Source organism: Nipponia nippon, unplaced genomic scaffold (genome assembly GCF_047370975.1).
Source record: "Nipponia nippon isolate SJK-2023a ecotype South Korea unplaced genomic scaffold, ASM4737097v1 scaffold_2, whole genome shotgun sequence".
Lineage (NCBI taxonomy): Eukaryota > Metazoa > Chordata > Aves > Pelecaniformes > Threskiornithidae > Nipponia > Nipponia nippon.
The window spans coordinates 114,209,717-114,498,074 of NW_028262336.1; the positions used below are offsets into that span (position 1 = coordinate 114,209,717).

The window sequence follows — 288,358 nt, forward strand, 5'->3', positions numbered from 1 at the left end:
AATATCATGCTATTTGAAGACAAACCACATGCATGAAGAAGAAACAGTGTCGTCAGTCTGAGATGATGCAGCAGGCATACATTTCACCTCATGGTGAAAACAGAGCATGATATTTTACAGGAGCTTTGTATTGTGCACAGATTAGTACTAAAAATAGTTCAAACCAACTATATGAGCACTTTCACCTTTCTGGAATCAAATTCTCATTGCTTTACAGAAGGTATTTTTAAATTCTGTGGTTTAGCTTTAGCTGAATCTTATTAATGAAGAATGAAGTGAAAAACTGATATAGAAAACTTTACTAGTGGGTAATCTGAACTGCAGTGTTCACTCTTTTTGCAAACCAGGCACTTGGCTGCACCACTGCAGTGAGAGCTTAGGTCTACCTTGTCTTTTTAAGAGAAATATTCCATAAATCTGGTTTACCTATCAGCTTTAATTGCAAAACGTTAAATACCATTCTCTTAAGACTCAGTTCCATTGTTTCAGGCTCCTAATGGTACTTTTCTGTAAAAATACTTTGCACATCTGTTTTATTTATCTAAAGAGACCAGTTTTTTAAAACATTATTCCTTTAGCAGCAAACGTTTTTGGTAGCTAGAATCTATTTTTGCATTGCTACAAGCAGTTAAATTCCTATTATAGCAGTATGTACCTTGCCTGTGGATTTTTTTTTCTTGTAAAAGATTTTGAAATGCGTTCACCCAGGGCCTGATTCAGAGAAATCCTGAGGATTTCCTGCAAGGTGCTGAGCACCCCAGCCAGTATCAGTAGGGATGAAAACTACTGGATTTGGCTCACGGTGCTTTTAAATTCACCGTGAAATAGCGGGTGCTTGTTCAAGCTTATTCACATTACAGACATTTGCTCTGTAATTGCTTTCAAATCGCCTTGAGAAGTTTGGAATGAAACATGCTACAAAAGTGAAATATTCATGTTATGGCAAACACATTGCAACCCCCCCCAGATGTGTGATTCCCTCACAGTAACCTACTTTTGTCAGACCTTTTTGCATAAAACATGTTGACATGAAAGAGGACTTGAGAATCAATTAGGAGTTTTTCATAGAGAAAAAGATTGGGTTTTTTTCCCTGTATTTTCCTTTTTTTGTTTGTTTGTCTCCTCCCCCCGCCCTCCGAACATTTTAGACAGGGTCCAACTCAAATTCTGAAGCTGAAATTACATATATGTATATATATCTATTTGTTTCCAGTTATGTTACCATTATAAAATATATTTATTTAAACACTCTCAGTGCGCAGCTTTCCCGTTAGTATTCACACTACACTCTGCATAGAAATATTCCTGTGGGAACCGATCATCTGTTTTGCAAAGAACACAAGAAACCTTGGAATATGAAATTGTGCTATCCTGATGCTAAGTAACATCAGCAAGAGTGACAGTGCTCTGAGTAGCACAAGCGCTCATATTTGAAAGTTGTATTCCTTCACCAAAACAAAGTGACAGGAACTAAATGACAGGAAAATAATTTACCTTGGTATTTACCTGTGGCCTTGTTCGAAGGAGCCAAGCGAAGTGAAGAAAGAGGTAAAAAGAGCAATTAAGTTTTCAAGGACTAAAGATGTAAGAAAGAGTAGAACAGAAGGAACAGAGAAATGGATTCTGAACTGATGCTAAAACTTAAGTCACCATATTTTGCAACTCTTGCAAAAATTTCTCCAGAATATTAGGATTCTTTTACACAATTAGCCAGAACATCAGCAGTTAGATAGCTGAACATCTGGAAAGGTTCCTGAACACTGCTAAGTGCTTGAAACCTCTATACAACACTAAGCAGAGACAGACTGAAGTTCACTTTGAAGATACAACCAGTGAAAGAGGCTGGGACCGTTGTACCAGCATTGTAAGGAGCTATGTACATTTAGAAACCTGCTTGCAGAAATTGCTTTCACAACAGGATCATTTGCCATCTCTGGGTGAAATAGAGTAGATTTTATTACAATAGATTTCATCTGGAAGCTCAATAGGATCTTTCATTTGGACAACATTTTGGCTGACTCTGCGTTCAGTGAATAATATCCTGTAGGTAGATATTGTAGATGTTTTTTATTTGCTCAGATACCATCTTAATGGTTTTGAATTATCTACATCTATAGGTATGAGCACACTCTCTCTCCCTGCCCCCCCCGCCGTTGCTGAAGCTGTATATAAGTAAAACCTCTTCATTCCTTTTCTTTTTTTTTTTTTTAATTTTCCTTTGCTTTTTTTCCTTTTATTTTCTTTTCTTTTATTTCCTTGTTTTTTATTCCTTTTATTTTCTTTTTATCCCTTCATGAGAGCAAGTCATTGCAGACAATTTGTTAACCAGTTCATCCATTCTAGGGTGCAAAGAAGCTTTCCAAGAGAAGTGTTCCCACTCGTTACACAATATGAGGTCTCACTTTTAAACAAGTCTGGGTAAAATATTGTGTGATTTCCTGTCATTAAGATAAAAAAGAAAAAGGTAATCTAATCAGACAAGGTGCCGGTGTGAGTTAATCTTAGGCCAGTTGGTGAGAGAACATTAATAACAATGATTTACATTTTGGAATTTTTAAACATCTGGTAGAAGAAGTTTGTGAAGAGATGAACTGTAATAGAAGTGTAACATTTGTGGAAAGCACCAGCTTGCTCAGATGACACTAAAGAAGATGCAGTACAACACTAGGTACTATGTACACTGGCTTGGCCTCCTTTGGTAGAACCTGCTGTCACACTCCCAGCCAGGTCCTGGATGAGCTAGTCAAGAAAACCCTCCTCGTACAAGCTCTGCTGCAGGCTGGTCATCTCCCATATGCTGTGCAGCACTGCTTGTCTTGGCAAACTACTCCTCCATCAGGTCAGGTTCAAGCCTGATAAAACCTGGTCAGTACTTTGTCACTACTGTAATTTTCCCAGGACCTACCTGCTAACTCCTTGCTTTTGCTTCCAGACCTGCTTCGACGTTCTCCTGGCCCATCCCCAGCCCAGTGAACACCACAGTGCTGCCTGGAAAGTATTATGTGCTGTGTGAGAGACCGCCAAGGGGAATTCCTACAAGCGAGCCAGAGCCCTGGGACAGGAGGAGCACCCTGCTCATGGGCACCAGCTCTGCTTTCCCTCAGGAGGTGAGGCAGTCCTAGCAGCCATTGGAGAAACTGTGGGGGTCCAGGTTATTTCAGCCTCTGCCTAGGACACAAGAAGCTCTTAAAGTCTTTGCTATCTTGGGTTCTCGTGGTGTATGAAGAGTGCAGGGAGCTGCTCCAGAAGCGTAGAAAAATGTCTGTTTGAACTCCTACTACAATACAGAGGATGCTTGAAAGCAAATTGGCTTTAATCCCATATGTAGCTACCATTATATTTTCTTTGGATTAGCCTGATTGATGATATCTATATTCTTAAAAAAACTGCTTATAGCAGGTGGTCTATCTGGAATAAATATGGTTGCAAGAGTGAAAACAAAGTGGCTTCTGTAGAGAGCTGTTCTTCTATAAATAGTGGCTTGACTCAGCTGCAGAGAGTGCTGGAGTGAGGTAGCTCTAGGCTAGCATCTAGATGCCCATCAGCATCTTCTTGTTTTGGTGTTTTAAATAAATTTGTATGGGGTTTATAGGTAACTCTGAGGCAGAACTCATGGGGCCTCTGTTATCTATTAAATACTCAGGACATAGAAGAAGTGGTGATCAAGAAAAGGTTCAATTTACTTCACCCAGTGTTGAATTCAGTAAACCTGGCTCTCTGTGCAAGCCAAATGGAAATAAGAGGTTTTGAGTGCTGTGCTATATTTTTTCTTTTACAATTTATAAATTTTTAAGTCCGAATGTTAGCCATCTGTGTGTTCCTTCTAGACAATTAGTTGAAGCTGTATGCCATCAGAAGTTGTCCCTGAGATTTGCAATCTCAGTTTGACCTAATCATCTGAGTCAAAGAACTGTTATTTTGGCATTCTTTTTTTTTTTTTTCACTTCCTCAGCAGCTTCCTCCACCATTTTTTTTTTGTGAAATAATGATGTAAATGTAACATATTTCCTTCCACAGCCTTGACATTTTGTTTTGATACTTCTTTAGCAAGCCAGAAGAGTAAATTCAGGACCCTGAATTTTAGGAAAGCAAACTTCCAGCTCTTCAAGGAGTTAGTCAATAGGACCCCCTGGGAAACTGCCCTCAGGGACAAGGGATCAGAACAGAGCTGGCAGATCTTTAAGGACACTTTCCATAGAGCGCAAGAGCTCTCGATACCGAGGTGTAAGAAATCAGGCAAGGAAGGCAAGAGACCGGCATGGCTGAGTCAAGACTTACTGGTCAAACTAAAGGGCAAGAAGGAAATGCACAGGCAGGGGAAGCAGGGACAGGTATCCTGGGAAGACTATAGGGATGCTGCCCAGTTGTGTAGAGATGGGGTCAGGAAGGGCAAGGCGCGGCTGGAGCTGAACTTGGCAAGGGATGCAAAGAAAAATAAGAAGGGATTCTACAGGTATGTCAGCCAGAAAAGGAACGTCAAAGAAGGCGTACCCCCCAATGAACGAGATTGGCAAACTGGTAACAACAGACAAGGAGAAGGCTGAGGTACTCAACAAATTCTTTGCCTCAGTCTTCACTGGCAACCTCTCTTCCCACACCTCTCAAGTGGATGGACTGCAAGGCAGGGACTGGGGGAGCAAAGTCCCTCCCACTGTAAGAGAAGATCAGGTTCATGACCACCTGAGGAACCTGAACATACATAAGTCTATGGGACCTGACCAGTTGCATCCCGGAGTCCCGAGGGAATTGGCTGATGTAGTTATCAAGTCACTCTCCATGATATTTGAAAAGTCATGGCAGTCAGGTGACTGGTCCCTAGTGACTGGAAAAAGGGAAACATTGCACCTATATTTAAAAAAGGTAGAAAGGAGGACCCTGGGAACTACTGACCTGTCAGCCTCACCTCTGTGCCTGGGAAGATCATGGAACAGATCCTCCTAGAAGCTATGCTAAGGCACAAGGAGGACAGGGAGGTGATTCAAGACAGCCAGCATGGCTTCATCAAGGGCAAGTCCTGCCTGACCAACTCAGTGGCTTTCTAGGATGGAGTGACTACATCAGTGGACAAGGGAAGAGCTATGGATGTCTTCTATCTATCTGGGCTTCCGTAAGGCCTTTGACATGGTCCCCCACAACATCCTTCTCTCTAAATTGGAGAGAGATGGATTTGATGGATGGACTGTTCAGTGGATGAGGAATTGGTTGGATGGTCGCATCCAGAGGGCAGTGGTCAACAAGTCAATGACGAGATGGAGATCGGTGACGAGTGGTGTCCCTCAGGGATCGTATTGGGACCAGTACTGTTTAATGTCTTTATCAATGGCATAGACAGTGGGATTGAGTGGACCCTCAGCAAGTTTGCAGACGACACCAAGCTGTGTGGTGTGGTTGACATGCCTGAGGGATAGGATGCCATCCAGAGGGACCTGGACAAGCTCGAGAAGTGGGCCCATGTAAACCTCATGAGGTTCAACAAGGCCACGTGTGGAGTCCTGCTCCTGGGTCGGGGCAACCCCCAGTATCAACACAGGCTGGGGGATGAAGGGATTGAGAGCAGCCCTGAGGAGAAGGACTTGGGGGTACTGGTGGATGAAAAGCTGGGCATGAGCCAGCAATCTGCTCTCACAGCCCAGAAGGGCAACCACATCCTGGGCTGCATCAAAAGAAGTGTGGCCAGCAGGTCGACAGAGGTGATTCTGCCCCTCTACTCTGCTCTGGTGAGACCCCACCTGGAGTACTGTGTCCAGCTCCGGGGTCCTCAGCACAGGAAAGACATGGACCTGTTGGAGTGGGTCCAGATGAGGGCCACAAAAATGACTGGAGGGATAGAACACCTCTCCTATGAAGAAAGCCTGAGAGAGTCGGGACTGTTCAGCCTGGAGAAGAGAAGGCTGTGGGGTGACCTTATTGCAGCCTTTCAGTACTTAAAGGGGGCCTACAGGAATGATGGGGACAAACTTTTTAGCAGGCCCTGTTGTGATAGGACAAGGGGTAATGGTTTTAAACTAAAAGAGGGTAGATTTAGACTAGGTATAAGGAAGAAATTTTTTATGATGAGGGTGGTGAAACACCGGAAGAGGTTTCCCAGAAAGTTGGTAGATGTGCCATCCCTGGAAACATTCAAGGTCAGGTTGGATGGGGCTTTGAGCAACCTGATCTAGTTGTTGATGTCCCTTCCAATTGCAGGGGGCTTGGACTAGATGACCTTTAAAGGTCCCTTCCAACCAGAACTATTCTATGATTCTATGATCCTATAAGCTGGTATAGTGAAATCCCTGAAATTACAAATGGATCTGATGCTGGCCATTCATATTTCAAACCAATTGATTCTGAATAAAATTGTCTCAAAGTTAAATTAGGCAACAAGGAATTCCTGATTCTGCTATTGATCTGCTATGTAGTGTGAGACTCATGATATCAGTCACTGGTGCTTTGCTTTTCTCAGCCACGAGAACAAAACCGTGCTGAGGGTCACAGATTAAAGACATTTTATGAGCATTAAGACCCAGATTCTGCTGCTTTCATTATGTAATATCTCATCTCGCAGTGCAAAATAGATTAATTACTCCTTCAGTAATACACCATGCAACATGATAGACTCAAACATCACCTGATTACTAGAACATCAACTTTGGCCAATGAGAATCTCCTGTATCTTGCACATAAACTTTATTTCTGAGTAGTTGAAACATAAAATTGATCTGTTCTTTAAGCCAATCGTAACTCAGCAGATCATTAATGACAAATGGCAGAATGCCCCAGCCATCCTTCCAGGCAATACTCCAGATGGAAGTCACTGGATAAAGAACAGGAAGGTTTGGCAGAATGTGAAAAAAGAATAAATTTGCTACACATCACCCATTTTGCCTGACTGCAATAAAGTAATTGTAATAGAATGTTGTCACAGAATAATGGTCTCCTGCTGCTTTAGAAAGGCTTTGCAAAACAGATGTTTACTTTCTCTGTGGGAGACATTGATCCCGGGACAACAATCTTTTCTATTAAAGGAAAATTAAGTACTTATAAGTTCAGCAGTACTATAAAAAGATCATTATAAAAAGCCATATAATGTAATAGGTGAAATGGTATGAAATATGCATGTGATGTATGTCATATATGCGACTAATCCCTAAGTGGGATTAATTCGAATAGCTTCTTCCGGCAGCTCTGCGACTAACATTTTCTCAACAAATGCAGACAGAACAATGCAATGCACTATGATGAAGTTGTTTTTGTTATTTTAATTTTGCAAGGCTCTGTGAACTGCAGAAAAACAGCATTTGTAAATAAAAATAATAACATCAAAACTCCAGCATACTCTCGGATGAGAAAAGCTTAGTTAATAACAAATAGGTAAAGATCATGAATAAATAACAATAAAGTAACATGTTACAATTAATGGAAATTAAAGACCATGCATTTTCTGTCAGTGCTGAACTCAGTGTTGTGAGTTTTGCTGACTAGAACCAAGAAAAAAATTTGAAAACAGATAAAAAATTATAAAACATTTGTGCATTCAAAATAATTTTCTCAGAAGAGCAATTACACATTAGAGATTGTAAAAGAATTAAAAATACTCGTATTTTTCTCTGAACTGTCTGCAATACATGTGGGACACATAAATTGCACTCTGCTGTAATATGATAGCAGAGTTACATAGGCACTGTTTTGGTGAACCTTACACATTTTACAGATACTTCTGCTATTCATCCAATAATGTGCCAACTGCAAATTTTGGGCTGATGAGACATGTATGAAAGAAGAACATTTGTTCTTGTATGTGCTGTAACTGTCTATGTGTATGTGCTGTCAAAGGCATTTGACTGTCAGATGAAGCAACCCTCTGTGGTATTTAGCTTTTGCCAAGCTTGTAGCTGGATCAGGAGGAATAAAATGAGAATAATTAACCAGGGACTGAATGACTTGTTGGCCTCACCAGACTCACCTCCAGGACCTGCATCATCACGGATCTTCTGCTGTCCATTTCTGTTTAGCTCAACACATCTTGTGATGGTGTTTGGTACTTTTCCAGCTGGAGCCTCTATCCAATTCCATGTATTTTATATCATGAATCCCAAACAGAGTTGCAGTATGCAGATTACCGACATCTTTGTAACCGGACCAGGCAGGTATCAGGCTTGCTTCCACAAATTTCAAAGCTCATAGCAGAGCAGAATAGTCAGTGAATAGTGACACTGAGTCTGGGTTTACTCCAAGTGCTGCTTCAGCTGGAGCAATAGGAGACTTGAAGCCCTAATTGTATTTTTTACTCTGAATGGTGAACGTCACTATCTAGATGCTGAAGGAAAATGTCTTTTACATTCTTGAGAAGACTTGGTTTGGTATACGAGTGCATTCAGTTATAATAATCCTGACCTCAGGAACAGTCACTGAAGCAAAGCATCTCCCTTCCCATTTCAGGGTCACCACATTACAGACATAAAAGGAATACGGCCTTGAGGGGCATGAAGAAAGTAATCTTTAATGCTGCAAGGGGAACTCAAGAGTGCTGTCAAATGCTAATGATAAGTTGCATTGGGAAGTGCTACTTTAAACCTTAAGAAAAAGAGGAAACTGAAGACTTAAAAAGTGTCAGTTTTGTCATCTTGAAACCGTCTTCCCCTAGTGCTGAATAAAATGCGAATATGCCCACAAGCAAGTTGCTTACCCTACAGCTGAAGTACTGCACATGGAACCAGCTGACACTTCGGTATTTTAGCAGTTTAGACTTATAAATATGTATTTGCATTTTCAACGCTAAACTATGTGGCTCTTACCCAGTTGTCACTGTCACTGCATCAGGAAACCGGTGGAAGTTTGCTTCACTGAGGACTGTACGATATGGTCTATAAGAAGGAAATAAGTTTAATGGAAACTGAAGCATGTGAAGAAAGTTAACATCTTAACACAGAGTACCCTGTGCTAGGGATAGTGTTTGGCACCAAAGGACACCCTCTGCACCCCTTAATTCCTGAATCTCCTCCGTGGTGGGAGATTGGACTGAGGGCAGGCAGGGGCTTGTGCAGCAGATCTCAAAGAATCTGCTAAGATGAGGATTAATCTGTTAAAATGAGCATTTCTTTAGAGGAAAGAAGGAAAAGGCAGTCTTGTCTCTCTGCACTAAGGTACTGAGGAATATTGTTATTCACTAGAGAAGGAAGGACAGAGGAGGTCAACGGATCCGGAGGTTCATATGTGAATTAACTGTCAGGTGAAGTCGTGTCTGATTCCTGTCCTAGGGCTGCTGCAAAAAGAAAGTCTCTGCATCCCAAATGTAATATTTAATAAGACAACAGAAGGGAGTATGGACCACCCTGGCTTTATTATACATCCTTTCAAGCCACAGGCTTCGAGCCCCAGAAATTTAAAAAGTATGGCATGACAAAAGGAGATCTGTTGCTTCTCTTACTCCATATATATATTTCTACAGGAAAAAAAAAAAAAAGAAAAGAAATAGAAACTGGGTGAGCCAAGAGAAAGAGGGATGATGACACGGGAAGCAATGCCCTGGCAAGGGCTGTCGTGTCCTAGTTAAAAGCGGCATGCACACAGACCTGTGCCCCGTCTGAAAGCAGACACTGGGTTTGTGCTGCCTAAGACCATGCTCAAAAGCTCCTTCATACCTCTGGAAATCTTCCTGGTCTCTCCAATGGGTTCTTGTTTAGGCTGCACTCAGATATTTAAGAGGATATGGTTGTAAAATGTATGTCATAGTACAGAGGACATGTACGGTTCAAAAAAAAAAAAAAAAGATTGCCTTTTAAAATAAGTTTTGTTTGAACGCAGATAAAGTAATGACAAGCTGTCTGCCTCGATGGTAGGATGAACCACTACAGCAGAGATCCCATTTCCCTGGAGCCTTTCTGCCAAGAAGGACTACACGGGGTTATCACCATTGCCATGAAACTCTCAAGGTGTCTTTAAACTGACTGCACGGGTAGGGAAAGTTGGGTGGGAGACCCCCTGCATGTGTTCAAGGGTATCACACTGTATCCAAGCTCCTCTGCGCTGTGTCCTCCATCCCCCTCCTTTCTGCTTTTGCAAGGCTGTAGCACAGGGCTGCTACAGGGGGGATGAACTTAGTTTCTTCTTTTCTTTTTTGGACGTGACCCGCAATGTTAGCGGGAGCAGTGCTCGCACAGAGATGAGAATAACTTTTGCCTCCCCAAACTGACGGCAGCACCTACCCTTCCCAGCTTTGAAAATGATTTCTTTCCTAAGCTCCGGCTTCCCCAGTGCCAGTCAGGAAAGTTCGCTGGCGACGAGCGACTGGCAGGGAGACGAGGACCGACTTCCCCGGCCGCGGCGGCCGCAGCCTCCCCCGGCGCAGGGAGCTGTCCAGCACCAAGGCGGCTCGGCGGCGGCGGCGGCGGCGGCACCGCGGGGCCGGGGCGGCGGCGGGAGGGCCCCGGGGCGGCGGCGGGAGGGCCCCGGGGCGCCCCCGGCCCCTGCGCGGGCACCGCCGCTCCCCGCGGAGCCGTGCGGGGATACCGGCCCCTCTCCCCGCTCCCCCTGCGCCTGGCTCCAACGCGCAGGGCGGAGAGCGGAGCGCCCCGCCCGCCCCCCAGCAGCCGGCAGCGGCGGGAGCACGGGCTGCGCGCCGGCTCCCGGGCGCGTCCCGCTCCGCCGGTGCTGCGGGGCGGGGGCAGCGTCCCCCGGCGCGGCGGAGCGGGGCCGGGCGGCTGCTGCGGGCCGCGGCGTGCGGGGCCGAGCGCGGCGGGCGGCGAGCGGGGCGGGGGCAGGCGGCGGGGGGAGGAGGAGGAGGAGGAGGGGGCAAGGGCTCCGAGCGACACGTGATTCCCGCGGAGCGGCGAGGGAGCCGGGGGAGGGGAGAGCGAGGGCGGGCGGCCGAGGCGGAGGAGGGCAGCCGCCGCCGCCGCCGCCGCTTTAAAGCCTCCCGGCGCGGCGCCGCGCAGCACCCGCTCTCCCCCGGCCGGGCGCGGCGGAGCGCGGAGCCGGGCAGCGGCGCCGAGGGGCGCGGACAGCGCCGGCCCCGGCGCGGCGCCTCCGCCGCCGCCTCCCGCCCAGGGGCACCCGCGGCCATGCGAGGCGGCCGCCCCCGCGGCCCCGCCGTTCGGCGCTGCCCGCCGCGGCTGCCCGCCGCCCCGCGCTGAGGCGAGCCGCCGCCGCCGCCCCGCGGCACCATGTCCCGGCGCAAGATCTCCTCGGAGTCCTTCAGCTCGCTGGGCTCGGACTGCCCGGAGACCAGCCCCGAGGAAGAGGGCGAGTGTCCCCTGTCCCGCCTCTGCTGGAACGGCAGCCGCAGCCCCCCCGGCTCCGCCGACACCCCCTTCGCCGCCGCCGCCGCCGCCGCCGCCGCCGCGGCCAGCGCCGGGGCGCGCCGAGCCCCGCGCCGCCGGCGGGTCAACCTGGACTCGCTGGGCGAGAGCATCCGCCGCCTGACGGCCCCCGCGGTGAGTGCTCCGCGCCCGGCCCCGGTCCCGGCCGCGGCCCCGGCCCCTCCGCGCCGCGCAGAGCCCCCGCGGCTCCCGGCGGCTGCTCCGCGGGGTCGGGTCCGTGTCGGGAAGGCGGCGGCGCTGCCCCGCGCCCTCCGGCCGGCCGCCCCCGCCGGAGCCCCCTGCCCCGCCGCGCCCGCCCCGGCTGCGGTTGCCAGCCCCGCAAACCTGCGGGAGGCAGGATCTCGGCAGCCCGGTGCTGGAAACCGGGCCGGGAGGCAGGAGTACGCGCAGCTGCCGGTTCCGCTGGGTTTATCGTTTCCGCCGAGCCCCTTTCTGACTTAAAAGAAAATCGTAAAATCATAACGTGCTTATCACTATCTGGTACTAGCAACATTTCTTTTATAAAAAGTTACATTTATACGGTGCATGGCATGCACATTCTTCCTCCAGCACAGAGGAGATGTGAACTTCCTACATTTGTAGGGCTTTTCCGTACTGATCAGGGTAAAAAAAAAGTTTCGACTTTGTGTTCAGAAATATTTCAGCAACAGATTTCCCTGTGCCTGCCAGATGTGCTGACATTCCCGAGAGATCAGTTTCTTTAAAGTGTACTTTGAAATCCGTGACTTATGATTACCTGGATAGCTACACCTGCAGCTGAGAATCAGTGAGGCATTGTGTATGCTACAATAAGGAGTGAGTTTGGGTAGAACCCGTAACGTGTGCTGCTATCGCTTGGTAAGGCTGAAATCAATGGCTCAGGAGTTCTGGTAGGTTCATGTAAAATAGAAGTCTCTTCTCCAGCCTTTCTGTTGCGATTGTGCTGTGCGCCTGTGAATACCTCTGTGACCATCACTAAATTTTCCTCATAAAGTTTCAGCTGCCACTGAATGCTTGTTTGGTCTCTGGGATATTTTAACATCTTAAGGTATAAAACATTAATTGCAACAAGTAGTCTTAATCTATAAGACAACTATATATGCTGTTGTGGCATTGGATCGTCTTTCTGCATATTGTTATCCAGCTTTGGAAATTCCTTACGAGTCTCATCACCACCAGCTATCAGTTTGCTTTGCTTTTAATATACCCTTTTCTGTTCGATGTTTCTTGGACTGGCTAGCTAGGAGTAGACAAGCCGTTTAATGGGAGAAGTTAGCAGTGCCTTATATAGCTAATAGTCGTCCAGTTTCAGTTAAGACTTTTCTTTCCCATTGATTTTTTCCCTCTCCACTGGGAACCTGATCTTATAATGCTGATATTAATAGGTGATATCTCAGGTGACCTGTCTTGTTTTAGTACAAAAAAAAGAAGCTATTTAATTTGATAATAATACAACGGTATAATTAGAGCATGTGTTACCCAAAATATTTGAAGCATTCTGAAGTAGCTCAGTGCAGTATTTTTAGATAACCTTAGTATTTGTATTTTCCCAGCTTTGACTCTTACCTCCTGTATTGACTTGCTGTAAAAGACAATTACAGTTTTACAGCTTTGATGAATTGCTGAATTTTTATTTTAAAAATGAGCACATTCTTTGAATTAAGAGACGAGGGAAACTTTGATAGATCTTACAGTCCTCTTTCCTTCTTGCTCTCAGAGAAATTTCATTTAAGAATGCAAAAATACCATCCAACCTGGTTTTGATGTCCCAAATGACAGCTTCCATGGCTTCCATAGGAGATAATTATAGCAACTCTTATTGCTGAAAAGCTGTGGTTTTAAAAGATTTTAATATGTGATACATATTGCTTAAAATTTCCCTTTTTATCTTGGCATCATAACTAGTGCTTCATTCCCATCTTACACATTTTGGCATAAATTAATGCAATTAAGTCTAAAAAAATCATGTCACAATTGTGGTATAAGAAAAGAATCAGGTCGCCTGTCTTTTCATTTTTCACTCCGAGAAATCACTCTTCAGGTGCATTGTTATTTTGGTGCATTCTTTTCTCATTGAGGATCTGTTCTGAGATATTGAATAGATGCCTTCTTGCAACAAGTCAAGTTACCATATGTCTAACTCTTTGAATCTGATTATTTTCACACATCTGCTAATGTAAATCAGGAATAACTTTAATTAGATGGAAAAAAAAATACCTTGCCTATAAAATGAGTGTCAAATGAGACTCATTTCCATTATTTGTAAAATTAAAAGGCAAGTCTGAAGGGTGCATTGACATGTGTCCTTTCTGAAGAAAAAGCTTTAATGCTTTTACTGTAGATGTAGATATATTTTCATTCCATGATATTATAGATATGGGTGACTGTTAAATATATATAGGTATAGATATGGGTGTCTGTTAAGTATATATATGTCTCTGTTAAGTATGTAAAGATATATTTATGTACATACAAGTGTGTGTGAATGTATATGCTATATATATTGCCTGCAATGGCTTAATGTTTTCCTTTCCAAAATGAATGCAGCAGCAATTTGTCCCCATCCCAGTGCTGAACACTTTCAAAGTTGAAGGATGCTACAGGTTCCTCATGTTTATACTTAGCCTTAATTTTGTGCTTTCCTTTGGCAGTGGCTAGGACTGAAATACCGAGTAAAATATTTTTTTGTGTTTTGACTGAGGAAAAATTCTGTTTGTGTGTTTAATACTACTGTGGCATGCAGAGAGATCTCTGGGGTGATGTTGTGTCGATGTGGCAGTAGCAGGGGCTACCAAGCGCTGCTCCGGGGATGTGGAGAGCCTTGAGCTGAGCAGGAGGGAGCATCCAAGGGGCGAAGGAGCTGAGCAGGAGCTCTGTCCGTGGGGCAGAGTGGCAAGAAGGCTGTGCAAGCAGGCTAGATCTTACAAGTGGCAGCGCAAAAATGTGTGTGAAAATATCAGTATCTCCTGTGCAATGTATTCATAAGTTGGTACAACTGTACTAACTGTCAACGGAAAGAGATTCTGTAGAGTAAAATGCAGTAATGAAGTATTTGAGATATTTTATACTAAAATATAGTGAAAAGAAGTTACTGCATTTTGTATTACTTGTAATCTTGTTCTCAAGTTTAGCTGAGTGTGACTTTGCACAAATATTACTTTTTGTGGAACTGTGGGAAAAAATTAAAAAGTGAACCTCCCTGTGTGGCAGTGTTTAATCCAACCCATTCTGCTTGCTCCTGGAGAACAGCTTCTAGCACTTTCCAGCACACATGATTTTCCAACTTTTCTCTTAAGTACATTTTTAGAGATTTTCCTGCAACGGTTGTAGCAGAAGATGTAGGGTCTGATCCTCAATCAGCACAGGGTCATTTTACGTTCCTGTGGGTTTCTAAACGTTTGCTGACATGCCTAGATGGCTGAAGGATGGACGCTGTTCATCTGGAACTTGCTTTTCCCAAACCCTCTATTTTTTAACAGCCAGAAATAGGAGGATGATAGGGCTCACCTCCCACCAAAACAGCTGCATATTTTGGAGAAAAGTATGTGGTGATGAGGAAGATGAGCCCACCTCCATAGGTACCCTCCTGTCAGCATTCGTGAGCAGGATGTGCTGGGGAAGGTCGGGGAAGCAGGGTGTGCCACGGAGGCAGAGCAGCGGCGATGCAAGAACAGAGGCAGCTTTTTGTCACAGCTGCACTCAAGAAACTGTGCGTACACTAAACACCACTTTGAGTTGCTGCCCTGTTGCCACCCAAAGTACCATTTTGCTGAGTAAGCAGGAGCACTGACTGCAGAAGGGCTGAGGCTCTCCCAGCAGCTGAGCACAGCCGGGCGCCACAGCCCAAAGGGTTGGGGGAACCGTGCCCAGCCAGAGCTGTGTCCAGTGCCTGAGTGTGAAGATGATGTTTTGTGGGACCAAACATAGCTGCCCAGTGCAATAAAGCCTGAACATTGCACACACTCAACTCTTGTGACTCCTTTACCTCACGAGGTCATGGCCAACAGTGTCTGGCTCTGCCCTCTCACAGCCTTCATCCCTGTGATGTCCTCACAAAGCTGAGCCCCTAATTGTGTAGGCAGCTCCTATCCACTCTAACATGTTCCTAAATCATGCTCCTGACTGAGCAAAGATGTCCCTTTTGTCCTCCTTCATCTGAACCACCATCAAAGGATCTTTGGTTACCTACTCTATCAGAGAAATTTGGAGCTAGATCCAGCTGCTGTCAAAACTAATAGGTGCCCTTCTCACCGGGCTGGGTTCGGGTGTTTGGAGATAAATAATAAAATGGTGGGAACCTAGTAGGGACATTGGTTTATGACCTTGTTTTTAAGAAATCAACTGAAATAATTGTATGTACATCACAAGCAAATTTAACGGTATCTTTTTCCTGTGATTCCAGGTTTGTTGTTGTGTTCCATTTTAAAGGATGAATTTTACACCCACAATGACATAAATTTTGATTAATTATAACTAGAGATGATGATACTATATGCTATTCATTATCAACATAAATTTTTCTGCCTTTAAGAACTCTGCTATGTGGGAATTATATCCTGGCACCAGTGGGCACAGTTTTATTCTTTAGAAATGCCATTTAGTATCTTACTGAATTCCAGTTCCTTGCAGGAATTTTCACATTTGCTCCAGTTCTATCTTGACTTGTGTCCAATACCAGGCTGAAAATAGAATCAAAATCAGAAAAAAATAATTTGTCACTGATTTGGAAAGCCAAATACTCTGCTCCTATCTAAGGGGCATGGACTACCGTAAAGGAGCTGAGAGTGACTGGGCATGCATTCAGAGGAGACTGTGTACCCCGAAGCACTGTACTGATCTTTCTGGAAAGAGAATTACAGCATGACACAGCATTAAACTGACTTACATTTCCGTTTGATTTTATTTTCTGAATGGCCTGTGTAACGCGTCTCTTGAACTATAAACATTGTTAAGTGAAAATCACTTCTGATATACTTTTCTGTTCATTTGGAATTATTCCTGCTATTCTTTAAAGGCCCAGTTGAAGACACATTGAAGTAAGAACTTTTTTTTCCTATTTAAGGTAGGAAGCTGCTACTGGCTGCTGCCAAATAGTTTGAATTTAAGAACTGTCGTTTTGAATACAGCCTTTTTCCTGATAGTGGGAGAAAAGCGAACCTAAAGGCAGTTGTTTAGGTTAGTGTGTAGGTTATTACTTATGTCACAGAACTGCTGTAACTTCAAATTGCTTAATTGCAAGTGAATCCTCCAGTGAGCGGAGGCGGGGCTTTGGTGGAGAAGTTGCAATATAGCAGCTCAAATCGAATCTGGCTCCATCATAAACCTCTACCACTTACTCTCAACGAATAACTACTCTTTTTAGTAGCAATAACAAGTTGTTGCCACTAGCAGAAGAGGTAACAAATGGATTTTTACATGAGATTTTGAAAAAATTTTGCGCAAGTATTCTGAGCTCCTTATGACTCACATTAACCCATCAGGTATATCTAAGCTCTACTGTTGTAGGAATAACTTCTGCCTATCTTTCTGAATAAAGTAAGGTAATGTCAAATGATAACCATATCAGCAGTCTGACGAGCTTATTCACGTAATAGCCCAGGCTGGATGAGCTTTACGTGAGTAACATCCTTCTCAAGAATGAGGGTGTGAAGGAAAAAAGGCATGAAAATGGTTAAGAAAGGCATATCCCATGAGAAGCTCCTAACTTCTAATAGCAACAGGCAAACAGGATTAATTTTTTTAAAGTATGATAAAATCAGACTTTTGCCCAGTATCTTTCAACTTAACAGAGAGAAATGCCATTTATAGACAAGGTCACACGAGCAGTCTGTAGCCAGTCAATCTGCTATTTTGTAGTGTGGAACAGAGCTGTGGTGTCTTAAACGGGAACATTCTGGAAAACATTATCAATATGAGCATCACAGTGGGTTTTATTTGTTTGTCTTATTCAGTAGTTTAACATCTCATGCAAGGGAACTTCAGCCTCAGCAAATACAATATTAAAAAAATCAGTTTAGCTGCACTGGAGGGCCTGCAGCATTGTATTGACCTTGATGAGATTTTATTTAGGATGAGTTTGAATATTTGACATCTAGTGCTTAGACCGATCATAGTAATAGTTGCTCTCTTAATGTTTGTATAGTTCTAGGCTGAAATCTTGTCTTCCTTACAGTGCTTAGAAAAAAATGTGTCTCGGAAACATTCATACCTTGCAGGTGTCTTTGCTGCCTGGAAGCAGAGAGCGTATCCCCACTGGGGATGAGGCCTGCCTGCCCACAGGCAGATCTCAACCACTGGCCGACAAACCAGAGTGTGGCAGCACCAGTGTTAATCCCAGAAAACTGATCTCAGTTGTTTTGTACTTCTCTGCCTCTCCCCTGGCTGAAGTGTCCAGGTGCAAATAGAGAAAGACATTGTAAAGTAGAAGGGAATGTTATGATCATCAATATATGCCCCCAAGTAGCAGTGTGCAGTCATGGCTACATCAAAATGAGGGTGAACGTCCTTCATTTGCAACTGCTTGAGCAGAGGCAGTTACAACTTCATGGTCGTCCAGTGTACTCCTGGTGAAACTTATAATGTTAACACAGAGAAAAGCCCTCTCCTTCCTTCCACCACTTGTGTTAATGTTAAAGGCTGTTACAAAATGCTTTAGGTAAAATCAATTATTCCATCTCATATCCAAATTCTTTCCAGATATGTCTGCTTGCTAACTCTCAAACTAGGTTTCAAAATGAAGACAAAAAAAATCTGTGGTTTGTCTATAGGTCTCAAAGGGATAAGCATCTTTGCAGCTCTGCATATTAAATTAGGTCCAGTTATACTGAGGAAATTGTGTTTGCTCTATCCCAGCAGAAGAAATTCCTTGAGAAGGACTGACATGTAAAGCCTTTTATTTCCTGTCTGTCTGCTCGAGTAGCACCGGTGGTTTTATGTAGTAGATGTGAGTTGCATTAAAAGATGAACAGGTAGCATTAGCAGTAGATCATCTATTATATTCTCACCTACTGAATACATTCTTTCTGCAGCACTGCGGAAGAACAGATCTTCTATCCATTCCAGACATGGCTGAAATTCAAAGATGAACAAAGTGATCCCAGACGGTATTATAATGGATAGCACCCTGAGATATTTATCCTTCACTGTCAAGGAGTTAGACTAGATGATCTAATAGGCAATTTCCATCTGTAATGTCTGTGATTCTTCTAGTTGAAAGGCAGCTGGGGATGCAGGAATTATAATTTCTAGTTATTATTTAGTTCTGTTTTATTTCTTCAGAGTGTTTGCATTGTTATTGCCATGAAATTGTATGGGGTAAAATTCTTAGTCTCAATGTTATTTATTAAATTAAGGCATTTTCTCTGATGTGCACAAGTATTTCTCTGTGAAGAGTACCCCAGTTTGCATGAACTGAGGAGCAGAATGGTCTCAGGTTTAGGTGCTGGGTGGTACCGAACTCTGGTCCCATCCAGATCATCGCGGGCTGTTGTAGGGCAGCTGATTTCGCCTCCCGCTGTCAGTCACCCCACTCTGGATCCCCAAACAGTCCCCTCCTGGGGATTCTGCATTGTATAGATGTGGTGCTTAGGGACATGGTTTCGTGGTGGACTTGGCAGTGCTAGGTTAATGGTTGGACTTGATGATCTTAAAGGTCTTTTCCAACCTAAGCGATTCTATGATTCCCCTCTTGATACCAAATCTGGTGCTAATCATGGAGGTCTGCAAACAGTTGGTGCTTTTATCTAAAACACAAACCTCTGGAATCAGGAAGCTGGTTTTCATGAAGAAAAAATACATTTTTAGCTTGTATAGTTACAGAGGAAAGAATGAGTGCACCCTAAAGGTTCAGAAGCTAGAGAGTAAAAATATATCTTTTCCCTGATTATGTTATCAAAAGCACTATTAAACCCCCAAAGATTATTATTTTTTTAAGTTTTCAAATGGTTGCTTATATTGGGGCTCTGCTTCTCCATTTCTGATTTCTGTCTGTACCCTTTCATTCCATTCTTCAGCTCTTGGGAAGGGGCCAGGGAGGAATCCTGGCTGTGCAGGACCCACAAGGACCTGCTAGGGAGCCTTCCTCCTTTCTGCATCATCAGAAAATTGTAGGATGCCAAAGGAGCCTTCCTTTTCTTTTTCAGTTCTGCTTTTCCCTAGTTGCAGCAATTTCATTGCTTATCTCCCCACTCCTGGCATTTGGGGATGTTGATAAATGTTTGTCTTCAGCTGGAGCCTTGATTCTTTGTTTACAGCCTCTTTAACATCAATATTTTGGTGACCAGAAGGACAGGGAAAGAACAGTTATCCACTGCTTTCATGATCATGGGATAAACATTAAAAAAAACCAGCCTGGATGTGAAAATTACTATTTTGCCATTTATTTCCTTCCTGATGGGCTAGGTACACACCTACTCATGTGTGCTTATAGATCTGTAATCCCCCATGCACATAGACTTGACTAAAATTCGTTCTGAAATACGAAAAAAGAAAGGTTTTTAATGAATGAACTATCACCAGCAGTGAAGTTGGCAATTAAAGTCTTACACATCTGCTGGGTTAGTGATTGCACACTACAGATTTGAAGCATGTAAAACTTCCAGCATCAGAGTGCTGATTTGGCTGAGGTGTGTGGTAGCTTGCCTGTCCCATATGCAGAAGTGTGGATTCCTCTAGGAAGGACTCTGCAGCTCCCCAGGGCACAAGAGTCTGGAGGAGCCCCCTGACCCGATGGACTTCCCTGAAGAAATTCCGATAGAAGCAAAGCAGTTTCTAGCTGAGCCTATTGTGCTCTTCAGTGCTTCAACTTTCATGTTTAAAATTTTGAGCACTCAAGTTTTTAAGAGCATGACTGCTGAAGCACTTCTGAGGCTCAGCTAGGAGCCACTTAGCTTTTACTAGGAAAAGTCTTTGAAGCCTTGTTAGGGTTAAGGAGAAACTGTCTGTGTATCTGGCTGCTCTCTTGGCTCGGACCTCCCTGTTCTATACAGTCCCTTTCTTCTCTAATTCTATCTGGTTATCTTAGGATGCAAAAGGAGTGGGATGGCGAATTTGAAACTGCATTTATGTAAATTTAGACTGCGTCATCTGGGATACTTTGTGCAGTTTTGTCACTTCAGGGTTGGGTTTGTCTGTCCTTACTTAAACATTTAAAAGATGTCTAAGTCTAAAGCAATCACTCAACATCTTTTCTAGACAAAAGAAAGAAATGGGCATTTCTAAAGACTGAGTCCTCAGGCATGTATTAGATGCCAACCATAAGATGAAACGAATCACTTTGGGTGCCTACAGCTGGGCAGATGAGCCCTACCATTTATTTCCGAAGCTATTGCAATCAAATGAAAGATGTTTCAGAGGCAACAGAAGATAGCTAGGGAATAGGCTAGAGTTTCTGTCCTCTGAGAAGAGATTGGAAAGCTTACATTTGATTGCCTTAGGAAAGACATTTATAACAAGGGATGCAATTAAAGTGGAAGTCCTCTCCCCTTTGTCTCCAAAACTGGAGGCAATGAAGTTAAAAGAAAGGAAAATTAAACTGAAAAAAGAAAAAAAAAATACAATGTCTTTTTCGAAGGATGTTGTCTGAGTTAAAAAAAAAAAAACCCTAAAAAATTTCAAGATCATTTAGACAAATACCTTCATAAATATTTTCTTCAATTAGTCTTAAAAGCACCTTTGAGGAGCTATTAATCCTCTAGCTTCAGGTCTTGAGCCAGTTTCGCACTACTGGAGAGCCAGGTGAGATCTAGCGAGAAGGGCAGATTTCTCTACGAGTGCATCCTGCAAACAGCGGCGGCTGGCGGAGTCACAGCAGCTGTCATGGCAGGGGTGCCGTGTTCGGGATCGCTGCTGGCTGCTGTGCAATGGCGGTGTGCTTTGATTGCAGCACTGAGTTGCCAGGTGGAAGAGCTGTAGGAGATAGTGAGCAGGCTGTACGCATCAGGGAGGACGGACAGGTCCTTCCAGAGGCCCTGCAGAGTCAAGAACCTGAGCCCCATGTTGCAAGGCAGGAGGGAAAAATAGAGATAACCCTTGAGGGTCAAGGGTGGAAACTCCTGAGATGGAGGAGGCTGGAGGTTTGTTACTTCTCACAAAACAACTAAGGCCCCTTTCCCACCTGTGGTTTAGCAGTTACAGAGCAGGTACAGTGCCCTGGGAAGAGGTGGGAGAGATGACCTCCCTTGCGATGAGGCCTCAGAGCCAGCTGAGCCTCAGCCCTTAGAGGCTTCAAGAAGAGGAGGCTGGTAGGTATCAGAAACTCTCTTCTGAGGAGACAGAGGCACTCTGCTGCCTCAGAAGGTTTGCTGCTTGCCAAGAGCTCGGACATAGTATCGCAAAGAGGCTGCCAAAGCTTGTATGTTTCTTGGACTATGACCCCTGCTGCTCATCCATGTGGGTGCCAATGATACAGCCAGGGGAGACCTTGAGTGTATCAGGAGTGACTGCATGGCTTTGAGTGCAAGGGCAAAGGGTGTGGGTGCCCAGATGGTGACTCCTTGATCCTGCTGGTGAGGGGAAAGGCTCTGGGTGGAGAGGACACATCTAGTAAGGCAGTCCCTGGCTGTGTGGCTGTTGTTGCTGGCAGGGCTTTGGTCTCCATGGGCACGGGGCGCTCTGAGGAGCAAGGACTGCTGAGCAAGAATGGGATTCACCTGACAGTGAGGTGAGGGTGTCTTTGCTAACAGGCTTCACAACCTTGTGAGGAGGCTTTTAAACTATCTTGTTGGGGAAGAGGTTTCATTCTCTGCAGAGAAGGGGGAGCAGTGAAGGAAGTATCGGGAACAACAGGATGGGAGAGGCTCTTACGCTCACCTCATGAAAGCAGCATGACTGGGAGCCCATCTCAAGTGCTGTGCCCAAATGCAGGCAGCATGGGGATCAAGGAGGTGGCATTAGACATTCCCGTGATACCACTGAGCTTGGACCTCATGTAGGATTGCACACATCTTTGTGTGGAATGGCTCTCAGGATGGGAGTGCTGCAGGAGAGGGACACAGGCTCTTCAGGAAGGACTGGCTGGGAAGGTGAGGAGCAGGAGCTGTGCTCTGTGCCAAGAGGTGGCAGCAGTGGGTGGGCAGTTCCCTTTGGACAGAGCAAGCTGGCCCAGAGCATGGGGGTCAGGAGCAGAGGACAGATGAGCAGGGGTGGTGTGGTGGTATGTCTGCTACACTCTGGCTGGTCAAGAAGTGAAAACAGAGGAAGCCTTTAGACAGCTGGAGGAAGCCTCAAAATGGCAGGCCCTGGTACTCATGGGGGGCTTCAGCCAACCCAAAACCCACTAGAAGGGCAATAGGTCTGAGCACAAACGATGCAGATTTTCGAAGTGTGCTGAAGACAATTCTTAATGCAGGGGCTCAGTGAACTGACAAGGGGGGATACTCTGCTGGAGCTATTGCTCACGAACAAGGAAGAACTGGTTGAAGGTATAAAGACTGAGGGCAGCCCTGGCTACAGTGATTACGAGATGCTGGAGTTCAAAACACTGAGAGAAGTGGGAAAGACAAGTAAGTGGAATCACAACCTCACACTTCAGGAGAGCAGATTTTGGCTTCTTTATAGATCTTCTTGGCAGGATCCAATGGGCAGCTAGCCTGTAGGGTAAAGGGGCACAAGAAGCTGGTTGATATTCATGGACTCTTTGACACCATCCTCAAAGCACAAGGACAGTTCATTATGATGTGCAGACAGTCCAGCAAGCATGGAAGAAGGATAGTATGGATGAACAGGGACCTCAGCACAGAGCTCAAATGCAAAAAATGATGTCCACGGAAGTTGGAAGCAGGGACGGGGTGCCCTGGAAGGATATTGAGGCATCACCTGAACATGCAGGGATGGAGATAGGAAAGCCTCCCAGTCATGGCAATCAGGGGACGTACCTGATGACTAGAAAAAGGCAAACATCACACCCAGCATCAAGAAGGACAAGGAGGATGCAGGGAACTACAGACCAATCAGCCTGACCTCAGTCCTTGAGAAAGTTATGGAGCAGATCCTTTTGGAAGCCTTTTTAGCACAAAAAAAGATAAGAAGATGGTGACTGGGAACAGCCAGGCCAAATTTTACCCCTATTATTCCCTTTAACACCCTTTACACACTTTTATGCCCTTTACCAAGGATGAATTGTGCCTGACCAACCTGATTGACTTCCGTAATGAGATGACTGGCTCAATGGATGAAGGGATGTTGTGTACCTTGACTTTAGGAAAGTCTTTGGCATGATCTCCCATAGTGTCATTAGAGCCAAATTGGTGAGATATGGACTGCTTAAGTCATGATAAGATGGGTGGAATATTTGCTGAACCTTAAGGCTCAAAAGGTGGCCATCAGAGTGACAAAGTCGAATTAGCAACCAGTTACCTCTGTATATCCCTCAGGGATTGATACTGGGGCCATCAGAGGACTACCAGGATGGTCAAGGTATGGAGCACGTGACATCTGAGGAGGGGCTGGGGGAGCTGCATCTGCTCAGCTTTAAAGAAGAGACAGCTTTGGGGGTATCTTGTTGCAGTCTGCAGCTACCTGAGCAGGGTGTGTAGAGAAGATGGAATCAGATTCTTCACAGGGGTGCACAACAGAAGCATGAGAGGCAAGAAACCTGGCAGATGGGAAGTTTCAAATGAGTATTAAAAAAAAAAAAATTGTCACGAGGATGTTCAAACACTGGCACACATTGCCCACGGAGGCTGTGGGATCGCCATCCTTGGAGACACTAAAAAATCATCTGGAGAAAGACCGGAGCAACCAGTTGTAACTCAAATCACACCATGCTTCTGTGATTCTGATTTTTTACAATTTGTTTTGACACGTTAGGGTTAGCCATGGCCTAATGTCTGGATTCAGAATTGATTCAGGGAAGTCCTGTGGCCTTTGCCATGCAAGAGATCAGTCTAAATACTTTCAGTTGTCCCTTCTACCTTATATTTCATTATTCCAGATGGAGCTTGGATATGATCTGTTATGGAAATTCTTGGATTAATTTACAGTTAACAATAGCAATACTGGCATGTCTTAATTTGAGTTGCCCTTAGAATTGTGAATTGATGTGACTATTCCTTTTGTAATGCGTACCAAATATTAGTAAATCATTCTAATAAAAATGAATTGTTAAAATTTACTGTTTTAGGTAATAGTCGCTATTTTACATTTATATTAAATCTTTAATTTTAAGTGGTCATGAAGCTTTAAAACCTCTCCAGTAGATAATTGCCACTGGGTACCTGCATGGTACATTGTGGTAAAGAAGGTGCATTGTTATAGGCTGTCTTTCATCTCCCCGAATGGCAGAAGCTATGTTTCCTGGAGAGGCTACTAGAAGGAGGTTTAGCTCTTTTGCCTCCATCCAGTCTTGCCATTGGATGCAGAAAAGAGGTGGAAATGTTTTCCTGCCCACTCTCGCTCTCATAGGCAATGCTTAGTCAGTAGCAGAAGTGGTACACCAAACTACCCTTGCAGGTAGCTATAAGCAGGTATCGTATCTCTTCTCTCTGTTTTGTTTAGTCATGGCCATAGTTACAGAATTACATCTATAGCAAAATGACGCTCACAAGTGATGAAATACAGCAAATTGAGAAGGGGAGCACGGTGGCCTTTTAACCATGCGCAGTGACATGCCATAATAATTCTTGTCAGAAATGAAGAAAGACTTTGTGACTCCTCAGGTCAATTTTCCTGCACGCTATGAGCACATTACATAGAGCTCTGTTTATGACCAGTGTTTCAATCGTAAATCCTATTTTTTGTCTGTACTTAATTTGTAAGATTTGATAGGAAATGCCAAAGAAAAAGAGTATGAGTTCATGGGATTGTATAAAATTGTCTGACAACAGCTAGGCAGATGATTTAGCTTTCAGAAGAGAGTTAACAGTATGTGGGCTATTCTCTTTTTAATTCAGCACTGCAGGAGAAGGGATGGTCAAATCTTGAGGTATTCAAAAGGATATTTCCCTGGGTGAGGAGTGCAACATCTGTGCATCAGGCATGAGAAAGGCAAAGACAGTCCATGGAGGATTGCTCAGGTGTCATAAGGTGCAAAACTTCTTGAGAGGACAAAAAGCTGTTTTCCTTCCTCTCTGCTGTGGTACCAGGCATTACTGCCTTCCATATGCTTACTGTAAAAGCACTTTTGGAGAACCAGAAGGGAGATTTAATTTGATCAAACATTCCTACCGTTCCCTGTTTCATGTCAGAGGAGCTGCTGGTGGAGTACTAATGTTCTGTGTGTAGGGTGTGGGGCTGAGGGAAATGCTCTGTGGACATGGGAGATGGCAGCTATCTTGACCTCTTTGCTTAAAGTAATTTTCCTTTACCTCATTGCTCGAGTGGGAAAAGACATCTTTTCTATATGTGAAGAATTAATTTTTCTGCCTGCTGGGCACAGGAAAGCTTCTGAATCTCTGTGACAACAGGCCACGAAATATATTTGTAGCCCATCAGGCTTAAAGACTTCCAACACCTGCTGTACCACTGAGAAGGGGATGGTGTTTTGATATGTGATGGTTTCATTCATATGGTGCTTCCATTGTGTTTTGCAAGAGAACATGTAACTTCTAGTGCCTTTTAGCACAGGAAACTTCGCTCCCACAGAGAAGAGAAGTAATTATCTGATACAGAATTAACAAAGCGCTCTTTCAAGGTTTACATCTATTTTGAGCTTATTTTTGTTGAGTGTATGCATTTCTACACATTTGAATTCAAAAGGGTAGACACGTTCTTGTAGTTTGGTATTAAAAAAGAAATTTTTACAATTGCACAAACCTAGTGTAGCCTGGTATACACGTTTTCATACCTGCTGCCATCAAAACGGATACCTCCTTCTGCAAACTCATGGACAATAGTAGGAAGAAAGCTCAGCTCTTGAACTGCTGAATCTGTACAGCAGTAAGCAAAATATGAGACTTTCAAAGATGATGGTGGTTTTAGAATGAAATTCCTCTAATTAAGGGGCATTTCAACTATTACTTTCCAAAACAATTAGATGTCTTTTCCAAAAGGTAGGGAAATACCAAATATCTCTAAAATTTGAGTGTCTGCTACTGCGAGTGTGATCAAAATATCCCTGTATGCCTCTGATCAGAAGAAAGACTTATAAATCCAAATTGGGTACTTTTGTCTCACCTCTCGCACCAGGACAAAATAGACAGGTGAAAAACCTCATATTTGGTACAAACCAGTCATTTTGGAAGAAAGATGTTTTGCCATGAGTGACTTGGAAAATTCCAAAGAAAATGACATGGATTTCACATTTGCTTTATTTACCCGAAGATCTCTCATGAATTAATTCAAAATAATAGAAACAGCAACAGCAGCAGCAGTAGTAGTATTAGTAAGGAAAATAAACATATATATGTACATATGTATTTTGGTGAACACTGTAGTAGTAGTAATAATCCAAATAAACACATATATGCACATACGCAGTTTGGTCAACACCTATTAAATAGCATAGAAATGCTTGAAGCATGTCATGATTTTCTTTTGATGAAATTGAGTTTCCTGATAATTTAAAAGATGACTGGAGAGTCATAGCTTGTCAGGGAAGTAAGCCAAAATAAATTGTATCTTTATAATATTCTTTAGTACAAAATGCTGTAGGGAGCATGCAGAGTTTAAAACCCCAATGCCTTTTCCTGGTGATAGCTTCATCACAAAATAATAGCATTTTCTTGCAACTATTTTAAATTAATTATTTTAAAATAATGAGATAATTGGTAGGTGATAGTTTTTGAGAGCTAGTAGTGAAGTGGCTCCTTTGTTATGCACAACTAGTCTTGTAAGCAGTATTAATTATGTCACATTATAAAATTCCTTCCTGTTTAAATGGTGAAGTGAGATATAAGGAATGAGTAATATTTCATATCCATTGCTATGATGGGCACCTAGCAGGTAGAAGATGAGGAGGACTAAGACTGGAGAAAAATAGTGTGTTAAAAGATAATGTTAATTAAACTGTACTGTACTTCCCTAATCTTATGATTTTTTTTATTATTCTTCCATAGCCTCAGACCATTCGGCAAACTCTTCAAAGGACACTGCAGTATTTTGAGCATCAAGTTATTGGGTAAGTGTTAATGTGAGGTAGTGAAAGGTGCATGGTAATGTTTTTCTTTATGCTTCCCAAGTCGCAGCCTTGTTTGACAAGCTTTTTAATTTCTCTCACAAATTCTTAGAGATGCTCTGGAGTAACTCTACATACTATGGATGTTAATGATAAACTTCTGTCCAGTCCTGCTTCCATGCAATCCCACCAGAGCATGACTGCTCCATTAACAGTGGTGCTTCCTATGTAAGAAGAATAGGGAATCTTTTTGTAAAAGTATAAGATCTATTCCAATTTGCTTTTCACAGAGCCAGCTGAGAATGCTGAAAAAGTTATTTATGTAATGACCTGAGGTCCAAATCTTGCAAAATCCTGCATCAGTGCTTGTTACATACACGCACTGTTACATACTTGCAAGTTTTTGCAGAAGCAGGGCTGAAAGCCACCTCCTAAGAGTTCACTGAGAAAATTAATAGATGACTGAGGAGTAAAAAGAAACTAATAGCAACTATCATCGTGAAAACCTAAGGCATTCTCACATTGATTAAAATAATCTCCTTTCAACCTTTTCCTTACCTGCACAAGTATTTTCCTTACCTCTGCAAGTATTTTATTGTCACATAACTTTTCCTAACTGAGTCAGAATACAGTGGCTGCATGTCTATAGCCATTAAATGGCTGTGCCATATGACAAATGAAGAATGCTGTCCTCTGTATTTAATTACACAGATGCAATGAAATTTTTTTCAAGCTGCGTTGAGGGTCTTTTTAGAATTTATGACATAGTTTCAAAGCTTGGTGCACTGGAGGGAATTGTCCTTGCCTATTTCTCAGTGTTTGGTTAAAATTCACAGGGAGCCCTAGCTTGGTGGGTGATACCTGCAATATCAGCAGTCTGGCTGGCACCTGAGGGCAGCGAGGGAGCCAGTCTCGGCAGGGAGTTGTGACGTCCACCATGGGGCAGGCAGGGAGGAGAAACCTTCTGGCTGCTAATTTTTTCAGCTGCTGAAAAAATCGCCTGAAGTCTTATGTTAGGAGATTTCAGAGGATGAGACAGTGCCTTGAGGAAAGCATGTGTGCAATAACAGTGCGGCTTTTTATTTATGGCCACATGTGGCTTAGATGTACTTCTTTTAATGGACAAAGTTTAAAACGAGGACCCTCTGAAAACCTGTAATTTCTGTGACTTATGATACACTGACTCAGTTTGTTGAACATCAGTATGAGTTTGTTAAAGTAGCATCTGTCTCTAACAGATGTCCTATATTTGTCCTGTCCCGTGAGCTTTACTTTTGGTACACACTGTGGTGGGTTAACCTTGGCCAGCTGCCAGACCCCCACCCAGCCGCTCCACTCCCTCACTTCCCCACCTCAACAGGACAGGGGGGAAAATAAGATGAACAAAGCTTGTGGGTTGAGGTGAAGACACTCCTGACTCCTCTACCTCCTCCTACTCTGAGTGGCACAGGGTAATGGGGATGGAGGTTGTGGTCAGTCCATAACAGCTCCTCCCTGCTGCTCCTTCCTCCTCACACTTATTCCCCTGCTCTTTGTGGGCTGTCCATGGGCTGCAGCTTCCTTCAGGGCACATCCCCCTGCACTGGCATGGGGTCCTCCACAGGCTGCAGTGTGGATATCTGCTCCGCTGTGGTCCTCCATGGACAACCTGCTTCCCCATGGTCTTCTCCAGGGGCTGCAGGGGAATCTCTACCCCTGCACCTCCTCCCCTCCTTCACTGACCTTGGTGTTCATAAGTGTTGTTTCTCTCACTTCTTTTCCTCACCCCTTACACCACCATGAGATGTTTTGCCCTTTCTTAAATACATTTTCCCAGAGGTGCCAACTGCTTGGCTGTGGGGCTGAGCTGTGCCCTGCGGTGGGGCCATTGGAGATGGCTGGAACTGGCTATGCTCAGCACAGGGCAGCTCCATCCTCTCCTCACAGAGGTCCCTGCAGTCCCCCTGGGTGCTGACACCCAATGCAACATAAATGTTCATCAAATCTCCCGTCCCAGCAAAGATCAGAGGTGAGGAGTGGCCGTGGTGTCATTCTGGGAGTTGGTGATGCTGACTGAAGAGGCCTGGCCTCCTGACATGGCGGTGGGCTTGGGCTCTGGGTGAGCTCGGGCAGTGGGTCAGGACGTGGCCTCCTGCCAGGCTCGTGGCCTCCTGCCAGGCTCATGGCCTGGCATCGCTGGAGGCCTGGGAAGCAGTACAGGCCATGCAGCTCACTGCAAAGCGCACCAGCAGCCCTGGCCAGCGGGTTTTCCTTGTCTAAGATGAGCCTGCTCTTCCCAATATGCTTTACTCCATGTGGAGAACCAGTTTCCCTGTTGGGGGGTAACCTGATGGGCAGCTCTGAATCCTTTCTAGTCCTTTTCCACAGGTGCTGGCAACCCAGGTGCTGAGATTTTGCAGGCATTAACCAGATGAAGAGTCCAATCCTTAAAACTGCTATTCATGATTTATGAACTATAAACAAAGTATGAAAGCATACCAGAACTGTTAATATTGATTAGAAAAGCTTTTCTCTGTGCATTGAGCTAAATCAGTTGTATATTTTGCCAAGTGCATTATCACTCTGCTGTATTTTCTTCACTTGTATTCCCTCTTCTGTTGTCATTATCACCTGCATAAAGCTTTGTTTTAAACATAGTTTGAGCTTTTGTTCTGTTTCTGTTGAATTAAGGAAAAGCAATTCAGCAAAGCCAAATCAAATAGAATAATTTAGATGGTAGCTGTTTTCTTGCTGGTCAGAGCATAGCTCTGTATCTTTCATTAGTGACGGGTTTCTTTTTAATTTTTCTTTAACAGACTATAGCACAAACTTTATTCTTGATAGCATAGTGAATTGCAGCTTGATATCTTTCCGCTGAGATCTTTTCAGAAGATAATCCACAGAGAAAGCTAGGTTTTATACTTGCAGTGCTAATGTAATGTGATGTGGAAGATTTATTATTCTTATTAGATACTTAGCATTGCCTCATAAACGTCTTGCTTGGAGTTTACTGTACAACTTTGTTATAGACAACACCCCAGTGGGAATGACATATAGGACAGTTATGTCTGATACCCTTCCCTCATCCCTTTGGTACTATTTTTTTCTTATGTCTTTATTCTTATTACAGGTAGTATTCTGGATTCTAGTATAATACTTGAGATACCCAGGCTACTAATGCCGTGTCATCTGTGTGTGATAATGCACAAATGGAAAGGGGGTGATGGAGGGGAGAAGAGGGAATAGACAAGGGACACTAAAGGCATCCTTTACCACCACTTCTGAAAGACATTTGTTGACCTTGAGTTTGTATAAGGAGATGCTATAACTTTCTTACTTTCTTTACTGTAGTTACAGGGATGCAGAGAGGAACTTTCACAATATATCAAACAGATGCTCCTATACAGACTGCTCTGGCAATGAAGAAACTGAAGATGTCTCAGGAATTCTCCAGTGTACAGCTAATGTTCTTGGTATGTATTTTTTCAAGGGAATTAGTTTCCTTTAGTTGGAAGGAAAGTTTACTGACCATCTTAGCACCAACAATGAACCAAGGAATTTTTGCTCCAACAAAGGAAATTTAGGATGTAGGCAGCTACATATCAGTGCACTGTTCTTACATTTGTCTCCTTTTCTACATATATTTTGTGCCTTTTAGATAATCCAGACTGATTTTTCAGTGGAGTCAGTGGAGGCGTATTTTGCAATACCCAGGTTGATGTCAGTGATTAGAGAAGTCTCAAAGGCTTTGGGCCAAATAGTTATCATATTTTTCTTTATTTGCATTTTTAAATAATTGAATGCTAACTCTCAGAAACAAATGCTAGGACAAATGCTGTCATTTGCCAGCTGCTGCTTTCATGGAGTTTGCAAATGGAGAGCTGTTGCGGTTGTTTCTCGGCGGGAAAGGCCGTGGGGGTCCTGGTGGCCAGCCAGTGGGACATGGGCCAGTGGCAGAGATACAGATCAAAGGGACTCATTATTCCCCTCTACTCAGTACTTGTTAAACCACATCTGCATTACTGAATCCAATGTCGGGAGCCCAAAACCACAGAGAAGTTGATAAACTAGAGGGAGTTCTCTGGACAGGCTGGATCGATGGGCCGGGGTCAACTGTGTGAGGTTCAACAAGGCTCAGTGCCGGGTCCTGCACTTGGGTGACAACAACCCCATGCAACGCTACAGGCTTAGGGAGGAGTGGCTGGAGAGCTGCCTGGCGGAAAAGGACCTGGGGGTGTTGGTTGACAGCTGGCTGAATATGAGCCAGCAGTGTGCCCAGGTGGCCAAGAAGGCCAACAGCATCCTGGCTTGTATCAGGAATAGTGTGGCCAGCAGGACCAGGGAGGTGATCATCCCCCTGTACTCGGCACTGGTAAGACCACGCCTCAAGTACTGTGTTCAGTTTTGGGCCCCTCACTACAAGAAGGAGATCGAGGTGCTGGAGCGTGTCCAAAGAAGGGCAACGAAGCTGGTGAAGGGTCTAGAGCACAAGTCTTATGAGGAGCGGCTGAGGGAACTGGGGTTGTTTAGTCTGGAGAAGAGGAGGCTGAGGGGAGACCTTAGCATTCTCTACAACTACCTGAAAGGAGGTTGTAGTGAGGTGAGGGTCAGTCTTTTCTCCCAAATAACAAGTGACAGGACAAGAGGAGATGGCCTCAAGTTGCACCAGGGGAAGTTTAGGTTGGATATTAGGAAAAACTTCTTCACCAAAAGAATAGTCAGGCACTGGAACAGGCTGCCCAGGGAAGTCGTTGAGTCCCCATCCCTGGAGGTATTTAAAAGACAGGTAGATGTGGTGCTTAGGGACATGGTTTAGTGGTGGACTTGGCAGTGTCAGGTTAACGGTTGGACTTGATGATCTTAAGGGTCTTTTCCAACCTTAATGATTCTATGATTCTGTGATTCTATGGTGGGGGCTGGAGTACCTGCCCTGTGAGGAGAGGCTAGGGGAGCTGGGCTGGTTCAGCCTGGAGTGGAGATGGCTTCAAGAGGACCTAACAGCAGACCCCGTGCCTGTGGGGACATCCTCAAGGACAGGGAGCTGCGCTCTTTACAGTGGTGCAGGGTGGGAGGGAAAGAGGTAGCAGGCGTAAGTTGAAACAGACTGGGTATTTTTCCCTGTGAGTACAGTCAGGCAGAGGCACAGGTAGCCCAGAGAGGCTGCCTGTGTGCAGTCTCTGCCCTTGGAGGTTTTTAACCCCAACTGGGTAAAGCCATGAGCAACCTGGCCTGAATGACCAGGCAACTCATGGGGTCTCTCCCAGCTTGAAAGCATCGCTGATTCTGGCCCAGCTAACAAGAAGAAGCGGTTGATACCATGATGACATTTTTGCTCATTGAGTACTGAGCTTTTTTTTCCTGAATTTTTCTATAGCATTCACAACACTTGGGGCTGTACTTTTTGTAATGTCGAAAGCCTCTTTGCTCTTCCATTGGAGGTCTTGGTAGGCTGCTGAAGTTGCAGTGGAAGGCACAAAAGATGGCATTCTAGTTCATAATAAGTTTCCTTTGAGCTGGTAATATACAGTATAAACCTGTGACATTTCTATGGGATTCTGCAGTTAGAGAGACTTTCTTCAACAGGAGGCACAACACTAAAATCTGAGCTTGTATGATAATTAAAGATGTGATTTACCTTCCATGTCCGGGGGATATGGGGGATATGGTAAGGTGATATTCTGCCCACACTGGGGTCTGGGCCATTGTATCCCGCTGAATTAAAATCCTTCTGGAGGTATATGGATTGCATGTCTGTCTTTTCTATCTCAAACTGTTAAACAGACTTGGTATGCTCTGTGAAACAGCTAACATGTTGTAGCTGAGAGATGACTCTGTTTCCCTGACAATCAAAATGCTTTTTTTTTTGATGTCAGGTGCCTTGTTCTGCAAGATGCTAGGTGCTGTCAGGGAGGTTCTGAGTGCCTTTAACTGCTGCTGAAATCCCTGGGAAGAGATGGTACTTGGCACTTTGCAGGTTTGGGCCATGGAGAGAATTTAGAACAAATAAAATTGTAAATATGTCCAGTATTAGTTACCATTTTTTTAATTTACATTTTTAAATAATTGAATGCTAGCTCTCGGAAACAAATGCTATGAGTGATAAGGCAGGACTCATGCAAAGCAATAACTTTTCATGTTATCATGTGCATATTAATATTATAAAAAAACCAAAATAGACACTCAGTACTTATTTCACCATGACACAAATTATGTGTTCTAAGAAATAATTTTCATCTTCGGAGTGCTTTTAAATCAATATGTTAGTCTTGGTCCCTTAGTATGGCTGAGTAATGCGCAGCCTGTTCTTTCAGTGGTATCCTCACAGTGCGTGTGTGGCGGGGGCAGATCGGACTATTGGGATCACAGTGTAGGGGTAACATCTAAACATCACTGTCTTGGGGAAAGATTAAAATGGACTTTGTCGAAAAGTTTGCAGACATGTTCTCCAGGAAAAGCTCACCTTTTAAAGAATGAATTTAAGTTCACAGGGAAAAAAAAATTCAATGTGAGCAAAACACTACGATAATTTAAAAGCAGTTCTTCTTTCCTTCTCCTTACCTGGGACAGGAACATAAGGGAATGAACAGTAAAACCAGCTTCTTCATTTTAATTGTTGCACCTATCATAACACATAAATAATTAATGGGGGCTGTGTAATTAATTCTCACATACACAGTTATTTTTCTGGTTGAATAAGGATTAGTGAGAGCTGCTTCTAGGCAAAAAGGACGTAACCACTGGGGTGTGTACCTAAAGCAATTGGCATTGCTGAGACAGGAGACAAGAATGAATCTGACTGTGATGGAGGCTAGAGAAACCATTGAACCAAATCTGGCTCTCAGTTTATTTATATGAGCAGTAACAGGGACTTGCTGTCTAGGGCTGGAAGAAAGTGTTTTCTTAAAGGTGCTTGGAAGCAACCTCCTGCTCTCTTACCTTAGATAATGCCAACATGATTCACCTCTCCTGACCCTCTAACTGCCTCTAAAATAGTCACTTGGCATTTCTTATTCATCAGAAAACAGCAAATGCTGAGATCATTAGTGAGCTTGGAAGACTGGGAGCAGGTGCTTCGCACTGTGGTCCTGGTGCTTACACTGCTCACAGCAAAGTGCTGACTGCAAGCTGTATGCTCAGCTTGATGCATGTGATTTATCATGTATGAATACTGGAATTTTCCTGCTGTCAAGTCTTCACTAAAGTGTGACACCATCTTCCTGCAGTGGAAGGACCTGATTCTCCTTGTCTCCCTGCTACGTTGCTCCTGCTACAAGTATAGACATCAGTAGAGCTCTTCCTGCTTTAATCCACTGTAATTAAGGGAGCCATGTCCATCATGCTCACACACTATAAACTGTGTTTGATACCAGATCAATGGCACAGCTTTTCTTTGCAGTGACAGCTTCTGTGGCTGGAATATTTAATTTAACTTCGTATTGTTTTCAAAATAGTCCAGACTGCTTTCTTTAATTGGTGTGTGCACACTTTTACAGTGTCCTTCATAAGCATATCATCCCAAGGAAAAACAAGGGACAATATATTGAAAGTTGGGAAAAAGAGAAGAGAAATCCTAGCTTCCAAAGGGAGCCTTTATAAAGTTCCTAGTTTGAAATAAAGTATTTCAAAGAATAAGCACTGGTATGTTTTATCCTGTTGACACACATAATGCTTTTAGCTGGCTAGCTAAGCTGTGTTCAGAGCAGATTGGTGTTGTTACTTTGAACTTATTTTAGAAATAATGATAAGAAAAAGATTCCTATGATGAAGTATATTATGTGCATGACTACCACATTTCTTTATTAGGTGACTATAAATTTATACTGAAGTATGTTAGAGAGAAAGATTGTATCTGAAGGGATTTCATATTTGACCTTGGGCACATTTTATTCTTTCTGTGCCTCAATTTCCCATCTGTATAATGGAGATAACAGTTTGGGTTTTTTTGTTTTGTTTGTTTTTTTTTTTAATCCTTTAAACCATATGTCAGTGCTGTTCAGATTTTAACCTTCTCAAAGGAAAGACGTTTTCATACCATTTGTACATTCAGCATTTTGAGCAATGACAGCCAAATCTTGTTTGGGACTGCTTTTGTCCCTGTAACTTAAAATAATTTGATTTCAAGTAAGATTAGAATATGCATTTTGACTTATTGCAGCTAGTCAGAGTAAAGCAGAAGACTTCCATGTAGTTGCGAATTAAAACTTTGACAACAGGAAAATAAGGATGAAAACTTTTTAAAATTGTTAGTCTGTAATTCCTACTGTAAGGAATACATTTTGGGACATAAAGCCTTCATGACCTGTCCTGTGTATCTGTTTTGCAGATATTCCAAGCAAGTCTGTGCTACTGAGCTTTACGAAGCAACAGAGAAACGCCCAGTTTTAATTTTTCAACCCCACTGTGTACTTCTGATATCTCACATGATGTTTCGCACATCCCACATGCAGAAACTAGATAAAAATTGTACAGCCTTCACCTCATCTCCTCCAAACACTCTTTTCAAACACTGCACGCAATTAATGTAGCTGTTGTGGGTGTGAACTGTTCTTCACTCTTATTTCAATCCTTCACAAAAAAAGAAAGGGAGTTTCATGAAGGGAGTTACCTGTTTTCCTTTAAATGCCACCAGTATTTCCTTTGGAGCCTCTTTGCAGCTTGCTGAGGAGCTCTGTAATCTGTCATAACTTTGAACAGTAAAACTAATGAAAAGTAACCTAAATTCATAAATATCTGTAAAAAAACCTGTTGTGCAAAATTTGCAAAGCAGAAGTAGATGTTCATACCCAATCTTTAATGACATGGAAGAAATGTTGTCTTTGAAAGTGTATTTGTGTATTAGACTACAATATCTAAATTGTATGTACTGCAGCACCATGCTATACACACCTGCAACAGCCTGGGCGTGCAGCCTGAGGTTACAAATGCACATGTAGCAGATATAGTTGTTTCAAGGAGGAGGCCTGGAGAAATAACTGCACCTATCTGCCTTTCCATTGCTTAAGACAGAGAAAAACATTTTCTTCCATTTTTTTTATCCAAGAAATTAATTTATGCAACACAATTCTTTTTCATCTGTTATAAAAAAATCAGCTCATAAAATCTTACTACAATTACCTTATTTCCCTGAAAAAATGCACGGCATACTTCAGTGACTGCTAAGTCGGCTCTGCATGTGGGCTGAAATGTATTGCAGGAATTTTTCCTGTTAGGCATTCTTAACTCACAGGTTAATAATAACACTCGTCCTCTTGATTTTGCTTCTGAGAGTGGTGTGAGGACTTTGCTTCTCTGTCATTTATAAGTGAATATCTTTTTGGGCATCTTCCGTTTGGAGGATGATAGGGCACAGTGGCGAGGATTCCCAAATCCCCCAGTGATAAGTTATGTGGAATCCCAGCCCAGAGCCCTGTCATGTCAGGGAGATAAATCATGTTTCTGGATTCAGCCTCCCTGAGACACTGAGGAGGAGGTAGAATCCATTGTTGGTGCAGGGGTTTAGAGAGCTTTCGCTCTGGGTGACATTTGCTTGTCACCACCAAGGAAGATGTGTGCTGTAGGCTGCTTTATATAGAGCAAATCACTTCATGCCTAAATATATCTTGCAGGACTGTTCCTTCATTTAGTGCAAAGGGCATAATTCTATAAAAGTCATTTGTTCTCTGCTCTTACCCATATTCTGTAGTTAAAGAGGAATAAATTTGGGATCATTCTGGTGAACTGTTTATTAATAACAGCACATCCCTGCTGAGAAATACTACATTTGAAGAGGCAGGAAATAGGTTGAAAAGGAGATGCCAGGACAGATGTTAGCCTACAGTGAGATTAGACCAGGTAATGTAATTGGAAAAGATGGACAAGGGTTTAGCACACTGACTGCTTGGCAGGTAGCTGAAAACTGTAAATGCTTATATACTTAAAGTACATAAATTACTATCACTTTCCTCTTCCTTTGAGCTAAGAACTGCAGATAGTCATTAGGATGCAACTAATTTAGGATACACAGCCTGATTTATAATTAAAGTTGTTGGTTTACAAATGGCATAAAAGGAAATGTTACATGGCCCAGAGGACTGGCGATACTAATGGATTTTAATAATACTTGGAACTCTATCCTGGAGGGGTCTAGAAGCTATACACACAGGACTCGTATTATTTATCAGATGTTACAACTCACTGGCAATACAAAAGTAATCTAAAGAAAAATCACATAGTTCATATGATTTCAAAACTGAGATGAATATATCTAAATTAGAAAAGGACAAATGTTTATACCAAATGGCCTTAGACATCCCACTCTTCGCAAATCAGAGCTATTTATTGTTAGAAAGCAGCTGAACTATCAGTAGATAGTGAGCAGTTTGAAGTTATGATGTACAATAACATCTTGTAGAATTCTATCTGTAAAGTAGAAGACATTCTGGGCATGATTCATTGACTAAATGTAGGTGTTTGCCATTATTTTAGGTGCTGTGGGGTACCTCGTGTGGCCTCTGTCAAACCTTCAAAAATGTGTAGGTCTCCCTTAAGTCCCATATCCTGGCGGATGTAACTATCTGTTAGCTCTTTTGTAGATGTCTTGGATGCCTTATGAGGACTCAAGTAGCATAAGAGTTCTATATCTAGTCAGCCAAATTGAGCCCTTTATATGGGAGGAATTATGAGAGATGATTTTGCATTTAGTGGGAAATGGTTTTAGATTTCATTACAATTTTATTCTTTCCAAGAAGTGAAGTTCTGCTCCCTATGTCAATTCAAAGACATACATGCTTATTTTAATGGAAAAGCAAATTAAAAAACTCTGTTCTTATTGCTGTTTGATCTCTAGAGTTAAGATGAAATTAAGTGGATCTGCCTTCTTTTTAGGAATCACCAACCTAGTGATTGCAGTTTTCGTTTAATAAACCCTGTGCAAATCTAAGAAGTGAGGTTTCCAAGATGTGATGGGAGACACAAAATGATGATAGTCTTGCTTCAGACAGCTTGGCTTTGCCTGCAGAACTGGCTGCTACTCTAAGCGCTATATGGGGGAAAAAAAGAACAGTGCCTGTTCTGAATAGCTCAGCTGACCTTCCTCTGTCAGTAGTTTGGAGCTGAATCTTTCACACGTATGCTGAACGCAGGTGATCAGGTCCTCACCAAGAGGCAGTAATTGCAATGGTATTTCTAAGCATCATTTGTCAGAGGAGACCCTCGCTTTAACAAGGAAAAAATATGCCTCAATAAAATTGGATAAACCAAGTATTATAGGTGAACAAGTGTGAGGAATTCTTTTTAACAATAATTCTTATTTTTATTTTATTAAATCTTGAAAGATATGCAGGCCCCGTATGGCACTGTAAGAGAAGTGTAGTAAAAATTTTACAATTGTGTCAAAACCATATGTAAAGGCATGAAATGGTGTTATTGTATTTATATAAAAACTGCTAAAAATGGTAATATAAAAATATCATCTGGATTCCCAGAATGATATAAATTCACCATCATAATGAAGTAAGATCAAAGTCCTTTATACAGTAATTAGATCCTGTACTAGGCTCACTTACAAGCCAGATGTTTCATCTAATGTACATTCAGCCTGTACACATCAAAACCTTTATTATTGAGAGAATAAACATTGCTTTTCCTACCTTAAATTATGCTTTGGAATTCTGAGCTGCCACCTGGCTTTCTGTCCAAAAGACTGTTTAAGCAAAAGGTCTTACTCACACCAAAAGTCTGCTAATCCAAAAACACTGAGGAAGTATTTGCTATAATTGAAGGTGGCAAATTCTGCTTCTGTCCACAGTATGAGTTCTGGAATTGCATATTGAATTGTCCTATCCCCTTAATATTTGACATTTACAGATTCTTAATGGGTATCCCAGAAAAAAAGGTATTTTTCTATGCCAAAGGAGTCAGATGCTGGCCACTCTGCAACCATTGTCTCCATGGTTTACTTTAAGGAGGAACTGGATGGCTTGTAACTGCTTCTGCATGCTCTGCAAGTTAATGGATTGCTTTGACGTTTTTATCACATCATTCATCTTCTAGTTGTTTCTGAAGAGCCTATGATTTGTGATTTTCTTCATGGGAAAAGATTCCCATCTAATTTCTCCACTTAGTAATGTACAAAATACTTAGAAATACTGTATTAGTTCCTTGACGTTTTGTAGTAGGTTCGCAGTTTACAGGAACTGCTGAAAAGAAAATGAAGAAGGACCTTTTACTAGCATGTTATTACAGGATGAAGTCATCAATTTCTGCTCATGTTCAGTGAAATACTTAATTTGTGCTTTGAGCCTATGCTTAAAGACTTTGGTAATTTTGGATCTGGCTCACAAGTATAGAATATCTTCTCTAAATGTCTTTGAGACACATTTTCAAAGGATAATGATAGACCTTATATAGTACTTTTGTCATAGATCCCAAAGTGCTTCGTAATGGGGGCCCAGAGCAATACTGTCGTTCTACGGTTGCTTTGCCTCAATTTCCTTCTACAATGTGCATATTTAATTTCTCTCCAGTATGGGCTGGAATAAAAATGGCATTGTAAGAAAAAGCAACAAAAAGCAACAAAAAGAAACTACTCAGGAAAAAAACTTAGTAGAGTTAAGACATGTGATTTGTACTCTTGAAGAAGTGGATTAAGTAGTAGGAACACAGTAGAGCACTTTCCAAGAGGAAAGTAAATTTAGACTGATAAATTTTTAGAATTTCATTCAGTATATTAGTAGAAGGTTGGTAAATAGCAGAAGCTCAAAATAACAAATGACTTCACTTGGGCCACAGTAGAGAGTGCTGGGATGAATTTTTGTTTATTTTGTATCACAGCTGTTCAGTGAAGTGTCTTGGTGAAACTCAGGAAGACTTTTTCCTACTTACCGATTGCAAGCTAGTGCCCATTAGGAAGCTATGTCTATGGTTGTCGCAGTCATCCATGAGGCAATATGGGATCGCAGTGGCCTCTGCATTTGGGAGTGCTGGGCGAGCATACAGATCTCAAATACTAGTTTTTTTCTGGGCAGCTGAATGACAATTTTGATTAGAGGTCCATAGTGCAAAAGAAAGAATGGAAATGCCAGCTTTTCAGAAAGGAATAGCAAATCATTGATTTTGATGAACAGAAGTTGACTCACATTTTCAGTGCCATCTTCAGTTCGAATTATTCCACTGCAAAATCAAAATGAAAACAAAATTAAGATGTAGAGAAAGAATTTAATGTGAGACGAGTTTGAAAAGATTAGACTGTTTATGCATATGTATAACCTGAAGGTTATAAAGAAGAATATTTTGATGATTTTATTTGTCTTTTCTCAAAATAAAAGAAAAAACAAAGGAAACACTGAATACGTTGGAATTGGAAATCATACCAAATGTAATATTTAAGGATAATAATTAACCGTGGAAGTCTCCAAATGTAGTAAAGTATGCACTATAGAGAGAATGAGTTCTGGGTAGTTTTTTAAGCAGGTTTTTCTATATGTAATAAAACTATCTCCCGATGTGGTAGTTCTGTCCATTTCAGTAAATAAGCCAAACATCTACTGTAGCAGTTAGGGAGGAGCTTCCTCAAAACCATGTTTTTTCATGATTTTCCATCAGATTTTACAGTTTTTCTGTAGCATCTGATCCAGTCACTGCTGAGACAAGGTCTCAGAGCAGCTGAATAGCGATCTGATGCAGTTTGACATTTTCTCTCCCTGTGATGATGATGGTCATTTCTATTGTCTCTTGAAAGCTAAACATATCAGTATGTATAGAAGAAGGGGTAGGGAGAAACTCCACAGAAGATATTAAAAAAATTGGGATCGCTTATACGGTAGTAAATGAAAAGGTTTTGATGAAATATATAGAGAGTTAATGTTAGCTAAGTGTGTGCTTCTGTTCATCATTTGTTTCAATAGGAGAGGCAGGTATAAGTCAGTAAAAATACAGATTAAGTGTTTTTTGCAACTTCATGCAGATACATCACTGAAGCCACGAGCTTTGTAGGAATACAGAAAAAAATATTTGTATAATAGGGATTTAAATAAAGATTTTTGATTTAAAGAAAAACCATCATGCTTCAAGCAAAAATTGACCTCTTATTGGTGAGGCTTAGGAAGAAACTTCCCTGATACACTTGTTTGTTTTAGGAGGTTGTCTGACTTTGGTTAATTTTCTCAGTATCTCATAGTGCCTATTATTAGGGAGAAGATTCCTGACTAAGACAGACCAGCAGTTTGGTTGAGCTTGGGCATATCCATTTTTCTATTCTGAGCTAATCTAATTTTCTGCTGGTACTGTGTGTAACTCAATTCAAAGCTAAAATGTTTTTAAAAGTAGTGGCACATCCTCGAGCCAGGTCCTTGACCTGAATTTCATAGTATAATTCATGTTTCATGGAGTCAGTACATTGTGTCCAGATTGAACAGCCAGTGCTCCAGGGCGGAAAAGACCAACCAAAGACAATCAGCAAAACCTTAGGCCGAATACTAAGATACAACTCCCGGTAACGATAATGAGGCAAGGCTTACGTATATAGCAGTAAAGTACATGAGTGATCAGTTCTGCATATCCTATTTTCAGTTTGTGGCAGCAGGGCAACTGACTGTTTTACTGTAATTTTATACTTTAAAGACAGCCCACCTGTGCTATCGTTTTGGGCAGCTTCGCGGGATGTTACATAGTTCTGTAACAGTATTTGGTCATTTGCACGAAGGTCCCAGGGGTTTCTGATACCGTCCTGTTCCCACAGTTTCAGGGCCTCTGCAGTCTTACAGCCTTGGGTGCCCCTGCTAGACTGCTCGCTTTTACACACAGACTTCTAAAGCTATTCACAGTTCACTCTATAGAACAATGAGATTTGAAAGTATGCATATGTGTTTGTGTATACATACGAATATGATAATTTCTTAGCTCCTTGCTATTAATATCCAGTTATGTCAATGTTATTGGTACGGGTGTCGTGGTTTAACCCCAGTTGGCAACTAAGCACCACACAGCTGCTCGCTCACCCTCCCCCCAAATTTGGAATTTAATTCTTTTTGGGTTATAGTGAGTACTTTTATGGACGAGATTGCAATACTAGTTATGCAGACGTAGTGGTAATGAGTCAGGAATTGGCACACTGTCCTCTGAGTGAGGATATTAGGGGGCATTGTGTACCAGAGGTACTTTCTTTTGGCTTAGCCGCAGATCTGACCATCTGTGGTCATAAAAGATCCTGAGAATATTTTTGTAATAACCTAGTTTAGTGACCAAATTTGATTATGAGTAATGGCATTTGAATGAACTTTCCCGAATTATTACTATTACTTCTTTCATAAAATATGCTTGGTCATGTTGTCATGTTGTCCTGTTTATATATGCAATTTTATGCATTTTAATCTGCTATTAATCATATCGAAGGTCCAAACAAAACTATTGTTGCAGGTAGTTTGCAGAGCTGTGGAACGCTCAGATCCCTTGTGAATGTTGATTGTTATAACTTTGCCTGTGTGCATAGGCAGTTCAGACGCTGCCTTGAGATGATCAAAGGTTATTGTCTGCAAACAACAGATGAATGACTTCTTCTGTCCCCTGTTACACCTCTTGGGCTTGAAGGTCACTAATCACACTCTTCTTCCAAATTTAAAAGCCTACAAGCAATTTAAACAAACAATGAGAAGTTTGGTGATCCACTGGGATCTTATCAATGTTATGAAGCATGCTGAATACATATTAAAATAAAGAGCCTGTAGTGCCCTTAGGAAATAAGTAACTGCCCTTCATTTCTGTTAGAATTCAAGATAAATTTTAAGGTGTTTGACTGTTTCACTGAAATTTGATGTATTCAATACACTGGAGGAACTATGTTGTCAATTCCTATATTAATCCTTTGAAAACTCTTGCTGGATATTTTTAATTCGCATAGAGCTAATTCATACTTCTTTTTCTTCTATTACAGCTTAGAACAATACAAACATATCTGATAAATTTTGTAACTCTATGTGATACAGGGAATATATACAGATGAGATTTAACAGAGCATGTCTTCCCTAAAATAAGACAGAGGAAAATGTTTAATAACCATCTCAAAATTATTTTTTCTAGATTATCCTTAAAATGGTAAATAACAAACTGGAGTAGGATTTGATAAACATTTGTATCCAGGGACTTCTGTCACTGATATTTTTTCATCCCTTCAGCAACACCAGCCTTATCACCTCTGTAAATCAAAACCTTTTGAATTTCTGTGATGGAAACTTGAAGTGACGTTGTGAGATATCACAGAGCCATCCCATCTACTAGCAGTTTAGATTGCTCTAAGAGGCAGGGTTTTTTTTTAAAGATGGGTGAGTGTAGAAGCCTAAAATAGAAAGCCTTTGCTCTCCTTTGCAGGCAACAAAAAAGAAGTAATTATTCCTTTGTATCTTCTGTCAGTGCCCAATAGCTATAATGAGAGAAGTATTTTGTCTGAAAAAAAAATCCCAAAACCCACAGCCCTCCTGCCCCAGCTACTGAAGTGTCATCTGACTGCAGGGCTTTACCTTGCTTACCGAAAGCCAAAGGCCCTAGCAGCTTATTCTTCAAGCTGGTAAGAGCTGGATCCCTCGCAGAGGCAGTGAACAGAGGGGCTATAAAAGCAGAAGCCTCGTTTGTGTCTAGGTCAGCAATGGAAGGGATGCAGCCATGGCTGGGTGCATTCACACAGCGGACTGCATGTGACATGCAAAAGTCAGGGAAATTATCATGTGTTCTGGCTTCCAGCAGGGAAGGGGAGACAGGCAAGTGTAAATCCCACAAGTAGCTGGTTGGGACAGTGAGCTGAAAGCATGAGGACTTAAAATGACAGGCAAAAATGGCTTCTAGGGTTATTTGCAACCACCAGAGAAAACAGAAGTTCCATGGGTAGGTATGCAGTGAAAAAGCCGCTCTCACTGACCTGGAAAAATACTGGGCAAATAGAGAACAAAGGGAAAATGTGACACAGTAGCAATACTATGTTGTTGATATCAGTGTCTCATTGTCCTATAGGTTTGAAGTTTGAGGAAATGCAAGAAAAGTTTGGGGAGGAATTCTTCAATATCTGCTTTGATGAGAATGAAAGAGTTCTTCGAGCTGTAGGTGGGACCCTTCAAGACTTCTTCAATGGCTTTGATGCTTTGCTGGAGCACATTAGAACTTCATTTGGAAGACAGGCCACCCTGGAATCCCCTTCTTTCCTATGCAAAGAGCTCCCTGAAGGCAATCTCATGCTTCATTACTTTCACCCACATCAGATTGTGGGATTTGCAATGATGGGAATGATAAAGGCAGCAGCAAAGAAGATTTACCGCTTGGACGTGGAAGTAGAACAGGTCGCTAATGATAAGTTGTGTTCAGAGGGGACGAACCCAGGTAACTGCAGCTGTCTGACTTTCCTTATCAAAGAACATGAAAATGCAAATATCACAAAAGCACTTCCACCGGGAACTTCCCAGTCCCCTTTAGACCTGAGGATTAGCATCAACACCTTCTGCAGAGCTTTCCCCTTTCACCTGATGTTTGATCCAAACATGCTGGTTCTCCAGCTTGGAGAAGGTCTTAGGAAGCAGCTCAGATGTGACACTCATAAAACTCTGAAATTCCAAGACTGCTTCGACATAGTTTCTCCTAAAATCAGTGCCACATTTGAACGAGTTCTCCTGAGATTATCTACGCCCTTTGTCATTCGGACCAAACTTGAGGATTCTGGCTCTGAAAATAAAGATAAGGTAAGAACATTAATTTGGAAGGGGATGTATGTGTATGTGTGCGATGGGAGAGGATTATTTATTCAGAGAGAAGCAGCTCAAGTCCTGTGTACTCTGGAAGGCTCACTTACGCCTTGCAAACAGGGGCTAAGTGGTATTCCCCAGCCAAGTTAATATTTTCCTAAATTATTTATAAGCTTTGCCTGTGATGTTGTAGCAAATCGTGACATTGCCATACAGAAAATTCTGTGCTGTGGATTTGAATAGTGCAGTTTAAATCAAAACGGTGAGGAATTTTAGAAAATGCCCATATCTAATCCTTAATTTCACTCCAGCTATATTATGATAACAATAATAGTTATTAAGCCATTTACTAGGGAATAGCTTTCAGTACGTTTTCTGAAACACTCTCACTGCAGGGTTCTCACTGCCACTTTATTATATCCTACTTCCCTATTTTGAAATGCTGCTTTCCTCTGTGTTTCTTCTTATCTCTCACCCTGCACTCAAGGGAACCAGAGCTGTAAGTGGTACCAAGTATAATTTATGCCAGTTTTAATGCTTTCCAGTCATTTAAATAGGCACTTGTCCTCCTACACTGCCCCTTTCCTCAGTGTTTTAGGAGAGAGCTACCTTAACTAGTGAGCCCTATGTTGAGTTCAGCCCATCCTGGGTGAGTTAGTTGAGAACACGTCTTCTAGAGCAGACCTCTCCAAAGGCTGAATGGAGTTTGTCTTACTGAATATCCTTGAATTATGGGAAAGATTTTTGGTGTGAAGTTGGGTTCCAGCTGTATGCACCAAATTACTTCTACTTAATGCTTACACTGAAAGCTTATGCATGGGTGCCTTAGAAATACTGCTGCCCTAAGTGAATGAATTACTGTTTTTCAGGGGTTTTAAGAGATAGCACCCAAGAACAATCAATCTCAATCACACTGGATACTTAGACACCTAAGTTCTGCCTATGTGTGCCGCATTTACAGTTTAGGTAGTCTGGATATAGCTTGAGAAACTCGACCTCTGTTTTGCTGCCTACACTGGGCCAGAGTTTCAGAAAGACTCCTGTGGTAGCTGCATATCGAGTTCTGGGTTCTTTTCAAAATACAGCCACTTCTGACAGCAGCAATGTTTCCAGCTCCTCTTTGGCTCTGCTCTTTGGCACCAATAAACATGTTTCTGCTGCATTTTCCCCTGGAAACAACATGTTCCCCCAAGAGAAGCAAACTAGTGCTTCTCATTTTGTATGAATTGATGTAATTCAACCTATTTAACACCAAAAGGGAGTTTATTTTTCAGAATCTGTCTTCAAAGTCACCCTAGCCTTTAATTATGAAAAGGAAATGTGTGGAAGGTTTGGAGGTGTTGGCTCTGAGCTACCTTTCGGCACAATTGTTTATCCTTTGATAGAGGCTTGTGCTGTGCTCCTTCCTCTCTCGGAGCCTGCCCAATCCTCTCAGGCACCTTCCCCTGCCCTGGGACAGAGTCACAGCCCTTCGACCATCTTCTGCTGCTTGCGGATCTGCTGGAAATCACTCTGAAGAGGAAGAAGGTTTTGGCGGGGGCGGGGGAGGGGAGAGCAGCCTTTAAAACTTTGTTTGCTATCTAATTACCAGTTAAACAAAAAAAAAACGTTCTCTTACCAGGGCAGGTTTCGTACACTTATGGCCTGCTGATAGGAGAGGTGGCAGGGAGTGGAGCTTGCTGGAGGCAGGTTTTAGCAGTCAGTTTGGGAAGCAACTCTCATTTCAAAAGCTTGTTCTGTACCACCAAGCTGTGCAGCTCTGAGTGCATCCTTGCATCATTGCTGTGGTTTGTACCAGGTGTCATTACAGGTGGGTACCGAATCGAATCAGCGGTCACCCAGGGAGAGTGACCCTATGTGTCTTAAAGTCATGTGTAGAGTCAGACCCTGAACAACAAGTGTCAGCACTAGCACTGTAGTAGCAATTCAGATTTTCTTGAGAAGCAGGTAAAAGGGAATGGCAGTAAAGGAAATCCTTTGTCTGCCAGCAGTTAGGAGAAAAATTGTGTCTTCAACAGTAAGGTGTAAATGAAAAAGGGTGATGGTGAGGTGCAGGGGGCCTGAGGTAAATGTTGTGCTGCAGGCATGGGAGTTAATTTGAGAATGTCAATTTAGCTGAAGAGGTATTTTCTTCTGACTCACCCATTTTATAAGCACTTTCCAAAAGTTTCTGTTTGTGAGTAGTTAAATGAAGCTTTGTGCGTAGTTAAACAAAGCTCAACGTGTGATGCATTTTGCTAGATATTCCCTTTTTTTCCAAAATGAAAGGTTGCACAGATTCAGAGGTTGTGGTTGTCTTGCTTACATAGATTTTGAGAGAAGTGACATGGCAATGCTGTTATGTTGTGCTCAAGTCTTTAATATCTCCTGGATAAAAAAAGTAGACTGAGCCTTGGGAACTGCATGCTGTATTACTTTCCCAGAGCTCATGTCACTCATGTAGCTCATTTTGGAATTCTTTTCGATTTGCCAACACTTGTTTGGAAGTTGAATGTTGGGCAGGTAGATCAGTGGCTGTAAGCATGACCCCGCTTAAAAGTCGGCAGTTACTGACTTAGGTATTTCCCTATTTCTCTGTCACACACCTCTATTCAGTTCATACTGGAATTGAATCCCACTTATAGCTATTTATCTTTTTTTTTAGAAAATTCTGACTCTGCAATAACCTCAGCAGTTTTCGGACTTGGTTACTTTAAATGGCAGTTGAAGGGATGTGACCCAGACAACTCTGCTGCAGTTTTGAAGCTGTTCAGATGTCTCAGTCGTTCCTCAAGAAATAAAAAATGTTTTCAAAGGCTTTGTGATGAACAGGGGACCTTTCAGCTGCTCTTCAAAACACTTTTGTCTTCATTTGAATACATAAGTTAGATATTTTTTCAGGCCTGCAGTGAGATAGACAGAACAACAAAACAGTTTTCCTTTAGTCCTGACACCAGCTCTGTGTTCAGATAAAAGTAAGCGACAAATCATGACCTTTCCCTAACTCAGCACCCAGAAGCAAATTAAAAAAAACCCCTGTCCTGACTTTCAGGGTGCTTAGCGCTTGTGCCATTTATGCAAAGGCTCATTTGTGCGCTTCGATTTACTATGATTTGAATCACTGGAATAAATGACTTGGCTTTATAACACTATCTTAATTTCTGATGTAAGGCCTGTGAGGTTTGGGTGATAGGTAGCACTTCCTGCGGAGATGTATGTACGCCTTTGCAGAAGCACAGCCTCATGCATCAATGCACCAATATCTCGGCAAAGTTCTGTCAATTTGATATGGCACCAGCTGTTCCTTGGAGCATTTCCAGGATTCCATTGTTGTAGGGACCAAACAGGAAAAAGAACTCCCCACCTGAAGAACATGGACTCTATAGCTTTAATCCCAATTTTCAACACCATCCATACTCTTGGGTCATAATTCTAATGTTTTGATGTTTGCTTGGCTGATATTTCAGTCTCCATTATGCAATGGACACATGTGGACAATGCAAGCATTTATTCCACAAAACAGTGAGCAATTGTATAAATTTATTAGGTTAGCAGTCTCACTGACTTTACCTGAACTTGTAAGTTTGTAACTAAATACACTTGTAAGTCTGTGGAGAATAAGAACCAAGTAGTACAAACTAATCCAGAATAAGACAGGATGTGGTGGTTTACTTCCATCCTTTCTTCCCTCCCTCCTTCTGTACTTCCATTTTATTTTCTGCAGTGATCAGGTTATCCACACTGATGCTTTGGGTTTTTTTCCTTGATTATTCTGCACATTCAGAATTGTCTACATGAACAATTATGACTGTCTTTAGATCAGGTTTCCAAGTATACATACAGCTCTTTAGATGTGTAAAAGCTGAATGTGATCAGACTCAGGTTTCCAGTTTTCCCACGCAGCTAAATTCTTGTTATTGTTTGTTGTTTATAGTATGGTACTACGCAGATGCTGAAGGGAGTATTAGGGCCCTGTTGCTCTACTTCTTGTACAAACATTCTGTTGTTTTTCACATTTCACACTAATTTTTATGGAGGGTTTTTTTTTTGTGTTTAACTGGAGAGCTTCACTTGCATGCAATCAGATTTTCCAAATTTTGGGTATTGTCCCTAAATAACAAGATCACAAACATTGCTGTTTCACCTCTCTAAGGAAACTCATTCTACACCTCTCTCTCTGGGAGCAATTATTTATTGCAACAATCAAAAATACATTTACTGTGGCAATTAACCATTTGGGATTAATTGCTTATAGCTTTACACATGGTTAATACAACTGTACTCCACAAGAGTTCAATGAAAGTTAGTGGAGTCACATATGGAATAAGATATAATTTAAATTGAGAGGACTGGGTCTGAACTTGCCTGCTGGAGTGGTCTAAAGCCCCAGTCAAGCCCATCCACTGAGGTTTCCTTTCCATGACAGTGCTGGCATGCAAGGGAGCTGATGGTTGCACAGTGCCATGCAGAGGGGTAGGAGCTGCCTTCCTTTAGGCACCCCACAGTCCTCGGTGATGGGTCCTCCTGGCCAAGCGGCTGTCTGGGAAGCACCACTACTCCCTCCCTGGCAGCACCTCCAGGTGTCTGCTCAAAGCAGATGGGGTGTTTGCAGCCAAGTCTCTCCCTGACTCTCTCACCTGTGCAGAAAGTGTGTTGACATGACTGTTTCAGTGTTTTACTTGTGAGCACTACTTAGACATCTGTGGTATCAACATTGCTGTCTCCCATCTGAACTTGTGCAGGACTTCCACTTTCTTGCTTTTCTAATAGAAGTCAGTTCCTCATCTCTGGGAGTCACCATTGTTTGTAAGGCAGACCGTATTTTACCATGTCTCTTTGTACATGCTATTTGTTTTCACAGAGCTCCCCAATGGATATTACCTGATTCTGCTGCTTCAGTGACTGCCTTTCTCAAGCAGCCCGGTAACTTCCCCCTCACCTTAAGGGTGAGACCTTGCACAAATCTTTCTTTTAGTTGCCACCAAGGCCACATTTCAAGTTTTCGTTGAAAGTGCATCATAGGAATTTTTCACTTTTTCTCTATTTTTTGCAGAGAACAAGACAAAATGCAGCTGATGATAACCCAGCAGTCAGGTGCGCATGTAGCATGAGTGCAGGTGGGCAGCCCTCCCACCATTTCTTGACCAGACAAGGGCTGGAAACTCCTGATAGGTACTTCCTGAGTACAGTAATTTTTGACTATACTAATGAACAAGGCTGTCTGTGACATGATGTAAATACTTGCCTCCTTGACAGTATAGCAAGGCGGCTGGAGCTGCTTCAGTTTTTGGCTGTATGGGAAGACAAGGACTGAATCTTGATTTTCCTCTCCTGGGTTACATCCTCCTCATAGAATCACAGAATCATAGAACCATAGAATCATTAAGGTTGGAAAAGACCCTTAAGATCATCAAGTCCAACCGTTAACCTAACACTGCCAAGTCCACCACTAAACCATGTCCTCAAGCACCATGTCTACCCATCTTTTAAATACCTCCAGGGATGGGGACTCAACCACTTCCCTGGGCAGCCTGTTCCAGTGCCTGACTACCCTTTTGGTGAAGAAGTTTTTCCTAATATCCAACCTAAACTTCCCCTGGTGCAACTTGAGGCCGTTTCCACTCATCCTATCATTTGTTACTTGGGAGAAGAGACCGACCCCCACCTCGCTACAACCTCCTTTCAGGTAGTTGTAGAAAGCAGTAAGGTCTCCCCTCAGCCTCCTCTTCTCCAGACTAAACAACCCCAGTTCCCTCAGTTGGTCCTCATAAGACTTGTGCTCTAGACCCTTCACCAGCTTCGTTGCCCTTCTTTGGACACGCTCCATCACCTCCATGTCCTTCTTGTAGTGAGGGGCCCAAAACTGAACACAGTATTCGAGGTGTGGTCTTACCAGTGCCGAGTACAGGGGGATGATCACCTCCCTGGTCCTGCTGGCCACACTATTCCTGATGCAAGCCAGGATGCCGTTGGCCCTCTTGGCCACCTGGGCACACTGCTGGCTCATGTTCAGGTGGCTGTCAACCAACGCCCCCAGGTCGTTTTTTGCTAGGCAGCTCTCCAGCCACTCTTCCCTAAGCCTGTAGCGTTGCATGGAGTTGTTGTGACTGAAGTGCAGGACCCGGCACTGAGCCTTGTTGAATCTCATAGAGTTGGCCCTGGCCCAATGATCCAGCCTGTCCAGGTCCCTCTAGGGCCTTCCTACACTCCAGCAGATCGACACTTCCACCCAACTTGGTGTCATCTGCAAACTTACTGAGGGTGCTCTCAATCCCCTGATCCAGATCATCAATAAAGATGTTGAACAGGACCGGCCCCAATACTGAGCCCTGGGGAACATGTGCCAGTCCTGTCCCATCAGTGCTGAGCAGATCGAGAGGAGAAGGGGCCGCCCTCGCAGGGACCCACCGTGTCCCCGGGCCTCGATCCAGACCCAGTCCTTTTGGCGCACAGATTGACAGGACGAGCTCTGCCACCACTGGTTTGTGGGTGCCTGTCTGAAACCACGCCTTGGCATGCAGTTGGCAAGAAAGTTGAATCATGAAAGAAATTATTTGGTTCCCTGCCAGATACTGTGCAGCTGTATTTTCTTTGTACTACTGCTCTCCTGCTCAGACTAACAGCCCTTTTCCACCTTGGAAATAAATCAGTTTTTATAAGGATACTCACTGGCCTTTAACTTACTGTTAGACCTGCGAACACTTTAATTCAGAGAACCTGAATAAGAATAAAGTTGGCACCTAAAACTGCATTTCTGAAGTTGGCCAGAATTTTTCCGGTGGAATATATTCTCTTTGAATATGCCATTTTATTAAAATCACAACTTCTCAGGGCAAATTTGGCAAAATTTACTTTTATTGTGTTAAAATGTTTTGTTCAATAATTTTGGATTTAAAATACCTTTTATTAGGAAAAAAATTTACATTTATATTATAATACAACAACATTTAAAAAATATGACACAAGTAATTTGACTAAAAGAATCCTCTGAAAATTTTATATTGCAAGAAGTTCCAAATACCGCATATAATTCAGATTTTCAAGAAACACCAACTCTGTAATGATAAAACATCCAGCAAAATGGTAGTGTCAGCTTTTTATAGCTCTATTGATTGTGCAGGCCATCTGAGCCAGCGCCTCAGCTGTTGTCAGTGGGGAGGAGAGGTTTGTGGCAGATGAGCTAGACTGCACCCGCAGGAATTTGTCCCAGTGTACTGATTTAGATAAATGCATAAATAAATAAAAATAAACAGTCCAGAGCCAAGATTAAAAAAGTGTATCTAGAAAGTTAGATTCTAAAGTGTATAGATAGGCATGTAGTAAATGGCCAGATTTTTAAGAATGCTAAACAATAAACAACTGTTCGTTTGAAAATGTAGGCTGATTCAGTGGAAGTTGGTGGGAATTTCCCCTGTTCATTTCCATTGTTTTGTTTAACCATGAAGTTATTAATCTAGTCCTTCTTCTGTGGTATGAGGCAGTATCATCTCTAGATCAAATATTTCCTTTCAGTCACTCAGCTAAATGTTTGCCACGTATGATCAGATCAAAAGTCTATCCAGTCCAGCATGCTGACTCTTACAGTGATGAACAGACAATGCTTAATGAAAAATATAAGAAAAAGTTTAAGCCTGCAGTGCTATTTTCTGTAATACACCCCCCCAGCTTTTAGCTCTCCCAGAATGAAAGTGCATCCTCTTGCAGTGGCATCCAGGATGATAGCCCCCGCAGGACCACTCCTCTGTAATTTTCTCTAGCACCTCTTGAACCAGGGGAAGTTCATACTGTCGGTTTCTGTGGCATCCTGTGGACATAAGGTCCACTGTTTACTAGAAACTGTGAAGATGAGACCTCTCTGGTTGGTGGCCACTTGCAGCCACTTTCAGCCAGGCCTGTGGGGACATCGTGTGCAGAGTGGAGCAGCTGGTGAGGAAGCCTGCTTACCCATTGCTTCAGCAGAGCACTTTCCTGTTGTGATTGTTGACCATTGGAAACTGTATAAAAATAGCGCTTTTTCAAATCCAAGAAGTACATTGTCCCCTTTTATATATTGAGAGTCTATTCTTTATCTGCTACTTTTAATTTTTATTCTGGACCAACTGAATGAAACGAGCAGTCCTGACACTTGCAACAAATTTAAAACCCACCACACACAATCTTGAAGTGTTTTGCTTTTGCTCTGTAACTGTGTTTTTCCTCCTCTCCTAATAAAATTCAAATGAAGTGGCCTGAAAGTCATTCTAGCATGAGGGACATCTGTCACTTGCAATCTAGAAATTCTGATTTTTCCCAGAGTTGATTTATTCACAGTCAGTCAGCCTTTGACACTAAGCTCCCATTGCTTTGCAGGTTCCTGGAGCTCTCAGAATCAAATTGTGTCTTCTGGTTCTGCTAATGCTAATATCCCACCCCTTTGCTTGTCAAAATATGTTTGCACTTTGATGGTTTTCAAGATGAATTGGATTGGCTGGCTTGACTGCTTCTAGAGACTGTGATGGGTTATAAGAAACAACAGATGACGTGACTTTCTTATCTCCCTAGTGGTTGTGCATCAGAGAACTTTAATAACACTGTGAAAGTGGCCCAGAATTATTAATATTTCTTCTTTAAGACAGGCCAATGAAAATGTCATTTTAAAAATGTTTTCAGTGATGGGACTGTAGAAGAAGTGTAACAATCTAAAGATAAAATACCCCCTTTTCTTTTCCATTAGCTGAAAAACAAAGAGGCTGTTTGGAAATTATTTTGTTGAGTCAAGTGGCTATTAAAACAATTTGACTCCATGATGAACTCTCTTGGGATTTGTGTAATTTTTTATGATAAGGAAGCTGCTTGCACATGAAAATGTCCATCTTTATTTGATTGAAAGCTTTTGAATGGGTTTCTAAATTACACTATGTCATAATCGGAACAAAAAAAGTGCATTTCATTAATTTTTACATTACATAATGAGAATACTCAGACACAACTTGGTTTGATTTTCAGGAATGCATTTTTTTCTACCTCTCTCTTCTAGTGACTGAGATTAAGTATTGGTTATTCACAATACAATTTTATCCTTTTCCTCATTTGCTCATGTGAGTTCTTGACTGACTGTGCTTTTCATGGCATCACAGTCCTCTAATCTGAATAGGTGCAATGTCGAAAAAAATCCATTTCCTTGGGATGGTTGAATTAAAGTAGAAATATCCAGTCACTCTTTACCTTCCTCCATCCTGTACTGGCACTTGTAACTGGACAAAGCACATAGTCAAGCTAAGGATTCTTTTCTGTGTCTCTTTGCAGAGGCCGAAGTGGCCTTAGAGAGAAGGGAAGGGGAAAAGCCCGAGTGTCTCCCTGTGGGTTGAGTGGGTTTTGTGCATCAGCTCCCACAAGTGCATGGGTGGGAAGTCAGAGGCTGTGGGAACACCTGGGTGTGCCTCTGAGCATAAACGCTAAACTTACTGCGCTGAGGGGCAGCAAATGCAAGGCCTAGCACTACCTGTGTCGGCAGCTTTCAGTTGTAAGGTCACTTCTACCCAGCAAATGCCAAAACTTCCAGCTAACCCTGCTCCTGAAGCATGCTCCTTGCCTGAGAGCAAGCCTGAGTTCCGCCAGGTTACTTGCAGAGTGGCCCTGCATGGCCGAAGAGCCCAGGGAGTGGAAAGGAAGCTTTCCACTTTTTCCCTCTGCCTTAAATTTTGTCTTGAAACCTCAAATTAGGGATTCCCTTCCTATTTGGTTTTGAGCGTAGCTTAGTAGTTTTGGACGAGTTTCTGACTGCTTGGCTTGGGTCCTCCAATCCTGTCTCATAAGTATCTAGTCTTTTGAGTTTATATTGTAGTTGACAGCATGGATTGACTCTAAATATGTTTATTTACTCATGCTCACTGTGCATGCATCGTCTTAGATTCTGCATGCTTTATTTCCATGGATACAAACCTCTGAAGTTCTGAAACTGTCCATGAAATAGGAACTCTGCTGATGTTTTGCTGGGCCATGGGGCCAGGCATGCTAGAGAGCTGATTTGCTAATACTTAGGTGCAGCGTTCCTATTATCTTTGAGCAGCAATGGCAACCTTAACGGATGCCGAGTGGAAAATGGCATGATGTGAATAAGTTTGACTAGGTTGCATTTTGCTGCCTTTTAGTCTTGCCAAGGGTGTGTGATATTTACCCTGCTGTTTTCTCCGGAGTCTTCTGAGAGCGGTGACTGACAGTCTCAATAACAGCAGATCACCTATTGCCAGTCAGGCGGTCCATGCTAACAGTTTTAATCATCATTTTAGCACATGTTTTGCAATGATGAAATGGTGTGTTGAGGAGCCAGGAGTACTCACTCAGGAAGGATGAGCCTTTCCTTTGCAATTCTTTACACTGCTGAGGATGGAGTCATCATTCAACTGTACAGCCCAGCCAGGGAGATCAGTGGCTGGATAACTGTGGATTTGCTACTCTGGGAATATTCCTTCATCATGTGTGCGAAGACAGAATTTGTCTTAGTAATCAATATGTTAGACATAGGAGTTACATAATCCACAAAAGTACTGCTTAGAGGGAACACAGGGATGTGCCCAGGTTCTTCTGCCTGTGCTAAGCCATCACAGAGAAAAAAAAATCCAGTTTTATAATGTGCTTTCTTGAGGATTCCTCAAATTTTGTAGTTTGTCTTGTTTGTTGTTTTTTTGAATATGCCTTTTATAACCATATATATTCACATCCCAGCTAAAACTATTGATGATACATTTCCTTTCAAAAAGCATGTAACACCTGCCTCATATCATCGTGATTAAAGGAAGTGAAATGAGTTAACCCATAAAATAATATTTATATTATTTGTTCCTGTCACTAACCTTTGGCTTTTATAAGTGAGGACTTAGAATGAGTATCTGAAAAAAGAATTAAATGTTCTTTTTCCACAGATCCAGGACAAGCATGTAAGATATTCCTAACACATAATTTTGCTCCTGTATTGGTTCAAAACAGAATAAACTTGTTCCTCTTTGCAGATTGCAAATGAATAATAAACATTTGGTACTTTAACACCTCAGAAAGATGTAAACATTTTAAAATTCGTTCCTAGGTGAAGACACATTTAAATATTATTTTGAACATTTTGACCAATGCAGTTTCTGTCTGCCTTGTAAGTTTTATGTATTTTATGATACTTGTTACTCTATTTCTTTCTAAGAACTGGAATTGATCTTCTTGTTCATACTGGACAGCAGCTTTTTCTGTAATGATTCTCACTCTACTGTGGGACCACTAGCAGAGCAGGGTCTATGCAATTCTATCAGGAATATAAATGTATTTCATTTTTATTTTCGCATCCCCTTTCCTTTTCATTGAAAATTTAGAAATTAAATCCTTTTTGCCCTACCTGTAGGTCCAAAGATGTTGTGCCTAGAAGGGACTCTTATGAACATATAGTTTGATCTGCATAAATAAGGATTTTAGCTATTAATTGCTATGTCTTTCTGACAGCATTTTCCTAGGAATATTCCAGTCCTTCAGTGGATTGCTGTCGTGACTGGAGTTGGTAGGGTCTGATTAAAAGTCATATCTCAGTACTTCAGTCTAGTACTTCCCTCCTCAAACGTTGAACTGGTAGCTTTAAAAACGTCTGTTCTGATGAAAATATAGGTCTAGGGGATCCTCCTTAAGACAGTGCAGATAATGTTATCAATGTGTTTAAAAAAGATGGCTTACATTGACAGGTTGCAAAGATAACTGCTTCAACATAAAAGCTTAGAGCATAAAAGTGTTTGGCCTGTGCTGTGTTTGGGAGAATCTGAAGAATAACCCCAAATTTGCAAGCAATCTATTAATAAATCTATTTCTTAAGCAGGTATTTTAATGGGCAAAGATATTCAAATTGGGATAACTTCAGAGGCCTTTAGTCGTGGGTGTTGAAGGGCCAATAAGCCTGTCACAAAACAAAAGCAAAGGCATGCTCAGTGGCTTGAGGAAGAAAGAAAAAACTGGGCAGACTAACTTCTTTTTCATTCTGTGTGATGGGGGTAGGGTCCTCTGCAACACCTCAGCATGTTCTGCTGTTTTGGTTCTGTTTGAGAAGGGAAGATCAGTGATGCTGAGACATGGGCCCCAGAATAGGCATGAGGTGTGAATCAGGGGACGCAGTTATGTCCCCTTCTTCCACTGATGCCAAGGATCTTTGCCGCTTAAATTAATCTTTTAATCCTGCCCCCCATAAAAAGTGTTGGATGATTTCAGCCATCAAGTAGTTTCTCCTTATCTGCATGGCTTCATGTAGAAAGGGATGATACTAAAACTGATCTCATATGATAAAGCACAGACTGATTTCTTCTATTAGTGTAAAACCTTCATGGGGAATGCCCAGTGAATTCTAAATTAATTATATTTTAAATGTTTTACTTACATATAAAAGAACTGCTGCAATTTTTTGTAAAACCCTTGGTGCTTTCTGCTTTGTTACCTCAAAGGCATCCAGCAGAGGGAATGTTTGAATGGATTAACAGAGCCTGGGGATAATTCTGGGCTGTGCTTGCTGTGGCTCAGAGTTCTTTGCAGTGCAGGCTTTTGGATGACTCCCCTGTGAAAGTACTTTCTGCCTCCATGGACATTGCACCTGGCAAAAGTCAGACAGAAGGAATGAAGAGATCCCCTATTCCCAGAGTTCTGTCATGCCAATAAAGGAGAGCTACCAAGAAAAGAACAGAAGAGGCTATATTTATTTCAGCTCCAATGAAACCCACGGGGAAAAACACCAGTGCTTGGCAAATATTAAAGGAGATACTTCATATTGAAAGAACTTTGATTTTTCAGCTTCATTGAATTGTATTTAGTTTTTCATTTTAAAGGAAAAATATGCTATAAAAATACTGACTAGGGCAACGATGTCAGTGCTGTGCAGACAGGGAGTGTTGTTTAATTTTCATGTGAAAGCAGCATGGAACATATCATTAAAAGGGCATCAAATTTTCTCAGTCATCTCAGTGGACTGCTGATTCAGTCTATTTCCTCTTTGCTCAGGAAGGCTTCAAATTCAGTTATTGGACAACTTCTGTTCTGTGTCTTGAATATTCAGTTTCTGGCATTTGTTCCTGGGAATATGGGGATAAAATAGCTGAGAATATTTTCTGTCAGCCAAAAATGCAGAAACATCTGAGAGGTTTCCTAGCTATGTTCAGCAGCATCAGAGGGTCCTGAAAGGCTTTTGGAACCATTTTGGGTGATGGGGAACTCCACAGAGAGTTCTGGGGACATGGGAATAACACTGACAAATCCATAAACAGTATTTAAAAATAACTGACTTATTTGCTCTGATTCTGTTTTTTCCCATAGTGTCATATAATCATATATGGGCTCACTGAATGTGGTGAACACACCAGGGTACCATACCAGACTAGCAGGACTTGCAGGACCATCCTAGCAGCCCGCTGCTTGCACTGTCCAGAATTTCCATTTTTTTTTAGTAGAATATTCTGTGAAACAACTGTAACAATAATAATAATAAAAAAAATTCTATGAGTATTGGTGTAGTGAGGTGTGCCTGAGAGTATGAAAGCAAAGAGAAGTGCCAGCGGATGTGGTCAGGACCTCCTGACCCCTAACTGATAACACAAATCAACTTACAATTCTAAATTAAGTATATCATGCTGATACTGTGGGACCAAAACCTGGTAGCTTTGCTCAGGATAAATAAGATGTTACTTCTTGATTTGTCTTACTAGTTATCATCAACACAGTTTCAACAGGATTACTTTGGGAGAAGGGTACTTATTTTGGGTAAGGAGAGCAAAATAAAGTCTAATTTGACATTAAATGCAGAAAATAAATTTGGTGACTGCTCCTACAAATGTCTTGAGCATGAAACTCTTTTGGTAACAGAAGCTGTCCATATGGCATGTTCAGAGAATTAGACTTTTATTTCTAAATAGGAGGCGTTAACTTCGTCAATACTGTATTGCTGTATTTTTTTAGTTTAAAAGAGAGCCAATCATAAGTAATTATCTTCTTTTCTGTTTAGAAAAAATCCTTTTTCTCTAAAAAATTAATTTACCATACAACAAATTGTGACTTAAAATATTGTATAAGCTTTATCTTTTTGTATGTGTTAATTTGATTGACATTTTAAGACTCGTTTCTATAGTCACTGTAGAAGTAGAGGTTGTAGTATTCATTATGGGAAATGTCCACAAAATTACCAATGAATTAATAAGAAGTGACTAACACATTGGTTTCTACCTATGCCAAAGTACAGCTCTACAAAATTATGAGGTGAAAGAATTGATTGACCACCCCCCCAAGTGTTTATTTCTGGATTTGTTTTCAGCTACAAGTGGCTATTTGTAGGCCAAACCCTAGGCTCCTTTCACTGGCAGATCTTTACAGTGAAGTCGTCAGTTGCTGGTCTGAGTGACTGCTAGGTAAGAATATAAATTCTGTGTGAAGTCAAGGAGAATTTGATCCAGAAATGACTTAACTAAGAAAACAGGATAGATCCAAGATTTTGTGTTAAGATGTTTTAATCAAAATAGGTATATTAAAATGATTGTTAATATTATCTTAATGCAGGTCTCATTTTACAAAATCATAATATACAGTCAATTAACCTGCAATCTGCCAAGGGAAGCAATACTTGAGTGAAGTGTATGAGATGAAATGGCAATATCTTGCAGAAAGTTTGATCTGTTGTTTTTTTTGTGGCACAGATAAAATGTCCTCTACAAAAAACTCTATCACCAAAAGCTCTTGGTGTTGAAAGAAGGTGTCTATATGGGAATAGTCTTGCTGGTTGAAACTTTGAAGGACACGTTAGCCCGTTGCTCCTGTGTATTGAACTCTGCATTGGCAGGACTGGCGAGAAACAGAGTGGGTGCACAGATAACTCCAAAGTACCCTGTGAGGTATTTTGCTGGAAAATGTGGATGAGCTCCACCTCTAAACTTGTCCGGCCTGGCCAGCTGTGAACGAGGAGCCAAGTCACTGCTGCTAGTGCGACATGATGCTGGAGCCATGCTGGCGCCAGGCGCTGTTTGGCCAAGCAGTGCTGCAGCTTTCCCTGACAGCGGGTCAACAGCCTATGCAGTATCAGCAGGAAAGCAACCTTGCAACAGTCCCTAGGGCATGGAAATTATCTGAAATTCCCCCAGAGCATGAGCGGCTGGTTAAGAGATAATGACCTTACAGAAGTATTGCTGCCTCCAGACTGATTATGCTGGGAAAGGGATGTTGTAGATCTGGGTGAGCTCTTGTCTTTCAGCTGACTGCTCCATTTCAGAGCTCAGGCTTCTTCAGTATCTCAGCTGAGTGAGGACCGCTGCTGCATGCCTAAGTCTTGCAGCAGTGCTGTTGTTTTTTGAAATAGTTATATAAATGTTTTTGTTCAGCTGGTCCCAACCTTGTTGCAGCTGAGCATCACTGAGGCAAATCAGCCATATTCTGTATCAGTAAACAGCTAACACTACTTTCTCTCAAAAGAAAGGGCTGGGATGAAGAATAAATATATGTTTTTAACTACTGTTATAAATGAACTGTATCAATCAGTAAATGAGCTGACTATATGCAAAGCAAACAGCACGTCTGTCTTGTCCCCTGAAGGGGTGCTGTGCCCTCTCTCTCACCCATTTTCATGCTCTCCTCTCCTGCATGACCACCTCTCTAAACCAGGACCCTGACTCTTCACTTGCTTTCTGCTCTCCGCGTCTAGTCCACTGCAACCCCATTCCTAGGTCCATAGCTGGAGTGTGGAGGTCACACCACATTATCACTGACTGTGTGTGGACTAGTGACCTGAGCACTGCCAGGAAACATTTGGAGACTCTGCAAAGCAATTGTTTGTACTCTTAAATGGTGAGATGCTCCTTGGCATGATTTTGGCTAGTACCAGTTAGTAATCTCCCAAACATTTCCTGGCCCAGAGTCAAGAGTTACCCAGGAATCTGGATGTGACCACTCTGTTTTGGAGGGTGAAGGAAGTCAGTTGTGTGGACCCACACAATTCGTTACCCGTTGGTCACCATGCCAGAGGACAGTCCTGAAGATTTTTACTTTATTTAGAGAGTTCAGAGTGCAGGAGATCCTGCAGAAGCATGAGATGGTCACCCCAGAAGACCATGATCTGTAGCCCCCGCTGTGCTCCTGCAGATGCAATAGGCAGCCCGCCGTTCTGCAGGCAGGGATGCCTTTTCCATATGCCTGCCTCCCTGCAGGAATGCTGCTTTGTGCCCCTGGCACTGTACCTGCTGGGGACAACTGATACAGTGAGTTACTGACTCTCCTAGACATCACTTTAAGCTACCACACCAGGTGACTGTTGTTCTTGCTCCATTTCATATTCTAATCCCTTTCTTCCCAAACCATCTGTGCTGGTTTTGGCTGGGATATAGTTAGTTTTCTTCATAGTAGCTAGTATGGGGCTATGCTTTGGATTTGTGGTGGAGACAGTGTTGATAACAGAGTGATCTTTTTCTTATTGCTGAGCAGTGCTTACACAGATTCAAGGCCTTTTCTGCTTCTCACCCCACCTCACCAGTGAGTGGGGTCTCTATCTCAACCCATGAGTTTTCTCACTTTTACTCTTCTGATTCTCTCCCCCGTCCCACTGGAGGGGAGTGAGCGAGCAGCTGTGTGGGGCTTAGTTGCCAGCTGGGGTTAAACCACGATGCCTGTGCTGCAGCTAGGCAGTGCTGGTTCTCACCCAGAGTTACAGATGTGTATTATGCTCTGTAGCACCATTTTCCCATCAAAGTACTATGTTTCTTCCTAACAAAAGAAGTTTTAAAAGCACATAAAATGTTGTTTGTGGGCTTATGTCCTGTTTTGGATCCAATAACTGATTACTTTTCTCTAAGTCAGCAGTGAAACACCATTAAATCATTTGCAACATTCTCCAGGATTTGATTTGATCAATTAGTCTCTGACAATCTGTGTGCTGGAAACATTATCTAAGATAAGGTTTTCAGTTTGAATCTGTAGTGTGAAGATGAGATCCTTAATGTGAATGCAAGTGGACATGATGTTATGTGGGAGAGGCCCAAACAGTCCTCCAGCTAAGCTCCCTATGTATCTTTTCTATTTGCCTCTATTATTTGTACTTAAACATTACCCAAAAGAGTCTATAGTTCATGCCCGTATGTAGATATGTAGGGTGACATAGTCCCTGCATCGGATTGCTCAGATTCTAAGCAGATAGGTACTATGTAGGAAAAAATACAAGAACATCCTAATATACCGTGATTGAGAACAGATATATGTTCAGTTTGCAGTTTAAGCTTAGTTTGCTACGATCCCATATATAACATAGCCATTTATGATTAAATTTATGACATATGCTGTGTTACTCTGTTATTGTGTTTTAACGAATGCCACTGTCCTTACTTTCTTAGTAATTTCTACCTGATTTTGTCCATGAGAGGAACCCCCAGAATTTAGGCCTGAGCCACCTTGCTCCCTCCTGGTGCTTACTTCTATATTGAAGAGGCCCATAAGATGTAGGTCCTCTGGGCTTGTAGTTTACTGCCTTTAGCAAGGATGTGGCAGAAATGCAAGGAACATAAGCACAAGAATTTCTCAAGACAAGGACTTTCTTTCTGATATCACTTAAGGACTACTGGATGTTTTTGAACAAAATATTCTGGAACATGTTCCTCTCTCTTTGTTTGACCACCTTCTAATCCCTTTATCTATAACCGCCTTCAGTTTATCCATATTTCATGAGCACTTTGGAGCGAGGGGAGTCCTCCTCCCCTCTCTGTGGGCAAGGCTTTCTTGTGCAATGTGCTTCTCCTCGAGCAAAGCACAGCTGTGGTTCTTCAGGGTCTCCAGGTCCTTGCCCGGTGAACCCACTGAGAAGCCTCAACCCTTTAGGTGTGTTAGCCCTGGTATTTGAAAACAATGGTGGCAGCAAGTCATCCAAATTAATGGATACACCACTGCAGATTTTTACCCCCGTGAATAGTCTTCACAGTAGCGGGTACTCAGGAGGCTTCTTTAAGCAGATGCATGGGTACTTTCTTACTTAGGGTCCTTTTCTGAAAGGAGAATTTATTGTAACACTTTTCCTGGCTATGCAATATTCAAACTTATGTCAGAAATAGCTAGCTGCCAGATTAGAGATGGCCTTATGCTTTCCTCTGTTAATTGCTTTCTATGGTGTATTATACAGCAAGCCTTAGTGGCTGCTGTTCAGAGTTTTCCCACATGACTGGGGAAGCAGAAGGATTACATGTGGAGGAAAAACAGATTCCATTTTCTAAGAAGCTGAAGAGTTATTAACATTTTTAGCATATCTGCATGTGTTTGTGGATTGTGTCTGCTGAAGCAAAAATTGTACAGATGATCAGCGTTTGATAATGTGTTATGGAATTAAAAAGAAGAGTGAGTTTCTGATTCCTGCATAGATTAGAAAGCATGAGGCTTACTTCTTTGAAAGAAGTGCTGTATGAATCATAAAAAAATGCCTTGGGAGCTTAAGCTTAACAGATCTTTCCCTGTGTAATTCTTCAAGCATTTGTATTAGGTAGTAATCTACCTAAAGGCTGTCCGCTGCTCTCCCACTTGAGTTAGAGAAAATGAACAGAAATAAGGCATTCTGCTGAGCAGGACTGATATCTCACAGCAGATTATAAAGGACTTGAGTAAACCTGTCTTTGCTTTAGCAGAAGTAAGACTGAGAAATTAGTTTAATTTGTAGGTTTATTCCCTTTGAAGAAATGTATCAGTAAAGGATAGCTGTCAATCTGCTAGTGCAGATCTGTGAGAAGAATCTAATAATATAACTCTCTGTTCTTGTTTGCGAAAATGATCTAGATTTAAAATAACCTCTCCCAGAGGAGTGGGAGGGGAAGGATTGTGTTAAACTGGGATCAGAAACATCCTGAAAAGTTTGCCTGAGTGCCCTAGTTACTGGGACCCATTTACCATGAATATGTTTGTTACAGACATATTTTTGTAAAACGTTGGGATTTGGGAAGAGCTAAAAAGCTACAGGAAACAAATGAGTTCTTATTTACACAAACAAGAGGCTGAGACAGACAGACAGAATCTTCTACTTGATGCTGCACTTGCACAAGACCTTGGTGCACAAATGTTTAACTAACGCTGATCTTCATTGGAAGAGAAGTCCTGTCTCCGCTAAATTCAACAGAATTTGTGCAAATTACTATAAAAGAGGCAGGATTTTAGCCAAGGTGAAAACAGACAAAAATGTATTCCTTCAAGTAGCCTATTGCTGGAATGACAGAAGCACCGTACTGTAAAACTAAAATCAAATTGTAATTCAGAAAGTCTAATTTTCTGTTATCTTGCATTTTGTTTAAAAGAGAAAGAACAGTTATATGGTAGCCTTTCTTGTCTGCTTCACACAGGAATCTGGAAAGAAGAGGTGAAGAAATATCTTTTCACTTATGCAATGTAATGTTGTTGATAATCCATCAATGTACTTACTTTTAAGAGTACCAGGTTGCTTGATTTTCTTTTTTATTTCTCATTGAAGGGTTTTCATTTTCTACTTTAAAGATTTCTGCTAAGTAAACAGGAATACATGAATAAAGTCGTCAGGATATATTTTGATTATACCACTGTTGATATTTGGAAAGTCACAATTTTCTTACTTTTGAATTTATTAATAACATAATATTTTAAAATGATCTCTTAATTGATCTAAAATATGGAACATGGCCATGTTTACTTTTAGAAAAGCATAATATCTGTTATCATTGTTCATACTATGCTCTTTAGGTAATCATAACATGTACATGACAACACAGTGTACCTTCTGTGGATATTGTGATAATACTTGGACAAACTGCACACTGGACAGTGAGACCATATATATAATTATTTACATATGTTTGTATTAGGAAAAAGACTCATAAATGAAAAATAAACATAGATTTTAGGAGTCCACATTGCAAGGGTGTGTAGTGTACCTGTGTCCTGTTAGACATTTGCAAAATTTTACTTTTGAGATGTTTGCCTGACAGTGTCAAATAAAAGAGTTCCTTTCTCTGAATCCGTCTCACTAAATAAAACCTTATTTATTTCCTGTACATTTGGAACATGAAAAGCAATTTGAGATACAGTGCATTAAAAATGTTCTTTAGATGAAAGAAGATATTACCTCCCAGTAATCTAGATTTTTGTTCAGGACAGTAGACCTTGGAAGAAGCACCCTTGAAGTGTAGAACTGCACTTGAAGTTCCATCATTACCTGGCAAATGAGACTGGTTTGCAATGCTATTATTATTGGCTGGCAAATTTCCCTAATGCTTTTACTAGATAGTTTTAATTAGAGATTTAAAATGTTTTTTTCTCTGTTATTTTTGAAAATACAAGTCTCTTGAGTCATATATATTCCATTTAATGCATGATTTTCTTGCAAAATGAAGTGTTCAAAATCTTCATAGAATCATGCGTGAATCAGTAAGAGGCTGTGTATATTAGACACTGCACAGTACTAAGTAGAGTGAAGCTATTCTGACTCTATCTTCAAATCTAAACTAAGATATAAACTAATGTTTGTATGAAAAGCAAGTCTTGAATCCTTTTTATGCATCTGAGTGGCAATCCTGCCATCTCCTGAATGAGGACTGGTGAGAGAAGAGCTCTAGCCCTTTGGGGTCGCTCGTGAAGCTCAGCACCCGGGCTCTTCTGGGGGGTCCCTGTTCTGTGAGGCAGCCGGTGTGATGCGTTGTTGAGATTTCAGTGATACTTCACTCTGCACGGCTACAGGCACCTGCTAGTGCACCACAAATTAGAAAGCTGAGGCTTTTGAATGTGAAATATTTTTCTTTTTGCTTCCTTACGTCCATATTACACGTCTGCCACAAGCTGCCTTATTGTGCTATGTATCTTAGAAGTTTCACTGACTCTTTAAGTAAAAAATTCATTGATGCTGTAAGTAGGAAGAGAAAAGGAAACAGAAAAATTATTTTAAAAGGATAAAGTTTTTCTCGTATAATTTGATGACTGGAGTGAAGTTATAACATTTGACATTTTATGTGTTTTTTCAGTTATGATGTGACTGTCCAAATATTATTTGTTTATTAATGGACTCTTTCACAGGGAAGATAAGCTATAGTGAATATGTTGCCAGGGTTCAAGCAAGTTTATGTCTTTGGCTGTTTCAGATATCCAATACGAACAAAATGTTTTCTTTGTTTTGGTATGAAATTGTTGGCTAAATACAACATCACATGATAAGCCATGCTATGTGTTGACATAAGGCCAAGCCAGCGGTCCTGATATCAGTTTCACAGTTGAAACCATTTATAGTTTGTTCTCAGATCCAGTCAACAAAGACCTTGAATTGAATCCATCCGCTGGGACAATAGAAAGTCCCTCCAATAAAAAATCCTTAAGAATATCTAAGAAAATATTATCATATTAAACCCAGTAAGACTTATATGTAAAAAAAAAATCTGTAACGCTTAATGACAAATAAGTATGAGAACCCTGCCCCTTGTTGTAAAGCAATGCTGGAACTAGGAAGCGCAAGTGTAAAGTGGTAGCACATAAAGAAGCGCATCAGGCAAAGACAGACATGGCAATGGCAGAATGCATTTTGAACAGTAAGTGTAGCAGTGGCGGCTGTCCGGAGTCAGTCATTCTTTAGTGCTCAATCTCTCAAGAGAAAAGGCAATAAAAAACTAAATCAAAATGTATCATAAAATTGTATCTAATGTTTTTGAAATCCAAAGCAGGAACAGTCTCTGTATTTTGCATTTGCAGGTTTGTCTGCAAGAGCAAGCCTTTAAAACCAGAAATGGCATCTGAAATCGTGGTCAGCGTAGCAGTGTGCTATGCTGTGTTCTTGCTCTAGGGTGAGGCACTGAATATGTGGAGCGGCAGACACATACATGCATCTTTTTTTGTCCCCTTTGACAATTCAGTTCATAGTCCACTGTCTAGATTTACCCAGTGTAGATTTACCATTTCTGCAGCATAAAACTATTATCTTAACCCATGCTTAGCTTGTCTGGATCTTGCAATTTTCTTACTATCATATCTTGTAACAGATGAAGAAGGTGAGGAAACAGAAATAACTTTTTGCTCATGGATTAAGGTAGCTCATCTTTCAGTTTCAGCTGAGGATGCAAAGGGCATGGGCTAATTCCAGCTCCTTCTAGGCTTTATGGGAAGGGGCCTGCTGAGATATAGCCCCTATTAGCTCCTCCTCAGGTGAGTCTGTATTGTTCTCACAGTGAGGTTGAGTCTTAGAGGCACAAAAGAAATTCTGCTTATAACTATTACCAGGGTAAGTCTGAAGTGCTGGAACTGAAGTCTCTCCTTTAATTCTTTGTTCAAGTTGAATTGCTTTAATGAAATAAAGAATATTTGTGAATGATAATTAATGACTGCATGGAGCATGATCCATTTCAGACAGAGTACAAAGGAACAAATGGAATTTAACATAAAAGTTTGACCTTTATATTTGACAGAGAAAAAAAGAAACTTAATATGGACTTCATATTGTTTGAGGCAGGATAATCTTTTTTCTGTTGTATAGCACAACAAAGTACCAGTCTCATTAATTAGTTTCCTAGGCACACTAAAACATTAAAAATAACAAACTTGATGGATGAAACCACATCTCTACCAGAATCAAGGAGGGTATCATCCATGGACTTTGTTTTTCAGAATTTCCATCCTCATACCAAAATTTATAAATACTAGCAACGCAAGCTGTTTCTTGACTGCTGGTATCGGGAAGCAGCATTCTGGGGTGCTGAGTAAAGGAGCTCTCATTGGGGACACCCATGAGAGTGATGCTATTCCACTGAAGGCACCCATTCTGGTTTCATTTTACCACACATGCACCTGCATTTGAAGCTGTTTTCAGAAGAGTATTTATGACTCTGTCATGCCCTCATCTCAGGAGCTCTACAGGCCGGCAACATTTAAAAAATGTCTCATTTTTCCTGCTCATTCCTTCACATTTTCAGGGTACTACCTTGCTCTTAGTAATGTCAGTTGATGTAGTGTTTTCCCTCTCTTCTTTCCAGCATATAAAACGCTTAGAAGCTTTTCCATGGAAATCTTTATGATTTAAATTGTATTTAATGTTTTAGTGATGTCACTGTATTTCTCTTTTTAAGGGGAAAAAACAGCTTTTTTAAAACCTCAGAATTAATAATACTTCCTTTTAAAATCTGGAGTTTTGGTTTAGAGTTTCTCTGTAGCAAATTAGAGACTGATGGGACGCATCAGAGACATTTGCTACTTTTCAGAGCAGCTCTGCCTCGTAAAATGGGCATTAGTCCCACTTGTACTTAACAAAGAAGTAATTTGGAAAGAGTAAATTAGTTCCTCACAGTTATGAGGTGAGTACATAACATACCTAAAAGATTGTAGCACTATGTTCAGTTAATTTCCTCATCCTTTTGGCTATATTCAACTATGTTAGTACCTTTATGTAGTCTGCCTATTACACCAACATGTAATTTACTCCTTCTTCAGTGTTCTAGATATTTTCGTTTTCCATTTCATCCTCTGTAACAATTCTTTCTGTTTCTTCAGTAGTTCTGTCTTTGCTAAAATGAATTTTTCATTTTGTGTTGATTGTTTTTCATCATAATTCCAGTAACACTGCATATTTCTAGGACCCTAAAGGGTGCAATTTCCTGTGATTGCAGCCAAATTTTTCATAAAGTGATCAAGTGCCATTTTAAATTGGTTAGATTTTATTTTGCCACCAGTTCTCCTATTTGCAAGACTTTCCCAATACTTTACTCCCCTGATGGTTGGAGACATTCTCTAATTTCCTGTTTAAATGTATTTGTTGTTAGCTTTCGTGCATTTATTGTTGTGCAGAAAGTGTTGGAGGTACTCCTAAGCCACAGTATTCTACGTCCTGATGGTTAGGGAACTCTCTTATGAGATACGACATATGAATGGCCATGCCCTAGGCAGAGAAAGATTTCATTAATGTAAAAGGCTGTCAGATGACATATGAGACCAGTGGGAATGGCTGTTTTTTTTCTCCTGTTCTGTTTAATCATAGATTAGCCTATACTTTTTTTGTATCACAACCCATTAAGCCTGTTGAAAGCACAAAGCTTTGAGATGACAGATACGGAAGCTGAGGTTCACTGCATGAGTTTGCCTTTCTAGATGCTTTGCTTTAAGTGTGTGACTGCTTATGTTGTTTCTTTGGCTGCTACCGCTGTGTTCTTTAAAAGCCATATTCCATGCATAGTTTTTTTTATTAATAGGAATTAGCTTAAACATTTTGCCCTGACAGTCTAAGTGTATGAGATTCAGGGTAGCTCAGAACCAAAAAGATTTGATTTCACCTGCTGTATATATGTGCTAAAAATCCCAGTTTGGATTTGTGATATAATTATCCACAAAATTTAAGGATTAGAATAGACCCATTTTTAACCCATATAATAATAAAAGTAAATCTTGGTGAATAAAAGTAATTCCATATTTACAATCTGAAGAACAGGTTTTTGATTTTATATTGATTTTATACCAGGATGACTCTGCTCATTTCAGAGCAATTACTCTGGTTTACATAAAATGTACATAATACTAAGATCAAGCCTTTAATAGAGGTCCTACTGCTGTCTCAGAAAATATTGCTGACTGAAAGTCACATAACTTTTGTTTTGATGTTTCCAAGGAAACACAGCTTGCTTCCACTGCCAGTTGGTTTCACCATGTGGGGAAGATATGTATTTTTCCTCATTGTGTAGTCCTCTGGATTTCTTTAAAATTTCCTTCTGTGATGACTGCATATTTCACTCTGCATCTGCAATGTCTTTGCATTGAATTGAACCATGCTTCCATTCTAATCTTGATTTACCTGTGTATCTGGCACCACACAGATTCAGCTGTCTTCCAGTCATAGCACATTGTAGCTGATTTTACATTTCAGTTTTTGTTAGCCCTCCCCCCCCCCAGTGCTTCCATCACTCGGGCTCTTTTGCTCCTACACACTTCTGCAAAACGGTTCCTATGGTGACACTGCTAAATATCTTTTTGTGTGCCTTGGATTGCCCTCTCATCTTCGCCTTTGGAAGAAAAGGTGGTATCATGATATCCCATCCACGCTGCTTTTATAATAAGGGTAAACCAACTTTTTTTTGGTATATATTTGTTTTACAGAGCATTTTCAGTACACTTTTTACTTATAGAGGATCTTAATTAAATAGCAGTATGCACGAATTCTCAATTCTTGTTCAGTTTCTGTTGCTCTGCCCGTATTTCTTCACCTCTGTAGAACTTGCTCTCTGCCTGCAACGCCTGACACCTCTAATGCAAAGGGCACCCTCTAGAAGATGGCCATGCTCTTGACTTTTAAAGTGCTTTCAAGGCTTTATCACAATTTGAGTAAATGGCTTCATGTTTGTGTGTGTTGCACTCATGCATATTTATGTTACTTTAAAGACCATAGTAAAAAGGTACAAGGATCAGCTACCTGATGTCATGAATCAGCTTCATGAAAACGTTTCCATAAGGCAGCCAGTATTATTTACAGGGCATGCACTATGCCAACCTAACAGTTCACCTGCATACTCTTAGGAAAGGTACAGTAGCTTGGACAGCTTTTACTGAGTGTGATACCATAGCATCATTGCAAGGTAAAACATGTCCTGCAGCATAGGTCATGGCATGTCAGCTGCTTTCTTCATGGTAATTTTTTACTATAGCCATTCCTATAACTGACTTGCCTCCAAAGCTAATGTTTCTGTGACTTCGTATGCATTTTAAAAGAGAGAATGAATTCTCCAGCAGGATAATAACGCGTCAGTTTTGTTGCCTTTAGATTGTTAAATACAAGTGTGCCATAGCCCTTTGAAGTATTACAGGCTACTTTGGTTTCTCAGATGGAAAAGTTAATCTTTGTTGTATTTATACCAATTTGAGATTTTCCATTTTCTTTTCATTCATTCTTTTCAAAGGAAAATATTCTGGCAAGATCTTCTTTATTTAGACATATTTCGTACTTGATTTCTGTTGAAGATATATTGTGGTGCTACAGCATTGCACATGTAAATCACAATTCCTACTGACTCCTGCGTAAGAGCTTTGGAATAGTTTAAGTGCAGCACAGTTAACTTTTCAGTGAAAATTCTGTCTTGATTTGCTATTGAGAGGAATTTTTTCAGGCTTTTTTTTTGTGTGTGTTTGTTGAAACTCAATACAGTAGATGAAATATGGAGAAGAATCTTAAAAGTAATGTGCAGATTATGCATTATAGAAATGAGTGATTAAATTGTGGTCTAGTTGGAAGAAGAGGCTCTGCATGAATACTGCTTCGGGAGTTTTGAACTGTGAGTGGCTTTCATAGATCAGTTGGAAAAAGTGACGTCCTATCTCACTACATAATTGCCACTTTTGCAATCAATGTAAGGCTGATATTTTCTATTATTTCTGTGGTTCAAGAGTGAGAATTTAATACAAATAGGCACATTGTCTATTTGTAACATAGGGAAAATCCTCTCCAAAAATACAGGGGAGTTGTCAAAATTCTCAAAGATTGTCATTCATTTGGTGTTTTCAGCTGGATCTTTGCTGTAAATAAAGTCTATTAACCTAAATTCTTTGAAAATCGGAGTCAAAAGCTTAGAAGTAACATAGGTCCTTACTGCATCTTCAGTAATATTCTTAACAGTTCTTCATTTTTAACTTTATACTGCTCATAAGTCTCACATATTTTTGCTTATAAAGGTTATCAGTAAGTGACTCTGGTTTGGAGTGCTTTTGTCTGTGATATGACAGAAATTTGAAAGCTAGAGCTTTGCATTGTTAACTACCAAAAATAAAATAATATTTGTATATTGTAAGAACAGTAGCTTGCTGTTGAGCAGATCCAAGATAACTATGCTCCCTAAAAGTTAGAAATATGCCTAACAATATCTCCTTGGGAAAAGGTAGATTTTATCTTATCTGTATACTGATAAAACAGATTCTGTTTTCATTTTGCCTCTTTTTTTTGTCCAGAAAGGTGGGTAATGATGGTATAAGGTAAGCGATCTCCTCACACTCCGTTCCTGTGTTTTCACCCAGCGGTGCATGTAGTACCCCGGATCTGGAATTGCAGGAAAATGTCTGTTCAGCCCTGGACTGTAGCACACACAGGGCATATATCTGCTGAAATCCGCTACCAGCTGTCTGATTGATAAACACTTTTTTAAAGGATCTCTGCATTTGTTAATTTGGATGGATTGACGGAATGGCATAGTCACATGCCTGATAGAGACGCTAAATTTCAAATTTGTGCTCTTATGCACAAAAGTACTAGAAATCACCAGTGTAAGGGTTCTTATTTCCTACTTTATTCGGATTGATTTGCTTTAACCATGGCGATGTTTTATTTGTTTGTGGTTTTTTTTTTTAAATGGCCCCAAACCATTTTGGTGCAAATTCTCTTATGCCATGACAGCCTGAGGGAGACACTGGAAATGGAAAATTTCAGCCTGAATGGTTCAAATACAACAAAATTATGAGCAATTGAAAGTGAGATCTGTTAACGGGAAATGTTTGTCACCTTTAGTGGTAAAAGAGCCATGTAATATTGCTTATGATGCAGATAGAACAGTTTTTAGTCACAGTATTTTTTAACTTTCTCAGGATGTGAAGGGTAATGCAACTGAAATGCTTAGATGGTATTGGCTTATGACAGTGAACAGTTCTTTACATGTGCGGTTAATAAAGTAGATTATGGCCTTTGCCATTTGCTTAAGTTATGTTTATGAGACAAATGCTTTCCCTACGGTGCAGGGACACAGATGATTATGTGTTGATAGCTCAGTTACATTTGAACATCCATACTTAAAACTCCTCACTTAAAAAAAAAAGGCACCAGCAAAACAGCATATGCATGTATATTTAGTGTATTGACTGGAATGCCTTAATTTCTGAAGATATTCAGTAAGCCACATACCTGAGCCTGTGGTGGCTTTGTCAGTGCTTCTGACCTTAGCTTAAAATGTCTGTCTGAGATGGGAAAGGTGGCTTAGAAGGTGATACTGAAGAGAAAAGAAGGCAAAAAACTTGAGTCCAAAGGTGATGACTCCATCCCTATTGCTCTCTTCCTGTGGGATTGCTGTTTTTAGGAAAGACCCAAGAGCCAGAGGTTGTGAGTCTATTGTCTAATGCTAAGCGACGTTATGGGGTACCTAGTGTGAGGTGGGATGCACGTTCTCTGAGCCTCTCTGAATTATGCAGCTATCACAGAGGTCTCTGCAGTTGTGAAGTCTAGATTCCTGACGGTCCTTTCCAGTCCAGGGTTCCTGGGATTCCTCCCCTCCCAATAAGGGTAATGCCAAAGTTGTCTTTAAATCTGTCTTCTAACTACCAAGAAGATGTCTGAAGATGTCTGAGTTATTGGTACATGAAGATTACCAGGCATTTGTATTTTCAGGTTGCATTGCCCATTTTTCAGGGGAATATACCGGTCTGAAGAACAGCAAGAGGTGTATTTCTGAATCATTTGTCTGTACAATATGACTGATTGATTTAATCCAGCATCTTGTCTCTCTCCATGACTGGCAGGCAGTTAAAAGGTGGAATGCACACTAACATATTTGGTGGGGAAATTTTTTCTGACTTTCTGTCTATCTAGTGTGAGGTGTGAAGGCTATCTTATATGGATTAACTTTGGGTGTTTTCATTATCCCTATAAAGGACTAAATGTTTTCTAACTCTTACTAAATCCTTTGCCTGGATGATTCTTTTCAATAGTTGAACAGGGTTATTTTCAGTGTTAAATAAAAAGAATATTCCCTCTCCTGCTTTTAATTTTCTTTCTTCTTGCATTGAATGTTGCCTTCCTCCTTCATTATGAGAGAGGATCATTAAACTTACAAGCTCAATACCTTTAATATCTATAGTACTGATTCCCTCCAGCCTTACTGGCTGCTTACTTTATAGGTGTTAACTATAAGTTTTGTCATCTCAATATCACTGTGGGTTTTTTTCTTGGTTTTTTTTTTTTTTTTTTTAAGATCATTAAGGAAGAACCAAATGCAATTCCTTTAAATATCCTCATCTTAACAACTGTGCTTTGAAAAACTGGTCACTCTCTGTTCTCCATTCCTCTACCCTTACCCTGCTTCTGAACTGACAGAATATTATCCTATCCAACAGTTATTTTTCCTTATTATCTTCTTATGAAAACTTTGCCAAGGGCTTTCTAAGTGTTATACATGCTCTCGCCTTTTACTGAGTGTTCCTTTCAATAGGATTCCATTTTCCTTTCAAAAAGTTGTCCTATTTACTTTCTATTATGCCTCTCAAGGTGTGCAGTAGTTCTGTTTCACTCCATTATGAACGAACTGGTTAGGACTGAGGAAGAAGTTCTACTCACCTACAATTCATATGGTCAAACACAAAGCTTTTTAGCTGACTGAGCTGCTAACAAAAAAGGAGAAAAAAAATGCAATATCTTCTTGAACTCAGCTGAAAGTTGGTATCTTAAAAGCTTACAGACCCACTGACTGGGGACCTTCCCAGGCTGCTGGCTGTGGCTATTTAATCAGCCATTTTTTTCCAGTACCAGCCCTTCTGACATATCTTTCTCAGACTGTGCCTCTTTAATGAGAGCTTCTTAGCACCCTTTGTGTGAAGAAAATTACTACAAAGACATCATCTCACCTCCCTGAAAATGTCCTTACTCTCCTTGGTAAAGAGTTTTATATGTTTTACACCACATGCTGGTGTGGTAGACCTGTGAATTCATTGCTTCTTTCACAAATAGAAGTGTGAGAGGATGAAGAAACTCACCTGCGTGATTTGCAAAGCTGCCTACCATCTGGTGTGGGCATACCTGGCTGTTGGTATGATGGTGGCAAGAACCCTTATCATGTCTGAGCTCGCCTGGGTCTCCTGTGGGGCTGCAGCAGGTGGAGCTGACATGCAGCATGTGTTCCAAAATCTAACTAACTGCTTCAAAAATGGCAGTTCTTACATTTAGGAAAATGAACTATATCATGCGATTTTCTCCAGCAGCAGGGAACTGGGCAAAATTAAGTGGCAGATCCTTAATGACCTGTGAAGCAAACTAATGAAAGGGACTGAAAAGTGCACACAAAATGCCATGAGCATTTTATGTCTTCTCTGCCTTAGTGAAATGCACAGTGAGAATTAGACTGTCTTCGTTTAAGTCTGAGTCTTCATAATCATGCAAAAAAGCATATGAGACTGATGATGAGTTATAACTACTGTTCCATAAATAAATTTTTTAAAAATGTAGATAGATTACTATTACTAAAAAATAAACCTGTATGCGATGTGGAAAAAATACTGTTATGCCTCAACTTAATGCCTTGCCAAAGGGCTGTAATACTAAATATTGAATACTGGTTTTATAGTGGACTTCAGTATAATTCAGGAATTGCAGAGCTATCTGGCTTTGAGGAGATAATAGCAAATACTTTTATTATTTGCAACCATAAGAACATGGTGTGACAAATTGATACTTGATGTAAGGATCAAAACATACATGCTATATGGCAATAAAACAGCATTTTCAGAAGCTGTTGAGTTAAGAACAAAGACCAAACTGATATTTAATAGGACTTGTACTCCTAAAAAATTCAGATGGTTTTGAAAATCCTATCTGTAGTCTATGCTGTAAAACAAACAGAAATCTGTGATCACAGAAATGGATTGTTTTCTGAAGCAGTTTTACATATTTGCAATAGATAAGCAGCACTTGCTAATGGCAACTGACAGTGTGATTATTTGACAAACAGAAATGATGCAGGGCCTGATTCTCCACTGCTGCCTATCACTCATGGCCATTCAAGCCTGGGTAAAGTGGCATTCAGTCTGTCAGGAGTGTGCTGCATTCATTTAGCATTGGAATGAGATGACTGCTGGAGTTTCCAGGCAAGGAAGAATTGAGGTCATGACAATTTCATAGCTGGTTTCCAAGTTTAGCTTCAGGTACATATGCTGGCAGGTTGGCATAAATTTAAGCTGGCATAACTCAGGAGCCCTAAATTGCATGCCAAAAAGGGCATGTCAGACAGATTGGCATACATGAAATTAGCTCCCAAGATTATTCATGAATTTTACTTTATATAAACATTGGATTAGAAACAGATCCAGGCATGAGAGATAACTATGTCTATGCTAGCAAGCATTGTGGAGCACTGGGAACAGACCGGGGGGGGCAAAAGAGTAACTGTTGAGTACTCGGCACCTACATTATTTGTATTTCTGTGGGTTTTACTGTGGACAGGCTCTAGTCTGGTCCTGTGGGCTGACTGCCCTTTGGAAAATGGAGTTCAGCAGGGAAACTCATGGAGAGCAGTGAAGAATTACCTTCTTGAGGCATACGCATCTCCTCAGGTAGTATACAGGAAAACAGGCACCCAGGGATTGATTCAGTTGTCCACCCTGTGTCGTCTGGTATGACTGAGGTGCCCTAAAGCACAAGAGAAGGCCTTATAGGGCTGGCAGGAAGTGTGGGAGACCCGTGCTTTTTTGGAGCAGCAGTAGGAAGCCAAGAGAGATACCACAGAGTACCTCAAATGCCATTAATAAATGCCAATGTGTCAGCCAGTGAATTTAATACCTACATTTTATGCTTTGTACCACCATGCTTATTAGATGTATAAATACTTATTTGCATGTAACCCCAAAATTCATACCACTAGCAATGCTGCAAACAGTGGTCCTCCACTGTGAAATAATAAGACGGTACACTACCGTAACATAAAATAACACCTTGTGATGATGATGGATCACCATGCATTTGAATGAGTAGTTAGCAGGGATTTGTCATATTCATGACTGTTGAAGCATCCGTTTTAGTTACTCCTTTTTCATCCTCTTTTGGTGGCCATTAGCTGCTTTTTTTTTTTTTTTTTAGAGGAAATCTCCCTCAGTAACTAAGTTATAAGTTTACAAAGTTTTACTTCTTCACAGTAGCATAGTTTTAGTGCATGATTCTGAGTCCCATCTACATCTTTTTTTTCAGGTTGGCAGCAGTTTAGTACTACTAACATTAAATAGAATACTAATGTTATTTAGAAAAGGGTTTATTCCATTATAAAACTATTTTTTAACATAATAATTAGTATTCTGTTAAAATTAGAGTACATTTGTTCCCATGCTATGACATTTGTTTCATAATTCAACCAACAAGATACTGAGTAATGGCTTTTCAATGTTTGTGATCATCGAAAATTTAAGTATGAACATCATGAAAATTGAAGATGTCCTTGATGCTCTTTGGCTATACATTAGTGAAAGAAGAAGGCTGTGCAAAGTTTTTTAACATGCTGGATCTTTAAAATGTGTTTTCTAAGAGTGGAACATCCATTCATTTGCTTCAGTTGGCTTTTCCTCAGTCTAGTATTGATTTTAGTCAAGTACTGCTACCCATCAGTAGACCAGTTAGATTTAAGTGCATTCTTGAAGCTTGACATATGCTTAAATGGTTCTCTGAAAAGGGATGAATCGTCATGAATGCACCAAAACTCAAAGATTTGACCACTGATAATATTTCCTCACCAAAGATATATTTGGTACAGGACGGAGGTGTGTTGACTCTTTCATCAACTGGACAGATCAGAACATGTTTAAATTATTTTCTACAGAAAAGATAATACAATTTTTGTTAGGAGTAGCAAATGATAGACTCAAATTACTAGTCAAGCTTTGTTATTAATGACAGAATCAAATAGTGCAGCATGTTTGGAAAGAGTCAGTCTGGCATGTTTCATTTTCTGTAAAGAGCAAAGAGAATGAGACACTTGTTTGCAGCATACTTCACTTCCACAGCAAATCCCAATAATGGTGACATTTAAAAATATATTTTTGCAATAACGCCATTACAAAACCATCTAGGCTTGATAGGAGTAGCAGAGGTCATAATGAATCCTTATTGTTGTCTGTGGGAATATCAGATTTCTTTTAGAGGAGATAAACTGAAATACATTTGTTAAATGTACCATAAAAGCACTGTTATCTGAGGTTTTTAATTTTCCTTTTTAACAGCTCAGTTTGATGAATTGTCCTCATTAGCTCTGGAGAAATTAATATTAAAATTAGGTGGGACTCAAACGGAAAAAAATAGTGACATGCTCGGGAGCCATCCTCAATTTGTATGAGGAATTAGCAGATCTATCAGCTAGGAACAGGTATCATTTATTTTTTTTATTTTATTTACCTCACACCCAGGATCATAACTGGCTCATTAGTGAGATTAAAAAGAGCGTATCTTTGCCAAAAATATGTAATGACCCAAATCTCCGCCTGTCGCATTGCGTGTCCCGTGCTCGTGATGCGTTTCCTCAGCTGTATGCTCACCTGAGAGCAGCGACAGCACCCAGAGCGAGCTCCTTGCCGCCCTGTGGCGTCCGTCATCCCTGGCGCCCTGCGGTGTCTGTCGTCCCTGGCAGCCTGCCGTGTCCATCGTGGGAGCGGGCTGGCTGTGCACGCAGGGAGATAGGAAAGTGGGGTCTGCCAGCCCTGACCTGCTCTGAGCTGCTGGAGGGGACTGAAAACCCAGGCCTGAAGTGAAAAGAGAAACGGGCAGTAAAGCATCTACCTTTTAGGTGATACATCCGTCTCTTCTTGAAGGGGGCTGAGAACAGGCCTGGGAGAGGTGCCTGGGCTCCCAGGAGGAGGCGGCAGAGAGGGGTCCAAGATGAGCCCTGTGTTGCTGTGAAGCAGTAGGAAATGCAGACTGCAAGGGAATCGCTGGAAATGCCTCATCTTTCTGGAACCCAGGGCATAAACCAGGGCACGAAGAGAAGACCCGGAGCCCGAACAGGATCTAGGAAACAGAATCCTCTCCCAGAGACAGATGTGAATGTAATACCTATGGGCTGCTGGGGCTCGGGTCCGCATCTATTCTTCTGGCAAGAGTATTTACAGCTAGACTACTATACAAAACACTGCATAACCACCTCCTCTGCTACCTTTTTAAATAGGAGTGTCTGTGAGTGAGAAATTGGTGCTGTCCATGACAGCAGGGTAGTTGAAGAGCACTCACCCTATGAGACTCTGTAGGGATGAAGGCCGGGCTTTGCTGCTTTGTTGCCTTCCGTTATATCTTAGGTGGGAGGCTGGCTGCTATGGGCCATGCTGGAGCACCTCTGCGACCTGTACGCAGGTGCCTACATGTGTTTAGGGCCAGCAGGGAGATGCTAAGGGAGCTTATGTGCCCCTGACCATGTGTGAGGCCTTTCAGGTTGCAGTTTAGGACGTGTGCCGCAAGGCTGCTGAAGTCCTGTTTTACGTGTCTAAATCCTTTCTTTGGAGCTGGGTCTTGGTTCTCTCTGGCTAATCAGCAATAATAATTGAGATAAGAGAGATAATGATTTTGTGTAGATCACTTCTCAAGCTACACTTTTTGTAGAATGGAGGGAAAATGTATGCTGATGAAAACCAACTTCCTGGTCAGTTCTGTAAATCAGTAACGACAGAACAACTGAGGGATGTTACAATAAAATCAGAATGTACTTTTTAATGTAGTTCCCTTCATGCAGTCTATACTGTAAATGGCAGGCTACTAAAAGACATTCTCCATGTTGTCATGCATTTTAACTCCCTAATTTGGCTATTCAATTTGAACTACAAATGTAACAGTCTCTGGATTTTTAAACCTCTTGGCTAATGCAATAGATGGCTTCAGCATTGTCCTAGGAGAAAAAGACATGCTACAGGCTGTGCCAAATTAACTTCATTTCTTCAATTTAAGGGGCACAGATTTGCTGCTGGATGAAAACTAGTATGAAATTGGACATGGTTGGCTAACAGTAATGATATAATTTCTCATTTTTGCTTTATTATGTCTGCTAAGTACAAATTTACCTTCAGAGTTCAGCCAAGAGGAAAAATATCGACAATATCAGCATCCGACAGAAAGTATATTTGTTCTTTTAGCAGTTCTTTTTCTTCATTAGTTGTTTTTTACAGAGACTTAGTTTGAAGAAAATTAATAGTTCCTTTTCTATGGCTGCAGGGGTTATATTTTATAATTTTCCTTTGAACATTTATAATCTTTTAATAGCTGTTTTTTTCCAGACAACGTGACAATAATTACGAGATTAAAAAAAGAGCAATTTGATTGAACTTGAATGCTGGCTTGATCCTATTTCCACTGAAGTCAGAGAGACTTCTTCAGTAAGCAGAGAGTTGGAATGTGCTTCATGATTGTTTCCTTTCTCCTGCCAAATCCTCTTTTACTCATCCAAGACAGCGAAGAGTTCTGCTTTCAATCACGGTGCTGTAAGTCTGGTGTAACTGCATTGACTCAATGGGCTTATTTTTGTAAAGCTCAGTATAAATGAGAGAAGGATTTATCCCAGTTGGATTCATGCTTCTCGTTAGTGAGGCAATGTACTATATAATTGGCTCCATCAATAAGACTTCCCCAGTATTATCTTCTTTTTCAGTCTATGTATGGAAACAGATGGAATATATCATAGTCTCTAATAGATAGGAAAAGTACAGTATCCTGGAAAAAAAGAAGTTTTTATTTGGCTGGGGCTTTTCATCTTTTATCCTGAAATGTAAAAGTACCAACAAAGTGACATGTATTGCTATCCATTGCTTGTTTTTTATTGCTTAACTGTCCTAGATGCTGTGACTGCTGACAGAATCGTAACTGTTTGAAGTGTTGGATCCTAAAGTAAGAAGCACACAAGGTGCTGTTTATTATTTATAGCACCCACAAGATACCCACAAGAACCACAAGGTGCTATAGATAGAAGATCTAGAAACACATAATTTGAATCTTAGACAACTCACAGTTAATGGAAGTGAAGAATATGAAGATAACAGCTTGAAGAACAGCAAAATCTGTCAAAATTCATATGCTCATAGCTGTATTGAGGGTGGGATTTTAGCTTGAAAAAGTTGTAGTTGAGATAACAAATGTTCTCTATAGTTATAAGAAAACAGGGAGAGGGTCTTTTCTAGACAGAGGGGAGAGTCTTAATACGAAATCTTGTAAGGGGCCTTTGCATTGTTTAACTTTGTGGAAAAACAGTTTTGAGTGGGTGCTGTGATAATCTGGGAGCTCTCAAGAGATGTGAATTATTATATTTTAGAGCCAAGAACTTACTTGGCATGGATTTTTAATATGACCCTTGACATATTTATTTTTGCTGCAGTTTTACCAAACAAGAAGGGACCATGCTTAGGCTGTGCTTAGAAATCAGGAATATATTCAAACAATAAAAGATGGAAAAAGATTAATTTTGCTCTGATAAGTTCTGATATACAAAATAGCTAAAGGTGGCACTGATTTATGTGCTTGGCTCTTCTTTTATATTTTGGCAGATTTCTGTATATATATATTTTAGCTGTCTGTTTTTCACCTGTATACACGTCTTCCAAGAATTCATGCAACATAAATTAAGCATGTATGTCCTATCTGATATGTTATTTGTGAGGCAAGAGCCATTACACCTTGTCATTTAGAGATTATAACACTTTCAGGAAGTTTAAATTATACATCTTTACAAAAGAAATACAAAATTTAATTCTGATTTGAGCATGCCATTTCAAACCACCTTGGTTCTGATTAGAGTTCTGATAATCTAATGTTAGATTCATTACCATCTAAAATTATTGCAATCTGCTGCCTTTTGTTTTGATTCAAAGTCCATAATTGTGCCACATGATGTCAGTAATTACTGAGGCTGCTTTAGGAAGATACGCAAAGATATGGCAAGAAAAGATGATCAAGCCAAGTTTAGATTTGTTATGTGGTTGTACATGTGCGTCAGAAACTACATTTTAGTAGTATATCTGTTTACACTTGATATTGCGTAGGTTCCAGAAAAGGAGGAATTACGTTTGAAGATTAGCAAAACAAATTAGTCTTGAATCATCCAAGATTAAAAGGAAAGGACTCCTAGCCACATGAGGATGAAGGTTTTATTGTATTTAATCCTTTTTTACTCCAATTTCTTTTAAAGACAATATATGCTTTTCTCTTTGTAGAACCTGCTCCTCTTGCATGGAAAACAGAATAAACCAAACAGTCATACCTGCTGAAAATAAATAAATGTTCCTGACTCCAAATTATGTTACAGGTTATATAATTTAAAACAAATAAAAATGCACTCTTTCTAATAGTAATCCATTTTTGTCTTCTCTTTGTAAATGAATAACGCAGTCTTTCCACCCCAAGAGGAAGGATGAAATGAATTTCATTTCTAGTCTTTGTTTTCATATAACTTATTATGAACATTTCACTAATGAAGTGAGATTCTACAAAGAATATAAATGTGAAATACACATCCAGAATAGTTTACTGTAATAATGTACCATTACATCACAATCTGATCCATCATTAAAAAAAATATAGCTTTGAGGCAGCCTGAATCCACTAAGGGGTCACAACATTGTGGGTAATGTTGTGTCTCTATTGTTTTTCGTAAGGTTAAAAAAAAGTGGATATGAGAACCAAGATATGCAGGTGTGATGGTGGGTGCTGAACATGAAGTATTTGAAAGGCCCTAATTTTCATCCCATGAAGTATTATTTCTCTTAAAAAGTTCTAATCTTGGTGGCCAGAAGCAGTTGCTTTTGAGAATTTTGGTAATTTTCTCACTTTAGATTCTATTTTTTTTTCATTCTAGTACTCATGACCACCTTTCTCTTAAAGCTTGTGTTCTTTTGGAGGCAGATGAGACTTTTTTTAGGGCAAATGAAAACAGAATCTCTGGCTAGAGAAGCAATCGATCTTGTGTGCTTTAGTTTCTGATCCATCAAATTAAAGGACTTTCCACATTCTGTGATTGGAAGTAGAAAGAAGTAGGAGAATCCTGTAAAATGTCAGAGTTCTGAAATACATGTATATTTATCGGAGCACTTAAAATTAAGAAAAATTAAGGAAAATCAAGCAGAAACTTGGCAAAAAAAGCTTTTCCTTTTGGCTTTTGCATGGAGAAAGGAAAAAAGCTTCAAGTTTGATGGCACTTAACAGAGTCAATTTGTGGAAGCAGCTATAAATCAAGTCCTGCTTTATTACACTGCTGCACATTTGGAATAAGTTGGATTACTGCAGTGGGCATTATTTTAAATTTGTACTACTGAAAATGAGAACAAGATGTTTCCTGAGATCACTAGCCAAAGTTTAAGAGGAAAACCACAGTTTAGTAAGAAGAAAAAAAGGAAGAGAAAAAAATCATGTTTAAATCAAATGTCAAGAGATTACAGTAAATAGACTAGGATTACTTCTCTTATTTAGTCCTTAGTCTTATTTTGTTAGGTTTAAGTGCTACCATTTATTGTGAATGATATGAAAGAAGGAAAAAAGAATCAAAGCAGGCTGGAGATATGTATGATGACTGAACAGTGTTAGAAAAGCAAGCTTCCTTTCCAGATTAAAGATGTTTTTGCCAGATGATACAGACAGCACATTGTTGTTGGTTACCAGCATAATGAGAGAGAAGATATTTGTAAATTGGCCTCTGATCACTTGGAGAATTCAGTAACCAAACAGATGAAACTAGATTCTCTGAAGGCATTCGGAAACCCCTAATGCTACAGGCCAGAGTAAAAACTCCTTACTCCCACTGTTGAACAAAAACTAACAACAGTAATCCTATTGAAGAGTTCTCCATCTGGTTTTATAATAAAGGGAGAGCAATTAGTGGCTAAATCATAACCAGATTACAGAACACCAAAAATTAGCTGCATTGAAGCAAAGCTGAGAATCTCTCACAGCAAAGCTGCTTAATTGAGAGAGAAGTTCTGATTTTGCTGTCTCAGAGCTCCAAGTGTGACTTTGTCATTAGGATCCCAAAGTGGGGTATTTGGGATTTCTAGCTAGGTCATTTTGAAGTCCTGATCTCTTCCTCCTCACCTCAAGCAGCAGTTTTTTAGAATTCCTCAAGATAGCTCTCAGAAAAAAAACAACAAACCAACAACAAGACCAAACAACCCCCCCAAACACCTCCAAAAAACCCCCATAAAACCAAGCACCTATCTTCACCCACAAAATACATCAGCAGCCCTAGCGACTTAGTCTGGGGTGTCTGGTATTGGTCAATAGCAGATAGAGGGCAGGGAAGTAGAAGGACCATGGATTAGTCTAATACAGCAAATTTCGTACTGTAATTGTAGTGTTATCACAGTGCCAGTACAAAAGTACATTATCAACCTCTTTTTAAAGAGAATACATTGTATTCCAAGGTTGATGTATGAATAAGCATAGAAAAATCATTACTTCTGTGTCGGGAATTCAGCCTGGCTCCTCAGAAAGTGTGTAAAGCTGATGCAGCTTGTCAAAGGCAGGCTGTTCTGGAACTGGCTGTTTAACGAGAGCGGTAGCACAGCAGCATCAGCACGAGAAAGCATGGCATGTAACATCTGCTGGTCTAACTAAGAAAAATATGGTCTGATGTTACCTGTGTGGGTGTGCAGCGGTCAGAATGAAGATAAAGAGGCGGAATCACTTTGATGTTGCGTGATATAGCCAATGCAAATGAATCAGTTTCTGTTAGCAGCATGCCAGTTAGATTTGATAAAGAATATCCAGTGGAAAGGTATGCCCAGAATTCATCTGAGACGAGTTTTTAGAAGTCTGCTGTTCTGCGTCAGGAAAGAGATATTTCTGTTCTTCTTGGCCCAAATATCACAAAGCGAGATTTAATTAAACTATTTACAACCTGAACCTCATTTCAATCTGATCGTATTGATATATCTGAAAATACAATTTTCTTAGCCTGTATGTGGTAAGAGATATGCCTTCAAGTAATACAACCTTACCACCTTTTTTTTGCAATAGCTGCTGAAGAGGAAACTGTTTCAGTTAATTACAGCTCAGGGTACAGTGCCCCATAGAGACAACGTGATCTTTTAATTACCTGTCTTTATTAGAAATAATCAAAACTTCAACTTCCTTAACCTGAGAGAATTCTGACATTTCACAATTTTTTTTCTCCAAAAATTAAAACTGTAACTTTTTTTCCAAAATTTTGAGACAAACAACTTTCAGAATATAGTATTTTTCTTTCAATAAGATTGAAAGGGTTTGTTTCAATAAAGCCATTCATTTTATATTTTACCACTTTATGTATACTCATGATGGAATTAAAGAGTTTTGAATTTGAGTCCATCCATGTGGATACACATTTTGGTTCATCCTTTGGTTTAATTAATGTATACCCATGAAATATTTTGCTTTCTTTGAATCATCATTTCCTGACACAAAAAGATATTTTGCCAGGGTATTTTTGACCTCCTACTGTCACTGTTTTTTCTAAGTATTAAGGATAAATCTACCCCAGTCTTATGTCGGGGGGACTGTATTTGAGGGTGACTGAAGAGCTTGCTAAAGTCAGCATTGTTGGCACTGTGTGGCTACAACAGCTTTGAATATGAAACTGTCACCAAATATGAAAAAAAGTGAAGTTTAAAATATATTTCTCAGATATGTTGCCAAATTTCAATTCTCACTCCAGAAGAACTAATTTGCAGGTTGTTTTACTAATTAACTGCAACGTTAGAGTTATTTCTGGAAGATTTATTCTGTTACAAACTAAAATATTTGGAACAATCTTTCATCTCTAAAATTTTACATTTCTCGTGTGATCTGATTTTAATACAAAATCAGAAATTTTAACTTGTGTAACAAGAATATCCTGATATAACAGGTTAAAAGTTTAGGCACTGTGAGACAGTGATGCTGTTGTCATTTTTTCTTGTGTGAATCCAAGACAATTCTCCTGACTTCGGTGATTTACACACATGAAACTCTGAGATCTGACCGAGCACTGCAGAATTTAGGCTTCTGGTGATCTGAAGTAAGCAAGACAGCTCTGGGCATATGGAAGCTGATCTATGGAAAGCTTTCACAGAATAAGCTTTGATTTAATTTCTCAGTTGACTTCAGTTGTTAACTGCTTTTGTGAAATCTGAGCATTAAGATGTTGTAAACCTTTGCAATAAGCAGAGACAGTGTATTTTATATATCGTCATCAATGTTCAAATAGTTTATAATTTCATAGTATAGAAAAGAAGCTGCAGTAGAGTTCTTTACCTAGGAAAGCTGGCTGTTTAGCCATTTATTTCACCAGGTCAGGATTTTTACTCTGGGGACTTAAATGTATTTGAAGTGCCTTGGTAATCTGTGGTCATTTAACATATTCCAGTTGGGTTATTGTGTGTGAAATACAAAGGTGTTTTAGATTGACTGAGCGGCCATCAACCAAAGCAGAAAGCAGAGAAAGAGATTTCATTTTTCCATCTTTTCACAAGTCACTAATACATCAAAAAGAGTTTTGGTAAACAATGCCTTATTTTCTTGCCTGTTGAGCAAAGGGTGTTATTTCCTTTCACAAACATGTGTGGGAAGAAATTGGGGAAAATGGCTAGTTACACTGTTTAGCTATGACTGACAAATCACAAATGTCATCAGAGAGTTGTTTATGCCAGACTGTTTCCATTTATTATAATAAACCGACACAATGTATACTTGTAGTATATGTTGGTAGATATAACCTAGAATCTTTTGTTTCCTCCGATAAAAGATGAATGTATTTTGATTACTGGAGAAAGGAGGGGTTTTCCACTCATTTGTGACCCTCTGCCCTAGAGCATACTGCTGTCAGAAACAGCCTCCCCATCAACTTCAGATTAGGCCTTTTCATTGCTACAGTTTAGGAGCATCCCTCCAGGAGAGCCATGCATTTTTAAAGCAGTTGGAAAACTTCTTTAAACAAAAGGTAACATACTGTCTTGTGAGAGAATTAGTGTCTTAACACAGAAATAAGCAGTCATCGGTCTGCTTTTCTGTGCCATTTCCTCTTACCTGAAGTTGGGTACTCATTTTCTCTCATTTCTTCGGTGAACACAAGAATAGTTTCTCCTTTTAAAGAAATCAACTGATCTGTGAATAAACCCATTGATTTAAATCAAAAGACTGTTGCAGTGTGATTAAGAACTGCTGAATTTTACTGTCCCCTTTTTTAGGTGATTATTCTTCTGATGGAATACTGTGCAAGAATAGATTATTTGGGAGAATTGTCTTATTTGTACTTATTTTAACTTCATTAATCATATGATCACGCATGAGAAGCTGAGGTCCTATATTCTGTATTCACAGCACATCAACCAGTGTCATTTGGAGGGTTAGAATTTTATTTCATAGTATCATCACCTTGATAATGCAATAACAATTAATATTCCTTAAAGTGCCCTATATACTCTTAATACTTTAGTAAGAGATTATGAAAAATAATAAAATAACAAAAATTAAACATTCTGGAGGACACCATGTCTAGCCAAATATTGCAAGTTATATTTGAAAACTAGGGAAGGATTTCTATTTTTTGTGTTTGTGTTAGTTCGAGTACCATGAAACATAAACAGATAATGTTCAGAACAGAGGATAGGATTTCCAGTGTAAATGTGTAGGAAAAATCTACATATTGTAGTGTACTACAGCCCTCTAGCAATATCTGGTATTGGTGCAAAACAATTTAAGACAAAACTGTGTATTACTAGGCCCAACATTGGCCTTATTGCTTATTGAATCCAAGTAGATCATGACTTGTGCTGAAGGAGGTGAGTGTTTATCAGTGTGTCTGTGCATGTAAATGAAGTAAGCCTATACTATGTAAGTTTACATGAGTCAATGACAGGCCATGTAAAGCAAACCCCAAATAAATAATGAAAATGCAGTGCAACTAATGAAAACACATGTGCCAGAAGAAGTAGGTCCTACAGATGCCTAATGAAACTTAGCGTTATGGTGAATCACCACAGAAGGCTGCAGATTTCCAGGTAAAAACTGGAAAAACTAACGTAAATTAATTTCCCTGAAGAAAGTCCATTTTCTTTTAAGCTCTTCTCATTTTTCATAAGAGATTCTGGGCAGGGTCCTTTGTCTTTCAGGAGCTATTGAAGGAAGAACATCAAGGAACCCCTGCTCCTCTAACCAAGGGTCAGGTGGGGTTCTTAATAACCCCAGCAGGGACTGGGAAGGGAAGGGGACAGCCCCTGGGGGAAGATCTTATTCTTAAAACTGACTTTTGAAATCAGGATTTTAAGCTTAAAGGCTATAATACTCAAAGAATCATAGGGTCAAAATGCTGAAAATTGGGCTGGTCATCAAATGCCTTGCCCTTTAGGGAATTCACAGCTCCAAATTAGCTGCAGGTCAGTATTTGCATAAATTGGATGAAGCTGGTCCTGTCGATGTAGGTACAGATGGCTTTTCATTAGCTCTGCTCAGTCTCTCAGCCTGTCATGGGTAAGCTGGCCCTGATCCAAAAACACGGTAGCTGTGTTAGCATCATGGTGCGCCTAAACAAATATTTTCTGCTTCTCAGCAGGCTGCTTCAGCTGAGGGCAGAGCACTGTGCTAGGGCAGTCCTGTGATTTCTGGGGCTGGGCTGGCTCGCGGTCTGCCTACCCGCAGCAAGTACTGAGCAGTTGTGCAAACCTCCCCTGAGGTATCCGAGGACAGAAACCAGCAAGCTGAATGTGGAGCTTCATAAGGCAGCAGTTTGCAACATTTTTAGACTGAACACTTCCCTTGTCCTTCTTTGCTGTAACAGCTGGGCCTCCCATTTGCATCCACACTCACACTTGCCCCATCCCACCAGCCTGCCTCCAGGCTTTGGTCGCCCCGAGGCAGCAATGCTGAGCAGCTAAGACCTTGGGGACAACTTCATATTTCTCTCTTGTCAGCCTGGGTCATTGAAGCAACTTGCTTTAACTGCTTTCTTCAGTTTGTGCTAGAATAATCAAGGCAACAGAGACCATGATTTGGTTTTAAAATACCACCTTCCACCTAATTCTTTTAATTTCCTTTGTTATCATTTCAAGGAAAAATGAATTAATTGCAATAAAGAAAATGGAAGCTAAACAGATATTTTAACGCATACAGAAATGTCAATATTCACTACTCCTGGCTGTTCCCTCTCACACTCTATATATGTTCTATTTAAAATTAAGTTAAAGGCATTTTGATGTTTTTGTTTGCTTTTCATTTCTTGATGGGTTGTAAAACATACACATTGTGGAATTTGTTAAAAATCACACCCTTAACCTGGGACTACTAAACCAGGCCAATGCATTCTTCCCAAATTCAGATCTTTAACATGGCCTCTAAGAGACTCCACATGAAGATTGTCTTTTACTGGTGCATATCAAATATGGTAGCTAAGAGAAAGTTATGGATGAAAGGTCTCCTAATGCTGTAATGTATTGTGTTGAACAGACTGAAAGAAATTCAACCTTTTTAAGAAAAATATAGAATATTTAATTTTAAAAGCCTGGTACAGTTCCCACTAAAACCAGCTGGATATATTTACAATGACATCAGTGAGAGGTAGAATGGCTCTTTCTAATTATATCTAACTTAAGAATGATTGGACTGGGAAAAGAAGAAATTTCTTCTCCTGGTGTTCTGAAAATTTATACTGCACCAAGAGATCAGAATTGATTAATCTTGATATCAAATTCTAATGATGGCGTCTTCTATCAAAGCTGTGAAAGTACTTGATATATGGGGTAATAAAGAGAAAAACAAAGTAAAAATACCAACAGAGGACTCCACATCTAATCAGTTTCCTTGGTGTGGTGCTGGCAGGAGTTTGGAGCAGATTTATATACTTAAGATGAAATAGGGAAAGAGTTGGAGCATATAAGTCCTAAAGGAGAAGAATGTCTGCAAGGTAGTTAGTGCATGGGCTAAGAGATCTTTTGATCACAGGAATTTTAAGATACCTAGGTTGGTGATGAAATGTCACATCTCCTAGTGGTTGCTATATATATCTGTTCTGCACAGATCAAAGGGGAAGGCTGCTTCTACTGCTCATTGCCTGCTGTTCTCATGAATAAACATATATTCTCATTTAACCATTTCATTGCATTTTGAGAAAAAAAATTTCCACAAAGAAACAACCTAATCTGGATCTGGGAAAGAAAAATATTTAGCAAGAAATATCACAGAATGACTGAGAGTACTTTCTGCTAGGAGGTCGTTTCAGGCATCTGGGACGAATCATGTTCAAACGAGCTTTTGCTAGGAGCTGAATATTGCTAGTGGAGGGATTAGGTGCAGGACTGATTTGTGCACCTGCACAAATCTTGCAGTGAATACAGTAGGAACTAATCCAAAAAGTAACAATACGTTGGAAAATGGGACCCTTTCCACTGCCTTCAGTATACTGGCACATCCCTCCATAATCTTGCTTGGTTGACATTGATAGAAATAAATAAAAATATCTGTCTTTAACAAACTAACAAATAATATTTGTCAATTATAAAGGCCTTTACAGGCATGAGATCATTAGAGTTCTGATCACATGAACATTTCTTTTTAACCAGATAGATAGTCTTTGTGATCTTACTTGTGTCATTATCCTGAGTATTAAGTCAAGAATGTTACAGTGTAAGCTCAGTAGAAAAGCAAAGATGTGATTTGGTGTGTTTGCACAACATACAGCAAAAAAGGGCCCGGTTCAGAGTAGGGTCTCCAGAGGAGTTTCAGCCCCTAGTAATTTTTTTCCCCTGGCATAACTGCACACTGCTGTATGGCAGCTGCAGCACCAAAAAAAAGGGAAGGTCTAAATGTATGGAACAGGATGAATTCTAAGCTGTTGGAAGGATTGAGCCCATCCTTTAGCATCTTTCAATCAGCTACTACTGTTGTTGCATAACTCAACTGTTCTTAAAATTTTTGTTAAATAATTCAAAACAAATTGAAAGATCTTTGATGCTGGGTTTTTGATGTAAACAAAAGGTGAAAATAAAATGACATGTTTGTTTTAAAACAACAAAATGTTGTAACTTAAAGACAATCTTAAATTATTCTTATTAATTTATGTTGGACTTGTAGCATAAAAAGATCTCCCTGCAGATGCTTTGACTTTTTGTAAAATTGGGTCTAGTGGAATGTGCTGAGCATTACCTTGCTCTGGGTGCTGGTCATTATGCTGTTTTCTAAGATAATCTCCAAAAAAGAAAAAGAGAAACAAGGTTTCAAAGATGTAGTTGAGCGGACAGAGATACTTAATGATGGTACATTATCTTCTATTCAGAAGCGGAATTTTCTGCTTGTAATTCAGCATGTTCAGAGCTGTCTATGTAAAGGCTAACCTGGTAAGGACCAGCCTGGGCACCATTAAAGCCAGTGGCAAGCCAGAGACTCGCCATCATGTGTGTTGAGCTTACCCCCATGGACACGCATCCAGCTGGGGGCTGGGCTGTGGCACAGACCCTCGGATCTGCTTTTGGGGCAGGAGCCATGGGCTCATCACATACTCCAGGAGTCAAGAACTGAAACCACAGTTTCATTTTTTCACACATTCTTTCTTCCCTCTGCCCCCACCCCACCAAAAGCAAAATATGAGGCTCATAACTTTGCTACAAGATTTACAACATTTTCTTTTGACTAAGTACATTGTCAGAGTCACGCAGAGAAGAAACATTTGGAAGTCAAGGAATGACTATTATAAACGATATTATAAAAGATAATGTATGTGAATGTTCTTAAAAAGTAAGCAGGTGCAGAAAAAGACATGAAAAGTATTGTATTAGGTCTATATCTATTAGTTTGTCATGATGATGTCAGGTAACTTAATTGTAACAAGCATAATTTTTACCTCTGTGAAGTTAGCAAACTGAATGCGCATTTGTGTCACCTTCCACCTCATTGCCTTATCAGGCTAATGGAGGTTCATTTGAACTGAAGAACCAACTTTTCAGAGAGCTTTAATGACTTTCTCAAGTGCTACATTCTTGTTTTCTCATTCTCCATCCCTTTTTTAAAATAGAAAGAAAAATGCAACAAAAATAGTCAATTTATTTTTCCCAGGAAAGACTTAAAATAAGTAGTGTTTAACATATTTTCATTGGAAATGTAGTGTAAAACTCTTCCATTTGTCTTATATAAACACAGAGAGAATATTAAATATGGGAAGTTTCCCTTACACTTTAATTAATTTATTGTAATCAGACTGTGGTGGGATCTTAAGTACAAAAAGTGCATTTTGCTTTGGTTGAAATGCAAAATTAATACAAGTGTGTGGCTTGGGGACCTCCTGTTTGGAGCATGTTTATTGCTATCACCGTTCTCGCAGTTCTTGTCAAGCAGCAGGGCTTCTGGTTTTCAGGATTTTTTTAAAAAGGCTCTTGGCTGACTCAAAGTTATAAGGAAAAAATGGTGAAATACTCTGTAAACTGGAATGTCCCCAGAATCTGCAGCTTCTCAGGGCAGTTAATCCTCCTGCCCATTTTAAACTTTATGTCAAGAATATAAATCTCTCAAAGAAGCTGCATGGGGCTCCTACAGTCTGTAACTTCAGGCACTGTGTACGGGTCTGAGAGCAGAAATCCTACAGTTTCTAAACCCCACCGTCCATGAAGAAGCCAGGCCAGCTCCACCCAGTTGCCAGAAGCAGTCTAATCAGAGCATTGGAGAGAAAGATCTTAGCCTAAACAAATGGGAGTTTCTAAGAAAATTGTTTTCACTGCTCTGCTCCTGACCAATACAAACATGTTTTTTAACCCTGATGCTGTAAATTTGTGTTGTTGGAGTAAGGTGGATAGCTGTATATCTGCATAGGGTATCCAGGCTTTTAATGAAGCAGCAGAGAGACATATTATAGATGTCTAAAACTCTACCATGCTAATCAGAGTGTGCGCATCCTAAAAGCAGTCTTAAGGGATTAAATAGATTTTGCAGTGAAAGGAAAAACATAGAATCATAGAATCATGGCATATCTCGAGTTGAAAGAGACCTGTAAGGATCATCGAGTCCAACTCCCTGCTCCTCGCAGGACTACCTAAAACTAAACCGTATGACTAAGAGCGTCGTCCAGACACTCCTTGAACTCTGACGAGCGTTTTAGGTAAAATCTTTTCTGGGATGCTGTCAGGGTGCAGCAGGGGCCAGGGCTCCCTGGGTGCTGGGAGCTGTGGGGGTCCCCAGGGTGGACAGGCAGGGCCTGAGGGTCCCCAGGGCGGACGGGCAGGGCCTGGCAGCCAGGGCCTGTCCCAACGGCCCAAGGCAGGAGCAGGGCAGCCTGGGGGCAGCCCCAGCACCCGGCGTTGGCACCTCCCTGGGGATGGGGATGGGCACAGGCCAAGACTGGGCTGGGCCTCGGGCCTGCGGGTGGGCCTGGCTCAGCGGGGCCTATGGCTGGGCAGGGCAGGGCTGTGAGAGCTGCAGACCCGCCCTGCTGCAGCATCGCTGAGGCAGGGATTGACAGCCCCAGGGGCTGGCACGGGGTCCTGGGCTGTGGGCAGGGTGAGGGGAGCCTCGGGGGACTGGGCAGGGGCACTCAGGCTGATGGTGCCTTTGAGGCCCTGACGGATCACTTTAAAGTATATGAAGGTATTTATTAGTGAAAAAAGACCCAATCTAATCTCAGCATCTTGGCTTTAAAAGGCGTTTTGAAATGATCTTGGAATCAGTGGTAGGTTTTTTTCTCTTGTTTTAGCAACCGTCTTTTGTTCCTCCGTGCCATGCAGCCAGGCACCAGCCCCTTGTCAGGCTGCTCTGCCTGTCTGCCATGTTGAGTTCACCCACTCCTCTGCTTGGGAGCATCCATGAGGGGAACTGACTCAGGCACACGTAGGACTGAGTTATGGCTCTTTGGTACCTTGTGAAGAAAGGGGTTCTTTCGAAGGAATCGTTTTACCATGATTTTTATGCCTCAGGGCTAGACTAATCTTGGGCTTATCCAAGGAGCAGTTTGGAGTACCATCTTAAAAGCCATTTCTATGTCTTGAAGCAAGAAAGGAGAAAATGTAAATCATCATGATCTTTTCAGATGTAATCCACCGTTTCCTTTTGTTTATCTAGTTGCTTTGACAGACTAATGTGCAAAGGACAGAGCCATCTCCTTTACCTCTTCCCCTTTCACATTTACTTACAGATGGCTCCATGCTTTGATTTGCCATGCATACCTTTGCTTCATGTGGAGAAGGTCCTATCTAACCCTAACTTGTTTGGTTCTAACCTGCCGCACTCTTATTCTTTTGATAACAAGAAATCGCTTTGGAGGTCCAAGTTTACAACTGAAGGATTTTAATGGTTCTGTCATTATCACTCGCTCTTTTTAATGATGTTCTAGAACATGAATGTATTCCCACCAAAGTTTTGGATTTTCTAAAGGTGGGTTCCCTGCAATATTCATGCTGCCGTTCTATGTTTGCGAGGTATCTACGACATACAGAAAATGTTAAATTTGCTCACTTTTGTCCGGAGACTGTTGCACATTATGTAACACCCCAGGGATTTCTATAAATAACCAGAAATTTGTAACAGTCACTTTGCTGCTGTGTGGAATAATGTTCTTTTGACAATCCATTGAGCTGGAAATCCAAACTTGTAAGCAAATGTTGAGAGTTATACTTTCAGAAAAGCTCGAGCATGTCCTGAGTTGTGCTGAGCAAACGCTGACTAGTTTATTCAATTGCATTAGGCATCGATTGAAAAAATATTTTTTCATTTCTGTGGAGATGATATATATTTCTCTGAGCTTTTTCAATAAAACATAGGTGTAGTAGAAGCTGGTGTTTTATTATGATTCTTATATTGAATTTAGATGCTGTTTTTGTGGCTACAGATAAGATAGCAAATTAGGCCTTCATTTGAATATGAATTTTTCTTATTTGCATGAATCTTTCCCCACAGTTCTGCTGGCTGTAGCTCTGACTTACCCCACTCTACAAGCAGAGCTGGAGTATTGGAGACGTTGTAATGGCTGTTCCTTTTTCTCTGTTTAGGGTCAGAGTTGTGTTCTGCCTGTGTTGGTGGTCAGCCAACCACAGAGCAGAGTTAACTTTACAGGCATATTGAGTCTTTGTTTAACTAATTTAATTGAGATTTGGAGCATTTAAAATAAAAATTTGTTAGACCAGTAGAGGATTTATACTTGTACTTCCCTCACTTTACTTGTATAATGGTATTAAGGTGTCTTCAAATACACAAGAATATCTTTCCTGCTATGAAGTAAGTTTATTCTAATAGGGGGTAGACTCATCTGACCAGTGTAGGCATCTATGTCCAAACCTTGTGCTCCCTTTACAACAGAGAAAAGTAGGTATTTGTACACATGGGACACGATTAATTTGACCCAACAATTTAAATTGTTGCCTGTAAAAAGAGGAGTGACTAGTTTAGTTGTAAACTGAATGAAGTAAAGAGTTCCACACTATCCACACTTGCACTACATTAATTATCCCAGAAATAAGTTGTGTAGTTTTTGTTTGAAGACAAAATTATACCCTCCTACCTCTCCTTCCTGTTTCCACCTGGATTTCTGTTAAGTCACTGGTTCATCCCTTTGCTATGCAGCAAGATTGATCACCTTCAGCAGGTCTCACAGATCTCCAGTAATGGAGAATCCAGCTCCTCACCACTTAATGTTTCCATTCTCACTGTCACTATAAATAGAACTAATTTTTTCCAATTTGAGCCTTTTACTTGTTCGTTTCACAGTCACAGAACAGTTGAGGTTGGAAAGGACCTCTGGAGGTCATCTGGTTGAACCGCCTGCTCAAGGAGAGCCACCTAGAGCCAGTTGCGCAGGACCACATCCAGATGGCTTTTGAATATCTCCAAGGATGGAGACTCCACAACCTCCCTGGGCAACCTGTGAGAGTGCTCGGTCACCCTCAGTAAAAAAGTGTTTCCTGATGTTCAGAGGGAACCTCCTGTGTTTCAGCCTGTGCCCATTGCCTCTTGTCCTGTCTCTGGGCACCACTGAAAAGAGCCTGGCTCTGTCATCTTTGCACCTTCACTTCAGGTGTTTACATTCATTGATAAGATCCCCCCTGAGCCTTCTCATCTCCAGGCTGAACAGTCCCAACTCTCTCAGCCTTTCCTCAAAGGAGATATGCCCCAGTCCCTTAACCATCTTTGTGGCCCTTGGCTGGATACTCTCCAGCATGTCCACGTCTCGTACTGAGGAGCCCAGAACTGGACACAGCACTTCAGGTGTGGCCTCACCAGTGCTGAGCAGAGGGGAAGGATCACCTCCCTCGACCTGCTGCCGCACTCCGCCTAATGGAGTCCAGAGTACTGTTAGCCTTTGGCGCAAGAGTACATTGCTGGCTCATGTTCAACTTGGTGTCCACCAGCACTCCAGGTCCTTTTCTGCAAAGCTTTTCCCACTGGGTTTGTAGAACAATCTGAGTTCTTTGCATCAGCTCTTAGTGTATTTGAAGAGTTTCATATCCCCACGCTGAGATTTTTTTTCTTTGGGGTAAACTATAAAATCTTTTCAATTTTTTTTTCTAGGTCATCTTTTCTAGACCTTTCATCACATTTATTGCTCTTCACCAGACTGTCTCCAGTTGATCCACCTCTTTATTATACCAAACAGGAACAGATTCATCCATCTGGGGCCTGAACACTGGTGGTTGGAGAAGAAGGATTACTCCCTGTCTTTTGAAAGCTATATTCTTCTTTACATAGTGCTGTATAGTATTTTCTTTCTTAATGACTTGTTGGCTTACATTTATGTGTTCCCCTCTGTAGATGCTGGGCCATCTTCTTAGGAACTGTTGTCTTGCCTGTATTTTTTATATTTGATTATTTCTGCCTAAACATATTCATTGCCCTTGTTTTGAATCCTGTTTTTAGCCCATTTCTACAATTCAAGAGATTATTTTTTTTAATTCCAGTGTCTTCCATCATACTTGCAGGTCTTCTAGATGTGTCATCTGGAAACATGACAAGCAGAGTCATAACATTTCTTTCTTGAAGTGACCTGTTGCCTTGTCCAATGTTCACAAAATCCCCATAGCCCCTAACTGGTCAAATACTTTGGAATATCTTGCTGTAAATGTCGCTGAGAAACTGCCATGTATCCTACAGGACATTCAGAGAAATGAATCCAGCTGTTTTAAAATTTAGGCTAGCAGCTGTCTCACCTTTCTAAAAGTCACCCTATACTCTCATCCTCAGTGTGCAGTGATGCTTTTTTGTCCTGAGTTTAGGTTATTTTCTTTGTACCTTGAAATAATGATGGTATCCACGTTGATTTGTCATAAGCTGATTTTCCCCCAATCTTCCCAGTCCTCTAAATATTTATGGGCCTGTTAAAGAAGCAGCTTTGTTTATTCTCATTGAATTTGTTCATTGTATGAAGTCAGGCATGCATGTGTAACTGTTTACAAAAGTGTGACCTAGCACTGTAAATTTCCTAACCTACTCCCAATAAAAAACCCTAAAAAAAGAAGGCTATAATCACAGTTCAGGAGGGATTATGTACTGATCAAAGTCAAAGCGGCAGCTCCATTAAAATTTGTGGATTGCACAGGCTTCAGAATACATGGCCTGGCCTAATGATGAAGAAAATTGTATTTTAAACCCCTAATTCTTTCTCAAAAATACTGTCTCATATTTTCCTTAATATTTTTCCAGAAGTTGTGTACACCTTCTCTCAGTCACTACTCCAAAACGCCTATCTTTGCACAGAGAAGTATTGTCTTCCATTAGTACAACAAAGGCTTTTCCCCATGCTTTTCCTTAAAGACTAGGCAGTGGAGTTGGCATTTGATTCATAAGCTTTTGATCCATACTTAATCCTAGGGTGGCATGCATCCAGAGCATGCAGAGCGTTGGATATTGTGTACCGAATGAAGTAGCTGTTGGTGTACAGCACAGCAGGAGGCTCTCTCATGTTCTCAAACAGCAGCTTTAGAGTCTGTCAGTGTTCCCTGGGTGGGTCTTTGGGGAGAGAGGCTGAAAGAGTTCCTGAGAAGCAGGTTTCCTACCCTTTCTTTGTGGTGGGTTTGCAGTGAAAGTAAAATTCAGCGATAGGTTTTTTGGTTTTCATCCTAGAGCTACTTAGGCTGCATCATCATTTCATGGCAACATAATCCTGTAAAATATGATGTGTAATTGCTCGTTTCAAAATGTTCTCTTACACCACTGTAGATCAGGAGAATGTCCTCTCAAAACAGTGGAATTATTCTCATTTTATTCAGTGAGAATATAATTAAAGAGACAGGAAAGCAAAGAAATGTAGCAGTAATGAAATACAACTGATGACAGAAATGTTTCACTCTTTCCCTGCTTACAAGAAAGATATATGATGTAATCCTGATTGCCTGTAGGCTTACAGTCTAGGTGTAAAACAGTCCAGCTCTGGGGAGATGCTCAGGAGTGTGACTTTCTATGGCAAGCTTCAGGCAAATCTGATGTCCCATTTCATTCAGTTATACTTTAAGATGCAGAGAAGGATATAAGAGGCAAGAGAGTCCAAAGAAAAGAGATGGAGGTTATGCTGGATCACAGTTGCAGACCAAAGTACTCTAGAAAGAGTCTGAATCATCTCAGAAACTTCTTTGGAAAGGAAAGGGCTTTGCAAATACTAAGAGTGGTGCAGTCTTAGCTCTTGTCTACTGTTGTGCTTTACAAGACCTGAGTCTTTCTCCGCAGGCAAGCCGAGGCAGCTTTGCTTCTGCTGTCCAGTTCCATGATTTGGCAACTTGAAGAGACTAGCAAGCTATTTTCTAAAAAAACCCTCAGTCATCAAGAGAGAGCAGGACATCAGAATTACTAGTATAACATGAAAGGAGTGATTGATAGGAAACATCAACAATTCCTGTTAAGCAGAGCAAATGATAATAATATTCAGAGGATAAAGTCAAAATAACACTGAACCTTTGGCACTTTCAGGAAGTGCCAATTGAGCAGTTGTGTAGGGAGAATATCTTTGCAAAAGTTTCTAAAATTGCTCTAGAAACCCTCAACCTTGTTGAAGCAGGGGCTCAGCTCACTTGGGCAAAACAGGTTATTATCAGTTTAGGCATTTTACAGGATTGTCTGTGTCTTCTATTGCTTCTCACACATAAGTCTTGAAGTGTGTTATAGGGTGGTCAATATTGTCATTCCTGCTGTGCTGAAAGGCCAAATAAGCACTCAGAGTTGATAATTTGCCTGAGGTTACCCAGAAGCAGAGAGAGGACTCCAGAGTGCCTGTTTACTACATTATTCACTTGATCAGTGTTTCCTGAGAAGAATCCACCCGGGGAAGGTTGGCACAATACATTCACACGGACAGAGATCACATCAAAGAGTTTAACACCTCAAATTGACAAAGGCGAAGCAGGAGCACAGAGGGATGCATTAATTTTCTTCTAGTCTCACGGCAGGTTAACAGAAGAAGCATGGCTCCAAGCCAGGTGCCTTGCCTTGCTGGCGAGCAGCCCAGCCCCGGGCCAGGCTGGCTCAGCCAGGGTCTGTGGTCACAGTCTCTCCGCCTGAGCTGACACCCTATTTTCATCTGGAGGTGGAAGAGGGAAGTGATGATATGAGATACATTTATTTTGCACACCGGTGAAGTTCTAGGAACAGAAAACAGAAAAACTCTCTGGCAAAGGGGAACAAAACAAGAAGAGAATTTAGAAATGCCATACCCTGTATTTCTTATTTGGCAATTTGTACTTCAGAGTTAAAACAATTTCATATGTGCCCTTTGAAAGCGTGAGGCTGCATGCGTGAAGAAAGTACCTATTTCCCTTATGTTTTGAGCAGGGAGCCATACGTTTTAAAAATTGAAAAGTACAATTAGTCTTGGAGAATTAAATCTGCCCATCTAGGTACCTGACTAGCTTTCTCACAGAGATGGCTGTCCCATAATGAAGCTGAGGGAACAAGGCTTAGAAATGTAAATATTAGTAGGTGTGCAGGAACATAAATTAGGAAAATTGACAATTTTAATTAGTTTCATTTACTTTCATTTGCTGAGTTCCCAGGCTGACATCAGAAGTTACATCTGTTGGGTTACTAGAAGGGTAGGGTATGGAGGCAGAGGGGCATGGGGACAGGATAGGCTCAGTCCCCATGTTGACTGTAGGATCTTCAATGACAGCATATTATCTGATGTAAGAAATCCCTAATAGAAACAGGAGCTTCCCAACATCTCCCCCAAACATGGAAAGTACCATCTGGGGGTAGCTGTCAGCTGAGCCGGAGCTTCCAGGCCTCTGGACACTTAAATCACATCAGTATTACAGACACCTCTGGATTCTCTGATTGAGGTTTTCCTATTTTGCTTGGAAGGATTATGGATGGAAGGAGGATTATATGATAAAATGAATCATGTGAGAGTGATGGAATGCCTACACGATGAAAGAAAGGGTGACTGGAGGAAACCTTTTAATATCAGTGGATTGTGTGGAATAGAAAAATACAGATTTAAGACATTATGGTGCCTAACACTGTGCTTAGATGCACAAGGTTTGTGTGTTGTGCCTGTTTTGACTATGAGATCCTTGGGGTAGGGACTGTGGGTTTTTTAGATTACCTAGCACAGTATTGCCCTGGTCTTTGTGCAGTCCTGAAATGAAAACATTAATGATGATTGTTTTTCATGGCAGAGGCTATGGCAGGCTGTATTTACAAAGAGATTCAGTTTATCTGATTTAATTATTTTCTGCTTAAACAAAACATGTTCATCTTAGTTTTCTGTTTGGTTTTGTTTTTTTTTTTTTTTTAAATCCTATATTCAGGTGAGAAATATCCCTTTGAAGTATTTGACAGTAACTTTTGTGTGACCGAGTAAGTTAATAAAAATCAGAATGTATGTAGCCCCAAATGTCAAATATGTCATTAAAGTTGGTTTTCAATGTCCATTTCAGTCAGGTAGTTTTGTGCTCAACTGCCATCATAGAGCAAGAGGTAACAAGCCAGGGCCTCATTGGTATCAACCACTGGACAGCACTCGAAACATCTAGCCATTTAACAGGCAACTGCAAAATCTATTAACCAGTGTGACGAACCACCTGCTACTCCTTTCCTACTGTTCCTTCTTCTATTCTGCAAATACAAATTACATGAATCTATATCACCAAGAAATCTGCAGACTCTAACGGAGTATCAGCCTTCAACTCTGCTGCATGTATGAGAAGGCAAATAAGAAATAGGAGCACTAGTACACTTTTTCCATGCCATTAATTATTTTATGGAGTTCTTTCTCACATCTGTTCTTATTTGATCCCTCTATAACATGGCCACATTTGACTTAGTAGCTGTTTTGCTGAAAAAGAACGGAAGGTATTTCGCCATTTCACTAACCTGCTTTCAGATCGTTGTCATTTCCCTTTAATTTTGTGCTTTTTATAATTTATAGCTAAGTAACAGAGAAGGAGCTACTCTGGAATTTGCTTTTAAGTCCAGGTACATTCCAGGAGCAAAATTTAGAGGCATTATTTACACACAATTCTAAGAAACACATGTTATCGTGGTTGCTTTCTTATTTAATTGCGTTGAAATAGAAGCCAACATCTGATTTGGGAATACTTTTGTGTCAGTATAGGCTATTTTCTGACTCACCTCGGTGAATAGACTATGTGAGTCTCATTGCTTGAATAGGTGAGTGTAAGAGGCTTCTGTATAAAAGGCTACAGTTTATGTTTATCATTTTAGCTGAAGAGGGAAGATGGGGAAAGTAGAATGGGAATCCACATCTATCAGCTAATTTTTCCTTTTCTAAACTCTATTTTTATTTTGCAGGTGATGGAAATTAAAGGACAAATGATTCATGTGCCAGAATCAAATTCGATTTTGTTTCTGGGTTCCCCCTGTGTGGACAAGCTGGATGAACTGATGGGCCGAGGACTCCATCTTTCAGACATTCCTATCCATGATGCTACTCGCGATGTCATATTGGTTGGGGAGCAAGCAAAGGCCCAGGATGGCTTGAAAAAACGAATGGATAAACTGAAGGCAACACTAGAATGCACACACCAAGCCTTGGAAGAGGAGAAAAAGAAAACAGTAGATCTCCTTATTTCCATTTTCCCTGAAGAAGTGGCTCAGCAGTTGTGGCAGGGGCAGCAGGTTCAGGCCAGGAAGTTTGATGATGTCACCATGCTGTTCTCAGACATTGTTGGCTTCACTGCCATCTGTGCACAGTGCACACCCATGCAGGTCATCAGCATGCTGAATGAACTCTACACGCGATTTGACCATCAGTGTGGATTCCTGGACATCTACAAGGTAATAGCTCAAGTCCTAAGTTAGCAAAATCTAATTGAAACTAAGACAGAAAAAAATCCCAGTAGCCATCTTCCTAAATTACAGACCTTCCCTATAAAACCAGAAAGGCAATATTTTTATTTTGCGTGAAAAAAATAAATCTGAAATATTCCCATTGAAAATCAAATACTTTGATGCTGAGCTGTCATCATGGTTCCCCATAGGAATATATGCCTCATATTCCCATTTTCCTATAGGAACGTACACATCCTGTATTATAGTGTGGTTTCCTTTAGGTGACATGTCGGCCACAGTGTCCTGAGGGTGATGAAGTGCACAGTGATGATCCTAGCCCAAGCTGCAGGTCCTGGAAAGCACTCAAATACTTTCTGTTTCAGCTGAAACTTGAATGTTGGGGTTTAGGTGCTTATCTTTCCCCTGAAAGAATTCAAATTTTCCATAAAGAGCAACGTACTGGAAAAACAGGAAGAGGACAGGAGATGTCCATTCATAGTAAACTGAATGAGTGGGACATGGCACTGGGGTGCCATGCTCCTTTGCTGCTCTGCAGAAAAGGGGATTTCGCATGTGGTGGTCCTGCTAGAGACTTCATCATCTTCACTTCTCTTCAGTGGATTTCGTGTCCAGTATGTATTTGAGAGAAAAAAGAGGGGAGGTAGAACTTAATAAATGCAGTTAAGATACTATCTGTGTAATTATGCTGTGAAATCTACAGAGAATATGTTTTGCATATGGAATACCTTTAGTTTTGTGATAGGAAAAGCAGAGCAAATTTCTTTTTATAACTGAATGCACCAAAGGAAAAAAATGTAGTTGTAAAATTATATATTGATTTTGTTTTCTGTCTGAGGCTTGCAAACTAAATCACCAGCTTTCAACCTGTTTCAAATAGTATTTGTTGATAGGCTGTAGAGAAAAGGTCTTCACAAGAGTGCTGTCCCTTTAATTTTTACCCTTTCATACACTTTAAAAGGCATCCAAAAATATTAATTACCCACCTAAATAATAATTGTGGCTGAAAAGTTACAATACATACCACAGATAGAACTGAACACGGTATAGATATAGGTTGGTAGGACAGTATACAGAAGGAAAAGATCACACTGTAAATAAGTTTTGTGCTCCTGGGCTAGGGGTTTGTATTGCTAATCCTCAGAAGCCAAAGGCCACGTTGGGAGAGGACTGCAATGGAAGGTACCAACCCTCATTTGAAAATTGTTACGGTGATATAGTCAGAAAAGATTGGAAGTTTGATCTCGGTTTATATTTATCTGATGTTACTGCACTGGATCTTGAGCCAGCTCTGAGAACGGGACTTGAGGAACTTCTGACCCACAGTCAAGAGTAATATCTAGTGACCCTGTTTCACATGCTTTATCTGGTACATGGGTGTAGTTAGTGTTTTCCCACATGATTAATTTTAGTTAGCTGTTTTGAGGCATTCAGGACATTCTTTGTTGAAAACTATGGTTGCATGGGAATAGGAAATAAAGTATGTAAAACTCTATGACCTGTTTGGGAGGAAGGTTGGCTGAGTCCTGTGAGAACACTTAAGAAGGAATATTTATACATAGGTCATGAATGTTATATCATTTAGACCATGGCTTTCTGCCTTTCACCTAGCTTTGTGGCTCCTTAGATAGAAAGATGTTACTGTATGGAAGTACCCTCCTGACCAGTGAAATAAGATGACGGCTCCTGAGATAGGCAAAATAAGATTTATGCATTCAGAAAATGAATAAACAATCCAAAAAGTTAAGACCCCCATATAATTCTATGACCAGAGGAGTAAACAAAGCCTATTTTTCTATGGAAGGATGTTTTATACCTTTAACACCCTTTCTCCACTGTTACTGCCTTAATACAGCAAGTTCTTTCTCAGATCCTTTCATCCTGGGTTTTCCTCCATCTCCCTACTGCCCCTGTCCCCTGAGCCTCCCTATATATCCCCTGCTTCCCTCCACAGACCGTCAATGAGCAAGGCAGTGTGCACTGTGGCTATTTTGGAGCTGTATGTACCTTTTTTTCTCCCCCCAAGTATTTTTTTTTCATTTATTTTTTAACCAGAAATGTAAGGAAGTTACTGCGGGGTTAGGTGAAAATGACTCAGTTGAGCATTACAGAAAGACAAAACTCAGGCAATGAACCCTTTTTCTTTTCCTTGGAGAATCAGGCTTAAAATAAAATGACAATTCTTTTGAAAAAGCATTTGCACTTTAAAATAAAAATGTGTTTATATCTTTTTCATTTGTTTCAGATGATATTCTGGAAGCTAAGTTTATTGCTAGGAATGATCACCACCACAACAACTGTAATTTTAGAAGTTATTGTCAGGCAGTGAATTTTAGATAGGTAATCACCAATATTTGTACCCACAGCCTGCCTCTAAGATATAGTCCTGTAACTAGGCTACAGAAATTTATCATGGGACCTATGTATACATCAAAACAGATCAATTTTCAAATTTGCTTGTTTTTAAGCAACATGGCAAGGATAATTTGCAAAGATTATTTGGTGAGTACTTCTGAATACCAAATTCACTGTTTTGTAAACAGAAAATTAAGCAAAATTCATTAAATAAATTCCATGCTGTAAATTATTCACCCAGCTTTACTGTTACAGAATTTTGAATTCAGAACCTTGGTGCTTCTAATCTTGGACTCAGACAATGAATGTAATATTTTCAATTGTCTCATACTATTCATTCAGGGATGTTTACAGAGAAATATGGCACAGAAAGAACAAAGATCCTCGCATTTAACAAGTCAGACATAGAGGGCAAGCATAATGAGCTGTTGGATACAGAATAAGAAATGCTTGGAGAGGGCTGAAGGGGGATGAATTAGACTTTGAAATTTCTTTGAAATGAAAGTAGCTATAACTGATGAGGTAGGGAAAGGATATCCAATGGATGGACGCATAGGTAAGAATGACACAGGCAGATGATGGGCTCAGAAAATGAACTTCACAGGAGCATTTTGAATGGATACCAAAGATGACAGATTACATTTGTCTAGGCTGAGGGAGAACACTGCAGTAACTGAGATGCATGGTGATACGAGCCTGGGTGACCATTTTAGCAATCTGGAAGAATCTGTGTTTTAGAGAGTGAAACTTTAGAAAGAATCTGCTTACATATAGCCTTGATGAAAAGATCAAGAGGGACACTCTTGGGGTCATCACAGAAAGGAGATTTGAGAGAACTGAGACGTGGCAATGCATTTGGAAACTGGTGCTGCTGACTGTCTGAACTAATGATATTTGGCTTGGAATTGAGGAACGGGAGAAAAAGATGCTGTCGAGCAGGGATTGCAAATCAAAGCAATGTAGCTGCAGATGCTTGATAAGTTAGTGTCTGTGGACATGCAAGTAGGAACATGGACTCCAGGAGCAGAAGTAATGGGAGGGAGATCTCAGTAAAAGCAGTTGCTTTGGGTAAAATATATACTGGTTGGCCTGACTGTGTCTGTTTTGACCTGTTTTTCTCTGTATGTTCCTGTTGTTTATGAGCCAAGTGCTGGGAAATGATGCTCCAGCTAAACCGTCTCTTTATCAAATAAGCTATTTAGATATGCTGCAGCCATGGCTGCTGGCATTTAAAACTTAACCCTGCAGACTGAAATCTTCCCTGCTTAAGATTCCTTCAGCTTCTGTTTCTTCCTCCAAGTAATATGTCTCTGACATAGGAACATTTTAAATATTTTTTCTTGGTGAGTCCTTTTGGCTGTGTAGGCCTGCTGTCTCAGCTCTTTCCCCCTCAGTTTCCTTTCTGAAACAATCCCATTTCCTTCCCTTGCCCTTAAACTACTGCATGGAGTAAAGGCAGCATGGATTGTGGGTGGTTTTTTGGCCATGCATGCACTGGCTGGGTGGCTATATATGCTGGCTGCATAACACCAAGCCAAATAGAGCAGAACCAGGCCTGCTCTTGTAGGTTTTAGTTTCTTTTTCCTTTCTCTGGACAGTGCAGCATGTGTCCCTGAAGACATTTGCAGCTTTTCCCCTAACACTAAACTTCGCTTTCTATGAAGTGCTGAGTTCCACTTCCCATGTCTAAGCAGAGAGTCCTAAATGTTTTTGACAATGAATATTGTCAGCTGCCAAAATGTCTTTGCTATACATCTTTGTTGTAAAAATTTTAATTGAAAGTTTATTGAGTATTTATTGAATAAGACAATATAATTCCACAGGTTAATTTTATAGTTAGAATTCACAACTTTGTTATGTGAATTTCTGCTTTCTCTTTGGTTTCATTATTTGGCTAAACTGACACTCTCTCCGAGTGGTGCCACACACATGACTCAAAGTCCTTTACCAGCTTCCTTGGGGTTCTCTTTGGCTATTATTCCTGGCAACATTATTTCACTTACTTTACACTGAATGATATTTCATTTTTTCTGAATGATACAGTTAGTATGTCAGATCTTAATTTTCTGATTTTATACACCTTACTCTGGCTACAGCCTTAATTTTTGCTTGTTGTAAAAACCTGGGACTAAAAAAGGGTTGGAAGTCTGGACTGCTCTGCAATCATTCGAGACTGCTGCTCACCAGTTCTGAAAAATTTTGTTTATATTGAGGTTGTGACATAATGCTTTTAGGAACCTGATTTTAAACTCACATTTTCTAAAAATGTCACTTAACATTTTTATACTGGTGGTTTAAGTTGCAGAAATCAGTATTGATTTTACAGAAAATACCAGTACTTTCTCAGTGCCATGACTATCCCTCCTTGAGAACCTATATTTGTACATATTCATATATATGTTCTTAAGCTTACTATCAGTGCTATAATAACTAAAGAATACTGCAATAACAGGAGTCATAAGCTTCAAACTATTCTGAGGTTTTCCAGGCTTTATATTTCATAAGTTAAAAACCATAGCCTCCAAGTTTTCATGTAAAATCTATGGCCACTATTTTTCTCTTCTTTCCATCACTTCTGCCATTTTAATCTTTTAAGTTCAGTGCAACTACATGACTGTTTTGAGGAGGTTTCAAATTCTTTTAGCTTCAGCTTAGGCATCTGCAGAATGAAGATTATTATGAAATGCAATCAAAATATGCAAACAATACTGATACTCTTATATGATATATACTCTTATGTAATATGCATAAAATACCATAACGTACCTTTTTTAAGATGAATAGGTGCAGTTTTGGGGATTATTGGTGTACTAGGTGTTGCTTCTTCCTGTTAGTTTAAAGTCAGTGGGTTTTGAATGTGTAATAGAAGAAAATGGGTAATAGAAGACAATTTCCGTTGCCCAGGAGCTCGCTCTCTCTGTGGTGCCACCCAGCCTGCTAGAGCTGCCCTTCAGCCCACTGCTCTGTTCACGTCCCACCCCAGAGGGCTCCTGAACCTTCTTCCTTTTCTTCCTCTGAGCAGGCTATAGCACTGACTCTCTCCTTGAACTCTCTGGCTGTGCGTGGACTTACTTGCTGACACACAGGTGTGTCTCACTCCAGTATGAAGTCAGGGCAAAGCTAGGGCACCTGTCTTTTTTGGGAACTCAGAAGTGTTCTTGAGTTCAGTTAAAAAAAACCAAAACCACAAAAGATTCCTTGGATTTTCCCTGAAGATCTGGTGTATCACCACCCTAGAGCTCTCATATATTTTAAGACATCCCATTACTTTAAGCATGTATTTTTCTGCAGCCTTGTGGAGGATTTACACTTTTGGTCTTTAGGGAGATTTGCAAATGAAGCAGACATGCAGGCTCCAGAAGAGTTATTCTTTATTTTATAAACATACAGACCTGCACAAAGCATTAAAACATCTGTGCATGTTCTCTTGCTTTAGGCAATTCATCATGCAAGAATCCTCTAAAGAGTCTAGGACTTCTGTTTCTGTATATAACTTCTTTTTCAGGAATACAATGCTTGCATATATTTCCTTCTCTTTTTCTCTTTTGTCTCTCTCCTTCCACTGAAAAACACATGTTTGTTTATAAGTGTCCCACTCCGTTTCTCTCGAGCTGCTTGGGCCTATGGCCTATTAGGGCCTATGTCCAACTTGCAGTTCCTGGAAGTGCTTCCCACCTCCTCAGTTTGTGTGTGAACCCTGGCCATATCCTGACTTTTTATTTGGACAGAACGCAGAAGAGTATCCTCCTTTGGGGCTCCCTGCTCCATATTGACGATCAAGCCCAGATATAGCTGTTGGACAGGAATGATGGATAAGAGCATGTCCTGTTGCAGCATACAGGTCTCCCTGATGCTGTTTTGTAAAACCCACCATTAATACTTAAATCCTTTATTTTCTTGTGTCAAGTTTTTCCACCTTCTAGATTTTAGTCCCTCTGAAGGAATGGAGAAAATAGATTTCACTTCCCACCAGCCTAGGCTATTTCCGTTGAAACAGTCGAGTATTGTGTCAGATCTAGAGGATACATAGCACAACTGTGACAACATATGGCTGGCCCTTCATATACATGAGCATGCCAAGATGCAGTGTTTTCATTCATGCAAATAGCATTCATAACTGTACTTTAATTTCATAAACAATTTAAATTAATATGGGGGATACTTAGGTAAGTTAAGAGAAACTAACTAATGCATGAATTTCAAGACAGGTAAATTAAAGCTTATGTAACCTTGAGGAAGACGATGTTGTTCAGTAGTAGTTTTAATAGCAGGGATACCTATAGCAAATTAAGACCACTCTTACATCTGGAGAAGGGCAGTCACATTAAACTGAAATGTGTGTCTTAAGTTATGCATGATTATTTTAATATTTGCTTATTTTGTTAAACAGTTCTTTACTTTGTCATTGCAACTACCTCACATAAGGCAGAATGCCAGCTAGGACATTTTCTTTTCATCAGACATATTTGGTGTGATTTTTGCAATTTCATACTTGCGTACAGAAGAGAGAAATCATTTATACACTATGACTTCTGTATTCCATAACTGTTGTGTGCAAATCTGATATTTACATCATGTAAACTGTAGGTCTTCTAGCATGTCTCTGTTTTAACTAGTGAAAAAAAACCTTTTAGAATACTAGATAATAGGTCCACACAGCAAGTACTATTTGTCTCTTTTCCTTTAGCAAAGAAAACAGCACTCTGAATTAATGTGTAGAAGAGTTCCTCCATATATTGGATACTGAAAGATTTATGCTTAAGACTGCTAAGTAGGTGCTATAGAAAGAGTTCGAAAACAGCTTTTCCTGCAAAATGCTCCTGAACTTGCCAGCATGTAGCATCATTAAACTTACTAAAAATAAAATGCCCTTAGGCCTGGTAAGAGCAATTGCTTCTTAATTAGGCTCTCGGGATAGGAGGTGGGATTTGTAGTACGACATTTCTTTTAAAAAATTATCTTTACCAGATGAGCAGATTTCTGAACTTCATAGGTGGACACTTGGAATCCATTCCTGCTCACATGGGAGGGGTTTTCCATACACTGAACTATTTCCAAAAGCAGAATGCAGCATCATAAAACGATTGCAGAGTTACTTTGAAACTTAGGCACAAGGTTTCACTGCTTAGGAGCTAATTTTGAAAAGTTGAGAGACAGAAGCTAAGAGAACCAAACACTAAGATGGAAACTGAAGGAGATTCTTGGGTCCATTTGAAGACAGTCTTATTCTCAAATCCAGTCTTGAAAACATTTAAAACCTTTAAAAAACAGGAGGGTTTTTTATAGTATCCCAGAGATTTTGGGAATCTATAAATAAGATTGTATCAAACATGCAGAATTAATTTCTAGCAAAAAAACCCCAGACCTAAGTATTTTAACCTGACAGATCAGAGAATCATAGAATCGTTAAAGACCCTTAAGATCATCGAGTCCAACCGTTAACCTAGCACTGCCAAGTCCACCGCTAAACCATGTCTCAAGCACCACGTCTACCCTTCTTTTAAATACCTCCAGGGATGGAGACTCAACCACTTCCCTGGGCAGCCTGTTCCAGTGCCTGACTACCCTTTCAGTGAAGAAGTTTTTCCTCATATCCAACCTAAACCTCCCCTGGCACAGCTTGAGGCCGTTTCCTCTCATCCTATCACTTGTTACTTGGGAGAAGAGACCAACCCCCACCTCACTACAACCTCCTTTCAGGTAGTTGTAGAGAGCAATAAGGTCTCCCCTCAGCCTCCTCTTCTCCACGCTAAACAACCCCAGTTCCCTCAGCCGCTCCTCATAAGACTTGTGCTCTAGACCCTTCACCAGCTTCGTTGCCCTTCTTTGGACACACTCCAGCACCTCAATGTCCTTCTTGTAGTGAGGGGCCCAAAACTGAACACAGTACTTGAGGTGCGGCTTCATCAGTGCTGAGTACAGGGGCACTATCACCTCCCTGGTCCTGCTGGCCACACTGTTTCTGATGCAAGCCAGGATGCCATTGGCCCTCCTGGCCACACTGTCTCTGATGCAAGCCAGGATGCCATTGGCCCTCTTGGCCACCTGAGCACACTGCTGGCTCGTGTTCAGGCAGCTGTCAACCAACACACCCAGGTCCTTTTCCGCCAGGCAGCTCACCAGCCACTCCTCCCCAAGCCTGTAGCGTTGCATGGGGTTGTTGTCACCCAAGTGCAGGACCCGGCACTTGGCCTTGTTGAATGTGATACGGTTGGCCTTGGCCCAACAATCCAGCCTCTCCAGGTCCCTCTGTAAGGCCTTCCTACCCTCCAGCAGATCGACACTTCCACCCAACTTGGTGTCATCTGCAAAAGTACTGAGGGTGCCCTCAATCCCCTCATCCACATCACCAATGAAGATATTGAACAGGACTGGCCCCAACACTGAGCTCTGGGGAACACCACTCGTGACCGATGTTGTTAAGCTTCACAGTGTTGCACAATTCAACTGTTTCAAAGCTTTTCTGCCAAATCTGTGCAGTGGAAAAACATACAGAATACTTCAAAATTCAAACAGAACTAGGCAAAAATTTGTATTCACACAGCATCAAGAAAACAAACGGGTTTTGATTAATTTGAAAAAGGTCAGTATTCACTCTTTTTTTGTAGACAGAAATGTAGGTCTAGGAGCTACCTCAGGATCAAGTATACTTAGGCCATGCTCCGTGGAGGCTCTTCTGAACTGCACTTGCACCACCTCCAGAGAAAGAGCACACATACGTCACGTCTCAGTGGAATAACCTATCTAGTTTCTCTCCAGCATGTTTCTTTGACATTTCTTTCCTTCACAACTTCACATCTGCCTTCCCTCCACTGTGATTAATTACATCCCTGCCCTGCATGCCAAACTATGCATGCCAAGATACAGGATTTTTTGAGCTAAACAGGATCTTGCTGTTCTGCTGAGAAACAGTATCTCAGCACTAGCAGTCAACACACTCATGCAATCTTTTTACCTGTTTTGGGGTACTTTATGGGAGCAGGAACATGCACTCTGTAGCGCACTTTCAAAGGCACAGGGTGAGTAATGCATGAGAAGATAACAGCTCACCTAGAGTCTTCCGAGTTTCACAAACTAAGCCTTCCGAGTCTGTGGCCATCATGGCACACATAAACGTGGTTTTCATCCATTTCTCAGAAAAAGCACATTGATGACAATATGGGAGGGGTCTTGTATATCAAGATGTATGATTTTATAGGGTGAGTGTGAATTTTTTTTAGTGTAAGATTCATCTTTTCCTGAAGGAGATGCTTAGCATAGGTCAGATGACTGCTAGAGTTCCCATTTCAGTCCATTGATTATAAAGGGAATTAGGAGTGAATAACTCATATTGAGATTACTATATGAGAGATGTCTCTGGCTAGGGGAGCTGAATCTCACGCATGTAGTCTACACCTTATCAACTTGCAGCCTATGTGCTTGAAATATTGCTTCTTCCCTGCTTGTGCCATCTACTTTTCATGTGCTTTATTTTTACAATTAATTAATCATGTGATATAGTTTAATGCCATGTTATATTGTTTAATGCATAGAGTGTATTTTGATTGAGTAAAATGAAGTTTCACTGCATTTTAATTTCTCTCATACAATCAGCATCAACCCGAGTTCTCTCTTGCCTAATTTCATTGCTTTTTGTTATATTGGCACTGGAATAACTCCCATCACCACCGAGCATGAGAACTGTGCTGTCTCTCAATAGAGTCCCTTAGAATACTTTACTGATTAATTCAAAGCTTGACTTTCCATGACTTTTGCAAGTAGATATGATGATCTTCATCCAAAGAACTGTGTATTGCTCACTCCCATTGAAACAATCAGTAACATGTGGGATTGACTGTAAGAGTAATAGAGGAGTATTCAAGGGTCCTTGTGCTGATTCTGTTCACTTTTAGCTAAGAAGAGAAATATTAACAGCATTTCATCAACCAAGGAAACTGAGGTGGTAATTTTACTGACGATCATTAGAGAAAGATAAAGAAAGGCTGACGTTCTGGCAGACGCTAATCTGCTGGGCAATCACCAGGGAACTGGTGCAACCAGGGAGTTGCAGCTCCAAACAATGCAACTCTGTGGCTCAACTGAGCAGTAAAGTTATGTATAATAAAATATACAGAAAAAAGCACCTTTCTTTCCAAAATTTATTTGCTTCCTGCCTGCCTGCTTTCCTTTTCTCTTCCTCTCCTCTCCTCTCCTCTCCTCTCCTCTCCTCTCCTCTCCTCTCCTCTCCTCTCGTCTCCTCTCCTCTCCTCTCCTCTCCTCTCCTCTCCTCTCCTCTCCTCTCCTCTCCTCTCCTCTCCTCTCCTCTCCTCTCCTTTCCTCTCCTCTCCTCTCCCCTCCCCTCCCCTCCCCTCCCTTCTCTCCATAGGAATATAGGTCACAAATCAGAAAAAAAGAAAACATTTCATTATTGCCAATGGAGGAAAAACAATAATAATAATAATAATAATAATAAAAGGTCATTACTTTAATGTTTCCTTGGGCAGTTTAAATATTATGTCATGAAAAGCTCAGAAAGTGTGTATAATTTTCAGCTTTAATTTCTCCAGTGTAATTTGTGTAGCAGATTTTTCTTCTTGGAATTCAAAGATAAGAATATTAGAGGGAAAAATCAGTAGCCACAGTATAACCTTAATTATCTAAATGTCAGGGGAGACAGAAAACATTTGGACAACTGAAATTTCACATAATTATCAATATAGCTAATAGGTATGTTGGGGGACAGGGTGTACCATATAGTTAAAAGTTTGGATTACAGTAGGAACTGCCATAACTAGTGCATTATAATGGCCCATGTTTGACAGTATTGAATGTGGGTACTTGAAGAAGTACAAGAAACCCCATGAACTACTTATGAAATGTCAGATACGTATGGCAGACTTCTTTCTAGCATTTTCATTTTGAGATTTATGCCCTAAAATAGAAGGATTATGTTCTTTATCACTGTATTTGCTAAAGCATCTATTAAAATCCTCACCATTTGAAGAACTGTTTGATTGTTCTTTAAAAAACTTGCAAAATTCTTTTTATCTGAGTAAGATCTTGTGGTCAATAACTTTCACAGGCTTCCCTCTTTCCTAATCCATAAGGATGCTGATGTCATTGTTGTCTCTTGCCCTCCCACCCTGCACTGCTGTGAAAAGCCCACCTCTGTCTCCTTGAGGACCTCCCACAGGTACTGGGGACTGCTCTTAGGTCCCCCCAAAGCCATCTCTGCTCCAGGCTGAACAAGCTCAGCTCTGCCAGCCTCTCCTCACAGGGCAGGTGCTCCAGCTCCCACCATCTTGGTGGCCCCCCACTGAGCTGGATCCAGTTTATCAATCTCTGTCTTGTACTGAGGGGCCCAAAACACTGGACGCGGTATCATAGAATCATAGAATGCTTTGGCATGGAAGGGACTTTTAAAGGTCATCTAGTCCATCCCCCCTGCAACTGGCAAGGACATCTACAACTAGATCAGGTTGCTCAGAGCCCCATCCAGCCTGGCCTTGAATGTTTCCAAGGATGAGGCATCTACCACCTCTCCAGGCAACCCGTTCCAGTGTTTCACTACCCTAATTGTAAAAAATTTCTTCCTTATATCTAGTCTGAAGTATCTATGTGTGGTCTAGTGAGTGCTGAGCAGGGGGTGATAACCGCTTCCCCCAGTCTCCGTTCATACAGCCCAGGCTATCATTGCACACTCACTGCTGGCCCATGTGCTGCTTGCTGCCCACCAGGACCCCCAGGGGCTTTCCTGCAGAGCTGCTCCTCAGGAAGTTGGTGCCAGGCTGTATCAGTTCCAGGGAAATTCCTTCCCAAGGACAGGAGTTTGCACACGTCCTTGTTGAATTTCATGAGTTTCCTGCTGGCTGATTCGTCCTGCCTATCCATGTCCCTGAGGATGGCAGCCCTGCCCTAGAGCAAATTGACCAGTCCCCCCAGTTTGGTGTCAACTGCAGGCTTGATGAGAGTGCAAATAATGTTATTAGCAGGAAAAGAAGGACAGACTGTGTCAGAAAAGGTAGATATATACTCAGCAAAATTCTAGATAGTTTTTTTATATATTGTATTTTGAAAGGTGTTAACTAATCAGTACATATTGTGTGCACCTAGAACAATGTGTCTGTATTTGGGTAGGAGAGGGAAAACATGCATAGGCAACAGGTGAAAGGTATTTTAAGGTGGAGAATAACATTCTTCTGTGCAAGGGAAAAAAAAAAAAACCAGACCCAAATGAGAAAAGTTAGTTTTCTCAGTGATAAAAGTTAAGTGAGGAAGGCGAAGAGCGTTAAACTGCCATTAGCTAAGCCATTACCCCTTTCCTTGCTGCTTATTTCTATTCTTTTCACTCTCAAGCTCTTTAAGAGGAAACCGATATCATTGCAACTGCTGTTTGTTATTATTTCAGTATTATAAAATGAAATTTTATAGAATATCTTCCAGCAGTAGGAGAGTTTCAGGCTATTGGCAGATTGCTCATAAGTGATAAGAAACAGTTTAGTAATAAGCTTCTCTTCAGCTAAATATAGCGTATACACTTTATATACTGTGGCTGTAAACAGGGTGTGGAGCATAAAGAAACTGTTTAATATTCCAAGTTTTCTTGCCAACTTAAAATTACAAGGATTATACACATACTTACTTAAGCAGAAACAAATATTTCTGGTGATTAAAATAACAGAAACACGTGAGACCACAAGCAGGATTTGATGCATTTAGAAACTTAACTGAATTTGAAGAAATATCTGTTACTCTGTAAAAGGAGGATAGGAAATCAAGACATGGAAAGGGCTGAAGAATATCTATGTTTAGTTACTCTGTCTAAAGTCTATATGTGTGATACGGTTATATAGATAATCTATATATGTTAATAGAATAAACCAAATAAACTTTCAACAGCATAATGTATTTTTCCTCATACATGTACCACAGAAAGGTTTTCTTTTCTCAGGGAAGAGCAAAGGGTGGTTATGCAATACTTATGTATTTACTTTCCAAAGTAATCTTGTATTCACTCGATGACCTGGGTATAACATCGAGGTATCCAGGAATTTCCTGTAGTTCTTCATCCTGAATTGCACTGTAAATTTTTTTCCAGTGCCTTGTGAGAAACAAGAATAATCTGTTCTTTCTGTGTATATCTATATCTATATCTATATCTATATCTATATCTATATCTATATCTATATCTATATCTATACCTATACCTATATCTATATCTATATCTATATCTATCTATATCTATAATCTCAGGAAGGTGCTGAAGGATAAATGTCCCTTGAATGGATTTGGCTTGAGAAGGGCTCCATTAGCAGTTAATTTTATCTCAGCAGGACAGCCAACTCGAACTAAAATCACTAGTGCAATCTGTATTAAGGACTTTTATTCATGGGTGACACTTTGAGTTAGAGACAATACTTTAACTGTGTTTATCTCTATAGTGAAGGCAATCCAACCTTTTATTTCCAATTTATTTAGTTATTTTGCAAAAGAGCATTGAACAGTCCATAGAGACAGTGGCATAGATTATTTTAGGGTGAATGTCTACTAAATATTATAACCGTTAAGTGTGAGATAATAAATACCTACACAGTCCTGTGAGTATTTTGGAGATGGGAACAACAGTACACAAGTCCCCTTCAGAGGGATCTACAAGGGATATGCTGTTAAGGGTAGATTTTCTTCCTGAAAGAAGACAACAATTTTTGAATTTTCAGACCCATTTTTTTGTACCTATTTAGTTTTAATTATAAGCAAAGAAGCCTTCTTGATATGAGTATAATTTAATCCATTAAAAAAGGAACAAACAGCACACAAACTTATTTATGGCTCTCACATGAAAAAAAATAATGAGTACTCCACTGTATCAGTTATAATACAAATTATCTATTAGGCTTTTACAGGAAACCTGCTGAGAGAAACAGGACTAAAACTAGAGCCAATTCGGCCTCCCGCTACTTCTTTCAGTGGAATTAATATTTCTGACTGCTGTAGGAATTTCAGATTAGAATTGCTACAAGAGTGACCCCCCATGATTACATTTTATGTTTATTTCCAAGCTGTGTCCCAAGACTGTTGGGATTCCTGAATATTTTAGATTAAAATCTTTAAACTTGCCATTGCAAGTTTCACTTACAAAATGGTATTTCCCCCCCTTGTGTGTAACCCTTTACAATGAAGTGTAACACTTCAGGTCCTCCATTACTTCTGGAAGTTCATATACGTAATGACTGATGCATATTCATGCATTCACATGAAGAAGAGTACAGAAACAGGGATGTTACTTCAATACACCACATTTTCCCTTCTAAGCTGTCACTGAATCAACACCCTGACTTTATACTTGGGGAACATCATTCAGCTACTACTTCCAGTTTCTCAGCTAAGTGAGAAACACTTAACTGAGAATTAACACTTTCTACACAACACAAGGTTTAGCTACTGGTAGTTAGAAGAGACCTGTTGGAGCTGCCCTGGGGGCAGTCTATTAACCTCTGTTCTCTGGACACATTAGAATTGGAAAAATTATATTCTGTCAGCTGCGCTACCAGATTCATCTGCAAGTCATAGTCCACCTAAAATCAGTATGAATTAAGAATAAGTGGCTATGAGACAATTACTATAGACCTCAACTTCTATAAGAAGTACTGTTCATGTCTAAAACAGACATACTGTATCTACCAAGGACAAACAGAAGCTGGGTACATAGAAAATGACTTCCCAAAAGTAGAAGGTGATACTTTTGTTTGTTTCCTGCTGCAAGCCTTACGCGTTGTCACTCTACAGTATTCAGCAGTCTCAGGATATCTACCAAGAAGCTGCTTCTGAATTGTAGAGTACATACAACACTTCAATTAATTATGAATCTTAATCTTTGATTTGTTGAGTGTCTGACTGAAAATCTTCTGGACATTTCCAATGACTTGATGCGGAGTTACAGAAGGCTTTAAAGAAAGCCTTTGTTTAGCAGTGTAAGTAGCTACAATGATTCATGGCTGCTTTGTTTGTTAATTAAGAATGAAAATTATATTCTACATTTTTTATAGGTTGGTGTAATTTTGAAATCTGAGTTCAACCTCACTTCTCTTCTATGGTGCTATATATTAATTCCCAATTAATGAAAGCTCCAGTGGAGCTGGCCACAGTGACTGTAAATCAGTGAAAAGGGATGAAAAGTAGGTAAGAGTAAGTCAAGCTATCAGTGAGTGCCTAGAAATATTAAGAGTGGTAAGAAATGATTATTTAAGTAGAAAAAAAAAAGTACTAAGTCTTAATGAAAGTAAAACTGTCAATCATATGCAAAAAATGGCTGAAATATTCAAAACAGAATATATTTTGTTTTTTAAAAGAAGCAGGATAATGTATTCCAGTCTTATAGTGATAGCAAAATACCTTTTCCTGCATGTGTATCTAGGAAGGATATAAAAATCAAATATACTGCTAATATTGCACTTTAATAGTGACATTACAAAGTCAAAACCTCAGAAGTTAGTTTATCACATGGCAGAGATTTCCTATGAAGTTTCATTACTGTATATCATCATCTTGAAGAGCATCAAACAGATCTGACTGTTGCTATTTTTAGCCACCTTGAGTGGTACCTTCCTTTTCTCTTAATACTACTGACGTTTACTTGAATATTTATGGAGTAAGTTGCTCTCTGGTGTGCACAGTGATTTCAGGATCTACCCAGCAGATAGTTTGGAGTAAGCTGTGAGCAGTGCTTTGTTTTTCTGGTCTGATTATTGCTCCTCAGCTGAGACAAGAGAAATCCCCTTCTTCCCCACGTGCGTCTGACTCATTGATGGCCCAGCCTGAAATTCTGAAGTGCAATGTATCACTCTCATTGCAGTTTCTGTTTTAATGTCCGCATATAACCTCATGAAGTTCAACAAGGCCAAGTGCAAGGTTGTGCACACGGGTTGGAGTAATCCCCAATATTAATACAGACTAGGGGATGAATGGATTGAGAGCAGCTCTGCAGAGGAGGACTTGGGGATAGTGGTAGGTGAAAAATTAGACGAGCCAGCAATTTGCACTCGCAGCCTGGAGTACTGGAGTACTGGAGTACTGGAGTACTGCATCCAGTTCTGGGGTCCCCAGTACAAGAAAGACATGGACCTGTTAGAGTAGATCCAGAGGAGGGCCACAAAATTGATCAGAGGGATGGAACACCTCTCCTATGAAGAAAGGCTGGGGGTTGTGGTTGTTCAGCCTGGAGAAGAGAAGGCTCCAGGAAGACCTTATTGTGGCCTGTCAATATATAAAGGGGGCTTATAAGAAAGATGGAGAGAGACATTTTACCAAGGCCTGTAGTTACAGGACAAGGGACAATGGTTATAAACTGAAAGTAGATTTAGACTGGATATAAGGAAGAAATTTTTTACAATGAAGGTGATGAGACACAAGAACAGGTTGCCCACAGAAGTTGTGGATGCCCCATCCCTGGAAGTGTTCAAGGCCAGGTTGGATGGGGCTTTGAGCAACCTGGTCTAGTGACAGATGTCCCTGCCCATTGCAAGGGGGTTGGACTAGATGATCTTTGAATGTCCCTTCCAACCCAAACCATTCCATGATTCTGTGACTCCATATGAAAGGACCAAATCAAAGTGCAACCTGAATTATAAGAACTCCTGGAGGTTTTTAAAAAAAGGAGTCGGGGAACAAAAACAACAGATAATTGGAAAATTCGCCAAATCTGATTTTGAAGGAGGACTGAACCAAGGTTGAAGTTTGATGGAGACACTCAGCATGGAAATTTCAGCTTAAATGCTTAGTTGGGGAAAATCTTACTAGTGACTGAAAACAGGGTCACAGAATGGTAAATCATTAGACAACCTTATCAGTACTCATCACATCCAGTTTCAACTACCAGGTCAGTCTCAACAGTCCTAATCATTCCCCTGGTTCTCCAGTATTGCTGTCAGAGGAACTTTATAAGGACAAGCAGTTTAAAGAGTATTCTACAATGGTATTATTATCATTTTTATTTTCAGAGTAAGGTGAACATGAGACAGCTTCAGTCCTATTTTTCTGGTACTACATAGATATGTACAGTGCAACTCTGATGATACTACTCATTCAGTGACTGCAATTTAACTGTTAAATCAGTTTACACAGCTATGGAAATTTCCAAAGGGGAAGATGCTAACAAAATAAGTAGGTTTGCCTGAACATTGCAGGAACAGTATATGATATGATCCCAGATGTATACTTGCTTACAGTGGTATAATGCAACTAACTTTAGTGGAAAAGTCATACTGAAATTAAATCATTCAACAATGATCAGAATTTGTATTTCATTTTTGTATTTGATGTCATAGACTCAGCTCTTCTTGTAGTAACCCCTTTATTTCTATTCGAACTGGTTATGTTCATCCACAATTTTTAAGGATGACACTGTGCAGTTATTTGGATTTCTGCTAATTCTTCCTTCTGATTTACAGAATTTTTTACCATCTATTTCTTAGCCATTCACAGTGTCTTTTTAACTCCTGGTACTTTTTCTTACTATGCTCATGTATTTTCTTCCCTAGTTTCTACAGTTTTCACCAGCCATTGCAATAGACTTGCCCATCCATTTGTCTTTGGAAAGACAACCTCCTAAACTGCAGGGAGTTGGCAGTCTCTGCTTCTTGTGGACAGAGATCTTGAGATATGGCTTGGGTAAAACAGAGAGACAGACAGCAGTATTGATCGCTCCTATATGTTTTGTTTTTTTTTTTTTCTATGTACAAGCTCCTATATAGGAGCTTCCAAAAGTGACAAGGGAGCTCTAACAGCTGTCTCAGCTCTCAGCTCATGAGAAACCCTCAGCCTCTTATATATATCCTCCTGCACAATCAGTAGGAAAGGCTGAGGAGCCAAACTTGGCAATGGGCTTGTAGCAGTTTCTGTAAGTTTGATGATGGGAAGTATTTGCTCATACTGCTGTTCTAGATTCATGCTCTGGGTACATTTACATGTAATGCTTACTTTTTGAGATACTGTTTCCAATTCCGTTTATCAGGACTGGAAATTAATCTGAGAAGGCCCAGGTCTACTAATGTTAGTAGAATCCCTGCAGAGAGAAGAATCAGCTGTATTTATTTCCTGAATGACTCCTTGCTCAGTGCATGCTTTCTTCTCACCCTAGTCTTTGCTGAAGCCTTTTCTGGCATTCCTGTAGAGTTGTGGGCAGGGCAAAAGCCAGATTAGTTATGTAGCAAAAACCAAACTAACCCCTGAGGGCTGAGTCTGCTTGGGCATGTGTTAACAGCCTGCGCAGCGCACGTTGCAGATGCATGGGCAAGCAGACTGCAAAACACAATGCTGTCAATAAAGCTGCAGAACTTGAGGGCTTCAGTGATTCTGAGGCCACCTTTATCCAGAGAGCTTCTGTAATTTCTTTTGCTCCCACTTCCTCCTGAGGGACAGCTTTAAAGAAAATCAAGGATAAGAGAGAGGTAAGGTCTGTCTGAAGACACCAGAGGGATCAGTCTGCTAAACTTGATGCCTGAAGGTAGGGAATTCACAGTCAGGTAGCCTGCATAGTAGAGAGAAGCAACAATTCTCATTTCAAAATAACAGAGACGGTGCAGTCAAAAGTCTGTAGCAACAGCATCTATTTGTAAATTATCCCTATACCAGGAAGAGCTACCTGCTAATGAGAAGTTATAGACTCTTTATTGTTCTTTATGGTGATGTTTTGCTTTTTCTAATTCTCTTCCTGATATACTTTTCTAGCAGAGCAAATAATAATTATGAATTATTATTATGTTGCACTGTTTTTACCCAACAGCAAACTCAGCCAGGATAGTGTCAAACAAAGCTGCAAGCAATTTCTCATTTAGGAAAATAGAGTTTTCTGTATTACTGCTATGGGAAAATGTTGTCATGTCTCAGCTGATGGCATACACTGTTCTAAATGTAATGATCTTCTTTAGTTATAATGGTGATGAAGCACTATGCAATTGCTTGACAAGTTTTGACTGCACCTGTTTGCAAACTCAGGTAATTATGCTCCGTTGTCTAATTGCTTATTTTATGGATGTTTTGCTCACATGTTTTTAAGCAATGCTATTTGATTGCAGATAACTAATGGTAGAGATCTCTTCTCATTATCATACTTTAACATTTGATTTGTCTGATTGCTGCAGGTGGAAACAATAGGTGATGCGTACTGTGTTGCGGCAGGACTCCATAAGAAAAGTCTCAGTCATGCTAAAGCCATTGCCCTGATGGCACTGAAGATGATGGAGCTTTCAGAAGAGGTTCTCACTCCAGATGGGAGCCCTATTAAGGTAAGCAAGCTCTTTGCTCTTTATTTTCAGCTAGTCAGTGGTACGTGGACCTGATGAATTCCATCGTGTTCTGACAGTAGAAATCTGTTTATTGCTAGGAGAATTTAAAATTCCATCTTACTTTAGTAAGGACAGTAGACTACACAGACTAGCTGTCGCCTTGTCATATGCATTGAATGCCTATTTGTGGCTGGAAGGCATTAGACAGACTCCTGGAGCCCTTCTTCCAATTCAGTTTAGTGTGAGAAGATGACAGTTCACATGATCCAGGATTGTCCCATGCTACAACCCAAGATGCAGTATGCAATGGCAATTGGGAAATTCGCTTCAGAAGTAGGCTCCTGATCTGAACTTCAGCACTAGTGTAGAGGCACTCAAGAGAGTTCTGCGCCTCTAAGGGGTCACAAGTCTCTTTTCTAAATAGTTGTTGACCTTTATAACAGAAGAATGTTATAACAGTAGACTGCCTGCTCTTTCTCAGCGTTAATGTCCTTCCTTCCCACATAATTCCAGTTCCTTCTCCTAGATTGGCAGGAGATGGAAAACCACATGTCCTTTTGTACCATTTTAAACTTCCACTGTTGTTCTGCTCCTCTTGATCTTATGCCAACCTTGTAGCTGCTGACATTTAGAATTGTTAAGGTTTAGGTAGAAGATGGAGGTTCAGCAGGGAAGAAAAACCATGGAGATATATATGTGCCTTTCTTTTTCAAGGGTCAGATTACACATTGTTTTCATTATGTGTACTCACTTCTGTTTCTGGTTAAATTGTTCTTCCCATAATACAAACCTTTTGTTTTCAAAGAAAATGGGGGGATTATGTAGAGCAATTATTTAACACTGTCTAAAGCCTATAACAAAAGCCATATGTAGCTGGATGAGAAGGCTGGACAGACTTCCCATGGGATGATTTACATCATGGTTGAAATGCACTTTGTAAACTGCAATTCCTCATGTCTGTTAAAAAATGAGGGTTGCATCCGAAATGCTTCTTTCTTTTTTTCAAAAATTGAAAGACCTATTTTGAAGGTTTGAAACTTGACAGAGAGGAGGTAAAATTTTTAGAAATGTATTTAGGGATGTTGCTGTGATGCTCCTTGAGCAATAAAACTGTATACTTCTGAGTTCAAACTCTATCTATTAGTTTGGTCATATCTTGAACTATACTCCTTGAACTCTTTGTGTATGGTGAATCAAGAGAGATTTAATCCAAAAGAGTTGCTCTGCCCAGAAAGGAGAGTGTGGATGCAAGGCAACCAAGCTAGAAATTCCATGAAATATGGCAACACAATATTCAAATGAAAATATATTGAGTTCTGGATGAAATATTTTTATTTTTAGATATCAATGCTGCTGATGAATTTTTTTAAATGTCAGAATAAAATATTTATTTGATTATTGAAAAATGTCCACATATTCAAAAGAATAACTTCCTGAAAAAAATATCTTGGACTATGGATCTTGAAGAAAATTCTTGTAAAGCTTCATATGGACATTCATCGAATACAGAATAAGCATTAAAAGACAAATGTTGTCTGAAGATATCAGAAGACATAGCATTTTCAGTTTTGATATAAGACTGTTTCAAACAGGTATTAAATTAATCCTATTAAAATAGATTTTCTAGACTGTTTGATGATTCTAGCTACACTGTCACATGCTTGAGAGCTGTCTTCCAGATCCTCTCCATCTTTTCTCTTCCTTTTGAGTGATTGCTGCAATTGTAGGGAAATTTTGAAGGTGTATGTTTTAGTCTGAGAGTCACAGTTTGTGACTGTTTTCATTACCACTGTCATTATTTTTCAGAAAATTCCTCATGATTTCAGTGGCTGTGTAAGAAAACCTATAAAAGAAAGACTATAAGGACAGTGCAGAGGAAAAATGCTTGCATAAAATAAAATGCTAGGAATAACCAAACTTTCAAAAAGTGCTAATAAACCTTTAGAATTCAGAAGAAAAAAGTCAGTTCATCGTACTTAAACTGAAAGTAGAGGTACTGAGAAGCTCCTCAGTGGGTGTTAGTTGTGCTGTCTTCTGTTTTAGGTGTAATAGATTTCAGGGCAGGAGGGATGGCGATATCAACTAATCTCACCTCCTGGGTGACAAAAGTCATAGAATGTTCTTGTTACCTTTGTGCCTAACCTGATAAATCATGTTTAAAAAAGCTTCTTTCATAGAGGCATCTTGATTTGATTTTAAATATATTAAGATTAGGATTCCTCTCACATGGATGTCTACCCTGTAAAGCAATTGACTTTTGGAGAAGTCTACTTTAATTTGTCCTAGTTTAGGTGTCTACTCTACTATGAGATGAATCACGCCCTAAAAATGTGTATTTTCTCAGTTGTCTGTAAGGGAAGTCTATGGACTTAGCTTAAATGTGGATGTCTACACTGTAAGCTTCTGCACTCTGTCAGATGAATCCTCCTACAAATGGCAAAGAATGCATAGTTTTTCTTAGTGGTTATGTCAATGATCATCACAGTTAAAAACATATGCATTATTTCTAAATCGAGTTGGAATGACTTTAGCTTCGAGCCAATGTTGAATTGGCTAGAGTGATCCCTATTTTTGTTAGCTGCCAGTTTTTCACTTAAAAAAAAGTGAAGGTGCCCATTGTGCCACAGATTCCCATTAACAAATGCTTCATGTGCATTTGAAGGTCTTAAAGCTCCGTTAGGGGTAGTTCAGACTGGATATTAGGAAAAAGTGGTCAAGCACTGGAACAAGGTCCCCAGGGAAGTGGTCATGGACCCAAGCCTGTCGGTGTTCAAGTGTTGGGGCAACGTTCTTAGATATATGGTTTAACTATTAGGTTGCCCTGTGTGGAGTCAGGAGCTGGACTTGACGGTCCTCGTGGGTCCCTTCCAACTCAGGATTCTATGGTTCTGTAATCTACCTGACGTTTAAGGAACCCCTAGGTATGTGTAACAGTTACTATGGACGCAGCTCAGAACCATTAGTAGGAGACTTACTGCATGACACATTTTACAATTAAGCTTTGCCATTAAAATATTTAAATATTCATTAACATTAGATACAAAGTACACAATGTAGGCTATAAGACATTTATAAGTGCCCTGACTTCTAAACAGTGAATTTAATTGTACTATAATGTGGTTACTTTGAGCCAGTCCTATTGATATGGATGGCAAAACAAGTGCAGTAATTTGACTATATTTTGACCTTAATTCTCATCCGTGATTCATGTTACCAAGCACAAGTCACATTTCCTAAGTCCTTGCCAAGCCTGTTGAATATAGAATGCTGACACAGCTTTTGTTTTCTTTCAAAAAACCTACATCAGTATTTGAATATTTGAAAAGAACTTGAAATCTGAGCACAGTTTTCCTCATGCCCAACTTTTGGTATCTTTGAAGCTTTCATGAGTTGCTGTGACTAAATTCCAACTTCATTCTTCAGGATAGTCTAGCAGGTATTTTGAAAAAGTAAGAAAAATACTTCACTAAGTCTGAGACAATTTTTCAAAACATAATTCCTGAAAATAAGGGACCTTCTGATCTCAGGAGTAGACAACAGTGTTCTGTTTTCTCCACCCCCAAACTGGCTGATAAGCCTTGATTAAATAGGAAGAAATTGTTCTCTGCCATTTTATAGAATATGTGACACCTTGGTTATTTGAAGTTCGATTTCTGCTAGTAGGCTAACAATTACAGCACAGTTATTCTGTTCTGATTGTGTTTCTTACTAAGAAGCAAACATGCTGAAGTCTCCTTGGTGTTTGCAGGGGATTTCTTTTCCAGGGGCATATCTCTTGTTTAAGCTCTCTGAGATCAGCACTGGAAACCGTGAGTTTGTCCGTTACTCCCCAAGTTTGTGGGCACATTTAAGAGGCTACTTACTTAGGGGGTGATGTTTTTTCAGACAGAGTCATTATGAATCTGCGTGGGTTTTCCTGGTTGCAGAGATTTCAGTTCTAGGGAAACGTAACTGCCATTATGAAATGTAGTGCTTTTTATTTGATGAATACTCAATTAGATATGTCTCACCTTATGATTATGGCTTATAGAATATATATATTTTCTAAATTACTTTGATGGATATATTTTGTTGTCATCTCAGGACTCAATTCACCAGAATATAAATATTTACTTTTTGTAGTGCTTGAAATGTTCGTCCCTGTGATAGCAGCAGATATCTTACTGAATGACACTTAGAGTCTCAGAGAGACACTCAGAAAGTCAGGAAGAAAAAGTAAATGAATGAATGAAAAAATACTGTATCATGTAAGTGGTAATTTAGGATAGGATTTTCACCTATAAAGTGCATTAACCATCAAATGAAGTTTGGTGTCTGGCTACAGAGTTATCATTTGACAGTATTCATTGTAGCGATCACAAACCTACCTTGTTTGTGCAGCCATGTACAATTTATGAAAAATCTGCCCCTTGGAGCAATGCTCGTGTGACCAGTAAACAGTGATGGACCTCAGGATGGTGACAAGGTGTATGAAGCAGGTCTGGTTTATATGCAGACGATGCTCCTGCCCCCTGAGTCAGAGCTCATAGCATCCTGATAAGAGCACCATGATGTGCAGCTGACACGCACTCAGGCGTTTGACACTTCCAGCAGAGCCAAAGGCAGCAGCAATGCATAAGCAGAATGGAGACCCCGAGCCTGCACTCCTTATACCTGCGTGAATAGCCTGTGATTTGCAAGGTAATGAAAAAATGTTGTTTTGCAGAAAAAGAGAATGAGCTATATTATAGCAGCCTCCACAAATCCTATCAGTGTTGCAACACAGTCTGCTCTTTTCGAAAGAAATATTTGTAACAGAAATAGGCTGATATTTCTCCTGTGAGTGATGGAGAAGGCTTCAGGTCCCTGTATGATTTTTTTTAAACTCAATTCTATTTGAGGCAAAATCCCATTACTTTAGCATGAGCTAAGGCCTTAGTACAAAAGAAGGATTTTTGGCTCAGACACTGCATGCAGAATTGGATATACATTTATATCCTTTCAGCAAAACACTTTTTAGTCCAGAAGCACTCGTTTGATTTAGGTTCTGTATGACTAATTATATGTAGTGCCCTCCGACTGTAGTTTGAAAATATTGATTTAAAATTGCCTCCTACATTTAAGTGAGTGTTACTTGAATTTAGGATATGCTTCATCTTTTACTACTTTTTTTTAGATAAAGTGGAAGTACATTAATTTTAATAGCTAGAGATAACGCTGTAAGAAGAATTCTCCAGAGCATTGACCTTTAGAGATAAAGGTCTCTATGCAGATCTCATTTGATGTGCTAAAACCCATAGGATATTATCAGTGGCATCACTTTTTATCATGCTTCAAATCTTGCCTAATTAATTAATGTGCAGTGTATATCCCAAAGAGATAAACAGAAAGGCTTCCTTTTCAGTTTATTGTTAAAAGGGCTGCTCTGGCAGAACATACCTAGTTTTGACTAATGAGATTTCCCAAGAGGTTATTCTCTAAGATTATCTGCTTATTTTTATAGTGTGTGAAGGTGGCCCTAATGGGGTTGTGAAGAGATACAGAACTGGGAACACACAGAGGAAAAGTAAATGACTTACATAGAGCTGCTGACATTAACTACAATTATGTAGATCTGTTGTGTACCTGTCTAAAACATAAAGATTAGGCCCTACCACAGTAATTCAAAATATGTTTTAAAATATGTTCCTCTACAGCAGAAAAATGTCATGTATCTTTTATCTTTCAAATGATTGTGTTGCAATAACATGAGAATTAGGCCTGTAAATACTGTAAACACAAACTGAAGCAAATACATACCCACACCTTTCTTTTTGCTCACATGCTAATGACTAGTTCATGAAATAATCTAAATAGAGTAGTGCAGAAAATTTCTAGCTGGTATTGGCTTCAATTCGATTGATTTATTCTCAGGTGGGGTAGACGGGACCATGTATTTGCAAGGCACATAGCCTGATCCTTGGCTCAGTTGTTTCTTTATTATCAAGATAGAGTGCTTGATGCACTTGCAGCTTCTAACTTTCAGACGTGCGTCGCTAAACCTATTTTATTATTGGATTTATAAGCTGCACTCAAACAGTGTAGTCTGGTATTAGCACCATCAACACAAGAACCTGTCTTCATCTGTCAGCTAGAGAAAGAAGAACAGCATGGCAGAGGGACCATTTCTTGTGAAGGGTGGGATTAACCTCATCTAATTTCAAACACTGACAGTGTGGACAACTTGGGCGCAGAACACAAGTAGGGTAAAAGTGCCAACATTGCTCGAATATATGCTTTTTTTTAGTTTGTAAATGAAGCAGCCATTCCCAAACATGCAATGAGGGAGAGTAGTTTAGCAAATGTCTGAGTAATCCTTTTCGCTGTTTCTTGCCTTGCTTTTAATTTAGATTGTGGAGCGCTAGTTTTATAACAATTTAGTGGTCCTCACCAAATGTGCATCTTTACGTAAGCAGTAAAAGGTTGTCTGTTTTGTTTTAAATTGTGAAAGGCTGACTGCTGATGCAGGCGTTCTCATCAGCCCTGTGTGAAAAGCTGCTGTGTTACTGCAATGCTTCTTGCTCCATCTGTGGTCTCCTAGCAACTTTGCCTTGTACTTAATGTCTGCATCAAACTCTGGAAGGTATATAATATCCTATTTCAGGCTGGATAACTTAAAATTAGAAATTTCCGTGTGTTCAAGAGGAACAGTTCCACAAAAGAAACACTTGCATTAAGAGACTTTTTTACTAAAAATGACCAACGAGACAGTAAGAGTTCGTAGTTTCACAGGCTTACCAACATTAGGGCAGCACAACTCCTTTAGGGAGCATTCAGAGCTGCATGTCTCAGGGGGAAGCTTGGTACTTTTTCTTGAGAGATGATGAACCAAAGTCAGCCCTGGTGACAGTTCCCTGGACCTGAGGAGAGTTCATGATACCATAACTCAGTTTGGCCCAGTGCCTTTGGAAATGCGAAATGAGAGGAGCTGATCTGTATTGAAGCACATCTCCCCAGGCATCTGGGAAATTGCAGGTTTTGTTAGGCTACCCTAAGGGAAAATTCACTTTCCTCAGCCCTCCAGTCATTTTCATTCAAGTGCTTCCTTTTGTCTGATTTTAATAAAAATCTTTATCAATTTCTTTAAAAAAACAAAACCACAGTCAATATTTGCAACTGCTATTCTTTTGAAGGGACCTTGTCATATCCAGTTATATTTTACATCCATTGCATGACAGCGTTACTGCCTATGTGTTGCAATAATAAGGGGAAGTGGGGTTTAATATGACTAGTGGGTGCACAACAGCAGCTTTGTGGAAGACGAAATTTTCCCAAAGAGTTGGCTATTCTTTCAGGTGACGTGCGTTTCTTGTTTTAATCCCGTACTTAGGTAAAGTCTGCAGTAGATGATAAATGTAGACTTCAAAGCTACCAGGGCTTGATCCTGCACAGGATAAGGGTCAGCCTGCTGTGCATGCAATTGCAGGGCACAGAGGCATGATATCAGGATTGGCAACCCAGTGTAAGGCCAACTTGAGTTAATTAATTAGAAGGCTGTGAAGATATTCTGTTTCTGACTGCTGAGAGGAAGAGACCTGAAAGATGAGCAGAGAGCTAATTAATAACTTGAGGATCACTGAGAAGAGGTTTTGTCTTTGGACCTGACCATTGTCCTCTCATGCCATGCTTTTTCTGACATTATTGTCTGTGAGTAAGAAGCACAAGTGCCCTTCTGTCTATAATTGTCTCCATGGCAAAGATAAAGCATATTTGTAGAAACCGGGGTAGGTACCCAGGGCACCTTGTGGACTTTTCCATTGTTTATTAGTTCACAGTGACTTCTACATGTTCTCAACTTTCTGTGACTCATAGTATTTAGATTTAGCTGAGTATAGAAATGCCTCTGTAATTCAGTCATATGTCCTGTTCCCTAAGGCAGACAAAAACCTTACTATGATGGCTGCACCTAGCTCGTAGCTTTGTCCTAGTGCCTCACAGTGAGCAGATACTTTCATTTCCTTCTCCAGGTGATATAAGTACATGCATAGGGAAAACCAGCGAGGGTTTCAAGATTTAAATTCCCACATGGGATTTGTGGCCACACGATGTGCAGCTGGATTGTGGGGTTAGGTTTAAGGTCACGGTGTGACATCTCTCACTGGTCTGATTCTCACGGTTCAGCAGTTGTTCCAGTCACAAACGCCTCCAAGTAATACTCCAGATGTCTGGCTAGTAGTAGAGCTGGTTGGGAATTTTCCATGGAAAACTGTTTTTGGCTGAGAACACTGAATGATCAAAACCAAAAACTACTATAGAAATGTCTTGCCACATTTTCATCAGGCAAATTTACCAGATTTTGATAAATTTCTGATCAGAGAAAAACTTGCTCCAGAATAGTAAATAGATTAGTTACTAGGACAATCACCTGGGAAAAAAAAAACAGACTTTAAACAGCATAAAGCATTGGAGTTGTGTCCCTTATAAAAAACCCTCCTGTATTCTTGGTTGTCTAGGATGGAAGACATCCTATAATACTGTTTTGCCCCTGGGCTTGGGTTGGGGCACTTTGTGCAGCTGCCAAAACTTCACATTCCTGTTTTGACTGTCCCAGTCAGTGGAGAACTTCCATGCTGAAGCTGAAACTTTCTATTATTATTATTGTCATTCAGTCTTTATGCAAACAAAAAGAAAGCAATAATAACAAGAAAAACAGCAACACAACCCACCAGGTGAATAAATAATTAAATCTGTGGTGTACACAGGAATTTCAGGAGGTTGACATTGTTACATCTCTACAAAGGGAACAATGGACAAAAGTCCTTAGAAAATCAGAATTGCCATGTGTATAGTCATGTTACATATTTACATTAAAAAAAAACCAAAAAACCTCATATAATTTAAAATTATCCATGAATATTTAAAGAATTGGGCTAGGGAAGCCAGGGTAGCTGAGTGAAGAACTTTTATTTCTCCTAAGTCCTAAATATCTGTTCTCTTCTTCCCTCAGTGTGTCTTCCTGTCATACAAAAACTAAAAGTCAGGTTTCCACTGTCAACTACAAGACTATTTTTCTTATCTCCTGAGATGGAGCAGTGATGGAAAAGATTACACAAAAGCTAAATAAAAGTATTATGAGATAATACACAAACCTACAAGGACTTACAGAAGATAAGCAGTAATACACTGAGAAATAAGCACAGATTTTGCATAAAGATAGTGATCCATTGGCTTTTGTGCAGTCCAACCACATAAGCATGAATGGAAAATGCTGCTAGGCTTGAATTGCTACCTCACTGAGTTAATAGGCACAGGTGATCCCAGAGGCCTCTGAGTGGGACGTAGAGGGGAAAATGCCTTGCCCTTTGCAGCTGTAGAGGTGGTTGCTACCTGAGCATCTGCGTTTCCAGCTGCTGAGATGCTGTCAGGCAGCTGCTGCCCTGTGCTGCATTGCTACAGCATCTGCCTCTGCTTTCAGTGACCGAGCTGTCTGCACCTGCTTTTTGGTCTGCCTGCTTTAAAATGAAGGAAGCCTCTTCTGGCCAGTGCTAATGATGCTTATTATTGTCGTCTTAGTTATGTACATTGGCTTTTCTACACTGGGCAATATTTGTTTCAGAACCACCATTACATCACTGATGTGCCTTCACTTTCTGTCTCCCAAGGTTCCAAACAGTGAAGTCCCCTAATCCAAATGTTTTACTTTATCTGGGGCGATAATGTGCCATAAATTGCAGTTTTTAGCTGTGAATAGGGCATATCTGCCTCCTCCTTTGATCTGACCCTCCCCTAGAAGCAAGAGATAGTGTTATACCTCCAGGAGCCCTCCAGTATTCAGAAACAATACATTCTCCTGGGTAATGCAACTCGGGCATTCATGTGCTAGGTGACAGTGCTAGCATAGTTCCCTCTTCTTTCACCCTGATGCAGGCTGGAGAAAAAGATTGAAAAAAGGGCCTCTTTCCATCTCCTCCTTCTCCCCTCTCCTTTGTCTCCTACTGCATGAATAGTTTTGGATAAAGTGCACTGGAAATAAAAAAACCAAAAAAAATGGAACTGAGCTGCATGCACTTTTTTATACTGCATACCTTCTGTTACACATTTAAAGGGCATAGCACTCCACAACCTATTAGTTATCTTGCCCCTTTAATATAATTTTATGCTCACTGTAGGAAAGAGCCCCCCAACACAAAGCTTTTCTGTGTTGCAAGGAAGAACACCTCAGTAGTCCTTGACTTTTCTGACCCTGGATTGCAAGCAAAGCCTTGCACAGAGTCCCAGAAGACCCACCTGTGGGTTATCTCATGGAGGATGGTGTCTTTCTCAGCCCCACTGGGTAATCCTGTAGATATGTTAACCTTTATTCAGATCTGGTTCCATACTCTGGCATCCACAGTTGTGGTGGGTTGACCCTGGCTGGACGCCAGGTGCCCACCAAGCCGCTCTATCACTTCCCCTCCTCAGCTGGACAGGGGAGAGAAAATATAACGAAAGGCTTGTGGGTCAAGGTAAGGGCAGGGAGAGATCATTCACCAGTTACCATCACGGGCAAAACAGACTCAACTTAGGGAAATTAGTTTAATTTATTACCAATCAAATCAGAATAAGGTAATGTGAAAATAAAACCTAATTCTTAAAACACCTTCCCCCCACCCCTCCCTTCTTCCCAGGCTTAACTTCAGTCCTGATTTCTCTACCTCCCTCACTCCAGCAGTGCAGAGGGACGGGGAATGGGGGTTGCGGTTGATTCATCATACGTTGTCCCTTCTGCTCCTTCCTCTGCAGGGGAGGACTCCTCACACTCTTCCCCTGCTCCAGCATGGGGTCCCTCCCACGGGAGACAGTCCTCCACAAACTTCTCCAATGTGAGTCCTTCCCGTGAGCTGCAGCTCTTCATAAACTGCTCCAGCATAGGTCCTTTCCACAGGGTGCAGTCCTTCAGGAACAGACTGCTCCAGCAGGGGTCCCCCGTGGGGTCACAAGTCCTGCCAGCAAACCTGCTCCAGCCTGGGCTCCTCTCTCCATGGGGCCACAGGTCCTGCCAGGAGCCTGCTCCAGCACAGGCTTCCCGCGGGGTCACAGCCTCCTTCAGGCATCCACCTGCTCTGGCGTGGGGTCCTCCACGGGCTGCAGGTGGATATCTGCTCCACCGTCAACCTCCATGGGCTGCAGGGGACAGCCTGCCTCACTATGGTCTTCACCCCAGGCTGCAGGGGAATCTCTGCTCCAGTGCCTGGAGCTCCTCCTGCCCTCCTTCTTCACTGACCTTGGTGTCTGCAGGGTTGTCCTTCATGTGTTCTCACTCCTCTCTCTGGCTGCAATTGCTGTTGTGCAGAAAATGTTTCCCCCTTCTTAAGTATGTTATCCCAGAGGCGCTACCACCATTGCTGATGAGCTTGGCCTTGGCCAGCGGTGGGTCCGTCTTGGAGCCGGCTGGCATTGGCTCTGTTGGGCATAGGGGAAGCTTCTAGCAGCTTCTCACAAAAGCCATCCCTGTAGCCCCCCTGCTACCATAACCTTGCCATGCAAACTCAATACAATAGTCATGGGGTTTTGAGAGGCAGCTGCCAGCATCTCCTCTGCAAGATTAAGACGAAAGTGTATTTGTTAATGGCAATTCTCTACTTTACCCCATTCCCTCCAACGTGCACACTTCTAAGAAAAGTCAAAGTCTGCGATTTTATGCACCAGTATCACATAACTGTTGTCATTCTGTGCTAAACAGTGAGTCATTACGCTGTGCTATATTTGAGTGAACAGTTCAGATGGGGGGTGGATGCTGGAGCATTATACTTGGCCTTCTGTTTGAAGCTGACAAGTTCAGCGACATTGTTCAACTGTTTCAGAATAGCTTAGTTCCCTAAGGAAGAATGTGTTTCCTGTCATAAATAAATCCATAAACTAAATGTTTAATGATATTTCAGCTTCCTTTCATATGAGACATAGAGTATTTTGGAAAAAAATGCCAGTACTTCAGAGAAACTTGTGACAGCCTCTTCTGTTCAAATATCTTCCTTAAATGTAAACTAGGGTAAAAGTCATTCAATGTAAATAATTATCTTCAGGGACTTCATATTGAATAACCTGAACTTTTTTTTTAGAAACAAAACAATCTCAGTATTTTGGTATATCTCATATTTGGGTTTTAGTTTTGTTTAATATTTTAAAAAGAGAGATGAGGAGAGGCAAAGACATGAGGCACAAATAATCTAAGAAAGTCCAGTTAATTAAAGGGCTCTTTGGCTTCTTCCTCGCATGTGACCTATTTGATTAGGTCAATAAAAAGAAAGGGGAAAGTGGTACAAAAAAAAAGTGGATTATGATGTACTGGGATTTCTTCCACCTGACAGAACTTGGAGTGGCCCAAGTGATAATTATCCTGAAGAAAGACCTGATTTTTGTCTGAGTTTGAAGCTTTGTTACAGGAAAAATAATCAACCCTGAGAAGGAAGACGGGAAGTAAGGTATTTCTGAGATCCAATTTTTTCTTGCAAAATCTCCACACTAGGAAACACAAGGCCCTGGATAATTTCTTATTGGGATATAGTTTTCCTGGAGTGAGCAAGATAATTTTTGACATTTAGCTAGATATTTTAATACTGGTTAAAGCTTTCACCATTATCTTAAAATCTAAAACGACAAAACCTGGTTAAAACAAAGCTTATCAAAAGTCTTCATAGAACAGCCCAGGTTGGAAGGGACCTCGAAAGATCAGCTGGTCCAGCTTTTTGTGGGAGAGGAAGCCTGGATGAGATTATCTAGTGCCCTGTCCAGTTGTATCTTGAAAACCTCCAGCCATGGGGACTCCAGCACATCCCTGGGGAGGTTGTTCCAGTGATTGATTGTTCTCACTGTAAAAAATTTCTTTCTTATGTCAAGGTGAAACCTCTCCCAGTGCAAATTGTACCTGTTTCCCTATGTCCTCGCCATGTGGCTCCTTGTGAAGAGAGGGCCTCTGTCCTCTTTGTAGCTGCCCTTTAAGTACTGGAATACTGTGATGAGGTCCCCCCGAGCCTTCCCTTCTCCAGAGAGAAAAGACCTAACTCCTTCCTCCTTTCCTCATAGGGCAGGTTCTCCAGCCCTTGATCATCTTCCTGGCCCTCCTTTGGACCCTTTCCAGTTTGCCTGCATCTTTTTGAATTGTGGGGGCCAGCACTGGACACAGTACTCCAGGCGCAGCCTGACAAGTGCTGAGTAGAGCGGGATGATCACCTCTCTATCTCTGCTAGTGATGCCCCTGCAGATGCAGCCCAGGATCCGATTTGCCTTTGTTGCTGCAGCGGCGCACTGCTGGCCCCCGTGCAGCTGCTTGTCCACCAGGACCCCCAGGTCCCTTTCAGCAAGGCTGCACCCCAGCCACACAGATCCCAGCCTGTACTGAGCTCTTGGGTTATGGTGTCCCAGGTAATGTGATGATATATTTATATTGTTAAAATTATTATATTGTTAAAATTTGATGTTCATCTGGGAGGCATAACATGCTCTTTATAAAAGAGCAAATTTACAGTTGTCTGTGGAAGTAGTGACACCTCTTACATTAATTTTAATGGAAAGTGAGTAATTAAATCCCTATGTGCCTTTTAAAAAATGTATCTTTTCTGTCATCTTTCTGTAGAATACCTATCTTTCTTTCTATGACAGCTAACTTTGTAGAAGGTCCATTTATGCTACATTTTGAAAATGGATGAAAAAAAGTAATAAAAACCTTTACCAGAAGAAAAGGAATCCTAAGAATAGGGAGATTTTTAATGACCATTCAGTTCTAAAGTTCTTTGGGAAAGGAACTAACTGCTGTTGTTACTGCTTTACTACTGTTATTTCTGCAGGGTGGTCCTTTAGGAATCACTCTGTAGTCACAAACAACACTTTGCAGGATTAGAGTTATCATTTCTCTTGGGAGCATCAATGTGATTTACTTAAAAGAAGCAGACTGTTACTAAACCTTATCTTAAAGAATTCTTTTCTGATTTTTGACTAATCTACGACAGTGACAAGGACAAATATATAATATGAAATGACACAAGTATTTCCCTGTTATTTAATGTGCTTCTGTGTTTTTCTGGGAAAAAAAAAAAAAAAAGCCGTGATCTGAAGGTAGCCTGATTGTCATAAAATAATTGACCTTTGTGGTCTGAAAATCAGGCATCTGTGGGACATCTCAAGTAGGACAATTAAAATCACTACTTGCTCCAAACTTTAAAGTAGGTAGTCTATTCAAAGTTGGTTTTATGGTCTGTGGTTATAGGAGTTTGATCTTTTATTTATTTGTGATTTCTGTTTGCATCTTGTGTTTGTCATTTTATCTTTTCCAGTTTACAGAGCTGGTTGTATAGGCCATCTTCACTAACTGGTTATTGCACTTTCTTTCCAATATTATGAAAAGGTCATCATCTCACAACACACTGGTTGCTTGAACTTAGAAAACAACTTCATTATTCATATGTCTTTTTGACCGAAACTCCTATTTATTTGATCAGAAATAGTCCAGGGTTTATAGATAATGGAAACATTTCAAACTTAGTTAGCTAACTATACATTTGTGCATCTAAGTGGTTTGAGAGCTGAGCTCAAGTCCTTTGACTTGAGTAGAAAATCTTTTGCATTTATGTACCTTTTTTCAGCCTTTGATTTTCTGAGGTGAAACTGTCATTTCTGACTATCAGTTTATAGAGACTGAAAGGTGTATATATAGAAAGACTGAACAGTTTCTTCTCTATATCACAAGTCTGTCTGTCTTCAAGAATTTGCTCAAAGTGGTACAACATCTTGTAAAACCAAAAGTGTGTGGAATGTCTCTGAGGCATTAAAATCAACACGAGCTGTAATTGCTCAGCAGCTCTCTGGATTTCTCTTTTTATTTATTTTACTTTCATGGAATGAATTTTCTAAAGAATGGAGGGCTCTGAAGGTCTAATGCAATCTGTGAGAGCTTTTGTTTATAGGACACTTGGCTTCCTGAAGTATTAAGTATGTTTTAAAAAATAAATTATATTTCAGTAGCAGCTGTTTCTTCAACTATTAATGCATATAAGGAATCTGTATTATATAAGAACTGGATCTGCCTTAGTTGTGTTGACTTACAAAGTGAAGGACTTGCACCTACCAAATTATTGCAGACCTTCAAATTTCTATACATTTAGCTGATGCTTGTGAGCCCTAAATTGGTCTATTTTTGACTCTCTGGAAAACTATATCTGTCTGGACTTACTGAAATGAATACTAATAGCTATTCACTGTAGAAAATTAGTTAATAGCCAAGTTCACGTCCCACACACAATTATATTTAGTTTCAAGCAATAATAACAAAAACTCTGAATCATCAGAACAAACTGAAATAATTCCTTAAATATATATAAATATTCCATATATGTGTGTGTGTATGTGTGTATACACACACATATATTTTTGTGAACGTCCAGATTCAGCAAACCCATGTGTGACTGATCTGCATACACATGAACGGTTTGTAGCTTTACGGACTAAAAGTAAGAATGATCACTGAACATGTAGTTTTGCTGTTTTTCAATAGTTCAGGTGTTTCATGATCATTATAAAAAAAGTTAAGTTCAAAATATGTTAGTGGAGCTACTTTTTTGAAAGAAGAACCAATAACATAAGTGTTCAAGAAAATGCGAGTTTAGGTAGTGATTTTCTTTTTTAACCCAGCTTTTACGATAATCACAATTTCAACTTTAAAGCCTGTGGGAGCCTAAGAAATCCATACAGTTTCTGTAAATACATTGATGGATGTTTTCTAAGGATGCCACTTTAAATTTTTAGCTTATATGCACCAAGGCAACATGAAAATGTCTCCCCGATTAATGGCTGAGTCTTTCCCTTTTCCTATATAAACTCTGAAACACTAATTTAATTTCAACACATACTAATTTTAACAGGGACAAGGTACTCTAAGCCCTGAAATTTTTTAGTGGGATAAAGACAGTTCCATTATTTCTAACTGCATTATATCAGTCTCCATTTCACTGGGCTATCTGTGAATAAGAACTTTCTCAAAGGTGAAAATTAAAAGAATATGATGTGGAGTTCAAACTTAGATTTTTTATTTCTGTATGTGTTTACCACAAAACCTTACATCTCTTGAGAAGCTATTTGATATTCAAATGTGCAGTCTCCCTTTTCTTAAACTTTCAGTGAGAACAAAGCGTGATTACATTCTGTTTGGCACTGTCTGAAACCTTTTCTCTACTGTAATTAGAATAAATTTTTCATAGGCTTCAGTGAATCCTTCATTTAACCCCATTTGCCTCCAGGGTACCATTCCTTGCATACTGGGCTCTGTCTTCAAGAGTTATGCCTGCTTTCAAGGCCGCAGTACTGGACTAGGTGGTCGTTTAGTCTGATACAGTATAGTTGTTCTTACATTCTTATCTAATTTATTGCCTGTTCCTAGTCACAGACCTCTGCAGCTAAATGTCAACTTCTTTTTCTGAAGGAATGGCACATTTAATAGCTAGGATAGCTCAGATAACAAAAACAACAAAAAAGAGTGCAAAAAATCTGTCTGCTATGACTGAGGTCATGGTATCTATTTCAGTCTGGTTACCCTACAACATTTTATGGTGGCTTATATACTGCCATTTCCTCCCCAGTGGACTCATAGGGAGCTTGTGAAATTGCTAATTACAAACATATTGAGGAGACTGTAACATCCTTCTTCTGTTCTCAGAGCTTTCATTATTTCTGAGCATTTGCCAAAGAATTTTAGCCTTTTTGTTTTTCATGAGCTCTTCCTTGATTTTTGCCATTTGTTGCATTGTGTGTATTGGTTACCTAAATTATGTGACATTCTTGCTCCCTGGAAAGAGGAAAAACTATCAGTGCATGAGAATGAATGGCAAATAGCTAAATAATAAAGCTTACTATTGTTCACACATGAAGACTATTGTTTACAGGAGATAAGGTTAATTTTGCAAAGGTCTGTTCCCCAGTGAACACAGTGCATAAGTTTTTTGATCTAATTGTTCACAACTAGAAAGAAATGAACAGCCATTCAGAATCAAAATGATTGATTGCAAACGTATCTTTTGCAGAACGGTGAAAGGTTATTCTCGTAGTAGAACTGTCTCTCCAGTTATGTCTATGCATACTTACAGAGCCACACTACAAACTGCAAACTGTAATACAGTGCAGAGTTTCCAACGAAGTTTTCAGTGAGGCTAACCATGGCTTCCTGGATAGTGGTAGTATAGGGCTCAGCTTACCTTGACTTAGAAGTGTGAGTCAGGTTTATAATCCTTTTTCTGTTTTTGACAGTTCTGTAAGTAGAGCCATCTGAGATTTCTTTTTTTCTTTGTTTTTGGTGAAATGTTTTGTGCATATGAAAACATAGCTGCTTTTAAACCAAGAATTCTTGTGAAATGTATTAGTTTTAATGATCTCTTAATAGAACAAAAAGTTCTATGGTTTAGGATGGCATTTGTGGAAAAGTAGAAAGGGATTAAGAGCAGGCAGTGGTTAAGTGGAGTGTAGAAACCAAGCTCAGTCCCTGTGGCTTACATTAGGCAAAGGTGAATGTCCCACACTCCAGGTGAGTGAGTACCATTGAGCCCAAAATAGCATAATGGCTGTTCTTGAGCCTGTCACGGTTTTCTCATTTCATATTTTGAAAGACCTCAGTTTTGTTTCACAGAAAAGATGCTTAAAAACTGCAATTTATGCAAAATTGAATGTTTTTCTTGCTAACCCTAACAACAAGCGTCATCATTGCACAGCCCACATAACACTAATACGAAAATGAAATCTAAGCTCTAAACAAGGTTTTGCAAGAAGAATCAAAAGTTTTTTTCAGGAAAGTAGGAAGTGAGAAATAAATGCATGTTTTTGAACCTTACCTATGTTTAGTGGACATCCAGACCTCCAAAATTACTTTATGAATGCCTCTGTTTGGAGCTATGACCAAATTGCAACAGATGACTGCTTTTAGTTTGGTCTTCTGAAGACAGGAAAGCAATATGGAACCCTGACAGCTTCTTAAAAGTGCCTCTCTATACTCTCCCCTCCTTCTCCCCAAAAAAGGAAAAGGAGAAAAAAGCCAATAGGAAAAACTTGGTAGAAGTGATTGTACACCTCTGAACAGCAAATCCTTGTGCGTAACAACAAAACAGCAGCTTTACAGGCTGTAGAAAGCACTGAAATTTGTGGAAATTTTTGTGAGAGGTCTGTGATACCAGTTTTTCTGCTGTTTCCTTTCCAAAAACACCAACAAAGAGCAAATCTTGAACTGGACTTGTGGTTTCCTCAGCAGGATGTGGGAGTTATGCAGACATGAATATAGTTTATTTTGCCACCTAGATAAAGCATTCGTTTTAATTCATTCTGTTTGCAAACATTTCTAAGTCCATCTCCTGATGTGTCTTGCACAGTAATGACAATGTTATGAATAATGCCCTCACATCCTGATGCAACTATTTCCTGAGCGTACTGCCAATTTAGTGGGACAAGGCTCCAAAATGAGAACGTGACTCATGTGTTCTCTCATTACTTTAGACTAACAGAAGATGATACCTTTATAGCCCAATGCTGTTACAGGAATTATAGTTTTCCCACGTTTGCTATGACGCATCTGGAATTCTCACTGGTGCATGAAAACCAGATATGCATCTTTGTCTGTCGCTGACATGTCTCACTATGGGCTTAGCCTATAAAAACTTAACTTACACTGGTCACCCCTCTCCACACTCCTCCTCTCCCATTCCTTTGTTTTGTCTTATATTGAAATTTTACTTATAAGGCATTTTCTATAAGCAAGATTCTCATTTACTCCACGTGATTATGCCTAGGGATATTGGTTATAGTCTTTAGGATTTGGTAGTTACAGCATTTAAAATCCCCATGGATTAATATGGATAAACAGACATTGTCATCCTTCCCATGAATGCCCTGAAAGAGGTCTGCGTTTTATCTTGTATCATGCCCTTAACTGCTGCAACCCCTCTTCCCTTGCCGATAGCTGTTCTTCTTAAAGTCAGGCATCCTAACCATCCCACAGTTTACTGCCCACTCACCATCTTGCATTGCCCTCTGCTGTCCTACCTTGCCTTTGACCCAAATGCTTTTTCAGGCAGCCTTTGAATCAGTGAGAGTTCATTAAAAAGATTCAAACACTGTTCTGTGTGCAACCCAGGAGATCTGCTGCAGCATGCTGTCAGCTATCGGTGTCAGCACAGGGCTGACTGGGTGGAAATGTAGTCAGCCAAATCATGTGATTTGATGGTACCTTCTGTTTTAAACTCTATCAGACTGGACTGAGGTGATGTCAGAAGTGCCACTTGTGACCTCCACAGAAATGGCACATTATCAAAACTGTTACTTTTAGAAATCATTTTTGGGGAGGGTTTCCAGATGTCTCCAGGCTAAGCAGAACTGGTTCCGGTCCTATGAAAAATATTTAAAAATCCATTGTATGTCAATTTTCTAATGAATTAGTTTCTTTAAATAAAGTCAAGGACAGGTAGAGGGGAGCACTGACTCTTGCTGCTGAGTCAGAGGACAGTTTTATCATCACCTTGTTCTTACAGCCAGGATGGCAGACCGAGGAAAAAGGAGCTGCAGTCAAGTAAGCTGTCATTAATTAGTGCCTGAGGGTTACAACAAAAGCCTCTCTTCAGTCCAATGAACGTTTGAGGAACGCACCCACTGCATAGCTTTGAAAAATCTAGCAAAGAAGGAAGACCAGAAATATGCTGACGATTAAGGGAGAGGCAAATATCAGAGTTACCTGTTCCAGGTTTACACCAGTTAGTCCGAGCAGCCATAACAGTCTAGTGAGGGCATCACAGGACATGGGGCTCAGCAGAAGGTGATACATCTTTCACCTCAGAAGACCCGGAGTCACAACTGGTTGGAAGCAAGGAAAGCTGGAAAGGTGTCGCTCTGCACTTGTCGTGTTCTGATAATTTTTCATAGCTGTTGACAACTGCCATGGTTTGAGTCAGAGCAGTAGTCCTCATGGCCGCTTGGGCCCCATAGCAGTGCTGTACTTCTGTGGCTATATTGGCTCAGATCTAAACAAGCTCATCTTAACATAACTTGGAGTCTGTATGCCTCACTGAAACTTACAGTGCAGGTAATAGCTTTAAATATATTTCAAATAGAAAAACAGCCTTTCTTTGTTGGCAAAAATTAGAGATACAAAGAACTTGTGTTTGCTCGGCAACGTTTCCTCATGATTAATTCGAAAGTGTACTTCCTTGTTAACAGGATTTTCACACTTAGGTATAATTTTTAAAAAATCCGCATGATTTTTGACGTACACTGTTTTATGATTTAGACAGACATTAATGAAATGTACACTTTAAAGGAGAAAATTTACTTCCCTTTGCTCAAATTCGCATATTAAATTCAGCTACAAGAATTTGGATGGTTGCTGATGTGAAGAAAGCCCCCATTTATTTTTATAGGCAATAATTAATTGACTTCAGAGAAAAGGAAAGGAGTTTTCATTACCCTTCCCACATTTCTACAATGGGGAATGGTGTCTGTGGAACACGTAGTCTGAACTTTATTCATCTTTCCCATGGGGATTATTAGAAGTGCATTAGGATTCTCTGAATTTGCTTACAAACCAAGATCAATTTCTAAGTAAGACTAAATGAAGAAAAATTGTAGTGAGTTATCAGACACAGTCCACTGTAGTAGCTGCTTTATAATGAACTTTTAGACACACCATAATGCAGTCTATTGTTGCAAGTATCTTTTGTATGCACACTGCCTACCTTTTATGAAGTAATTGGAATTTAACGTGCTACAGTTTTGAAATGTATGAAGCCAAACCCTTAATGTGGGAAGCTTCTGGGATTAAACAGTTTTACAAGAAGAAATCTTAAAAGTGTTTTGGCTAATTTCATTCAAGTTTCATCTACATAATTTTTATATAAGTGAATCTCTTAATTTTATGGGCCTTTCCACTCTAATTAAAGATGTAATTGTTTTCAGTTTACATTTCAGTCCTGAACATTTCTAATGTATTAGACATAGCCATAACATTTTTACTTAGTAATGAATTTATTGTTATAAAATGTCAGTCACTGATTAGAATTTTAGAAAGTAATTTTTTAAATGCATGATCACAGGTTTGGCTGGATCATGTTAGGTAATTAGTTTTGCTCTCTTGCCCCTGTCACTGATGTTCCAATAGGTGCACCCACTCATCAAGTAGACCCGTGCAACAGAAGAGGATCAGTGGATTGATGGAGTTTGTGCTGAGGCCCTTACATCTACACCCAATGATTTTTGAGGTTTTCATTTGGACTGATTTTGTTTCTCAGACTGAATGCCTCCACCGTATGTGATCTGAAAGACCAAATGTTGATTTGGACCCTGATATGCCCATAAGAGCCTGTCTTGACTTTGGTGTACATCTTGAGCACAGCTACTGCTTTAATTTCCTCTGACAGGGATCTGGTTCATGCAGACCAAAACCACTTTGTAAAGTGAAGCAATGTAGAATAAGTAGGGACAATTGGGGCATGTGCTTCAAAACTGCACTGTTTCTTTGAACCAAAGGCACTGTAGGATGTAGGTTCATTTTACTTTGGAGGTTGCTGCCCTTTAGTGGTGTGATCGTTTCTCTCGTCCTCATGGATGCTGAATGTACCACTGCCAAAGTATTTCCTGTGAAAGGTTTTATTTTGATAGTTATCCACATGAAGCTTAACTGTGATCATCTGTGATGAGGAACAGACCAATGCCAAAATAACATGACTAGTTCAATATATGATTGCAGTGTATTAACAGAACTGATAGTCACATTCCTGAAGGATGACTGTCTAAAAAAAAAATCGTATTACTTTTTCTCACTGTCAAGATTGCACTGATTTCCTATGCATGGTGTACTCGATACTGCAAAGTATGTCGTTAGACATAGATCATCATGTTATTATTAAAAAAAAGTTATAGCTGCTGTACTCTTCGTTGTCATCTCTAGTAACTAGATTAATCTTATATCCTGATCTGATCAGAAATTTTCTGCCAAAACAGATTTTTGATTCCATGACACCAAAGATATTTTCCAGAAATGCAGGTTTCAAGAACTATAATGACAGCTTGCTTGATGACCAGTAGAGACTAAATGGTTTCTAAGGTTTCACACCCTTTGATCATCCCCAGTTCACCTATCAGATCTGGAGTCTACATCCCCTGTTCATATGAGGAAGTTTTAGGCCTCAGGTCTCCCTGCTGTGCTCCCAGGTTGTTAGACCCAGCTCAGATGCTCCCTAGTGTCTCTGGAGCCACCTCTTTTGCCCAGTGAGAACCTGAGAAGGTACAAATCTCGTGAGGCCTGGTTCTGCTGAAGCTTCTGAGTTTGGGATCCTGGTCTCATCTGCTTTCCAAAATACTTAAATCATTATTTCTTAATACTTTCCCACCTGGATTCTGCTAAAAATGATACATTTCTTTCCTCAAAAGGAATGTGTTCCTCTTAGTCTCACACCTGCTATTACCATAGAAATAGATATTCCAATATTGGACATAACTGCATCTCAGTGACTGTTTCCAATTACTTTTGAGTATTACTTGTACTGGGTGCAGAGCACTAACTTCATTTTACATAGATTTGTTCAAGGAGATAAAGCAGATTCTCAAAGCTCTTTTAGATGTCTTTTCAAAATCCTAAACCCTAGTTCAACCCAAGTTTTTGGATGAAGTTTAAATGAAATTCTAAAGAGAATGTGAACACAGTTACACTGAATTTAAAACTGAAGTTCAAAATTCTGTTTCTTTAAGTGGTTTCAGGATTTTAAAAAATATTTCTTTTACCCCATCTGTTATTAAGAACAACAGGAAGATAGACTTGTCGGCAGTCGTTTGAAACCCTCAAGTGCATCACCACTTTCTAATTAGTTGTCCTTAAATGCAGTATGATGTTAGAGTTAAAAAAGGCATACATGTATCTTCCTGTCAACATCCTTACAATGTATTTTCAAGTGTTTTACTAATGCCTTAAAGAAAAGACCTGTATAATGTAGCTTAGCACACTTGCCTCAGGACTGTGTTGCTGCCATTAATATAGTCTGTTTAGGCCTAGGGAAGCTGGATATTCATCTGTGTCTTCATTTCCATTTTATTATTTCTAGTTGTGTCCCCATCTGCCGTATCTCCCTCTTTGACATTGACACCTTGTAGATATTTGTACATGATTATCATGTTCTCCCTATTGAGTAATACTTAGCCAAGCTGTGAATATTTATGGGGTTTTTAGTTTTCCCCCCTAAAGAAATCCTTTCAAGGATCTGAACAGATTGTTGATCTTTTCAGAAATCACTCCTGTTGACAGTACCTAGGGTTTAACTTAATATTCTTGTGGTTGAACCAGAATTCTGTAGGAAGGAACTATTTAGAGTGACATATGATGTTCATAGCCCCAAATTACTTTTTTTATGTGACCAGATTGCATATTGACTCAAGTTCATTTTGGTCTTCACTCAGGAGACCTTACACAGAATTTTCCAATTTTCTCTCTTGAACTGTGTATTTTTAGTTTGGAGTATATTTCTAGATGCATTCAGTTTGCGTGATCAGTTAACTTCAAATGTTTGTTGTTTATTACAGATCATTAACAAGCACAGTAAATAAAATTCAGCATAATTTATTTTTATTTACTAGGCATGAGTACAAGCGAGATAAAGTTCAGGCGTATTTCATGTACTTTTTTTTTTATTTATCCACTTAATTTCAACTCAACTTAAATACAAATAAAAATTATTAAATTGACATGATTTAATCTTCACAAAACCACAGCCAGAGTCTCTGAAATGTCTAATTTCTTTCTCTCCACCTGTTTTCCCTTAAGTTATTAAGGCTAAAAGACAGACTTTGAAGCAATAATATCAAGAATAATTTTCTTTTTTTTCTCCTGTGGATAATCATAGCTATATTTAGCTTTCCAGTGTCATTTCTGTTGTTTATTGATTTCAGAAGAACTATTGTTTTGTTAGTAAAGGTTGGTAGCTAATTTGTTTGCTTGTCTTGGCTGCATGCTCTCCACAGATGACGTACTAAATAAATACTATCTTCCAAAAAAATCCATATTAATGTCAGAAATTTTAATGTTCATTTTTACAAACCCTTTAATGTAAAGATCACTTTCCGCTCATCCTTTTTTCTTCTGTTTTCTTACTGTAGGGATAACACTTTATTTCAGGTGATTCAAATGGTTGCTGCTTCTTTCTGCTTTTCTGACATTGCCTTGATTATATATCATCTGATAAATGTTGAATTAATTTTTAAAGACAAATATTTTTATTTTTGGTTAGCAATTTAAGGGAGAAGGATTGTTGGGTTGGTTGCTCTTTTTCTTTGTGGGAGAAGAATTTGTATATTTTGCTCCTGTTTTTCAATTATCCCAGTTACATATATGACCTGTATGTAGGGTATGAAAAATATATTGCACCAAAGAATAAAGGGACTCTTTCCATGAAAACACATTTTGTGTGCATTTGGGAGGAAAGGAGTAAAGAATGGGACTAAAACGTAAAGGAGTTGTTAGCTACAAAGGCTGAACCAAGAGAGATGGCTTTGGGTGAAGAAGTTGACTGGAAAAGTTCCAAATAAAGCACCATCAGACAAGAGCAACAGCAGGAAAGAAGCAAGTAATGATAATGCTGGATAAGCAAAATCCAGGGTTAGGCATCTGTGTCCTTCAGCTGCCAAATTCACCCAATTAGCGGCATTAAAGGTTGGCTGGGCAGCAGTGACAAACAATGAAGTTATAGATATGCCAAGCTATCATCTGCTACTGCATCCAAAACTAAATTAGTGTTTAATTTGTCTAGTGATTTTCAAAAGAACATGCAAGGATAATAGAGGCTTAAAGTCTCTTTTTCTTTTTTTGGTCTTTCTCACTCACACAAATAAAAGAACAAATATGCTTTTATTTGTCTGTATATGTTTGTGGATTATGGAAAAATAAATTAGTTGGTAAAAGCTTGTGAAGAGGGACAGAGGTCATCTTGACTAAGCATATTAACATGTTTAAATTTCTGTATTTTCAAAATGCATAATATATATAAAAGGAATTACTATAATACATGTATTATGATTGCAATTTTTTACAGAATGCACAAGCTAAAACCAGATGTATGTGTTCCCATGCTTTGTTCTTTATCAGTGTGTCTCTAAGGAGTGGATGAGTCTGAGACACAGAGGGAGAGATCACTGAATGAAGGAAAGTTGTTAGACTGAACATTGAATTCTTTCCTTCCCATAAGTAATTCACCTTCATCTGAGAACAATTTATCTCCATTTGTTTGGATTTTGTTATATTCTTTACATCATTGGGTCTTCATTTGCTAATTGCTTCGAAAATAAGGTTGAAATCTTTCTAGGCATCCAACATTGGAACATTCAAAGTTATCCTAAATATTCTTCTTAAAATTGCAGTGCAGTTAACAATTTTATCTGAAGCAGTTGAAATAAACAGTAAAATAGTATCTCATTTCCATTCATGGCACATCTGACATGCAATAATCATCAGACATTGCTTGTAGATTTGCAGCTTAAATCTAGGAATAGAAAATGTTACATTTTACATGAGTTAGAGTGATTTTTCATTGATTTCTTAACCATTTTATTTACAAATTTCTTTTTTAACCTAGATTTTCAGTGAAGGTAACAGAGCCGTACAGAATACCCTCTGAATTCTGACACTAGCTTTTGTTATACTTGTTTTGTGGTGTCAAGAAAGTTTGACAGACTTTCTGAAGTGCTGGCTATAGAGGAATCATGAGAGTTCGTAATGCTTTGCTCAAATCCTCAGTTCAGTGCAAAACATCACCCTTTCTCTTCATGCTCATTCCCTTTGTTGTATGAAGTAGTTTTTCTAAACTCAGTGGATATGCCTGTCTGAAAGACTTCAAAAAAATCATTATATGTGAATGTGTGTTTTGATTTTACTGAGGAGGAAATTCACTTTCTCTGCATAAATCTGAAGCTCTGTGAAGTACGAAGGCCAATAAGTAGTGTTAATAAACCCCTTCCCAATTATAGCCAAGGTGAAGTGTTTGACTCTTGTTTGTAAGATCCATACAATCACAGAGTCTCTTTTCTTTTTGTATGCAATTGCCATTGCCTCTTAGGCTAATCATTAACTGCCAGCTGTGAAGACTTGCTCCAGGCTTAAGAGGAGGGTAAATTCCATAAAAATTGTTGTTGTCATCTAGCTCTTATGTTGTCTTGCGTTAAGTCTATAGAAATTTAAGTTCTTAAAAATGAACTGATGAACAAGCAAAGGAACACAGCATCATTATCATTTTAGAGATGAGTGAGATGTGTAAGGATGGTTTAATACTGTGAGCTGTTCTAACGTGGTATAAAGTATCTGTATGCCCCAGCTGTCATATGGAAACTTTCTGTACTTTACAAGCTAATTTATCCTTTAGCTAAGCATGAGAAAGAGTGGTTGTGTTGGACATTTAGTATTCAAATCTCTATGATGATGGCAATGCCCTAAGTTTCTTCACAAGGAAGCAAACTATTTTTTAGCTATTATAACTTGGAACATTAAGCATTCCTTGTACACAGCTCGGGATGTTCTTAGCCTTTTATCTTTCTATGTGGTCATTCCTTGATTTACTGTATTTCAGAAGAGGGCACATGTTGACCTGTTTCCAGTATTTGTCTGTATTTAATTGGATATATTGTTTGTTAGATTGAAAGGTGCTAAAGGAACAAGTCTCTCCACATTTCCCAACTTATGAACAGGTGTATTTGCAAAACCTGGCCCATTGATTCTTTTGTCGTGTCTACTGTGTCCATATGGAGGAGGGCGATTAAGCAATTTTATATCTTGATTATGTTTGCCTTGGAGCTGATTGAAAGAAGAAGCTGTGAGATCCAGTAGAAACTACACACCTAAAAGGTATCTCCTCTTTGTGCAAAAAGTATTGAAACAGTGGTAAAGGTTTAAATGACATACATAGGCAACAATTCAGGTCTTTTTAACAGCGTAGAAACATTTTGGAAGAATCTTGATACAGGTACATCATTATTGTACATAGGCTAGATAAGGTTGCTTCTAATACTAAAACTGTAAGATTCTTATACCTCAATGGTTTCTGTAGATTTTAAAGCTGTTATGCAGCAGATCCTTGTTGATTAGTTCCAAGCTCTTCCCAAAGCAGATCAACATGAATTTCATCTATGCATAAAAGCACCTACTATAATCAAAAGACGAAGCATGACTTTTCCATTGAAAGGTCATTTCATTTTACAGTTTCAAAGATTGCAGGGTAGATTCAAAGACCATTATGTTAAAATATCTGAATAAATTTCTGCTGTTCTACAAATAGAATGATCTGACGAGGTCGTAAACATCAACACCTGTTTCTTTGATCATTTATGCACAAGAGTGTAGCTCATTTTAAGCGAAGAAGATGAAAATGTGTCAACTTTGCCAGTCTGAGGGTTGGATTAATCTCACCTATCTTTAGCTGTCTGTGCACAAGGTGTCCACGCTAAACTAACCATTAAATATCCCTCTTTATTCCACCAAGAGAGTTAGACACCTTCAGGAGTGATTGATCCAGTGCTTCCTAGGTGCTAATTTTGGAAAGTGAAGAATTGCAGTCTTGAGGTTATTTACCTCCTTGGTTTAGAAGGAATCTAGAAATCTAACTTAAATGAGCTGCCTAACTTCTAGGTGGCTGAGTTTAGGTGAAATCTACCTTAAATGACAAAATCAGCAAAAATATCAAAGACTGTTTCTTAAGGTTAAAACCCCTATGCCCAACTTTTTTTTTTTAGCATACAGGTTTTTTTGTTCCCTTAAATATTTTGAGCATGTGTCATTTATCCTTGTTAAAATATCACCCAATCCATTCAGTATATGTCATATGATGGCACTGTGAGACAAAGATGTCCTCCTACGCGAAGGATCAAACAGAACTTTCTGATGAATTTTTTTCTTTTTTGGGTGTCAGTGGAGAGGAGGCTGGGAAAAATCCTCCAGTGCTATGTGGGCTTGCTTGAATGATTAGCTCTTTTTTCAATGCCTGAACACACAGATTCACACAGTAATTAAATTCCTGCTGTGGAAATTACTATTCAAAGAAAATAATAAAAAAATGTTTTATGAGTAAATGCTATATCAGCAATGAAATGCAACATTTTACTGGTGAGGGAGAAGCAGTTTATGAAGAAGCACATTAACATTAATGTCTCTGAATCTTAGGGGAAGGATATAGGACTTATTCTTCTGTTCAGCAACTTTAGAAGTTTCCATTTACATGGTTTATGTCCCCCCTCCCCAGTAAATCATTTCAGGTCAGATGTTTTCTTACAGTCGACCCACATAGTCTTCTAACCTAGACCCTGAGCAATGCCATAGTGAATTCATGTGATACCTCAGAACAGAATTTGCCCCCAAAAACCTTGCCCCAGTATAAACTTTCCTTTAGTGCTGGAACTAATGAGCCCCTGAAACTAGTCTGAATCTTTGGTTTTGATTTTTACTTCATCTAATTCTACTTCATACTGCTGATGAAGACTCATAGGGGTATAATTTTTCATCATAGGGTATGAAATATAGAATCATGGAATAAAGGCAGTTGCAAGGAACCTGTGGAGGTCATCTAATCCAACCACTATTTAAAGCAGGGCTAACTTAGATCATAGTGGAAGAATTTAAGGGGAAAGGGAAAAGCAATTTCATCCTTCAAGTCTGAGGCGTCTTTATGTAGAAATGCTTCATAGCTCCTTGTTCCACATTCAGTAGAGATGATTATATGCCAAGACCATAGTCCAGGGATGTACATATGTAATGTGCATCACACTGGTTATAATTTAATTGTATGTCTTTTACACAAACCACATGATTACTTTTCCCAATTACTATTTAAAACAGTTTTAGTGATCCCAAGGAATTCGATCTTTGTTAGTTTATTATTCTCTTTTTCATTGTCCTTGTATAATTTTCTGTGTCTTTTTCTTCAGACAGGTTGAATAAGTCTAAGTCTATGAGTAAGAAATCTAGGAAATTCTCATTAGAAAAAAGCTAAGTGTTCATTTCTCCAAATGTTGTTCAAATATGGGGGAAATATATCCTGTAGTTTAGTTCTGTAGAACACCTTGTGAAATTCAAAGTGATCTAAATTTTCTTCTGAGCAGGTCTGTTACTTGGCAACAATTCTGTGGTGAGCTGTACTGTCATATGTCCCTTTCCAGAAAGACACTGTGATATTTATAAATCTATCTAAGAATACAGATAACCCACACACTAAAGCATATGTCAGGGCATAGCTGTCAGTCCTGTCAACTTGCAGTTCTTTGAAGGAGCAGAAAGGCACATTGACTCACCAGTGTGTGGCCCTAATTTTAGAGCTCTGTAGAGTCTATTTTGCGTTAATACATTTTACAAATAAATGTCCCTGTGTAAGGCATATATTGAGATTCAGAGATAGCACTGTTGTAGAAGCTGCTACAAAATATTAGAGCAGATAATGTCTTAGAAAATTTGGCACATTCAGTTTGAAAGGATCTGGCAGTGCATCACAGACTAATAGCTAAGACACTCTGCAAGAGGTGACTTTCTTTTTTCTGAAGGGGACTACAAGGACAGAAGGAAGAAGGTCCTTACTGAAACACAGAGTATCACTTCATATGTTAGGGCAGAAAGTGAGGAGTGCTTTATTATATGACTGAGAAATGGTAGTGTACAGATATCCACGCACATTATTGAAACTGATGTCCAAAGTCCTGATCCAACAGAACACTTCCTATTGTATTTCAATATTTTCCTGACTTGAGACACCCATGTGCCTGGAAATATTTCCATACAGCTAATGCCCTGTATGAGCCCTGAGCTCTGCTACCAACTCAGCACAAAGTCTTGAGCAGCTGCCAGTCAGTCACATTATTAAGGCTTGAAATGCTCCAGGCTGCCTCAGTGGGGGATTACTTCTGCCTGTGGTTGCTTTCCAAACTGTGTCACCTACTTCCCAGCCTGCCCTCACTTCTTCAGCTCAGGGTCTGTTTAAGGCAGGCAGTTCTGTGAAAATGAATATCGAGTCCTTCTGGCTGCAGTTAATCTGTGAGGCAATCTAAGACTTCTCCTTCTAGCATGGGAGTATGTTTTTCAGAGTGTGAGAACTGTTTATTAAGGTCCTTCTCTTTGTGTGTGCAGTGGGAAGAATGTGTACAGCTACCACTCCCATGAAATATTATCGTAGTTCATATTTGAAGGAGCAGCTGTGAACAACAAACACCTTTGATCTACAAAAAGGATTTCTTCTGGCTCAGGAAATCCCTGAACTAAAAATTACTGGTTGAGAAGAGAGAATTTTGGGGATGAACATGTATTTTTGCCCTGTGCTTATCTGAAGACAGGTTACATGTACCTTTGGTTTGAATTGGAAAGTCTGCTTGCATGTTATAACATCAACTACTCTTTACTGGCAGACAAAAAGAAAGGTAGCCACAGACTCTTCTTTTTCCTATTCTGCCTTTCAATACTGTCCAGAAAAAGCCTTTTCTTTTCAACTCAGGAATCATTCTTCACTGTCATGTCCTTATGCAATTCTTTGTGCTGTCATCTGTCAGGAAAGATGTCTCTGATATCTCCTTTCTCTTCACTCTGAATTAAGCATGGGTTATGCTTTTTAAAATAGATTTGTAAGCCCTTAACCAAGATTGCAGATACTTTTGCACAGCACCATGTACATAAGAAGCTTGAAGAATAGTTAAAAAAACAGTTAATTTTCCTTTCAGGAATCATTACAGTTTGAACCATTGTTTTGTGGTCTAATTAATAAAGGAAGTATTTTTAAGTCTTGTAATGCAGTGTCTCAGTTTTGACTGAAGGGAAATAGGGGGTTTAATGTGTTCTCTTGGTTATCAACATGCAAACATACATTGGTCAAAATGTTAGATTTTGAGGAGCTTTTATAAAATGTTCTTGAGGACATAAGTAAGTACTACTTATCAGACTGTAAAATGGTGTCTTTCCACTTGCGTTTTAATGTCAGAGTTTTTTTCCTTGAAAATTATGTGGGGAAATGAGAGGGAAAGGAGAATGCATTTTTCAATGGGGTTTCAAAAGAGAAAAAGCTCAAGAGCTTTGAACATAAAGCAAATTACTGGATTTGCTTATTGTGAACATACTGATTAACAGAAAAAGCTATTAAGGAATAAATTAGCAATGATGAATTTTACTTCAGGTATGCCACTGCATTCCTTTACTCTTCATAAAATATTTGTGCCTCTTCACCATAAAGTGAGTGTAGATGGGTTGTGAGTTTTCAGTGTTGCATTTACTTTCATCTCACTTGAAATAGGCTTTATTTTGATGGAAGAGTACCGTTTTCAGTATGGTGACTCAGAAGGCATTGGGGCTGTTGGAAGTGATGGAAACTGCACAGCAGGTAAAACCAAACCAAACCAAATCAAAACCAAATCAAAACCAAACCCAGCACTTTCACCTATAAAAAAGAAAAAAACATGCTTTGGCAATGAGGAGTTGTAAAGGGGTAACACACAACTCTTCTAAGATTCAATACATCAGAATAACACATTAACAGCATGTTCAGTTCAGAAAAACAAAATATTTTTATGTTGATCATCCCTGTTCCTGTTTGTTCTTGACTTTTCTCTCTCAGTCTAGTCTGAACTGTCAATCCTCATTGATAACCACTTCTTGCACGTTTCCCCAGCAGATGATGACCATAGCTCCAGTGCTCCTTATCTTTCCTTATGAACCTTCTTTATCACTGTCATACAAAACCATTATCCTTCCTGTCACTCACGTATTAGCCTTTTCTTCTCCCCGTGCCTTATCCTGTAGGCAATATCCAAATACAGCTACATTTTCTTTAAAATTTTTGGAAGCTTCTTTTCCTTTCTACATAGCTATATCTTTCCTCTTGTCCTCCATCGATCAATGCGGGCTGGTTTTCTTTTACACCTCTGACACTCACATCAGCTTTTCTCCACCTCAGTATTACCACAGGTGCCGCAAAGATCAAATTAATTAATCTTTCTTCTCCCTGTCATTTTCCACTCTAAATCTTTCCATTGCAGCCAGTTCAAGTTGTTCCTCTTTATCTAAAAGGCCTCTTACAGGTCTCTTGCTCTTTTTCACACCTGTTCATGTTTCATTCCCCATTGTGCTTTCCAATATTCTGCTCTAGAAATGTCTTTTGCCTTTGTCCATCTCTTCACTGTTCCTTAACTACAGGGGTCTGGAGTTTTCTGGTTGTTTTTTTTTTTTTTTCGTGGCTGCCTTCTCTTTGTGATAGTTTCCAAAGAGCTGTCTTTCCATTTGCGTGCATAATGCCTCTGAACTTTTGGTCTCAGTTATATGGTGCCCTTTTATCATTAGCCAAATAATTAAGGACAGATAAAGGAGCAGTCAGCACAGATGAAGAGCATGCATTTTATTAAAAATGCTCAATTTAAGTGTAAGATAGTTAATATACATATAATATATATTACACGTATTTAAAGGACATAAATGAATAAATATAGTTATGATAGGAAAATAATGCATCCTAGTGTTGCCACCTAATTTGCATTTCATATGTTATTAATAATCTTTAATGGTAACAGTTCTGGGAAAGCACTGATAAGGGCTGCATATAAAATATAGCTTGGGAACTATAACTATACACGTATAACTGTTATTATTGTTCTAAGTCAAGTTCTCTAGGCAGACTTTATTTTGCTGCAAAGTTAATGTGAAAGGTTGATGTGCCCCAATAAGTGTCTTGTTGCTAATAATTTGATCACATATTTTCTTCCTTGGTAAAAAAAAGCCTTAAACAGTTGACACAACACTTTTCAACTCAGTGAGGAAAAAACCAGAATAACTTATCTGCAGATGAAATAAAATCTTGAAGAGACATTTTTATGAAAAGCATATTTCACTAAAAAGTAATGTATGACCAATATAAGGGTTATTCTTGATATAAGAAGACACACTAAGGAACACTTCATGGCAATAGCATTAGTGTTGCAGGCTTTTTCTTGTAGAGAACCATGTAATGAAGCATAAGTGGAACTTTATTGCAAGCGTAATTGGTGTAATTTTGTCTTGTATCAGGCATTTCTCTGTATGGTTTAATGAGAAAACCTACCTTAACTTTCTTGCACCCAATGAAAACTTCAGTTTTTGACACTCTCATCATTAGCTATATGTAGTTTAACCTGTGTTTGTGAGAACACTTACCTTTTTTATTGTAGGAGCATGTTTTTTAAAAAAATGAAAGATACTACAGAACACAAAATGTTACATACTCAGCCAAACCAAGGGTTTTTAAAATCTCTGTAGATACACACTATATTAAATAGAAAAGCTGTTTCCTTTCTTCTTCTGTCTCATCCCTTCTGAAAGTCAGGCAGTTTACAGAAGATCTAACCTATGTCCTTCCGAGTGAAATTTTAAATATCCATTTATTTTTGCTCCCAGCCTCATTTTTCCTGTAGAAGTTGGCATGGCTTTAGCTTCATTCACCTAACCTTGCAATGGAAAATATTTGATATTAAGAGTGCTATATCAGCTTGTATTTTTTTCAGCAAGTCTGACAGTGTAACTTCTGCAACTGGTTTCCTTGGCACATGCAGAAAAGTCATAACCACAAAGCCCGTTTCCCCAGTGTCTTTTTGAGACAATCATGAGAAAAGATCTTGAAAACATTTACTGTGTGATTGAGTTTTGGCTTCTTCAAGAGAGCCTAAACTTTTGCTACTGTGCGTTTGGAAATCCTGATGGATTTGGAAATCCTTTGGAAGTCCTCTGTCACTGAAGCACTGAATGATAAACTGTGTGGACATGTAAAAAGAAGCACTTTAAGAGTGAAAGTAGAAAAACCAACAACAATGACTTTAGCTTTCACTGCACATATTGCAAAAGTAAATTTTATTTTCTTAGTATGTTTTTTGCTACTGGATTTTCCTTCAGCTCTAATGTATTCTCTCATCTCCACTTTCTAACAGCAAAACTAAGCTAGTACTTTTTCTTATAGTTTCAGTCTGGCCTTCACATGTGATTGAATGTACCCTAGAAGAGGACACAGCAACTGGTTTATTTGTGATTCTTAAATAAATGTGCAGAGTAGTAGTGGAAAAAATAGATAGCATTATCTCTGTTCTTAAAATTATGTACAAAATAACTAATCTTTCTCCCATCTCACAAAAACAAGACATAATAAATAAGGTTTTTTTATTATTTATTGAAAGCTGACAGCATACTTGCTGTTGTGTGAACAAGACTTTCTGCTCGTAGTATTTTGCTGAGGGCAGGTGCTGACCTCACTAATATGCAGGAGGGCTGTTTGCTCACTTCTTCAGTGCAGGCGCACTTTTTTCACTGGAAATGAACAATGGAGTTTAAATGTATGTTGTGGCAAAGGCAGGAAATCTTCATGCCCCAAAATATGACCAAAATAATGTTGGTGTGATGGGTTTGCACAGATGTTCACAGCCAAAGCAAATTTGTGGGTGCTTGACAGCCAAATAGGATAGAGTATTTGAAGGATTTCAGTAGCTGCCTTCCAAACTGCAGTAAAAGTTTGAAAGCTCACTTAAATTCAAGTGCTATACATTCACAGATTTTTTTTTTTTAAATTCTAGTCTGTAATTAACAGCATTATTGTGAAGATTGAAGGTTTTATGTTGCCTGTGGGAATGTTGTGAGTAGTATCCCATTGAATACAGAACGACATGTTCTTAGGTTACGCATGGGCTTAGCGTATAGCAGATATAATGCTATATGCATTGTCTGTGACATGTAAGAGAGGAACAAAGTAAAAGAGCGCTTAGCTGCATAGTAAAAGTCTTGGATACATGGGAAGAACTATAGTCAGTGAAATAATGTGGGGTGCCACATGTTCAGAGAACTTCATGGACACCAAGGTTATAAAATGCTGGCATTTGTCTTAACATAAAAAAAAATGCTAACAATGATTTTTTATTTATATTTGAGTAAATATGTATTGTGTTATTAAAAAAATAGGGATTGACAGACAAAAGCACAGTGTGATAACTGTGAATTGAGTAAGTCAAAGGACCATATGGAGTATAGTATTAGTTAAGTCACTCATTCAGACCTCATTAGACCCTCTGTTTTAGTAGCTGCTATTTATTTTCTTCACATTATCTCATTTTTTGCAGCAGTCTAGTTGCTATGAGTAAGAGTATCCTCATTCTTATGATATCTATAAAAAGAAGACATAAATATCTTCTTTTCATTTTTTTTAATGTTATAAAGTTAACAAAAGAAAAAGACTTTCCTGTTTGTAAAAATTATTTTCTTGGCCAACACAATGCAGAATAAATCTTCTCTGTTTGATTATTCACTCTGAAAGAAACTTGGATGGTGACTCCAACCAAGCTGTACAGATCAATGTAATTGCCACATCTCAGTCAGTTACAGGGGGTGATTGCTAGAATAGTCACATGGTTTCTTTTAATGTGCTGGGGATTTATTCCTCCTTATTTTGGGGGGGATACAATTATTTTTAAAATCATTGGTGCCTTAATCTTCAGTATCTTCACCGTTGCAATATCTCTCAGTGTGACAAAGACCTTAGACCTTGAGGAGTTTGGAAGAAAAAAATACAAAGAAGATAAAAGTACCATATTCATTCACTCCACTTTACTACTTTCTGCCAGTTTGAGAAAATTTGAGTCTTACTTTAATGCTTGTGTTAGAAGTGGTGGAAAAAATAACCCTCTGTAATGTATCTATTTGTGTAATTAGATGGCTGATATTGCAGTAATTCTTGGTCATCCCATCCTGTTCATGATTCCTGTTTTCACTGTTGTATTCTCCAGCAAACATGCACAGAAGAAGAAAACAGTTTTAGTAAAAAGATAACCATGTTTTTGTTTTTCTTTTTTTAACTGCATCTGATTTTAGCTAGAGGAATGGGAGAGCCTGTTTTCTTCCACTTCACTCTTTTCTTCTTTGGTTTTTATTTCTTTGAAAGGGTTACTGTGACTGGCTTGTAAGTAAGTGCTAGTGACATTACTGTGGGGAGCACAAGAGACACAGACTGACATGGATCTCATGTTTTTCCAGATGAGGATAGGCATTCACTCAGGATCAGTGCTGGCCGGCGTTGTTGGTGTAAGAATGCCACGTTATTGTCTCTTTGGGAACAATGTCACCCTTGCAAGCAAGTTCGAGTCAGGAAGTCACCCGCGCCGCATCAATGTCAGTCCAACCACATACCAGTAAGTCCTCTTAGCCTATTCATACTGTTTTTATTTAAGCCTATTTTGAGTTTGATCTTGTAACATGCTCTGTCCTCAACACATGAACTTCAACAGAAAGTCGGCAGGGCACCAGGAAAAGTGGAAAGACACGTTGCATGGGGCTGTCAGTCTTCTGTTTGCCATCAGAATGTGCAAAGAAGACAGACAGTGGAGGCAAGGAAGCAGAACAGGAGAGCCAACCATTCCTGCCTAAAATAATGTGTAACAGAAGAAGTGGGAGATATCTCCCATAGCACCATAATTTTATGCACTATTACAGCTTTAGGCCAAGGATTTGGGCTCCACCCACAAGACACAGTTCATGGAGAGAAGCACATTCTATTGGCTCAGAAGAAAGTCTTTGGTTTTGCCAGCAAGGCCAAGCTTTCAAAGAGTTTTTATACTTTCTTGAAGACAAAATTTCTTATGTAGTACTATAAAGAGACACTTGATAGAAGCATTTTCTTAATGTAAGAAAAAAAGATTGAAAATTGCAAAGCATTATCCTTAGCTGTTTGAAGAAATTATGCAAATAGAGAGAAAGCTTGATTAAATCTGGTAAGGAGGAACAGCTCCTAAATAAAAAAGGTGTTCCCTATTGTTCAAATTTGACAGCTTGACTATTAGAATTTCTGCTGCTTGCGTTACTACTGATGTACACACTTTTTTGGCAGGAGATCTCAATTTTACTCTTTTTCCAACATTCTCTATCTGAAGTAGTTTTCTGAAGTACAGTTTTGCTCAGGTTTTGGGACTGTTTCTCTGTGGTAAATCTGTACGTGACTGCTCAAACAATACTGCTTTTCTTTTTCTTTCCTTATACAGAACTGTGAATCTCAATATTTATTTTTCCCCATACCTATCTATGTAAATTAAAGTTTTGAATGGAATTTCTTCTTCAAAGAATTGAAGCTAAAATATAAATCAGTCAGAAGTTAAAATTTAAAAGTAATTAAAACTAGTGAAGAAAATGACATTCATCTGAAGAGCCCATTCACTCGAGATCATATTTATAGAATGGAGCAAGTGTAGCTAATTGAACAAGAGACAGAAAAACTGAATAGACTTTTGATCATAAAGTGCACAGAAGAAGGTTCATACAGTTGTCTGATAACATGCAAGAGAAACACAGACCCAACCTCCTATCAGGTATAGAAAACATGTTCATTTAAATAAAAAGAAATTCAGTAAATGCATAGGAAATTGCTGTTTGGAACTTGATGTCACTTGAAAAGAAACTGTCTTTGGGACCTTCCAGGTACAATGTTTTAGTGGCTTTGGTTTCTCCTATCCACAGTCGTCCACTGTGGGATAGGAGAAACCCTCTAAGACATTGCTTGAAAAGTGAACACAAGATTGTTCACCAATTGTGTTCTGGTTTTGAAAACTTACGCAGTAGCAGGGCCTTTGGTGTTAATTTTACACAAATGGAGGTAAGTGATTCTGGCAAAATGCAACCAAGGCCCAGTGACAGGGACCTGAACTTTTCTTATGCAGGAACAGTTCTTATAAAGGGTTGTTCTCCAACCTGAGAAGGTCTTTGAGATATTCTCAAAGTGCAGTCCATACTTTTTCAGAAGAGAGATCTTAGTGCTTCACAAATGTGGTTCAGGGATGTGATTCCACTCAGGGCTATGGTGTTGCTCAAGTTTGTGTCCCTGAGAACAGAAATTGGAAGCTAGACAGTTTCATATTATTTTAAGAAAAATACAGTTGGAAATATAAGTAGTGAGTGCTGGTGGGGCCAATGATGCACAAAACTCTTTTCTTGGCATGCTGAAACCAGAGTCACTTTCAGTGTGCCAGTGCCAGTTCTGTTGGTTTTGGTTATGAGCTTGATACGGCACCTTTTCTGTGAGACAACAGATTTGTGGTCATTGTTGAGCAACCTGATCTAGTTGAAGATGTCCCTGCTCATTGCAGGGAGTTGGACTAGATGACCTTTAATGGTCCCTTCCAACCCAAACCATTCTATGATTCTATGGTTGTGAGTTTTCTTTTCATCACATTGCTTTTAAAAAGTCCGTTCTGAAAGCCAGTTTGAGGGCTTGTGTACAGTTTGCTAGAAATATGTGCTTTTATGCTGCCCTTTATCTGACTCCAAGTACCTTACAGCACAGAGAAGATGGCTTCTGTTTGTGTCTTACCTCTACCTGGCTGCCATTGGTCACACCATACCGTATCAAGTCAAATGCGGGTAACCTGGGTTTGGAGAGCATTCTTACTAAGACCTAGCTAGCATAATGTGAGTCAGATTTTCTCACCCTGTATATCTTCCAGGTTGAAGAATGAAAAAGGGGTCTACAATTTTTTTCACTTCCCTTTAATCCTAGGAATCCAATAGGAATAGGACCATTTCAGGATAGCCAAACTTTCATCTTATATGATCATCATGTCGGGGCTTATCTTCCAGAAAGTTACAAATTTAGACTGTTGCTTTCAAAAAGGGAAGATAATAGAAAAGTGACTGACGATGCAGTAATGCCAGAACATAAAAATGCAAAACAAAACACAACAAAATACAGAACTATTGGTATTTGTTATCTGCATTATGGTACTATGTAAAAAATCTTCTACTATGTGCTGAACAAATTCAGGACTCAATTCAGAGAACTTCCAAGTGCAAGTAACAGGCTAGACACATGGTTAAAGGTAAAGGAAGTAGAAATGGCAAGAAAATACATGTTTGAATGAAAGGCAGTTATCATTGAAGATGAATGGCTAAAAGTAATGATGAAAAGGCTAGGAACTAGTTTATTTTACATGCTTCAGAAATTATATGAGAAAATAAAATGAATGTGCGTGGGGTCACTTAGAAAGGCTATTTCAAACCATACCTTCTGGCATGGTTGAAAGCATGAGAACAGAGAGGGAAAAAGTCAAGAAATAACACTGCTGACACAGTGGCCAGGAGAGACTGCAGTTACAAAATACTCTATAGGCCAGAATCATTCAGAGCTTCTGAAGGTGATCTGGGACATTTGAACATAATATACTGGTGCTATCCAAATAAACAAGTAGTGATCTTGTGCATCTGCATATAACTTTTCTTAAATATAATTTGCATGGGTATATAATTTGCTGTGTACAAATAAAGTGATTCATCGCAAACTGAAATGTCTTTATGGTTGACCTTATATGCCATCAAATGCTTCTATTTGATAATACTGTACTGCAGTGTACTCAGATAATATTTTTATTATCCAAGAAGCAATGTTTTCCAAAGCAGATAATTCTGCAATCAGTATAAAAATAACAGAATTTTCAATTAATTAAAACTACTGGCATTTATCATTACATGTTTGTGTCTACCATGCCCCCTGATGAAAATTCTGACACAAGTTTTGTGCTTACAAAGCATGCAGATACTGGAAACATGTTTAATACTTATCAGCTTTCATTTTACAGTACATATTATGCATTAGAAAGCGTCATCAGCATTCAAATTATAATCATACTTCAGAATGCCTATTATTGGTTTCAGATGCTTCCCTGCAAGCCCATAATCTGCCTATGTAAGAATAAGAGTCTAAAATTATAAGATGTGATGTTGCCTAGCAGCAGCAGTGAACCTGGGGCAGCCTTGCCAGTTACACCTGCCTGGGCAGAGCTCTCAGTTTGAAACAGCACCTTTTACAAAGGTGGCCTTTGAATCTGTTGGGGATAAGAGCTCACTTCTGTTCAAAATATCTTAGAATCATAGAATGGTTTGGGTTGGAAGAGACCTTAAAGATCATCTGGTTCCAACCCTGCTGCTGTGGTCAGGGACACCTTCCACTAAACCAGGTTGCTCAAAGCCCCATCCAACCTGGCCTTGCACACTTCCAGGGATGGGGCATCCACAGCTTCTCTGGGCAACCTGTTCCAGTGCCTCACCACCCTCATAATGAAGAATTTCTTCCTTATATCTAATCTAAATCTACCCACTTTCAGTTTAAAGCCATTACCCCTTGTTCTATCACTATGCTCCCTTGTAAAAAGTTCCTCTCCAGCTTTCTTGTAGGCCCCCTTCAGGTACTGGAAGGCTGCTATAAGGTCTCCCTGAAGCCTTCTCTTCTCCAGGCTGAACAACCCCAGCTCTCTCAGCCTGTCTTCATAGGAGAGGTGCCCAGCCCTCTGATCATCTTCATGGCCCTCCTCTGGACTCACTCCAACAGGCCCATGTCCTTCTTATGTTGGGGGCCCCAGAGCTGAACACAGTACTCTGGGGGGGTCTCATGAGAGCGGAGTACGGGGGCAGAATCACCTCCCTTGACCTGCTGGCCACACTCCCTTTGGTGCAGCCCAGGATACAGTTGGCTTTCTGGGCTGCAAGCGCACATTGCCAGCTCATGTTGAGCTTCTCATCAACCAACACCCCCAAGTCCTTCTCCTTAGGGCTGCTCTCAATCCATTCTCCACCCAGCCTGTATTTGTGCTTGGGATTGCCCTGACCCATGTGCAGGACCTTGCACTTGACCTTGTTGAATTTAATGAGGTTCGCATGGGCCCACCTCTGAAGCCTGTCAAGGTCTCTCTGGATGGCATCCCTACCCGCCAGTGTGTCGACCACACCGCAACAGCCTGGTGTCGTCGGCAAACTTGCAGAGGGTGCACTCAATCCCACTGTCCATGCTGCCAACAAAGATGTTAAACAGCGCTAGTCCCAATAATGTCCCCTGAGGAATGCCACTCGTCACTGGTCTCCACTTGGACACTGGACAAAGAGTTGATCGCAACTCTTTGAGTGCAGCCATGCAGCGAATTCCTTATCCACCCAGTTGTCCATCCATCAGATCCATGTCTCTCCAATTTAGAGACAAGGATGCAGTGTGGGACAGTGTCAAATGCTTTGCACAAGTCCAAGTAGATGATGTCAGTTGCTCCTCCCTTACCCACCAATGCTGTAACCCCATCATAGAAGGCCACCAAATTTATCAGGCACGATTTGCCCTTAGTGAAGCCATGTTGGCTGGCACCAGTCACCCCCTTGTTTTCCATGTGCCTTAGCATAGTTTCCCAGAGGATTTGCTCCATGATCTTGCCAGGCAAGATCATGTTCTCTTGACTCAGACAGGTCTTTTTACTGAAGGATTACAGGGGTTCATTTCATTTGCGTTGAATCACTGAGCATTGTAAAATGAAAGCACTTGAACAGCACTGATAAAACTTCCAGTGAAACATGTAGAAACTGGAGAGGGAGCAGAGGATCCCAGACTGATCCATGTTTAAACATGTGGCCAGGAAGGAACAGGAGAAGAATAACACATTCTTCGATCCTTCAGTAAAGTGGCAAATCCAGCTCAAGGTTTATTTAATTCATCTACATTATCCTGAATTGAATAAAATCACCCCACTTTCCATGCTCAGGAAGGAAGCACAACAATATTTATGAGACTCTTCTTCAGCACAGAAGAGATTAAATATTTTTTAATTCTTTGTTTCAGCCTTGAATAATGACATTTATCAGATATTAATATAATATACGTACATTCATCCTGTTTCCCTAATAGTATTACAATGTAATGCCTTGGGATCTCTAAGCACTTATCAAAAGCAGGTAAACATAATTGTTGCTATTTGTCAAGTAACTGTATTTAAAAATGAATTCTCTTTTTCCTCTTCTCTCCACCCCTGGTCTTTCCCAGCATGTATTTCCCTTACGGAGAAGGTGCTTCTGGCATCAAGTGTTGGGTACAGATAGTTTCCATTATCACATGCTGGGCAATACAACTGGGACCTGAGCTTAGGCAAAGATGAACAGCCTGTATCCCACATGCTTATCTGATTTAGGAGAGAGAGCAACCAAGCGTACCTCCCTATTGAGCTGGGTGAGGTCACTGCTGGTTCACCTGGCTAAATTGCCCCTCAGCCTTTAAAATAGGTTAAAAACTGCAGAATTTGAATAGGATTTTAGCAGTTATTTCACAGAATGTTGTATGGAAGAAGTTTTACTTTTAGATAATGAAGAAGGATGTATATACATCTCTATCAGGATTTTAAATTAAAATTATGCATTTCTATAAACTCCTTACAGATTTTTATTTTCATTGAATTCTTTTTCCTACAGGTTATATCTATATCCACATCTACATCTATATCTATATTTTTCTGCCTCGTATGAACAAACAAATGGGTTGGCTCTCCAAGAGCCTTTTCAGATTATTTTAAATTTTATTTCTGAGCATCCTTTAAAAAATGTTTCTTTTTACATTGGTCAATTCACCACATATGCTTTCATGAGACATATTGGTGGACAGGCAATTTAGTTATGGACAGAAAGGGAACACAGCTTATACATGGACACAAAAAACTGTTAGTCTAATTAAAGTATTAAAGTCTAGTCAAAATGCGCTGGTATATTCTTGTTTTTCTGTTCCTGGTGTCATCTGCTTCCATGAGGCTGCACCCCCGTAGTCACTGTGATTTGTGATCCTGGGGCCTCTGCTGTCTGCCCGTGCTTGTGCTTCGTGATACTACATTTTTATTAAAGATTCATAGATAGTTCATTCTACACAGAATAACTCGATGTTAGGTCACTGTCAATTAGTTAACAGTATATGTTACACCACAGTTCCACACAGCTAAACTAAAGCTAAAACATGTTTAGGCAATAGTCATCTGACTGCTAGGCAACTGCTAAAACTACAAAAAGCTCAAGCCTAGATAAATCCTGACAAGTCCTCAGGCCCGCACTGTTAGATCGATGCAAAGCCTGGGGCCTTTTACTAGTGATGGCCCAATCCTATTCACTGAGCCTAATTCCCTAATGTCCCAAACAGAGAGCAGAGACCCAGTACTCCTTCTGCTTAGGTGAGTGAGAAATAAAAGTATTAAAGGTCAGTGATAGACACTCACCGTGCTGAGCTGCATGTGATATACAATATATTGTATTAAAAAATCATGGCTGGTCCTTTGATCTGTAATGAAGGAAAAACACCAACACACAAACTTCCATAGTTTAAAAAATAATGAAGTACGATGTGAAATTAATTAGATCCAGACATGGTCAGGTTTTTTTCAGTCTCCTGGTCTTCCTCGCCTATATAGTAAATGAGGGAGAAGTTCAAAGCTACTCAAATTTAGGGCCAAGTGCGCTACTTTTTGGCATTACAATAGCAAATTCATATCTTTATACAGTATATGTTATGAGCAGCCTACCAGTATTTCTAATGAGTGCCATAATAATTTATCATCTGAATTCATATGGAAACAAATGAGCTTTTCTTTTGTTGATAGGTATCCCTGTGAAAGGTAATATTTATGGAAGACTGACCTGGCCACCTTGCTTATCTTGGTGCATACTATATTTAGGAAGGCAGTGCATATTTTCACTTATTGTAGTGCATTGTATTTCTTTGAGAAATATTGTTCAAATTTTCATCTATACAAAACAATTTTCCTAAAAGAAGTTTACATTGCAGTTCAGTTCGGAGTGGGTGCTTTTCTTAACTCTGATTCAGCAAATTGCCAAATCTTATCATAACATGACTTTTATTTAGGGTATGTGGAAATTCATTATACAGAGATTAAAATGTATATATATGCAAAACCAAAGCTGAATAAATATTTGGCTGTTGTTAATACCTTACTTGAATATTACATTCCTGTTGCATAGTTTATTAAAGCAGCAAATACTAGAATTAATTTCATATCTAATTAGATGAACATGTGTTTGACATTTATTATATAATACATATTATATATACATATATATATCAGTTTATGGCACTTATCTCAGGAACTCTGATGTAAAGTATATCCACTGTACATTTTGTGGAGGGCCTGAGGAAGACAGAGGGGAGCAAACCGTGCAGGCAGGTGGAGACGCTGTACTTTGTTCTGGGAAGGCTGATAGTCCTGAACTGCTCCTGCGGTCAGGGCACAGTGAGTGGCAAGCCTGGCAAGCAAGAGGAGGAGCCTGGCCGAGGATGGGCTTCATCACCGCCGCTTGCTCCTTGCTGTCTGTTGACTCTGGAAGGATTTAGCCTGACTGCATGGCCTGAAGGTGGCTTTTAAGACAAACCTGGTGCAAGGGGCGAAAGAAGAGACAGGCCCCTGAGCACTATAAACTATGCAGTGTTCCGGGCTCCTGCAGCTGAACAAACCTGCTGGCATTTTCTGGGATTTGCAAAGTTTGTAGCAACCTGTGCTAGCCGTGGCCAGCAAGCACTAGTCACAGCACTGGGGAGGAGGTTTCAAAGGTTTCCAGACACTGTACGGGCAATGTGTCCTCTGAAGCCCTCACGGTGGAAAGTATTAGAGCATGCTGAAGCTAGGTGAGCGCTTCCTCAGCACTGCTGTTTCTCAAAGCAGCTACAGTTGAGTTAGCACATGTGGTAATCATTTATTCCTTTAGCTGTGGAAATACAGTTCTCAAGGAAGATCATCTTTTCTATTTCTGAAGGAGTTGCTCTTTTGTATTTCCAAAGGAGTTGCTACTCCAGGCTGCTAAGTGGCGGCTCCTCTCACAATCTTATTCCTCTCTTTGGACAGATCCTTCAGTTTGTGACTGTATCTTGTTTGGGAAGGAATGGAGCAGGTTAGCCCACTTTTCACAAAAAATAAATCATAAAATGTTTGCAGCCGTCCTTCCTGCTGAGCCTGAGGACAAGCACAGGTGTTTTTTTTGTATGAGTATTAATTAATCTTCACAGCTTCCAGTGATAAGTACAAAGGTCTGACATCTCTGAGAGATGGAGAGATACAGAGGTGAAATTGCTTTCCAATGGGCACAGGGAGAGTAAGACTCATTGTGGAAAGCATGCACGGAGCATAGAGGGCCTTGCAACAAATAATTCTGTAGTAACAAATCTTTGTTAGTTCATTTTCTGAATATAGGAACTCACTGATGTAGATGTGACTGTTTCTTGCCAAAATAGTTTGAAGTATAATTACCCTATCATTTTATCTATGCAAAAAAGAGCTACAGCTTTTAAAAGCTTCTTCAAGGTTCCCACTAAGTATGATCCCAATTTTCATTCACACACAGACCTCCTGACCTTGAAATGCTTCTTGTTTCCACTAGGAAATAGCCACATTTTCTGTTTCCAAACTGACACCTTTCTTTTTTTCTTTAAATTAAGGAAATGAAAATGAAAAAATAAATGGGATAATTCTCAGATACCATCTCTTTTTGTCTGAAAGCAACAGCATTTCCATCAGGGAAGGGACAGAACAAGAATTTAAACAGTTCTGGAAGATTTCAGATTAGGAAGGGAAGCTCTCAAAGTCAATCAACTACAAATCAGTGTTTAAGGAATTCTTCCTTCCCTGAAACATCAACAAAGAAGACAATCTGAGGGCAGCCCTAGTTCCAGGCAATTTATAGGAATGCTTGAGTAGCCTGACCCTCACAATTTAAGCACTGAATTGTAAATTATATATCCATCAACTTGAGTGGAACTCAGAATTTTGAACCTGTGAATAACCTACTATAAAAATATCCTTTGCAATAGTGCTCTTAAGGGAAATACACAGAAGTGATGCAGGAAATACAGCTGAGATAAATCCTTTGGAATATTTTCAGACTAGTTGTTATATGCATATTCCTGAACTGCGGAGGCTGTGTAACTTCAACTTAAGCTCTGTGACTATGGGACAATCTGAGGACATTTTATGTAGAGTTTAAGCTGCCATATAATTTCCTGAAGGTGAAGAATAGATTGTGCTCTCAGGATAGATAGTGCTTTCAAACTTTCAGACCAGGCAATCTGACTTGGTCACAACAAAATGCTCTGAGAATGGCCCACAAGGTGAGACTAACAACCAGAACTGGGTGCCACCAGCCAGAAAACCTTCCAGACCAGAAGGTTTTACACTGTCTCTTCCCCTGAGCCAGAGGGGAAATGCAAAAACTGATTTTGCACGTGGGACATGGAAGCCCTGGATGTACATACAGACTGGGAAATGAGAGGCTGGAGAGCAGCCCTACAGAGAGGGATCTGGGGGTTCTGGTCGACAGCAAGTTGAACATGAGCCAACAGTGTGCCCTGGCAGCCAGGGGGGCCAACCGTGTCCTGGGGTGCATCAAGCACGGTATTGCTAGCCGGTCGAGGGAGGTGATGGTCCTGCTCTACTCTGCACTGGTGCGGCCTCATCTTGAGTACTGTGTGCAGTTTTGGGCCCCACAGTACAAAAAGGATACAAAGCTACTAGAGAGTGTCCAGAGGAGAGCCACAAAGATGGTGAAGGGTTTAGAGGAGAAGCTGTACGAGGAGCGGCTGAAGTCACTTGGTCTGTTCAGCCTGAAGAAGATACTGAGGGGAGACCTCATCATGGTCTACAGCTTCCTCACAATGGGAAGAGGACAGGCAGGTGCTGATCTCTTCTTCCTGCTGACCAATGATAGGACCTGAGGGAACGGCAGGAAGATATGCCAGAGGAGGTTTAGGTTGGACATTAGGAAAAGGATCTTCACCCAGAGGGTGGTGGAACACTGGAACAGGCTCCCCCGGGAGGCAGTCACAGTGCCAAGCCTGACAACGTTCAAGAAGCATTTGGACAACGCCCTCAGACATATGGTGTGAATTTGGGGGTTGTCCTATGCAGGGACAGGAGTTGGACTCGATGATCCTTGTGGGTCCCTTCCAACTCAGGACATTGTGTGGCTTGGCCTTGCCCATGCTGAGGATCTGCACTATTCATTTTGCTGCTTGGCAAAAGTATCTTTTGGGGTTCTTTGTACCCATGAAAAGGAAGACAAGAAACTTAGAAAGGGCTGTAGATCTGGGCCATGGCCATCAACTGCTACTGTTTTCTTTTTAACATCATGAATGGCCTAAATATAAGAGGGAAGATTCCTGCAGAAAAATGTCCTCACTGATAAGCACTGAGGATTAGCAGATAGCTTATTTCTTTAGTGTATACACAAAGCTGTAAGAAATCAGAGGCAATTTCTGAACCATGATCTCATTCTCAGCCTGGGAAACCGAATGTCAGGACCAGTATATTTAAGTAATCTGAAGAACCTGTTCTTTAGGAGAATGCTAACAAGAGGCTATTTTTGTCCGGATTAAAGTCTTTCTAATAGTATTATTACGAGAGCCAGCAAATATTTTTTTTTTCTTAAAAGTATAAACTAAAGTAAGTAGGATAGAATATGATCATAAGTAGCTTCCATTAGCATTTGGTAAAGGTTTCCTGCCATGCTTGCTTGGGAGCTGAAATGTTATCCCTATAAAGGTCAGCTAGACAATTTCTGACGATAAGAAACTGATTCAAACAGTACACCTAATATAAGGATGTGGAGTCTATCACAAGCCACAGTAGTGGAGGAATTTCCCAAGGACTAATTGGTTAGTCACCCATCACTCCTGGCACCTTTGATACTCTCAGAGCATTTCATTGCAACCAAGTTACAATTCACAAAACAGGTGAAAATAAGGCCTTTAATTAATGTCTTTCACTTTTGTTCTATGAGGAAAATAGTGTGAAATAGCAACTAAACTCAGTGCCAGCCCTGCACTGAATCAAAGAATATATATATATATATATGTTACAGTTTCAGACTTGTATAACTGTCATTACAATTAGATAATGTTAGGCTCTGAGAAGGAAAACATTGATTTTTAGCAATGCCAGATGCTCCATAGTGAATAGTCATTTTGGGGAAGAATGACTGCAGTGAAAGCTTAGAAATTTAGCTCATGGAGTTCTAAGAGGTCAACTGTTGCTTGCTGAAATCTAGTTTGGGAAGCAGCAAGGAGTTATTTCAGTGTATTAAGCCTGTAGTTTTAAACCACAAAATATTTACATCAAGTACTGCACAGATAAAAAGAGAGAGGCTTCTCTGTAGAGTACTCTGCAAACTCTCATGCAGTTTAGAAAAGATTACAGTATTTTGATCATAAAATTGACAGTCTGGAAAATAGCTTATGACATTCAAACCACATGCCAAACAAAGACCACCATATAAGTTCAAAGGCAAGAACATTGTTGTATTTATAACCAACTGATTATTTAAAAGCTGGGAAAAAAAGCCTTTATATTTCAATGAGTTCACACAGATTGTCTCAGCCAAAACCCACAAAAAATATTCAGTAAAGGAAGTGCCATTACATGTGCTGAGAATCCTGGAAAATTCTCCTGGCAACAGGATTCCTTCATTCATTTACTTCTCAGAAATCAGCTTTAGAGACATTAAATAAACAACCTATTACAAAATCCACTGAAGCTAATAAAGTTTTTTCCACTGATGTTTTTGAGCTTCAAATAAGACTAATTGAGAGAAAGAATAAATATCTTCCGAGGGGAAAAGATGAAGACTGCTTTCGTATATCCAGCTGTGCTCAGAATTTACCATTATCTCAAAACTGCTCTTTTCAATGCTGCAAGGGACTGAGTACTCCTAACTTAATTTGCTGGAAACAAACAAAAAAAAAATGTGTATAGTTATTTTCTTTATTTTACAAGTCCAACTAGATTCAGGTAAGATACTTGATAAAGAGGCCCTAAACTTTCAGATATACCCAGACAGAGATTTCTCCACTATGGTGGAAGATGACAAATGGCAAAAGGCAGTATAGTCAGGTCTGTGATGTTGTACCACTTGTATGGGCATGCCTGGAGGATGGCTTCATCGCTCCCGTGAACCTGTATCCCTTTTTGACCCCAACCAGGTGGCACAGATTAAACCCATGGGCACTTTTGATGAATAATGTCAGATTTCATTCTGGTTTTTGTTGAAGCTGGATTTGCTGTATTTGAACCTAATTTATGAAATACAATACTACTGAGTATGAGAAGGGCACAAACTGACCCACCTGTGAGAGCTCATTCATTTCTGTACAACTGGCCAGACTGGAGTGTTTTAAGTGAGCCAAATGATATACAATGGATAATGATTGTTATGAATTTGGTTCCCTTTCTGGTACATGACTTTCTGAATGCTGACACCGATTTTCAGAGAATGTGTTTATTTGGGCCATCTCCTCAGCTGATCTCAATCAACAGAGCTCCTTGAAGTCGATGATGCTAAGTTAATAAATATCAGCTAAGGATCCCAGGTTAGGATTTTTGTAGATGTTACATAATACTTTTAACTAATTTTTTATCTGGAACAACATAGGATCAATCTCTTCCAAAGAGGTGTTTCTGGACTGTGTTTTACAGGTTTTTTTATCCCTCTGTTTTGGTTTTTTTCCTAGGCTTTTGAAAAAGGAAGAAAATTTTATTTTTATCCCTCGTTCCCGTGAAGAGCTTCCAGAAAATTTTCCAAAGGAAATTCCTGGGATCTGTTACTTCCTCGAGGTCAGCAGTGGTCAGAAGCCGCCAAAACCCTCCATCACATCTGCCAGAGTGAGAAAGGTTTCTTACAACATTGGCACCATGTTCCTCCGGGAGACTAGCCTATGAGGGCTGCCGCAGATCAAAGACTCGTCAAAAAAGCACAAGCCCAGAACTGGGTCATGACAGGGGAGTTGGAGGTTCTTTCTATTTCACTGCCTTGTTCTGAACAAGCAGTAAAAGCTCCATGTAATGTCAGGCAATAATCATTTTAAAAGGTGGGTGACTGCTGTCAATAAACAAAGTGGAGATGATAGGGAAAAAAAAATTAAACAACGTACTTCCACTTCCAGAGGAAATTCTTTCATAAACTTCAGTCTGGCCCCTCTATGACAAACAAAACCAAACAAACAAACAAAAAAAAACAGCTGTCAAATTAGAGGTTGGTTTTGTTTTGTGCAGAAAGGATGATGGTTCTCTGTAGATTTGCACCAGCTAAGCAGAATTGAGAGTCAGTTCTGATTATGCATTCCTACGTTTAATGTGTTCTTCAGTAAGGTAATAATGTTTTTTAACTTTATGAACAAACATTTCATACATATACTGTAGACCTGTTGTAACCTTCCTGGCAGGAGGAATTATAATTCAATACAAATATTGTAGGAATTTTACCTATTTTTATACATATTTCACTTTCTGGATAATTACATTCCACATACTGTAAGCTGAGTGAGTTTAGATTAGCTTTTCAGAAGAAGCTACTGTATGTTTCATACATTCTACCTATCAAACCTTATTGTTATACAAATGGGAAGAAGTCATTTTTTGACTTTTTTGGCAACAAAAATATCGCTATTTTACAGTAAAAAACACTTTGGTAAATCTCTTTACCTGAAGTTTATGCTAAAGCTTTAGATGAGCATTGTCTTGCTTAAAGTCATGTTCAGTATTTGTCCTACAGTGCTGTATGTCCAGTCCTTCCAGGACAATGCAAACAAAGTGTAGAAGATCAATGTGTTGACAAACAGAAAAGTTCTGTTTGGTGGGGCTTGTTTCCCACTAAATTATCAGAAGTCCTGGACTTTTTTAAAAAATTTGATCTTGTGAAAACTTACTCTGAGGAATTCCAGCAGACACTGGAAGCTCTCTGGATACTGGTTTTCCACAATTATTAAATAGGACTTGTGCTCCTAATCCAGTTTGATTATTGAAAATCTTATCTGTTATTAATGATGCTCATCTGGAAATATCCTCTATTGCTGGATTGGCTGAAAGGTCCCCTGCTTTACCTAATGTAGACCAAAAAAAACATTGAAAAGGGGAAGGCAATACTTTCCCAGGTTCAATGCAAATGGCAGTTCAAGATTTAGATAAATCCATGTCAATTTTAAAAAAAAGGCCAGTTCTTTGCTGTTGAAAATTAACATAGCTTTCCTGTCTTCAATGAATCCAATGAACAAGATGTGGATCTGTCCCCTAATAGGCACATTTTCAGGCATTGTTTATTTCTCAGGTTTTCCTTTTAAGAAATAACGGCAGTCAGTTTTCCTCTGCAGGTGTATTTCCTTTAAGGTCGTACTGAAGTGGGCAGATGTTGTTCTGCTCTTGCAGATTGTTAGTTAATACTTGTGCAGTGATTCCAAAGTGGCTTAGCTGTACATGGGCCTGATCAAAGAGAAGACTTTCAACAGCACTAGGAGGCATGAGAAGCTCTGCATTTCTATAACCCAGACCAGAAATTAGAGTTTACTTATGAATTTAGTAGTTATAACTTGAGGCACCTTTTGAAAATAAGTAAATAACTTTCACCACATCTCCAAATTATCCATTTAGATCTTTCTGTGGAGGGAATGACAGTCCTGTATTTTCCCCTTGGACCAGTAGCCCATGTTAGAGTGGGAGCAAGTCAGTGTGGCACCGCTAGCCTGTGCTGAACATGTTTCAGGCTTCCTTTCCATGAAGCCTTTCTGGATGAGAAAGGACTATGTTGAACCTATACAGACTTCAGCATGTAGAGGACATCTGAACTTGTTATGCAGGTGTGGTTTTTTTCTTTCCTGAAGAGGGTAGATGCATGGGAATTAGCCCACAAACTTACTTAAATGGAAATTCCCTCGCTTTCTAGAGGAACACTGATGTTAAAGATTTCTTCCATTGATATTAGAGCATCCTTGGGATTGGAGGAGTTAATTTTTTAACTGCTTTGATAAACAGCATTTGCAGGTCTACTGCCTATCTGAAAAATGACTTAACAAAAACTGTTTGAGCTTGAGGTTGCATAATTGCCATCCAAACTCCAGATCTGAGAATTTTCTGCATAGGATGACAAATTTTAGCCTAGAGCCATTAGTTTGCACATAACAGGGGATGTGGCATGCATTTTTTCCCTGGGAACACCAGTGAGACATGCAGGAATCATAAATGGAGCAAAGTTCATGTTTCACCGCTGGAAGAGGAACACCACTTCCTAGTTAATCAAGCTGTGGTTTTGATGTTATTACCTGATTCCCTAGGGTGAATTTTTTTTCAAATAGCTATCAATAGATTGAGATTTCATTCTGACTTCACTGGCACATCCTCATTGTTCAGTAGGTGCTGATGTCAGAGTGCCAATCTCTCTGGCCAAACTCTTTTTCTCTTCTCACCACCCATAGTCCTCTGTGAAGAGAACAAATATAGAGGTTCAGACCAAAAGCTTGTAGTTCAATAACCTGTCTTTCACAGTTGCCAACAGGAAATGTCTAGGTTAATTCTGTGGCTGATCTTGGTAGATCTATGGAAACATTTTCATGAGAAATGATAAATAAATGCTAATTCTACTAGCAAATTGGAGAAGCAATCTAAAAAAATTTGTATCACCATCCTCATCCTCTCAAGTGCCTGTTTATTCTATAAGGAAATTTATAATTGCAGAGATCAGAGAAAAAACTGAAAATTGGTGTCAGCATCACCATGGAGACAATGACAGTGTTTGCAAATAAATCATCTCGCTCCCCAAATTAGGGGTAGATTTACTGTATAAGAATATACAGTCTCTGCTTTTTATAAGCTTGTGCAAAGGAAATGTGTCCAGAACCTCAGCACAGATGCTAAGGATTGTGTTATTTGTTTCCGTGCTATGACAAGGGAAATTAATAAGAAAGTGTGGGCTCTCTAGGGACGTTTTTCTGTCTCAATGTGAGAAAAGTGTAAACCAAATTCTCAGCACTCTTTAACTTAGTAGTTGCATCTGCTACCTTTAATATTAGGTTGCAAGTTCATTTCATTGGACACCTTTATGAAGTGAAATGAAACTTACTATCAAGGTTAATGCTGTGAAGTCAATTAGATGGCTGTCAGACTCAACATTTCTTCAACAATGCTTCCTTTTAGTTCCTTTTAGGAACATTTCTCATTTGCCTAGCATTGTCTTCATAAATAAAAAGGTTCTCAGAGTTTTTATACCTTGGGATGATGAGGTGGAGAGGTTAGAGGTGCTGCAATGGATGCAGAAATCACATACTATAGTTGGAATTTTCTTCTAATATTTTCCTTCCTATAAAACAGGTGATCTTTTGTTCCTCTGATTAAGAATTTACACACCTGTGTTTCTTCACATAGCTGCAAGTAGCAACATCTGCTGTCTTGAGTTTCTGCATGAAACAAATCCACCCTCTCTGAAGATAGAGGGAGGAGATCTACTGCATATTGCCTGTACAGGGCAAAGGAAGGATGATGTGAGGACCCTAGCTGGGGTCATCGGTCTCTTGGCCACAAACTTGTTCTGTGCAGCTTCCCTCTGCTCCAGGCTCAGAGGAACCAGAGACCATGGGCTGACCACAGAGGCAGACCCAGTGGCCAACTTCTTGTACAAAAGTCATGAGGCCTAAGTAAACAGAGGCAACAGTCATTCCCCCAGAGCACTTTTTACAGATCTTGTGCCAGATTTTTCCCTCTGCTTGAAGCTCCCAATCACACAGTCTCTTCTGTAATGCAGTGCATGGAGGTCAGGAACTCAGAGTAAGAAGGAAATGGTGATGGAGGTGGTAGAGTGGTGGATAAATTTTGTTCTACATCACTCTGGTAATATCTACCATTCAAAGACAAAAGCCACTGCATGGGAGAATTGCTGCTAAGCCAGGACTCTCAAAGTGTGGTTTTCTTGCAGGATCCCACAGAATATTTCTTTTTTAATTCCAAAGAGCCAAAGTCATTAACTGTGGTTGTGGTTTTCGTTTCACTGCTCATTCCCACATCCAGTTTCAGATCTGAGTCTGTTTCGAAAGGCATTTTGGAGCCTGGAAACATGCCCCTGCAAACAGAAAACCAAAGGTTTTAAGACCTTGGAAATTTTCTGTGGGAATTGCCTATTCCAAAGAAGAAATCCTTGCAGTTGAGTCATTAGCAGGTCCTACTGCGGTTCATGTATGTGCATATGCCATTTCACAATGCTATCGCCTCCTGTGTTTATGGTGTTCCTTACCAAGCCCAGCAGAGGTATCCCATGTATAACCACCTTTTCTCTGTTTTCCATTAACATCCCTCTTTCAGTTTTTTTCCGTATAAAGCAAGCAGTGCAGAGCCATGACGTTGCATGCATTTAGAAGTATCATAGCACTGCACTTAAACTCTGCTAACCGATTTCACATTGCGTATTTCTTCCTCTAAATAGATCCTTCTCCCAGACGATTTAAAAATGAAGGAAAAAAAATACCACCCAAAATCACTGTTTTGAATTGCAAATGAGTATGAAACCTGCATCAGTTGTTGGGGCAAGTTTAACTGCTGGACAGCTTTCAGATTCTTCAGCTGCCACAAGCTGTTACACTTGCATGCTTCGTGCAAACTGTCCTGCCAAGAAGTCTGTAATCCAACAGCAGCATTGCAAGCTTATGGCATTTTCTGGGTTTTCCTTTTCCAGTCTCAGGCCACTACCTCACCTCTGCTGACTGCTCAGAGCTCACTGAGGAGAGCTAACTCCCTGTCCCAATGCAGTCTCAGAGCTTCTGGCTTCATTTTTGGGTTCTGGTGATCTTTTGCAAAATTATACGTGTGCTAGTGGAAATAGCAACATGCTTAAATTAGCAACAAAACAAGAAGCATAAAAAAGCTTGTCAAACTCAGAAACAGTTGGTTCCCTTCCTTCAAGGTAATGCATTATTCATAGCACTTTACTGGGATTGAGCGTGCCAGTGACAGCAGCAGCTGTGGATGAATTGAAGATGCTGAGTGTGCAGGAGACTCAACAGGCAGGAGTTGATCCTGTTCATAATTCCATCACCTTGCATGCTATTTCCTGCTCTGGGTCAGGCTTCTGCTCTTCAAAAGACCTCCACTTTCCTTCCTTTAGCACCCTGTATGTAACATGGATAGTGCGTAATTCCTATTATTGTTCTTATTAGCATCTGTTGTTGACGTGGCTGCTTATACCTAAAGAATAACTGGGATTAAAGGGCTGATCTTACTCTTCTTTGCAGAAAAGACAAAACTGCTACAGTGACACAGCAGGCACTCACATCCTTAGAGAGGGAGAAGACCACAGTGCAAGTTGTCACTGATGGATTTGGGTGGAGAAATCAGTACATTAACAGTCCATGGCATGTTTTTAACTTTCCCAAGCACTAAATTTATCCGTGCAGCTAGGAGTTACTCCTTAACAATGTTATTAGTTTGCAATGCATGAGCAACCTTACAACAAAAATCTGTAAACTGTTTAGCCTCATATACATGATTGATCTTTTGTGGCTTGGCTATTAATCATGCATGAAAGCAAGCAAAACAGTGAAACTGGGAAACGTAACAATTCAGTCATAGATGACAGATCATTCACCTCTGCAGACGCTTACTTGTTCCTGTGGCTTAGAAAGGTTGACCTCCAGTTATCTGTGGTCCAGGTTAGTATCACTGTGTCACTATAGCAACAAAATGGCCTCTGAAAAACAGCATGAGGCATCTCAGTCTGCTTCCCTCTGGGCTGGGGTTCGCATTAGAGAGGCCAATACAGTAAGTGATACAAAGTGGCAACTTTGCTGGCAGCCTTAACAAAAGGATCAGTGGAGGCAGATGTTAAACTGTCTGTTTGCTCCTGGGATTTTAGTTTCCAAAGGCAGAATAAGGCTGAACATGTTTTATTTTGGACAAAAAGAGAAGGCACAGGATTTCAGAGAAACAAGTATCTTCCCTGGTTTATGGCTAGCAGGGAGGCAGCGGAGTGAAAGGGCATCAAGAGGGACACGCTGGCTGCCTCGGCCGCAGCAGTGCTCGCTTCTTCAGCTCTCTGGCCCACTTCGGCTTTAGCACTCCAAGAATCAAGTTTCCTCTGAAGACTGGGGGACAGGTGAGTGCTTCAGGCACTTGTTCCCTCTGCTCTAGATACAGCATGAGGCTCCCTCAATCCCTGAGTGTACTTAACTTTCTCAGTGACCACAGATGGCAAACTTAGCTAGACATCTATTTTTTAAGATGACCAAGATAAGTGAGATTGATCCCACTGAATTAAGCTCTTTCCAGCCCAAATGTTGTGTCTCAAATCTTTTAGTCTGTGCTGCTTTTCGGAGTTTTGTATTGGCCAAAATAAATTGAATCGAACTAAGTGGCAGAAGGATGGATAAGCATATTCCAGGATAAATAAAGGTTTGATATGGTAGCCATGGTCACTGTCAAGAACAGGGGCTACTGCAGTTCTGGAAATCTCTTCCTTCTGATGTCTGAACCCTTTACATGTGATATCAGCACTGCCAGTCACAACTCCTGGATGCCATTAGGGCTGTGATTTAGAAAAGCTTTTGAGCTTTGAGATCCTAGCCCAATTATGCAAAACCTCTGTGCCATCTTCACCTGAACTATATGCCAGAATGCCTACATAAACCTTGTTAGTTGTCCTGTAGTAAAGATGGTAATAAAATATATAAATTATAAAGAGCAGAGAGATAGTTGCCAGGTTATCATTACATACTTTTTTTATGCTTTTGTGAATTCGTCGGCCCAAAATTAACTTTCCATTAGCAGAAGGTCTCACATTGAGCTACTTGTTTCGTAGATAATTATTCCCTAGCAATACTCTCTAATGACTACTCTTCAAGCAATAAGTAAAGCCATGCTAATCTATTCTGTGTGGATTCTTGTACAACACCTATCACGTTAACAAACTGCCTTTTAGCAGAACATTAAATGACAGAATAACACCCTGTCATGTATTGTTTGTCCTTCCATCCTCTTCCCAGGGGGAGGACAGTATGTAGTGGAATCATGTGATTTTGTGAGGTGTTGTCTTTTTGATAGTTTTCTGAAAATATATGTTGCTACTTGCTTAAATCAGGAAAAGCAAAATGAGAACTATAGACCAGGATTAGAAAAGAGTTTTAGTTGTAAACAGAGTATTTTAAAGACTGCCCACTGAGTAAGACTGGTCTCCCATCCTAGAACCAACAGTACCAGTAATATATATAAGATATACCCAGGAATGATAAAGATGAGCAATAAAACAGGCAGGTATATATAATGGATAACTTCTGCTTTACACACAACAGTAAATAGATTCTGAAGCTGATTAATACTGAGAGACAAGGAATACTGTTTAATTCATTTGGGCATTTGTTTATTACCGGTATACCTCTATGGTACTATTTTTTCCTTCCCTAATGAGACTGGAACATACTGTTAAATCAATATCAAAGTTTCTGAGCTTATTGTGGAAGAATGTGGTTAGGAATAAATAAGTGTCAAGGAGAATTTTTTTAAAAGTGAGACATTGCTTGAGAGAACAGATCATATGGAAAAGAGAAAAGAGGTGTGGATGTGTATATTTATTTTAAAAGTTTCTATGGCATTTCTGATTTGTTAAAATCATTCTGAAACTGTACACTTAAAGCATATCTGCCTGGTTCAGGTTATCTGCATTTGCTAAGAAGGAGGTAAAATTTTCAAAGTCACATAAGAGTCATACTTCTCAATCCCATTTTCTTTGTTTAAACACAACCTCTTTCTGAAGGTTGAACCTAACTAACTTTGCTGAATGATCCTGAGGCTCTGAATGCCTAAATAAGTTTTGGAAATGTGGGTTATAAGTCCATATCATTTATGTTCCTTGGAAATGTTGTTCATAATGATGTATGAAAGCGAATTCTAAATATCCAACCAGCAGCAAAGGTGCCTTTTCCTAGGGCTAACCTGTGCTGGATGATGAAATGTGGAATCGTTTCTAATCTATGCAGTCTTTTACACCTTTTTTCAAGGTGATGCTCCCAGATGTGTTGCTGTGGGTATATGAAAGCTCTGGTCTTCAGAGGGGATGAGGCTCGTTACCCACCTTTATAATGTTATAAAGGATCCTAAGGGAGAAAGGACTGCCCAGCCAACTCCATCTAATTTAGCTCATCTACTGAGAGAGTGTCAAGCTGAGTCTAAGATTTATTTCCATAAGCATTTCTCACCGGAAACTTCTCACAGGTCCTGAAAAGTGTATAGGTAAGAAGCCAACAGAAAGAAAGTATCTGAAGAAAGTGAAGTATGTGTGTAGGAGAGAGCTGCTGTACATAGAAGTGCTGCTGATTCTCAGCTTTTCTATATTTGGAAGTCGTATGACCCAGAGAGTATTCTGGGTATGATGCAAAATGCAAGAAACTGCTGTACATAATGTCATGAACTCTCAAGGCATTAGGATGAGTTTTAGAGCCCATAATCCTTAGAGTTTTAGTGGAATTGCATGAGAAGTGCACTATTTTAGGAGGAGGGAAAGTTGCTTTGTATTTTAAATAAGAGTTAAATCTCTAGTTGCAAAGAAAAATTATGGGGGAAAAAGAAAGTCTAAAATTTCTAAATATAAAATACAAAGAAGAATGTCCCTGTATCATTTGACTTTTCTGGAGGTAGGACTCAGAATTCCTCTACTGAGTTTCGATACTGAATGCAAAACTAAATGTGAAACATTACAAGTGAGGTGCTTTGCCACTTGGTAGAAATTTGGAGGTGATAGTAAGAATGCCTTTTAAAAATTATGCAGGGATACAGTACTTAAATGTTAGCACTTTATAAAAGTGGAAGCTCTTCTGCTTTGCAAGTAAATATTGTTTAGAAATGCCTAAACTGAAAGAAAGCTTGGATGACTGTTGTATCATAACAAAAAGATACAAAGTCTGTGACATTATCCACAGTCCTCACCATTCCTTCAGAAACAGTCCTATACATGGAGTTTTCAAAAGCACATTCAACCAAAACTGTTTATAGTTAATTTCAAAGAAAGCAGTATTTCACCAAGCACCTTCTGCAAAAATCCCAAGCAGATCATGTTAGGTAAGGCCTAGATTTAACTCAGTTGGATTAGAGTGTATTAAGAGATACGCTGCACCCCAATGTGAGGCTTTAAAGGCACTTCCTAACGTGTCAGTATTGTGCCTTTTACTGAAGTCTAAAGAAAGCCCAGTCTAGACAGAATTCCCATCCCAGTACATGGCATTTATATTGCCTCACTAGAAAATTAGCAGTTCACTACATTGCAGCCTTTAATGTCTTTGATGCTGCAATATTGCTTATTATTCTTATGTCTCACTCTGCCCAAGTTGCACTGGGACCCATTGTGCTCTAGAGCACCAAGGAGTTTGGCAATTGCTGTAAGATTGAGTGAAATTCAGCTAACCTAAATTTAGGTATTTAAAAATCACGTCTGGTCTGAGCTAGTCAAGTCAGCTCCCTCTGCAGTCAGTGCAGACATCCTGGCATCTCAAAGAACGATCATTCCTGGTTAAAGTGTTTAGGATGAGATAAACCACTGCCTCTCTCCCCAGGGACTACAGTATGGAGGTGGAGGACTAGTTCAGATTAGATCTCATAGTGTAGATGAGATGAGATGAATTCCACTGCTGATAAGAATGGGAGGATGTAATACGATAGAACAGCAAATATACATGGAGAGAAACACATCAGGGGCAGGGACCAGGCTGCAACCAGACATTCAAAGGGTTGTGGTGGTAAAATTATTAATATTTAAGATTTGAGATGTCTGGCCAATAGATTTATCCTAACTAAAAGAACATTCCTTTCAACTAAAAGCTAACAGTCTGTGATTGTTTCCAACTCCCCACTTCTGAGCTAAGATAATACTGGTGTGCCACTCCTATAGGCTTCACCAAGAGCCATCTCTCCATATTGTCACAGTATTTACTGCTTGATTCCTTCTTAGAATAGTGGCAGTTATCATACTCCTACTTAAGGAGTCCATCCCTCCCAGGGATGGATACCTGGTTTTGTTGACATTGAAATTATCATTTTTCTTTACCTCTTTCTTTTTTCTGAAACAGTATATAGACTGGTCTCTTGAATCACTTGGGAAAAAACAGGGAAGCAGGGGGTGAGATGCTGGCTGAATGTTTCTCTCGTTACGATCATAGTTACTAAAGCTTCTGCCTGACCTGTCCTAAATTGTACATGCATTATTATACACTTGGAGTCCCCAGATTCTCCAAAAGGGTCTCGGGTCAGACTGTGAACCAGAGGCAAGTGGGAAGGACCAGGGCTGCCACTCTGCTATACTGCTCCCATACTTCTCTCTTCTGTTTGCAATTGCCATTCTGATCCTTAGACATCTGTCGCAATTTCTACCGCAGTCCTGGTTAGGGAGGCCATGGGAAAGTTCTTCTTGGGAAGAAGCAATAGTATGCAGTCCTCCACACTGTGAACTGTCACTCTCTCCAGAGAAAAGGAATTAGAAATAGTATTGTCCTCAGGAGCTGAGAAAACTTGCAGATTTTCCATGTACAGTAAACAGTTTCTATAATTACCAGAAAACAAAACAGAGAGGCCCTGTGCAGCAGGGGCATCCTGTCTCATACACACTGCTGTGATAATGAAATCCAAACCCTGTGCAATTGCAGACACATTATTCTCACTTGCTTTAAAGGTCAGCTAAGAAGCTAATTTCTCAAATGGGCTCATAGCTCTGAGACAACGTAACACTAGTCGTTTCTTCCAACAAACTGCAGTTGTCAGAGAAACTGGATTAGTAGCTCAGGGAACTAAAAATAGACATTATGTGCTTGCCAGAGAAGGATAAATTCAGTAACAGAGGTGAAGGTATATCAAAATATAACATCTGGAGAAAAAGCAACAAAAAAATGCTCAACTGAAAGCAAGTTACCCATAAAATTACATTAAAAATAACCTGAATCATCAACTGGAAGAATGACAGGGTTTAGTCTTGATTCTGTTTTATTCACCTTCCAGATCCATCTTGCTGCTTTATCAGCTGAATCAGTTTGGCCACAGTCCTGTCAAAGTCATGTACCTCAAGTTAGGCAGTGAAAGTCACTATGTTAAAGCCATTATTTGAATACTGAAAAAAAGAAGAGTCTTTGGCTTAATATTTTTATCTTCTTTGAGGGGGAGATAATTTATAGCTAAACTTATTCAACTGAGCAATAAAAACTAAACTTGCAAAGCCCAAATCTAGTGAGAGAGCTACAGTGAAAGTAACTTTCCAAGCCTCAGCATATCTTTACTAAAAAGTAGATAATTATTTTTCATTAAATCGAACATTTGCATTTTAAAGAATTCTCTTTTTTTCCTTGATTTTTCAAATTTGTATTATTACTTGCTTGGACTTAAAAAAAAAAAACAAAAACAAAACACCTCTTCTTTATTCTTCATTCTTCTTCAGTTATTTATTTTCCATAGCAGAGCAATTCCACCATACTGCGTCTGACCTTGCAGGAGCAGCAGTCCAGTGGAGATAGGGAGCCTCAGCCTTTCTGGTCAAGGTGAAAAGTTCTGCAAGGTACACATTGCGTCTCAGCTGAAGACAGGGCTAGCAGTAGTTACATGCAGTTTGTACTATGACTTAAGTGATTCTTTTTACTTTTATATTCAGAAGCAGACCTATGTATAGCTCAGGAATAATCTTCAACACTTTCTTCAGAAATTCTTGCTGTAGTATGTGTCATTTCTGCGCACCTTTTGTAAAACCTCTGCATTTCAGATCTGAGGCATTGACAAGTGTAGGGTATAAATAGTAACTTAGATCAGCGAATCAAATCACTGTGAAAAATATTTGTAAAGTACTTACGTTCATTGTCTTTTAGATCTCTTATAAGCTATAGTCCTTTTTGCAAATTCTGTTCTTGCCTTTGGTCATCGTTCTAAGAGAGGTCAAGAGTAATCTTGATTTTGGGATTTAATTAGCATCAATACCATTTATCTGGCATTCACTGTGTACCATTATTACTTCAGTGTTAAGGTTCAGTTGTGAAATAGAAATGTCGGGATAAGGAGTACCAGCAGTTATCTGCATTGCACATCCTACATATTATGCACACATTTCATGGCATACTTTGTATTTTATAGAACATAATATGACTGGTTAAATATGTAGAAAAATAGTTAAGAATTAAAAATACAAAATGGGTGGACGCTGCCATGTCTGACAGCTATCTTGAGATATTATGGATAAATTATCACCTACTCTTGGGATTGCTCCGAACGAAATCATGCATCTTTGGCATCCATCTGTGGTTCGGTGAGAGGCATCATCCCTGTAGTTGTTAAACCTCAGTTACATTAGAGCCTAGAGTTTAATAACACAGGAATTTTTCAGCCGAGTATTGTAAGAAAAGTGATACTGTTATTTTCTGAATATGGTGGGCTCCACTGCTAGGACTGACTTTACATCACTTCTTGATTTGATTTTCACCTTTCCCAGTTTACTAAAATTCTGCAGTTCCTCTTTGCAGGATTCCATAGTGTTTTGAAGGGGCTGTGTTTAGTCTGGTTGTGCAATCCACTGGTGCAACAGACAAATGTTAAGCTGTTTCAGAACACCGTCCTGGAGAGTCCAACCAATGTTTCACAGCCACAAATCATCCCCTTATTGTCTTTGCCACTTTGCTCTGCCCCTACGGCAAACTTTAGAGAAGGAACTGAATGCTACTGAAAATCTTCTGGTGGTTTATATTTGTTTCAGTGGGATAAATTCATGATTAGGAGAAACTTTTGCAAAACAAGCTAGTGTTATTGGCATGAACTTAACAGCCTGAGCCCATCAAGTCATAGTTCTGTCTCTTCCCAAAGCCTTTGAGAACAAATTGAACTTTGCATGCAATATCTTGCGTAGAAGAACTGATAACAATTTTCCAGTTGTCTGTGACTATGATCCTGACTCTCCCATCTAATGGAAAACCCATGAAATTCATGAAACCATGAATGGAAAATCTCATACTACTGATACGTTTTTAAAGCTCTCTTCTGGGAGCCTGCTGCAATTCTGAAATTGGTGATTGAACTGGCAATTCATTCAGGCTCATCTTCATTTCCTCTGCAGGTAATTCTAGAGGATGATTAATCTTTGATGCCTTAGAGTTGTATCTTTTGACTTTTCCCTTTGATTTCAGTGTTGCCAAAGTAAAATCTGAGGGCTAATTCCTATCTAGGATGGTACAAACAGCTCCAATAACAGGGCCAGACATATATGAACATAAGTTGTAGGGATGAGTAAAAAAATTGGATTATTGTAGGAAGATCGATGTTTACCTGAGTTCATGATGCTCAGTTTTAGGAGTGGGATTTTTTAGTAAGAGTTATGAGCCACATGGTGGTCTGTCATTTACTGAGAGCAGAACAAAGGGAAGGAGCAGTTCAGTGCAGTGCAGTTTTAATCTCAGCTTTATGAATGCTGATAATTACTGATTATCTTCTTTCAAACTTCTCTGTTTTACAAGCTGGATAAAAATATTTGGTACTCCTAAAATGTGAATATTGACCACCTCAGAGTCTGCACTCCTGTGGAAATGGACCAGTCTCCCCTGGGTGCAAATGCTTTTTGTGTAATTCTGTAATATTGTTTTAGTGTGTCCTGTAAAGTTTCTCTGAAGAGACTTGGACTTCAATTGTACAAGCATTCTGCACTAAGTAACAAGATTACAACCTTGCACTATCAACAAAGGATGCTTAGCATTAAAATAATATTGGATGGCATTAAATAATACTAGAGCTCTGCCAGGGTTTAGAGCACTGTGATGTTTGTGAACTGAAGCAGTTTGTATAAAATTTCTTGCAAATACGAGGATAATCTAATTAATGACAGTATTTCCATTTTAGTAATATGAAGAGGAGGTAAGGCAGTGTCCCTGGACATTTCTGTCAACTTAATGGCTAAGAGATTAATTTTAGTACTATGTAAATCTGAACATTATTTTAAAACATCAACCTGCAAACTACTGGGAAGGGATATGGCAGGTTAGAGTTTTACTGTGAGCTAGCATGGACAGAAATGCTCAGCAAAGCATACAAGCCAAGATCTTCCCACACATCTAACCAAGGGAGTAATTACAAAATTGAGTCTGGTTACTTGTCCTAGCTGTTCAGCAAAGGAATCCACCTGCCAGTGGAAGCAGGCTCCATGCAAACTATCACATGCTGCATTTCAGTTTTTTTATTGGGATTCATTTGGCAGTCTTAGTGATCTGGAAGTTACAGTAAGTACCTCTGGTTGAAAATTACTATTTCAGTTACAATTGCTTCCCCTAACCAACTGAATTTATTACTAACCAAAGATTTATCTACTTGAAAACAAAACAGTAAAGTTTGATTCCGTCATTTATGTCTTTGACTGCGAGCAGTTGAAGTGCATAATGTATGTACTAAGCAGGCCTGTGTTGTGCCATTGAGCAAGAGTTATTCAAGGCCACAGCACCAGTATAACACAGCAGAATTCAGTATTAATCCCTCTGCAGGAACATGAGTCTATGTAATAAATTGATGTGCCATCTGTGTAGGCCATGGGAAAATTGTGTGTGCAGTGAACTACATATGGTCTTAAAAGCTTTAACATTTGTACTGCTCTTCTTATAACAGAATGTATATCTTGATAGCTATGACCCTATGAGCTTCTGAAAAAAAAAAATGCAATCTAAAGTTTATTCTTCTTGTTTTAAAATCACTGTTTTGTGAATTACTGTTTACACAGGCCTCCATACAGCAAGGAGTCTTTCTCCATGTGTTGCTGGGAAATGGAAAAGCAGATGCTATCTGTAAATCTTGCAGGCTGGAGAGATCAGTGAATGCCTTTCCTGAATCTCCTCCTGATAAGCCACTTCTTTTTTCTAGCAAGTGCGAACAGTGCCAATAGCCTGGACCTTCTTTAGAAGAAACAAGTAGTTTGTTAAATGGCCTTGTTCTGTTCAGCTTCTGTTGATACTTCTTAATTTTCTCTTTCTGCTTCCTTTTGAGTAGGCTTTGCTGATACGATTCTTGCAAAGTGTAACTGAGGGCAAACAGTTTGCCTTTTTTATCCTTCCTTTTTCCAAAGCCACTGAAGGCCTAAAACAAGAAGAAGAAACTTTACAAAACTCATGCAGGCATGTTGTTAACAGATAGCAGAAGGATAAAACAGCCTTCTAACAGTACTCCAAATTACCTTTTAATGGCATGCCTGCACTGTATTGTGACTTCACATTTTGCTTTCATAGTGTGACCTGCTGTAATGGTGTCTGTTACAATGAGGTCCTTTTAGTTTGTCTTAAAAAATTTTACTTGTTTGTCACCATATTAGAAACATAAGGTACACTCTATAAGAAAAGCAATATAAAATATACTATACATCTTCTATTTCAATGCCTCTAGTTTTAGGCTAGTAGTCATATAAATGTTTATAATAAAAATACAGGTTTTATTGTTCTTCACAGGACCAAGCAAATAAGTTTTGCCTTGTCTAAATACTAACAGTTGTCTAAATACTAACAGTAACATTTCTATTCAACAAATACTCTTTTCTCATGCTTGTAGTTAACTTGTGGTGGGCTCCATCCTACTCTGATTCCCCATTAATGCATTTGAAAGGGAAAAGTAATGAGCTATTTTAGTGTATGACCTTTGTGCAGTACCTGATTCATAAAGATAAATAGATCCAAAATCTCATTTATGAGTTATTAGTGATCAGCAAAACAACAAAACCCCTTTGAAGTTCAGCTGAGTAAGTTCTGGAGATCTTGCGTTCCTCAGTTTCTTGAGTCATTGTAACAGACGTATTTGGTGAAGACTTTGCCATGGACACTGGCACCAGCCTTCATCAAAGATTGTTCTAATTTCTGCTTCCCATTTTATCTGGAAGTTTACTGTAATGGAGAAATTATCTGGATTTGAAAAAAGATCAACCATACAGCTTTCCTTCAAATCAGTTCTCACCTTATTTGACCTAGTCCTTTGGTACATAGCTTGCATTAATTAATTTTTGTCATATTAGTAACACAATATCCAGGAAAAAATGTTTCTCCCGAGAAACTCCACTGAAGAACATTTTGTTCCTGACAGAATACCTCTGTTGTCACATGTTTCAGACCTAAGTCACTAAAGAGGTGATCAAAGAAGACAGAATATTAAGACAAATCCAGAAATTTTACTCGCAAGAAATGTGTGTACATAGTTAAAAACAAGGTACAATAGGGAAGTTAGTAAGTTCTTTTTTTTCCTCATTAAATTTTGCTGATACACATAGCAGTTGCTCACAAAGTATTTATTTCTTCCCCCACATACTCTCATTTGAAGTCAATAGAGCTTCAAATCAAAAAAAAGTTACATTGTCACAAATGTAGGTAATTCACTGAAAGTCATGGACAGAGCTTGGTTCTCTAAGCACTGCAATAGCATGATAAGAAAAGTACCAGTTCAGTTACACTGCCAGGTGCTCAAGATACCACCCAGACTGTATTTATTATTATTCTTTCTTCCTTTAAAATGGCAAAAAAAAATAGTTTAAGTCTGTGTCTTTGCATTATTTGAGTTCTCGTATGTCAAGACTGCATCTGGTAGTATGTTGCAAAGTTGCCTTCCCATGCTACCACATGAAAGAGTAGCTGCTTCATCACTTCTGTGATACCTTTTTCTGTCTGTTTGTCTGGAAATTTTTTATGTCTCTTCACCCATGTCCGTAGTTCTGATTGGGCTGCCCAGTGTCTGGAAATCCTGGATAAAAGGCCACACTAAACATGTGCAGAACAATTCTGTATCTCAGGTGAGAAGAGTTTTGTATGGATCTGTTGTGTTTACTGCTAGGGGCAGACCAGCTTTGCAAGTGCACTGGACTCATCTCGTGCTGTAGAGCTGATGTGTATAAGCACAACACATGTTGACACATTGCTTAGCCAGTGCAGACACATGCTCATGCATTTCAGTGTGACAAATACTAAGGGAAAACATGGAAGTTGCAGCATTTGGAATTTCAGTTGTTGGCAGAAGTATGTGATTGGTACCACCTACTCTGTTGTTTCATGAAAACTGTCTGGAACAATAAGAAAAGAAGGAGAAAAAAAAAAAGGCAAGTGAGGAGGATTGTGAGGTAGAGCTCATTTGTCAGCTTCATGTTCTCTAAAACTCCTTCTTTGCCATCGCCACATGTGGAACTAACACCGTTCAAATACAGTGGTCAGCACTGATCATCCGTGTCACAGGAGTCGTATCTGAGTTTCCATAGGTAAATTTTATACTGAGTAGCTATAATACTGCCATGGGGCAGGAGGTGACTGTCCTTTTAAATAACCATTGTTTAAAGATTCATTGCTGAAAAGGTCAATACCCAAATACCCTGTTAGGACTCGACAAGTAGGGTTCGCTTTTCATCAAGGTTTTGTGGTAGGAACTTTGAATGTTATTGTGAATCAGGACTGATCTGTGGCAGTCCTAAGCCTTCATAAATAAAGCAGATATTATTACAGCATAGTCAAAACCTTGGTCAGTACTGCCATGCCAGAAACACAGTGTCCTGAACAATTGCAGACTTCCTACCTCCTGATAATCCTTGCAAAGCAAAACCATATGACTCTCATTAAGGCTAATAGGAGTCTGTTTGGGCTAAAAGTCTGCAAAGAGCATTGAAACCGTATCCCACACTCCTTGCTGTACAACACCATCAGTGGTCTGATTCTGCAAGTCTTATATTTGCTGGCTGACGCTCAGTCTGTAAACAGAATCATAGTCCGGCACGTCGGTGTGTAACACATTCCATGTAGGAAGAAGACAGCACTTTCCCTTGACCTGCATTTGGATTTAAAGCTTAGTTACATGGGCCATTTAGGCTGCAGTCCTGTGTGTGCTCAGCTGAACAGGTAACTTAAAGGACGCGGGGGCCTCATCCGAAATGTGCTTTGGCCAGGCCTTCTGCAAACGTTGTGAGCAAGGATGGTGGGACTGCAGCCATACCTCATCAGGTGGTTGTAGGTGGGAGTCGCACACCCAGTATCTAATGCAGCATTTCAGATACCTAAGGACTTATTTTTCCATACATTCTACACACATTTCTACATATTTTATGAATCAGGTCTGTGATCAATGTTTTGAACAATTTGTTTGCTGCAGTTTCATGGGGTTACTATCTCTTCAGTTTGCAATGTAAATAGTATTGTACATCTGCTATTTTATGATACAAATGCCATGTGAATTGCTTATTTTTAAAATGTTATAACTCTGTTATGGTTTATTTACAATGTCATCTCACAGTATTGGTTTAATATACAATGTATCTGTATGGCATGAATTAAATTGCTTATATTTTACAATGTCAAATATTTTATTTTTGTTTTCTAAAATGACTAAATTTCATCCTATGTAGTTTTATAAATGTTTCTTAAGTGGCTCATTATATCTGAAAATATTGCTTCCTCTCCAGTAGTGCAGGCATAAGAACCAGTAATCCTGATCAAAATCATCAGATATATCATCTAGCAATTTCAGATTAGAAGTATATGTACAAATATGTAAGCATTTATAGTTAATCAGAACATCTACTATATCTTCCTTGCTTTTCATGTAATGATACATTTTAATCATTTTGTATACTTTTTATTTGTAATTATTTGTGAGGCATATACAGTGTAAATAACATGTTTCATTATGCAAGATTTCTAGGTATTCAAGATTACAAAAAAAGGTGAATTTGTATATGAAAAGAAATTGACAGTAGATTGGAATGACATAAAATAAAGTGTTGATGACTATGTTCTATTTATACTGTTCATTTCCAAATTGTCTGTTAAAAAAAAAATTCATTTGCCCTTTAATGTCCAACCAGTTATTTACAGTATGTTTACATCAATAAATCATGCAAAAGTCTGTTAAAAGTCATGATGAATCATTGAAATTTTCTCTATTTCTGTTGACAGCCTACTTATGGAGAGCAGAATTAAAATATACTAAAGCCCAATTCAGTAGAAGCAGCCCAAAAAGTCAATGAAGATATTTGTAGAAAAGAACCTCTTTTCTTTCACTGCTAGCTCTCAAACCTTGCCTTATACCACAAACCCAATTTTGTTGTTAAACAATAAGCTAGTAAAATATGTTATAACAACATGTTAGATGCTTAAATACACATTGTGTATATCCCTTGATGGGTAAGCTTTGCTTTTCATGGCCATGGCCATGTAAAAACCTTACTAAAGCCTTTGTTCTTGACGGAACTTTTGGAGTTTTGAGACATAGCTGCTTAAGAAATTTAACAGATGGTTGGAAAGAAAATATCTGTTTTGGGTGATACTATAATGGCTAATTTCTTCCTGTGATTGTTCAGTTCTCAGTTCTGTAGAACAGCAGAGCAGAACCAGGTTTCAGTCCTGGAGAAGAGAGTTAGTAAACAGGTGACATTACAATGAAATAATGACACAAGCTTGTTGCTACCAACACAAGAACAAAGGAAGCTGGCACGCTGTAACGTCATCAACCTTACAAATGCTGCTCATGTTGCCCATTTTTTCATTCCTTCTTCATCTTTTCTATATCCCCAACGGAGAACATGACTCATTCTGCTCTGCTATTTTTTACAGAAGACCATTAACTAGAGTTGGTTGCAATATTTTTCTGTGGAATGTGTTACTGGGAGAAAATGGAATTTCAATTAATTCAAAATGTTGGCAGGGGAGTTTGATTCTGACATTTCAGTACCAAATGTGCTTCGCTTTTGTGTGGCTAAAGCTAAAGAAGGTCTAACCTATCCTAAAATTTCAAGGATTTTTGCCCTTGCCACAGCTGGCTTTAAGCCTGGTAAACACTTTCCAAGAAAGAGACTGATAATTTGCTTATTCCTGTCTTCAAAATTTTTCCAGAAAATTGTTCCAGAATGTTTAGGTGGGAATTTTAATAACACTGGTATGTGGGAGTCAGTTCTGATCTACAGTAGATTTGGGAATACTGTGTGTCAACCAGGAAATTATGATAAAGACAATTCTCAGAGTCATTTTAGCTGGGAAAGTTACTACTCTTCTATTAACAAAACACTGCATTTTGAGATCTCACTTTGTCCAATAAAGCTCATTTATGTGACTGTATGAATGTAAGGAATGCCTTCAGCCTAACGTCCACATACAGTGCAGAAGGATACGACAGGAATAAAAAAAAGACACAGACGAGGACAACAACAGTTATGAAAGCTGTTGCATATCTTCCAGAAATTAAACAGGCACGAATTGCCCAGGTTTGAAAAGACACAACTATGATAAAGATCTCTGAATACTATGGTGAAAAGGGATAGAAAATTATTATTCTGTGTTTCTTACAATGCCAGAATTAGAGGGCATTTAATGAGGTTACAGGCAGCAGATTAAAAACAAGTAATGCAAGAGAAAGTACTTTTTTCATAGAGTATGTAATCAAATCGTGGCTCTCAGTGCCAACAGAACATTTCAGAGACTAAAATAGAAGCAATTAGAAAAGCTGATGGAGGGTAGATTCATCAGCTGTTGTTAAACGTGTTGAGCTGCTGCTATTGTCAGCTCAGGGAGCCACTAATCCTTTGTTGCAGGAGTCTGGGAAAGTGTGCCAGCAAGAGGTCTCGTAATACTTTTTTATGCTTTCCTTTGTGTAGCATTCCCTATGGATATTGTTGCAGACAAGTGGCTGGGTAGATGGACCTTTCAAGAAAAAGTCTGGGTGTATATTCTTATATGGGAGACACTGGAAGAGGAGAGTCCAGGATGATCTGCAGGATGAGGGAAGAACGAGAGGAAGAGAATTTGAAAGTCATACCAGCACCAGGAGGAGACAGTGTAATGCACTGGAAACTTATTGTTAATACATGGACTGGACATCAGAGCTGGTCTAGGGGAAAAGAGGTGGGCTGTCTTCTGGGAGCAAGCATACAAGGTAAGGATTTTAGACTGAAAAAGGTATTGGCTGGAGCAGGAAAGACCATCTGGTGATTCTTCACCAGGGGACAAATCAAAAAGGTAGATTTCTGCTGAAATGTCTCAGCACAAACAAGTTTCATGTGATCTTTCACACAATTTTCCCTATTCCTAAGAAAAAAAGAACATGTGGGCCAAGGAAATAAATGAAGACCCAATCATGGGCCAAGATTAGTGTTACAAGAAAGACTTGGGGATCTTTCATCATCTTGATGGGAAAACACTCCATCGTGTGTTGACTCTACCTGAGTACTTGGAGCACGGGCATTGTGGGATTAAGTCTGAGACGTTGTTAATAACAGCTTTAAGCAAAAAGGATTGTTTACATTTTCTTACGTGTAATATCCCTCCCTGATTTCAGTACAGCGGCAGAGAAAATTAGATAATAGTACTGAATAAAGGAGCTATTCTTGTAGGTCTACACAGACAAATTATTTTCTCCACACTATGTATATGAGCATATCACATACCTTAATTCTGTTTTACTCTTCTAAGATGTAGGCATGTGTAGGCTAAGTGGAACAGAAACTGAAGTTGAGGACCACTTTGATTGAATATTTTCATTAAAGACCTTAGCACAGAGGAGAAGAAATGATGTCTGCTGATGGCGCGAAACTGAGAGTTGTTATCAACACAGCAAGAGCCAAATGAAATAAGGGAAGAATGGAGTGGCCTTCAGACCACATAAAATAGAAGTAGGATGAAAGGATAAGTAATGTGTGCCAGAACTAATTGCAGGTATTCCTGTAATAACTGGAAGCTCATAATTTAGAAATGACAGAAGAAGAAAAAGAGATAGAAGGGTACTGACTGAGAAGTGTATGATTATAGCCACTAATGTCATATGAAAAAATCAGATGTAGCCACAAGAGAGATGTTTCTGATAGATAGAGGAAAATATCAATGTCATTTCATAAGGTACTCATGGGATCATACCTGGAATACTGTGTATAATTCTGATTATTTGCATTCAGGAAATTAGTGTATTCCTGTGACTGACAACAAGGTAAAGCCTAAGGGAAATACAATTATTTAATTAACCTGTTTCTTTTCCAGTAGACCATGCATCTTTTAAAAAGCATATATATAAAACATTTCAAGTGTGCTTGATGCAAGAGTTTGTCTTGTTCAACATCTTCACTGATGATCTGGATGAGGGGATTGAGTGCACCCTCAGTAATTTTGCAGATGACACCAAGTTGGGTGGAATATGGATCTGCTGGAGGGTAGAAAGGCCCTAGAGAGGGACCTGGACAGGCTGGATTGTTGGGCCGGGGCCAACTGTATGAGGTTCAACAAGGCTCAGTGCTGCGTCCTGCACTTCGGTCACAACCCCATGCAACGCTACAGGCTTGGGAAAGAGTGGCTAGAGAGCTGCCTGGCAGAAAGGGACCTGGGGGTGTTGGTTGACAGCTGCCTGAACACGAGCCAGCAGTGTGCTCAGGTGGCCAAGAGGGCCAATGGCATCCTGGCTTATATCAGGAATAGTGTGCTCAGCAGGACCAGGGAGGTGATAGTGCCCCTGTACTCGGCACTGGTGAGGCCGCACCTCGAGTACTGTGTTCAGTTTTGGGCCCCTCACTCCAAGAAGGACATTGAGGTGCTGGAGCGTATCCAGAGAAGGGCAACGAAACTGGTGAAGGGTCTAGAGAGCAAATCCTACGAGGAGCGGCTGAGGGAACTAGGGTTGTTTAGTTTGGAGAAGAGGAGGCTGAGGGAAGACCTTATTGGTCTCCACAACTACCTGAAAGGAGGTTGTAGCAAGGTGGGGGTTGGTCTCTTCTCCTAAGTACAAAGCAATAGGATGAGAGGAAATGGCCTCAAGCTGCACCAGGGGAAGTTTAGGTTGGATGTTAGGGAAAAACTTCTTCACCGAAAGGGTGGTCAAGCATTGGAACAGGCTGCCCAGGGAAGTGGTTGAGTCTCCATCCCTGGAGGTATTTAAAAGATGGGTAGACGTGGTGCTTGAGGACATGGTTTGGTGGTGGACTCGGCAGTGCTAGGTTAACGGTTGGACTCGATGATCTTAAAGGTCTTTTCCAACCTTAATGATTCTATGATTCTATGATTCTTCCCTTTCAGCTATTTGCCTTGGGAAATGCTAAGCTGGATAATGAGTTATGACAAAGTGCTTAGCTTCATTTCTCACCTCTCTTTCTTGAGTGCTGGATGCATTTAGAGTTTCTGACCCATAGTCCAGTTCTTTCAGGTATGAAGACACCAGCATGTTAGAGGAGTTGATTTGATTTTCCATTTACGTTATTAAGTACTCTATTATCAGAATACCAACAAGACATCTTGTGCTAGGTATCCCAGACTCTATAATAGATTCTTTCCCCAAATGGACTCAGAGCTTCTCCAGCTCTCTCACTAACATACAGAAACATTCAAAAATGCTCAATGCATCGGGAAAATGCTCTGAAATTTCCCACTGCTTCTTCTCCAACAATAGAAACATCACCATCTGAGGTGAGAGAGCCCAGTTTGGAGTCAGAGCCACATCTTCCTCGCACATCAATACCTTTATAGATTGGAGGCTGATCCCCCCTTTTATACTCCCAGTGGCCTCCTTCATTACAAACTTGTGGTTAGTTGGCAGTATTTGTAAAAGGATGTTTCATAAGAACTTCATATATTGCACCTGGCTATTGTGGTGAACAAGAGGCTTCTCGTTAAGATCTTTGACTATGTGTTCAAAACTGCAACTGTCATGTTTTGGATGACATGGACACTTGTATTTTTACAGGTTATGTTAAGCCTTTGTTTTTGTAAGCTTATTATCAAACTGAGCTGTATTTTGCTCTTATTCTGTAATATTGCAACAGCATTATTTCCAAGTGAGATATTCTTACAAGTGGTACATACGCAGTAAGTTCTCCATGGAAGAGTTCTGGGTCTTTATTTGTAAAACCTTTCATATACTGAAGCCATAGGCAATACAAATACTAAGTATCTCCATTTCAAAGGACTTTAGAAAACACTGGGATGGCTGAAGTCTTTGAGAAGCCTACACAGTAAATCCTGGCTATGCAATGCAAACATGCAAATGTGTGAAATTTAAATTTGTGTGTGCGTGTGTGCATGTGTTGTATTACATACAAGGCTTGCTTTATTGATGATTATGTCTATGTACAAAGCAGTCCACAGCTGAGTAATGATGTCTTTCAAGAATGATGCATGAAATCAGGCTTAAGCTAGAATCTAGAACTGAGCTCAAACTGAAACAAGCACAAATCCATCTGAAATAGCAGTCTAGAAAAGAATTGGAAGGTGGGAGAAGGAAATGGATTATAAGCTAGGCTAGGTAGGACTTGCTAAGGGCAAAAGAAGAAGAGAGATGCTGCTGTTACCTGTGGAAAACTGTTCAGAAATCTATTATCAGGAGGTGCTGAGCTTCTGCTTAAATCATGGAAGAATAATATTGCAGCCCATTATATAAATCTGCTGCTGAAAACCCATCAATAGCAGTAATAATAATCTTGAATTCCAGGATAAGCGGAGGTTTAAAATTAGCTTGAGCATTGGAGACAGTAGTTTATAAGGAGAAAAGAATTATCTCTTGATGTCTGTGTTGTCATTCAAGGGAGGAAGACAATTTTTTCTGCCAGTAAAGAGAGGATTATTGGTAGAAAAAAGGAGGATTATTCTTCACTTTAGGGTCAGATTTATTTTATATTGGAATCAAGCAGAATTCTTCTCTATCTCAGAAAAAGCTATGAATTTCTCAGGTACTCTGGAAAATCAAGACCTAATCAATTTTAATTGTATATAACAGATCACTACCTCCAGGAAGTGCAATATAGATTAACTGTGAAACTTGGCTGAGTAAATGTCAGTGGCATAACTGATCTGTGGCACTGGAAGTGTGTGGTAAATCAATATTGCCTTAATTACAATTTCTTGAGGCAAATACATAGTAGTCAGAGAAGAGTGGCATATTTAGCTTTAGCATAATTTATAAAAGCTTAACTAGTTCATTAATAAATTCATTGTCTCCAAATCATTAAAAAAGTACACTTGAGGTTTTCCCATACTACTAATCTACCTAGGACATTCCTGGTGGAGACTGCGTAATGGACTTTGGTGAGACCCACAAGTCACCATGCTTAAGTGTTAATATTGCAGAGACCCAGAGAGATCATGGCATTAGGCTTCACCATCCCCATACAGTGTCCAACAGCCACAACCTGGCAGAGGGAGCAGGGGGAAGTGCCACTGGTTTGCAAAGCGCTGTCTCCCCTTCTCTTGGCCACTGGAGTATTTCTTTGTGGCTACCACTGTTCATCATCAAACATCACATTGAAGTGGTGAATGAATTGCAATGGTTTCACAGCATGATCTGGAAGCAGAGAAAGCAACTCTTTTTGCACCACCTGAAGCATTTTCCTGACCACAAGTACCATGTCGATGGGGGGTGGATGGTGCTGCTCCAGCGACTGTAGTGCCTGGAGCCAGTTGGCTGCTGAGGCAGCACCACCATGGAAAGGGTGAGTGAGCCCATGAGCCTCCTGCCCAGGGCCTCAGAGCAAGAGTGGCTGAAGAAATGAAGCAGATGTAGTGTGATGACAGGAAGGTTTCAGCATTGACTGTTATGCCAAGGGCTGGCGTAAGGGCAGACAGTTGCAAAGCAACACGAGCTGCTGCCTTCAGCCAAGTCTTCATAACATGAATGGTGTCATGTTGCCTTTTCTAAAACAGGCGATGCCAAGCCTCTTCTGGCTTTGTAGCACCTGGCAACATGGATCAATATCCCTGTCCCTGAGGACATCACAATTTCCTTGCAGAGCAAAGCCTGTAAGAGAAAATGCTTGTTGAATCTTAAAAATGACCAGCTAATCGCCAACAGGAGCCTTTGTTAATGGCCACACATGGTGTTCACATGCTGATGCATGGCTTCACTGCACATTGCTGCACACTTATGTGGCAGGGGCAGGCTGCTCTGTGTGGCACAGGGAACTGGGAAGTAGTCAGTAATATGCAAGCGTGAAAGAGTGATCAGTGCCAAGGAAGATAAATCCTCAACAGACTGTCACAGCCCATGGTGTGGGTATAACTTCACCCCAGAGAGCAGGTAGGCAGCAGGCTGCGGTGGTCCCTGCTCCTGCTCTTGTCACCTGAGCCGTGGGCTGCTCCTAGTGCTTGTTTTCTCCATGAGGGGAGCTACAGTTGGATTTTTTTATTTTTATTTATCTGGTTTAGGGCTCTTTACAAATTTTTGAGGTGTGGAGCAGCTCCCAAAGAGAGAACTTATGATGCTTAAACCAGGAAAGTAGTAACACCCAATTCACTTATTTTTAAAGTTTGATACTTCCATTAAAAGAGTTTTCATTGCCACAGCTGCTGTTGTTTCCTCTGCATTTCTAAATGCTACGTGAAGGGTGCTGAGACTCATTAGTGCTTCATCGTGCCTTTCCATTTTGATGCCTCTTCCTGGGCATCTCCAGACAGGCTACTGGTTTACATGAACCTTCAGGCTGACCTAGCAAAGCTGTTTATATGTGTGTGCCCAGAAAGCCCAGCAGAGACCCAAGCCCCACAGGGCCCAGAGACCTGTTGAGGCTTTGGAAGGACCCCAGAGACATTGCAACGCATACCAACAGGACAGGCGAGCAATGCAGGAGGAGCAGAGGCAACACGATGGCTCACCTGCTCCCGGGCAGCGCTCTGCCATGCTGCTCCTCCCGGGTACAAAAGCAATCATTTGAAATGAACACTGAGGTAAAGCCAAACCTTTTTTTTCTGAAAGACACTTCTCACTCCACTATCCCTCCTCTGTAATAAATGTTTAACCCTACAGTATTTGTTTGATTAAAGAGGATTCTTTAAAGTCCCTTCCAACCCAAAACATTCTGTGATTCTATGATTCAAGGAGCTACTACTCAGAGGTCACTGCAAAATACAGTGGTGGATTTCACTACTATTCACGCATGAATAGTGCAAGATATTCTTTAAAACTTCTGTTGCTAATGAGTGCAGGCAGCTCAGCTCACTGCCCAGTGAGAACTCCTCTGCCTGTAGCAGTACTATTGCTCATTTTCTTCCCTTATGTAAATAATTAATGCCATGAAAATGCATTCCTTCTTTAAGCCATGTGTTGCAATTTTCAGTGTCACTCCATACAGTTAGGATCCTAATTCCTTAATTAGGCTCCAACGTAGTAATTTTTGAAAAATGTGGGATCTCTCTCAGAAATGAATAGATGAGTGAAATGACTCACTGATTGCAATTTAGGCATGCTTGAAAATTCCTCCTCCCTCCTCACACACCTCAGTAGATGGTGTGGTGTAAATGGAGAAATGGACCTAGAAGAAAATGGTCTTATAAGGAGAAATGTGGTGGAGAAATGCGGTAAGAAGTAAATATTTATGTAAAGGCTAGGAAAACAAAATAGCTGTGAAAAAAGAGAGAAGGATCCAATTAACCAAGGTTAAATTATGCAGAACTATTCAGAACTATTTTAATAGCCTCTACTGCAGAGGCTGGGAAAGCAAACAGGTGACAAGGAAAAGGCAGTAAGTCAGGGACAGCCTGTTCCATGGCGAGACTAATCCACAGTCACGTCAGACTGAGGAAAAGCGATGGGGAGGATGACACAAAGACAGGGAAGGCTGCCCTCCTGGGAAAGGAAACCGGTGCTTTTATCTTTTGTGCAGATTCATTATTTTTAATGTAGCTTCATTTCCCATTCCACACAGAAAAAAGCTGTTCATAATTTAACTCTTTTTTTTTTTTTTTTTCTGTGCATGGTCCTGACTGGGTTGAGCTGAATTTTCTTCAAATTTCTCTGTAACAACTTGCGCCAAATATATACATTATTTTTATTATTATTTAAATGATGACTTCTTGATTATTTACTGAACAATCAGACCCAGACAATCCTTGATTTTTTTTTTAAATGTCTCATGACTGCAGATTTTTTCAGTTTGACAGATTTGGTGACCATTTCTTCTACAAAGAAAGTTTGCCATAGATAATTCATTTTTACAGTGGTGAAAACATAAAGATTCTTTTTTTGGCACACTCAGAGAAACAAAAGAATGCATGGGAAGTACTTGGGTGAAGTGAAAAAAGAACTAGAGAATGAGGTCCAAACAGATGTGGCTTCAGCCAGTGGGTAATACACCACGAGCCCCAGGGGATAACAGAGGAATGAGGAGCAAACCACATCAGTACATGAAGAGAAAACAAGGACAACAGAATTCCCAGCACAACTGGCTGCTTTCAAAATGGTATTGCAAGTTAGGAGATGCCAAAGAAGCAACTGTTTTAAAGGCTTTGTGTGTAATCTGGAGAGTTTGATGCAGCACTTCATGAAATCTTGTCCCGAGAGCTGACTTGCATAATGGCAAAATATCTTAGGCAAAGTAAGGGCCAGAATATGAATTAACTTGCTAAAGTATAGTAAGAGGTGTCAGAAGTTTTGGTGCTGTATGGGAACAGACTCATTTTTCCCTCTGGCTTTGCCTGTAGACCAGCAGGGAAGTTATCTGCTGCTGGAACCATATCTGGGCCCTTTGTAGTTCCTTACCCTGCCTGTTTACTGCCTGCTCATTGCCAGGAGGCAGAGAAGCAGCCCTGGCTGTCTGGGTGGCTGCAGCAGCAGGTGATGTGACCGCAGCCCTAAGACATCACATGCTTTGACATACTCATTGATTCTTGCACCGGGAGAATCTGTATCACTTGGTCTGATCTTCACAACTCTGTACAAAAATCGTTATCTAATAATTTTTCATCAAGACCATATTTCTCTTCTCAGTAGAAAACACCTTACAGAAAGAAAGCCAGGCTTGGTTTAAAGCTATTGGCATGGAGCTCTGCAGGTTCAATTTCATTTTTCTAGAAAGCACCCTCATAAACACACTAATCCAAAACCTGTAGTCCTGCTGAATAACTTCTGCATTAGCTTGACTGCAAGATGACACTGGATCTTTGGGGGGAAAAAAAAAAAAGAAGATAAAATGCAGCCAGTCTGTGGTCTCAACATGGGGAATGGCACTCAGATCTGTCAGGTGTTAAACTGGACCGTTTAATTGTCCTTCACTGCAGGACTGGAGTAAACCCAGGCACAGCCGGAAGCCGTGGTAGGGAAATTATGTTTCAGGCTTTTTATTGCAAAAAAATAAAATAATAAATAATGGAATATTAAAACCACGTACCAGGCACTATTACATTAGCAGGTTTAGTAACTTTCCTCAGATATTACTTTGTTGTAATTCGTAAAATGACCATGACCGCATCAGCAGTGTGGGTGACTACTGTGTTGGTGAGATACAGCTATTGCAGTGCACATTTGCTGTCACCATAGGCTCATAGACAATAAACATAATTACCTTCATGGTACCAGACAGTGCTTCTCCTCGCATAAATTATTTTACAATAGCGTGACCTATCCTCATGTGGTGTGCTGTGCCATTATTGTATGTCATGATCCTATTTCAGCACGGTATTAGCTGCACTGTATCAAAGCCGTGGAACTGTTGAACACAGCTCCTAGAAGATTTCAGCCATTTATTGAATTCCAAAGAAAGAAAGATTCATTTCTTACCAGAGCTTCAAGAGAGTCCTCGGGGTTTTGTCTTGGTAATGTGTAGTTTTTTCCCTATACCATGTTGCATAGGCACGCTTATAGAATTTGATTTACGCTTTTAGATTTACACATATATCTGATTTACACTTCCACCCCCTCCCCTGGGGCAGTCTAGACAGCTTTACAGGATTGATAGACAGTATCTCAAAGGCTGCACTTTTCTGTCCAAAGCTGCTCAGATGTTTAACACTCTGGCAATAGCCCTGAATCTGTGGGAGTAAGCTCAGTTCTTTGAGATGGCAAGAGTCCTTGGAGAAACAGCGCTGCACCAAACGTACTCAGCTGGAAGCTGAAGAGCATGGTCTTGCACATAATGCATAATATCAGCAAGCTGTTAGGCAAATGTCAGGTTAGCTGATCTCTGGGAGCACAGCCACTTTTCAGAGCATCCTTTCTTCCCTGCTTCCTAGTATTACTTCCGTGCTTTAGATCCCTCCTCCCCTAGTACCACCAGCAATATCATCTTCCAGAGCTGAGATGGACAGAGGCACCCCTATATTCAGTCTGGGGCAAAGCCTGTTACTAGCACCATAACCCTTATTTCTGATAAAGGGAAGGCAGCAGCACACGTCTGACTTTTCATATCTATGTAATATTAAACCCTTGGAGAGACTGCAGGGCTGCCTTGTTCATTCTCTGTGAGTGAGTGATTCGTCTCCTTTCAATCTCCAGTCTGACAACCATCTATTTCTTATCAGCATCACTGGGTGTGCACCAGGACTTACTTGCCAGTGGCATGAGACACAGGGAAAGCTTGTCTTCCATATCTGGATGTTGACTGCCTTCCCAAAGAACAGCTACCAGGCATCTTGGTAGGATCCGATCAGGAAGGTTTGTATGTAACCCATGCCGTGCCTCACTGGACACCAACTCTGTGCATTACATAGACTTGAGTAGAGAAAACAGACATCATGCTTACCCTTGAAGGACTACTAAGAAGAGCCCTTTGCTTCAAACTGCCTGGTATTCATCACAGGACATGCTCACAGTTTGTGCTTCTCTAGTGAATTAAATTCTTTGTACTCTTCCTCTTATCTCTTGTAGGGTTTTATACTTCAATTTTTGCTTTGTGAGTCTTTTAACATTATTATTAAGAGTACAAGGCTTCTCAGCAGGCTGCAAAAAGGAAATCTCCACTGGCATAAACAACCCAGGCCCCTTCAGTTCAGCCTGTGAAATGGCTGTCTGCATGTTTCTTTTCGTGGTCTGTCTTTATTGTTTAAACCAATAAGCAAAATCCTAGTTCAGAAATTATGGAGGTGTGAAATTATGCATGAGCTATAGAACAAAAGAAACAAGGCAAATAAAAGTGGAGGGGCAAGAAGTAATGATTTACTATGCAGGGAAATAAATGACGTTTTAAATTGTTGTGAAAACTGTGAGGTATTTATTTGATTTTCCTTTGCATCAGCATAAGCAAATACTTATTCTCTGACCAGTAGCAATGGGCTCGTGGTGGGGTCACATCTTTTCTGCATTTCATCATAACAGAAAAATTAAAAAATAAACCTGAAGAGAAGCTGAGACCTCAAAGCATCCTGAGGGGGACCAAACACCATTGTAATACTGAAATGTGAAATTTGTGCTGTAACTACAGTGATTTAGTAGATTGTGTCTGACAAAAGACTCAGATATGGATCTCAGTCCTTCCTTTGAAGTTCTGGTTACCAAATGTATCTACTGTGGGAAGAGTTACAGGATTTAACTTGCAAGTCTGATATAAAAATGAAATTGGAGTTTGCCCTGTAGTTATAACTGCGATAGCAGGGATTTTCCTGTGTGCACTCCCAATGTACTTAGTCACTCACTCCCTGGGGAGGTCCAGGAACTCCCCAGCCAGCCTCTGCCTCAATGAGACATGGGACTGGCTTGGATCAGTGGACTGATGTGTGAAAAAGTGCTTGGCTGATCTCCTACTGGCTTCACTATGAAGCATTTGACCAATTTTGACAGCTTCTCTCCCGGGGGGGGGAATTTGAATAGCCCTGCAGATCCCCCCTGGGCAGCTGCTGCTGTGCATAGACCAACTGATAGACATGGCTGCTTTGCCTCGGTGTGCTAACATCCCAGGTGGTGACTCTGGCCTTCCCAGAAATGCCCTGGGGCCGTTCCCGCAGCAGAATTGAGCAAACTGCACATAAATAGGACACCTGTATGGTCAGTAGAAATGTTGCTGCAGATGGAGGAATGGTCACATAGGAAAGTCCTTTGTACATACTTAAGATAGGAAAAGCTTTTACATAGTGGAAGAAAATCAGTAGCAATGAATCTTGCTTGTGTAGGAATGATCATGTAGGACCACAACCCAGCTGGATATAAAACATCCCCATGGCTGCAGTTTGGGGTGTCTCATCTGATCCAGCTGAAGATGCTGCTGCAATGATCCTTGCAGACCCCCATCATCAACCAGACAGCAGCTGATCATCCTGTCTGAGAGATTCAATTTCCCTTGTGAATATTATCCTATGTAGAGATCTCAATAAATCAGTTTATCTAACAAACATTCTCTGTGGGTGTCTGCACCACTATTACAGAATCCTTATCTTCACATGTAGAAAACTAATAAAGTCTTTATGGTGGAGCCCTAAAAATAACTGGTATCTTTCAGAGATGCAATAATCACCTTAAAATAATTCATTTTAAAAGCCTTAGTAAACAATAGTGGATGCTTTCCTTCCTTACAGGTTGTTAAGCAATCCTGTAGAGTTTTACAGCACAGATACAGTTCCCTAGTAAGTCTAACTATTAATGATATATTTTCTATAATTTCTTCTTATATTAAACTTCACAGTGTCTTCCCATACAGTTGGGATGAAATTCATATGCTACCATTCTTTCAGCTCTCAGGAAACTGCTACTACTTTAAAGTTTATCACCCCTCTAGCTGAAGAAAGGCTAGAGGCCTGACCATAATGGATAAAATGAGTTTGTGTGAAAATAATACAGTAGATATTAGCAGTTGTGACACAGATATACATTGTTTTAGATTATTTCTTTATTAGTAGCAATAAACATTGGCATACTGCACTAATGTCTTAGATTCTCACCAGCTGGAACAATGCTAAGAGGTATATTGAATTTAAAAATACACAATCATATAGGTTTTAATTTAGAAGAAGAAGGAAATAAAAGAGAGAGAACTAGCATGGAATCAACTGTGAAAATTTTCCTATATGATACATTTGCACAATTTTAATGTATAGCCAGTCTTAATAGATGTGAAGAGGCCTTACAGGCTTTTCAGGTGAAGAAGAGTTCACAAAAGCTCATAGAGCTGTGCTGCCATTTCCTCTCCTGGGCAGGAGAACTGGTCACACACCTCTGTGTTAGTCCAGGTTATCCACAGCTGCTGTGGAGAGTCTGTGAGGAATTTCAGTGAATGCTGATGTCTTCAGGAAAGAAGACATTCAAAGCTTTTAAAAGTTTTTCTTTAAAGGGATGAGCTTGCTCTCAGCTTTCTGCCATTTCTTCCGCAGCTTCTTGTGGCTTGGTGAGAAATAGGTCAGTTACCAACTCAGCCTCATATTTACAAGGTCACCATTGCATTTCAGCTGCATCAGAGGCCTTCTCAACCAAAAAGCCAGTTTCTGTAATACCATGTAAAGAAAAAATGTTATTATTTATCCAAACAACATACACTACTTCACCCTCAGCTCCCTTCCTGACTTAATCCAATGAGCTCAAACATTGGGTGATCAGAGTGTACTGTAAGTGCAATTTTTACCCACATGGGTCATATCTGGAGTCTGAGGAAGAGCGTTCCAGAAATCCAGAGCCTTCCTAGTGCAGCTAGGCACCAAATATGTGATTTTTCTCAAATAGCCAAAGGCAAACCTATGAGCAAGTCTGAATCACTGGTGCTGGTCTTTGGCATCATAATCATCTAAAAGCTTTTAGTAGTGGGCACTGATTTTACTTCTTCTGCCATATTTCGGAGAGTTATAGTGATTTTTCAGGAGATGAAAGAAAATCTGCACTGCTAAGATTTGGGGCCTGAATTTCCAAGCTGGCTTGCCCTTCTTGTGCATGTATACGGGCTTTCTGATCATTGCTGGTGTCACACTTGAGGTCAAATCCTCCAGTGCTTGATGTGCTACCCAGGGAGACCCTCTGTGTGTCCCAGGTGCAGTAGCAGCGAAGTGCATGGGAGGGATGCCAGGAGCACCCCACAGTGCCCTTCACTTACCCTCTCTCACTGTTTGGGAGACATGCCAAATCCACCACCCTGTTTTCCCACAAAGCAGCATGATGCAGCTTGCCTTGCCCATGCCCTCATGCCCTGTACCTCCATATAATGCATTTATTAAAAAATAAATTCCACATACAAGTGGCAGATATAGCCCTTTCAGCCTATGCAACCTGCAGCTAATGGTATTAGATACAGCTTGGTGGTACAGTCTGATGTGGGAAGGCAGTCTGTGTGGTTTTCCTCATTTGAGCAAAATATGCACAGGAATACAGGCTTGGAAAAGCCACCCACAAAGGACATAATTATGGGCAGTCACTGACCAGATTAACCAGCAGATTCAGAGCTGGAAGTGCACCACAGCTTTCTGGCAGGGTTATGAGAATCTTCCCATCCCTGGTTTGCAGATTGGCAGTCATCCTTGCTGCTTTAAACTCTATGTGGGTTTTAAAATATTGTGGTACCAAGGGTTTTTCCCATCTAACGTACTCCTCAGCTTGACAGAGATACCTGTGCTGTTAGACAGATAAAATAAAGAAACCTCAGGGGCCAGCAGAGCAGGACCAGAATTAGCCAGAATTAGCTGGAAACGCAGAAGGAAAGTATGGAGTTTAGCTACATTAATGGCTAATGAGGCCACAGCAAGGTGCCTCTTTTTGCTCAGGAACCTCTGCTTTGTCTTGTCTGATGTTCAGTGGCCACCCTTAGAAGTTTTACTTTGCACACGTGCAGTGAAGACCCAACCCAGTGTTGCCTGGTAGTTGCAACTATGAGACAAATCCAAGTTTTTGTGTCAAATCAGGCAGATGTGGTATGAACCCACGTCTATGCCACCTTCTCCATTGCTAGACTGCCTTTAGCCTCTGAATTTCTCTACAAGTGGGGATTAAATTCCCTGCTGTTAATTCAGGGTCTTTCCTGTTTTATATTGAGTGAATGTAGATGGAGACCTAATTTGCTCTATTTGCTAATTAGGACGAACTGATTTGAGATATGATAATGGCAGTCTTCACTGGAGAGACCATGAAATAGTGGAGTTGGAGAGTGACCCCTGATAGCCGGAGGAAGGTAAAACGTCTCCTATCTTCAAAAAAAGGCAGTTCAGGGAACTACAGGCTGGTCTGCCTCACTTAGATCCCTGGGAAAATTATTGAGCAAGTCCTTTTGGAGCACATTTCTGGGAACATAGAAGAGAAGTCTGACTGAGAGTCACCTTCAGCACAGGTATCAAGGGTAAATCGGACCTAACCAACCTAATTGTTTTCCATGATAATATGACTGGATTTTTGGGCAATGAGAGAGCAGTCACTTACCCTGACTTTGCTAAGACTTTGAAAACTATTTTTTACAATATTCTGGTATCCCTGTTTTGATGTTATGATCTGGATGGGTGGACAAGCAGACAGGTAAATATCTGGCTGCATGGTCAGGCTTAGATGAAGACAGTGGTTAATGGGACATGTCTGCCTGGAGACTGCTAACAAGTGGAGTGTCATAGGGTCTGCCCTAGGACTTGCCTGATTTAACATCTTTATCAGTAACCTGGAGGATTACAGAGTGAACTCTCCTCAAGTTTGCCGATGTCATCAGACTGGGGGGACCAGTCAGTATTCACGAGGTCAGGGCTTCTATCCAGAGGGACATGGACAGGCTGGAGGAATGGGCCAATGGGAACCTCATGAGATTCATCAAGGACAAATGTCAGCCACTGCTCCAGAGAAAGAAGCGTCCCCTGCAATAATAAAGGCTGGGACCAACTGCTTGGGGAGCAGCTCAGCAGGGAAGGCTCCAGGGGTCGCAGTGGGCAGCAAGCAGGACATGGGCCAGCAGCAAGCCACAGAATCACAGAATGGTTGAGATTGGAAGGGACCTCTTAAGGTCACCTGGTTCAAGCCCCCTGCACAAGCAGAGGTCAATGCTCCATGACTTCATGCCACTGATCACCACCCTCTGGACCCAGCCGTTCAGCCAGTTTTCAGTCCACCTCACTGTCTGCTTACCCAGCCCATCAACTGCTTCAGTGTGAGGGAGGATCTTATGGGAGACAGTGTCAAAAGCCTTACTGAAGTCCAGGTAGACAATATCCACTGCTCTCCCTTTATCTACCAGGTCAGTCATTTCATCATAAAAGTTTACCAAGTTGGTCAAGCCTGAATTCCACTTCATGAAGCCATGCTGAATCCTGGCAGCAAAGATGGCTGATGACAGCCTGGGCTGTGTGAACAGGGGCAGAACAATAGAGTGAGGGGAGTGGTTATCCACCTCTGCTCAGTACTTTTTAGATGACATCTGGATTACTAAATCCAGTGTTGGGTCCCCCAATACATGACAGACTGAAAAACTGGAGGGAGTTCAAGGGACGCCACTGAGACGGTGGGGCTGGAGCACTTGCCCTGTAAGGAAAGTCTGGGGGAGCTATGTTTGTTCAGTCTGGAGTAGAGATGGCTTTGGGGGGACCTAACAGCAGCCCCCTGTGTGTATGGGGAGGTCATTGAAGAGTTGGAGCCAGGTTATTCTCAGTGGTGCAGGGTGGGAGGTCGACAGACAATGGGCATAAAGTGAAACAGGAGAGGGTCAGACTGGATCTAAGGAGACATTTCTTCCCTGTGAGGACAGTCAGGCAGTGGCATGGGTTGCCCAGAAAGGTTGTGCAGTCTCCATCCTCGGGGGGTTTTAAGCCCCAGCTGGATGAAGCCCTGAGCATCCTGGTCTAACCTCAGAGCTGACCTTGCTATGAGCAGGAGGTTGGACCAGAGAGGCCTGAGGTTCCTCCCAGCCCGAATCATCTTGTGATCCTGTGGTCCTCTAAGAACTGGGGTTAAACTCTGCACAGCTGCTGACTCCAAGGAACCTTTTTCTCATTCCTTCACTTACCAACCTTTTCTTCTTATATCCTCTTTACCATAATCCAGTGTTGCACTGTTATACCCATTTGGGTACTCTGAGTTACATCTATCAATACAGAGAAGGACTCTGCTGTAATTTTTTTTGACTGTAAGGATATACACAGAAGTTTGTAGAGCTTGATGTTCGTACAAATACACTTACCTGTGGGAGGGGAATGACTCATCTCTGGATTTTGAAAATGGAAGTGATGACTGGATTGTTTTTTGGAGATAGGCTTTTACACCATCTGTAATGCTGTCATGTTGCTGTGAACAGACCCAAAATGCAGTCGGAAAAACACTGTAAAATAGACTTATGTGAGAAACTCCATTGGCCATACTGTGGGAATCTTACTAATAGCAGTGAGAAATGCATTTTATATGAAAAATAAAGCAGCCTGGTACCAAGATCCTTCTGCCTGTTCCTAGAAGTTAAAGACTGGGTTTAGTCCTGAAAACTGAGACTTTATCTTCTTTCTGACATTCTTGCTGGCATTAATTCATGTAACTGTTCACATTTCATTCAACCTTGCAGAATCCTTGACCTCGATTGCACCTCTATCAATTTATTTGCTCCACAGTCTAATTATCTGCTGCAGGGAATGGATTTTATCAGTTTTCATTCTGCCAGCTTTCAGTTTTGTTAACATATCTCTTTGTTCTTGCATTACAAGAGAGAGGAAACAGAAGTTCCACATCTACCTTTTCTATCACATTCCTTTATTTAGTATAGTTATTCCTCATCTCCTTTTATTAATCTCCTTTCTAAAGGAAACAATTCCACTCCTTTCAATCTCCCTTTAAATGTTTTTCTGTGTTCTTAATAATTATGCCCTTTTCTTGAGCCCTCTATAATTCCGTGGAATTTTTCTCAAAAAATGGTGGCTGGTATTGTAGAACTAGCAACATAATTGCTTTACTTTTGCAGTATTCTTCCCCAGTCCATTTTTTAATGCAATCTGACATATCATTTTCTTTTTTCCATCACTGTGATGCATTAAGTAGAGGTCCCAGTGATCTATTCATAATGACATGCAGCCTCTTTTCCTTAGGTGATAAAGCCAACAGACTTCTAATTCAACTGTTAAAGGAAAAGTAGTTTTGTTGGTTTATTTGTACTTACTAACTTTACATTTCACTTGGCCGTATACTGTCTGTTTTGCATTCTAAAATTCTTTCTCCTATTTTCATGTTCTGAATAGCCTAAATAACTTTATCAGATTTTGTGGACACATTCTGTAGGTAGAATTCTGCCAGTTCTTTTGTATCATTCTTGTTCTGTGATAATGCTTTATTCTCATGCATAGTGAGACTTCAGTTTTGATTTTCTTGTGCTGGGAATGTTATATTCCTCCTAAAGCAAGCAGAACTACCAACTTCCCCCAGTTCCTATTTTCCACAGATTCGCCTACAAATAATACAGCTCACAGATGGAAAAAGGAACAAAGGAAAGGACGTAAATGGATTTCCACCTCAGTCCCCTGCGTTTTCAGATTGCTATGCAGTGGATATTAATTCAAGAGTTGTCTATAAAAGCATCTGTTCTCCATTCCTTCTCCCATCTCACCACACAAAAAAACAGCAAAGACCAAATTTGAGTTTGTAAAGCTTTTTAAACTTTGGAATTTTACCTGTAGTGCAAATAAAAATTCTGAAAAACATTCAGATACTGAGCATCCCCATTCAATGGGATTGCTAGCACACTGTGACATCAATAATTTCAAAATATACCTTACAAAGTGAGAAACACCACCCCACCCCACCCTTTTTTTTTTAATTGGTAGCTGTAGTTCACTAGAAAAAGAAACAAGAACTCACTTGATAGTTGTGGTGGGTTCCTGCTCCATACACTTAATAATATGGGAGAAGATTTACTGAGAAACTTCCTTTTCTTCCTTCTCCCATGCTCATAGATCAAAATACCCATGGGAGCAGAAATGTATGGCAATGTGGCAGTGCGTTGTTTTGGTAGTGGAACTAGCTCATTGCTGAAAGCAGGACATTGGCATTAATGCAGCCTTCCTCTCAGATTGGGAAGAAGGACCTGATAACAAAATGTTGTGCTGCCATGGCTCTACCATTTCTCCTATCTAAGTTTGCATGTATAGGGAAAACTCCTGAAAGATATTGTGTGGCACTGTGCAGACATCATTGCACATCAACGTAAAACTTGTGTCCAGGAACTCCAGACTTTTTCTAGTAGTCAGTATTCAATTTGTGAAGACTGATTAACATATTTTTTAAAAACAAAATAATATAGTGTATTCCTGAAAGAAGTCAGAGGTCTTCAGTGTGTTTGTCTTGCATTGCTGTGGCATTGGGTTATATAATTTACAAAACACTTGTTTTTTAGCTATACTGGCCAACTAAACTCATCATTTTTCCTCCTTTCTGCCCCTTGCTTCTTGCAGCTCCTTCCTGAAATGGGTACCAGTTACGCTGGTATTGCTTATTCTGATTCTGGAACTGAAGGAGACTCTGGCAGTACAAAGCTGCCCTATGACTGTCCCACCTCAGATCATCAACCCAATTATTTAACAGTGAAAAGCAAACCCAAGCTATAACTCAAGTGACAAGCTCATGGAGAGATCCTTAGAGGACTGTCATGTTGCTTTTCAAACTGGCTACCTGAATGACCTGTGCTGGCAAATTGTATGGATGACACTACCTGTTGCTACTAGGAGAACTTGCAGCATGGGCCTAGGTTTACACAAGCAAAATGCCCTTGACCTTCGTTGTCCTCCCACACTTGCCCTTAATGAGTAGACATGTTTTACCGGGATTTATTAGGCAAAAATATTTACAGTGTTTGAGCATACTGTTCCTCCAAAAAGCATGAGATTGCCCATGAAATCTGTGTAGCTCTTGGGCAAGGACTATGATAGGAGTGTACTAATTCAAAAGAATTAATTCAAATGCAGATCATAAATTCATTCTAGAGTAAAAATACATTGTAAAACAGCCAGAATTTACAACCCTAAGAAGCTACCAACATTTCTACGTGCTCCCTCAGCCTGTCTGGCATTTTCTGGAATGAGGTTGTGTGACACTTGCAAACTCCACTCACCTTTCTGTTACTCCTTTAAGAACTTGTATTGGGTTTCTGTGGCAAGGTTTTGGTAGCCAGGGGCTGCAGAGGTGGCCTCTGTGAGAAGACACCAAGAGCTGCCCCCATGGTGGACAGAGTCAGTTTCAGATGGCTCCAAGATAGACTCAGCGCTGGCCTAAGCTGAGCCCATCAGCAACACTGGTGGCACCTCTGTGATAATACATTTAAGAAAGGGTAAAAAATGTTGCTCAGGAGCTGTGAGAGAGATGAGGAAGAAAAATGTGAGAGAAACAACTCTGCAGACACCAAGTCAGTGAAGAAGGAGGGAGCGGAGATGCTCCAGGTGCTGGAGCAGAGATTCCCCTGCAGCCTGTGGAGAAGACCATGGTGAAGCAGATTGTCTCCCTATAGCCCATGAAGGACCATGGTGGAGCAGACAGGCACCCTGAAGCCTGTGGAGGACCTCACACTGGAACAAGTGGATGTGTCCTGAATGAAGCTGCAGACTGTGAAGAGCCCACCCTGGAGCAGTCTGCTCCTGAAGGACTGTACCCCTTGGAGAAGACCCATGCCGGAGCAGTTTGTGAAGAACTGTAGCCCATGGGAAGGACCCACGTTGGAGAAGTTCATAAAGGACTGTGCCCCATGGGAGGGACCCCACACTGCAGCAGGGGAACAGCATGAGGAGGAAGGAGTGGCAGAGATGAAGTGTTTTGAACTGACCTCAAGCCCCATCCCCCATCCCCCTGTGCTACTTGGAGGGAGGAGGTAGAAGAGTCAGGAGCGAAGCTGAGCAAGATGGGGCTGGAGGGGCGGTGGTTTCATTTATGTTTTTATTTCTCACTATGCTACTTTCTTATTAATTCGCAATAAATTAAATTATTTTCCCCAAGTTGAGTCTGTTTTGCCCATGACAACAAGGGATCTCCCTGTCTTTATCTCGACCCACAAGCTTTTTTCATCTCTTTTCTCCTCCTGTCATGTTGAGGAGGGGGAGTGACAGAGAGACTGGGTGGGGGTTTGGCAGGCAGCCAAGGTCAAACCCACCACAGAGGCCCTCCCTGTAACCTCAGCAAACCTGACATCTACCAAACACATACTTGTCAATAAGTAGATATTTTTCACAATATACATGGTCTCCAGTTCACTCAGTGATTACATTGAAATGCAAAATCACCATGCATAACCTCTTCCACAAATAAAGCCGTAATCTTCCATATATTTTACCGAATGCCTGGTGTTAGGAATCACAGGCCTTTGTGTAGAGACATTACAAAAAGATTCTAGTCATGAATATACTGCAGGAGGTAAGAGGGCTTTATCTTTTGATATGACTGGAGTGTCATGTGCAGCTGTGCAACCATTTCTGTTTCACAACCACTGTGTCTGTCCCAGAAGTTGCCAAACCACAGAAATGGCAGAAGCAGTGGGACTGGACAACTGGGTCCATTAGTCAGTCTGAAAGAAACTTAACTTTCAAGGCTCCTGGATGTGACTCTTAATGCAAAAATGATAGAAAGACTTTTCTTTAGTCGTTCAGGCAGATGAATTCCTGCTGAAATTGGGTGCTACTAGACTGACCTGATGATACTCAGTTTAGGATTTTTATCACCTTCTAGAAGTACCTTTAAAAAACACCCTGGTTTGGGGTTTTTTTTTGAACCATGATCAGACTATTTAGAAGCTCCAGACACTGAAGAGGTCAGCAAGCAGAAAATGCTAATTGAGGAAGACAAGAAAGTGTCTTTGCTTTGACCTCATTTATGTAGACAAGCTGACAGAGTTGAAAGCATACTTTCAATAACAGATAAACCTGAGCATGGAGAGTTCACCCTCCTATATGGAGCAGAAGCTCTGTCTCTTCTACCTTAAAAAGGTATGAACCAGCAATTTGGGATCCAAATGTTTGGAAGTCCTGACTTCCTCCACTGCCGTTTTTGCTCATACTCGTTTCTTCAAAGCCCCTTGAAAACCACAAAGCAGCCTGGCAGAATCAATTTTCCACCAAGAGAACCTGACATAGATTAGACCGGCTACAAAGAAGAGGGGTAAAGCAGAGGAAATCAAATCACTGAGGTCTGTCTGAGAAAGAGGCAACGTGTGGTGTGAAGTGCAGACAGCTAGCAGAACAAAAAGGGCATTCAGACCGAAAACAAAACCTGTAAGGCATGTGGAACCTGTGATTGCTGCTGAAGCAGCTATGTTATACTGGTACTGAAATAAGGAGAAAAAAAAAAAGGCAATAAAACAGCAAAGGCTGATGGCAGTAAGCAGTGAACAGGAAAATCACTTTCTGTGCTATAAGCTGCCGAGGAAAAACTGAAAGCAAGGCCAGGGAAAGAAGGAAAGAGTTTAGATTAGCTTCCTAGGAAATATGTCCTTCTAAGTAAAATGTTAACAGTGTAGAAGATACATGAACTGCCCTGCACTGGCTGTTTGTATTGAAAAAACTGGTGTGTAGATTTTATTGGATTGTCACTGGAAAATAACATTTTTTTTTTCTTTTGCATGCATTGCATAAATTAGATTCCAGCTTCTGAGCCATGGAAAGCAAAAACCTGTTTAATATCATACTTGCTCTGAGAGGAACAAGCCTCCTGTCATATTGTATAGCAAGTGGGAGACTAGTGGAATGTATAATTACAACAGGGATGAAATCTTGAGATAACAGAGAAGTTTTCCACAGGTGACTGAATTTGTCTTTTCATCCACTCTATGTATACTTATCCTCTGGAGGAAATTTAAAACCGTAGAAAAGATCATTTTCCACTTAACACCACACATTTTATAGAGACATCCTCATAATCTCTTTCCTCACCCTCAGGAATAATTTATCTTCCTATACTAGAGCCTAAAAGTCGCTCTGACTGTGCTGGAAAGTATTTAGGGATATTTAAAGTGGAGATGACTTTAGCTAACAAAGAATGTAGAAGCTCTCCACAATTTTCCTATCTGGAGGAGAAATCTGGCTTTAGATCTGTGCATACTAGGTTTCCAGCATGCCTACACTTATGACCATCTGTTGGGTGGCACTGTGCCCATTCTCAGACACATAATACAAGTTTCAAGGAGGAACAGGCACCAGCCAAAGTGGAGCTGACGAGGATAGGCTTCACATCAGAAGACAGCCCTTACAACAAGCTGTGTCGATTAGCACTATACACCGCTGCAAGATGGTACTTCTGAGATCAATCAAGACTCTTTTCCATGGGTCAGAGATAGACCCTGACAGAAGTTACGGGGGGCAATAGTGGGCACTTCCCTCCACTGCCTTCTGATGATGCCTTCTGAACTAGTTTCTCTCTGGTGCTCCACTATGCCCTGTTTTCTCTTGGATACCTTGTAAACAGCAGGGCAATCGGTGAAAACCTGTTTGGCTGGAAATAAGAAAGTTACAACTCACTTTGTTGTAACTCTTTGCTCTTGAGCTACTTCTGAGTTCCCCCTAAGACTCCCTACCAAACAAGCAACCTATGGAAATGCTTGCAGCATGGATAAGAAGGTAGTGTTTCATACATATGGAAAGGCAACCTGATTCCCTAAAACTTGGAAAGAAGAAGTAATGAGTCATGCTTTAGGAATCTTTTGAGCTGGCTATCAGCAACAGAGCTGCTTCCTATGTACCTCACACACAGGAGACATGAGTTGCACACTTGGGAGGCTGCCAGGCTGAGGGTTTACTGGGAAGGAAATGTCAGCTGACTGGACCCCGAGGTTACTCCAGAATAACGTACGTGGACTGTTTTGAAAATGGCAAAAATGGCAAACTCCATGTTGTGGAAAGGACACTGGAAGACAGAAGTCCAGCTACATTAGCTGAACAATCAGCTTTTCTGTAATAATTATAGAATCATAGAATCATTTATGTTGGAAAAGATCTTTAAGGTCATCAAGACCGTTAAGGTCATCAAGTCCATAATAAGGTCATCAAGTCCATCATAATTAAGCATTATTGATTTGTTTACTTAATTTTTGCTTGAAAGGGTTACTTTACCTTAAGTTGGATGATGACACTGACCTTACCTAGACTGGAAAAGCTGTTGGGAAATAAATATTAAAATGTATATGGCAACAAGGCTAAACTTTTTTATGGCTGCATGGGGTTTTTATGACAAGGAGGCTATGCACTCAGTGAAAAAATTGAAATGACAACACTAAAAGGTTTGTCTTTCTGAAGATAAGATAAAGAAAGTGTGCCAATAGCTCACTAACATGAAGCTCAGGCACCTTATATATTTGGGTTTGGATGTTGATGTCTTCTGAGTGCTTACCCTGGTGGTTTGAAATTCATGGACCTGCTGAGCTGGGAGGGTGTTTTTCCTTTGACTTGTAGGATTTTATGGTTCTGTCTTGTTTGAAAATTGCGTGAAAACAATTTCCTGAATCATATGAGTTCTTCCATTATTAGGAGGAACACAGAAGACAGACATATAAAGTAAGACACAGTAAAATACCCTTTGAATTGAGTTTTCATGATAACATTTATGCTTTCAGGAGGTCCATATATTTCTCTTTGATTCTGATCTGCTGCATGAACCCAGGAAAGAAACTACTTTCAGGGAGTAATTTCTTGACTCTCATGGGGTAAGCCATACACTCCAATAGCTTGATTTATTTCTGAGCAGAGGGACTTCTGCCATCATACTGACTTTCAAACCTTTGGTATGCAAGTCGGACCTTGATCTCACTGTCCTCTTATTAAAAACAAAAACCTTAAATAAATCATTTGCTGCCTCACTTCAGAGTTGTTGCAAGGCTGAGTTTAGAAAGCTTATTCAAAGTATAAAAGTATCATACCTTTTTTTTTTTTTTCTGTCAATGAAATCTTGCTTCCCAGATGAGGGGCTGCCTCAGCTACCTACTACCTACCTACCTACCTACCTACCTCTCTCTTCTCTATCTCAAAAAATGCTAGAAATAATCTTCTGAAACTTCTTAAGGTATCTGCTTGAACAAGAAAGAAAACAGTATTCTGGGTAGTGGAAACAACTTGACAAAATTCAATTTGATATGCCAGGAGGTCCCTTCCCTCAAATAACAATTCCTCTTTTAGTATTCAGTTTCACATGATTACAGTTGTCACAGCTGCAATGTACCATGTTCACTACCATGTGGTATTCCATCATCTAATTTTATTCACATATCTGGTTAGGTATGTCTCAGTGACAAAAGTCTGATGACCAGCATGTCTTTTGATGAAGCTGGGCCTGCTTCAAATAGCAGTCAACTTGTGATGGGCCAGGGAAAAGACTGACACTTAGAGCTGTTTTCACACCAGTCATAAATACTTAGAGCCCACCACACTCATATATTCTACTTTTTGACAAATTAATATTCTTGATTGCTCACTCCTGATTAACATGCAATGCGTACCAGAGCACTAACTCTTTTAGGGAGAAAGGAGGAAAAAAACCTCATGAGCTGCCAGAACTAACAATGCACTTATGAATTCATAATTGAAATGATGAAAGGCATCAAAAAGGAATTTTCAATTATTTACTAATTGTTTCAGCTAGAAAAATAATTATAGTAATTCATTGAAGGTTGCTTTAAAGTAGAGATTACTGTAAAAAAGTTTTCCAGTTGACTCAGAGTAACTTGAAAGAAATTCACAACAGTCTTTGCATTACAGTTAAGGAAGGAGACACTGTACAGCATGGCAAAAATGGACTGTTCTGAATTGCTTTAGTAGCTTTTCTGAAGTGGTCTGCAGCTGGACTGGCATTGTGTGTGTTTTTTGTGTCTGGTTTACATGTATGCTTTTTCTGAGATCTACTCCTCACTATGAGAAAGAAATTGAGGTGCTGGAGCATGTCCAAAGAAGGGCAATGAAGCAGACAAAGGATCTAGAGCACAAGTTTTATAAAGAACCCCTGAGGAAACTGGGATCATTTAGGCTGGAGCCTAAGGGGAGACCTTATTGCTCTCTACAACTACCTGAAAGGAGGTTGTAGCAAGGTGGGTGTCAGTCTGTTCTCCCAAGTAACAAGCGATAGGACGAGAGGAAATGGCCTCAGTTGTGCCAGGGGAGGTTTAGATTGGATATTAGGAAAAATTTCTTCACCGAAAGGGTTGTCAAGCATTGGAACAGGCTGCCTAGGGAAGTGATGGAGTCCCCGTCCTTGGAGGCATTTAAAAGATGGGTAGATGTGGTGCTTGAGGACATGGTTTAGTGGTGGACTTGGCGGTGCTAGGTTAACAGTTGGACTTGATGGTCTTCAAGGTCTTTTCCAACCTAAACAACTCTATGGTTCTATGGTTCTATAATCAAACTATGCTGTCAGTCAAACCTGTGGGTAATCAGCAAAATTATGCCAGTTACTAGCATGTTGTGCTATTGAGAACTTCGTATCAGGTCCTGGTTAGGAGACGCATACAAAAATGGATAAAATTGGAGAACTAAAAAAAAAAAAAAAAACAAACCCCACACAGAAAGATGATTTTGCCTTACCAAGTCTGCTAGTAGCCTTGGATCTAGAAAGGCCTTTCTTTTTCATAGTCTGTTTTCTCTTTCCCCTTCTCCTTTTGCCATAAGTCCTTACTGTTACTCATGACTGTAATGAATTGGAGGTGTGTTTTCTGATTTGATTTTGAAGTTCTTAGATAATAAAAATTCTTTTTTTTTTTTAATGAGGAATTGAGCAGTGTTCTCATTCACTTCTGGATTTAAGGGTAGGATTCAGATAAAGGTTCAGACATCTACAGATACGTGACACAATGCCAGTCCAGCTGGGGGCCATTTTAGGAAAGCTGTTAAAGCAACTTAGAAAATTCTAGTTTTCCCATGTACGAGGGCTGCTCTCTCTCTAATTAGAATTCAAAGACTGCTATTAACACCTTTAACCTCTGAGCCAGGCATCTAAGCTCCCATTATAATCAAGGGAGATCTAATCAAGTCAGCTAATGGAGTATAGAGAGCTATTTACCTGGCCAAATGTAGGTGTTTGCTTTTAAAGGAGACAAATAGCTCTCCAGAGTCCATATCTGTGCTGGCCAGATCTCCATTGGCTATCATCAAAGGTTAAATTTCTGGCTTGTGTGCAGATACCTAAATTTAGGTGCCTAAATCTTCGGATAGTCTTCCCAGTTCCTGAATTTGGTAACCGGCAACATGTCCAACATTTATTTATGAAATAGGCATGCTGACATAAAATAGTCTAAAAATCAGTTTTCCCTGCAGTATACACCATTTTTTCTGAGCATAAGTAAAGAGGTTTTTTGGTAACACTGGAGAGTCCCAGTCAAAGAATGGAAGCTGTTGTGCTCAGCAATGTTTGTAGACATTGCAGAAGAGTCCCTGTTTCAGACAGCTATCACCTACATAAACCAGTGCTGTAAGTAGATCTGTATGTATGCAAGACTGAACAAAAAAAAGAGGAACAAATATTAAATGTTTCTTTCATATTTACCAAATTTTATTGATTCTTTGCACTTGTATTTATCTAAACAGTCTGCTGTCTTGTGACTTTTTAAAGGTGGCAAGATATACATTTGTAGAAATGTCCTGCTTTGTCTCTTCTCCTCCTGGGGCTCTCCTTCCACAGATGAATTGATGGTCCTTACTTGCCTATTTCTTATTTTCATCCTTTCTGCCTTCCAATTGTAGAGCATTCAGTCCCTTCTTTTTCTGTTTTCCTTTTTAACCTGATTCTTACTGTTCTGTTCCTTTGTCTCTTTTTTCCCCATCTAACCACAGGGCTACTCATGGGCTCAGCTCACTTTGCTTCTCCTAAAAGCAGAAGCATATCAGTTCCAATGTCAGCAGCTGTTCCCTAAAGGTGAACTTTGCTTACAGATTTGAGTTCCCCTCCCAGATCTGTGATGCATCTACTTTATTTTTTTTTTAAGAAAACAAGAAATTTCCACTATTTTTAAAAACAATGTATGCACTATCTGCAGAAAAGCAATACAGGTTTTTTTCTAGGCTGTCACCTCGTGTTTTCAACTCCCTATTGTAGCAGATCCTTTTTATTGGACTGCAGTGTAATTGTTCCTCACTGATACAGTGAAATGTGAAAGTATAATCATCCTGCTGACATTTCTTTTTTGGCTGTTTATTAAATAATAATGTGAAATGTTGGTAATATGATGCAACATGTCTATTGCAGTTAAGGACACTTAAATACATGGCAACAAAAAGAAAAAGTGCAACCTTGTAAAACTCTGAAGAACACTGTAATGAATATTGTTGCTCAAATGCCTGAAAAAGCACATTGTATTACACATCTGCAGAAATAACATTGTCAAATGTGCTATTGGAGTTACACTGAAACACTGGAACATTTTCCTAGGTATTACATGAGTACCTGATCAGATTTATGTATTTATTTTCCGAAGAACTCAGTAAGCCTGATCAGACATGACTGGATTGCTAAGTGCCTAGGAAATTATGACTCTCTGAGTTCAGTTTTTTGCTTAGCTGCCTGTAAGTACTGGGAAGAATGGCTACAGCCCCGTGTCTTTCTCTAGCAGGAGGAATAGGGGCTGAGGGGCATGATATTAAGCTGATCATCAGGCTAGACAAGTCTAGCTCCTCTGTAACTAGCTTGGATGCAATGTCTCCAAGGTGAAAGTAAGCTCTAGATCCAAATGAAACAAACATTAGAAATTAAAAGAAACAAAGAGGGAAGCATAGTTGAAGTAGCAAAATCGTCTAATTTGTCAAACATCATAAATGTACAGAATACTTTTCTGAAAGCAGAGATATACTACCTGTTTTAAAGGGAAAATCTCTTTTTCTGAACCTTTGTTCATACAAGCAACCTTCTTTATTTGAGTATTCCCACTGCAGTCAGTGCAGCTTTTATCAACAGTGAGCAGAGCTGGTTTTAGATTTGACAGCTGCAAGCAGAGCTGCAGTCAAGAAAAGAGAAAGTGGAAGCTTTATTGTGGTCTCAGTCTGACAGTGGTCTTCAGAGTGTGATGAACTTAATATTTACACACACAGCTGAGACACATTTTATGCCTCACTATGTCCTTATGGCCAAGGATGTTATCGCATGCTTAGCTAACACAGCCTTAGTTATCTTGGTGACCAGTTCAGCTTTAACTCAGCTAAGTTCTGTCTCACAAATTATTTCAGATCCAACCTTTCCTGATTATGTCAGAATCATTTCTTTCAGAAAATGATAAGAAAATTCGTAGCCCTTTTCATAGGGAAATGAGACAAATGACCAATAGACCATGTTTTATAAGATGTCTTTTGAGGCTTTTGTTAGCTAAACTATTTGCAAGTCTGGAGGGCACTTGTAGTCTGCTTGCTCTAAGTGTAGCAGGCTGAAGGGAGCTTGTTTCATTCTGCAAAATGTTACCTGTGAGTTAATATTTTAGACATCAAGCTAGAGGGAGGCCATACAGCTCCTTGGACATGGTACTGTGATATCAGTTGAGATAACAATAAGAACTTTATATAAAGGAGCTGTTAGGTTTGTCCCCTCCAAAGTGAATATGAACTTAAAGCAGCACCCTAACCTGCCACCTTATTCCTTTTTATAGCAATTTAAATATGTGCATATCAGTCATATTACAAGGTAGAGGTTGGTCTTCGGTATGGCTTTTCTTTCCCTTTCCCATCCACATAGTAGCTGTGTCTGACTCTGTGGGAGAAAACAAATTGGAATTTTAGCTGGAATAACGCATTTATGTTATAGGTACTTCCCATGCATCAGCACTAGAAGAATGGACATGGACTGGGACAGATGATGCACTAACTTATGGGTCAGATTTAGAGGGCAGAGTAACATGTGTGATAGCGTGGTGGAAATCCACTACAAACTGTCTGAACAAGAAGTAGATGGGGCCTCATGTTCACAGGGCCTGGTCCTTATGGGGGACTTTAAACATCCCAATATCTGCTGGAGGGAGAACACAGTAGGGCACAAGCAATCCAGGAAGTTGCTGGACAGCGTTGATGACAGCTTCCTGACACAGGTGGTGAAGGAGCCAACGAGAGGAGATGGGCCTCATGCTTACAAACAAGGCAGTATTGGTCGGGAATGTGAAGGCTGGAGGCAGCCTTGGCTGCAGTGAACATGAGTGGTGGAATTCAGGATTCTGAGCGGAAGAAACAAAGCAAATAGCAGGATCACAACCATGGACTTCAGGAGAGCAGACTTTGGCCTGTTTGGGGATCTGTTTGGAAGAATCCCATGGGATATGACCCTGGGGAGAAGGCAGTCCTGAACAGCTGGTTGATTTTCAAAGGTTGTTTTCTCCAGGCTGAAGTTTGGTCCATCCCAATGTGTACAAAGCCTAGCAAAGGCATCAGCGGGTCTGCCTGAGTGAACAGGGATCTCCTGACAAAACCACAACGCAAAAAAGAAAGCACACAAGATGTGGAAGCAGGAAGAGGTGACCCAGAAGGGATATAGAGACACTGTCCAAGAGTGCACGGACAAGGTTAGAAAAGCCCAAGCCCACCTGGAGTTGAAAGTGTAAGAAACATGAAGGTCAACAAGAAAAGTTTTTACAGGTACCTCAGGAGCAAAAGGAAGACAAGGAAAAATGTGAGTCTGCTGCTGAATGGGGCAGAAGACCTGATGCCAAAGGACATGCAAAATGCCAAGACACTAAATGCCTTGTTTGCTTTGGTCTTTAATGGTAAGATTTTCCTTCAGGAATCCCAGGCCTCTGAAACCACAGGGGAAGTCTGAAGCAAGAGATCAAATTGGGGAACATTTAAACAAAACTGGACATATGCAAGTCACTGGGACCTGATGGGATACACCTAAAAGTGCTGTGGCATCTGGCTGATGTCACTGGAAGGCTGCTCTCAATTATCTTTGAAAGTTTGTGGTGATCAGGGGAGGTTTTTGGGGACGGGCAGAAAACAAATGCTACTCCTACCTTCAGGAAAGGCAAGAAGGAGAAACCAGGGAACTACAGACTGGCCAGCCTTACCTCAATCCTAGAATAATCCTGGAAACTCTTTCCAAGCATAGGAAAGACAGGAAGGTGGTTGGGAGAAGTCAGCATGGAGACACAGGAGAAATCAGGTCTTAGCAACACAATCACCTCCTATGGTGAATTGACTAGCTTGGTGGATGAGGCGAAAGCAGTGGATGTTGTGTGTCTTGACACTAGCAAGGCTTCTGACTCTTTCCTATAGCATCCTCATAGACTGACTGATTCTGTGAAATCTATGGAACAAACAGATTTTGACCTTTAGTGAGTGGAGTTTTGTTTATGTGCTTCTTACTGGATGTGTTCCCACTTAATGGTTCTCAGGCTAGGAAAAGATGTAACACCTTTCTCTCTCATCTGATGAAAAACAAAGAGATTACACCAGTGTTCCATGTGTCAGCACCTGCCAAATTAACTCAGAAAAGCATTCTAATCCCAAATCAAATTGTTTTCCTTGCATTAAATTTGCAGATGTGAGGGTCTGGAGTAGTCTGGATTTGCCAACTCTTTTGAAAACTGATTCATGTGAGAAAATGATTAGTTACAGGTTTCGGAGCCTAAATGTAGACACCCATATTTTTAAAGTCTTGGCCATGGATTAGGCTTCTGCTTATGCTTAATTCTCCTTTCTCTCTTATAGTATTTTAAAGCATATGGCTGAAGTTATTCTGCGTCTTGCTAAATGTGTCATCCAAGCAACTCTGACACTTAAAATGTTAATCAGATGGTAGTCTTCTATTTGAAAAGTAGGAATATGACATTGTGAAACTCTTGGTTTCTTAGATGCTGCTAAGTATATGCAAAGTATTGTGATTTGATGGGAATTTCAATTTGTGATAACCATGCATTGCATGAGAAAATATAAACAGATGGGTCACCTTGTGATAACTAGGAAAAAAATAACAAATGGGGGAGTTATTCTACTTTTATAGCACTATAACTGAGAGTAGAAACTGACTATTAGGGCATCTGCTGTCAGGCTGAAGCCTGGTCAATTGCTTTTCAGTTCCTGACTGTATGAGGTACAGTGTGGATCAGTATGTGGAGCTACTGAAACTCACTTCTCATGGATTATGTCTTATATCCATCCTCACCTGCTCCGTCTGCAGTATAGCCAGGTTCTCTGTGTTCGCTGAATTCCTGTGATACCATCCAGTTTATCACATGCCCAATATCTCTCTTGCTTCCTGGACCCCCATATCATTCCCTTACTACTGTGTTCCCTGTCTGTTTTCTCTTTTCAAGGCAAGAAATAATCATGTCCTCTAGCTAGGTTGGAATTACGAGTGTACTGACTGGCCATCTGGTACTCATGGCAGGTTGATCAGTTGTCTATTACCTCTCAAAATGGATAAACACTGAATTCTGCTCTCCTTTTCCTCATTGTCAACCATCTGGGTTTTTTTTGCAAAACTTGGTGCTGGGTTCTCATGTGACGCCTCTCCCAGTTTAACTCTAGTTTAAATTAGCCAACAGGTTTAGAGGTTACAAGTGGAATGGGATAAGATGTTGTATTCCCATAGCACAAGGGATCCCATAAAGATGGTTTCCATGAGTAGAGAGGATAAGCAAAGCACAGCAAACAAAGAAAAAAACCAAAATAGCTACATATTTTGAATCCTAGCTACTGGAAATTGTTCTTTTCAACCCAGAGGTCTACAGAAAAAGTAGTATGTTTTTGTTTAGGTCTTTATTCTTTTTCATTTTTGACTTTGTGTGGTGCTATGGACAAAAAATTACCATTGGTAGGATTCATGTCATCTGAATTAGATGTTTAAACTCATCTGTCTATGCCACTCCACAATCAGTGGAAAGAAGGATACTTGAAAAAAGATTCATTTTATTCTGTGATAGGTCAAATGAATCTTATGTTGATGTTCAACTCTCACAGAGTAAAATTAGCTAACAAGAATCCCATCAAGTAAGACTAAAGATAGTTCAACCTGAGTTTTTCATTTAAACATAACAAAAAGCTTTTTACTCTAAGGGTGATCAAATAGTGGAACAGGCTTTTCAGAGAGGTTGTGGAGTCTCCATCCTTGAACACATTCAAAATGCGACTGGACAGAGCCCTGAGCAACCTGCTCTAAGTGACCCTACTTTGAGCAGGGTGGTTGGACTAGATCATCTCCAGAGGTGCCTTTCAATTTCAACCATTCTGTGATTCAAAGATTCTGATTTCTTTTGCTACAACATGTGTTGTCTAAGAAAGTGGATGATACTGACTGATGTACCTGCACCTTGCAATGCTTCTTTCAAACTCATTAACTATTCTTCTGCCAGACTTAGTGCTCAGGCAGTGAAAAATCTATACAATTTGTATGCATTAACTAACATTATACAAAGTTGATTGCCTTGAAGAGAAGATGTTTACTGATGATTTCCTAAGTGTTCTCCCAACTAACAGGAATGTGTAGTGGAGCACACAACAACATTGCAGTACACTTTTAAACAACTTTTTAAAGCTGAAGTACTCAATGTTTTCTTTGTCTCAGCTTCTCCAAGGCCTCCTGTGAAGAGATTCAGGGAGGAGAATGACCAGCAGCAGATGAAGACTGCGTCAGGGAATGCTTGCAAGAACTTGACCTGCATGGGTTCATTGGACTCAATCGGCCGCATCCAAGGGTGCTGAGAGAGCTGATAAAGTGCTTGCAAGGCTGCTCTCTATCACATCTGAAAGATCACGGAGATGGGAGAAGGTTCCCCAATGACCAGAAGATGGCAGATGTTGCAGTTATATTCAGAACAGGCCAACAGATCAACCTCAGGAACTACAGGTTGGTCTGCCTCACTTCAATCCATGGGAAAATCATAGAGTGAGCCCTCCTGGAGGGCATTGGTAGGCACATGGAGAACAAGAAGATAACTGGGAACGGTCATCATGGATCTACCAAGCATAAGTCATACCTAACTAATCTGATTGATTGTCTTCTACAATAAAATGATTCTATGATCAGTGGATCGCTGTGAAAACACAAGACTACAGCCTACTCTACCATCAGTACTAAGATTGAGGTTCTGATTATTTATTTGGACAAATGTCATCTCAAATAAGAATGAGGCTGTTGAACAGCTTGTGGTCTATTAGGAGACACTTTTTGGAGCACATCCATATTTCATTATGGAATCTATATCTTCGCATAACTATGACCTGAGGCCGTCTGGTAAAGATATACTATGTGGGTTTTGTTTTGGGTTTTTTTTGAGAATTGGAACTGTTTGAGTTCTTTTGTGCTTAATTCTAAGTATGCTGGTATAGCTTGAATACCAGCATTTTTATTGCAGGTAATAGAAAGCACTGAACCCTGAGGTGGTTATCAGTCAGTGCTAGGAACAACAGATGAGGAGCAAATTGCTATAATTTAAGCCAACAGATCTGCTTCTCTTCCTGTCTCCTCCTGACATGCTCACAAAGAGTGGGCTTTAACCCCTCCAGGTCAAAGGGTTGGAAGTAGAGACGAAACTTGTCTTGTATTCATCCTCTCTCATCTTCCCTCTCATATAAATAAGCATACCTAACCATCTAAACCCAGATAAATTGCTTATCTACATTTTCCATTCTCTGTTTAAGTCTTGTGGTTGAGGTGTACATATACACTAAACACTTTCAAGATCCATTCCTTCAGGGAAACAGACAGAATGGGATAACTTTTTTTTTCATAAGCAGATTGGGTTGACTTGCATGTAATATATCTTGAAGCCTTTCTCCAGCTCTCAAATGAGAGCACCGAATTAAGCCTCTGATCTTTGCTCATCACATTAAGTCCATGTGATCATGGACTCAAGTCACCATCAAAACTGGACCGACTAATTTGTCCTTAATTCAATTTTGTGTTCCCCCTAGATCTTTCTACAAGATCCATCACTCCATTTTCATTTTAATATTCTTTCTAGTGGGACTTAATACAAAAGAAATTATTCTGAAATTAAAAACTCTGCTGCAAAATTATTTCCCAGTATAACTCTTTCATTGGCAATGGATTCATTTGGTCCCACTTTAAAAACTCTTTCATTACTCAGGTATTCATTTTATATCTACACATATGTATATCTAAAATGTCATGGAAATAAAAAACCCCAATTAGATAAATGGAAAAAACAGCCAAAGAATTAACAGCTGAAGTAGAGAACAGTGTAATTTTCTGAAATGCCAAAGGAATAGAAGCTCAGAGACCCACCATGAAGACACATCATGAGCATCTCATCTGTAGCCCTGTAGCCTATTAATACAATACTGCCACTGCTAGTAACAGGCCACAGGGTTTGTAATGAGTTGGCAAGACTTTGTCTGAACTTTTCTTGACCTGCCCAGAGCCTTGTTTTCATTTAATCACAACAGCAATTTTTCTAGTAATCAACTGATCATGTCTAACTTGTTTTACTGTTGCTTATCTGCATATGGTAAAACTATAATTTATATATAGATGGTAGTAGCAAGTAGGAATTCTGTGTAGAATGAAATATTTATGATTGTGACTTAATAATGTGGTGTGAAGAAATTCCGGCCTGTAAGATAGCAGAGACCTGGAAAAAATAAGTTTGCAGGATGCAGTGGAGAGGATTGCAAGCATGAGATGATAAGAGATGGGGTACAGGCTTTGCACTAGAGACCCCATGGCTCTAGTGCAATAAGGCCTTTCACCAATGGTTATTTAAAGAAATATAGATGTAGAGCTGGACAAAACTGGGTTTAGGGCTAGCAAAGAACAAGTACCTAACATAGGTAAAATGCACCATGTACAGTACATTCACATGTAACATGGCATTGTAGACCAATGAAGAAAAAGAAAGTGTATAGGTGAGCTAGCAATCATGAAAATGCTCCAGGTGGATCCTAGAGTGAAGAAAGAAAAACCATCACCACTCCTCCTGGTGAAGGACTCAGGATGCTGACAACTTGCTGAACCCCTTCCACCCCCACCAGACTGAAGCCATCAACCTATGAGTCAGAGGAGCAGTGGTAGCATGACCATAGCACCAGTAAAAGGCGTGCGCTATACACACATGGAAAATATGTGCATAACCATTGCAACTGTATTGTTATTGTTACTGAGATTTTTTCTTGTATAATAATTTCTAAAAACTATATTTTTTGTTGGAACTTGCAACCTAGCTCTTCACTAGTTTATAGTAGGACAGAACAGCTGATCTAAACTCTCATCTGCAAAAATAGGACACTAGATTCAGTGGTCCCCAAAGTCTAATCTAGTTCGTTGTTCTCCTTTGTTTAATTTAATATAATGTTATGAAAGGAGCTTCTAGGTGATGATGATTCATATCACTCAAAGTCTTTTGTGTAGAAAGTGAGCTTTAGTCAAACTCGTTTGACAAAATCTCAGTATGGTGGTACTGTGGGCTCTGAGGCAAACTGCAGGAAATATAAAAGGTGGCCTCCCTCAGCCTTAATATCTGCATTTGAGTTGCAAATGTTTAATTATTGCTTTAATGCTGTTTTTAACCATTGCAGTTCCAGGAAAAGTGTATAACTCTAAATAAACTAGTTTGAATTAGGAACTAACTTCAGTGCTACCACTGCACTGCCTTTGGGAACATGGTCCAGACAGAACTTAGTCCAAATCTTAGCATGCTCAGTCCAGACCCATGAGTCCTTCTTGGCACCTGCACCACCAATCACTCCCTTAACACAGTGTATAAAGGCAGCTCAAAGTCAAGCTGTCTACAAATCCTAGGTAGCCATGTGGCATGCAGCTATAGGGCCATGTGAGAAAGGACCCTGGATTATCTTGTTTGCCTGACAGCCATGTGATAATGCGATGCAGGCAAGTGGGATATCGAGTGGATGGACTGAGCACAGTAGTCCCAGACAAACTCCAGGAGAGTGCTTGCTTCTGCCTGCATTAATGGGTAGTGCAGACACAAGGTTTCTCTTGTGTTTCTCAGAGAATATCTGGGTGCCTGGGCGGTTTCTGTCCCCACTACAGCTGAACAGCGTCTCTGGACTTCGATGTAGGCTGTGACTGTGTGCCTGAGTCACTGATTTTTCTTGTAGCTGGACACTAACAGGCCATGTTAGGCCATGACATCTGCTGTGGGTTTTCAGGAATAGCCTTCACCTTCAGCAAAGCTTCTTTGCTTTGATTTCAGGAAAGAAGATCAGAAGTCTTGGGGGACACTTGTCTATACACTTGCTAATTTGCATTTCTTTGTTGTTTATGTCAGTTTTGCAGCAAAAACCATCTTGGGATAATGCTTGCATCTTTGCTTGGATCAAGTCAACTTTGTACTCTTAAGCTGCAGAAATGAGAATCATTTTGTGTGTGAGAGTGGGGTAGGAGGAGGAATGAAAGCCAGCATGTTTCTAATAAATGAAGACTCATCAGAACTAAACCCCCTGTGAAATAATACAGAAGTTGCATCTAGCATTTCTTTAAGTCTGCAGACGTAATCTGTGCCACTGAAAGATGGGACTCGGCAATGTGAAGAAGCATGATTTCCTAGAGGGAATGAACTACTGTAGAGCATGACATCTTTACTCTCTGTTGCAACTGATGTATGCAAATCTTCCCACCTTCTGTCCAACATTTATCTATTTATTCATCTGTCTGATGTTATCACCTGCCAGCACTTTAGATGGCAGGACTGTCAGTGTAGCTCTTTCTTCTGGTGTCTAATCCAGTAGCTCTTGTTTGTCTGGTACAGTAGTCCTTGTTTAACATTCTTAGCTATCACTGAAAATAGAAATAGTCACGTATTATTTGTAATGGGAATTAGGAATCTTGAATAGTAGTAGGTTTTGATTTTGGCCAGCCACTGAACTAAACTAAATGTTTTTCATAGGACAAATTCATCATATGAATCATTCTTCCCTCCTGGATCACACTGTAATGAGTGTGCCAGGCAGGTCTGCTGTAAGAAATAAATTAGTATTTTCTTATGCTAATCAGTACAACCAGGGCTGAGGGATTGGTGTGTGATGGTATGTGATATCTAGGAAGTGGGTATTGCAGGACCTATGTTTCTGGGAGGGGGCAGCCCTAGGGCTCTAACTGTGCCTGTCTCATTCCAGGTTGAATTTGCTCCTATCATTTTTGGATCATGATATTGTTTCACACATTCGTTGGTATCAAGGTCAGACTTCCAGAAGAAGTCTTTTTTTAATAGCCTGCAAGCTCTTGGCTTTGCATTTTCTTTTACTCCAATCTGAACACAAATCTGACTTTTCCAGTCTTCAGCTTTTCTGGTGAATTCCTAAAAGCCTGCTTTCTTCTGCCTGGTGTAGGTGCTTCCAAAAGGATCCAGGTCTTCAGCTAGAATAAGCTTGTAGCTTATTAAAAGAGCCTGAGATGTCTCTTAAATTCTCCTTCTCCTTTTCCCTGCACTTCTCTTGGAGAGAAATGGAAGGGACTCTGGAAGCTAACCCATCATCTCCAGTTGCCAAAATTCAGACAGAAGTTTCAAGAGGTGGAACTCCAAAGCAATCAGCACTCTACTGTATTTTGAAACAGAAAGCTCCTTGGTGGCCAAGAGAGAAGAAAAAGAAAAAAAAAGATCTTCCAGGCTTTCTGCTTACAATTATTTTTGGGTGAGCTGGAGCTCAAAGCATGGGTCAAATGATAGATGTCTAATCCCATGGTAGAGCTCTGTGATTCACACCACAAATTAGACTTTGAACTCAGCCAGAAACAATTATCATTTATATGCTGGTGGTAGGTAAACTTTTTCTTCTTTCTTTTCAGTTCTTCTCCTGACACTGAAAAGTCCCTCGTATGGACATTTGGCAGATAAAGCTGAATTATAAAACTACACTGAACCTCTATGATAGGAGGCAGATGGTTTCCTTAGCAACTCAAAAGCAAATTTTAGAGCAATTTCTCCCCACTCTGGTACATTTCAGTATAACATTCAGCACCTGCCGGCTGGAAAACTCTATTTGTGGCCACTTGAACTGACTAGGCATGACCAGTAAAAAATAAAGGTGACCCAAACTGACTTCTTCAGTCAACAAGCTCATGCATGGAGGTACCATAAACATAATCTCAAAGCTCCCCTAATCGCCAGTTCTCTGATGTTCTCCAATGAAGTAGTTCCCAGACTGAAAGGATAACAAACCCCTCTGTCATGTTCTCAGTTGTATCTGTACTGGAAGATGTTTCTGACCAAAACTTTGTGTTTGGTCATCTACTTCCTTAAAGTCAAAAGGAATTTAAAGGTAGTAGAACTTTCATTACCTTTTGTCCATATATCATGATTAAAACATTAAAGTAAGCTATCTAATAGCATTTCAGTAAAGGTGTGAAGTCAAGTGAGACGATCATACCTTTGTCTGCAACCTTTACAGGTGAAATGAAAGAATCATTTGGACTTCAAGGAGCTTTTAATGAAGCCTGGGATTCCAAAATTACCCATACAGCCTGAATATTAAATATGCTATGCCTTTTTTTGTTTGTTTGTAGGAAAAATTTGGAAGCATAGCCAATACATGAGTTTTATATTAACATGCCTGCAGGCATATTAGCCAACCCACCTTCTCAGGCATGAATTAGTACAACAGCGGAAAATGATGCTTGTCATGATGCTTGATAAGGTCAATAAATGCTGTATATGTAAAAGGTATGAGGTATGCTTGTCAATATAAATGAGATCAACAAAGAAATCTTCCTATTGAATTTCCCTGCACAATGTTGCATTTAGTATTGATAAAATGACTTCTGAAGCCAGGAAATCCTTAAGAAAGACACTTGTAAAGCACTAACAACTTTCCTTCTTGAAAGTGTACAGCTAAACATGATCATGGACATCCATTTTAGTTAACATTTTTAATTAACAAGAATTAGGTATGTATAATATAATTTATGCAACAAATATAATAATATTCAAACAAGATTTATTCCTTCCATTTTTACTTGATTAAAAAGTGTAAACCTGTGTAGTGTCAAGCTCTCCTATTTACGTTCAAGAGAGAAATAGTTTGCATGATGTAGCATGAGAAATTAAGCCCATAGATAAAGCTCTGCCCTGTCCATAAAGTAACCTTGTAACAAGTTCTCACTGCTAAAAAAATATTTATAAATTCTGTAAAATATTCATTTAGATTTTTGGTGCTTTTCCTCAGGATTTCATCTCTGTCTGTTAAACAGAATTTGACAAAATTGCATTGGAGAAAACAAACATCCCATGCTGCCACAGCTGGGGTACTGGGCTAATATAAACATGTGTTGTGAGGTGCTAAAGATAGGATTATTTTTTCCCTTTCAAAGCGCAAACAAACATCACTGAAAACCCTGGGTGCCATATGCCAACAGCTGGGTATCTAAGTGACATATCCAAACGTGCACACATGTGGCTTTGAAACTGTAATTAATCTGCTCCAGAGAACGCTCTCACTTGGAAGATTTAGAGAACAAAAGGCAAAGCTGTGGTGCAGGTTTGAATTTGAAGGTTCAGTCTAATGTGACATCCAGAGCTCCCTCTGCTTTTCTTACCTACGTATTTGATTATTCTACACAGTGAGAAAGATATGTACAAATAGCTCTCACAGTCTTGCTTAGCCTGATGCTACCGAGGAAGTGCAATAAAAAATTAGCTCTGGTACAAACTCTTCAGAGGAAACCTACCTATACCAGGTACTTCTGTTTTGATATGTTTTGGAGAAAACTTAGTTTTATTATTCTCTTTTGTGTAGGAAAATACTATATTAGAATGCAGATATGAACCAGCAGGTATTTTTTTAAAAACCTTAGAAAGTCATTATTGAATACAGAGCGGCCAGCAGCGGAACTACAGAAGGAAATTATTAATAAGGACTTTACTAGGTAGTTAAAAGTTTGTCCTTGAAAGAGAATATGAAGAAAAGTTGGATGGGAAAAAGGTCCAACTTGACAATGACCACCTATTTCTTTATTAATAATCAAGTGATTGCACAGGAGATATATAATTCTCTGGCTATATATTGTAGTCTTTATTCAAGGATTTATACCCTGGTTTTCTCTGGGATAACAGCCCCCTTATCTTACTTTGCTCTATTCCTTTTCTTCAGTCCTGCCATTTTGCTTCTCTAACGTGCAATTTCCATCAAAACACATCTGACACTCACTTGGACTGGTTTACAGCAGTATAATTTACACCACTTCTGAATGCTGACCTTACAGTTGACAATATAACAACCATTACTTTTGTTTCCATCAAAGACTGAAACAGGAATGTCCAGAGAAGAGCATGAACCTCTGCAGAGGAAAGGATAATTCCCTGGGCTGTGTCTGCGGCAGGTCAGTCCTGTCTGTGGAAGAGTCAAACGTCCCACAGTGGCAGTTAGATTGCATTGGGCGAAGAAATTGCATTGAGCTAGGAAGAACCTCAAGGACACCTTGGAGGTATAATTTATTTAAGGAGGAGTTTCCTGTTCTCACTGACATTGGAGCAGCACCAGTAACATTAGCAGTGTTTGAATCCTCCAGTAGACTGATGTGAAGCTGCTGCTGGTATTTAACAACATGCCAAATACCTACGTGCAAAACATGGTTAATCCCTACTGACAGCACATTCGCACTTGGGTACCCCATCAAGCTAACTGTGGTGAAATGTTAATATGGTGGTGTCAGTCAGAAATGTATACATATCCTCAAAGGCTGTCTTTTTAGACAGTGTGTCTAAAGGCTGTGTGTGGCCTGCAGTGTTGGTGCCCCCAGTCAAGCAAATGGGGTGGCATGTATGAGTGCACCAAAGGTACTCTTCTGCCTGGTAGGGCACATCTAAGTGGATCGATGGGCTGAGGCCAACTGTATGAGGTTCAACAAGGCTCAGTGCTGGGTCCTGCACTTGGGTCACAACAACCCCATGCAGCACTACAGGCCTGGGGAGGAGTGGCTGGAGAGCTGCCTGGGGGAAAAGGACCTGGGGGTGTTGGTTGACAGCTGGCTGAACACAAGCCAGCAGTGTGCTCAGGTGACCAAGAAGGCCAATGGCATCCTGGCTTGTATCAGGAACAGTGTGCTCAGCAGGACCAGGGAGGTGATAGTGCCCCTGTGCTTGGCACTGGTGAGGCCGCACCTCGAGTACTGTGTTCAGTTTTGGGCCCCTCACTCCCAGAAGGACATGGAGGTGCTGGAGCGTGTCCAAAGAAGGGCAACGAAGCTGGTGAGGGGTCTAGAGAACAAGTCTTATGAGAAGCAGCTGAGGGAACTGGGGTTGTTTAGTCTGGAGAATCACAGAATCATAGAATCGTCAAGGTTGGAAAAGACCCTTAAGGTCATCGAGTCCAACCGTTAACTTAGCACTGCCAAGTCCATCTATACCATGTCCTCGAGCACCACATCTATCCATTCTTTAAATACCTCTAGGGATGGAGACTCAACCACTTCCCTGCGTAGCCTGTTCCAATGCTTGACCACCCTTTTGGTGAAGAAGTTTTTCCTAATATCTAACCTAAACCTCCCCTGGCGCAGCTTGAGGCAGTTTCCTCTTGTCCTATCACTCGTTACTAGGGAGAAGAGACTGACCCCCACCTCGCTACAACCTCCTTTCAGGTAGTTGTAGAGAGCAATAAGGTCTCCCCTCAGCCTCCTCTTCTCCAGACTAAACAGAAGAAGAGGAATGACCTCCAGATTTCCCTTCCAAACTCAGCTATTCTGTGATTCTGTGATTCTGTATGACTATGTTTATATGGCATTGGCTATACACAGCTGTGTTTGCATATGGCATGTCTCTATACAGCATAGTATACTTAGCAGTGGAAATACTGTGTCTATTTAGGGTGTCATACTTTAAAGGATATTGTAGAAGGCTACCCAGAATGAGTGTGAGGGACACGCATGCCCAGAAGGATGGGCATGTGAATAATTTCTCTGTGACAAGCTGTATGTGACTACAGGTCTTTGCTATTCCATGCTCCGTCAAAGAACCCTAGATAAAGGAGATATGCCAGATGTCCCCAAAACAAGAGTGGTATGTGGACACCAGTCATATACAGATTTAAAACACACAGGTGGTTTCAGTGGCTGGATGTTGTTGCCTGGTGAGCTGTCAGTATAAGGGAGGCCAGCCAAATTCTGTCATCCTTCCTCTTCCCCACTAACCCAAGGAGGTGTTTCACAATCAGGAACAGGCTGAGGGACAGCAAGCTCTGGCCTTGCCTGCTGATGCAGTGTTTTGCAAAAAGAGGTGCTGTAGAAATACTCCATAATTTCCAAAAATCTTACTCCATAGTGTTCCCTAGAGGCCAAACCTGCCCAGTTTATGTTACCAGAGCAGTAAAATGATGTATACATGCAACATTCTTTCCTCCTGCCTGAAATTTCCATGCAGAGTCTTGGATGATGCCAGAGGTTAAAGAAACTGAGGAACCATCCTCCCTACTAAGGGCTCTAACAGACTCACAGTCTTTCTGGGTCAGGCAGAGGGGACAGAAATACTCCTTCTCTGATAAGTTATAGTTGTGCCTTTTTGATGGTTTTTCTGGAGGTCACTCAGCTGAAGTCTATCACCTTGTTTCTAGTTTAACTTTAAAACAAAGTTTAAAAGCAGTTTAATGGTTTTTTCTCCCCCTTTTAAGCCAAATGTATACTTGGATTTTAATACAGGCTAAATACAGTTCAGGGAACTTCAGTGCCATATGATAATGTGTGAGTTGGTAAAGGGACACAGTCATTCCTTGCCCTTCCATTTTTCCAGTGATGACCTGTATGCTGACGAAGGAAGAAGCTGGTTTAAGAAATGTTCTGTTGATTGCACATTGCCCTGGGACATGGAAGAGCAGGGGAGTCCTTAGGAAGTAAGAGGAGAGTCGTTCATTTTTTTAATTGTTTTTGAATTACACTGATGTTTGTTACAATACTTATGAGAAAATATATGTACCTACATTGATATTTGTAAACACAAGTGGCAATATTAATACTTTCATGTTGTCTATATAAGGCTGGTTCCACATGAATTCAGATGGAACAGTACCAACTTCTTAATCATAAGAAACACTTTAAACCACTGTTAAATCAGTGGTATAAAGTTATAGATGCACACATTGCATCCAAATACTGAAACTGTCAATCTTGATTCAGTGTATCATACAAGGCTGATGTAGGCTCAGCCAACAAGATAACAGCTATGTGCGTCCAAGACCTGAATTCAAGCCCTTGTGGTCCAGAGGAAGTAGCCCTACTCTCCTGATATGAGAGAGAGCTCCAGATTAGCAGTTTTACCAGAGAGGGCTAAGCTACTAGACTTTGCGAGCATGGGGGTGAGCTGAGTAGATCTCACTGATTTGCTAGATCAGGGCAGGATATTTCTGATCGGTACATCACCAGTATGGTGACTCTTTTCACTACTTCTGCACAGCACAAAAATAGACTGTAGCTCTTACATTTATCCTTGCAGTTGTTCGTTAGCAGGTGAGTGTTCCCACCGTCCAATTTCTGATACCCAATCTTAAAGACTGGTCTCTCTCCCATTATACAGCATTCATACAGGATTAATCTGGTACAGAAAGGTCAAAGGCTTTTACAAGGAGTTGTAGATTCCTGAATACATTCGCAACATAGGTTATGGATGATTTTCCTGAATTATTCTTCTAAAATTAGTAACTGAATTTTTAACTTACATCTCATTTTGATGCTTGCAGAAACTATTACGTGCCAGTCCACAAGAAAAAGGATACCTTCCGAAGGAGCCACTTCTCTCCAAGAAGCTGGGAGACCAAAAAATTACCTGCAGCTCTGTTTGTGGGGAAATGAACAAGAAGATCTGTAGATTTAACTGAACTGTAAAACTGCTAAGAATTCTTTTTAAAGGGTCTTAAGTAATTTTTGTCTTATTGAGAATTCTTTTGAAAGTTCTTAAATAAATTTTTCAGTGATTAAGCCAGGTCCAGACATGACATAATGCTCTTGTTAGTTTTGGCAAGCCATTTCTTAATTTTGCTGTAAAGGAGCATAATTTGGTGCACACTGCTTCAGAGGCTTAAATTACATTCCTGATTATTTTAAAATAAGTTTTAAATCAATTTACCAAGTATTGAACAGTAGAGAACAGTGATGTCAAAAAAAAGATTTCTCTGCTTGAGATACGATTTGCCTTTTGATGATTAAATTTTATTGTATCTGGCACACTCTGGAAAATAATTTCTTCACTGCTAAGGTGTAACAAAACATAAAAAACTCCTGTATGTGGATCACAACCTTCCTCTTGAAAATAGGATTTTGTCCCTGACAATCTAAGAGTCACTAAAAGGATAGAGATGTCTTCATATGTTTCTGAAGAGCACATGGCTTTCAGCTTGAGAGATGTATTTTTCTGTAACTCACCGGACAGGGACAGATGACATATTTTGTAGAACCTCAGCCCTTCACCAAGTCACCAAATGGAAAGCAGAACAGATGCTTTTATGAAGCAGAAAGATGAGTCTTAAGCATGCCTTTTTTAAGGACTGGAACATTCCATTGGATATCTGGGATGTGACAAGGTGTGAGGTCTCTGACTTCCTCCAACAATATATGAAATCAATTGCCGGACTAACAAAATGTACCATTCCTGCCCTTATTCTATCATCATTACTTACACTGACTTGCATTTTATTAGTGACATCCCCCACAGGCTGAGTACAGGGACAGTTCCTACTCCTTGTAAGTGCTGGGAGCTGTATCTAGTATGTAAACAATAAATTTATATCAATATCATCATCAAATACTCTATAGGCTGTTTCCACAGAGAAAGTAAAATGTCTGTGTTTTTCTCTTTAAGAATGCAATAAGAATACAAAATCAGATCGCACACATAGACCTTTTTGCATATCTAAATAAAGGTTCTTTAGCCTTTTTGATAGCCGGTCTTAAATTACATTAAAGACAAGGACGGAAAACTCTTTTAGATCTTTTTGGGATGGAGACAAATCAGAATGACTTCTAGAAGATAAGCTACTCCAAGGGACTACTCTGCCAATTTATTCTGCCAGAAGTCTGGAGCAGACCACCAAAAGTTGTTAAAGCTCACACTTTATTTGAACACAGAAAAGAGAAAGATCAAATGTGTTGAAAGACACTGTTAAGGAAATTGAATAGTCATGGGGTAGTAGAGTGCAGTCATAAATTGGACTCTGTCTACAGAGACAGACAAAAATAGAAATAGGTGGCTAATGGCCAAGATTGGTGACTGACAGCATGATAGCAGATAAAATTCAGCCTTGGCAAAGGACACAGCATTGGACTATGTAAACTGAAAAGTTCATACGCATTACAAGGTTCTGGTATAGTCATAGCTATAAATATGTATACAATTACATACATATACATGCATATACACACTTCTATATTTTAACTTCCTATCCGTCACAGTACTCTCTAGTTTTTATGATGCTATTTCTCTATCCAAAGATCAGTCTTAATTGAATGGTGTTATTGTCTTGTTTCTGTTTCTCATTCCTATAAATTTCTTCATCTTTCTAGTAGGGAGAAGCCTCAGACCCATCTTTAATTACTTCTAATCTGAATGCCAAGGCATGAGGGGAATATGGCAGTCATCCAAAGCTGAACATACATATTTGTCTCTCTTTTCTACAGGTTTATTAAATAAGTATCATAGAAATAGTGTGTAATTTTTTTCACAGTTCTCCACTTCCATTAACTGAAATACAAAACTTTTTATGAATTTGGCTTTGTCCTTCATAGGATTTTAATGTCCATTACCATGAAAACAAAATGCACTGTATATTATCTATCTTCCTTGATGTAAATCTCATTAACACATTGGAGCGCCGTGAAGAATCATTTTGTCTTCTTCTGTCCTCTTAGAAATGCATGTCAACACTTCTATTCTACTCTACTCTACTCTACTCTACTCTACTCTACTCTACTCTACTCTACTCTATTCTATTCTATTCTATTCTATTCTATTCTATTCTATTCTATTCTATAAATCTCAGTGCAAAACCAACTCTCTGTTGTATTCACAAATGTGGAAACAACCATAGTTTGTACTGTTCAGGGAAATCTCAGTGTGATTGTGTCAGATATTTGAGATAAGAGCATATTAAAAAAGATGTTGAAAGACACTTTTTCTGTGACATAAATAACAGATTTAGGAGGAAAAGTGTTAAGTGAATGGTATAAAACAGGTCCTTCAGAAGGGCCCTTTGGAAGACAGATGCTGTAGCTCTAATATTGAGACAATTTTGGTAATCCATTTGCTTTTCTTTTCCTGTTTGTTGAGGTCACTCGCCATCTGCTTGAACTGCTTGGCTGTGTGGCTTTACAAGTCAACTTGTTTCTCAGTTCAGGAGGAAAAAGTATCTTTTAAAGTTACCAGAGCAACCAGCTCTAAATTGCAGAACATTGTCTAGGTAAGACAGAGAGTCTTTATTTATATTCTTTCTATTTTTATAAAACAATGAATCATCTAAAATGTGGAGCTATTTTCTCTCATTAATTATGTGCAAATTTAAATTTATTTTAACTAGCATAAAAAAGAAGATAAGTGAGACTGTTGACACAACCAAAAGCAGGGTCCGGAATATCCAAACATACACTCTGTGGAAGGGGTAGGACTGCAATTTACATTAATTAAACATGCATCTTTGGCTGCCTTGTCAACTAGTCTTGATCACCCCTCTCCTGGCTCACACTGTGTGAATACTGCTCTTTTCAGCCCTGTGCCTCTTCCCAGCTCGTCCCTTTTACTGCACAGCCTCTTCACCAACGCACCCCTGCCCTTTCCCCCCTGCTCCAGGTGTTTCTTCGTCCCTCCATCATCTTAGGGATCTTATTCAAGTCCTGGCTTATTGTCCCATTGCTTTGCTCAGCCAGCTCTGAATGCCTCCCCCCTCCAACATGTTAAATCTTCCCCCTAGTCCTTTTCCTTCCCTTCTTCCCACAGCTGAAATCTCACTTTTACCCTTTTCCCACCTCACTCATTCACCTGAGCTGCCCTTGCCCTAGAGCATCTTTGGGCATTAAAGGGCATTAAAATCCATCTTCCAACTGATTTTTTACCTCCATTTATTCCTAATCTCTCTTTTCGTTCATGATCCCAGCCCCCCTTGTCCTCTGCTTTTCTTTCCCTTTCCATTCTTTCTAGTCCCCATGTGTCAGTCTACTCTCTTTCTTACTCCCAGCTTAGCTTTTATGCCTTCTGTGAGCCTCTGGCCTAAAAAAAGGAGATATCCTTCCCCTGAAATCTTCCCAGAGAGTTTCAGTGAGAAGGGGAACCTGAAGATGTCTAGTCCACTAAAATCTGGTGAAGAGAAGAAGAGATAAAGGAAATAAATGAACAAGCACATTGAAAAGATGTTCAGTTTGTCTGTATTTTTTAATCAATTTTGAATTATATTTCTGTTGATAGGAAAAACATGTCATAAAATGGAGCAAAGTTTATAACTTCAGGATGTGGAAAAGTCTGACACCAATTAACTGTGTCTAAGTCTGTCTAAGATGAGTGGTCATCTTTGCCTAAAGCAACAGTTTGCAGTCTTGTGGTACAAAAGTCATAGGCAGTAAATTGGAGAAGGCAGTTTATCTAAGGACTGTTTGCTTTTTCTTAATTATGTATGAAGCTTTATATTGTTCTTCATGGTACATGTTCTTTCCTTTTCAGAGCATAAGTGTGAAAAACTGAAGCAAATTCATGGTATAATGCTAGAGCAGCACAGAGTGGTGGTGTGATGGCAACAGCAGGAAGCCCCAGCAGCCAGCGCTGCTTGAATGGAGCAGAAGCAGAGAGCAGAACAAGAAATAGTGCACCAAGGTCTCCTGGGTGCCTTAAGAAAGCAGCCTTTCCTCTAAAAACTCCTCACTTTATTTGGATGCCAAATGTGGGTACACCACTATTTCAGGTCACGTGTCAGACAAGCCCCACTCAGCCATTCCTCCTCACAGTGCTGAAGCATTGCCAGGACTGTAGCCCATCTCCTGATACACTCCAGAGCACAAGGAACAAGATATCAGCCCAAAAGTCTTGACTTCTTCACTGACTGCAAGGGTGTTTGAATCGTGTCCTGGGGCAGCTTTTTGAAGAAGTGATAAACTGAAAATGTCGGGAACAGATTTCATCAAGCTTTCTGTATCACCTGGTACTCACACATGCCACAGGGCTGGGGCATAAAAGATATTTCGTTTTGTCAAACTCACAGAATCTCCACTATCAGAACAAAAGAGATTTTTCTGAACAGTGAGGGGTAGCTATCAAAAGCAGAAGCAGGTGTGGGTCGGCATTGAGGATTTATTAACAAATGAGTGGGGTTAGGATCACAGAATAATTAGGCTGGAAAGGACCTCAAAAGGCCTCTGGTCCAACCTCCTGCTCCCAGTAGGGTCAGCTTCAGGCTGAACAAGGCTTCTCAGAGCTTCATCCAGCTGGGTCTTGAAAACCTCCAAGTGTGGAGATTGCACAGCCTCCTTGAGCAATCTGGTCCATGACTTGACTTATTGTGCATACAGGTCTCTCTATTGGAGCACCTTGAGAAGAAACCCTTTTTATCTATGCAGTAGGGAGATCAGCTGCCAAGTGATGCTGCTTTCAATGAGAACATATAAAACTGAACAATGACTCTTGGTTTGGATGTGATCAGCATTTTTGCCATCTGGCACCGTGCTGAACACCAGCACTTCTCATGCATCTAAATAATTCCCCGCTCCAGGCAGGAAGCACGTATCTCCATCTAAACTAAAGAAGAATAGCAAGGAATATTATAAAGTGCAAACTTGAACAGAAAATATTCTCAGTTTCAGTGCCTTCCACATTCTTCTGCCGTAACTCTGGGTTTGAGTTTTTAAACGATAGGTGACTTCTGCACTTTCCCATTCTAGCCCATCCAGGCACAATAAAAGGTAATGAAGGCAAATATATTACGTATGTTTTTGAGAAGTTTAGTGAAAAGTCTTGGAGGAAAAGAGACTGAAATAACAGAACAATAAGCATGAAAATGATGTTGAGGGCTGCTAGCAAAATTGTTTTTGATAGGATCCTGGAAAAATCTAGGTTGGAAGGGACCTCTGGCTGTTGTCTGGTCCAGCCCTCTGGTCAGGACTGTCCTCAGAGTTAGATAAGGTTGTTCAGGGCAACCTCATAAGGACATTGAAATTCTTGGACCTTTCAGCAGCGTTTTGACAGGGGTGATATTTGTCCGATGCTTCAAGTACAGAGGGACTGCTGTTACTGTCATTGATTTCAGTGGTGCTGTGTGGCAAGTAAAGGAACATCCTAGAGTAAATGGGGGCGGAGGGTAGGAACTGAGAGATACAGCCTCAGCATCTATACACCAGGAGAAACCTAGAGTTAAAGGCTGCCTTCTTATCCGCATGAGAGCATGTACAGATGTAGAGTTAGGACAGGCTAGAAAAAGAGTCAGGGGACCAAAAGGCTCTGTTACGTGATGAAGCAAACAACTGAAGTTCCTAACAGACCATGCTTCCTCTGGACATCCATATCATTGTCTTGAAGGTGCTCAGACTCAGCGTTTAAGGAACAGGAATGATTGTTGTGTCTGCAGAACTCAGTTTCACCGCTTTATCATGGAAGACATGGTAAATGAGAACCAACTTGTTTAATCCAAAGTTTGGCAACCTGTGCATGGCATAGTCTAGCTGCAAAAAGCAGAGGAAAGAAAGAGCCCTGATGTCAGACTCTTCAGAGGGAGACAGTTTGTCCTCTGTCCTTGCCCAAGAAGCATCTTGCTCTAGAAGCCAGTGCTGAGCATCCCATGGGTCTCTGAATCCCCATGAAAAACACCACGTGCTGTGAATGAGCTTTGCTCCGGGGAGCCCATGGCTCTGCAGTGAGGAGACAGCCTGGTCTGTGCATGCACAACACATGGCAGGGCTATGTGAAATCAAAAGGATGTTTAGGGAACACACTACAGATGAGAGCTTGTCACAACAGCATCTTCTATAAACCTCAGGTGTTATTTTCATAGAGACCCAGAGAAGTATAACTGACCTAGCCATCATCTGATGTGGTATGACATACCAAGAAGTATAACTGACCTAGCCATCATCTGATGTGGTATGACATACCATGACATGGGGATATGCTAGAACGTGGGGGACAATTCCTACAGCAGTCAGCCCTGATCTCCCAGCAGAGCTCACTACCCTGCTGTGGTTGGGTTTACACACCAGTACTTTCTGCACTGGAATCTGATTTAACCCCTTCTCACCCGGGATAGTTTTCTCTGAGGGAGGATCTGGTCATTCTTTTACATTTAATTTTATTCACATACCCGTTTCCTTTAATTTCTTGCTTTTTCCTCTTCTATAATTCCTGTCTTCAGATAATTTGGATCTAATTAAACTCAATTATGTCCATAGTAAAAGGGTTATTTCCTCAAGCTGATCCTTTCTGGCTCCACTTCAGATCTTGCAGGGATTGTACATTTACCCAATCATCCACCATTAAGAACGAGGCAACATGCTTCCAAATAAATTAGTTCTAGCAAACAAAAAATCCTCCATAGATTAACTTAAAACATATTAATTAAAGCACAGTGACTGGAAAATACCGGGGTATTTGCTGTACCACATTTGTTTATTCACCTTAGTGACATCTCATCAGCTCAAAATGCACTAACAGCAAGAAGTAAAAAAAAGTTAGATGTTTGATAGAACTGTTCGGGGTTCATTTTGTTGTAGTAGTTTTTGGTACTGAGGACAGGAAGTATAAATTGGTAGCAGTTGCAAAGCTAACTGCACTAAACAATGTAATTAAATGTTATAATAGTAATAATGCTGAATGATGCCAGAGTAATTCACTGATGTAGAACAGACACAAATTTAAAGGCAAGATATAAACAGCATTGGAAGAATTGGATGTGTGTTGGGGAGTAAATAATCAAATACAATATAGCAGGTGTCTGAAAACTTCATATGCATGAAACAGAACAGGTAAAACAGAGTGTGAGAACTATTCAAGGATTAATTCTCCTGTTGAGATTTTCCAGAGGAGGTAAGCAAAGGCAGCAGGGAGAGAGAGCTCTGTGCATGGGCAGAACTGAGGGATCCCCTCTTTCAAGGTAACAAAGGAAAGCCATAACCAGCTGGTGCTACGGCAGTGAACTTGCAGTCTCTGCACAAAGAATTCAGGTTGGTTAGAAAAAGATGAAATGAAACAGCCATTATCTAATTACATCTGACAAACCAACAATGTTAACTTTTTCCTTCCATCTACTGTTAAGGATTTGCTATATTTCTTCCTAAAAATTTGCCATTAAGTGAATTTTTGTGGCCATCTTTAACACTCCTAATGAAGAAAATATCCGTATCCACATCCATATCCGTCCATTTATATATGTATCTGACACATACACTTTCTTCAGTTTAAGTAAAATTACCCTTTTGAAATCTGGGAGGGTCATAGAGATTAGATTCATTTTAATGGCAGGGCCAGAGTCCTCCTCACATTTTAGATACTGCTGATAGAATAATTCACTAAAAAACCCCAAACCAACTTAAGCTGTTTTTTTTGTGGGGTTTTGTTTGGGGTTTTTTGGGGTTTTTTTGTGTTGTTTTTTTTTTTGTTTTTTTTTTTTTTGTGATGGCATATTATTCACAAAATTCAGCCTATGAAAGGTTTTTTTCTTTTTTTTTTTTTAAAAAAAAAGACTACTTTTTGTAACTATTTGCTACCTGCTGATTGTGATTTGTTCTTTGAATTGCATGGAAATTCTGCTTATGATTGTTGACTGGCATTTTTTAAAGATGAGACTAGTACATGAAAAATAGTGAATTACTTCCAGCTCTCTCTCATTGTAAATAATTGTCCATGCTGAGCTTCATGAAATGTTTAGCAGTCATGTAAGCATTTATAATTAAATTGGTGGTCATCTGACCACTCAGAAAAAAATAATGATTACCACACCATGAAAAACTATGCACAGAACTCAGTATACTCAATTAAGAGAATATTAGAAGAATGGTGTCTGCATTGTCTAATTAGCTTCAAAACCAGAAAATGGAAATCTGCATTTCCAAACTTAAGTTTTCCATCATCATGTTTCCTTCATAGATGCCCAGTCAGTGGTTGCCCTTTAAATTTCAATGTCACATTTTGACAAGAAAATGCGAGGAAGGCATGTTTTGCAAGTGCTTTTTGCAAGCAAATGGCATAAACCAATGTTCTGTAGTTTTGCCCAGTGGTAGCAATGCTTTGTCAAAATACCACTTCAGTCAAATCTAAGCTTTTATTTTAAGGTAATACTGAAATATTTAAGCAAACAAGTAGGCTGCTGTTCTAAGAAATGCATTTTCTGGTTTGCAGAGCTGTGCAACAGAATGAGTATTACTCATTATCCTTGATTTATTCATTGCAGTTAGTTATTAGCCAGCTCTATTGAATTTCCTAGCAGGATGCCATTCTATTTTAAAGGCATATGTGTGTTATAGCAACCCTTAATTTATTGGTCTTTTACAATATAAAAGCCCTATTTGTTGTTGGTTAACAAAGCTGTAATCATGCTAAACTTTGTCATTTTATTGGCTTTCATTGAATGCCTTGTGAGTGACATCTTTCATGCAATGTTATCATTAACCTTATTAATGAATCAGACCAACTTATAGCTTGGAATAGTCTTCTCAAATTCTAAGAAATGTCTTTCTTATTTCACTTCTACAAACAAAGGTGACTATAGCACCAGTGCTGTTTGTGGTTTTGCATGTAAAATTGCTCTGCTGAAAACTCAGTGAATAGCTGGGTATTTAGAGGTTTAAAACGCTTTTTTTGGTGTTTTGAGGAATGAAACCTATATCTGAGTTTTATCAAAACTTCTTGATTTCCTACCACTTTTATTTTAATAAGCTACAGCTAAAATCAACTTGTAGTGAATAACTTAAGAAAATATGGTTCTCACTTAATCTCATTTAAAATATCCTTGGGATTTCCAAGGGCCAGAAAAGCAGATTAAAAATTCTTTTACAGATCATATGAGATATTGCTTACTAAAGCACGGATTAATTACTTCTCTGTTGATAAATTACTTCTGACACATGTAATTAAAGCAGAAGATTCAATCATTAACTTCAATCAGGGTGAAAATACACTTAAAAAGAGCAAACTGTAATGCACAAAGGGTAATAGCCTAGTGGTACATGGCATTTAGTATCTTTTACTGGAAAATGTTTATAAAAATGTCATTGTATATATCTGATTTTTCATACTCCTAAATCCATAAATCACTAAAACAACATGAAAGGAAAAAAAATGCTTTCAACATAGACAAAAAAAAAGCTTTGGAGGAAGAATTGTTTGACATTGTAATCATGGTATGGTACATATATGTAGCACACATCTATGATGTCCCATAGATGCAAACAGGCTGGTATCTAACATTGCTAGTTATTGTACAAACATGAAGAAAAAGGCAGTCTCTGACTCAGAGAAAGGTTTGTGACATTAATAACTGCATCTCTGTGTGATTGCATCTCACTGCAAGGAGGAAAATGCTATACTACCTCAGAGAAAGGTTGACGTCTCTTAGCCAGGTTAAATGCCTTGCTAATGCAAAAATGCAGTGATTTTCAGTGAAATCACTACCTTGATGTATTTCACTCACTGACAAATCCTAGTGAAGTGGCTTCTACTTCAAAGTGGCTGGTAAGAGCCAATTGTGTGTCCCTTCCAACCCAGATTTCATTGGTCTTACTACATTTCTGTAGGATACTAGCTATGGTCTGGATATTGTGCCATTGATTACTACCAGTCTTTTTACTATTCAACTCAGTAGATCAGGTGATTTTCAACCTACCCAAGTCTGTTTGTCCAGTGCACACTTATTTAGCTTCTAGATTATACTCAAAGTATATTATATTTTATTATATCAAGTTCTAAATGTCTCCAAGGATGGAAAATCCACAGCCTCCCTGGGAAACCTGTGACAGCGTTTGACCACCCCCATTGCAAAAAGTTTTTTTCCCTTCTACCTAACTGGAATTTCTCTTGTCACAACGTGTTTCTGTTGTCCCTCTTCCTTCACGCTGAGGAGCTTTCTCTGCACCTTCCCATCAGGTGGCTGAAGACAGCAATTAAATCTCTCTAGAGCATTCTCTTCTTAAGGTTGAACAAATCCACTTCTTTCAGCCTCTCCTCATGTATCATGATCTTCAGTGCCTTGATCACCTTGATGGCCTCTGCTGGACTCACTCCAGTATGTCTGTGTCTTTCTTGTGCACATTATCCCAGATGTGGACTCACAGTCACAAAATTGAGAGGAATAATCACTTAGTAATAACCCTAACGTGTTGCTGCCCTGCTGTTGGCTGTCCCTCTCCTTCTCAAAAAGTGCTGATGCACATGGGGTCTGGGAACAGGTTTTGGCTGTGAAGACTTACACAAAAAAGATGTCAGATATCTCAGCCATCTCCATATCATCCTTTACTAAGTCATTTTTGTAGCCTGTCCTTTTTTTCCAATTCTCATACTATTTTAATTTTATTTTTATTTTATTTCACAAAGAAGGTCTGCCAAATTTTCTGGGTTGCTCCTGCTCTCTCAGTAGGGTATTATTTATTTATTTTTTTAAAATCAGCCAACTCTTCTAGGTACCATTCGTCTGATGGTAGCTTCCCAAGGCATTCTGTCTAGCAAAGATTTAAACAGGCTAAGGTCTGTTTTAAGGAAGTTGGAGTCCTACCTCTGCTGCTTATCTTCACAGCTTTGCTCCACGTGCTGAACTCAGTCACACCATGGTCACTGCAGCGCAAATTGCTGTCTGTGACCACACTGCTCAACAGTTATCCTTTGCTTATGAGCAGTGCTCAAGTAGAGCATTACCCCTGACTGTCCCCTCTAGCATTTGCATAATGAAAAGCATAGCAACATCTTGGGCTGCTTGCACAATGCCCTCCCAGTAGATGTCTGCATTGTTGAAATCCACCCTGAGGATCAGAGCCTGCAATTGGGAAACTTCTCCAAGTGGTTTGTGGAAAAGCTTCATCCACTTCATCCTTTACATCAGGCACTCTGTAACAGACCCACAACAGATTGTCCCCTCTATTTCTTTGCCTTCTGTTCTTGACCCTCAAGCTCTCAGCAGGGAAAGGAGGACACAAATTTGTGTCTCCTTTGTTGATGTCTGATACAGAGAAAGGGAGATAAATCTGAAGGACCAGGCCTGATAGATTTTTATTCTGAGAGTTCTGATGTGTTTGAGAGGGTTTTCCTACTAAATTAGGACTAATATATATATAAAGGGAACTTACAAGAAAGATGGGGACAGACTTTTTAGTGAGACCTGTTGCGATAGGACAAGGGGTAATAGTTTAAAACTAAAAGAGGGTAGACTCAGACTAGACATAAGGAAGAAATTTTTTATGATGAGGGTGGTGAAACACTGGAACAGGTTGCCCAGAGAGGTGGTAGATGCCCCATCCTTGGAAACATTCAAGGACAGGCTGGATGGGGCTCTGAGCAACCTGATCTCGTTGAAGATGTCTCTGCTCATTGCAGGGGCTTGGACTAGATGACCTTTAAAAGTCCCTTCTAACCCAAACCATTCTATGATTCTATAATTCTATGATTCTATAATTCTATGATTCTATGATAAAGTGGAGAAAGATTCTGACTGTAATGATGTTTTGAAATCTAAGCCTAACTATTCCTAAAAGTTTCTGGAGTAAGATTTAGAAAGCAAAAGCTAGAGCCTGGAGAATCCATCCAGCAAGCCAGTTGGAAAGCTGTTAAAAGATCTCCTGTGGGCTGATAGACAGAAGATACTGGATACTGATTTAATTGTCAGTACTATCAGCATTCTTGCTGAGAACTGGAACATCAGTATGGGAAATGGCTGGCAGTGAGGCCAGGTCACCCAGGAACCTCTAGTGCGAGTGCCTCGTGGAAGGAGGTCAGACCAGAGGGTCCATGGTGGCTTGCTTGAGTCCTTGCTGCTCCCCAAGGGTTAACAGTCCCAGTGGGTGAGTTACATGCTACTGCAGGAGGAAAAAAACAATTGTTCAAGTTATAATCTCCATTGTCTATACAATGAGTGCAGTTTATGATAGATGTCTAACTTTAAAAAGCCAAAATGAGGTGAAATGAATGCCACCTATAAAGGTGAAGTACTTGCCAAAGATCATAGAGAAAATGAAATAAAAAGCAACACATTAATCTAACATCACCTACAATATAGAGGGTGATTGGGATTCAGAGCTAAGTACAGCTCTGGCTTCATTTATGGAAATTAAGTTGCATACACTTAAATTAGAACTCATAATAGATCCCACTGTCTAGATTAAACAACTCCCAGGTCTCACATACCTAATGTGTCCAAAGTTCAGATTCACTCAGCCTTTCCTGACATTTGAAATAGCAATTTGAGGCTTCAATTCTTTCTGGCCTTCTTCATTCACAATTGCTAAATTCTAATTACATTTTTTATTCAAGCAGTAGGCCAGTGACTCTATTAAGCCTGAAGGATTTTTCCTTTTTTTTTTTTTTTTTTTTTTTTTTTTCAAGGAGGGAGTAAAGAGATCTCAAAAAAGCTTAAAACTTCTGATTAAAAATATCAGAAGAACAGTGTGTTGCTTAAATCTACAACTCAGCCTGTTATTGGTACCATAATCATCAGACATTTTATTCAGGTAGACCTTTTCTATGTACCTGTTGCTACTCAAACAGTTTTAAAGAGGTGTATATAATTATTTTATTGAGAGAAATTAAAAATATTCTCAATATTCTATAAGTATTCTTATTTACAGTGTTTCTTAGGATAAATAGCAAGGATGTGTAAGAAAACCATGCCATAAGAATTCACTTTTGTTTTGAGACTTCCTAGCTAAGTGATTGACACAAAATACATTTCCTCATTATATTTTTCTGCATTTTGGTAGAATGCTGTGGAATAAAATACATGGATTGGGGAATGAACATGAAGAAGAAGTTACTTTAAAAAAACTATCTTCATGCTTAATTGTTCATTACTTCACCATCTATTAGCGAAGAATAGTGGAATGGTGGTGTTGAGTCAGGCAAAAGATCCTTTTGGCCTTGCTCTTTATCTCAAAGAATGGAGAGTCAGGATGACAGGACCACAGGATCATAGGATAATTCAGGCTGGAAGGGACCTCAGGAGGCCTCTGGTCCAACCTCCTGCTCTCAGCAGGGTCAGCTCTGAGGTCAGACCGGGCTGCTCAGGGCTTCATCCAGTCAGGGCCTGAAAACCTCCAAGGATGAAGAGGCAGTGCCTCTGCCTGACTGTCCTCTTGGGGAAAAGGTTTCTCCTTATATCGAGGATGAATGTCTCCTGCTCATGTTAATGCTCATTGTCCCTTGTCCTCCCACCCTCCACGGCTGTGATGAGCCCAGCTACATATCCTTGATGACCTCCACATAGGCACTGGTGGCTGCTGTTAGGTTTCTCCCAAAATCCATCTCTGCTCCAAGCTATGCAAGTCCAGTTCCCCCAGCCACTCCTCAGAGGGCAACTGCTCCAGCCTCCACCATCTTGGTGTCGCAGCATGAAAATGAAAGACCTAAAGAAAAAAATATTTTTTTTCTCCAGCTTTTGTTGCAGTGTGTATTTTTCTTTTGGTCAGCCTGCCTATCCAGTTTCTTACCCATCTGGTTACCCATTCAGCCTGACTGTGGTATTCAAACACCATTGAACATAGAACATTGTGGGAGACAGTACCAAAAATCTTGCCAAAGTCAAGGTGAATGGCATCCCCTGCTCTCTCCTTGTTCACAAATCCAGCCATGCTATTGTAGAAGACAACCAGGTTGATCAGACATGATTTATCCTGACAAACCAAGCTGACTGTTCCCAGTCACCTTCCTCTCCTCTCTGCTCTCAGAAATGTGCTCCAAGGGGACAGAAATTTGTGCTCAGGGGAAAATGCAGAGCAGGGGAATGCAAGAAGTCATACCTACCCTTGTACGCATTCTCGGTTTCCAGCACACTTCAGGTTAGATGCTTTCTGAATCAAAATTTGTATCTTTGTATTAATGAACTTTAAAGCATGCTTTCTCCCAATAATGCATCTGGTAACTTTTTCCAATGTAATTGAACAAGTAGCATCTCCAACAACCTATGACAGTGAGTGTCACACTTTAATTTCACGCTCTGTGAAGATGTAGATGCCTCATCTTTGGGGTTGACAGACTTCTCCTGATCATCAGTCTTCTCTTTACACTCAGTGGAGAGAAGTAGGGTCCTAAGTAGGAGGAACAGGCAAGGTGGGTTTTTTTTTTCCAACAGACTCATTTATTTTAAACTGCTTGCTTGGAAAAGTCATCAAAAATCTCATTTTTTGAGATGGAGAGAACATGGGAACAAGGACTTGTATAGAATGAAAAGGCAGTTCCTTCCCCTCTTCAGTGACCCTTGTCTGGATTTACCAACATAGTCAGGAATCATAATAATTTTTTATTTCAATTTAGTTTTTGTTCAGAGTAGAAACACTTCATTATAATTATTTCACTTATACATACAGTTTGCCCAGGGAGAGGTCAAGGAGCTGGAAGTGCAGACTGAATGTCTGGCTAAGCACAATAAATGCAGTTACTGAGCAGGTTCCATGAGATCCCCAAATCACACTGTTAGATAATATCTCTTCTTATGGTAACTCAGATGCACCTTCTTTGTTGTAAGAGACCTCCTTTCCAAGGACTTTACAAATACTAAATGCAACCTGCTGTATTCAGCTCCTGCCATTCAAGATGAGATCCATAATTTGGTCATAACCACTTAAAACACAGTTATTAGTATAATCTGGACTAGGGCAAATGTGAAGAATTTCACTTGAGACAACAGTAGCTTTAGTCACATACCCTTAGACTATGCTTCAGAACATACACCACAGCCAATTTTGGTGTGTACATTACAATAACTACTTGAATAACCATTAAGTTATACACAGCTGTCAACTTCATTTTTCCCACTGTAGGAAGGTGTGACATACTGAAGACTGAGTAATTTTTAATATCATAAGGGGTGGATGAGCGCTTTAATGTGTTCATTTTTTATACATAGCTTTAATTTCATCTAGGCCTAGTGCTTTGAAATTTGCATGGGAGTTAACAGTATTGGTGCTTCACTGTTGACCCTGGTGACATCCATAACCATTTCTGGGAATGGTCGAGCTCCTGTAGCTGTTCAGTATTCATAGCTGAGACTTTATTTGTGATTAAATGTGCCCTCTTTCAAGTTGGATCCCCAAAAAGATGTCTCTGAAGGCAGGAGGCATCTAATATTTGTACTTCATGGAAAAATATGATATATTGCTGTCAAAATGAAAATATTTATATAGACATTTAATGATAACATCTGTTCAGGCAGGTGTGTGTGTATGTGTGTAATATGGCTGGATTTCATACATATAAATAGGTAGTTGAAGCAGTACTGCATTCTTTTTAAAAAGAATCCTTTTTTATATAGAAAGAAGGTATGTGCATATGAATAAGTATTTTTAAAATATTTAAATAGAAAAAGTCTGTTGCTGTTTTATTAGAGAAATCAGCAGCTAATCTTGAAGTATCTCATCTGAATCTGTGGACAGGGTGCACTTGCAAGCACAAGGTTTTCATTCCTAATTATAGAGTGCAGCTAGCAATAACAAGATTTAAGGAAAATATTGCAGTTTAAGTAGACATTACAGGTACATTTCTAAGGTAGCAATTATAAACTCCAATTACTGTGTAATATGTAGTTACTTTACATAATATAAGAATACAAAAGATAATATACTTGAAGGAAACTGCATGAATGTAAACATAAATTCCTCTTCGAGAAAAACATTCAACTTTTAGAAGAAAAAAATAATGAACCTGATGGCTAATGTACCAAATAAATGACACCTGAAAGAGGCCATTGCCTGTAACTCATTACCCTTCAAAATACTTTTGTACTTAAGTGCTACTTTTTCTTGTGAATTTTAAAATATCATTAACCTACAAGAGACTGCAAAAATGTTTGTGACATGGAAGTTATGTTAAATAGAACTTGGACAAAATTACGATGTCACAATACTGTTGGTGTAGAAACTTTAAACTCTTAACTGCAAAGTAGTAGAAGATTACTTTATAATTCACCTTGAGTAGTAAGTTGAATGAAGTTTCTATCCTGCTTTGAGTGAAGGGAATACTAAAATTGCAGTTGACTTCCTTGGGGACAGGATCGGGCCCTGTCAGGCTAAGGATGGTAAATCAAAATAATATATCAGCAGCAGATGGTTGCAACAGATGATTGAATAAGCCCTATGTTTAATTTTTATGAAATAACTTCTTTTTAAACGTACAACTTGTCAAGAAATTAATTCTGACATATAAATTCTCAAATGTGTTATATTTTCATTATGGTATGTAGGGGGCAATTTTACTTGCCAAATTAATCTCTACAGCAATAATATTATACAACAGAAACATAATATATATACTCATAATATATATACTCATTCAAATTCATAAAAAAAATAATGTTGCTGTGCGTAAGAAGAATGCAATAGAAATACAGAAAGAAAGGACAACGAGACAGTAGGAAGAGATTTTTTAAAAAATAGCCACTCTCCCTCTAGGACTCTTTACTCACACTACAAAGGCATTTAGGTACCTATTCCCTGTGAAACTGGGGGAGCTCAACTTCTAAAAATGGTGAAGCACCTACATACCTCTGTGGATATGTCTCCCACATGCAGCTGAGTAGGGTGTTATATATAAAACATAGCACTGAAATGTAATGGATGTTTTGACTGATCCTGTCAATGCACATTATAGACAGTAACAATTGCATGCAACCCTATGGCTACTACATACGTGACTGGGATTTCCCAGCTAGATAGAAGTGTGAAGCACTCTGAGTGCACAGGCAGGGAGCCTGGTCTGTCCTGGAGGCATACAACAACTGCTCATTCAGCAGAAAAATAATCCATGCATCTACAGCTATCTACCAGACATCCAACAGCTCCAGCCAGGTGTTCCCCAGTGGTTCTGGATGGGCTTGCAGGTACTTGTGCACCCTACGGAAGGTGTTAAGGGCCTTCACTTCCTTCTGAACAAACTCAGTAGTGTTTTATTACTACACCCCTGTAGTAGTGTGCCATGATGACTACTTAGGCTTGCATAACAGCTGTGTTTATACTATGTGAATAAAATAACAGGACATTGCCTGCCCTCTGCCTTAAGCATGGCTTGCACCCGCGCAGCTAACACTGTACATCCAGCTAGGGTGGCCTCATCAAGTGCATCTCAGTGACTGTCAAAATAGATATGCACTGTGGACGTGCCCCCCCCTCCCCCCCTTTGGTTTTTTGAAATATCAGTATCCTCCAGTCTGTTGTGGGGTGAAATTACTTTGCTGAGGCCAAACCCACACAAGGGAGAGCGCTAAAGATTTAACAGTGCACACAGTCATGTAACGTGCTTGAGCCCAAGGCCAGACTCTCTTCAGTTTACATGTATAGACATAGTCAAAGATGCCCTAAATCTGTTCAAATATGTCAGGAAAGGGATGAACACAAGTTACTCTAGAAAATCACACTCATCATTAGCTAGGAAAGATCCTCTTTTTCAAAGTGTTACATTCATTTAACACCAGGACTCCAAGAACAAAAAGGATTGCCAGGTTTATAATCTCTTCCCTAAATAAAGCAAACCAGATTCAAAAGTTTATTATTGGAGCAGATTTATGCACATGAACTCAGTGTCTGAAAACCGTGTATTCTGTGTGCTTACGGCTGAAAGAAGAGGTTAACCAAATTTTGGGCAAGAACGAGCTGTGTCTTTTAAAAGGCAGTATAATAAATTATCAGGACAACTCACCAGCCACTGTGAGGTATTTTTAGTTACTGGAAGACTTGAAAGCAATGCAGGACAGCTTTCTACAAGCAAGTTTTATCTCAACCAAGGACTCTGGGCTGAATTCAGGAGTTACTGGATACAATTCTGAGTCATATAAAAGATCAGAGAATTCAATGGTGGACAGAAGGCCACCCCAACAAGGAGAGGCCGGTCTACCTGGGTGCATACTTCAGGATCTCTTCTTTCTCTCTAGAATGTCCCAGGTGAACAGACAACCAATGATGAAATGCCTGCCCATGGGTAGATGCCTTATTTCAGGTTCTTGATGAACAGCAGCCATTCTTCTATGGTTTTTGGACATTTTTATTTTCAGAACTACTCCTCCAGCTGACCTGTCTGATGCCTGAAATCCTGGAAAATGTACTGGAAATCCTGAAAAATGTGCTGGAGACAGCAGTAGTAATAGTGGTCTGAGGATTAAAGATGCCATAGTTTTCCCTGCCCTCCGAGTGCTAAGCAGTTGCCATGTCTTAGTTTGGTAGCAGCTGGATTGCAACAGTCTCTGATCTAGGGCTTGCTGTTCAACCAGATGTTTGCAATGTCCTTTGGGACCGTCAGGCTGAAAAATGAAGTATAATCATCAGCTATTATAAATAGCAATGGACTCAAAGAGGCTCACAGTCTCTGCTCAGTATGTGCAGCATTCACAGAAATCTGGCTTTGCATTTGCTATGCAAACAGAAAAACAAGTCTGAGAGTGGATTACCTCCCTCATAGCTCTTGTAACAATCCAGGTGCCCTGAAAGGTGATGGGAAGCTTTCCACTCACTTCACAGAAAGCTGAACAGGATCTAGATAGGGCAGAAGAGGACTCTATCATTTTTTTCCTACTTAGTGTCATCCTGTGAAAGGTACATGCCAGGAAGGGATAAATCATCTGAGTCATTTTCCATATCAGTTTCAAGTAAACAGAGGTTACATGGTTACAGAGAAGATATGAGCTTACAATGGACAGCATTCCAGGAAAGAATGGTAAGTTAAAAATGCAAATTAAAGGAAAGAAAACTGTTTTCTGCACCAAAGAATCTCAGACCGTATCTAATTTTGTGGTAATTCAAGGATCTTCTCTGAAACACACATCAGTATCACCACAGAAATAATCTTCCTGTAGCATATATGGAGACTGACTTAGTTTAAAAGGGCTATGCACTTTGGACAGAAAAGCAAATGCTTAAACTCCATCATCAGCCCTAGCCAGTCACAACATGAACACTTTAATGTTGACTAGTGTTCCTGTGGGAGTTGTTATGACTCCTATGTTCCCCTGATAAATTCTGTTCTCCAAGATGTTCCCAGGGCTTGTGTACATTCTGCTTGTGGCTTCACTGATAGCAAAGTCACATTCCTCAGCTCTAAAAACCCAAGAAATACATTGTGTTGTTTCATGAGATTTGTCTGGCTTTGCATTGGAGAGTCAAGGAAGAGGACATGACACAGCCTTTAGCATATAACCTTCTGCTTATGAGAACAACTCTTTATTTGTATGTTCGAGAAACACACAGTGCCTTTCAGGAAGCACGTCTTGCACAACCAACACAAGCAGCATGACCAGCTTTCTTTGGCCACACATGGGAAAGAGACATCTGAATGATAGCATGCTGTGACCAGTGCTACTGGGTCTTGAAATAGGTATTAGGTGCATAAAACTCACCTTAGTGAAATATAGATACCTTATTTTAACAGCGCAGTCTAGAAACACAGCCCCTAGCCTGCTTAGATGCCTAAGACATCACTGCTGGCTGTTTTCTCTAAAATTCTTCCACCCAAAGTCCTGTTCCCCTGCCTGCTCAGAGACTTTGCTGTGTTGGGTTGATCTGAAAAAAATAGATCCTTATTTTTCTCCTTAGCCAGTCTAGAATTCACAAACTAAACAACCCTCACCCATGTCTCCTGAAAATCCTGATCTTTTACACTTAAATTACACTTAACACACTGATTAACCAACAACACTGACCTTATTTGCTCACAAATTTAAGAATTACAGAGCCTGCAGAGCTGGTAGGGAGCTCATGGCTTCACTGATGAAGCAGTAATGCCATGCCACTGGGAGGGATCAGTGCTAAGGATTGTATCTATTTTCAATGCTATGACCCTCTAGATATCTAGAAGTATCTAAGTGTCTAGGCATGGCACCCTACCCCACCCCACCATGGCTCAGTTATTCCAGTGTTGTGATAGTTTTGTGTCCACTCCTCGGACTCTAGCTCCTCCTCGCTGTTTCCCTGGCTGTTTGCATTTGTGTCTGAGTGCGTGAGGAGGGCCCCTTTTTGACCTGCTTTACTCTTCTAATCTCCCTTCCCTCACTTAACTGCAGGCTGTTATCATCATCCCCCAGCAGACACAGTTGAAAGCCCTCCTCACCAGTTTGGCCAAACTGTTAACAAGGATGCTTTTGCCTTACTGTTTCAGGTGGATCCCACCTCTCCTCAGCAGTTTGTGTTTTTCAAAGAAGGTTTTTGGTCATAAAAGCCAGAGTGATTCTTATGACATCAGCCAAAGAGCCAGTTCATATCTCGGTGGATGTGCCGGCTCCTACCCAGCCTTTCCTTTCACTGCAAGGATCAAGGGAACACCACCTAGGCCCCTGTGCCTTTCACCTGCACACTTGGTGCAGCAACCTCTAGTCACTCTTGACATGCTCAGGGTCTCCCCTGGAAGTACCATCGATGCCCACATGGATGACCACCAAGGAGTAATAGGCTGAGGGCTGGATAAATTGTCAGCCTCTTCACAACATCTTAGATGTGGACACCCAATAAGAAACAAAAGTTCTATGATAGCATATCTGGATGGTAGGTGAACGTTTCTGTCCTCCACAAAGGGGAACCTCCAACCACTCTCACCTGTTGCTTCTTCTTAATGCAGATGCTTGGTTCAAGTTTGATCAAATCTGAAGCCTCTCAAGGGGGAGTTTGTTCCCCCTGTCACCTCCCAGGGCACTGAACCTGTACCTGCCAGTCTGCAGATGGAGTAGGAACCTTCCTCTGTTGCGAAGTCTCATATCTCCAGCCTCCTCTCTCTCTGTCGTCCACTCCTCAATCCAGTACAGCCACTGGCTGTCCCTCCTTTGGATGGAGGTTCAGTCTCTTGCCTCTGAAGGGTCTCTGTGCAGATCCTACTAATCCTCCTGGATGTGGTTAAGCCTGCTCACCTCCTGTCACAGCTCCTTCAGCTGGCAAGTCAGCTTCTCAACCAGAGCACGATTCCAGCAGGTAGGACACCATTACTCCCAGCTCCAGGAGTACCAGGCACTCCTTGTAGCCTGAGTCTTAGGTGGCCGTATCCTCCTTCTGGATCTCCCGCTTAGCTGATGCCCCTGATGCTCCAGGGATAGCTTCTCCACTTTGAGATGTGGACCATGCCCTCTGGCATGTCCACTGTTGTTCAGCAGCCACTTGCTCTCCTCAGCAGTTTTTGGGACACTTCTACACCCTGTTCTGTACAAGCTGCTGCATCCATTAGTTAGGCAACCATGTTCCTGAAGAGGTGAGTCCTCATGAGGTGCAACAAAGAGAAATGCCAAGAACTGCACCTGGGGAGGAATAAACCCAGGCACCAGGACAGTCTGGTGCACTTATTTGTCTGAAGCTATTATTATATCAGTTGAAGGAGTATTTCCTATTTAAAAGAAACAACAAGCAAACTGAAAAAAAATCTAAAGAAATAAAAGGCAGTTGCAAGGCTGTTCATCATAGTAGATAGGATGGTCTGAAAAAAAACAAATGTCACATCAACATTCCCGATGATATCAAGCCCCAAAAAGACATTCTCATGATAGTAACTGTGCCACAGATAACAAAGTGAGTCAGAAACTTGAATTCCATCCAGAAATGAATGGGGGAGGTGGGAGAGTGTCTAAATCAAAAATTAAGATAAGGGTTGGTTTTCTCCCATGAACTCATTAAATTGGATCTTTTGGCTGCAGTTTTATGACAACCACTTGACAACTGGGAAAGCGGCAATTACAGTACATTTATCCTCAGTATTGCCCTTGACCTGTTAGATTCCCAGAGAAAGTAAGACCAGGTCCAAGTTTTCTAACGTATTTGGTCCCCTAATTTAACCTCTCTTAAAATATTTTCCATTTCTTTCAGTATCATGATCAATGAACACTTTTTTTTCTCTCTTTTTTTTTTTTTTGCTGGTGATTTCGGACAGCTGTAAACACTGATGAATGTGAGGTTGTCTCCTGGGGAACCCTCTGTAAGGTTTCTCTGAAACTGAGTCTACCAACCCCAATATAAAGGCTTTGTTTATAAGCCACCCTGCAGGACTGAGTAGCCAAATGGCCTTTACTCTCTGTCAGCTTCAAATGGACACCTAGCAGTTTGTTAAAGGGGTAACTCTAAAAAGTCACAATTAATTCTAAATGTCCCACTGCATTATTCTTACCAAAACTGTGTTTCATCCTAATGAGGTCTAGAATAATGAGATTTATACAAAATTTACCTGTATTGCAGGAACAAAAAGGGTAATGGCAAATATACTTACAAAACACTGTGGAATTTGGCCCTTGGTACCTATTATTGACCTTTCACATATAATGGAAATTGTCCCTATGTTCCCATCACCAAGTAGAGTTATTAGCTGAACAAAAATGATAGCAGTTTTGTATGGTACTTCTTAATGGCTAATGCCAAGTGTTCAGGCTCTTTGTCTGTATCTATCAATTAATTTCTTTATTAATTGGCCTATAGATTCTTGCATTTGCTTTCTTTTCACTTTTTGAAGAAACTGGTTACTCTCTTTGACCTTAAACCCTCTAGCGCTTCATCAGTGCTTCAATTGTTCTCCGCCAGCTGATCATCTCCAGCTGATCAGCACTGATTGCAGTTTTTCAAAGGTCACAGTAAGAAGTAGCATTCAGGTGCAGCAAGATTGGCTGGCCAGCTAACCAAATGGGAGATAATACCTTCTCAAACATACCTTACAAATGTCATGAGGCAACCCATTAAATTAATAATATTTAAAATGCTATGATGCTCTCCTATATTTCAACACAATTACATCGAAAGTATGTTAAGTGACAGACAGCCTAGTCTTTGTGATCATTTTTAGTACATACTTGTACAGTGTCAAGCACAGACAGTCCTTCATCCCCCATTTGATCCTATCTGCCTACCACAATAAAAGGACCGTATCCTTTATGATGATGATCTCATAGTAATGGTAAAAGAGCACAATTCTTGCTCAGAAGTACTTGGAATCTGGTCCATTCTGTCTTTATATTTTGCTTTTATTTTAGATTAAGATAGTAATGCTAGGTGATGCAAGCCTGATTTCTCCTCTCCTTTTATTCTAGTTGTATATACCTGATGACTTCCAAGACTGCCAGCAAATGTTTATTAGAATCCATCTTCAGGAAGACAGTGACAAGTTATAAACAGCATCTAATTTGACTTCACAGGCAGGAATGTCTCAGGTGCTAGAATTAGTGTCAAATCTAGACAGCTCCAGACTTCACAGGCACATCCAAACAGAGGCAAAAAAACAAATCAGTGTAGCTTGGAGACAGCTGGCAACAAACACTGAGCTGCTGTGTTATCTTTGTATGAACAATTTACCAGAAGCAAAATTAATTTAGAGTATCGGCAGAATGTAGTAAATATCCTGACCTTGGCATAAGAAGAACATTTCAAGGAAAACTATCTGGAGGTCTGTTCACAGCTAATGATAGCAGAAACACAAATCAGTCATGCTGGGATTCAGCTCATTTAACTTTCAGTGCCTGCAATGGAGATGCTGGCATGTGTGACAACACTGTAAGCTTTTTGCACAGTTCATAGAGAGGAACTTGCACTTCTAGGACACAGGCTATCTCCCACCCCTTTTCAGGTATCTACTTAAAGAAGAGCTAAATTGAGCTCTATCTTTCCCTGACCATGCTCACTTGTTCTCTGGCAGGTGACACTGGCAACTGGGTAACATATATTGGCAGCCATAGCAGAAGAGAGTGAGATATCTCCTCTTAAGGAGGCAACTCTAATCAGAGCCTGGGTCCAACTTTCATTTGAAATTATTTTTGCAAAATGGCAAAGAGGTGGCAGGCAGGGCACTAAACCACAAACAAGAGCTCAGGAAGCTAAGAGTGATTTTTGCTATTTAAAAGGCAAAAGATGAAAAATTTAACTTTTATTTTCAGATTATCTTCTAAGGACAAAAGTCCAATGCATTTCCTTTGTGTCTGAAGAAGTCCTAGTTTCTTCCAGTCTGATCAAGGTAAGACTTTCAGAACAGTGCTAATGACCATTTCAGGGCAATAAGAACTAAGAACAGGGTTCAAATGTAACAAACTAATAGATGTCACCTAATCTTTGAGCCACATTCACTGAAATCATAGATTACTTTTTCCATCAACCAAGAAAAGCTAGCAATAAACCAGCAAATAAAATCTCCAGACTATTCTGCGTAAATATCTGCAGATAATGGGAGACTGGTAACGTTTCTAATGCCTTTTTTTAAATTACGTTCTTATATTTTTATTTATTCTATAGAAGTTCTTGAGGCCTTTAGAAAAAAGAAAACCTTGTAGCTATCTCCTTACGCATTTAATAAAATTATCCATTCTTAATTGTCGTATATGTCATAATCCATTCTGATTGTCGTATCTCATGTTTTCTCTCCCTATCCCTTTCCATTTCCTACCAGTCATTACTCTCTCTCCTTTCCATCAACATAAAAAGGACATTTCAGATAGTGTAATAATAATTAAGCCATGTGGACAGTAGCAGGTCAATGCTCAAGCCCATGTTCTAGCCCTATTCAGCTTATTGGTATTGATGCAGCTCCACCACCACCATCACAGTTCATGGAAAGAAACAAACAATTCAAGAGAGCAATTCATCATATACACATTAACTTGCTCAGCCATCGTCTTGTAGTTACCTATCTTGTTCCTAGAGTAGCCTTTTTTGACTAAGATGGTTAACTTAGATGTTGAAGTTGGAGCAGATGAAAAGCAGTTTCACTTTTCTGCTGCCCAATTTGAGTACAATTGCCAGTGGTACTAGGCAGGTAAACGCAGTGGGAGCTATTCAACATCTTCATTGATGATCTGGATGAGGGGATCGAGTGCACCCTCAGTAAGCTTGCAGATGACACCAAGTTGGGTGGAAGTGTCAATCTGCTGGAGGATAGGAAGGCCCTGCAGAGGGACCTGGACAGGCTGGATCATTGGGCTGGGGCCAACTGCATGAGATTCAACAAGGCTCAGTGCCGGGTCCTGCACTTCGGTCACAACAAGCCCATGCAACGCTACAGGCTGGGGGAGGAGTGGCTGGAGAGCTGCCCATCGGAAAAGGACCTGGGGGTGTTGGTTGACAGCTGGCTGAACATGAGCCAGCAGTGTGCTCAGGTGGCCAAGAGGGCCAATGGCATCCCGGCCTGTATGAAGACAAGTGTGCTCAGCAGGACCAGGGAGGTGATAGTGCCCCTGTACTTGGCATTGGTGAGGCTGCACCTCGAATATCGTGTTCAGTTTTGGGCCCCTCACTCCCAGAAGGACATGGAGGTGCTGGAGCATGTCCAAAGAAGGGCAATGAAGTTGGTGAAGGGTCTAGAGCACAAGTGCTTATGAGGAGCATCTGAGGGAGCTGGGGTTGATTAGTCTGGAGAAGAGGAGGCTGAGGGGAGACCTTATTGCTCTCTACAACTACCTGAAAGGAGGTTGTAGCGAGGTGGGCGTTTGTCTCTTCTCCCTAGTAACGAGTGATAGGACAAGAGGAAACGGCCTCAAGCTGCACCAGGGGAGGTTTAGGTTAGATATTAGGAAAAACTTCTTCACTGAAAGGGTGGTCAAGCATTGGAACAGGCTACGCAGGGAAGTGGTTGAGTCTCCATCCCTAGAGGTATTTAAAGAAAGAATAGATGTAGTGCTTGAGGACATGGTATAGTGATGGACTCGGCAGTGCTAGCTTAACGGTTGGACTCGATGATCTTAAGGGTCTTTTCCAACCTTAACGATTCTATGATTCTATGATTCTATACTATAGATAATTAATTGCAAATAGTCTTACATTAGGGATGTAATATATAAAAGACATTCTTGAAAATAATTTTCAGTGAGCTTCAGTTCTCCCAGTTATCACAGGATATGTTAGTTTTCTTTCTAAGCATGCTGCAGCATGTCACTTGCAATTAAGGCCAGTCAGTAAGTAGTACAGCTGAGGTTAGCCCTCAGGACATTCTTTACTGGACATTGTCTTTTTCATTTCTGCATGGTCTTTTGTTCATTCATTCTGCAAACTGGAAGACATTGTGATGAGTGGGAGCCTTCTGTCTGGAAAAATAGGTGAATGCATTTTATGTTAGAAATTTTCTACGGGGCTTCTCTTACATATGCTATCCTTGCACATCAACTAGGACAGATGCTAAGATCAGGAAACTATCTTCAGGGATAAATTATTTCACCTCCTAACTCATATACCAAGTCAAGATAAAAACAGTAAAAGCAGCAGAGTGCAAAAATTTCTGAATATCTTTCAAGCATTGGAACAGGCTGCCCAGGGAAGTGGTTGAATCACCACTCCTGGGGATATTTAAAAGATGGGTAGATGTAGTGCTTAGGGACATGGTTTAGTGGTGGACTTGGCAGTGCTAGGTTAATGGTTGGACTTGATGATCTTAAAGGTCTTTTCCAAAGGTCTTTTCCAACCTCAATGATTCTATGATTCTAAGGCTAACAGTGATCAAATTCAGGAGTAAAGTATCTCTTGGTTTAAGAATTTTCATTGCTCCAGATCAAGAGTAAAATTTTAGATAAGTGTGGGGGATGTCTGTCAACTGCAGAATCACAGATTCACAGAATGGCTGGGGTTGGAAGGGACCTCTGGAGATCATCTAGTCCAACCCCCCTGCTAAAGCTGGTTCATCTAGAGCAGGTTGCACAGGATTGTGTCCAGGTAGGTTTTTAATATCTCCAGAGAAGGAGACTCTGTAACCTCTCTGGGCAGCCTGTTCCAGTGCTCTGTCACCCTCAAAGTAAAGAAGTTTTTCCTCATATTCAGATGGAACTTCCTGTGTTTCAGTTTGTGCCCATTGCCCCCTATCCTGTTGCTGGGCACCACTGAAAAGAGCCTGGCCTCATCCTCCTGACACCCGCCCTTAAGATATTTGTAAGCGTTGATAAGATCCCCTCTCACTCTCCCCTTCTCCAGGCTGAACAGACCCAGCTCTCTCAGCCTTTCCTCATAAGAGAGATGGTCCAGTCCCCTAATCATCTTCATAGCCCTCCACTGGACTTTCTCCAGTAGTTCCTTGTCTTTCTTGAACTGGGGAGCCCAGAACTGGACACTGTACTCCAGATGTGGCTGCACCAGGGCTGAGTAGAGGGGGAGGATAACCTCCCTCGACCTGCTGGCCACATTCTTCCTAATGCACCCCAGGATACCATTGGCCTTCTTGGCTCCAAGGGCACATTGCTGGCTCATGGTTAACTTGTTGTGCACCAGGACTCTGAGGTCCTTCTCCACAGAGCTGCTTTCCAGCAGGTCAACCCCTAACCTGTACTGGTGCAGGGGGTTATGCCTCCCTAGGTGCAGGACCCTACACTTGCCTTTGTTGAACTTCATTAGGTTCCTCTCCGCCTGACTCTCTAGCCTGTCCAGGTCTCACTGAATGGCAGCAGAGCCTTCTGGAGTATCAGCCACTCCTTCTAGTTTTGTATCAATCATCAGCAAACTTGCTGAGGGTACACTCTGTCTCTTCCTCCAGGTCACTGATGAATGACCCCACAAAGAAACATACAAGGAGAAGCTGCTTTCAGCCTGGTCTAGCAGACACATAGTGCCAATAAGTGCATAGTAAATAATTTCAAATAACAGAATAGCAATCAATATACAACAAATTAAAAGGATACAGAATGTGACAGGGATTTATTTACAATAAGTTGAAAGCAGAAACAATATGGAAAAGTCCAAGAACAAATACCACTTTCACTGACTATGACACTTGGAGAAGCCTGGGCAAATGTGATTCTAAAGCATGCCTGATATAAATGCTATTTATTATTATTGTGTTGAGAGAAGTTACTTTCCCTACAAAGCCTTCCGTGGTCTGTTCAGTGTATAGACGGATTCATCAACATTCATTTAATAAATTGGCTAATTATGATGAGAAGTGTTTGGTGACCCTAACAAAGCTACCCATTTCTTTAGTCTGCCTTTCAGGCAAGCAGCTCAGAGTGCAGCAAAAGGGCATAGTTAAAGATAATGGAAACAGACTGGAGTAACTAGGCAGAAGCATGGCTAAATAGCTTTTAAATGAGATTGGAAGAGTGGGAGGAAGGAGATGTGATAGAGGTCATCTCAGAGAGAGTGCATAGCAGAGTGGGGTACAGGAATGAGCAGCTCTTGCAAGTTGAGATAAAGAGTTGGAAAGATGTTTCTCCCTTACTGGATGACTGGAGATTAACTCTGAGAGTGCCGGTGTTACTAGCTTTCAAAATGCCATCAATAATTATTCTTTCATTTTCCTCTCTCTTCCTGCCTTTCTACCCTATATGAAGCTATGTGCTTTTCACCTTCAGAAACAAACAAAAGCCATCATTCTTGTTCAATAGCCTAACTGAAGATCTTCATGGGCACAAGAACCAGTAGACCCTCTCACCATCCAAGAAACAGTCAGTCAGTACGGGTGGAATTAGTTTTGCTTTGCCCTGTTACATAACAAATACAGTGAAAAACTTTCAAAAAGCAAAAGTCTGTGTCAGAAGGGGAAGAGCCCAGATTTTGGCTCCTAGGCTTTCTGAGGGTGTCTTGTCAAGACACAGAACCTCCTCTTCTTAGTCTTACAGTGGATTCATCTCCCACTTAGGGGAATCTCCCTGTGGAGACTTCTTTCACTTACTATAAATTATGGAGGGAACCATAGACTCACTCCTTGGAGATATTTGAAACCTGACAGAGCATGGGACTGAGCAATCTGCAATAGGTGAGGCTTGGGCTAGATGATCTCCAGAGGTCTCTTCCCACCTCAGCCACTGTGTGATTCTGTGAATCACAAAAAAAACATGTTGGGCCAGATGGTTGTGTTTTAGGTGACTGAAGTTAGATGAGATGAGTCCAAGCCTTTGAGGTTATGCTAGATCCTGAAGAAGAATATGTCCTATAAAGAAAAGTCCTACATAAACTATTACCATTGTGTTGGTCACTCACCACCAGGAGTTGAGCTGCACTTCTGCCTGTTGAGGTCTCAGAGGAAAAACAGGCTAGGAAAACAGTTGCAAAAAGTTGTTTTCTTTCTAATGTATTCTTCTTTTTTTGCCAATTTCTAAGACTGCTGAAAGGAAGAACTGGGATCCCACTGCCTATCTGGGAAGAGAGCTGATCTGGCATGCATAATGACAACCAGAAACACCTGGGCACATCTGGCCTGAAGACTGTGTTGTAGGCAGCCGTGGTCAATGACACCAAGTGTAGTTATCTCCCCAACTTGTCAGAGCTGTCTTTAAAAATAGGTGACATAGTACCTGTTTTAGAAAAAAGGGCATGAAATATGCGTTATTTTTGGCTATAATTAGTTCATGCTAAAAAAAAAAAAAAAACAAACAGTAATTTCTGTGGTTCAACACATTTTTTCAGAGGCTTAGAAGTGGCAAGATTCTGCCCTGAATATTGATGACAGCATGCAGTAGGGCATGGAGGGCTGTAGTGCACAGCTTGCACTGAGATGATCACACAGCACCATCCTGCAACACAATGCCATGAAAATGTAGGTCAGTGAGGGCTTCCACACAGTGAGCAGAGGCTTCCAAGGGGCAGCACTCATTGCACCACACAGTGCTGATATGGAAACATACAACCACTGAGGTCCTTCTTGCCCGGAAATGCTGAACAAAAGTCTATAGGGTTGAGCAACAAAACACACTCTGACCTCCTACAGAAAAGAAAGGCAATAGGACTGGGAAGAGAAAGAAACCAATGTAAGAACTGGGGTAATGATTAGACATTTTACTGATATTATTGTTTCATGAAGAGATGAGGGAACTTCTGGAACAATACGGCTGCTGTTTGGTCTTGTCGACAGCAACACAATTTAGTGAGTAGTTCTTATAAAACCAATCTGTCAGAGCAGTTACTGTCGCAGTTTCCACTGTTGTTAAATCTCATAAAATTTTTAGCTGCAATTTTACTTGAAAGTAGAATCAGAAGTGGAAACTGCCTTAATCCTTTTCTTTTATTCAAAATTAGATGTCATTTCAGTTTTATACCAAATCTTAGGTAATTTTCTGGTGCAATGCTTACTGCATTCCTGTTTTTAAATGGTCACAGAGTTTGGCAGTACTTCTCAGAACTTTAATACCCGATATAAGAGAAAGAAACTAACGTGGAATGCATTTTAGTTGTTTATTTTTAGCTTAATTTTAGCTTTTTTAACCTTACACTGCAGACCCCATGAATGACTGCTATGGCTTTCTGTAGGGCACAAGATGTGTAAGAACTTATGTTTGGTCCAGAAACTTCATACATTCATGCTTGAGTTTGAGTATTTGGACAGTAACCATGAAAGAACACTCCCGTATTTAGTTCATGATCAGGGCCTCATAAGAAAAGATAGTATCTGAATGTCTGAAAGCACAGACAAACGTGTCAGCATGGCAAATACCCTACTTCCAGTCATATTTCTTGGTAATGTGCAAATCTAGTCCCATACTATACGTATTACATGGTAATGAATGATTGCAAATGCTAGAAGAAAAACGTCACTGTGTGCTTTCAGGGTAATTGCTAGGTAGCAAGGCCGATTTCCTTGAAATGTGGAGTCAGAGCTCTTTGATGAAAGGACTGAAGAGTTAATTTTTATCTCCAGTATGGAGAAGCTGGATGTTTACTCTTCACTTTCTGTGTGCCCTTTTTTCTCCAAAGGAATAACAACAACAAATAACCCTCTTCTGTCTGCAGAATTTGAAAGAATAAGAAGACTCTTTGGTAGCTTAAATATCCCTACAAGTTTCTTATGTCTCCTAGCACCATCCTCTGGGGTAAAACAAAGCTGTTTCCAGAAAGGTAGGTATTTCTCCTTTCTGTTTCAAAGCCAACATTTCTATTAAACTCCGGAATGGAACCTGTACAAGGATGAAATATTCCCATAAAATTATTTTCAAAGGTGGTATAAATTTTGATACAGCATTCACAGCTTCAGCACAGAGAAACTGGCATAAAACTGTTCAGAGACTGAATGAAAATCTTGGGGAAAAGCTGAAGCTCAAAGATGCAAGCTTCCAGTTTGACAAGCCCAAAGAGTAAATAAATAATCCAACACTTTATTCACCTTCTGGCTATACCCATTTTAAACTTTCATCTGCTACCTTGAAAGGCTAAGGCTTGTTTTTTACCAGAGAAGAGAAGAGAAAGCTAAAACTGTCACAAAGCATGAGGATACCAGCAGCTTCTACTTGCATGAAAATTCAATCAGTTTTGAAACCAAAATAAACCCAAAAAACTTCACAGGTCCTTTTATAGCTGGCTTTCAGATAAGAACTCAGGGCCGAAGGCTTTGTCATCTTCTTGGGCAGTGTTTATAAGGCCTGACATAAATACAGTCCATGTATTCAAGGAGTCCTTGAGTGTTGCCAGCTTTGACAAGTCATACCATTTTTGGTGTCCTGTCAAACCTTATCTATAGAGCCTTCATGAGCTCCAAAATTTACTAGTTTTTCTGTCCCGTCAAGAAACTTTGGTTACTTCTCCCATGTTTATGCATGCTTGGGATGCTGAATCAAGGCTACCCAGGAGGTAGGCACAGCTCTGGTTCCCAGTTCTGCCTGCAGCGGGCTTCTGTGCACAAGGGCAGGGAAGAGGTAGTAACCAACACTTGCCACAGGAGAGGAGAAGGGAGCAAAATTAGCCAAGCACTTTAGGGCAACTCTGCTATGCATTTTCTCCTCTTATCCTAAGATCATCATGTTAGTCTGCTCCCAACTGCAGAGAAACAGAGAAGAGAAAACATGCTGCAGCTGTTGCCCTAGACTGGATTTTGTTTTCCATTAATGAAGTCTTCCGTGGGCTAAACGTTGCACATTAAAATGTAGCTGAAAGCTAGCATTATGTTGAGATGTATGGTGTGGATGGGCAAAAGGTTGAAATGACAGAAAACATTATCAAAAGGAAAATAGATCACATAGATAGACATATATGAAATTTATGGGGACTAGTCTAATGATTAAGGAGATTACAGACTCAAACTCTTCCTATCCTTTGTTGGAGAAAAAGACTTAACTTCAGTTCTCCCCCACACCAGCCTGAAGAGCTGGAGTGTCACAGAGAGGTGACTGTGTGCCATGTTTTTTAAAGAGGAGTAGCAAAGGACATGCTCTCCTCTTTACCAAAGCATCTTGGAAGAAAATCTGTTTCCTGGAGCACTCCCTTGGGCATCAACTATCCCAGTTCAAGAATTTATTATGAAAATATGACTGAGATCTAAGGGAAGACTCTGGGTTTTGGTGATTTAAAAGAAGATTTTGCAAGTCAGGGATGGGTTAAAATATGGCAATGCTTAGTGACTAGCCAGGATGAGCAATATATGAATGCCTACGTCCATTTATTCATACCAATGCCCCCAAGTCTGTACAGAGTTCTTATTTAGCCTTGTGGAGACTAGATAACATGACAGTCTGGGGCTGAAGTTGTAGAAGTTACTTTATTATTATAATATTTCAGCTGTTGATCTAGACAAAGCAAGATTTTTGACAGGAAGAGTTTTGTCTAAATTCCTCATTAAAAGCTTATAGAAACTTATGCAATGGGAAGAAAGTTGATATTATCTAAACTCTTTATTAAAAAGTGTAAAAAACATAGCTGCACTCTGTGGCATTTATAACGGAGCACAAGCATATTTAAAAGGGGGCATTATTAACAATAGGAAATCCTACTAAATCCCTCAGGGAAGTGGAGTTCTGTTTCTCCAAGAGTGGACCATGGACATACAGTGCCATCTCCACTCATACTACTGAAACTCAACACATCTTAAAGGCAGGTTGTGCAGAATACTGAAACCTAATTGAGTTGAGGGCTCTCAGCACCTTGCCCATGAAGGGTGCCCATCAGCACTGGGTCTTTGGAAGCGATTTCACCCAAGTCTTCCATGGTAAAGAGCTGATGTGGCTTTGCTGCACAAAGCAAGACTACCTGAAGAAGAAAAGTGAGACAGGGCTGTGTGAAGATCTTCTTCTTCTCCTGCTGCTGGTGTGACAGCTTGTAAGAGTTATGAGAAACCTGTTTGCGTTTGGGCTCATTTCTGTGTCTTAGGAAAAAGACTCTTCCCTCCTGACTTTTGGTGTTCCTCACTCAGCACACTGGTTGGTAGTGGCAATAAGCCATCATTCAGTCATTAGAGACTGAGCTATTTAAAGTGACTGAGGTCGAATTAACCAAACCATGAGACTGGACTTTTTCCCCTGCAAAAGGGTAACAAAACTGACCACAGGGAAGAAGAAGATAACTACGTATGTTCTGAGTTTTCTAACTCTGGGTACTGTGGTTCTTCCTTAGACATAGTATGCTTAACAAAACAGGTGGCTGCAGAGAATATTTTCACCTGGGCAGAACAATGGTAGAGTAACTCCATGGCTGGGTGGATAACTAGAAAGGCAGCAGTAGACAACAGCTCAATTTTATACTTACAGAATATTTTCTTAGAAAAAAAAAAAGGATGAAAAATTATAAAACATCCGTAAGCTTACTTTGGGGGAGGGTTTGTTTTGTTTTTGTTTGCACATAGCTTGAGTGCACAATGCAACTAGATTTGAATTTTCCAAGCTTCCTGCTCCAGCTATCCTGAGTAGAAATTCATTATAATTAAGTAGGGAGAGTAAAAATTATGGATTTGGGAGAAGAAATTGAAATGTCCTTTATATATATATATATATATATATATATATATATATATGTCTTCATGCATCATTAAACTGTGTGATGCTTCAATATACAGAGCAATAATAGGCTGGCATTCTTATTCAGTAGTGTTCATGGAGTTTTGGGAAGTATTTAAAGAACTCCAAAGAAATCAGTGCACCTTTCCACCTCCTCCATGCAACAGAGAATAATAGGGAATAAAAAGGGATAAAACTACTTATACCATGCTGGTGAGAGACAGCAAACATTTCGTGATCTTGTATGGGGAATCAAGGAAACCTTCCTTTGACTCAGAATTGAGCTCCTAATGAGAAAAATTTCCAGAATGAAAAAGTTATCTTCAAAGGGTTGCACGAGGCAAGAAGCCTTAATGGGGCCATGGGTGCCCCTCTGGAGAGCAGCATTTCTGCTGTGAGTTATTAGACAAGCTCTTTTACAGAGTTTGCCTGCCAGCATCTGAAATTTTTACTTGCCACTTAATTTGACATAAAAACTGTAAATAGTATCTATAGCTACACGTAGCAGAGCATCACCAGTATGACCACTTCTGTTTCTGGGCTTTCCATTGCCAAAAGAGGAAATATCTTCCACCTGAAAATGGTAAGACACAGTTGAAACAATACCCCCGAGTCTGTGACAGGTTTCTCTTTGAGTGTCATCCCTGAGACTTGTACTTCTCTGATCATCCCCAGCATCTGTAAACAGCTTTTAGTGTGTAGCAGCTGCCTGCTCTCTTGAGTCTCTAAAGAGACTCCATTAAACAACCACTCCGCTACAGCCATGAAAAGAGTTTATTCTGATGCCTTAAAATGTGTGTTTGGAAGCCATTGCTAGCACAGAAGCTTGACTGAGTATCTAGTGTAGAAAAAGCATCCCTCAGGAGAGAGCAAACTTGTTTTTAGAAAAGGAAGGGTTGGCTGTGAAGTGGGCTGTAGGGACATTTCATCTTTTTTTCCTCAAAACCTGCTCACTCTCGTCCTTCTGCAAAAGCTTCATTCCATGAACAAAACCCACACACCTCCCTATTCCCACCCTCCTTCCCCTTTATGTGGGACTCAATTTGCTAAAGTGCAGTAGGGGATGCAGAATACCTAGCTGAAATACCTTCTCCTAGCTGATGTGGAATGGCAACAGCAGAAGAGTCTGTAATTCACACATAACGTGGCTGGAAAAGAGTTAGAAAGAGTTGGATTTACTCAGCTATGCCTTGTTGGACCCTGCACTAAGCATCAGGTTGACAAAAAGGCCAAAAGGGGGATCCAGGTTAGCAGGGCACTAGCAGAGGTGGTTGGGAGTGCAAGCAGAGCCCTGTGTCTGAACCTGGGAGTGCAGCTGGTCTGGGGACAGCAGCTGACCAGGGCTTGGGTCTTGTTAGACCCCTACTGAGGGGGTACAGGCTGATGTGGGACGTCTGCCTTAGATTTGCTCTTTGGGACTCGTGATTATTGTGGAGTTAACCAGCTGCATCTGATGTCCTGACTGAGGAGGGTCAGAGTAATCACAAAAAATATTTTCATTTGTTTCATCTAATTGGCAACTTAATGGTATTTTGTCATGAGTCTGGGGCAATGTGGCTCATTGTGTGAGAGTCCAGACAGATATAATTCATATTTTGTTCTGCCTGTGAGAGAAACCTTAGAAATTTGAGGAATTAATTCCCTTTTGAGATGAAAGATAATTGGATAACAGAGCCTGTTGTTAAGATAATCACTGCAGATCTGCTGCCCTTGACAGTTCTGTACAATACCTTACAGAGCCTTCCTGCTTGGCATCTTCCGAGAGCACCATTCTTCAATTCCTGCTCTGTCCCATCCTCTGCACAGGGCCAACAGTGTTCAGCCTTGGCGGTGGATGGTTGTAGTGGAGCCATTCAAAGCCAAAGAAACACTTCAAATTTATCTCATAGTTTGGAAGGTTAACAGATGGGCTGAAAGATCTGATCCACATTTTTTAAAAATAATGGTCCTTAAACCTTAGGATGTGGGTTTTGGTGTAATACCCATGGAAAATGTTCATTGATTAGTGTAGCTGGTGGGAGCTGGCAAGTTCATGTGTGACTGGGGAAGCAGAGGAGTGAGATCAGGCAAAATCAGTGATCTGGAACCAGAAGATGGGGCCCTACTGAGCCAAGGTGGCCGAGGGCAGAGCTTTGAGAAGATGCCTGGTGCCAAAGGATCTCCACCACTGCCCTCTCCAGCTGCCCCCGTGGGCATGTGTGGATCCCTTGACCTACTTTCTGCCCACCCTTCCTGGGAGACAGGGAGTATGGGGAATGGTAGCCTTTAAAACAGTCAAGATTTCAGACTCACTCTTTACCACTCTGTCCTGAACTGTTTTGTCTGTGTTAGAGTGATGAACTCGTCCCTAAATAAAATAAAAGAGAAAGAACACTAACCAGACCACAAATGATTGATCATATGGGATCCATCAAAACTACATTCAACATGAAATCACATCTAGTGACTACAATTAGTGGTAAGTGCAAATGACAGGTTAAATACAGCAAAAATATCAGAAAAACACACTACAAAACAAAACGCATTTACCAAAATGCAAGAATGGAAGCTGGGCAGTAAACCAGCAGACCAGTAAATATTTTTTAGATTATGAAGAGATGTCAAACTTCCTGATTTCTTATAAAGTTCTATTTATCATCGAGACCTTTTTGTTTTGTTTTGTTTTTTTTTTTAACATAGTGAAGACTCTACAGTTCTGTGGCCCAGCCCCTGGCCTCACAGTCTCACAGCCCAGATTTTAGGAACAAACAAACTAAACAGGTTTGCTGAACTGGTTGGAGTGGAAGTGGCTTGCATGATGGTTTGTGTGATATTGCACGACTTAGTGTAAAAACTTACAAATCTCAGCAGGGCAAAAGGGGTGTTCATTTTTTTCTATCCTGTAAGATTAAGCAGCCTGGAATAGCAGTTACTGTTCAGGGATGTTACTTCAATGCCTGTAAATCTTCACATCGCTTTCTCACTACATTTTTCAGTGCATCAAGTTTTGCAACTCTTCAGTTACTGGAACTGAGATTTTAAAAGAAAATTCTGCCTGGCATTGAAGTTTGTCTGAAATCACCAAAAATATGTTTTTTTGAGAAGGAGATGGGGGGGGGGGGGGAACATGGTGTCAGCCTCTGCTAAAACAATGCTGGCAAGCTTCACTTTGAAAAATTGTCTCTCAACCCTGTGCTTCAAAGTAGGGGTGCCTTGTTCAGTTAAGTGATGCACTTTGTGCTGCTAATGTCTGCCCACATTTGGCCACACTTTGCAGCTTTCAAAACCTGCAATATGTATCTGCTTGGTTGATGCTACCTAGAGTTGGTTGCTAAAATCTTCAGAAATTTTGTATGAATGGAGTATAAGCAGCAGAGAGCTTAGCAATATCTATACGGGAGGTGGTGTTAGGGAAGAAAACTGGTCATGGCTTTGTGATGTTGGGGAGATGTAAATGGAGATTGCCTAAGCAAAGAAATGGGCACCTGGGAAATAGAGGAAGAAGTGGATTAGACTAACAAGAAGAGAAAAGCTGGTAGCTGGATTTTGGTTTAGAAACTTAAGAGCTGACGAGGATATTAAAGGCAGATGGACAAAGGCACTGGAAAACCATGCCACTGGGAGGAGGAACCGGCTGGACAGAGGAGCTGCAATAATTAACATGATGAGACTGAATGCCAGAAATAGCTGGGAAAGGGAGGGAAGGTCCAAATGAAGACTGACAAGGATAAAGCTAGATGATAAGACAATTACATGGGGATGGGCTAAAGCCTGAGGAATTTTGTTCTTAGCTGCTAACAGCTGCTTCCTTGTCTTTTGGGAAAGTTGTAGGAAAAGTTTATGACTGCTAGGTCTCTACAGACTGACTTGCCCAGTGCCCAGTTTAGCCTTTGCCTGTGTGTGACAATGTTCCTACCTCCCCCAGCAACTCCACAAACACAGAAGGGGAATCATATGCAGGATGGTTCCTATCCCGCAGAAATGACTTTTGGTTGAATATAAGGTTACCCAGAGAGAATCTGGCTAAATACAGGATTTCTACAGAGGCAGCAGTAGGCTATTTAATGCTTTCAGCCTGCGAGGAAGGGAAACTGCTGGAAAGATGAGTTACTAACAGCTCCCTCAATAGCGCAACAAAGAAGTGACATCCAAGGCCTCTGGCAGTCTTTCTAACCCTGCAATGGACCAAGTATTTCCAAGAAGTTTCCAAATGATTTCATTCAAGTTACAGAAGAGACATAGTCCGGGGGGTTGGGGTTTTATTTTTTGTTCTTTTCTAACCAAAGAGAAGACAACTCAGCCACAACATGCTCTGTCTTTCTGTATTACTCAGGCGTGTCCTAGAACTGCATCCTTCTGTGAGAGACATCTTTTTCCCTTCATAATGCATGAAGTATTCCTGCTGTCTCTGCATTGTGCCCTCAGAAGACGGATTTCCTCTGCTCTATAGTAAAATACTAAATCCACTAGAGGGGGCATCTATCCTACCCTATTTTTTGCCATACTGACAGTCCCTTCAGTTTCCTTCGGCTTTTGGGACTCCTTCTTCTTTCTTCCCCCATGACTACCCTACTCTACAGCTGCGTAAGGCCCTAGTGGAGCCCTTTCATTGAATTCTTACCCTAACTCTATCCTTTTGTATGAACAAGTATTTAGAAAATCCAATACCTATATGCTGTTTATCATAATTCTTTCTGACCTCTGTGGGAAAAGCCATTTTTCATCCAGATGCTTCCCTTCCCCTCTAACAACTCTAATATTGCAGAGCAATGATCTGAGCTTCCTGCAAGGTTCTTTTTATCATGTATTGATTCTATCACTGTTCAATAACTTAAGTTGGAAAAAAATCTAAATTATATATAAGCTGACAAAGTAGAGAATTTTTTGAGTTATCAAATAGAGAAATAGATTAGCATGTACCATAGCAATGAGTGTATCTTAAGGACTGAAGATATTCACACTTAAGTGTCCCTTTAAACTCTGAGGTGATGGCACCCAGACACAAGACTGTTACAATTGCTGTGAACTGTCCTATTGTCATGGGCTGCAGCAAGCTTTGTTTTTATTTCCTACTGCTGTGCAGCATATTAGAGTAGAACCTTTGTATGTGGCTTCCCACATCAGTGCTGGAGGCTGCTGCATCTTGGTGGGAGGGAACTGTGATGCATGCCTGTGTAAAGCTTGTAATGTGCTTTGGTTTAGAAAGCACTGTGTTAACATAAAAAAAATATTACTGTTTCCCACCTCAATATAAAATGTCCACAAAATGAAAGATGTTGAAAAAATACCAAACCCCCATAATATTCAGCTCTCCCCACATCCATCTTGTTAATTTAGAAACTCAGGAATGCAATAAAACAGAACTGAAAATAGAGCTTGCTTATAGAGCTCTAACAGTACTCATGGTCTGAGGTTTACCACATCCCCCAAGGCCAGAGAAGGATTGATCTACCCAGTATTTTTCTAATGTTTATTTGTCAATCTGATTTCCATCATGGAGGTACCAGGATTAACATTTTCCTGGCAGATTGTTCCATGGTTTGATAGATCATATTTTCTTGTTATTCAGACTCATTTTTCCTCTTCTCAGTTCTGTTGCTTTGTTGCGTCTCAGGTGAGACTTCACCATAATTCAAGAAAATTTTTGTTCCAGCTTTTTGCCTGAGAATATTATGGAGATTTATCTTAGTACAACACTTCTTGCTATAAACCCAGCTTCGGAAAAAAATGAATAAACAGATTGGTTTCACTTTGTGTCCAAGGGCCAACAAATTCTGGGCAGCAGATGTCCTGGTCAGGGTGCTTCCACCGAGAATACTAGATGTCCAAAGTTTCTAGGGAAAGCACTTCAGTATACATCAGCAAGTGTTATCTGAGCAAATGAATGAGAGGTTATAACTTTTGTGGCTTGGATCCAATCCATCTGGGGCTTTCCAGTGCTAGACTTATTTGAATAACAGTGTAAGCTGCCATACGTTGAGTGCTTTTTAAAATATGGGTCCCATGGCAGCAAAGGACTGTCCTGCTAGTGGTCTCTGATGAAGCAGAGTGCTGGATAACTTCAGGTGATGGCTCCAGGTATCTGAGCAACTTCTCTGATAGCGATTTCTGTGATAGGAAAGACCAAAATGATTCAGGAATAACCAAAGGCCTCCTATGGGCAGCTGAACCCCAACCCTCATTACAGAAGAAACAATGAGAACCAAAGTTTAGTTCGTGTACTAATGTGCTGGTAACAAACTCTGCATTGCACCTGAAAATTTCTTCTGTCTTCCCTGTACTGCTCGCAGGTGAGAAGACACTGTCCACAGTGGTGTGAGGAGAAGCCAACAGGAGCAGTAACTGTTCCCTTACTACGAACCATCAGGTCTCATTACATTCCCAGTAACGCTATCCCTCCCTGACAAAGATGAGAGCCTTGCAGAGTCAGACTCACAGGTTCCTACTCTGTTCCTTCCTAAAATACACTAGGAAAATATCTGGTGTTAGAGTATGAGACATTTTTTTAGCCTTTTACGTCATATTGCTTACTCACATTCAGTAGGTGCCTGTACTGAGACCAGTCTGAAAGTGGCACAGCCAAAGGGAAGCTAAGAGCCTGGGTTTTAAAATACATTGCTTTATTTTGAGTTTTTTGAAGAAAGATGAAAATACTATGTGCGAGATATTGTACAGCATACAATGTCTTGAAATAAAATACATTTAAAATTAGCTTTCAAAGAGCGGCCAATCAGACCTAGAATGTATTAGAATGGAGCACAAAATGTGATTAAAAGCAAATGGCATGTGATAAATTGAATATACAAAATGAAATGAGATGCCATGATTAAATGGCAGCAATTGTACTATATGCAAAGAGGCCATGCCAAATTGGATATGATAAATACTGAACTGAGTATGCAGCACTGAAACACTGACATCACTCAGCAGATGACAAGAATAGTATAAGTTAAGGAAAAGGACAGAGAGGAAGCAAATAGATTCTTATTGATATGAAGGTACAAGTTTAACATGAAGGCCTATCAGGTATATCACATGTATAAAATATGAAAATACTGTTGAAAAAAAAAATCTGGTCTGAATTCTGTGTTTTGCCTTTAAATGTTTTGAGAGGCAAAGCTTCAGAGGATACATGCAAATGAAGCCTGAACTTGATAAACTGAGATTGATGTACTGCAAAAATTGAATCCAGACACGTGCACTGAAGAACATTGAGCAATATGGTGGCAAGATATGACATTACTCACTTGATTCTGATCAAGAGGCTTTTTGAAGATGTTTTTATAACTTTACCAAGCATATATGAGAGTTTACCTGAGAAAAAGGAACTATAGTAACAGCTACAGAAAATGCAGAAGGAAAACCAAAAAACCTTCTTGTGACTGCTTTGAGAAATTACAATCTTGTGGTCTTGAAAGCAGCATTTTTATTTCTACAAGAATGAGATGAAGGAAGTTTGACACCTACTGCCAGTACAGCAAGCAGCGCAGCCTGTGTTGTGTTTGCATACTTTCTTTTCACGTTCACAGAATAGGTATTTTCATTTTCACAAAGGGTTTACAAAATTTCCCCTCCTTTGAACTGCATTACAGGTTGTAATGCACAGATGGACAACCTTTGCAGACAGACCTGTGATCCCTTTCCCTGCAGTCCAAGAAGGCCAACTCCCAAATGAGTCTGACTAGGCTGCAGCTAGGAAATCCCCAAATCTCTTGGTTTGAAGATTTGAAGATGGGGAGCAAAAATATACAGCATCAGAAGATAAAAACTTATCAAAACTGACTCTTCAGAAAACTATTTCAACTATCAAACACATTCATTGAAACTTTTTTTTTTTATTGCTTTGAAACTGATAGAATAAGGGGACACGTGATGTGACTGTAGGGCAGGTTCTCCCTGCAGTAAAAGTGTGTTTTATCACAGAGGTCACAGGTGTTATGACAATCAGTGAAGAGTCTACCCCACTGTTTTTTTAATACTCAGGCCGCAGTGTTTTGAGTCCCCTCCTGAGAAGGTTGTTAGGATGGTAATCTAAGACTTAATAAACTGTACTTCTACTTAGACATCAATCTATCTCCTCAGTGCCTGCCTCCTTTTTATAACAACCATTACTCCAGCTTTTGGTAACGACACAGATCAATCTGCAAATACAAGAAAAAGTTACTAACCCCCACTGCCCTCATTTGCAAAGCCACAGCCACCACAGGAGGGCTGGCAGAATGAGCACATTACAATGCACAAGGCCAAACCAATCTGCAGTGCATGGGAGAGGCATAATCAGTGTTACCTTCTCATTGTAACGCTTAATGAAAATAGATAATAAAGCATTTGGAGTGCTGTTGAAGCAAAATGCTGGTTAAAATGAACCTGATAATAAAAGGCTCAGTGGGCTTTCTTGAATCAAGTGCCAGTCTCAAGCAATCAGAAAGAATTTCCCAAGAGCTTGCTTAATAAAGGGATAAAAAGAAACATTTACTTCACAAGGCTCATTCTCCCCATCTTCTGTGGTTAACTGTGTGCTTAGCACCCACAGTGATGCCTTCCAGGCCCTATGGAGTAATAATGTCCAACACAGCCTTCCCTTTCTTAGGGCAAGCTGCTTACACACTATAGCTGCTAGAGTTGCAAGGGCGGGAAACAACTCAGTTTCTCAGATGTCCAGGAGAAGCTTAAGAAACCTTCTAGTTAAGCGTGAAGAGAGAGATAAAGAAAGAGCCTTGTTTATCTCAGTTCTGAGTGTCAGGAACGTCACCTATGGAAGGCAGTGGACACTAATTGCAAATGCAGGGCAACGTGCAGTTGGACATATGTAATGTGAGTGATGTGAATTTGAAGGACATATGGCTATGAGAAACCTAAGGTGACACCCTGGTGGGCCTGGGTTGATGGGCTGTTCCACCTCCCATTTACAGGCAGGACTCACTAAACACTCCTGGTCAGGTGGCACTGGGAAAAGGGCAGCACAGAAAGGATGTAAAATAACTAGAAAAAGAGTTTGTTTATGTTATGCAGCAACCCTCCAAATTTTGTGACCTGAGAGACAGTTAAAGGAATCTGGAAAATAAAGACAATGCTTATGCTTTTTTTTATACTTTTTAAGGTAGGCAGACATGTTTGTTTTATTTCTTGCACTGTATCATCCTGTCTTTATCTTTCTTCTATTTTCTATGTGTGCATGTGTGTGACAATTCGTTCTGGGTTAGTGTCACAGGACATGAAAGAAACCATTGGGAGTAAGATCTCACAGAACATTACCACTCGAGCAGCTGTGAAAGAAGGTTTTTATTTATGCTGCTTTAAGATTCGAGAAACCATGATACGTGAATCTACATCTCAATGTAGAACTGATGGCAGAGGACACTAATTTTAGCACCAGTCCTTGAGAACATCTAAGGCCAAAATTAGATACTGTAAATCCAAGCTGTGATAGCAAAATCATCTGCATACAAAGAGGAGCCCATTCAGAATATGTCTTTTCCAACTTCATACTGCCTATGAGACAAATCACAAACACTTCCACCTGAAAGATACTGCTCAATACACAGAACTTTCAGCCACTCATACAGGTATGAATTGCCAGTGGAAGCGAATAAAATAGAAAGACAATGGATAATGCCTAAAGCATCAGCACTTCAGAAAATCATGCTAGGCCCATTATGACTAGAGAACTGCTAAGAGCATTAATATCATTCTCCTTTATTAAAATTACACTTTATGTTTCAAAAGATCTGATAAATGGAAACTAGGCACCCAACAGCAGCCGTGTCCTTTAGAAAATAAATAATTCTACTGAAATAGAAAGAACTACCTTTCAATCAAGCATTGTGCTTTGTCAGACATTGAATCCCTTCCAGCAAACACAGACTTTGGCATTAATCACACTATATATGGTAAATTTTGTCTTTCAAGAAATGAGGAGAAAGCCCTTTTAGTTTAAAGAAAGCCTGATCTATATTTCACTGAAATAAATGGAAATCCTCTCCTTAACTTTACAATGGAAGATGGACTGGGCTTTTCATTGATTAGCTAGTTTCGTATGTAAAATAAGTCTAGTAACCCTTCTGTTTAGCTGGAGTACTGAAACTTATCAGGAGATGACACCTATTGCAAGGAAAGGTGGCATAGTGCAAGGTAGCATGTTCAACAGTGCACCGGATGGGAAGAGGAAGCTTCTCTTCGTGATACTTTGGAGAAATGCTTGGAGATCCCTGGCACTACTACAGCCATGGTGAACTATCAGTTTGGTTTGCTTTTTTTTTCCCTAGATGCAACATTTATACTCATATAACCTCTTCTTTTAAAAAAATCCTTTGCTCTTTTTCTTTCTCTATATCTTACTTCTCTGCCAGTTGTCAGTAATAAATTGATGAAATCCATCTAGGTTTTCCTTGAAGATTATCAGAACATGCTTTGAAGAGATGGAGGGAGGAAGAAAGGAAGGTGCATCTGTTTAGACATTCCAGTCTTGTGACAAAGTAAAATATTTAGCAGTTTGCTAATGAAGGTGGAAAACAGAATGAATTTTGCAGAGCAAAGCAATCCTTTGAGAATCTACTTAATGAGATGAAGGTTAGCTGATGACACAGTCTCTGGTTTAAAGTCCTGAACTACCTGCATGGAAGAAAAGATACAAAGACATTCAACATATTTTCTTTTTTTTTTCTCTAGCCCTTTCTTTTTTTTTTTTAAAGAATTAGGGGGGGAAGAAGATAAGCACCAGGTCCAAAAATAACAGAAGAATAAGATTCACACTTACTTAAAGAAAGGAGCTGCTCTCATTAAATACACTGTAGAAAACATTGTACACAATTTACAATGGTAAGCTTCAAATCAGTTTTCTGTAGATGTTTAGTAATCTAATAAATTATATTTAATAGCCTTACAGTGTGAAACCATGCAATCACATAATATCCAGTATTATTCAGCTATATCAAATTTAAATAGTAATGCCAAATACCATCAACATTTTCTCCGATGGAATTAACTGAATAAATGTAAGTATGGCAAATATGGATACAACTCACTGTCCTAAACTGCCATCTAGATTGGATCAAGGACAGAAACAGCCTCTGCATATGTGCTACTGACTTGAATACTTATGGTTCAGAGCAAAATTTAGCAGCATTAAATTTACTCAGGCTAAAAGAAGGTGACAGGAGCCTAGGCTATACAAGCTTCACAGGCATATTGTCTTTTCCTTAGTGAGTGAGTGCGTGGATTTTGAAGCCAGAAAGTATTCAAGATTGAAGGAGTCAGTAAATCAACTATCTCTATAAAGTTCATAAAAGACAATCTTGCACATAATGCTCTTAAATTGCACTTTTATTTAAACAAGCCCCTTCCAGAAAAATGTTAACATCCACTTCTAGAGTTCATAGATGACATAGACCAAGAAGGACTCCTTCCCACCATCTCATAGTGTCTGTCTATTGAGGTTTGCACAAAACACCAGTATTTGCTTCATACTGGAGGATCATTAAATGGCCCTTGAAAGTTGTGTGAAATTATCGTTACACAATGCATGCAGTAGGTATTTTATACTGTTAAACTCCTTGTGCCTACAGCCTTCATGATTGGGAGATGGCAACTGGCCAATTCTGGACTTTCCAGTTATTTATTTTGTTATGTCCTTGGAAACTGAATGGAGCTAATGGTCCCCTGTGTATCTAGCATCAAATAATTCTACTACCTTTTGTAGTAAATACTTTAGTCACACAAAGTGAATGCTGATTTTCAGTGTATGATGCAGTTCATGATAAATTGATTACTGAATATGTACTGCTAAATGTATGACCTTAACCGACTCGTTTCCCGCTGTCCTGGTTATCTTCAGTCCATGTGTTCCTTGAGTATGTAATTTCTTTGTTAAGAAAGAGCAGGCATCTTAGCTTAATATGTGTAACACTCCTTAACAAAGCTAACAGAACAGGAAAGCTGAAACATGCAAATACCTTCTCTGCCTTTTTCTGATTAGGGTGTGTCAGAGGGAGTAGATGCAGCACACAGAGCAAGAGATTCTATTTTAAGGATCTTCATTTTGTTTTTTAATACATTCAAGGTTGTTTGTTTATTAGAAATAATTCCTATGAATTATCCACATTCAGAGCCATCTAGTGCTACTTAATTATCTTCCTATCAGTGCTGCAAGAAGAATGACTTGATGGAAAACAGAATCCTTCATACAATGTATCAGCCTGAATAGCAATCCCAGATAATTAGAAGCATAGACTGCTACAGCATGCAGATGGTGCTCCAAAGCCAGCGATCCAGAATCAGTCCAATCAGTACAGTTTTATCTTGGCAAGGGTGTTATACAAAGCCATACAGAAAGGACACCATGCTTCTTTTTCTTACGAGCTTCTCTTTCCTTAAATGACTGTTGAGAGGTCTTTTTATTTTAACCTTATCATTTTTCCTGTACATGGCATAAATGATGCTCAGGAAAGTAGGCTCAGATTCCATTATATCATATGTCAAATGAACAAAGACAAAGAAGACAAAACCCACAGACTAATTGATAGGACTCAAAATTCCCATTGATTTTGACACAATGAGGAGGCTAAGTTCATAATTAAAAAACCAAAACCACAGGAAAAGTAGAATTAAGGTTTCCATGGCAACCTTAACTTTGACTCTTTCCATGACTTAAAAGATGGTCTTTCATTCTTTTGCTCAGGCAATTCTTGTCTGACATTTGATTTTTCCTCCCACTTTAGCGTAAAGTTACAGTCCTCTACTTGCTGTTTATTAATTTTATTGAGTCAAATAAAGCTGGATTTTACAAAACTGAAGACTGAAGGAAAGGTCAATGTTTTCATTTCCACAGAGCAATAAAAGCAACCTTTTAAATATTTTGACTGTATCATTATTATTAATTATTAATAATAATAACAACAATAATATTAATGAAGTCTAGATTATTTCCCGTATTCTGTGAAGAGTCTGAAATGTCAGCAAGACTGTTCTATAGCCCCCAGCAACCTAAACCAAGATTAAAACCACTGCTTCATCCAGCTTTGCACAAAGCCCTTCTCAGAGCTGGTCCTGCACTGAGTTGATTGGTCACTCCACTCCCTTTCCAAAAGGCTCTTAACAACAGTGATGGCCCATAGCATCACATCTAGTCAGCCCAAAGAGACAGGGAAAGTCTATCAGCAGGTGTCTTGATGTTTGCAGTGGAGAAGTGAGGACATCTCTGAGAACAGGAGCAGCTGCTTGGTAGTGGTAGGGAGGGACACATGAACAAAATGGTGAAAAGGGACGCCTCCTCATCCCCTTATGACAGCCCCTGGATCTCAGCACAGTCCTCAATGCTGAGTTCAGACCTCACCTGCTCCTGACCAAGGGCACTGCAGCCTTCTGTCTGGCTCCAAGAGACAAGCTTGGCAAATTTGATTGTTCAGTGTAAAGGAAAAGGTATGTTCCCCATGAGTCAAATCCAGCCCTGTTCCAATACAGCTGACTTCAGACAAGCTTCCTTCTAGGACTGCAGCTAAAGCAAACAAGAAAGATGGAATAAAAAAAGAAATAAAATTTTTTGTCTTTTATTGCAATCTTAGGGAAAAATGCTCTGAGGTTTGCACAAATGTCCTATTGTGTGTATGACACAGACAGTGCTCTCTAGCCCTGTTCTTGACTCTTTTTCTTTTTTTTTATTCTTTAATAAAGAATTAGCTCAACATGCATATATATTGGCATAATTTGGGGTTACCATGGCAATGCTGCTATACCAGAAATAAATGCAGTGTGAAAGTATAGCGTAATTATAACCAACACTGAGATCGAAAAAGAAATATTTCTGAGACAGTTGCAAGTCAATACAATGCAAGTATCTTATTTGTATGCATTTGTGCAGATCTTATTTTTATAACAGAGTCTTGAGCAGAAAGGGCATTAACTGAGGGCTCACTGAAGTCAGTCAGAGCCTTACTGTTGATTTTAGTGATTTTTTTTTTAGATGTGTACATTCATTTTGCTTTATACCTATGCCTGGCAAAACATGCAAAGCAATTTTATTCCTTCCAGCATTTGCCCTTCCAGTGCCTTCTTAGTTTCAGTATTTAGCCAATGAATATCTGGATGGATGCAGGTGAAGGAAGGCCTTCCCACAGCCTGTCTGTAAGTTCCCATCTTGCAAACAATGGGTGTACCTTCACCTATACGCTAGTGTGCCTATAAAGGAAGATGTATGGGAAGGAGGAGAGGGATGAAGATTAAATGATTTACAGGCTCCTCCATGCTGCTTTTGAGAGAATGATAAGAAACACAGATGCAGGGTGTGGAGGGGGAAATTGTGGCAGACTGTGCACAACACATCACCGAGCAGGGGAGGAGGAGGTATAGCGAATATGCACTAAAGCAGCAGATCTCATGTAATAGAATTTCTTTTTAAATAATGTCATGATTTGGCAGGTAGGGGGGACTGCCTCAAGATACTTGAATTTTTTGAATGAACAGTAATAAAAGGCTGACCTTGATAATACAATTTCAAGATAAAGAGTTGTTTTGTTTGTTACAGTAAGTCAATCTCTAGCACCTATTTCTGCTGAGATGTCTGTCTCAGCATCAACAGTGTTTCAGAAGTCAGAATCTTAAAACCCTTCCATTCTCTTAAAAAGGACATTTTTCCTCCTGGAAAAAGCCTACCATCCTATACCTTTACCAAAGCTAAGGAACAACTCTTTGTCCTTGCCTTTAATTTTAAGTACTTTTTTCAGAAAAAATCATTATATTTCTTTTTCTGCTTCTGTCAGTAAAAAGAAAATTCAGGGTATTTGTATACCTTGGTTGCAGGCTTACATCTGGGAATATGTGTGAATTTCATTTAAATATTACCTTAACTCTAGATTTCCTGCATTCAGAAAGCCAGTTTCTTGAATAGCGATGTTATTTAAATGGCAGTTTTCAGTCATAGATTACTGCTATGTCCTAAAATAAGACTTGATGCTCTTGGCCTTCATTATAACCTTTAATTTGCTTATAAACCCTTTTTTATTTTCTACCAGTAGGTGTACAGAGACAGGAGGTGTTACAGTCCACATGAGCCAGGTCTGGTCCAACCAAGTAAAGCTGCTCTTCCTTTTCTACAGGTCCATATGAAGTGGTAAATGGTTATGAAATCTGCTTTATTAGGAGCTGGGTTTGGACTCCCACTCTGTGGAGGAGCAGAATACAATGAGCAAGGTGGAGGGGGCTGTGATCTGCCTTTGTGTCATGACTGACTGCCAAACCAAAGAGGGTCAGGGACCAATCCCAAGGCTCTGTCTCTCTCTATGGCAGGTTTATCTTGAGTGAATGAAGCTAAATGGCCGACAGGAGAGTCAGAGAGTGAGTCAACAAGCTGTGGGGACAGTGGGGGATCCAGACCTCACACCCTGGTTACATGATAACCTCAGGGAAGCAAATTCCTTGTCTTCATAGATGCAAGAAAAGCCTGCAAAATGCAAGACTGATTATTAGACTCCATCAGGAAAACAAGGAGGACCCTACATTTGCCTTTTACTAATATGATGCAGTTTCTGTAGCAATTGCGCTATTTTTAATGCTTGACTAATTTTTTTTTGAGCATGGAGTAGTTGATTAACACAAATTTCTGCAGAAAGTTTTCAAAAGGATAGAAGAGAAGAGAAGAGAAGAGAAGAGAAGAGAAGAGAAGAGAACAGAACAGAACAGAACAGAACAGAAGAGAAGTGAATATTTCTGTTGGAAGGGACCTACAACAATCATCTAGTCCAAAAGCTGGACCAATTCAGGGCTGACCAAAAGCTAAAGCATGTTATTAAGGGCATTGTCCAAACACTGACAGGCTTGGGGCATTGACCACCTCTCTAGGAAGCCTGTTCCAGTGTTTGACCACTCTCTTGGTAAAGGAATGCTTCCTAATGTCCAGTCTAAACCTCCCCTGATGTAGCTTTGAGCCATTCCCGTGCTTCCTATCACTGGATACCAGGAAGAAGAGATCGGCACCTCCCTCTCCACTTCCCCTCCTCAGGAAGCTGTAGAGAGCAATGAGGTTGCCCCTCAGCCTCCTTTTCTCCAAACTAGACAAACCCAGAGTCCTTAGCTGCTCCTCACAGGACATGCCTTCCAGCCCTTTCACCAGCTTTATTGCCCTCCTCTGGACGCATTCAAGGACCTTCACATCCTTCTTAAATTGTGGGGCCCAGAACTGCACACAGTACTCAAGGTGAGGCCTCACCAACGCTGAACACAGCAGGATAATCCCCTCTTTTGACCGGCTGGTTATGCTGTGTTTGATACATCCCAGGATGCGGTTTGCCCTCTTGGCTGCCAGGGCACACTGCTGACTCACATTGAGCCTGCTGCTGACCAGCACCCCAAGATCCCTTTCTGCAGAGCTGCTCTCCAGCCACTCCTCTCCCAATTTATACCTGTGCTTGGCATTACTCCATCCTTGGTGCAGGATCTGGCATTTCGACTTGTAAAATTTCAATGCTAACACAGGAAGCACCAAACACCAAAGTTTCTCCAAACATATCCTATCACATTGAGCACTCAAAGGCTTTAAGCAGTCACAGGAAAGTAGAGATAGCCGTTGCCTTTTAAGTCAGGGCACATTTTTACATATATGTATATATAAGGGCCTGTGTGATTTTTATCAACATATATTTTTGATGTATATATTATATAATGCATATATTTATAATGCATAATAAATAAAATCATAAAATATCAAATATCAGCAGCAGTCTTAAAAGGCACAGATGAAGCCAAATAAGAAACACTTTGTCTTGACAGAAAAGAGAGGGGGAAAGAACATATTCTGTGAGTGCATTATCATTTACAGGTGATTCTAATACATCAAATAGCAGAGTTAGCATAGCACATTGGTGTATCCAGAAAAATCACTCAATAAGAGAGGTTTCCTGACAATAAGAGGATGTTTTTTGATTCAGAAATTTATTTTAATGTATATGATGTGGCTAAAAGGCTGCACAGCATTTTGAAAATTGAGGGCTTGTTATAAATGGTGCAATTTGCAAACAGATGATTCTGCCAAACACAGTATGTCTGGTTTTCAAGGGGCAAAAGAAACTTTGAGTGGGGTGAAACATTAACTGGCAGAACAGAGACAGAGCCTATTACCACAGTACATTTTTGAGTAAAGAGTGAAAAAGGAGGAAATTAAAAAGCTTTCAGACACCTTGCCATGAGATTTAGGGAACTGAGATATAAAATCGTTTTTTCTTACACAGTACATTTCTATTTAGGGGTGACTGAGAAGCAAGGAGCACTGGGGACTTCCATGTCTCTGAAACTACTTGAGGAAAAAAATGGAGTTGTAGAAAAGAAATTACATTTCAGTGGCACTTGGGCAAACAAACCGACTACTAATAAAGCCCTAGAATTAGACTCCTGAAACAGGGCAACAATTCACTTTTTCTTATAAATAGCAATTAAAATATGACTGCACTGCTTTCATAGATCAGTTCTGAACACAGAGGGCTGCACTACTGCACACTTTATTCTCTATATAATTTATTTGAAAGTAAAACTACTAGACCTGTTACAGAAATTTTTACAGCCTACTCTTAGTGTATCTCTACAATAAGATGTAATTGAGAAAAAAAAACAATCAAAAAAAAAAAACTTACAGAATTTAGAGTATGTACCAGTAACTTCAAGTAAAAGACAGGCATCAAGAATATGGTAATTTTCCTAAAACAATCATTATTCTTTTAATGAAAAATTTAGCATATTAAAGTGTATGGATTCATAACTGAGCAACTAAAGGAATTTAAATTTATAATTTAAAGTTATAGCAAGGAAAACAAATTGTAAAGAACTATAGTATCTGTCTTTAAAAAGTAGTTCAGTCTAATTTGGTATCACAAGCACTAAAGTCTGAAACAAATTTTCATTATACAGCTATTTCAAACATCACTGAAGTCTGAATTAAGGATAAATTAAAGAAAGCTTAATAGGTCCAACCACTGCTTCCTCCATACTCTTTGGCAGTCTTTTGAATGCTACTGCCAGTGCCACACCTTTGGCTGCGCTTCTGCTCTTTTCTTAAAAAATTAGTCCAACTGGGCCTATTATATTGTAAATGGAATGGAATGGTTTATTTGTAGTCCTCCACTCTGAGACCAGAAGTGGTTGTTCTAAATACCTTATCTGGTTTCTCTTATATGTAATTTATGTATGTATATTTTTCCCAGAAGCTAAATTAAAGAATTGTGTGTTCTTTTCAAGATACCTAATTTCATTTTCAAGACTCCAATGCAATGGAAAATGTATCTCTTCAGTATGTAATCTCTCCAATAAGAAATTAACTTTATTGCTAAAAAATTGCATCTGATTTCAAGGTTGAGTATGTATGACTTCAACTTTAAGATGCTGGTTCCTGTTATTCCTTTGCATGTAAGGGAAAAGGAAAAAAGCTAACACCACTGTCGGTTACCTTTTCCTTAACACTAGTACTTCTATAGTACAATAAAATAATTTTTTTTACCCTTCTCATCATTAACTGGCATAATATGTGGAAACTTTAATACTGCAGCTGTATCTTTAGAATCCCAAGTACTTGCTCACTTTGTGATCTATCCCTTCCTTTTTGGATAGGGGACTCCAGAACTGAGGGCAGCACTGCAGTAGTGATCTTCCCTGCATAATGAGTAGACCTGCACAGCTATTAGACAGCAAGAGATGGACCTGATCCCTTTCTTGACCTGAGGGGAAAATTACTCCCTGCAGTTTAGAGCCTGCTATCTTGACTTTTTGGCATTGGTCTTCATTACAGAGAGCAACTGAAGAGCCTTAGTTATCAAGCAGGAAAAAGAAACGGTGACTAAGCCCTGTCTCAAAATACCTTAATGGGCAAAAGGGGACAAACAGTTGTGAGGGCTTCAGTCTAGTCCATATGACCATAATGAGATTAAATAGCTAGGTGCTGTAGCTAATGCATTTAGAGCGGAAATACATCTTTAACAGGGAGGATTACTAACCACTGGAACCACTACCTAGAGATGCACCGAATTCTCTAGTGGATATTAATTACCTGAAGTCATTAAAAAAAGGAGTGACTCCATCTTTCTCATTAGTTACCCACATGAATTAACAGGTAAAATGTTAGGAGCTGCTTTATAGAAAGGCCCCAAATTCACAATACTACTTTCTGACCTTCAAAACCATGAACCAGGGGAAAAAGATGACTGATAAGCCCTACCCACCAGCAGATAGTCATTAATT

The 288,358-nt window shown here is 40.2% G+C and overlaps 1 protein-coding gene across 1 annotated transcript; it reads left to right on the forward strand.

Moving 5' to 3' along the window:
- Positions 1-11,144: 11,144 nt before the first annotated feature.
- On the forward strand, positions 11,145-189,926 carry GUCY1A2 (guanylate cyclase 1 soluble subunit alpha 2). Its single transcript, XM_087756955.1, has 8 exons — positions 11,145-11,414; positions 27,272-27,333; positions 30,661-30,782; positions 44,287-45,005; positions 101,368-101,853; positions 121,338-121,481; positions 157,468-157,622; positions 170,771-189,926. Exons 1-8 carry the CDS (start codon positions 11,145-11,147, stop codon positions 170,976-170,978), a joined length of 2,166 nt encoding a protein of 721 aa, XP_087613081.1. The 3' UTR covers positions 170,979-189,926.
- The last annotated feature ends 98,432 nt before the right edge of the window (positions 189,927-288,358 follow it).

Coding starts and splice junctions, on each gene's coding strand:
- GUCY1A2 (XM_087756955.1), top strand. CDS start 11,145: ATGTCCCGGCGCAAGATCTCCTCGGAGTCCTTCAGCTCGCTGGGCTCG. Junction 11,415..27,271: donor GCCGCCTGACGGCCCCCGCG/GTGAGTGCTCCG, acceptor ATTCTTCCATAG/CCTCAGACCATTCGGCAAAC. Junction 157,623..170,770: donor GTCAGTCCAACCACATACCA/GTAAGTCCTCTT, acceptor TTTTTTTCCTAG/GCTTTTGAAAAAGGAAGAAA.